Source organism: Artibeus jamaicensis, unplaced genomic scaffold, assembly GCF_021234435.1.
Source record: "Artibeus jamaicensis isolate MK-2021 breed Jamaican fruit bat unplaced genomic scaffold, CSHL_Jam_final contig_475, whole genome shotgun sequence".
NCBI lineage: Eukaryota > Metazoa > Chordata > Mammalia > Chiroptera > Phyllostomidae > Artibeus > Artibeus jamaicensis.
The window spans coordinates 844454-1109410 of NW_026521852.1; the positions used below are offsets into that span (position 1 = coordinate 844454).

Consider the following 264957-nt stretch of genomic DNA (forward strand, 5'->3'; position numbering starts at 1 on the left):
TTCCAGTTCCATCCATGCTGTTGAGAAGGGGATTTTTAATTCTAAGCAAGGCTCATTCTCAGTTAATTTCTAGTCCTCCTTTTAAAGATACTACTATTAAAACCTGAGAAATAATAGAGATCTGTTCAAGTTCCAACTACACAAACCATCTGATTTTCTTTTTACATTTTCATGGACTACTCTTTCTTTATTCCCTTCCTTTTCTTTCCTCTCTCTTTTTCCTTCTTTCTTTCTTTCCTCTCTTTTTCTTTCTTTCTTTCTTTCTTTCTTTCTTTCTTTCTTTCTTTCTTTCTTTCTTTCTTTCTTTCTTTCTTTCTTTCTTTCTCTCTTTCTTCTTTCTTTCTTTTCCTCCTTTCTTTTCTTTCTCTTCCTTTCTTTTCTTTTTTTCTTCATTCCTCCTCTTTTCCCCCTTTCTTTCCTATCTTTCTTTTCTTTCTTTCTGTCTTTTTTCTTTGACTTGTAGAAATATCTTTTGCCCACTTTGGGAGAAGAAGGGGAGGGTTGGTCTTTGAATTATTAACTCTCAGTTAATCCCATGACCATTCATCTGTGATATGTTGCATTTTTTTCTCTCACTTTGTCAGCTGACTTGTTGGTTATGCTTTTTTTTGTCTCTCTTACATGATTTTAATTTGACCTTCTTAGATTATGTCCAATTCACTGTTTATATTTATTAGTGTAAATGTGGCAGAATATGCTTTAAAAACAACTACTGAAGCCAGAATCACACAGAAGTTGGCAGTAGTCACACACAAATCTATTCTTAAAATCCAGAAAGACTAATATTTTCTAGATGTCATCAGCATGGCCCATAATATCATACCAAATGAATTTTTGATCTATAAGGATGTGGATTTTTTAAAGACTCTGGGGCTACTTATTAAGAATGCGTTGATACATGTCTACTAACCTGATAAATTCTTTAAAGTCATGTTTCTTAGTAAATTTAGTTTATTCTGAATTCATTAAAAATAAGATACTTCTATATATAAATTATGATTTTATTTAAGTTTTAGTATGTTTTTAAAACAGAACATAGTACAAAGTCTTTTGAAATAGACCTTAGAAAATACACAAAACTTATTTTTTCCAGATATTTCTCTTGAATATTCTTGACCCACCTTTCCTATAGTCATTTAATGCCTTTTTAATAAATGGAAATTACTTATTTTTCTTTGAGAAAGTGAAAACTGCTATAGCATACATTTACATGAATCTAAAAAAGAGTAGATTCTGCTCTATAAACAAAAAAAGGTATTTAAGAGACATAGATATGTGTGTATATAAAGAAACATATATAAAGAAAGAATGTGAATTAAAACATTAATTGTGGTTATCATTGGGTAGTATAGTTATAGGTGACATTTGTTTTTTTAATATCTTCCTCCTGCATTTTCTAAATTCTCCTTAATGAGTCCATTCCATATTATAGTTAACAGTTGAACAGCAGGAGTTTGAACTGCATGGGCCCACTTATATGTGGATATTTTTCACTAACCACATAGGTGGCCCTCCATATCCTGGGATTTTGCATCCAGGATTTAGCAAACCACAGATCGGAAACAGCATTTTTATTTAGGTGGCACTACTTACCCCCCACATTGTTCAAGAGTCATCTACATAAAAAATTAAACATAAGAAAGACAAATGACAAACTTATAAACAGAAATTCTAGGCTACACCTTCTTCTTTTGAGTAATTGACACTACTTATATATTCTAAGTGCAGTGTTTCCACCGACCAGACGCTGTGTGCTTTCAGCACAAAGAAGGAAGATGGAGGAGTGACAGTGTCCAAACTAAGAGGATGGAGCTTCCTGAGATATCGGGAGAGCTTCAGCATCTTCAAGTGCACATGTCTGCATCTCTGTGAAGTCACTTCAATGGTTTTATGAATGCCAGGTCTAATTCTGTTGAAATGAATTGGCTCTTTTCCAATGATGATTTTAATTTGAGGAGTTCTCCAGCTTTTTAGTACTTTGTCCAGGAATGACACTGAAATAACAGGAATTTTTATTTAGATGACAGCATGGTCAACAACTGAACTTCCCCAAATTTATATGCTCATAATCATGATGTTGGCATTACACAGATGTTACAAGTTTAAAAGAAGTGTGTATTGCTCACTGTTGTGGTTGCTGTAGAGGGCATAAAACAGTATGCCATAAATTGAGATACTGAGTAGGTATGAGAGAGATAAGTGAATAACTTGACCATTCTGCATTTCTTCTTCTGTCAAAGATAAAGTGTTCTCGAAGTTGAGCAGCTAAACAAAAAGAGTCTATTTTCAGAAGATGTATAGATCCTATCCCTCTTGAGGGATGTATAGATCCCTCAAAATCTTTCCTTGAGTCTCCTTTCTAAACCATGGTTGTGGCAGGGGAATGTATACCGGATCCGGTAGGCTTGGAAACAGGGGTTGCCTTCAGAAAGTATGTCTTCTTCCCCTTATCACAGTCAAGATAGAAAGGAGGTATTTATTGTATAGCCTCAGAGTCATTTGAATGCTTCCTTGGCCATGCTGAAGCCTCTCTTCTTTCTTAAGGCCAGGAATACAGTCTTGTCAGAAATGGACAGACCCCCGATAAAGCCCATCAACTCACCTGAAAACCCCAGTAATTTCTGTCACCTGACCCTGCATCATTGTTCTCTGTAGCTCACAGGTGTTCCCAACATCATAAGTCACCTGCATTAATATTGAGCATTTTCATATGTATCAACACGTGGCCATGTCTTTCAAGTCTGCCTCTGTACTTTTATCACCCTCTGTGACCTTGTACCAGGCCCATGAGCACAGATTTACAGCTTGGTACAGACTCTAATTCATTCCATCTCTGTGAGATGTTGACACAAATGATTAACTTTCCTCCTGTAGAACACCTGTGGTCAGAATGTTAATCTTTAAATGAAAATTTGAGATAAATTCATTAAGGCATTCCTATCCTTTTATTAAAAGGTGGCCAACAGTCAATGAACACAATTTGAGATGCACCTTGATGTAGAAGAATGCTTCCAAGAAAGAATGAGCTCCTGCCCTTTGCAACAGCATGGATGGAACTGAAAAGCATTATGCAGAGTGAAATCAGACAGGCTGTGAAAGACAAAAGCGAGGCCATATGATCTCACTTTTAACAGAAACCTAATCAACAAAATGAATAAGCAAGCAAAATATAGTCAAAGACACTGAAATTCAGAACAGGCTAACAGTGACTAGAGGGGATAGGGGAAGGGATTACAGGGGAAAAGGGTGAAGGTTTTGCAGGAACAATTATAAAGGACACATGGACAATAACAAGGGGGGTGTGGAAAAATGGGAGAGAGGTGGGGAGGGCTGGGATGGTGGGGAGGGGTGGGGGGAAAAGGCAGAAAACTGTACTTGAATAACAATAAACAAAACAAAACCCATAAAGTTGAGGACAAATAAAATTTAGGTAAATTCATTCTCAAATATTTATCAAACACTTTTCATTTGGTCATGTCTATACTCAGTAATTTTGGGAAATTTAAAAATATGGTTCTTACTTGTAAGTTAATTTAGCATGGGAGAGAAAATGTATAAGCACAATGTAGGGTACCCTATAAGTAAATAATCAATGTTTATAGAATTAAAAATGAGCATGTGAATGAAGGCAGTAGAGTTAAGAGGTACAAAACAATGATTGGAATATTGAATGCTGTAGGATATATTTATATACAGTTTTTAACAATGGGAAGAATGATTGTCACTTGAGGAAACCAAAGTCCTTCAACATCATATCAATATAATCTCAAAGTATAACCATGCAAATGTAAAATAACATGGAAAGTAGCTTAACAATACTAACCATTGGGTGGAGGGTATTACAAGTAATTTTTATATTTCTCAGTATTTCTATGTTTTCAAAAATAAGCACAAATTATCCTTGCAAGAAAATAATTTATTTTAAAAGTTGGAATAGGCAAGAAGTGCCGTGACTTCCAAAGAGAGACATTTCTTTAGACTGGAGTTATTTGGCAGAGTTTCTTGGGTGGGTGAATTCTGAGCTGGGCTAATGCAACTTAGATTGTAAAAATGGTGGAAATGTGCTTTAGGTAAGTAACCTGGCAGGAATGAGGCAAAATCATATGGAATTTTAAGCAATATTCCAAAATACTTTGGAATATTTTTTAATGAACTATAACAAAGATAACCATCACCCTCACAATCAGCTGCTATTTAGTCTTTTTATATTTGGTGGCAGCATGGCTGCTATAAGTCCATTTTGCATAACTTTTCTGTCAAAGTACCCCAATAATAGAGAAAAACAAATCACCCTAGAGCCTTAGAGGCTAACTTAAAGTACAATATTCTCTGTCTTATGCTCCCTTATAATGTATTTGTGTTAATATAAAAATACTACTACTTTCCCTTCGAACTATATGAATAATCTCAGAAAAAAATATTCTCTTGGAAGACAAGCCATTTTCACTCACAGCCTTTTTATCCCCGTGGTATAGGAGCCACACATTCCCCAGGCATATATAAATGCCCATTTGAAAAGGATTATTAAAGCTTCAAAAACTAAATGGCCCAATCTGAATTATTAAATAACAATGTGCATTTCATTTACTTCCATGACCAGTCATGAAAACAATCTATTTAACAGAAATGAAGTGAGCAGAAACCAGATAATAAACCAAGGACTTTGCATATTCATTTCTCTTTAGAAGGAAATTGACCATACCCTGTACATTTTGGTTTAGAAAAAGTTGAATTGCCTGTTTCTTGATTAACTATAAATGTCTCTCCCATCCCCTTACCTTTCCTGGTGGCCGCTTTCACTGTCCTCTGTAGAATTTAGGATTTCTGACATAGGTTTAGATACAAAACGCAAGGTTTACGCTAATGCACATTGCTATGGGAAAGAGGTGGGCCAAAAAATGTACTTAAATATGTGGTGTTTTGCTTCTGTTTTCCACAGAAGTGGCCAGATCCCTTTCTAGAGCTTTTGCTTGTTTCTGAAATTGCCCTGGGGAACTTATGGATAGGAAATGTTAGGACTTCTAGGCATGGCCAGAGTAAATAAGTCCTGGATGAATTGCTCTGTGTGCTGAAGAAAAGTGGAGTTTTGGATTTACAAGAAGCCAAGAGTCATAATGAGGTACTCAGAGTGCATTAAAAATCTGAACAAAACAGATGAATGCAAAAGAGGCTTGGAAACAGGGTAAAAAGCTAAGGTTTAAAGAGTACCTAGCCAGTGAGAAAATAATCAATGTGTGAAATAGTTCAGGCTTTGATAAACTTTTCCTCTTAGGTTCCAGATAGTAAATATGTTGGCCTTGTGGGCCACACAGTCTCTGGGAACCTGTGCCATGTACAGTAGTCTCGCCTTATACATAGTTTCACTTTCCATGATTTCAGCCACCCATGGTCAATCCTGATCTGAGCATATTAAATGGAAAGCCAGAAATAAACAATTCATAAGTTTTAGATTTCATGCCATTCTGAGTAGCATAATTAAATCTCGTGTGATCCCACCTGGAACCTGAATCCTTTCTTTGCCTAGTGCATCCACAGTATATGCTCCCGGCCTACTAGTCATAAAGCAGCATGTCAGTTATTAGATGGACTGTCATGGTATTATAGTCCACCCTTGCTAGTCACCATTATTCACTCGCTAATGGCTCACCCTTGAACATAGCCCACCCTGTGTTCAAGTCACCCTTATTTTACTTGCTAATGGCTCTAAAGTGCAAGGGTAGTGATGCTGGCAATTTGACATACCAAAGAGAAGCTCTGAAGTGCTTCTTTTAAGTAAAAAGTGAAAGTTTGCAACTTCAGAAAAGAAAAAAATATTCTGAAGGTGCTAAGATCTAAGTAAGGACACATATTCTACCAGTGAATTATGAAGAGGGAAAAGAAAATTTGTATTAGTTTTGCTGTCACACCTCAAACTGCAAAAGTCATGACCACAGTCTGTGACAACTGCATAGTTTAGATGGAAAAAACATAGTAGATATAGGGTTCAGTACTATCCACAGTATTAGGAATGCACTGCAGATCTCAGAATGTATCCCCCATAGGTAAAGGGGGGACTACTGTTTCCAAATCTGTTATAGTGTGGAAAAGCCACAGACAATAGGAAAATGACTGGATAGCTGTGTTGCAGTAAAACTTTATTTACAAAACAGTTACTTTTTTGTTCAGTAATTTCTGATGTTCACTTCTATGTTGTGTGCCACTTCAGGTTGTAGTGTCATTTCCCAACACACCTTTAGCAATCAGCTGGGCATTTACTACGCAACAGTGTGGAGCAGGGCTACTTGAGTAAGTGGAATGAAGGGATAAGACATGGTAAACAAGCTCAAGAGGAGGAGGACAGATAGGAGAGAGCCGTCCTAGGAGATCAGGTGAGGGACAGAAGTCAGTGAAAGTGGGAAAGCAAGGGAAGAGGTGAAGAGAAAGTCTCCACGAAGATCCCACACACTTATTGGAAGCTGGGGGAGTTTGAGGCACACCCAAGTGGCAAACACTTTGTGTTCCACAAGGAAAAGTAGAGATTTCTACATCTCAAAGGTTCATGGCATAAATGTGCAAAACTACAGGAACACTTTGAAAAGCAGTGCCTGTGCACAGCACTGACAGAGTCCTCACCCCTCAGAAAGATCACAGAGACAACAGTTATCCAAAGAAAGCAACAACAATGGCATTTCCAGCTCCTGGATACTTCCGAATGTCTTTGATATCAGTGACCTACCTGGTGCAACATTAGATTTAAATCCTGTTTTCATCTTCCATATTTGAGTTCTTGAAAACATTTGGATTTAATTTGAATGTTAGGTACCTGCTATGTTCCTGATTTGTTTGCACACTTTGTGCATGATCACAGCTGCCTTCTTGGGGTTGTAAATGGATATTCACTTCTTTAGGTTCTTCATCTTTATTACAGCTAATTGGCAGGAGAGAAAAAGATGGGAAAGTAATTTAATTACATACATTTTAGTTTTGAAAGAAGTTAGTCGGTGGCTCCTTTTTTATGAAATTTCTGCACAATTAGAACACAATTTGCCTCAGGTTTTGAATATCTTTATAAGGTATCTAAAAAGAAAAATGTAGCCAAGTCATACTTTTCAAGACTAAGTAAAACCTTAGATTAGGAATTAATACTAAAACCATCCTATATGTTGTGTCAGAACCCTAAACTGCTTCTAGACAAATGCTCATGCTGTAAAACAACACATTTCCCTATTCTCAAAGTTATATTAATTAGTAAATACTGTTCAACAAGACTGTAACATCAAGCTTCATAACGTAAATGGCTTTGCACTGCAATCTAACATAAGGCTTCCTTTTTCCCTGTAATGAATATACATATTCTGTATTTTATAGAAGACCTATTATATAGGAAGTAGCAGTTATTGTCATGAAAATATATGAGAACTGACAGTGAAAGAAATATGTAATCACTTAAATCTTAATTATAAGTCATGTATAAATAACAATAGCTAACATTTTCTGACATTCATCATAAGCAATGCATTCTGTTAAGTTGAAGTAGGAACTACTATTACCTCTACCTTTCAGGCAAGGATAATACAGATTAGAGAGATGAAGCATTTTTTCCAGGGTTTTAAAGCTAGTAAGTGAGTGTGAACACAGGTCTTACTGATGCAAAGCCCACGGTCTGACATGATATAGTATGCTCCCTCTTTCAGGGTTATTTAATGAGCAGTTCTTTTCAGATAAATGATAAGTAATACCAGTACCTATATTTCAAGCATGCATTACTATTAGGGATTTAAGACTGGAAGCACAAAGAGGAGATGTATGTTACTACTTTCTACTACTTCCTCATTATTTACTCTTTACCCTCTCCTGTAAAATAGATGAGGACCTCATTTGAGACAGAAAAGAAAACTGAGTCAGGAGCCAAAGTTTTCACAGGATGAGGAAAGGCAAACTTCAGATCCAGTATGAGGAAGGAGAGGGTTGTACATTCAGGTGATATGGGCTTCCAAGGAGCAGTGATTATGTGGTGAGGTAAGTAATGGCCTGAAAGTTGTCTTGGATGATGAGTTATATATGGGGTGTGAGAGAATACAACCTTAATGAGTATGTAACAGTGGGGAATTACAGCAGTGATTGAAAAACACCATACTAATTAAGTAGTAATTATAAAATAGGCTGTACTAACAGACTCATAGAAAAATCATGTATTAAAATTTTTCCTTACGAGTCTTTTGTAGACATCAGCAGTTGCAGTTCCTTCCTGACCTAGAAATGTCCCTGACCACAAGAACTGGACAAGCATCAGCAATTCATATCAGAACCAGCGGAAACTTTGCCTGAACATCCTGCTCCTGAACATCTGCAGTAAAACTGTAGATAAAGCAATACAACAACATGATGACACACATAGGAGATAACATTGAAAGCACGAGAGAGCAGAGCTGAGAAACTCCATGTTGCCAGAAATTCCTTATCTCCCTCTTCTGATGGTTCCCCTGAATGACCTAGCCAGGATGCCTGAGATGCTAAGATGGTTTTGGAGGCATGAGCCTGCCATCTTCTCAGATTGTAGACTACTGAATAAACCCCTTTCCTTCTCAACTAGAATCAGCTTCATGAGTTTGACTTTCTTGGTAGTGGATAGCCAGACCTGTGGGTTGCTTTCCAGGTTTCAAGTAATGTTGAATGAATGGCAATCTAGTTGGTTCATGGTGGTTATGAGAGATTGCATACTGTTCTACAGAAGGATATTGGCTCAATATACCCAAATAGATAAAACAAGCCCAATTACAGAGAGGTGGGAATGGGAGGTATGTAAGAAAGGAATAAAAAGAAATATTACAGCTTTATAGTATATATAGTTCTGAATTCTGAATTTTCTGTAATATAGATTAAGAAATGAATAACTAAAATTATCAGTGGAGCAGCTGAATGGGTTCAGGATTTTGAGTCAGATAACTGGAAATAAACACTTAACTCTTAACAACTTCCTACTGGTATGATATTAAGCAAGTCACTGAATTTCTCTGAATCTATCTTCTGTGCTTTGGAACAACATTATTGTACTTACCTACCTCTTCGAGATGCTTTGCATACAAAAGAAGACAATAAATGATAAAGCTATGTTAGCTGTTGCTATTCACATGACTAATGTTATCTACTGCACAAGTAGACGTTGGAAATTATTAAATAAAATTATCTGTTGATTTTTTAAAAAATGCAACTAGGATAATAGAGACCACCTGGTCCCTGCTCACAGGGAGAACATCATCAGGGAAGGGAGATGGTGAGGAGTGTGGTGGGGACCAAAAACATACGAAATAAATTAACAGAGGTGGGAAATTCAAAGAAGGGGGAGGAAGGAAGTGACTAGATTATTTGCAAAAAAAAGTTCAGCTGTGGCACTTTACTTTTAAAAATTTACATTGGTATGTTTTGTGAAATGTTAGACCTTCAGTTTTTATAATGCTTTTTAGGAGACTACATTTGTGCAGAAAACTGTTCCGCTAAATTTATAAGCTGTTTTTCATTGGTATAGAATTTGTTAAGCTTATAACATTGATTTCTCTGATTTTGATCTCACTGATTTTATTATTGTTAAATGAATTAATACAAAAACTGTGTATCTTCTCTTCCCAGTTAAGAATATTTCTTTATTCAGACCTTAATCCTTCAAGGTATTCATAAATTTAGAGGTAAATGGTTTTTAAAAAAGAGTTTATTTAGTTTTAGAGAGAAGGAAGGCAGAGAGAGAGGGAGAGAAACATTGATGCAAGAGAGAAACATCTATTGGTTGTGTTTCGTATGCCCCTAACCGGGAATTGAACTCAAAACCCAGGCATGTGGCCTGATTGGGAATTGAACTGGTGACCTTTCACTTTGGGGAATGATGCCCAACCAACTGAGCCACACCAGCCAGGGCTAAAAGGTAAACATTTGGTCTTAATAAAATATTATTTTTTAAATAACCGATGAAATACCTCAATCCTTCCAAACTGGCAGGCTGAGATATGTATACCAGTGGGGCACACTCTCTGACCATTAGCTCCCTGATAGGGTCTGTACGCAGAGGCAGGAGTCTCGCGAATGTCTCAGCAAAGTGGGAAAATTAACATCTTTGGGCAAATTCCTTCTACCATTTTCTCTTACATGAAACTCAAGTCCTTCTTACAATTCTAACTTGTAAAAGAAGTGTTCTTAATATGGTATATATTAGCGTGAATACTTCTCTTGCATAATGTGCTTTAAAGGCTTTCTTTATAAGAATTACTAATCTGTTTATGTACTGCTTTTATCTGAGGTTTTAATTTACTTCTCTTTGGCTTCCAAGAAGAGGCAAGTATAGTAATAAACATTTTCTAAGAGAATATGGCTGTACTGACCCTTTTTTGTGTCTTAGAATCATCCAGCAGGAAACAATGATGAGTACAATAAAGATCACACCAAAGGATGTGCCTAGGCAGTAAAACATGGCAATTAAATGCATGGAAAATATAATCCATAGAGTATACTCTATGGATTTAGAGTATACTCTATGGATTTTAAACTCTATCTTAATATATAGTCTCTCTAGAGGTTGCCAATGATTTTTTAAAAAATGCAACTAAATTCTGGTTTAACAAACACTGACACAGGCTTACCTTTAAGATTCCCCTTCTGCTCTTGTTTAATCAAGGACATTAGTGTTACAACCACAGGATTATAGGTAAGGAGTGAGCAGAGCAGTTTTGTAACCTTTAATCCAACAGCAGCCTTTCAACAAGTATACGAGAACAGTACTGGTGCTCCTGGTATCCAGCTCTCCAGGGCCCCTGCACATGTCAATTGTGTAAGGACTGAGGCAAGAGCTATTATAAACCAGATTCTACCAACTCCCTCTGAAGCAAGCTATCGTGGCTGTTCCTCTTACATACACAGATTACAGAAATGGGCTTAGAAAATTGGTCTTGTGGCTTCCAATTTGTGCAAGTGGGCACGACTATCATCCTAAAGAATATCCCCAGGTTGTATTCTCCATCTACAATAAAATGATATGGATGACTGGTCATTTGTAATGGTTCAAAGATAGTACAGAAGTTTTAGTGGAGATACTCACTCTATATGCATGTGAGGATGCCAGTTCTGTCACACATGACCCGAGTTTATCACTATTTCCTTTCTAAATGAAATTGCGATGTAAGATATTTTCATCTCTTCTTTTACATTTCATTCATTATAAGTGGGTACTTAATATACTTACTGTTAGAGAGGCTAGAGTTTCTCAGCAAACTCTTTATAAAACTTACCAATAATGAGAGTGTTACGTGAGCCTAAAAAGAAGACAAAGGTCACAAATGCATCAGTCTCACACTCTACAGGAGCTCTCAGCCAGTGACAGTTTATCTTAATTTTTGTCATTACACAGTCTCATTTTGTTCTAATATATTAAAAAAACCTCTGGATTTACTCAGTCTCATTTATCTTGTGTACTCAGGATCTGTGTTTTTTTTCTTTTCAACTTAATAATTCTAACATCAAATTAATAGAACTACAGCTAAAATGTATAAAATAGAGCAAAAGAAAGATGTTACATAATGCTACTACCACTAAATGTGTTGGTACCATCCCTCCTGAGACATGCTCCCAGGCATCTATACTTTTACATATTTGTAGAATCTCTTAATCTAACCTCCAAACAGTGGAATTAAGCAAGCACTCAATAGTTGTTAATTTTTACAACCATCAATACCACCACAACTACCACTACTGCTACTTGTATGATAACACTATTAACTCTTTGTTAAATTTTACATATTTCTCATCTCTCTTCTGCTTTCTCATTTACTGTCCAAAATACATATATAAGCTGTAAGTTAAATTTGTTGACCTTTTATCATTTTCCCTATCATATCAAAAAGTTCAAAAAGTTGGCTTTCTTCTAGTAGTTTGGTAAGTATTCTTTAATTTTTATGTTAGCTTTTCCATGTTGACTTGTAAAACTTTAACTCCTTATTACATCTGTTACTTTTTGTAAGATATAAGAAAGTTTCTCAGGTTCTTTCAGTGCTACCTATATTATTTGATCATGTTTACCTTCCCTGTGGATTGATGATATCTCAACTATTATATTTCATTCATAAGATACTTTTACTGTTATTTATAATAACCCTTATTTTATTAATGTCAATCTAGTTTCACTTATAAAATAAGTATAATTCACTTAATATCTATTTTTGTTTCACATATATCTATTTATACTGGTTTTAGGTGATTCGTATACTGTGGCTTTATATTTTCTTTTAATATCTGGTAGGGTGGTCCCACAATCATGTGAATTTTTTGTCTTTCACATCTACATCTTCAGAATCCTCTAAAGGTATTCATTCAGTCAGGTAGGCAGGGAGCTTTTTGCTAAACTGGATGCAATTTGATATTAAGAGAGTTATAAGTTTATAATTGGGAATATTATTTGTAAATTAGATTAGCTAGCATATTTGAAGGTTTAACTATTAAACACATCTTGAAGAATCTTGGTGCTCACTATTACAAATAAGAATCATAAGAATGGATGGAAGAAGCCTAGCAGTAACTTAGATTAAGATAAGTTATTCATTGTTAATTTTGTTCATCAGCATTTTGATGTGTACAAGTTCAAGGTTTAGGATTCTTTATCTTACATTACCCTCTAGTTGCCAGCAGAGGGCTATTCTTCTCCAGAGCTCAAAATACATGATTTCTAAATCTGCTGAGTGCAGCTATGCCAGTTTACAATCTTGTAGCCTACACACCAGTGAGGGAGCTGAAACAGCTAGTCTCAGCAACTTGGAAGGTGCTTCCTGACTTTTTTTTTAAAAGATTTCTGAAAATATTCTTGAAGACTGGCTCTATTACTGATGTGCTTCTGACTTTTCAGGTCCCTGGGCTATAAACAAATCATTGCCGTGAGATGCATGCAACAATAAAGCGATGTAAATAAAAGGCTCAGAGGTTTCCCCCAGGAGAGATGAATAGGTTGAGAAGTGTGAGGAGAGCAAGGCTTGCCTGACTATTCATTGCTAAGGGTTTTTCGAGAAGAATTGGGGGCTTCTCTAGTGCACTGAGTTCTACCACATGCCATAAACATCACACCACATTCAATGACAGTATGAATAAATGGATGAACAGTACCATGGCTGAGAAGGACTTACAGTCCTTGCAATTGCTTTTGTACTCACGAAATGTACATGTGGCCAGAGGAGGGTCCCAGGTGTTATTCGCCTGGCACTGGCTCCAGGGACTGCCTTCCAGAGTATACCCATCTTCACACTCCAAGGTTACATTTTCTCTGTATTTAAATTCTTTGCTCATTTCCAACCCCTTCTGGATTCCATTCATAAACTGTGGGAGGCTACATTTTACCTCTGAAACTAGAAAAATCAGAAGGAAATTGATATTTTATTGATAACTGTTAGTAGTAACTGCCATAATGAAAAGCTCTATAACCTCAAACCTGTTTTCCCTTCAGCAAAGATCACTTATGTTTTCCATCAAGAAAAACTACATTCTCTCCCCCAATATGCCATGGTTTAAAGTGCTCTGACTTTGTTTTCTTAGGTAAAATAATTGAATGTGGAATGTGTTGTAAGTCACTTTTCATTATGAGCAACTCTGCAACTGGGAAGTTGTGGAGAGATTAGGAGTTAGGCTAACCATATTCTAGCCTGGATCCACTTGGCTCAGACCATATGGAAACAGGAATATCATATTAGCTCTCCCTAGGAATACAACAACAACTACTACTGCTTTTTTGCCTCTTGACTAAATGCCCATTTCTGGATCATTTCTATACACAGAATAAAGAGGTTAGAATAACATGATTCTGAATGTAAAGTACCAATTTTCTACTTAATTTACTTTATCTCATTTAGTTCAACCTTTACTTTGCTTTCTTTCTCAGACTAGCTAACATTTTCTTCAATTTAAGCAAAATCTGCTTTTCAGTTGTAAGGTCTGATTTTTTTCTTTATAAAGCCCAGCCAGGTAAAGTACTCTTTCCCACAGTATTGTCTGTGGTTTTTATACATCAGAATATTATAGTGGGTTTACTAAAAATAGACCTCTGGACCCCAACTCAAAATGTCAGAATCAGAGTTCTTTGGGATGCAGGTCAAAAAACTGTCTTTTAAACAAGGTTCCTGGTTGGTTTTGCTAATGCTAAAAAATGGAGAATGAATAAGCCATGTTCTGAGAGAACAGCTATTAAAACAAAATTTACTTGAATGAAAAGAAAGCAGCTTCCAGAAATATATATATATATAACTTATTTATTTTCAGAATGATTATACCATAGTCTTAATCTAAATAATAAATCATTAAACTATTACCTGAATCTTCATATTTCTTATGTAACTAAGGCAAGGAAAGGTGAGATTTTGGTTTCAGTAAAGCTACAGGAGCTTTGCAAGTGCCACCCATTCTGGCAAATAACCAGAACAGAGTCACTCACTATCATTTTGGTGGGCTTCTCCTTCCCTGTCTCTCAAACTGAGGGGCAGGATGCCCAAAAGGGTTTCTGAGACTTTTAGGCTGGGGTCAGAGAGCATAAATTTCTTGTAACCACAGCAGCCTCAAGACTAACTAGTCCTTAGTATTAGAAATATCTCATCTCTGCCCTTACATAGTATTTTGAAAATGAAAAGAATAGAAAAGAAACAGGAAAAGCAAAAATCACTTAACATGCTGCAAAGTGAAAAGAGCCACATTTCAAAGGAGACAGTATAGAGTGCAGTGTTTGAAAGTGGGGGCTGAGTTGGGGTCCAATCCTAGCACCACCGCTCCTGAGCTGTGGATCAAGATTGGATCAAGACTTGATCAAGCCTGGATCTCACTTCACCTCAAGTCCCTCCTCAGTGAGATAGCAAGAATACTAATCCCACCCCATCAGATTCTTCTGGAGACTAACACAACTCACTTTTGTAAAGATCTCATTATCATATGATTTTTAATTTCACATTTTGCAGCTTTTTAGAATATTGCCAACAAAGATTTTAAAGTCATATGTTATTTTGCAAACACAGGCAGAAATAATGGAAATAATTCCTGGGACTTGTTTCAGAGACTTGTTGTAAAAGTAAATAAACACCTTACATTTCGTATTGAAGATTAGAGTTGTTGCAAGTGTATTTTGGCAATATAATCTTTCTTAAAAGTAAGACAGGCAACTACTCAGCTAGCTGTTGGCTGTGTAGCCTGGCAAAGTAAGACAAGAGTCACGCAAGGTAACTATGCTATTCACTTAGCTTTTATTGAATGCAGATTCACTCAAAGTAGAACATCAACATACATTAATATCTCACTCACACCCTAACAATCTAAGAGGAATGTAACACACACACACACACACACACACACACACACACACACACACACACAGCAATTGATTTGGAATAATGATCCAAAGTCCCAGAGTCTGTCTGCAGGTCTGGGAGATAGCACAGTGGGTAAGGGAGACTTCAGCATTTTGCAAAGAAGAATCTCTGCAGCCAGGTGGGCAGCAAGGCAGAAGAACTCCTCAGACCAGCAGGGCAGAGCCTCTGGTGGCTGATGCAAGGGAGATCAGTGTGGCATGGAGCAGCACTTTGGTGTGTGGAGTTCAGCTGTCTTAGCAGTGGTCTGGAGCCTGCCTCACTTATACCTGAGAGTGGTATATTCCACCCTTCTGGTTCTCTTGATAAGTGTCTTGGCATGCATGATGGCAAGTGGGGAATTTCTTCAGGAGCCTGTATATGGATGGCCCCATTCTGCAGATATGACTGTTCTTATCATGTGTGCAGATATCTTGGGTGGGTCTCCTTGGTAAATGTATTAAGTATGACTTAGGTAGATTCCCTTTTGAACCAAAGTATCTCAGCTGACTGGTGCCATCTTGGTTGACATGAGTGATTCCATTTTGTTTTATATGCTTTATGCTATCTTGACCAAACCATTGCCATCTTATTGGTCCTGCATTTTACAGTAGTGAGACTCCATAGGCAGTAACAGCAGAACGAATTGCTCTTGGCCTCACTTGTATTGTCCTCACAGCGAAGTGCTTCTAGTCTCTTATTGACCTTCTGAGGGCATTTGTGAGGACCACCTGTGATCCTCTGAGATTCTTTAGAGCTGAAATATTTTATTAGGTAAAAGCTTGTAAAGCATTTTAAATTAGTGTTTGATGTCATTATATTACTAAAAACTCCATTGGTTCTTCCTACTTATTTGGTAGAGTTGAGGATCCTTGGGAAACCATCCTTCCCACTGTTTGTTCTACTTTTCTTTTTTTTTTTTTACTGATACTCATTTCACCATCTTCTCAGCCTTACTTGTTTCATACGTCAATGTTACATAAAATCCCATTAAGAATAAGAGATACCTTTACAATAATGGTCAGATTGGCTCCAGGTTCCCTCATGTGTACAGAAAATGTAGGCTTTTCCCACCAACAGGTAGCCTGGGTCACAAACGTAGTTGACACTCATCCCAGGAAGATATGGAGATGCATCCCCTCCAGCATAATGCCCATTGTGCATCCTGGGTGGGGGTGGGCATACTAAGAGCAAGAAAAGATTCAGTTAAACATAAAAGTATGAGCATGTCAGCATGTTTAATAATATATGTGACTATTAGAGCCACATGAAGACCCAGGCAGGCAGGTCGAAAGGCTCTACATGTCTGTGAATCAGTGGGAAGACTAATTCTGCTAACCCAGACCTCTCAGCCTTTACACAGAATCATGTGCTTTCTCTATGTGCAGATTGTACCAGCTGCAAGTACCACTGGGAGCTACAAATTACCAATTCAGTGCTGTCTGTCCTCACTGGAGGATGGAGCTTGTGTGGACAATCACAGGCACAAAGGAGCTTCTGAGGGCCAGGTGCTGTGATTTAAAGTTAGAAAAAGAAATGTGCTACAGAGGCCAAGAACACAACCATCCACTACCTTGCTCCAGGTCACTGAGTTCCCTTTACTAAAGGTGAGATGAAGGGTCAACAAATGCAGTAATGGGTTGAGTGTAACATTTAGATGTAATGAAAGAAGCTAAAATGCCTACTTTGGACATTTCTAATTATTTCTGTAGCATTATCAGCTCTGAAGTAAATTACTCCATTGATACGTACATTTTGGTCAGCACACCATCTATCTAGCATAAAAGCAAGTAGTAATAGAGATGGCATGGCCCAATATTTTCATTGGTGTTAGTTTTCATTGCTTTTAAAATGTTCTCTTTAAACTCTGGGTCTCACTGGTTCTCTCCACTCTCTGATCCCTTTTCTCCTCACCATCCTACATTCCTTACCCCAGCAGACAAGGTCATCAGACTACCACCAATTGGCACAGGAAAGACCTCCAAAACCATCTGTGATTTTCCTGGTAGGTACTTCTGTGTGTGATATTCACAACAAAGTCATGTTGAGATGTATAAATGACTGTCATGATAGAAATATGGAGGTCTTGCCCAGATACATTGATCCACTGGGGAGCAGTGTGCACTGACCAGTAGAACCAGTAAGTTCACAGCGAGGGGCAGGGCCACTCCAAATCCCGTTCCCGTGACTATCACTTGTGCAGTGGATGGTGCTCTCCCCAATGAGATTGAAAGTCTTCCCTCTGTCAGCATGGGAGTCACATGTATAAGATATTTCTTTTCCATAAGGAATGTTTCTCAGAGAAGTTCCTGTGTGGCTCCCATTAAGGATTGCCGGAGGATTTGGACAAAAGATTTCTAGACAGAAGACAAGAGCATTATGTGCCATTAGAGTTTCAGTCAAACTGTTAATACAATAATGGTACTCTGGGACTGTTATAAACACATTTCTTTCTATAAAAATAATAACTGAGGTGAATCAAACTTAACTAAGTAAAACATTTTCTGAAAAGAAACTAATGAAACTGAGACTTAAATAGCAGTTTTGCAAAAGTCCAAAAGTCCCTCCAGATAGCTAAGAATTTAATCAATTTGAAAAATAATTAATTTTTTTTGGCAACCATTTGATTTCCTACTTTATGACCTTCATTTAAAGATCTCCCTACCTGGCCATGGGTATCCACAAAGCCTCAGGTGGTTAGCCCACACCTTTTCCTACTCTGCCACCAGCTTTTTCTACACCAGTTTTTTTTTCCCCCACTGCAGCCCAACAACCACTTCAGGTAAAGAGAAACAAAAAACTTGCACTATAGTGCCTCCTTTTGGAAAGCAAAAACAAAAAAGAAAGAAAAGATTTCTAATTGCAAGTTTGTTGAAGTCTAATAGTCAAAATCAAAACCGAGAAAGGAGTGTTCTATTCAAAATGCCACAGCAGAGAAACAATTTGTTAAACATTGAAAAACATTGTAATATTGTGTCAAAAATAAAATTATAATTCTCCAGCAACCAAAAACAAAAGCATGGAATCTTTTGACCTAACTGATAGAAAATTCAAAGTAGCTGTTATACAGAGACTCAATGAGCTACAAGACAATTCACAAAGGCAATTCAACAAACTGAGGAATGAAATTCATGAACAGAAAGCATTCCTTACCACAGAAATTGAAATTTAAAACAAGAACCAAATGTGGAGATAAAAATTTGATGAGTTAATTGACAATAGATTAGAGAACTTAGAAAATAAGGCAGATTAGAGCAAAGACAGAACTAGTGACCTGGAATAGAGAAATTTAGAAATGACTCAGAAGAGGAAACAAAGTAAGATTTAAAAAGATAAAGAAACCTCATGAGAGTTATCAGATATGATGTAAAAAATACAAGAAAAATGGGCTTACCAAAAGGAGAAGAGAGAGAAAAGGGAGCAGAGTATATTAAGAGAAATAATAGCTGGTAACTGTCTAAACCTGGGGAAGGTATTTAACACACGCGAGGATAACAGGCCACACTATTATCTCATGGCAAAAAGAACTCAAAGTTACATTATAATAAAATTGTCAAAAATCAATGATAAAGAAAGAATTTTAAATGTAGTCAGAGAAAATAAGGAGGTAACCTACAAAGGAAACCCTTAAGCTTACTAGCAGATTTCTTAGCAGAAACTCTCCAGGCCGAGAAAGCATGGAATAGCAGACTCCAAGACAGGAAGATAAAAATTGCCAGCCAAGAATACTTTATCAGAGCAAAGTTAGCCTTCAAGTATTAAGGAGAAAGGCTTTGTTTGACAAACAAAAACTGAGGGAGTTAATTACCACAAAACTTGTCTTGCAGGAAATGCTGAAAAGAGTCTTTTTAGATGAAAGTAAAAGATGTTCATTAATAACATAAAAACAAACAGAAGTACACAATACTTTAGCACAGATAAAAATGTGTGTTAAACAATTATAGCATAAAGGCTTAAGTAAAGAACATTAAAATAGCTATACCTACCATACTTTCTCAACAAATTCACAGCACCAAAGAGGAAAATTATGATATCAAAAATAAAAATGGGAGGAATTAAAGGGTGGAACTCTTACAGGTAAATGAAGATAAGGTGCTATAAAAGAACTATATCTATGTAAGTTTTATGTAAATGGCATAATAATCATAGTGCAAAAATTTATAGTAGAGTCACAAAACATAAAAAAAGGAGACTGAGCAAATCACACTGGAAAAATACCACCTTACAAAGATAGACAGAAACAAAGGGAAAAAGGAACAATGAGATGCAAAACAACCAAAAGGCATATGACAAAAAGGCTATAGAAAGTCCTCACACATCAATAACCACTCTTATTAGAAATGGATCAAATTCACCACAAAAGGCACACAGGGGCTGGATAAATAAAAACAGGGGATTTGATGATATTCTGCCTAAAGAAAAGTCATTTCAGCTCTAACAACATACATGGGCTCAAAGTGAAGAGTTGGAAAGTGGAAACCAAAAGATAGCCAGCATAGCCACACTCATATCAGATAAATTAGACTTCAAGCCAGAAGTGATAATGAGAGAAAAAAGGTCATTATGTAATAACAAAACAGTCAGTACATCAAGAACATATAACAATCGTAAGTATGTATGCACCCTACAAAAGAGTATCAACATATATTAAGCAACTACTAACAGATCAAAAGGGAGAAGTAGACAACAACACAAAAATAGGAGGGGACTTCAACATCCCCTCTGTCGGCAATAGATAGATCATCCGAACAGAAAATTAACAAGGAAGTGCAGAAATTGAACCATACTCTAAAATAAATGGACTTATGTATATTTAAACAGATACATATTCCATTTACCAACAGCAGAATACATACTCTTCTCAAGTATGGATGGAACATTTTCTAGGGTAGATCATTTGTTAGGAAACAAAAAATATCTTAGCAAATTTTAAATTAAAATTATATAACTTTTTTCTGACCATATGGTATAAAATTAGATATCAAGAATATATAATCCAGAAGATCTATGCATATGTGGAAACCAAATAAGACAGTTTTAAGCAACCAATGGGCTGAAGAAGAAATCAAAAGAGAACCAAAAATCTATGTCAAAATTAAGAAAAATAGAAATACAGCATATCAAATGTTATGAGATGCAGAAAAAGCATTTCTGAGAGCAAAGTTTATAGTAGTGAATTGAAGTTAAGAAATTAAAAAGATCTCAAATAAAAATCCTAAATGTATACCTCAAGGAACTAGAGAAAGAACAAATTATGGCCAAAGTTAGCAGAAGAAAGGAAATAATAAAACTAGATCTAATTAAATGAAAAAGAATACAGAAAAACAATAGAATGGATCAACAAAGCTAAAAGCTGATTCTTAAAAAAGATTAAAAAAATTTGTAAGGTTTAGTGAGACTAAGAAAAAAAATGACTCAAATAAAAAAAATTAGAAATGAAAAAGGAGACATCACTACTGAAGCTATAGAAATATATAGAATCATAATGGACTACAATGAATAATGATTTGCTAACAAAGTAGGTAACCTAGAAGATATTAATGCATTTCTAGAAACATACAGCCTTCTAACAATCAAGAAGAAATAAAAAAATCTTGACAGACAAGCAAAGAGATTGGTTCGGTAATCAAAAACACCCAACAAAAAAACCTTAGGACAAGATGAATTCACTGATACATTCTATCAAACATTCAAAGAAGAATTAAATAATCATCAATCTTTTACAAAAAGTTGAGGAGAAAGGTATGTCTTCAAATTCATTTTGTAAGGCCAGCATTACAGTAATCTGATACCAAAGCTAGCTAAGGGCAGCATAAGAAAACTATAGACCAATAACCCCAATGAATATAGATGTAAAAATTGTCAGCAAATATTTGCAGACAAAATTCAAGTACACATACAAATAACTATACACCATGATCAAGTGGAATTTATCCTGTGATCCAAGGATCATTCAACATAGGCAAATCATAAATATAATACCTCACATTAATAAAGAGATATAAAAATTACATGACCATCTTAATAAATACAGAAAATATTTGACAAAGTGCAACATCCTTTCATAATAAAAACCCTCAGCATACTGGCTATAGAAGGAACATACCTAAGTATAATATAGACCACATACGACAAACCCACAGCTGATATCATACATTTTGGTGAAAAATCGAAACTTTTGTCTCTAAGACAAGGAACAAGTTAAAATTTCAACTCTCGTACCACTTGTATCCAATATAGTACTTGCAGTCCTGGCTAGAGTGATTATGCAAGACAAAGAAATAAAAGGCATTCAAATAGGGAAGGAAGAAGTAAAACTGTTATTATTTGTAGAAGATGTGATGATTCTGTATATAGAAAATACAAAAGGCTCAACCAAATAACTGTTAGAACTAACTAATCATTTCAGTAAACTTGCAGAATACAAAGTCAACCTCCAGAAATCAGTTATATTTCTACACACAGGTGTATTTATACACTCAGGATGAAACATCTGAGAAAGATATAAAGAAAACTATTCCATTTATAGTAGCATCAAAAATAATGAAATACTCAGGAATAAATTTAGCCAAGTAAGTGAAAGATCTAAATAATGAAAATAACAAGACTTTCCCCCCCCAATCAAAGAAGACATAAAAAAATTGGGAAGATATACCATGTTCATGGATGGGAGAATTACTCTAATGTTATTAAAATATCTATACTACCCAAAGACACTGATAGATTCAAAGCAATTGCCATCAAGATAGCAATGGCATTCTTCACAGAAGTAGAAAAAATATCCTAAATATTTTATGGAACCACAAAAGACCCTAAATAGCCAAAGCAATTCTGAGGGGAAAGGATAAAGCTGAAGGTATCACACTTACAGATTTCAGATTATACTACACAACAGCAGCAATAAAAATGGTATGATTCTGGCACAAAAACAAATAGACACATAAATCAATGTCACAGAATAGAGAGCCCAGAGTTAAATTACTGTTTGTATGGTAAGCTAATATTTGACAAGGTAGCCAAGAGCAACAGATGGGGAAAGAACAGTCTCTTCAAGAAATGCTGCTGGGAGAACTGAAGCAATGTATGCACAACAGTAAAATTGAATTCCTATTGTATACCACTCATGAAAATTAACTCAAAATGGATCAAAACCTTAAATATAAGAATAAAACTATAACAGTCCTGGAAGAAAATGTAGGAAAAGAGCTTCTCAACATTGGTCCTGGAAATGACTTATTGGATATGACACCAAAAGTACAAACATCAAAGCAAACATCAATGTATGTTACCTCATTAAACTTAAAAGCTTTTGCATAGCAGAAGAAACAATCAACAAACTGAAAAGACAATCTACAGAAAAAAACAACCTAGAGAAATATTTTGCAAACCATAGAATGGATAAGGTAATATCCAACATATATAATAAAGTTATACAACCCAACAACAACAAAATGCTTTGATTAAAAAATGGGCAGAAGTCCTAAATAGATATTTCTCCAAAAAGAACATCCAGTGGCCAAAGGGCACATGAAAAGATGCTCCACAGCCTTAACCTCCTGGAAAATGCAGTTTAAAACCACAAAGCAATGTCTTCTACCTATTAGAATGGCTGTCATCAAGAAGACAAGTGATAACAAGTGCTGGTGAGAACACTTATGCTCTGTTGGTGGCAATGTAAATCAATGCAACCACTATAGAAAACAGTATAAAGGTTGTTAAAAATTAAAAATAGAGAACCACTATATAATTCAGCAATTTTACTACTCAATATTTTGCCACCTAAAATGAAAACACTAACTTGAAAAGATACATGCACCCTATCATTCTCACTAGGATATTGACTTTTTCCTTCGACAGAGTTTACTATTAAAGTAGGAGAGTAGGACAATTTTACCTGAGTTCAAATCACCTACAGTTTCAGATAAATTACCTCCTAAGATTAAAAATGAAAACAAGAAAACCATGCAACACTTGACTTCAATTTTCAAATATCTGAGAGACTACACTGTGCAAGAAGGATTAGGTTTTTTTTTTGTAACTACAGGGTCAAATCAGTATCAACTGGAGGGAATTATCAGGAAAAATATTTCAACTCACTCTGGCAAACAGGTGCCTCCTTATCCCAAGTGACATTACTGCCTGAGAGGACACAAGCAGCAGATGGAGAGCCAAGAAGTCGATGTCTAGAAACAAAGAATGAAAAAGTATTATACTCCCCATACATTTCCCACTTAAGTCACCATGAGAAAATAATACCAGGAGGATTTTACAAATGACCGGACATATTAAAACATGGGGTATCTCAAGGATGAAACCCAATCTCCATCTGCAAATTAGTTCTCTATTTTTAAAAACATTTTATTTATTTATTTTTTAGATAGGGGAAAGGAGGATGAAAGAGAGGGAGAGAAACATCAATGTGTGGTTGCCTCTCATGCATCACCTACTAGAGACCTGGCCTGCAACCCAGGCATGTGCCCTAACTGGAAATTGAACCAGTGACCTTTTGCTTCACAGTCCAGTGCTCAATCCACTGAGCCACGCCAGCCAGGGTTGCAAATTAGTTCTCTATCCCTAAGAACAAACTTCAATCCTTACCTCTCTAATCCATCTTCATCTCTAGCCCCTAACAACTCACTGCAATAATCGTGTTGTCCATAATGGTACATTTTCACACTTATCTTTAAGGAACAGCAGAAAGATATGTAAGCCATGTGTACCTTTGTCGAGGCAGTTACGAGCTCCTTGAAGGCAGAAAATATGTCTTATGAAAATGTGCAATCTCTAGCCCTAGCCAAAAGACATTTAAGTTTGGGGTGCTCAAAAAACATTTGTTCATTGAAGTAATGAATGATAACTTTACCCTGAAAATTTAGTGAATGAGAGCCAGAGGAAACAGTTAATGATCTTCATACTTTAAAGATGAAAGGCAGGGGTACTCAGCCAATGAGCCATAAAACCATTCAAAGTAGGGCACAAATTCTGGAATATTTCATCATTATTTATTTTTTATTTATGATATCCCTATACTGTTACTGCAAGAAATGTCACAAAAGATACCCACAAAGCTAGTCAAGTGCTCTAAAGCACAGCAGGGCTAAACTGGATTAAATGAAAGCTAAGGTGTCTAATGCAATATCATGTAACAGGAAAATAGTTACTAGAATAGCTACGAAGTTTGCCTCTGGATTACTAAAAACACATGATCAGGGCAGTAATCATTTGTAGTAGAGACTGTTGGTATCTCCAGTATCTACCTTCATCTTAGTAATGGAACCCTATATTTTTAACTGGCCAATGCCCACCTTCAGTAAAAGCTTCATGTCTCAGCTTCCCTAACAACCAATGTAGCCACTTTCTTCCTAGAAGCATGTAAGTTGAATGTCTGAAAAGTGTCTCTATTCTTCCTCTTTCCTGTCTCAAGTTAGGACCAGGAGGTGAGACAGAGTGTGAAATGGAAAAACTCCAGGTTTCTGTGTATTGTGGAGCTTCCATATGAAGCCTAGACTGCCCATGGTTCTTAACCTGAGAGAGAAATTACTATCTTGTTTAAGTTCCTGTTGTTTTGTGTTGTGGACTGCTCTGCCTGATTTCAGGAATTGTAACTACCTCCCAAGGCAAAGGATGAGGGAGCAACCTCTGGAATGTGAGCCGAGGAGACAAAACTTGTCTCTGGTAGCAAATGCTGCCTCAGTTTCCTCTCCTTACCCCCAAAGCATGGATATGTTGATGACGGGTAAGTCTCCTCATGAGGAGCAACCTAAGCCAGACATGATCACTTGGGAAACCATCATGGAAGGACTTAGGGGGCTGCAACAAAGAGCAAGCAATAGATTCTTCCACCCCCTGGCTATGTGACATAGCCTCAGTCTCCAAGTCCTCTGGGAGAAGTGCTTCCTGGCTCTAAGCCACTTAAGTCTGAATACGTGATGGAGATAGGTGAAGCTCCTTGCCTTGCCAGAGGGGATTCCTGGGGAAAATCTGGCATCACAAAGAATTCTTCAAAATCCTGTGAAACCTGCTCTGATAATAGTGCTTTCCTTGATATGTTAAGGGTCCAAGCAGGAAACCCTAAACTGTCTGCAAAACTCCCTTCCTTGCAGACTCTGACTCAGACTAAACCCTCAGATTTCTATGAAATATTATCTGCTGTTTGATCCTTGCTGCCCTGTATTCCTGTGTATTACAACCCAATAAAAGCCCTTGGAGGAAGGGGCTCAAGGCCCTTTCCCTTTTGAGGGATTGGCCACCTCTCCTCCTCAAGCAGATCATGTCTTGGTAGTGTTTACTTTCATCTGTGGTGGACAGGGGTGGGGGGACTTGGGGGAAAAGTCTCCCCCAAGTTTTGTTTCTTTTCCTCTGTCTTTTACAGCTTAATTGAATCCTAACTGATATATCATCTCATCCCATAACACTGACATAAAGATGATGAGGACCATGTTGGTATAGCAAACACTGAATATATATTTTTAAATTGTATTTATTTATTTTTAGAGAGAGGAGAAAGGAGGGAGAAACAGAGGAAGAGAAACATCAATGTATGGCTGCCTCTCATGCATCCTGTACTGGAGATGTGGCCTGCAACCCAGGCACGTGCCCTGACTGGGAATTGAACCAGTGACCATTTGCTTCACAGTCCAGTGCTCAATCCACTGAGCTACATCAGCCAGGGTGAAAAAAAACCCTGATTATTTCTGTAGGCACTTCAAATCACTTTTATATTTAGATGGCAATTTAATTTAACTTATTGACGTCTTTAAAAGACTTTGTTTATTCTTAGAGAGAGGGAAAGGGAGGGACAAAGAGAGGGGCAGAAACATTGATATGAGAGAGAAACATCCATCTGTTGCCTTTTGCACACATATATACACACTCACACATTTTTTTTCTAAATTTATATATACCTTAAATGTCAAATGCCTCAATTATCCTTAGAAGGGAGAACTGGTTAAATTGGACACAAGCACCAATTCCACATCTGCAAAGTATAGATTCCCACCTAACCTTGTAAGGTTCAACCACCAGCCACCAGATTCCTCAACCTCGGCAGTATTCATGACTGCCGCTCTGATCAACACAAAGATACCAGACAGAGAGTGGAAAAGCAACCCACAGAACAGGAGAAAATACTTGCACCCTACTTGTCTAAGAAGGACTCAACATACAGAATATATAAAGGATTCCTGAAACTCAATAATAAAAATCAAACTCAACGAAAATAAGGGCAAAACACTTGAATAAATGATCCTCCAAAGATGGTATACAAATGGCCAATAAACACATGAAATAATACTGCCCATTAGTAGTCATTAGAGAAAACCAAATCAAACCCATTTTACACCTTCTAGGATAGCAATATAGCAATTTATAAAAAACAAGGAATATAAGTGTTGGCGAGGACATAGAAAAAATGGAAACCTTGTATATTGCCAGTGGGTATGTCAAATTGTGTAGCTGTGGTAGAAAATAGTTTGGTGATTCCCAAAAAAGTTAAACATAGAATTATCACATAATCCTGCAATCCCAATTGTAGCCAGATGTACATCTGAAAGATTAAAAACAGAGACTCAAACATACAAGTATATGGGTTCATTGCCTGTTCTACCTATTTTTAAGTACTTCCTGAAAAATTGTATTTTTCCTACAAAATGACACATTTCATGAGTACTTTCAATTCCATTATGATCTAGAGCAGCAGTCCCCAACATTTTTGGCACCATGGACCAGTTTTGTGGAAGATAATTTTTCCACAGACTGGAGTGGATGGGATGGTTTCAGGATGACTCAAGCACATTGCATTCAAGTTCACCTCCTGCTGTGTGGTCAAGTTTCTAACAGGCCCTGACAGGTACCTCTGTCCAGAGGTTGGGGACCATGATTGAGAAGATATAATACTTTATAAAGTGTGAATCCCTTCAGTTTCTGATTTTTATTTGTAGATTTGTTATCTTGTGAAATTACATTTGGCAAAGTTCTGTTCATTTAAACTGGCCACTTAGAAAAGGCTTGTTTTCGGATGTGTTTATCATTTCTATTGTTTCTATTTTTCCAATTCATTAATTTATTTTCTTTATTAAGTCCTTGGTTCAGCTGCCTTTAATTGTTTATGTTTTTAGTCATTTAAAAATATTTTGTTCATTTATTTGAATTTTTCTTATCAAATAACACAAATATTAAATATTTCTCTAAGAACAGTTTTGGCAAAAGAAATTTTCATGAGTAATATTTGCACCAGCATTAATAATGAATCTAAATAATGTACAGTTTACCACTGTAGGCTATTAATGCAGACTAGCAATACTCAAATTCTAAGGAAAGTCCATACTGTTTTCCACAGTGGCTGGAGCAGTCTGTAATCCCACCAACTGTGTACTAGGGTTCCTTTTTCTCCACAACCTCATCAGCACTTGCTGTTTGTTGATTTGTTTATGATGGCCATTCTGACTGTGGTGAAGAGGGATCTCATTGCGGTTTTAATTTTTATCTTTTTCATGGCTACTGATGCCAAGCATCATTTCATATGTCTCTGGCCCTCTATGTCCTCCTTGGAGAGGTGTCTGTTCGGGCTCTTAGCCTATTCTTTCATTGGGTTGCTTGTCTTCCTGGAGTGGAGTCATGCGAGTTCTTTATATATTTTGGAGATGAAACCTCTGTTCGAGGTATCATCGGTAAGTATGTTTTCCCATATGGTTGATTTCCTTTTCATTTTGCTGATGTTTTCTTTAACCATGCAGAAACTTTTTATTTTGATGAAGCCACATTCGTTTATTCTTTCCTTTATGTCCCTTGCTCTAGGGGACATATCAGTGAAAATATTGCCACATGGAATATCTGAGATTTTCCTGCCTATGTTCTCCTCTAGGACTTTTATTATGTTGCAACTTACATTAAGTCTTTTATCTATCTTGAGTTTATTTTTGTGTATGATGTAAGTTGGTGGTGGAGTAAGAATTCTGAAACACCAATTCAAAAGAACCTATGGAGCCCAGTGTGCACAGCAGCACAATTTATAATAGCCAAATGTTTCGAGCAACCTAAGTGCCCATACATGGACCAAAAATATATGGTACACTGTGATGGGGGTAAAGGTAGAAAACTGTACTTGAACAATAATTAAAAACAAACAAACAAACAAACAAAATCTATGGTACATTTACACAATGGAATACTATGCAGCAGAAAGAAAGAAGGAACTCCTACCCGTCGCAACAGCATGGATGAATCTGGAGAGCATTATGCTAAGTGAAATAAGTCAGGAACTGAAAGTCAAATACCATATGATCTCACCTATAAGTGGAACCTAATCAACAAAAGAAACAAGCAAGCAAATTATAACTAGACACATTGAAATAAAGAACAAACTGACAATAAGCAGAGGAGAGGTGAGAGGGGGATAATGGGGGGAAAGTGAGGAATGGTCATCAGGGCATATGTATAAAGGACACATGGACAAAGCCAAAGGGGGTAAGATTAAAGGTGGGTGGTGGGGATGGGTGGGGTGTGGGGAATGATGTGAGAAAATGGAGGCAATTGTACTTGAACGACAATAAAAAATTCTAACTTCATCCTCTGATATGTGTATTTGGGAAAATTCATTAATTCTTCTATCTCAGTTTTCTCTTCTGTAAATGGGACCTATATATAGTATTCACTTCTAATGTAATTTTAAAGCTTGAGTCAATTTTTTAAAAGCTGTAGGTAGAGTGCTTGGGGTGGCTGTACTCAATAATCATTCATTACTATTTTTCTATATGTAATCTGCAATCACTGTTCTAATTTTCTCTCTGACCAAAACCCAAAACTCTGTTTTAATTTCTTTGCTTATGAATTTCTAATATTATTGTATTATAATGTATATCTTCTAGTTAACACTATGTATTGTACTCACATAAAAGATGTCAAAACACATATAATATGGGAATATTATTTCTTTTTCATAAATATATCTAATTAGGATATATTTCAGGTTCTTGGTCATGTAAGACTATACTTCTGTGCTTTAACTGAGTACAGATATTTCATGGCACAGTATTTTCCCTCAGAGCACTATTTTTGCTATCTAGTGTGTGGAAGAAGCATTGATGATAGTATGTTTATTTTTTCTGTTTATTTTACCTCTGGGTAGTTGCAAGATTTTTTAAATATCTAATTTTCATACATTTTCTGCATGGAGGATGAGGGTCTCTTATTAATCTTGCATTTGTTTAGTAAGCCTTAAGATTTGAACAATCTAGTCTTTTTCTTTCTGACCTGGGAAAGTACCTTCCATTATGTGCTAAATGATACCTCACCTCTTTTTGCTTTTTAATTTTTTTCCTCATGTCTCAATGTATGTGAGAGTGCATACATGTGTGTTTATAATTTTCAGTGTGGCTCTTGGTTTATTCAGGAGAAGTTAATCCAGTTTTCACATCATTTGTTTGATTTCTTTTTCTTTTTCTTTAGAATTGAATCTCTTGATCACTGTTGCTTTTTTAGACTTCTGTGTATTTATTCATGTGTAAACCTTACTGATATCATATCATTAAATCTCACAAATGCCTCTTATTGTTTCATAGGTTCTGTGTTGTAAACACATATGAGAGTTTTCTAATATCCTGTTTTGGAGTTTATTCCTTTATTTATTGGAGTACACTGATTTGCTGAGGAATATTTTCTCTGATATCTTAGATTGCTCTCTTTTGTTCAATTACTGTATCTTCCTTCCCTTGTATGTCCTGATGTTTTTTTTTACTCATGAAAGAAAGAAAGCTCTATGATTTTTCACAAAGGGAGGTGAGAGGGATTGGTGAAGATATTATATGGAAAAGTATTAAAATCTCCAGACTTAGACAAAGTGAGCAGGGGGTGAGTGTTAACTTATCCTCATTTAATATTGCTGGACGACAGGTACAATGACTCTAGTAAAATAGGGCCGACACCAGGGTTGTTTTTGCAGAAAGATGTAATATACATGGCTACCTTTTATCTCTCTAAGTTTATTGTGGCAACTAAAAGTTAGTGCATTCTCTTTAATTACTCCCTCTAATTTGGGGTGATCACTTCTGCTCAGTTGCTATACCAAGGAAAAGCCAAACTGGATATAGTTTTTTTGTACCAAACAAGTAACTCCATTAGTGTCCGTCCCCTCTCTGTGTGTGTTTTAATACCTACATTTCCCTAGACTGCTGCTGCACAAGAATTACTCTTTCAACCCCTTCTTTAGGGTCCTCCAACTCAGCTCAAATACCTGCTGATCTCACTTATGAACGTTTGCAGGATTCTACAAGTATTTTTCATTTTACTGATTTACCAGGCTGGTCCTTTCTATCCAGTGGATAACTTGCCAGATTTCACATGTACTAGCTTTGGCAGGAGCATGGTGCCTTCCTTAGTTTGTTACCCAGACATGGATTGTTCCTGCTCTTTTAGACTCCTTTCATCATATTTATCTCTCTGAAGAAGTCCCAATGATTACTTTTTAAACTATAGAGGGCAATGGTCTAGTTTGCCTATCTTAAGACTGGGAGAGAGATTGGCATTGCTGTTTTGGAATTCATACTCCAGAGACAGTGCTCCAAACTCACCCTTCATTACAAGAATAATTAACTGTTGATCCAAACTGGGTATCTGTGTTTATATGTACCATGCCATTGATGGGTTCAGGTGGAGTTCCACATGATTTTCCTGTAAGAAAGAAACAGAATTTTAAACTAGGCATAGAATTCAATTTACATTTACTCTTAAGATTTAGACTGGAGTGTAGCATATTAAACAGCCTGTATATCTGTGATTTTTCCACAGAACTGCCACTTTGAGGAGACTCACTATATAACCTTAGAATCAAGCAGTTACAGAGCACTGCTTTTAAAATGACTACCCTGTATCTCCTAATACAAGTTAAGTATGGCAAAAGAATGGTTTTTATCCTACCAGCCTAAATCAAAGGCTTGATAATTTAGGATTTCCCTCCATCTTACTTACCAAAGCACAGTTCACTGAAACTCACATAATTTTCTTTTGTGTTCCTTTTTCATTCATGTTTCTAGCCCTCAAATGTAACCTCCAGTGAATGGAAAATTTCCCTCCAATTCCTTTTGTGTGAGTCTTTCCCATGAAATGAGTATCTTGTCAAGGTGCAGAATCCCAGACAATAAAAAGGGATGACTTACAAGTCCACCCTTCATTTAAATATTTGGGGCAAACTTTAAGGTGAGGCAACCTTTAAGGCAAACTTTGAAGGTGATATGTCTCACCTTCAAAATCAAAACAAATCAAGTCAGATCCCACAAATGCTTTGATCAGGTTACTCACGTTTACAGATACTTTTGGCACTTGACCAGACCAACTTTTCTAAACAGGTGATAGAGAACATATTCTCAAAATACCCAGGGGAACATTTGTAGTTCAAAGATGTCCCAACTGGAAACTCAGACCCATCAGTTAGGGCTGTAGGCGTGGCAAATAGAAATTGTTCTGGAGCTTTACAGTAACCTGGAGACCAAAACCACAGGAATACCAAAGTGAGCAATGAGACTTCCATTTTACCTGCCTTTCTCTCCAAGTAAATGGATATATGGGATCACAGAAACAGAGTCATAATAATTGCAAAAGTTTTCTTCTTCTTGAAGTTACCTTAAAATGTTTTTTTCCAACAAAACCTAGTCATAAAAATATTTTTGCCATGTCAATACCATTCACCTTTCTGGACTTTCTTCTCTTATTTCATACATCAGTCCTCCTGTCAGAGTGTCTGTGCCAAGAGTTAACCACTCACATCCTCATACATTGGTGTTAATGTACCAGTGCATATTGAGGCACATTTTACCATCTTTTTCCACTTATTCCTCCCTGTTCCTTTTCCAGAATGTCATTATAAGCTGCCTCTTTGGCACTAAATAGCAGTCACCACTTGCTATTTAATGATGCATCCCCCCATAAGAGGTCCCCCCCATAAGATGCATCCAACCAGAATCTCAAAATCGGAACTTACTTAGAGTAGAGGTCTTTTTATATATAATTAAGGTGATGATCTTGAGATGAGATTATACTAGATTACTGGAGTGGGCCTAAAGTCAATGACTGGTGGTTTCTTTGTAAAAGAGAAAAAGGGATTTGAGAGGCAGAGACGCAGGGGAATAGGCCATGTAGAGACAGAGTCAGGGATTAGAGTGACGTATCCACAATCTAGGAGTACTAAGAAGCTGGAAAAGGCAAAGAAGGATTCTCTCCTAGAGCTGTAGAGGGGAATGGGGCCATGCCAACACTTTGATTTCAGATTTCTAGCCTCCAGATTTGAGAGAGAATACATTTCTATTATTTGAAGCTACTTAGTTTCTGGTCATTTGTTATAGTGGCCCCAGAAAATGAATAGACCATTCTCTTTCTGCTGCTGAACTAGACATTTAAGGACACGAACAAAATGTATTAAGCTACTAAGTGGCATCCTCTAAGAAGCTATGTCTTCTTTGTGAGAAGGTATATTGTGTGCTTCATATTTTGAAATAGAGTCTGAACTCTGCTATCTCTTCTTTGGAGGAGACTGCTTTTGTTTGTCAATTTAGTGAGCCTGACCAAAGTCTATGCATTTGCATTTAAAGAAATCTCACTAGATTCTGATCTATACAGCCCAGTTGGAGGATGAGTGAGCTCAAAGAGAAGTTAAATGCTTTTGATCATGTGTGGCCTTTTCTCATTAGATTGGATTGCTCTTTTCTCTCAGGACTCCCGTGTAGAGCATGTGGTATTGCAAGGCTGGTGCCACCCCTGAGTCTACTCCAGGTTCCATTCTTAAGAAGGCTTACTACCATTAAGAAGGCCATTCTTAGGTGAGGCCTCAAGGACCAGGCAATCTGCTCCAGTCCTTAGAGAGAAATAGTCTCTTCCTTTTCATAGGATTTTACTTGAGCTGATTTTCTTTGCTTCTTCTCACTCCCAGAGTTGAAGGACAAACATTAAAATGGGGTCCTGAGGTAAGCTGACAAACAAGTGTACTTTGAGTTGATGTCTTTAGATCCAAAAGTAAAGTGAGTCCTTTTGTTACTTAACCTATTCAGCATAAGACTAGCTAATAAATAATATCTATAATGCCAGTTTTATGTTTTGCATGCCCATGAACTTGTGCAGAGCGTTTCTTAGTTATCTTGATATTTGTTAGTGTTCACAGACATTTGTTTTCCTGTCCTCTCCAACAAATACATTTTTCTTCCTGATTCACACAGGAAGTGCATACTGCCTTCTCCCTGCCCAGCCCCTTGGCACCTCTTACCCTACTCTCCTTACCACTTAACCAGCAAGATAAGTTATTAATTAGCACCTCCCCTACTCTCAAACATAGCTTGGTACTGCTGGAACCATCTGTTTTAGCTATGGAATAAAATATTGACACTTCCAATTATGACAAAGATAAACTCACAAGTAAATACTACAATCTTATTGTGGAAATATGAAGGATCTGGTACAGATGTTCTGAACCCATTTAGGGTATGTGGAGGTGGGTACTGACCAAGAGGAACAGAAAGTTCACAGTGAGGGGGAGGGCCACTCCAAATCCCATTCCCGTGACTGTCACTTGTGCAGCGGATGGTGCTCTCCCCTATGAGATTGAAGGTCATCCCTCTGTCAGCATGGGAGTCACATGTGTAAGATATTTCTTTTCCATAGGGAATGTTTCTCAGAGAAGTTCCTGTGTGGTTCCCATTAAGGATTGCTGGAGGATTTGGACAGAAGATTTCTAGAATGAAGACAAGAGCCATAAATTACATTAAAATGTTTATATTTTAACCTGACTCAATTTTAGTTATGGGATGCTCTGATGATGTTGCCACTAAAAAAAAAAAAACAATTACACTCTTAGGGAGAGTATAGATTGCAAAACACATATGTTAGTTCTTTGCTGGGATGCAGCTAAATGAAATGACACCTAAATCAATGTTTATTGCAAAAGTCCAAAAATGACTTTAGCATCCTAAACTCTTCAGAGAGTTAAGATTTCTGGATAATTGAGAGCTTATTCATTTGAAGTAAACAGAAATTTCTTAACCACATTAACAAGAAAATCATTGATTTAATAAGAAAATCATCCATTAACTCAATATGCAGGTTTTTGAGCACCTGCTATAATATATCAAACACAAGATAGACAAACTCTTTTCACATCAAGGATCTTCATTTTAAAGAAATCCTTCAAAATATATTATACATTTACTCTTTCTTCATTAGTGATGAAATCTTGTCTTGGTGACTTGAGGCTAACATTCTCAAAAATAAAATGTTGACAGTAACATCAGAATAAAGTGAAACATCCTCTATACTTCTGTGAATGCTCCAAAATGCTCAGCAATGTTATGACTTTTGAGATACTTATTAGTTTTTACAGGTTTTATTCCTCACTGAAGAAACACGTTTCTTCTTTTTTTTTTTTTAAAGATTTTCTTTATTTATCTTTTAGAGGGAAAGGGAAGGAGAGAGGGAGAGAAACACCAATGTATGGTTGCTTTTCGTGCGTCCCCTGCTGGGAATTGGCCTGCAGGGAACTGGCCTGCAACCCAGGCATGTGCCCTGACTGGGAATCGAACCGCGATTGTCTGGTTCGTAGGCCCGTGCTCAATCCACTGAGCTACACCAGCCAGCTGTTTCTTCTTTTGAATGGAACTATTTGGAGAAGCTCCCTTCTGGTTTGATCTGTATTTGGGAAAAGGATACTGCAGCTTGATAGAATCAGGGATAAGCTAATCATAGGGTGGAGTAGCTTAATTAATGTTTATACACTAGCAAGCAATTTTAGGTATATCTTTGGGTTGATGTGAGTATTTTTTTACTTCATGATTTATAACTACACTTTAAGAAAGTTAATACTTTCCACTAGGTGACTTCCAAATACGAAAGATCTAATTATCAAGTTTCATTATATAAATCAGTACAAAAAGTACAAATACTTCTAAAGCAAAATATTCATGTGAAAAATTCTATTATAAAACATATAATGAAACAACATTCTGTCTGATTTAGTGAAGAAATAAATGACAAACTAGACATTTTGGTAGTGTTTCTGTATTTAACTCACTGCCATGTTAAAAACAAACAAAAAATAACTCTTAATTTGATTTCCCTCTGCTGCTATAGTTTAATTTCTCTACATATTTTACATTAGAATTTCTTTAAGATGTTGTCTATGAATTTTTACTCCCTTTATTTCCCCCTTGAACTCATTCCAATCAAGCTTGTGCACCCACAACTGTACTGAAATTGCTTTTGCCAAGGTTACTCATTATGTCCAAGTCACTGTACCCAATGATAATTTTCTGACCTCCTCTTATTTGATCTTTCTGTAGAATTTGATATGGTTGCTTGGTACCATTTTCCTAAAAGAATTTCTTCACTTGGCTTCCAAGATACGCTCATCTTCCTGCTTTTTCTCTTAATGTACCAGCTGCTTCTTCATCTCTTCTGCACATTCCTTCTCTTGTTTCTGAGTTCTTATTGTTGGATTGACAGAATTTAGCCCCTGCCTCTATTGTTCTCTGGCCACAGTCATTCCCTATGTGACCTTATTTAGTCTCCATTTTAATCTCTATGTGTAACCCATCAAAAAATTGTGTCATTTCTACCTTCCAAATGTATCCATAATTCGAGCACTTCTTATCACCTCAGCCACTGGTATCCTGGGACAACATTTGTGATTAGATTTTGTAGTAGCTTCCCAATTTGCACCCTCAGACCTTCTTGGCTATACCTGACTTTTGGCCACTTAGCTGCTTTCCTAATCTAGCACACTCACTGTTCCCTCACTTGCAAACAACATTGGCTGTGTCAGCCTCTGCAGGGGTGAAAGACGGGCACCTAAACAGCCTCTGCTATTCTGCTGCAGTGGAGATCAATGCAGCTCCCACATCCAAGCTAATACGACTGTATGCATGATCACTTCGGCTCCTTCTACTTCCAGGCTTAGATTGAGTACCATGCTGCGGGTCATGTGAGGTCCCTAGAGTCTGAACATAGGGATGAGTTAACACAACATGGAAACCAGGGGCTTAATATTCTTGGAATAAACATGAGACAGGAGACAGAAAAGATCCAAGAAATATGTTCCTTTTCCTCTTTCTGATAAAGAGTTTTGGTTCCATATAGATGTTTTATGTGACCAAAAAACCAGCTTTCTTTCTTGTGAGGCTTATGGCCACCTTGGTAACATAGTATCATTTATTTATTTGCTGTTTTTTCCTCCTTGCCTCTATTTTTCTCCTCCTTCAGTATTGCTGCTCTGGGATTATATTATACCCTCCGATGGAACATTGTAATATAAAAATTTCCTCTGGTACTATTTCTGGGGAATCTCCTTCTAAGATATACCCATTCAAGTTATTTCTCTCTAGAGTAATGAGTTATATCATTAAAAGTAAGTTAAACTGTGTTACTTTTCTGGTCACAATACTCCAATGGCTTTCCATCTTGCTCAGAGTGAGAACAAGTTCTTACAGATTACTTTTCTTTTATCACCTCCTACTACTGTTGTATTTGTTAACTCTACAAAAGCTGTATAAGCTTCTGAGAAAATGTTAGGACAGGGTTTTCAAAGAAAATGCCAAGAATATCTCTGCCTTGGGACTTTCTCTGCACTTTGTGCTCCATCTGAAGGGGAGATTCTTTCTCTAGGTATTCATATTGGTAGCCAACTAACTGCTCTCAATGCTTAAATGACTGCAATTACTTTCTCAGTGAGGCCTTCCTTAATCACCTTATTTAAAATGAAAACTTTCTTCTTTCCCTGCCATTCCTTACTCCTATTCACATAACTAGTCTATTACATTACCTTGGTTGTTTTCTTAATAACACTTAATATTATTTGAAATTATTTACTTATTGTTCCTTGTTTACTTGCTATTTTTAAGAATCTTTATTTCTGTCTAAGAATATAAATAACGTGGAAGCAGGGACCTAGTCTATCTTGTTTATAGGCATAATCCAGGAGTCTACAAGGCTGTTTGGGACATAGTAGGTGCTAAAAAATGTATATAAATGAATACAGGTGATTCAGAAAATGATAGGCTGGAATGTGTGCATCACTTTTGACAGGAAAATTTGACAAAGCTTCAGGGCACAAATTTCTCTCCACCTATAAAGCACTTCTCCCATTTATAGCACCATAGTACGCAACAAATATTTTGTGGATGGTACCAAAAACCATGATGCTCAGGGTCACTCTTCCAAAAAACATTCCTTTTAACTAATACAACAAAGAAATATTTCACACAAAAACAAAGATAAACAGAGCAGCAGACACTTAATAATTTCATGGAACAAAAACACAGTAAGAAAATTTTTAAAAAGGACAAAATTGCAGACCTGAACAGATATTCCTTCTACTCACGTTCACACACAGGGACACTGCTATTCCAAAGGCTTTCCATTCCAGCCAAGACACAATGACTAGCAGAACTGCCTTTTAGATGGAATCTAAAAAAGAGAGAGGTAATGAATAGGTGAGTTGGTTTAGCCAAAATGCCATTCAGTTTGCCAAAACTCTAAGCATCTTAAACCAACAGATGGCAGAGGTTTGCAGGCCACTCCAATCTGGACAGATCATGGCCTCCAGGAGGGGAGAACAGTAAAGCACTGTGAGCTGGTCACATAACATGCAGTCCCAGCCTTGAAGAAGGCAGGCATAGCAGAGCAGCCATCTCCTTGATCCTGGACTCAGACTTTGAGAAGTGAATCTTTAGCTGACTGTTCCAACACAAACCTGATAAATCTCTACTCAGTGCCCTGATGAGAAAATCAGTTTTCTAATGCAATGGCTGCCTAATTCTGTTAATGAGAGACTAACTAAAACTTCTCCCAGTTTGGACTGAAAAAAACAGAGAATAACTTCAAAGAGAACAAAGGCTGTTCTTTGGTCTCTACATCTGTGATGGCTATGAGGGAAGCTCCCAACAGTACACTGGGCCACTGGAGACTAGGTTTGAATATTCTAGGGAAAAAGGAAAGGAGATCAGAAATTATTTTGTATGAAACCATTAAGAATTCTCAATGTTATGTGGGACCCTGGTGGCTTCTAAATCTTATCAGGTACTCCCACTGGGTGCCTGCCAGGATGCTTTGGAACAGTCCGAGACAGGTCTTTCATTGCTCACACTTGATCCTTCCCATGCCCAGATGTGCTCACACTGAAAAGCACCAGATTCACATGAACTTGATGTTTTAGGCAAGTTAATGACCTTACCTAAAATATCACATCAGCTACCATGATCACAATTCAGAACACTTAACCTATCACCAAACAGAAGATATATGATTATATTAAAATGCTTATTATTATACTCTTGCTCCTATTATAAATTTCACTTTTGATGGTAAAAAAAGACTGATATTTCTTAAATAATCTTAATTATTTGAAATAAGCTTTTTGTAACATACCAAACTTTTCTTGGGACTCTACAAATTACTTTTATTCCCCTCTGCTTGGGAAATGTGTTTTTTTCCACACAACATACAACACATGTATTCATAGCCATTCATTGTATTATCTTTATGCATGCCATTTAATATATGTTCCAATTTTTTCTTCACGTTTCATTACTTCCACCTGTTTCTTATTCTCAATTTTCTTTTAGTTTGTTTTTTGCTTTTTGTTTTTTGAATTATTTTATTGTTGTTCAATTACAGTTGTCTGCATTTTCTCTCACCACTCCCCTCCACACCAGCCAAACCCTTCCTCCTCTCTTGGTTTTGTCCATGTGTCCTTTACAGTAGTTCCTGGAAACCCTTCCCTCCATTAATCCCTCCAACCTTCCCTCTGGTTACTGTCAGATTTTTCTTACTTTCAGTGTCTCTGGTTATATCTTGCTTGCTTTTTTCCATTTGTTGATTACATTTCAGTTAAAGGTAAAATCATATGGCATTTATCCCTCAGTGCCTGGCTTATTTCACTTAGCATAGTGCTCTCCAGTTCCATCCATGCTGTCTCAAACACCTGATATCAAACTGTATTACAATGCCACTATAAACAGACCACCCTCGTACTGGCACAAGAACACACCTAGACCAAGGGAACAAAACAGACAGCCCAGAAATAAACCCAAGTCTGTATGGTCAATTAATATTTGACAAAGAAGGAAGAAACATAAAATGGAGTAAAAAGATACTCTTCAACAACAGGTGTTGGGAGATCTGCCCAGCTACTGGCAAAAAAAATGAAACTCAATCACCAACATACACCAAACACAAAAATTAACTCAAGGTGAATAAAAGACATAATATAAGTCACAACACCTACAAGTCCTAGATAAAAACATTGGCAAGAAAATCTTACTTCTACTTTTCTTATACACTTTCAAAATTTAATGCTCCTGAGGTAGCTTTTTTTTTTTTTGCCATACCCAAACTTCCCATTTTGAATTAACTTCTAAGTCCAATTTCGGTCTCCAGAAGGCCTGGCAAGCTCACACTCACCCCTCATCACAAACGAAGGACACTTTTGCTCCAAGCTCGAGATTAAGTGGAAAGAGCACATGGCCATTAGGAAGTTTGTCCAGGAATTTCGCACATGATTTCACTGAAAAAAAAAAAAAAAAAAGGAAAACAGGTAACCTAGGCAGGTGGAAAGTAAAGCCCCAAGCTAAAAATTTCAAACGGGAGAGGAGCGTATATACCTGCACATCTGGGCGCTGCGGGGCTCCAGTCCCCCTGGGGTGTACAGCGCAGAGAGGCCGCCCCTCTGAGGTCATAGCCAGGCTCACAGCTGTAGAACACTTCCTGCCCAGGGGAGAAGTTGTCCTTGTCACTGAGGGTGTGCTTACCATGAACGATTTCTGGAGGCAGCTGACATACTGAGGAAAGAACAAGTAAAAGTTATTATAAATTATGGGGAAATATTTTTTCCTAAATCTTAACTCTACTAAGGAGTTAAGAGACTCCAGGATAATTAAATTAGAGTGGTTTAGGTCTAACCAAGAAAGACAACTGATACCCCAATCTCTCTGCATTTTACTCAGGTGGAAATTAAGAATAAGGGAGAGCTGTAGCCAAAGTCCACACATGAGTAACAGCTAGAGAATTAGAACCTACTCTTTCCCTGCACAAGGTTTGAAACACAAGCATCAGTTCACCAGGCACAGGACCACTTCTTCTGGTGCTGGCTATTTAGAAAAAAGTTGTTAGTATTGGTGGGATTCCCCATGCACATATTTGCTAAAGGTCATCTAATTTACAGCTTCATCTTTCAGATAATGAGAAGATTGTCTGAGTGTAAATCTATTTAACAGATTTCCCTTCATCTCTGTTATGGTGTCCTTGTGACCGAAGTGTAGTAAAATTCTTATCTACATCTGTCTGTCCTCCCAGCTGCTCTTTCAGTGATCACACAAGCTAATGCAGGATGGTGGAAGAACTGTAAGCTTCATCTCTATCCCTGTGTATCCATCACAATTATTTACCAGGCCACTCCTAAGCCAGCAATTATGGCATAAGGAGACAAAACAAGCCATCAAGAACAAAAGCCCCTCAATATTCTGGCCCTCGTAACCAGAGGGCACATTGCTTAGAGACTATGTGAGTCAAGGTTTAAATGCCTCCATAAGCAGCCCTTTGGATGTGTGCTTAGGACATGAGAACTGATTTGAATGTCAACCTAATGGCTATCTAATGAAAGATGAATGAAAAATCTCTTTGTCTTTTAGGAAGCTGCTTTCACTTTTAACTGCAGATTCCTCATGGTAAAATGTAGGATGTGGAACAGAACAGACACACCCTGAGGTCCTTGTGACTATTCTGAAGCTAGACTAATGGTCTTGATAAACAGTCTTTCTGTCTGTGATGGGTGCTGATAGGAATATGGAAAGAAGCACAGCATTCAGGCTCCAGGGTGTGACACACATGCATTCAATTCTTGGGTATGCCACTTACTGGCACCTGATTTGGACAATTTACTTAACCTCTGAAAGACCAAGCTAACTTCACTGTCATACAGATAAATGATTAAGACTAATTCAAAGGAAGGTTGTAAAGAGTTGATGAGATAGTGCATGTAAAGTACTTATCACAGTTGACTGGAAAGTTCACATCCTTTTCCCCATGTAACTGAGGGCCAGTAGTGCAGCCTCAGAATTATCCAACATGAAAGTCCCAAATATCTCCTTTCTTGATTAATTAAGCCCTTGCTTCTCCATGTAAAGGCACAAGCACAGCATGTGTGCACACACATATCCCTTCTTTATTTCATGCTTCATCCAGGGAAACTTGACTCACACTGCTCACCACCCATCTTCCTCCCAGAACATACACCAATACCATGCCTGGTCCTCCTACAGCTCGGGTCCTCTGCAGGCCCCTTCAAAGCCTCAGTCAGACTCACCCCGGGAGCAGCTGGGCAACTCTGGCTCCCATTTGTTTTGGGCCTGGCATCGCACACTGGAGGGTCCTTTCATGACAAAGCCAGGCTCACACCTAAACCTCACGATTTCATTTAAGGAGAAGAAGCTTCTGTTCTCAGACACCCTTATTCCATTTTCAATGTCTGGAGGGGTGCATTTATTAGGTATGAAGCACTGAGGTGGAGGGCCGCTCCAGGTGCCAAAACGATTGTCTTTGCTGGTGCAATATATTGACTCGTCACCCACGAGGACAAACTTTTCCCTTGTCTTTGTAGGATTGCAGCGATATTTCACCACCGTTCCGTAAGGAAAATACTCTCTGTTGGTGCTAAAGAAATCTCCGTTGGTGATGCCCGGGGGTGGCCTGCAATGAATACCTAAAGAGGGGACAGCAAGGAAAACAAAACCTCGATATCTTATAAGTTATATTTATACTTGGTGACAATTGGGTTTTTTAAAAATCCAACTCAATGAATATGAATTTAGTCTCAGCACTTCTGCTCTTGTCTAATCTTTTCTAAGGTACAGACATGTTTTTGCATAACTGTAGATTCCATGATCACAATATGATGGCTCCTGTCCTTCCTCCTCCATCAATGTCATTTCAATGAATGTGTCATGTCTTAAGTGTCTCATATTGTGTGAACTTTTATGTCATTTCACTATAATTACTTCAGTTCTCTTTCTATAGAAAGCATTTGGCTTTATTCTATTGGTTAGCAATATGATGTAGCATACAGTATGGCATCTTTATCAAATAAATACAAACGGAATCTCTGGCACAACTAATAAAATAGAGGTAAAGCACAAATACAAAGTTTCATACATGGCACAATAATCACAGATTCAGAAGTCATAAAAATAACCGAGTATGTGTTCTAGTGTACCCTATTAATTTGGAAAATGTGAGTATTAAGAATATAGTGTCAATATTGCCATATTTTGCCAATATCGAGTCAGAAAAATGGAGGATATAGCAGTGGGGAAAATGTATCAAAATGCCACTCATAAAACATTTCAAAAAACACATGTCACTTTATGGACAAATTAAATCTAATATCTAAATATCAGATCGCTCCTAGGTATTTTAAAGCATTCCAAAGCATACAATGTATTTTCTATCATTTTTTGGCAGGTATACATTAACGTAAAAATATTTTATTTATTTATTTATTTATTTATTTATTTATTTATTTATTTTACTTTAAAGTATTTAAGAAGACACATATTTCTGGTAGAACATTTATAAAATATAAATGAAAATAATCTTTCAGTCCATTATCTAGAAGCACCACTGAGAGCCCTTTAATGTGTAATCTTCAATACATGCAGACACACAAACCATATGTTTTCCAAAATATCTCTGTTGTCTTAATAATATTTCAGTGGAACATGTACTGTACAATTTCATTTCAAAGAGCTGTCTCTCTTGGCTAATGAATTCTGGCACATTTTAAACTTTTTATTTTTTTGCTTGCAAAACTCATGCCTTATCCTTTTGATTTTTCCCATTGTGGGTATTTCTCTTTAGTTGTAAATAATACACACATACAAAGTACTAATGTATTCAGTGCTTTGAAAACTGATAAACAGAAATTTTTTAAGCACAAAATGAAACTCATTATAATAAAAAATTGTATTTTCTTCCAAAGAATCATCTCACATCTGTTTGGAGATCCTTATTTCTGAAACACTGAAATACGATCAACATTTACATTGTTTTGACTTTTTCACTATCACAAACAACAATGCAGGTAAATATTTGCATAGCGACACCCTTGCAGAAATCATGGGAATTAGATTTTAAGAATAAATCATAAATGTCAACTTCTTAGTGTAAGGCATGAACACAATTGAGGGTTGATACCTATCATATACTAGCTTCTTAGAGATTTTGTTCCCATTTATCCTCCCAGTGTCTAGGTTTGAGTGTGTTGATTTCTTCACATTATCACCAAACCCAGGGTAGATAGCCTCTTTGTATTCTATGTTAATTTGCAAATGCTCATACTTCTTCCTACCCAAGGTGTAGGAAGCTCATATTCTAAACATCTCACAGGAAGACAGCATGCCATGCCATTGTTCAAAGAACCAGGAGGAAGGCAGTGCATGACCTGATGTTGAGAGTTGGCAGAGAGGAAGCTAGGCTACTTTCACTAACTTTGCATTTGTTTACAATACTGAAGTGAATGATCTTCAGACTGGGAAATGTTCAACCAATAAAAGAGGAAGCTGGGGGGCTCTTTTAAATAAATTATATGCCAAGATAAGGAAAAACCAGAAGGAACTAGGAGCTTAGAACACTGCAAGCACTTTTCAGCATATAACCATTTTCTTTTGAAATATTGGAAGAATATCATTGCCAAGAGGGGTCAGACTGATTCTAAGTAATTTCAGGGGGGCAATGCTAGGATTAACTGATGGGATAAATAGGAAGAGAGTTTAACTCACGTTCACAGAATGGTGGCTCCATATCCCAAATGACAGTATTACCCGAGAGGATACATTGGGCAGATGCGTGGCCAATGAGACTGTACCTAAAGGTAAAATGTGAAAATTATTCTATCCACCTCCCACCAGCTTCCGCACAACCTGAATACAAGGCAGATTTGACAAGATTTCATCTGGGGGAGTCTAAGGACTAGCATAAACTCCACTTGTTTGATCTGGGTTTTCTTGTTTCTCTTTTCCTATCCTCTAACTCTTGTGAGGGCTACTTCATCTTTAATTTCTCACAGTAATACTCTGCTTCTTAGTTTTTGGCTTCATTATGTATTGCACGAGGCACCAAAATAAACAATCCTTTTGTAAACCTGTTTAATACTTTACCTCTTCATTTCTGTATTTTTCTCATATTATTATTATCACCAGTTTTAAACCTTGGCATTTTCCTAGTATACATATATAGTTAGCACTGCTATGTCATTTTAATTTAGGCATGGTTCTTTAAGCATCATCATACACAGTGCCCTTGATCTTGTTAGAGCCTTTGCATTTTATGTATGAACCAGAAAGGTGAACTATTTTAGGTGTTCCAGTAAACTGGAAGTTAAATGTCCAATTTTTATTTCATTAGATATTTCATTTCATGTGTGCAGATTGCATATATACACAAACATTCATACTTAGGTCTATTTTCTCAATTTTAGTGTCATCAAAATATGTATGGTTTGCCTATCCCCTATGTAATGTAGGTATAGCATATCTTTTCTTGCTCTCTCCCATTTTTTCAAGTTTTATGAATACATTTTATAACTTTAGAGATTGTTATTTAATTATTACATTGCAAAGTTTCAATTTTGAACAATTAGTTCTATCATTCCAGTTAGTTTCTTAACTTTGTTGAAAATATTTGACCAAGCTTTTTGAAAATGATGTGAATTTTTTTTGTGGGGGTTGCAAATTTTACATCACTGATAGCATTTTTATGCTTCATCATTTTTTTAAAAATTATTTCTGGACAGCCTGGACTTTTTCCACTGTGTATACTTATGTTGCCATTTTTCTATGAATGTATATTTGGAGGCTATAGAAATGAATATAGCTGGGCTCATTAGAAACACTATCTTCAGCAATTTAGTAATGGAAAGGATCAGAGTTACATCAATGTTCATCGACATTTTTGCAGGGTTTATAGTTATGAATTTCCCTTCTGAAGTGCTGAAGTTATTAAAATCCTTTTATTTTTCTTCTATCATATTTAAAGTAAATTTCTTGGTATGGCATTGGTATGGCATATAATAATATTTATAGGCTGCTAGTGTACAATTCTATAATAGATCATCTGTATATTGCAATGAGTATTTGCCACCCAAATCTAATCTTAAAGTTAAAGTTAAAAAATACATACGCCAGACATTTTTGAAAAGTCTTCCCAATCTCTTGGAAGCAACTGTTTTGTGAGAAGACATACTGATTCCTCAACTTCGTCTGTTTACATTTTTTCTGTGATTTGTCATGAGATTGATGGTTTGTTGTTTCATACTATAGACAGGTTCACCTCACTTGGTAATGAAAGATGAAGAAGGTACAGCCAGAGTATTTAGAGACTGTACTTAAAAGTGCTCAGAGAAAGAGAAAGTATTTAGATTTGCTCTAATTTTACTTTGTCAGATTACATGTACTATGGTCTTCTAGGCCTTGGGTGGCAAATACATTTGCTGAGGACAGACCAAAATGACCTTCCAGTGCCAATTCTGGCACAAATGTAGCCCAGATTCTCTAATGGGCTCAGCTGCTCAAAATGAGAGTACAGTCAAGAGTCCACTGTGTGCTGAGCAAGGGTAAACACCAAGGGCAGGACAACCACCTAGTATACATTTTATGTCAGACATTTTCACAGGGGTCTATTGCAGGCTAAATAGTTTTCTTCAAAAAGATATGTTAAACTCCTAAATCCCAATCCCCATGAATGTGGCCTCATTTGGAAGTAAGGTCTTTGAAGATGTAATCAAGACTACATGAGGCCATTAGGGTGGCCCTAATCCAATAGGAATGGCATCTTCATAAAAATGGAACTCTGGACATTAAGCCATACAGAGAGGAGAAATTCTGTGTGTGGTGAGGGGGAAGAAGGTGACACACAGACACAGAGGGAAGATGGCCATGGGAGGACAGAAACAGAAGTGGGAGTGATGTAGCCACATGCCAAGAAGGACTGAGGCTACCAGGAGCTGGCAAAAGTAAGGAGAGAACCTCCCTCTGGGGCTTTGAAGGGATCATGTTGTGCCAGCACCTTAATTTTGAACTTCTGGACTTCAAAAACTGTCTGAGAATACATTTCTGTGGTTCTCAGACACCCAGTTCCTGGTACTTTGTTATGGCAGCCCTAGAAAACTAATAGTGCATTTACCTTGAAGATTTGTTTTCCCACTCAATGCTCCATGGGCTTCCCTTTATTCCAGCAATGTGCACTGTGTTAGGACTGTTTATACGGTTTCACTATATGGTTTGACTATACTCTCCCCACATTTTCTTCCTTTGTACCTGGTGAGGACCTTGATTTTGTTATATGCACTGTAGTGTTTTCCAGCAAGATTAACAGATTTCCCCCTTTATCTTGTCATACCTTTGTTCATTTCAATCAGACACCGAAACATGTAGGTTCAGGCTTTTAAGCAGCAGATGGTTATAGTCTAGTCTCCTTTCTACTGCCATGTGACTAAATGGTAGTATTGCCATTCTGCAAATCTTGAATCAAAGATGTTACTGCCAACTTACCCTCTATTACAAGTATAATTAATTCTGGATCCAAACTGGGTGTTTGTGTCTACATGTACCATGCCATTCAATGGATCTGGAGGAGTTTTACATACTTTACCTGTGGCAAGAAACAGAATTTTGGAGCCAGAGTAATATGAACTTTTATAGTACATAAGGTCCCAACCTCACTGTATAGCTGTCCAACAAGTACATACAATTCTGAAGGTTCCACAGATTTTTGACTTACCCAACTGAGTTGGGCTGCTTACTAGACACCATGTTAACACAGACTTCTCATCTAGACCTGTCTTATCTCTACCTGAAATTTGTCATCAAAATGTAAAGGTTAATTATGGCCTTATTGCATACTAGTATAAACTTTTTCTTCTTACCTGGTTATTCAAACAATTTATCTTCTCTATTTTTTCCTGTAAAACATGTTTCATTTCCTGCAAATACTTCTTGGAAAATTCTCATGAAACAAACACATCAACTAACAATTAGGGATGATCTACAACACTGACTTACATCCACCTGTGGGGGCACTTGTGAGAAGCAAAGTTTCCTTATCTCTAAACTTGGAAAAGATTAGATAAGATCCTATGGATAATTTGACAGACACCGTAAAGCTCCAATGCAGGGTTTACTCACGTTGACAGACATCCTTGGCACTTGACCACTCCAGGTTGTCTAGACAACTGATAGAGAATGACTTTCTATAGTACCCAGGGAGGCATTCATACTGTAGTGATGTCCCAACAGGAAACTCAAATTCATTGGTTTGGATTTTCAGCTTAGCAAATTGAAAATGACCTGGGGCATTACAGTAACCTAGGAAACAAGATATCAAGAACAGCACATTTAATGTAAAGATACCCAAGGACCTTATTTCTCTCTCCTGTTGGAGTTGATGCCAGAGTGAAAGAAACTTTTTAGTCCTGGAGAGATCATTTCCACCTAACCTTGGGAGGGGAAGTTCCATTATTAGCACATGTCCATTAGAAAATATACTTCCTGAAAGGGCATTCCACTCTTTGGTCATTTTGCTCATATAATTTACTGTACAAAACAGCTCCAATTCAATTTTCCACATTTTTTGGGGGGGAAAGAGCTCTCTTGCCCAGGTTCCACCATTCCTGTCTGGTTTCTCTGTTCTTTAGTGCATCGAAACCCCCATGGAGGGCTCACAAGTGTGATCAGAGAACACAAGGTATTTCTTGACACTAGGAAGAAGCCACTAGTTCTGTAGGTCTGATTCCTAAGCAAGCCACTTTGACACAAGGGGGAACCGATAGCATCTCCTCAAAATAAACAAACTAACATACTACATTTGCCATTATGAGAAAACATTGTTGGAAGTGTATATTGAATTAAATTCTACTTAAAGCTCCATGCCCCTATGGCCTATTAGCTCTAGGCTCACTTTGGGTTCAAAATGTGTGAATCCAATAAAGTACATATGCTTAGGAAAATAGAAATCACTTCCACTTTGGTTGACAATACCCTCTTTTTTAGTTTCTCTTTCAGCTGTTCTCCACCTCCCTTCCAATCACTTATTCAAACAGAAATGGTTATATCACAACCAATTCTGCACCCAGAACTTTTTTGGTTGGAAGATTATAAAGCAATTTCTCAACTCTTGAGATTATTCAATAATTTCTCTACATATAAATATTGGCTTATTTTCAAGATATTCCACAGGATATTAGTTTACTTATATCACCCTTTACTTTTATCTTGCAGCTGAAATATTAGCTTTACTAGCTTCCAATTCAAGGAGTCCCAATTATGATTGAAATTTACCCCTAAGAACAAATCACATATGAAGATGTCTCCAGTCTAATCTATCTAATAAAACAAGGGTTGCCATTTCAGATAGGGTTGTGATGAAAAACAAAATCATAGAACTTAAGGGAAGACTATGTCTCATTATAGATTGAGTAAGTATGGACTAGGTCTCTACATTGGTAAACAGGCTCATAAGTGCACCTGACATTGAAGCCATTGTGATAGAGAAGGGCAGTGAGGACAAAAATGACTTCTGAGAAATTTCCCTTGGTCTTTTTCCTTTTAGGATTTTTCTTTTCTCTCAGAGTTTCTTAGTAGTCAGTAAGTAATATCAAGACTAGGGTCCCTTCTACAATTCACTTTCTCCTTTCTGTGTTTATGTCCTGAAGATGGATGTCTTAGAGTGGTGGGTGTCTTAGGAAACCTTCTCCAGACCTTGGAAATACACACTCTTTATTTTGCATTCTCCTTTTGGTTCACATTCCTTTTCTTTTCATTTCTACTGAAGTGAGAAGAATTCAATGACTAAAATTACTGGGGGCAAAGAACCAAATAAGCATTATTTTAATTTACAACCTAGGCCAAACTGGCTGAAAGAATCTATATTGTGCCCTGGCTGGTGTAGCTCAGTGGATTGAGCTAAAGGACTGGGAACTAAAGGGTTGCCAGTTCTATTCCCAGTCAGGGCACATGCCTGGGTTGCAGGCCAGGTCCCCAATAGGGGGCACATTAGAGGCAACCACACATTGATGTTTCTCTCCCTTTCTTTCTCTCTCCCTTTCCCTCTCTTTAAAAAAAATAAATAAAATATTGTTAAAAAATAGAATCTATGTTGTTTGTCTACAATGCAATTTAAAGCGATTTTGCCAGGCTTTGTTCTCTCCTGGACTGTGCTTCCCTCCAAGTCTATGGATGTCATAACTTATGTGAGTTAAGGTCCTTAAAGATTTACTTTCAATTCCTATGCTTTGAAAACATTTTTCTTCCAATTCTAGTTAAAATTAGAATCACCACCCACTACCTTGCTCTCTCTTCTCCAACCCTGTAGAAGTTAGGTCCTCAAACTTTCATGTTGACATATCGTAAAATCATTTATTACTAATTTATTATTTAATTGTGCCCATGCACAAAAAATATTGCACTGTACTTACAAGACTTTGGGAGTTTTGTTTTGAGTATTCTGGAACCATTTAGGATGTGGGGTAGTGTGCACTAACCTGGATGTCCACAGCGAGGGGCAGGGCTGCTCCAAATCCCATTCCCTTGACTGTCACTTGTGCAGCGTATGGTGCTCTCCCCACTGAGAATGAAGGTCGTCCCTCTGTCTTTGTGGGGGTCACATGTGTAAGTTACTTCTTTTCCATAAGGAAAGATTTCCAGAGGTTTTCCTGTGTGCCTTCCATTATGGATATCTGGTGGATTTGGACATAAGATTTCTGGAAAGAAGGCAAAGGCTGTAAGCTTCACTGAGGAGTTTTCTCCAGAGGTATTCCACAGTCATAGGGTGTTAGAGTTGGGGCTATCTAAAAAAAATTTATGACAGTATGTCTTTGGTGTAGGCCTTTGATGAGATGAGCCAAATGAAATAAGATCACACTGTCATTTTTCATTGAAAAAATACAAAAGAAGTGGGTTATCTTGAATCTCCCTGATAATTGAATCTTCTGGATAATAAAACTTGACACACTTAAATTAAGTTCCAAAACTTTTAAAAAATCCCTTTGAAATTTAACCCATTGAAGTACTTAATACCTGTTAGTTGGGCAGTTATTCTGTGCCAGCACTTATCAGGGCCCTGGGATGCAGCACGATAAAGTCATTGTCCTCCAAGGAGCTTCATTCTCGAGAAATATTGCTAGAATGTCTCCACGTGTACTAATTATCCTAACGACATGTAACGACATGAAACTCCTCCTTGATAACTTTTTAAATATATTTGATTGATTATGCCATTACAGTTCTATTTCTCCCCTTCATTCCCCTCCACCCTGCACACCCCTCCCCCACCATCCCCCCCTTTAGTTGATGACCACGTGTCTCAAGATCTTTAGATTCTATATTTCCCACACTATTCTTGCCCTCCCCCTATCTATTTTCTACCTACCGTCTATGCTACTTATTTTCTGTACCTTCTCCCCCCTTCTCCTTCTCCTACTCCCCTGTTGCTAACCATCCATGTGATCATCATTTCTATGGTTCTGCTCCTGATCTAGCTGTCCTCTTAGTTTGCTTTTGTTTTAGGTGTGGTTCTTAATAACTGTGAGCTTGCTGTCCTTTCACTGTTCCATCTTTTTTATCTTCTTATTCTTAGGTAAGCCCCTTTAACATTTCATGTAATAAGGGCTTGGTGATGATGAACTCCTTGAATTTGATCTTATCTGAGAAGCACTTTATCTGTCCTTCCATTCTAAATGAAAACTTTGCTTAATAGAGCAATGTTGGATGTAGGTCTTTGGATTTCATGACTTGGAATACTTCATTCCAGCCCCTTCTTGCCTGTAAGGTCTCTTTTGAGAAATCAGCTGACAGTCTGATGAGAACTCCTTTGTAGGTGACTGTCCCCTTAGCTCTTGCTGCTTCTAGAATTCTCTCTTTCATTTTAATCTTGGCTAATGTAATGATGATGTGCCTTGGTGTGTTCCTTCTTGGGTCCAACTTTTTTGGGACTCTCTGAGCTTCCGGGATTTCCTGGAAGTCTATTTCCTTTGCCAGATTGGGGAAGTTCTCCTTTATTATTTGTTCAAATAAGTTTTCCACTCATGGCTGTTCCTCTTCCCCTTCTGGTACCCCTATAATTCAGATGTTGGAATGTTCAAAGATGTCCTGGATGTTCCTAGGCTTCTCCTCATTTTTTTTGAATTCTTATTTCTTTGTCCTTTTCTGTTTGGTCATTTTTTCCTCTTTCTGGTCCACTCCTTTGATTTGAGTCCCAGTTTCCTTTCCCTTACTATTGGTTTCCTGTGCATTTCCCTTCATTTCAATTAGTTTAGTTTTCATATGTTCCTCTAATTTGTGACTATAATCAACCAGTTCTGTGAGCATCCTGACCACCAGTGTTTTGAACTGTGCATCTGAAAGATTGGCTATTTCTTCATTGCTTAGATTTATTGGCTCTTTGGCTCTGAGTTGTTCTTGAGCCATGTTTTGATCTGTTTCTGCCTGTTATGTATGAGTAGGTGTTCACCAGGGTGGGGCCACCCAGGTCGCTGGTTTGTGATGCTGTGTGTGTGGGCAGGGTCAGAGAGGGACAATGGTGGTCCCTTTTGCCACTTTCCACCACTTGGGCCTGCACGGTCTGTCTCACCGCTTCGCTCCTTCACCGGTTTATCTGTGCTCGAATGTGTGACTGTGGTCAGCCCTCAGTGAGTCCACTGCCTTGTGCCCTCAGTGGGTCCACCCGGTACTCCACACCTGGGATCCGCCTACAGCTGCCTGTGCGTGTGGGTTGCGAGCTCGGGTGAGTCCAGTGGATCTTCCCTGCCCAACCCTGATCCACTGCTGGCTCTGCCCCTCTTACTGGTTTGGCTGAAGGGTTTGTTGTTGTCAGACTTCCATGTAGTTCAATTTTCTGTGGTTTGGCTATGTTTTTGTTGTTAAAACTTTGTTGTTTTTAAACTTGATTGTGTGAGAAGGTGCAGTGCTTTCACCTATGCTTCCATCTTGGCGGAAGTCTTCCTTGATAATTTATTTATACTGGCCATCAATGTTGATTATGACAGCATGCTGATACAATGAATTGAAGCATCTTTGGCCATTGTGATAATTCTAAACCATTCAGATTGCTTTCTTTTTTAAAATGTATGAATCTCTTTATTATTTAATTTTCTTCTTTACTTTTGGCAAGTCTTCGAATAGTTACTTCTCTCTATTATTTGCTTGTCTGTTTAAAACAGTTCCCTCCTCAGTTCTAATTGGCATTTCTAACTAGCCTTAAGGTTTGGAGGAAGCTAATTCAACTAATAAGAGTCATGAAAAATAAGAAAGATAGTTCAGTCAATAAGTGAGCTCTAATACATGTCACTAGGCCAGCCACTTATTATGTCTCATCAAGAAACATTGGGTTTCATGGATAGCAGACATCTACATATAAGCTATTCTCATATGTTTTACTATAGAAAGTACATTTGATGTCTGAGTATATTTCTAGCAAAATAAACATTGTAGTAATATTTTATATATACATAGATGTGGGTATATATATATTCTAATTTTTAATACCAAAAGACAAAGCAAAGTCTCATCTTCTGTTGGGCAACATATAAATGGGCAGAATGGAAGAACTTGGTATTTACATTACACAGTGGAGAATCATTTATCAGCTTATTACTTCTGAATCATGCAATACAATTTATTCAGGTACACATTTTGAGAGCACAAGGAGTATTAAAGTGCTTACCCCATGAAATGTTGCTCCTGACTTTCCCTTCATTCTTTCATTTCTCTGATCTGTCACATCCATATCACTTATTTGTCCTCTGTATTTCCTGATCATCTCCCCACTTGGGTATAAATAATATGGGGAGAGGGAATTAACTGGTTCACTGCTATAACACCAGTACTGAGAAGAACATCAAGTACATAGGATGGACTCAGTAAATAGTTGTGGGGATAAATGAATTTTTTAAAAGATACAGACTCATAGATAGAGAATGGGGTGACAGTTCTGGGCAGTGGGTGGGGGGTAAAAGGATTGTGCTAAACAGAAAAAAACATATAAAAGACAACAACAGTGTGATGATTGCCAGGGTCTGGGAGCTGGATGGAGGTGAAAAAGCATTAGAGGGGATAAATAGTAATAAAAATACAATAAAAAGAACAATTAAAATACAAAATAAAAGTGGTGATGTGCATCTAAAGTGAAAAAAAGGTCTTATATTCATATGTTAGAAGACAAATCGAAAAATTTTAGAGTGATTGCATCCTGATGGTAGAAAAATGAAAAATAAAAAATTAGGAAAGTAAGAAAGAAAAAATTCATCAAAGATTCACATTATTTAATCTTTCCTGACCTAAATGGGAACTAGGATATATCGCATAGAACACAGAATTCAAAATGACAGAGAGAGCAAATGCTTCCCCAAACTCATGGTGCACAGCAATCTGCATCACAACAAATTGATCACAGATAAATACTAGTAAAGTCAGCAACTATTTCACAATAATTCAGATTAAAAAACAAGACCATGAAGGGATGGCCATGGTATGGCCACCCATGTTTGCAAGTCAAAATATTAACCAGGTTAAAAAAAAGAAATTGTCCTAAAGTGTTTTCCTTCTACTCACGTTCACACACAGGGACACTGCTATTCCAAAGGCTTTCCATTCCAGCCAAGACACAATGACTAGCAGAATTGCCTTTTAGATGGAATCTAAAGAAGAGAGAGGTAATGAATAGGCAAGCTGGTTTAGCCAAAATGCCATTCAGTTTGCCAAAACTCTAAGCATCTTAAACCAACAGGTGGCAGAGATTTTCAGGCCACTCCAATCTGGACAGATCAAGGCCTCCAGGAGGGGAGAACAGTAAAGCACTGTTAGCTGGTCACATAACATGCAGTCCCAGCCTTGAAGAAGGCAGGCATAGCAGAGCAGCCATCTCCTTGATCCTGGACTCAGACTTTGAGAAGTGAATCTTTAGCTGACTGTTCCAACACAAACCTGATAAATCTCTACTCATTGCTCTGATGGGAAACTCAGTTTTCTAATGCAATGGCCACCTAATTCTGATAATTTGAGAGCAACTAAAACAGCTCCCAGTTTGGACTGAAAAAACAAAACAGAATAATTGCAAAGAGAACAAGGGCTGTTCTTTGGTCTCTACATCTGTGATGGCTATGAGGGAAGCTCCCAACAGTACACTGGGCCACTGGAGACTAGGTCTGATGCTGTAGGGGGAAAGGATAGGAGATCAGAAATTACTTCGTATGAAAGCATCCAGAATTCTCAATGTTATGTGGGACCCTGGTGGCTCCTAAATCTTATCGGGTTCTGGCATTGGGTGCCTGCTGGGATTCTTTGGAACAGTCTGAGACAGGTCTTTCATGGCTCATGTTTGATCCTTCCCATGCCCAGATGTGCTCACACTGAAAAGCACCAGATTCACATGAACTTGATGTTTTAGGTAAGTTTAATGACCTTACCTAAAACATCACATCAGCTACCATGATCACAATTCAGAACACTTAACCTATTACCAAACAGAAGATATATGATTATATTAAAATGTTTATTATTATACTCTTGCTCCTATTATAAATTTCACTTTTGATGGTAAAAAAAGACTGATATTTCTTAAATAATCTTAATTATTTGAAATAAGCTTTTTGTAACATACCAAACTTTTCTTGGGACTCTACAAATTACTTTTATTCCCCTCTGCTTGGGAAATGTGTTTTTTTCCACACAACATACAACACATGTATTCATAGCCATTCATTGTATTATCTTTATGCATGCCATTTAATATATGTTCCAATTTTTTCTTCATGTCTCATTACTTCCACCTGTTTCTAACTCTCAATTTTCTTTTAGTTTGTTTTTGCTTTTTGTTTTTTGAATTACTTTATTGTTGTTCAATTACAGTTGTCTGCATTTTCTCTCACCACTCCCCTCCACACCAGCCAAACCCTTCCTCCTCTCTTGGTTTTGTCCATGTGTCCTTTACAATAGTTCCTGGAAACCCTTCCCTCCATTAATCCCTCCAACCTTCCCTCTGGTTACTGTCAGATTTTTCTTACTTTCAGTGTCTCTGGTTATATCTTGCTTGCTTTTTTCCATTTGTTGATTACATTTCAGTTAAAGGTAAAATCATATGGCATTTGTCCCTCAGTGCCTGGCTTATTTCACTTAGCATAGTGCTCTCCAGTTCCATCCATGCTGTCTCAAACACCTGATATCAAACTGTATTACAATGCCACTATAAACAGACCACCCTCGTACTGGCACAAGAACACACCTAGACCAAGGGAACAAAACAGACAGCCCAGAAATAAACCCAAGTCTGTATGGTCAATTAATATTTGACAAAGAAGGAAGAAACATAAAATGGAGTAAAAAGATACTCTTCAACAACAGGTGTTGGGAGATCTGCCCAGCTACTGGCAAAAAAAATGAAACTCAATCACCAACATACACCAAACACAAAAATTAACTCAAGGTGAATAAAAGACATAATATAAGTCACAACACCATACAAGTCCTAGATAAAAACATTGGCAAGAAAATCTTACTTCTGCTTTTCTTATACACTTTCAAAATTTAATGCTCCTGAGGTAGCTTTTTTTTTTTTTTGCCATACCCAAACTTCCCATTCTGAATTAACTTCTAAGTCCAATTTCGGTCTCCAGAAGGCCTGGCAAGCTCACACTCACCCCTCATCACAAACGAAGGACACTTTTGCTCCAAGCTCGAGATTAAGTGGAAAGAGCACATGGCCATTAGGAAGTTTGTCCAGGAATTTCGCACATGATTTCACTGAAAAAAAAAAAAAAAAAAGGAAAACAGGTAACCTAGGCAGGTGGAAAGTAAAGCCCCAAGCTAAAAATTTCAAACGGGAGAGGAGCGTATATACCTGCACATCTGGGCGCTGCGGGGCTCCAGTCCCCCTGGGGTGTACAGCGCAGAGAGGCCGCCCCTCTGAGGTCATAGCCAGGCTCACAGCTGTAGAACACTTCCTGCCCAGGGGAGAAGTTGTCCTTGTCACTGAGGGTGTGCTTACCATGAACGATTTCTGGAGGCAGCTGACATACTGAGGAAAGAACAAGTAAAAGTTATTATAAATTATGGGGAAATATTTTTTCCTAAATCTTAACTCTACTAAGGAGTTAAGAGACTCCAGGATAATTAAATTAGAGTGGTTTAGGTCTAACCAAGAAAGACAACTGTTACCCCAATCTCTGCATTTTACTCAGGTGGAAATTAAGAATAAGGGAGAGCTGTAGCCAAAGTCCACACATGAGTAACAGCTAGAGAATTAGAACCTACTCTTTCCCTGCACAAGGTTTGAAACACAAGCATCAGTTCACCAGGCACAGGACCACTTCTTCTGGTGCTGGCTATTTAGAAAAAAGTTGTTAGTATTGGTGGGATTCCCCATGCACATATTTGCTAAAGGTCATCTAATTTACAGCTTCATCTTTCAGATAATGAGAAGATTGTCTGAGTGTAAATCTATTTAACAGATTTCCCTTCATCTCTGTTATGGTGTCCTTGTGACCGAAGTGTAGTAAAATTCTTATCTACATCTGTCTGTCCTCCCAGCTGCTCTTTCAGTGATCACACAAGCTAATGCAGGATGGTGGAAGAACTGTAAGCTTCATCTCTATCCCTGTGTATCCATCACAATTATTTACCAGGCCACTCCTAAGCCAGCAATTATGGCATAAGGAGACAAAACAAGCCATCAAGAACAAAAGCCCCTCAATATTCTGGCCCTCGTAACCAGAGGGCACATTGCTTAGAGACTATGTGAGTCAAGGTTTAAATGCCTCCATAAGCAGCCCTTTGGATGTGTGCTTAGGACATGAGAACTGATTTGAATGTCAACCTAATGGCTATCTAATGAAAGATGAATGAAAAATCTCTTTGTCTTTTAGGAAGCTGCTTTCACTTTTAACTGCAGATTCCTCATGGTAAAATGTAGGATGTGGAACAGAACAGACACACCCTGAGGTCCTTGTGACTATTCTGAAGCTAGACTAATGGTCTTGATAAACAGTCTTTCTGTCTGTGATGGGTGCTGATAGGAATATGGAAAGAAGCACAGCATTCAGGCTCCAGGGTGTGACACACATGCATTCAATTCTTGGGTATGCCACTTACTGGCACCTGATTTGGACAATTTACTTAACCTCTGAAAGACCAAGCTAACTTCACTGTCATACAGATAAATGATTAAGACTAATTCAAAGGAAGGTTGTAAAGAGTTGATGAGATAGTGCATGTAAAGTACTTATCACAGTTGACTGGAAAGTTCACATCCTTTTCCCCATGTAACTGAGGGCCAGTAGTGCAGCCTCAGAATTATCCAACATGAAAGTCCCAAATATCTCCTTTCTTGATTAATTAAGCCCTTGCTTCTCCATGTAAAGGCACAAGCACAGCATGTGTGCACACACATATCCCTTCTTTATTTCATGCTTCATCCAGGGAAACTTGACTCACACTGCTCACCACCCATCTTCCTCCCAGAACATACACCAATACCATGCCTGGTCCTCCTACAGCTCGGGTCCTCTGCAGGCCCCTTCAAAGCCTCAGTCAGACTCACCCCGGGAGCAGCTGGGCAACTCTGGCTCCCATTTGTTTTGGGCCTGGCATCGCACACTGGAGGGTCCTTTCATGACAAAGCCAGGCTCACACCTAAACCTCACGATTTCATTTAAGGAGAAGAAGCTTCTGTTCTCAGACACCCTTATTCCATTTTCAATGTCTGGAGGGGTGCATTTATTAGGTATGAAGCACTGAGGTGGAGGGCCGCTCCAGGTGCCAAAACGATTGTCTTTGCTGGTGCAATATATTGACTCGTCACCCACGAGGACAAACTTTTCCCTTGTCTTTGTAGGATTGCAGCGATATTTCACCACCGTTCCGTAAGGAAAATACTCTCTGTTGGTGCTAAAGAAATCTCCGTTGGTGATGCCCGGGGGTGGCCTGCAATGAATACCTAAAGAGGGGACAGCAAGGAAAACAAAACCTCGATATCTTATAAGTTATATTTATACTTGGTGACAATTGGGTTTTTTAAAAATCCAACTCATTGAATATGAATTTAGTCTCAGCACTTCTGCTCTTGTCTAATCTTTTCTAAGGTACAGACATGTTTTTGCATAACTGTAGATTCCATGATCACAATATGATGGCTCCTGTCCTTCCTCCTCCATCAATGTCATTTCAATGAATGTGTCATGTCTTAAGTGTCTCATATTGTGTGAACTTTTATGTCATTTCACTATAATTACTTCAGTTCTCTTTCTATAGAAAGCATTTGGCTTTATTCTATTGGTTAGCAATATGATGTAGCATACAGTATGGCATCTTTATCAAATAAATACAAACGGAATCTCTGGCACAACTAATAAAATAGAGGTAAAGCACAAATACAAAGTTTCATACATGGCACAATAATCACAGATTCAGAAGTCATAAAAATAACCGAGTATGTGTTCTAGTGTACCCTATTAATTTGGAAAATGTGAGTATTAAGAATATAGTGTCAATATTGCCATATTTTGCCAATATCGAGTCAGAAAAATGGAGGATATAGCAGTGGGGAAAATGTATCAAAATGCCACTCATAAAACATTTCAAAAAACACATGTCACTTTATGGACAAATTAAATCTAATATCTAAATATCAGATCGCCGCTAGGTATTTTAAAGCATTCCAAAGCATACAATGTATTTTCTATCATTTTTTGGCAGGTATACATTAACGTAAAAATATTTTATTTATTTATTTATTTATTTATTTATTTATTTATTTTACTTTAAAGTATTTAAGAAGACACATATTTCTGGTAGAACATTTATAAAATATAAATGAAAATAATCTTTCAGTCCATTATCTAGAAGCACCACTGAGAGCCCTTTAATGTGTAATCTTCAATACATGCAGACACACAAACCATATGTTTTCCAAAATATCTCTGTTGTCTTAATAATATTTCAGTGGAACATGTACTGTACAATTTCATTTCAAAGAGCTGTTTCTCTTGGCTAATGAATTCTGGCACATTTTAAACTTTTTATTTTTTGCTTGCAAAACTCATGCCTTATCCTTTTGATTTTTCCCATTGTGGGTATTTCTCTTTAGTTGTAAATAATACACACATACAAAGTACTAATGTATTCAGTGCTTTGAAAACTGATAAACAGAAATTTTTTAAGCACAAAATGAAACTCATTATAATAAAAAATTGTATTTTCTTCCAAAGAATCATCTCACATCTGTTTGGAGATCCTTATTTCTGAAACACTGAAATACGATCAACATTTACATTGTTTTGACTTTTTCACTATCACAAACAACAATGCAGGTAAATATTTGCATAGCGACACCCTTGCAGAAATCATGGGAATTAGATTTTAAGAATAAATCATAAATGTCAACTTCTTAGTGTAAGGCATGAACACAATTGAGGGTTGATACCTATCATATACTAGCTTCTTAGAGATTTTGTTCCCATTTATCCTCCCAGTGTTTAGGTTTGAGTGTGTTGATTTCTTCACATTATCACCAAACCCAGGGTAGATAGCCTCTTTGTATTCTATGTTAATTTGCAAATGCTCATTCTTCTTCCTACCCAAGGTGTAGGAAGCTCATATTCTAAACATCTCACAGGAAGACAGCATGCCATGCCATTGTTCAAAGAACCAGGAGGAAGGCAGTGCATGACCTGATGTTGAGAGTTGGCAGAGAGGAAGCTAGGCTACTTTCACTAACTTTGCATTTGTTTACAATACTGAAGTGAATGATCTTCAGACTGGGAAATGTTCAACCAATAAAAGAGGAAGCTGGGGGCTCTTTTAAATAAATTATATGCCAAGATAAGGAAAAACCAGAAGGAACTAGGAGCTTAGAACACTGCAAGCACTTTTCAGCATATAACCATTTTCTTTTGAAATATTGGAAGAATATCATTGCCAAGAGGGGTCAGACTGATTCTAAGTAATTTCAGGGGGGCAATGCTAGGATTAACTGATGGGATAAATAGGAAGAGAGTTTAACTCACGTTCACAGAATGGTGGCTCCATATCCCAAATGACAGTATTACCCGAGAGGATACATTGGGCAGATGCGTGGCCAATGAGACTGTACCTAAAGGTAAAATGTGAAAATTATTCTATCCACCTCCCACCAGCTTCCGCACAACCTGAATACAAGGCAGATTTGACAAGATTTCATCTGGGGGAGTCTAAGGACTAGCATAAACTCCACTTGTTTGATCTGGGTTTTCTTGTTTCTCTTTTCCTATCCTCTAACTCTTGTGAGGGCTACTTCATCTTTAATTTCTCACAGTAATACTCTGCTTCTTAGTTTTTGGCTTCATTATGTATTGCATGAGGCACCAAAATAAACAATCCTTTTGTAAACCTGTTTAATACTTTACCTCTTCATTTCTGTATTTTTCTCATATTATTATTATCACCAGTTTTAAACCTTGGCATTTTCCTAGTATACATATATAGTTAGCACTGCTATGTCATTTTAATTTAGGTATGGTTCTTTAAGCATCATCATACACAGTGCCCTTGATCTTGTTAGAGCCTTTGTATTTTATGTATGAACCAGAAAGGTGAACTATTTTAGGTGTTCCAGTAAACTGGAAGTTAAATGTCCAATTTTTATTTCATTAGATATTTCATTTCATGTGTGCAGATTGCATATATACACAAACATTCGTACTTAGGTCTATTTTCTCAATTTTAGTGCCATCAAAATATGTATGGTTTGCCTATCCCCTATGTAATATAGGTATAGCATATCTTTTCTTGCTCTCTCCCATTTTTTCAAGTTTTATGAATACATTTTATAACTTTAGAGATTGTTATTTAATTATTACATTGCAAAGTTTCAATTTTGAACAATTAGTTCTATCATTCCAGTTAGTTTCTTAACTTTGTTGAAAATATTTGACCAAGCTTTTTGAAAATGATGTGAATTTTTTTTGTGGGGGTTGCAAATTTTACATCACTGATAGCATTTTTATGCTTCATCATTTTTTTAAAAATTATTTCTGGACAGCCTGGACTTTTTCCACTGTGTATACTTATGTTGCCACTTTTCTATGAATGTATATTTGGAGGCTATAGAAATGAATATAGCTGGGCTCATTAGAAACACTATCTTCAGCAATTTAGTAATGGAAAGGATCAGGGTTACATCAATGTTCATCGACATTTTTGCAGGGTTTATAGTTATGAATTTCCCTTCTGAAGTGCTGAAGTTATTAAAATCCTTTTATTTTTCTTCTATCATATTTAAAGTAAATTTCTTGGTATGGCATTGGTATGGCATATAATAATATTTATAGGCTGCTAGTGTACAATTCTATAATAGATCATCTGTATATTGCAATGAGTATTTGCCACCCAAATCTAATCTTAAAGTTAAAGTTAAAAAATACATACGCCAGACATTTTTGAAAAGTCTTCCCAATCTCTTGGAAGCAACTGTTTTGTGAGAAGACATACTGATTCCTCAACTTCGTCTGTTTACATTTTTTCTGTGATTTGTCATGAGATTGATGGTTTGTTGTTTCATACTATAGACAGGTTCACCTCACTTGGTAATGAAAGATGAAGAAGGTACAGCCAGAGTATTTAGAGACTATACTTAAAAGTGCTCAGAGAAAGAGAAAGTATTTAGATTTGCTCTAATTTTACTTTGTCAGATTACATGTACTATGGTCTTCTAGGCCTTGGGTGGCAAATACATTTGCTGAGGACAGACCAAAATGACCTTCCAGTGCCAATTCTGGCACAAATGTAGCCCAGATTCTCTAATGGGCTCAGCTGCTCAAAATGAGAGTACAGTCAAGAGTCCACTGTGTGCTGAGCAAGGGTAAACACCAAGGGCAGGACAACCACCTAGTATACATTTTATGTCAGACATTTTCACAGGGGTCTATTGCAGGCTAAATAGTTTTCTTCAAAAAGATATGTTAAACTCCTAAATCCCAATCCCCATGAATGTGGCCTCATTTGGAAGTAAGGTCTTTGAAGATGTAATCAAGACTACATGAGGCCATTAGGGTGGCCCTAATCCAATAGGAATGGCATCTTCATAAAAATGGAACTCTGGACATTAAGCCATACAGAGAGGAGAAATTCTGTGTGTGGTGAGGGGGAAGAAGGTGACACACAGACACAGAGGGAAGATGGCCATGGGAGGACAGAAACAGAAGTGGGAGTGATGTAGCCACATGCCAAGAAGGACTGAGGCTACCAGGAGCTGGCAAAAGTAAGGAGAGAACCTCCCTCTGGGGCTTTGAAGGGATCATGTTGTGCCAGCACCTTAATTTTGAACTTCTGGACTTCAAAAACTGTCTGAGAATACATTTCTGTGGTTCTCAGACACCCAGTTCCTGGTACTTTGTTATGGCAGCCCTAGAAAACTAATAGTGCATTTACCTTGAAGATTTGTTTTCTCACTCAATGCTCCATGGGCTTCCCTTTATTCCAGCAATGTGCACTGTGTTAGGGCTGTTTATACGGTTTCACTATATGGTTTGACTATACTCTCCCCACATTTTCTTCCTTTGTACCTGGTGAGGACCTTGATTTTGTTATATGCACTGTAGTGTTTTCCAGCAAGATTAACAGATTTCCCCCTTTATCTTGTCATACCTTTGTTCATTTCAATCAGACACCGAAACATGTAGGTTCAGGCTTTTAAGCAGCAGATGGTTATAGTCTAGTCTCCTTTCTACTGCCATGTGACTAAACGGTAGTATTGCCATTCTGCAAATCTTGAATCAAAGATGTTACTGCCAACTTACCCTCTATTACAAGTATAATTAATTCTGGATCCAAACTGGGTGTTTGTGTCTACATGTACCATGCCATTCAATGGATCTGGAGGAGTTTTACATACTTTACCTGTGGCAAGAAACAGAATTTTGGAGCCAGAGTAATATGAACTTTTATAGTACATAAGGTCCCAACCTCACTGTATAGCTGTCCAACAAGTACATACAATTCTGAAGGTTCCACAAATTTTTGACTTACCCAACTGAGTTGGGCTGCTTACTAGACACCATGTTAACACAGACTTCTCATCTAGACCTGTCTTATCTCTACCTGAAATTTGTCATCAAAATGTAAAGGTTAATTATGGCCTTATTGCATACTAGTATAAACTTTTTCTTCTTACCTGGTTATTCAAACAATTTATCTTCTCTATTTTTTCCTGTAAAACATGTTTCATTTCCTGCAAATACTTCTTGGAAAATTCTCATGAAACAAACACATCAACTAATAATTAGGGATGATCTACAACACTGACTTACATCCACCTGTGGGGGCACTTGTGAGAAGCAAAGTTTCCTTATCTCTAAACTTGGAAAAGATTAGATAAGATCCTATGGATAATTTGACAGACACCGTAAAGCTCCAATGCAGGGTTTACTCACGTTGACAGACATCCTTGGCACTTGACCACTCCAGGTTGTCTAGACAACTGATAGAGAATGACTTTCTATAGTACCCAGGGGAGGCATTCATACTGTAGTGATGTCCCAACAGGAAACTCAAATTCATTGGTTTGGATTTTCAGCTTAGCAAATTGAAAATGACCTGGGGCATTACAGTAACCTAGGAAATAAGATATCAAGAACAGCACATTTAATGTAAAGATACCCAAGGACCTTATTTCTCTCTCCTGTTGGAGTTGATGCCAGAGCAAAAGAAACTTTTTAGTCCTGGAGAGATCATTTCCACCTAACCTTGGGAGGGGAAGTTCCATTATTAGCACATGTCCATTAGAAAATATACTTCCTGAAAGGGCATTCCACTCTTTGGTCATTTTGCTCATATAATTTACTGTACAAAACAGCTCCAATTCAATTTTCCACATTTTTTTGGGGGGGAAAGAGCTCTCCTGCCCAGATTCCACCATTCCTGTCTGGTTTCTCTGTTCTTTAGTGCATCGAAACCCCCCATGGAGGGCTCACAAGTGTGATCAGAGAACACAAGGTATTTCTTGACACTAGGAAGAAGCCACTAGTTCTGTAGGTCTGATTCCTAAGCAAGCCACTTTGACACAAGGGGGAACCGATAGCATCTCCTCAAAATAAACAAACTAACATACTACATTTGCCATTATGAGAAAACATTGTTGGAAGTGTATATTGAATTAAATTCTACTTAAAGCTCCATGCCCCTATGGCCTATTAGCTCTAGGCTCACTTTGGGTTCAAAATGTGTGAATCCAATAAAGTACATATGCTTAGGAAAATAGAAATCACTTCCACTTTGGTTGACAATACCCTCTTTTTTAGTTTCTCTTTCAGCTGTTCTCCACCTCCCTTCCAATCACTTATTCCAACAGAAATAGTTATAGCACAACCAATTCTGCACCCAGAACTTTTTTGGTTGGAAGATTATAAAGCAATTTCTCAACTCTTGAGATTATTCAATAATTTCTCTACATATAAATATTGGCTTATTTTCAAGATATTCCACAGCATATTAGTTTACTTATATCACCCTTTACTTTTATCTTGCAGCTGAAATATTAGCTTTACTAGCTTCCAATTCAAGGAGTCCCAATTATGATTGAAATTTACCCCTAAGAACAAATCACATATGAAGATGTCTCCAGTCTAATCTATCTAATAAAACAAGGGTTGCCATTTCAGATAGGGTTGTGATGAAAAACAAAATCATAGAACTTAAGGGAAGACTATGTCTCATTATAGATTGAGTAAGTATGGACTAGGTCTCTACATTGGTAAACAGGCTCATAAGTGCACCTGACATTGAAGCCATTGTGATAGAGAAGGGCAGTGAGGACAAAAATGACTTCTGAGAAATTTCCCTTGGTCTTTTTCCTTTTAGGATTTTTCTTTGCTCTCAGAGTTTCTTAGTAGTCAGTAAGTAATATCAAGACTAGGGTCCCTTCTACAATTCACTTTCTCCTTTCTGTGTTTATGTCCTGAAGATGGATGTCTTAGAGTGGTGGGTGTCTTAGGAAACCTTCTCCAGACCTTGGAAATACACACTCTTTATTTTGCATTCTCCTTTTGGTTCACATTCCTTTTCTTTTCATTTCTACTGAAGTGAGAAGAATTCAATGACTAAAATTACTGGGGGCAAAGAACCAAATAAGCATTATTTTAATTTACAACCTAGGCCAAACTGGCTGAAAGAATCTATATTGTGCCCTGGCTGGTGTAGCTCAGTGGATTGAGCTAAAGGACTGGGAACTAAAGGGTTGCCAGTTCTATTCCCAGTCAGGGCACATGCCTGGGTTGCAGGCCAGGTCCCCAATAGGGGGGCACATTAGAGGCAACCACACATTGATGTTTCTCTCCCTTTCTTTCTCTCTCCCTTTCCCTCTCTTTAAAAAAAATAAATAAAATATTGTTAAAAAATAGAATCTATGTTGTTTGTCTACAATGCAATTTAAAGCGATTTTGCCAGGCTTTGTTCTCTCCTGGACTGTGCTTCCCTCCAAGTCTATGGATGTCATAACTTATGTGAGTTAAGGTCCTTAAAGATTTACTTTCAATTCCTATGCTTTGAAAACATTTTTCTTCCAATTCTAGTTAAAATTAGAATCACCACCCACTACCTTGCTCTCTCTTCTCCAACCCTGTAGAAGTTAGGTCCTCAAACTTTCATGTTGACATATCGTAAAATCATTTATTACTAATTTATTATTTAATTGTGCCCATGCACAAAAAATATTGCACTGTACTTACAAGACTTTGGGAGTTTTGTTTTGAGTATTCTGGAACCATTTAGGATGTGGGGTAGTGTGCACTAACCTGGATGTCCACAGCGAGGGGCAGGGCTGCTCCAAATCCCATTCCCTTGACTGTCACTTGTGCAGCGTATGGTGCTCTCCCCACTGAGAATGAAGGTCGTCCCTCTGTCTTTGTGGGGGTCACATGTGTAAGTTACTTCTTTTCCATAAGGAAAGATTTCCAGAGGTTTTCCTGTGTGCCTTCCATTATGGATATCTGGTGGATTTGGACATAAGATTTCTGGAAAGAAGGCAAAGGCTGTAAGCTTCACTGAGGAGTTTTCTCCAGAGGTATTCCACAGTCATAGGGTGTTAGAGTTGGGGCTATCTAAAAAAAATTTATGACAGTATGTCTTTGGTGTAGGCCTTTGATGAGATGAGCCAAATGAAATAAGATCACACTGTCATTTTTCATTGAAAAAATACAAAAGAAGTGGGTTATCTTGAATCTCCCTGATAATTGAATCTTCTGGATAATAAAACTTGACACACTTAAATTAAGTTCCAAAACTTTAAAAAAAATCCCTTTGAAATTTAACCCATTGAAGTACTTAATACCTGTTAGTTGGGCAGTTATTCTGTGCCAGCACTTATCAGGGCCCTGGGATGCAGCACGATAAAGTCATTGTCCTCCAAGGAGCTTCATTCTCGAGAAATATTGCTAGAATGTCTCCACGTGTACTAATTATCCTAACGACATGTAACGACATGAAACTCCTCCTTGATAACTTTTTAAATATATTTGATTGATTATGCCATTACAGTTCTATTTCTCCCCTTCATTCCCCTCCACCCTGCACACCCCTCCCCCACCATCCCCCCTTTAGTTGATGACCACGTGTCTCAAGATCTTTAGATTCTACATTTCCCACACTATTCTTGCCCTCCCCCTATCTATTTTCTACCTACCGTCTATGCTACTTATTTTCTGTACCTTCTCCCCCCTTCTCCTTCTCCTACTCCCCTGTTGCTAACCATCCATGTGATCATCATTTCTATGGTTCTGCTCCTGATCTAGCTGTCCTCTTAGTTTGCTTTTGTTTTAGGTGTGGTTCTTAATAACTGTGAGCTTGCTGTCCTTTCACTGTTCCATCTTTTTTATCTTCTTATTCTTAGGTAAGCCCCTTTAACATTTCATGTAATAAGGGCTTGGTGATGATGAACTCCTTGAATTTGATCTTATCTGAGCAGCACTTTATCTGTCCTTCCATTCTAAATGAAAGCTTTGCTTAATAGAGCAATGTTGGATGTAGGTCTTTGGATTTCATGACTTGGAATACTTCATTCCAGCCCCTTCTTGCCTGTAAGGTCTCTTTTGAGAAATCAGCTGACAGTCTGATGAGAACTCCTTTGTAGGTGACTGTCCCCTTATCTCTTGCTGCTTCTAGAATTCTCTCTTTCATTTTAATCTTGGCTAATGTAATGATGATGTGCCTTGGTGTGTTCCTTCTTGGGTCCAACTTTTTTGGGACTCTCTGAGCTTCCGGGATTTCCTGGAAGTCTATTTCCTTTGCCAGATTGGGGAAGTTCTCCTTTATTATTTGTTCAAATAAGTTTTCCACTCATGGCTGTTCCTCTTCCCCTTCTGGTACCCCTATAATTCAGATGTTGGAATGTTCAAAGATGTCCTGGATGTTCCTAGGCTTCTCCTCATTTTTTTTGAATTCTTATTTCTTTGTCCTTTTCTGTTTGGTCATTTTTTCCTCTTTCTGGTCCACTCCTTTGATTTGAGTCCCAGTTTCCTTTCCCTTACTATTGGTTTCCTGTGCATTTCCCTTCATTTCAATTAGTTTAGTTTTCATATGTTCCTCTAATTTGTGACTATAATCAACCAGTTCTGTGAGCATCCTGACCACCAGTGTTTTGAACTGTGCATCTGAAAGATTGGCTATTTCTTCATTGCTTAGATTTATTGGCTCTTTGGCTCTGAGTTGTTCTTGAGCCATGTTTTGATCTGTTTCTGCCTGTTATGTATGAGGAGGTGTTCACCAGGGTGGGGCCACCCAGGTCGCTGGTTTGTGATGCTGTGTGTGTGGGCAGGGTCAGAGAGGGACAATGGTGGTCCCTTTTGCCACTTTCCACCACTTGGGCCTGCACGGTCTGTCTCACCGCTTCGCTCCTTCACCGGTTTATCTGTGCTCGAATGTGTGACTGTGGTCAGCCCTCAGTGAGTCCACTGCCTTGTGCCCTCAGTGGGTCCACCCGGTACTCCACACCTGGGATCCGCCTACAGCTGCCTGTGCGTGTGGGTTGCGAGCTCGGGTGAGTCCAGTGGATCTTCCCTGCCCAACCCTGATCCACTGCTGGCTCTGCCCCTCTTACTGGTTTGGCTGAAGGGTTTGTTGTTGTCAGACTTCCGTGTAGTTCAATTTTCTGTGGTTTGGCTATGTTTTTGTTGTTAAAACTTTGTTGTTTTTAAACTTGATTGTGTGAGAAGGTGCAGTGCTTTCACCTATGCTTCCATCTTGGCGGAAGTCTTCCTTGATAATTTATTTATACTGGCCATCAATGTTGATTATGACAGCATGCTGATACAATGAATTGAAGCATCTTTGGCCATTGTGATAATTCTAAACCATTCAGATTGCTTTCTTTTTTAAAATGTATGAATCTCTTTATTATTTAATTTTCTTCTTTACTTTTGGCAAGTCTTCGAATAGTTACTTCTCTCTATTATTTGCTTGTCTGTTTAAAACAGTTCCCTCCTCAGTTCTAATTGGCATTTCTAACTAGCCTTAAGGTTTGGAGGAAGCTACTTCAACTAGTAAGAGTCATGAAAAATAAGAAAGATAGTTCAGTCAATAAGTGAGCTCTAATACATGTCACTAGGCCAGCCACTTATTATGTCTCATCAAGAAACATTGGGTTTCATGGATAGCAGACATCTACATATAAGCTATTCTCATATGTTTTACTATAGAAAGTACATTTGATGTCTGAGTATATTTCTAGCAAAATAAACATTGTAGTAATATTTTATATATACATAGATGTGGGTATATATATATTCTAATTTTTAATACCAAAAGACAAAGCAAAGTCTCATCTTCTGTTGGGCAACATATAAATGGGCAGAATGGAAGAACTTGGTATTTACATTACACAGTGGAGAATCATTTATCAGCTTATTACTTCTGAATCATGCAATACAATTTATTCAGGTACACATTTTGAGAGCACAAGGAGTATTAAAGTGCTTACCCCATGAAATGTTGCTCCTGACTTTCCCTTCATTCTTTCATTTCTCTGATCTGTCACATCCATATCACTTATTTGTCCTCTGTATTTCCTGATCATCTCCCCACTTGGGTATAAATAATATGGGGAGAGGGAATTAACTGGTTCACTGCTATAACACCAGTACTGAGAAGAACATCAAGTACATAGGATGGACTCAGTAAATAGTTGTGGGGATAAATGAATTTTTTAAAAGATACAGACTCATAGATAGAGAATGGGGTGACAGTTCTGGGCAGTGGGTGGGGGGTAAAAGGATTGTGCTAAACAGAAAAAAACATATAAAAGACAACAACAGTGTGATGATTGCCAGGGTCTGGGAGCTGGATGGAGGTGAAAAAGCATTAGAGGGGATAAATAGTAATAAAAATACAATAAAAAGAACAATTAAAATACAAAATAAAAGTGGTGATGTGCATCTAAAGTGAAAAAAAGGTCTTATATTCATATGTTAGAAGACAAATCGAAAAATTTTAGAGTGATTGCATCCTGATGGTAGAAAAATGAAAAATAAAAAATTAGGAAAGTAAGAAAGAAAAAATTCATCAAAGATTCACATTATTTAATCTTTCCTGACCTAAATGGGAACTAGGATATATCGCATAGAACACAGAATTCAAAATGACAGAGAGAGCAAATGCTTCCCCAAACTCATGGTGCACAGCAATCTGCATCACAACAAATTGATCACAGATAAATACTAGTAAAGTCAGCAACTATTTCACAATAATTCAGATTAAAAAACAAGACCATGAAGGGATGGCCATGGTATGGCCACCCATGTTTGCAAGTCAAAATATTAACCAGGTTAAAAAAAAGAAATTGTCCTAAAGTGTTTTCCTTCTACTCACGTTCACACACAGGGACACTGCTATTCCAAAGGCTTTCCATTCCAGCCAAGACACAATGACTAGCAGAATTGCCTTTTAGATGGAATCTAAAGAAGAGAGAGGTAATGAATAGGTGAGTTGGTTTAGCCAAAATGCCATTCAGTTTGCCAAAACTCTAAGCATCTTAAACCAACAGGTGGCAGAGATTTTCAGGCCACTCCAATCTGGACAGATCAAGGCCTCCAGGAGGGGAGAACAGTAAAGCACTGTTAGCTGGTCACATAACATGCAGTCCCAGCCTTGAAGAAGGCAGGCATAGCAGAGCAGCCATCTCCTTGATCCTGGACTCAGACTTTGAGAAGTGAATCTTTAGCTGACTGTTCCAACACAAACCTGATAAATCTCTACTCATTGCTCTGATGGGAAACTCAGTTTTCTAATGCAATGGCCACCTAATTCTGATAATTTGAGAGCAACTAAAACAGCTCCCAGTTTGGACTGAAAAAACAAAACAGAATAATTGCAAAGAGAACAAGGGCTGTTCTTTGGTCTCTACATCTGTGATGGCTATGAGGGAAGCTCCCAACAGTACACTGGGCCACTGGAGACTAGGTCTGATGCTGTAGGGGGAAAGGATAGGAGATCAGAAATTACTTCGTATGAAAGCATCCAGAATTCTCAATGTTATGTGGGACCCTGGTGGCTCCTAAATCTTATCGGGTTCTGGCATTGGGTGCCTGCTGGGATTCTTTGGAACAGTCTGAGACAGGTCTTTCATGGCTCATGTTTGATCCTTCCCATGCCCAGATGTGCTCACACTGAAAAGCACCAGATTCACATGAACTTGATGTTTTAGGTAAGTTTAATGACCTTACCTAAAACATCACATCAGCTACCATGATCACAATTCAGAACACTTAACCTATTACCAAACAGAAGATATATGATTATATTAAAATGTTTATTATTATACTCTTGCTCCTATTATAAATTTCACTTTTGATGGTAAAAAAAGACTGATATTTCTTAAATAATCTTAATCATTTGAAATAAGCTTTTTGTAACATACCAAACTTTTCTTGGGACTCTACAAATTACTTTTATTCCCCTCTGCTTGGGAAATGTGTTTTTTTCCACACAACATACAACACATGTATTCATAGCCATTCATTGTATTATCTTTATGCATGCCATTTAATATATGTTCCAATTTTTTCTTCATGTCTCATTACTTCCACCTGTCTCTAACTCTCAATTTTCTTTTAGTTTGTTTTTGCTTTTTGTTTTTTGAATTATTTTATTGTTGTTCAATTACAGTTGTCTGCATTTTCTCTCACCACTCCCCTCCACACCAGCCAAACCCTTCCTCCTCTCTTGGTTTTGTCCATGTGTCCTTTACAGTAGTTCCTGGAAACCCTTCCCTCCATTAATCCCTCCAACCTTCCCTCTGGTTACTGTCAGATTTTTCTTACTTTCAGTGTCTCTGGTTATATCTTGCTTGCTTTTTTCCATTTGTTGATTACATTTCAGTTAAAGGTAAAATCATATGGCATTTGTCCCTCAGTGCCTGGCTTATTTCACTTAGCATAGTGCTCTCCAGTTCCATCCATGCTGTCTCAAACACCTGATATCAAACTGTATTACAATGCCACTATAAACAGACCACCCTCGTACTGGCACAAGAACACACCTAGACCAAGGGAACAAAACAGACAGCCCAGAAATAAACCCAAGTCTGTATGGTCAATTAATATTTGACAAAGAAGGAAGAAACATAAAATGGAGTAAAAAGATACTCTTCAACAACAGGTGTTGGGAGATCTGCCCAGCTACTGGCAAAAAAAATGAAACTCAATCACCAACATACACCAAACACAAAAATTAACTCAAGGTGAATAAAAGACATACTATAAGTCACAACACCATACAAGTCCTAGATAAAAACATTGGCAAGAAAATCTTACTTCTGCTTTTCTTATACACTTTCAAAATTTAATGCTCCTGAGGTAGCTTTTTTTTTTTGCCATACCCAAACCTCCCATTTTGAATTAACTTCTAAGTCCAATTTCAGTCTCCAGAAGGCCTGGCAAGCTCACACTCACCCCTCATCACAAACGAAGGACACTTTTGCTCCAAGCTCGAGATTAAGTGGAAAGAGCACATGGCCATTAGGAAGTTCGTCCAGGAATTTCGCACATGATTTCACTGAAAAAAAAAAAAAAAAAAGGAAAACAGGTAACCTAGGCAGGTGGAAAGTAAAGCCCCAAGCTAAAAATTTCAAACGGGAGAGGAGCGTATATACCTGTACATCTGGGCGCTGCGGGGCTCCAGTCCCCCTGGGGTGTACAGCGCAGAGAGGCCGCCCCTCTGAGGTCATAGCCAGGCTCACAGCTGTAGAACACTTCCTGCCCAGGGGAGAAGTTGTCCTTGTCACTGAGGGTGTGCTTACCATGAATGATTTCTGGAGGCAGCTGACATACTGAGGAAAGAACAAGTAAAAGTTATTATAAATTATGGGGAAATATTTTTTCCTAAATCTTAACTCTACTAAGGAGTTAAGAGACTCCAGGATAATTAAATTAGAGTGGTTTAGGTCTAACCAAGAAAGACAACTGATACCCCAATCTCTCTGCATTTTACTCAGGTGGAAATTAAGAATAAGGGAGAGCTGTAGCCAAAGTCCACACATGAGTAACAGCTAGAGAATTAGAACCTACTCTTTCCCTGCACAAGGTTTGAAACACAAGCATCAGTTCACCAGGCACAGGACCACTTCTTCTGGTGCTGGCTATTTAGAAAAAAGTTGTTAGTATTGGTGGGATTCCCCATGCACATATTTGCTAAAGGTCATCTAATTTACAGCTTCATCTTTCAGATAATGAGAAGATTGTCTGAGTGTAAATCTATTTAACAGATTTCCCTTCATCTCTGTTATGGTGTCCTTGTGACCGAAGTGTAGTAAAATTCTTATCTACATCTGTCTGTCCTCCCAGCTGCTCTTTCAGTGATCACACAAGCTAATGCAGGATGGTGGAAGAACTGTAAGCTTCATCTCTATCCCTGTGTATCCATCACAATTATTTACCAGGCCACTCCTAAGCCAGCAATTATGGCATAAGGAGACAAAACAAGCCATCAAGAACAAAAGCCCCTCAATATTCTGGCCCTCGTAACCAGAGGGCACATTGCTTAGAGACTATGTGAGTCAAGGTTTAAATGCCTCCATAAGCAGCCCTTTGGATGTGTGCTTAGGACATGAGAACTGATTTGAATGTCAACCTAATGGCTATCTAATGAAAGATGAATGAAAAATCTCTTTGTCTTTTAGGAAGCTGCTTTCACTTTTAACTGCAGATTCCTCATGGTAAAATGTAGGATGTGGAACAGAACAGACACACCCTGAGGTCCTTGTGACTATTCTGAAGCTAGACTAATGGTCTTGATAAACAGTCTTTCTGTCTGTGATGGGTGCTGATAGGAATATGGAAAGAAGCACAGCATTCAGGCTCCAGGGTGTGACACACATGCATTCAATTCTTGGGTATGCCACTTACTGGCACCTGATTTGGACAATTTACTTAACCTCTGAAAGACCAAGCTAACTTCACTGTCATACAGATAAATGATTAAGACTAATTCAAAGGAAGGTTGTAAAGAGTTGATGAGATAGTGCATGTAAAGTACTTATCACAGTTGACTGGAAAGTTCACATCCTTTTCCCCATGTAACTGAGGGCCAGTAGTGCAGCCTCAGAATTATCCAACATGAAAGTCCCAAATATCTCCTTTCTTGATTAATTAAGCCCTTGCTTCTCCATGTAAAGGCACAAGCACAGCATGTGTGCACACACATATCCCTTCTTTATTTCATGCTTCATCCAGGGAAACTTGACTCACACTGCTCACCACCCATCTTCCTCCCAGAACATACACCAATACCATGCCTGGTCCTCCTACAGCTCGGGTCCTCTGCAGGCCCCTTCAAAGCCTCAGTCAGACTCACCCCGGGAGCAGCTGGGCAACTCTGGCTCCCATTTGTTTTGGGCCTGGCATCGCACACTGGAGGGTCCTTTCATGACAAAGCCAGGCTCACACCTAAACCTCACGATTTCATTTAAGGAGAAGAAGCTTCTGTTCTCAGACACCCTTATTCCATTTTCAATGTCTGGAGGGGTGCATTTATTAGGTATGAAGCACTGAGGTGGAGGGCCGCTCCAGGTGCCAAAACGATTGTCTTTGCTGGTGCAATATATTGACTCGTCACCCAAGAGGACAAACTTTTCCCTTGTCTTTGTAGGATTGCAGCGATATTTCACCACCGTTCCGTAAGGAAAATACTCTCTGTTGGTGCTAAAGAAATCTCCGTTGGTGATGCCCGGGGGTGGCCTGCAATGAATACCTAAAGAGGGGACAGCAAGGAAAACAAAACCTCGATATCTTATAAGTTATATTTATACTTGGTGACAATTGGGTTTTTAAAAAATCCAATTCACTGAATATGAATTTAGTCTCAGCACTTCTGCTCTTGTCTAATCTTTTCTAAGGTACAGACATGTTTTTGCATAACTGTAGATTCCATGATCACAATATGATGGCTCCTGTCCTTCCTCCTCCATCAATGTCATTTCAATGAATGTGTCATGTCTTAAGTGTCTCATTTTATGTGTGAACTTTTATGTCATTTCACTATAATTAATTCAGTTCTCTTTCTATAGAAAGCATTTGGCTTTATTCTATTGGTTAGCAATATGATGTAGCATACAGTATGGCATCTTTATCAAATAAATAAAAACGGAATCTCTGGCACAACTAATAAAAGCACAAATACAAAGTTTCATACATGGCACAATAATCACAGATTCAGAAGTCATAAAAATAACCAAGTATGTGTTCTAGTGTATCCTATTAATTTGGAAAATGTGAGTATTAAGAATATAGTGTCAATATTGCCATATTTTGGCAATATTGAGTCAGAAATATTGGAAGACTATCATTGCCAAGAGAGGTCAGACTGATTCTTAGTAATTCCAGGGGGCAATGCTAGGATTAACTGATGGGATAAATAGGAAGAGAGGTTAACTCACGTTCACAGAATGGTGGCTCCATATCCCAAATGACAGTATTACCCGAGAGGATACATTGGGCAGATGCGTGGCCAATGAGACTGTACCTAAAGGTAAAACGTGAAAATTATTCTATCCACCTCCCACCGGCTTCCTCACAGCATGAATACAAGGCAGATTTGACAAGATTTCATCTGGGGGAGTCTAAGGACTAGCATAAACTCCACTTGTTTGATCTGGGTTTTCTTGTTTCTCTTTTCCTATCCTCTAACTCTTGTGAGGGCTACTTCATCTTTAATTTCTCACAGTAATACTCTGCTTCTTAGTTTTTGGCTTCATTATGTATTGCACGAGGCACCAAAATAAACAATCCTTTTGTAAACCTGTTTAATACTTTACCTCTTCATTTCTGTATTTTTCTCATATTATTATTATCACCAGTTTTAAACCTTGGCATTTTCCTAGTATACATATATAGTTAGCACTGCTATGTCATTTTAATTTAGGTATGGTTCTTTAAGCATCATCATACACAGTGCCCTTGATCTTGTTAGAGCCTTTGTATTTTATGTATGAACCAAAAAGGTGAACTATTTTAGGTGTTCCAATAAACTGGAAGTTAAATGTCCAATTTTTATTTCATTAGATATTTCATTTCATGTGTGCAGATTGCATATATACACAAACATTCGTACTTAGGTCTATTTTCTCAATTTTAGTGCCATCAAAATATGTATGGTTTGCCTATCCCCTATGTAATATAGGTATAGCATATCTTTTCTTGCTCTCTCCCATTTTTTTCAAGTTTTATGAATACATTTTATAACTTTAGAGATTGTTATTTAATTATTACATTGCAAAGTTTCAATTTTGAACAATTAGTTCTATCATTCCAGTTAGTTTCTTAACTTTGTTGAAAATATTTGACCAAGCTTTTTGAAAATGATGTGAATTTTTTTTGTGGGGGTTGCAAATTTTACATCACTGATAGCATTTTTACACTTAATCAATTTTTAAAAAATTATTTCCGGACAGCCTGGATTTTTTCCACTATGTATACTTATGTTGCCACTTTTCAATGAATGTATATTTGGAGGCTATAGAAATGAATATAGCTGGGCTCATTAGAAACACTATCTTCAGCAATTTAGTGATGGAAAGGATCAGGGTTACATCAATGTTCATCAACATTTTTGCAGGGTTTATAGTTATGAATTTCCCTTCTGAAGTGCTGAAGTTATTAAAATTCTTTTATTTTTCTTCTATCATATTTAAAGTAAATTTCTTGGTATGGCATATAATAATATTTATAGGCTGCTAGTGTACAATTCTATAATAGATCATCTGTATATTGCAATGAGTATTTGCCACCCAAATCTAATCTTTTTCCCTTAAATAAGAATGTTTCCCTAGTGATGGGTAGATATGGCTTATTATTTTCCCCAGTACATTTTTTTTGTTTTGTTTTGGTTTTGGTTTCCTTTCTTTTTCCAAATTGTAATTGTTATTCAACTACAGTTTTCTACTTTTTACCCCCATCCCAGCCCACCTCTCAGCCCTCCCCACCTCCCTCCTGTTTCCACCTGGCCTTGTAATTGCTCATTTATACTTGCTCATTTATACTTCTTCCTGAAAACCCTTCCCCTTTTCCCCTGAAATTTTCTCTCCTCTCTCCTCTGGTTACTCTCAGCCTATTCTCAATTTCAATGTCTTTGGTTATATTTTGCTTGTTTGTTTGTTTTTTCAATTAGGTTCCTATTAAAGGTGAGATCATAGGTACTTGTCTTTCACCACCTGGTTTGTTTCGTTTGTGAATTTTTGTTACTGGTATTTTTAATCCTCATACCATCTGTCTTACACATAGCTTCTCTTTGGTCTCTCACTATTCTTTTTCACTGAATTCTCAGAGAATTTGGTTATTCTTTTCTTACTTTCTATACTAATTTTATTCAATATTCAATGTTTATTATAGATTTTTAGTTTGACAATAATGCTTTTCATTCATACACAAACATTCTCAGTTTTCAACTAGGTTTACAGAAGCAGCATGCAACTGAATCTTATTAAAAATATAAACAGGAGTGGATTCCAAGATGGCTTCAGAGTAGGTGAAAGCTACACCAACCAGCTTCTGGCAGCCTCCAAATTTACAGCTACATTGCACATCCACCAACCTGAACAACCAACTGAACTCTAACTGATCTGAAATAGTAAACCAGGATTTATAGAAGAAGTCACATAGCACCTAGAAAGATGGGCAGAGATGGAGGAAATGATAGTCAATGCATTCAGGTGAAGCGGGGTCTAAAGCCAGAAAGATAACATTGCTGCAAAACTCCATCCTCTTAGGAGTGTGGGGCTTCATTTCCATGCAGGGAGCCCCAGCCTATAGCAAGAGACACAAGAAGAGGAGCCCACACAGCAACTGGTGGTAAAAGTCAATGGGGATGCAGTCTGCCTGAAAGATTCAGATGGCACCCTGCAAGGAAAGAGCCCTCCTGTTGTTACAGCATGACCCTGAGGAGTTCACAGTCTAGACTCTGACTGCTGGTAGGGCCACATTGCCATCCCTGGGTCCTGTGGAGGAATCTGCTGGCTATAACCAGAAATGAATTTAAGGGACTGTCTTTTTAGTGGTGATGTTTTTGGAGGTGACCAAGACAGTGACCACAATGTGAGGCTTGGGAAAGAGAGGACAGTGTACCCTACCTGGAGTGCATAGACAGTGGCACTCCCATCACTTCTTGAGTCACTCAGCAGGCCTGGTCCCTGTGCCTCCCTGTAGGGCGGTTTCTGTCTGGGAGCTAGATGAGCAAGTGCCAGGCTATGTGGCTGGCTACATTGTCAGGAGGCAAATCAATTCCATTGCTAGTTCAGCCTCTGTTACCCTGAGAAGGGGAATAAAACTCGGCCCCTCTTCAAAAGGATTGTAGACACTGCCCATAATGAGAGACCATTAGAATGAGCCTTGTGAAGTCCTGAATAACTTTGTGAGGTGAAGTTCTATTTGGCAGGGGAGGTGGAGCAGCTCAGTGTAGGATCAATCAAAGTATGCAGCCCTCAGGGGGTATTTTCAGGGACCAGGATGAAGTGCTTAGCCCTCTCCTAGGGGCTAGGCTGGCATCAGCCCCATGGGACAATCTTTTGATCTATCCTCCTGAGCCTCAGGTGGCTGAGTTTGCTCCTGAAAACTGTACAACTGGCTGCTCCCAAAGTGAAACTAAAAGGGCTCTCCCCTGGTAAATCACAGTTAGAAACTCTGGGAGGGGTTGAGGGGGGGTGACTTTGAAACATGGGTCATTTTCCCCTCATTGAGTGCCTGTCTGCATGACCCCCAGGTAGCAGACTCACTATCAGAGGTGTCCAACTCATGGTCTGTGGGCCACATGCAGCTCAGGACAGCTATGAAAGAAGCCCAACAATAAATCATAAATATACTTAAACCTATTTTTGTACTCAATAGATTTCACTAGTGTTTGTGTATTTAATGTGTGGCCCAAGACAACACATCTTATTCCAGTGTGGACTAGAGACACCAAAAGGTTGGACACTCCTGCTAGACTTATCATCTTTACCCCAGTTGCCCTGCCATATCCAGCTTTCAACCTCTAAAAATGACTGTGGAAATGCAGGCAGCCTGGGCTCACCTTACAGTCTGTCTTTGGAATCTCTGGAGGAAAACCAGGCAAGTTCAGAGAGGGTGTGGAGGAACTAACAGTTGGTGGCAGACCTCAGGAGCCTCAGTCCTTTTACAGATCTCATCCAAGCTCAAAAGGTGGAGGAAACCAACCTTTTTACAGAGATTGGCCCTTCCCAGGCACTCCCAGGTCCAGTGGATGCAGACACAAATAGTCAACACTTGGTAGCTAAAGATTGGCAGCCCCAGGACAGTTACATATACATCTGACAGCAACCTGTACCTGAACCCCACTCAAGCAAACCTGGAACCAACACAACCAGTAGTGGGCTTCAGCTCACACTAGAGCTTGACCAATCTAGTCCCAAAAGTGGCACAACCAAGGGAAGACTCTGGATGGCCACAGACCCTGCTGGGGACAACTCTGCCTTGGGTAGCATCCCCTGCACAGCATCTCATACATGTTGACCAAAATTTACCCTTATACTAACACAGCCTGAATGATTAACTCCAGCCATGAAAGGGCCAATAGCATTCAAGCAAGATGCACATAACACACAAGAAAGATGCCAAGGACACAGAGACCAGGAGTACTGGAAGACTGTGCCACTGAATCCAAGAAGACATCTTTATCATGAAGCCATCTTACTAAGTTTGGAGGTCATCACATATTTAAGTAATAAACACAGAACACAGACAAAATGGTGAGTCTAGGAAAAGTGTTCCAAATGAAAGAACAGGAGAAATCACCCAGAAAACGAATTCAATAAAATGAATAAAATGAAAGCAGCCAAAATACCAGACGCACACTTTGAAACAATTGTATAACATTGTTCAAAGACATTATGAAAAGAAAGGATGATGTCAGTGAGAATTTAAACAAAGAGATAGTAAGCATTAAATAGGAGGCAGAAACCATAAAAAAATAGTCAGAAATGAAGAATATACTAGAAGGAATCAATAACAGGTTAATGAAACAGAGGATCATATCGGTGAATTAGAGGAAATGAAAATATTAATCACCCAAAAAGAACAGCAAAAAGAAAATAGAATTAAATTGTGAAAAGTCTAAGAAACTTCCAGGACAACTTCCAGCAGAACATCTTCAATGTAGGGTTACCATAAAGAGAAGAGAGAATGAGAGGGATAAGGAACCTGTTTGAAGTAATAATGGTAGAGAGCTTCCCTGGCTGGGTGATAGAAAATGTTGCATAATTTCAGGAAACACAGAGAGTACCAGTCAAGACAAATGCAAAAAGACCCACACTAAGACACGTCATTATTAAAATGGCTAAGGTTATGAGAAAGAGAGAATCCCTATGACAAAGGCAGCAAGAGAGGCTTAGTTACCTACAAGAATGATCTGATAAGGCCATTCACTGATTTCTCAACTAAGACACTTACTCCAGAAAGGATTGGCATAAAGTATTGCATGTGATGACATCAATGACCTGCAACCAAGACTACTTTATCCAGCAAGGCTATCATTTAAAATTCAAGGTGAAATAAAGAACATCAAAAACAAATTTAAAAAAGGATAAAGAAGTTCATTACCACCAAATCAGGTTTGCAATAATGTTAATGGGACTGCATTAAGGAGAAATAAGAAGAAAAACATAAGTATTAAAGAAAATGGCAATAAATAAATACCTATCAGTAATAAACTTAAATGTAAATGGATTAAACGCCCCAATCAAAAGACATAGAGTAACTGAATGAAGAAGAAAACATGACCCATATATATGTTCTCTATAGAAGAGCTTCCTCAGAATAAAATGACTAACACAAGCTGGAAGCAAAGAGATGAAATAAACATTCCATGCAAATGAAAACATCCAAAAAATTCTGGGCTAGCAGTACTTATATATGACAAAACAGGCTTCCAAACAAAGGCCATAACAAGAGACTAAAAAGGTCAGCTGCATAGTGCTGTAGGAAATGACTGACCAAGGAAACATAACTCTTATAAACATACATGCACCCATTGTAGGCACACCTAAATAAAGAGAGAAAATTTTGCTGGACTTGAAGGGAGAGAGCAACAGGAATACAGTTGGAGTAGGAAACTTTAAAGTCCCATTGTCATCAATGGATAGATCTTTCAGATTGAACATCAACAAGGAACAATGACCCTAATGACACACTAGATTGGAAGGGTGAATTGATATCTACAGAACACTTCACCCCAAAGCAGCAGAACATACATCCTTCTCAAGTACTCATGGATAATTCTCAAGGATAGACCACACATTAGGACACAAAATGAGTCTTAAAATTCAGGAAGATTGAAATAATATCAAGCACCTTCTCAAATAACAATGGCATGAAACTAGAAATCAACTGTAATAAAAATACTGAAAAAGGTTCAAAGACATGGAAGCTAAGTAGCATTTATTAGGCAACGAGTGAATGAATAATGAGATCAAAGAAGAAATAAAAAGTTACCTGAAAACAAATGAAAGTGAACACACAACAACCCCAAATCTATGGGACACAGTGAAAGCAGTCCTGAGAGGGAAGTTTAAAGCACTACAGGCCTACCTAAATTAGCAAAAAAAAATCTCAAATAAACAATCTAACCCTACGCCTAAAAGCACTAGAAGAACAGCAACAACAGAACAAAGCCCAGAGTAAGTACAAGGAAGGACACAATGAAGACCAAAGCAGGAATAAATGGCATACACACTAATAAAACAATACAAGGAATCAATGAAGCTAAGAACTGGTTCATTGAAAAGATAAAAGATATTGGCAAGCCTTTAGCCACACTCATCAGGAAAACAAGAGAGGGGACCCAAATAAAATCAGAAATGAAAGAAGAGAAGTAACCACTGGTATCTGAAAATATAGAGGATTATAAGAAAATACTATGAACAACTAAATGCCAACAAGTTCAACAACCTTAGTGAAACACATACATTCCTAGAGAAATCCAGGCTTACAAATCGGGAAGAATCAGAAAACATGAACAGACTGAAAAAAGAATGAAATTGAAGTAGTAATTAAAAAACTCCCAGCACATGGAAGTGTGGGTCTGGTTGGCTTCGCAGGTACATTTAATGAAACATTCAAGGAACAAATAATACCTGTCCTCAAATTATTCCAAAAAAACTGAAGAATGGAGAAGAGCCCCAAGCTGATGTTAATAGGTTAATATTCTTCTGACTCCAAAAACTGATAAAGACACTAGAAAGAAGAAAATTATAGGTCAATGTCCCTGATGGGTATAGATGCCCAAATCCTCAACAAAATATTAGCAAACTGGATCTAGCATACACTGAAAAGATTATACATGGTGATCAAGTGGGATTTATTCAGAGGATGAGAGGTTGGTACAATATTCACACATCAGTAAGGGAGATACATCACCTAAAAAATTAAAGATAAAAAACACACGATTATATTAATAGATGGAGAAAAAGCATTTGATAAAATCTAGCACAGATATATATGATTAAAAACACTCAGCAGCCCTGGCTGGCGTAGCTCAGTGGATTGAGCGTGGGCCTGCGAACCAGAGTATCGAGGTTCAATTCCCAGTCAGGGCACATGCCTGGGTTGCTAGGCCGGTTCCCAACGGGGGACTCACGGGAGGCAACCACACATTAATGTTTCTCTCCCACTCTTTCTCCTTCCCTTCCCCTCTCTTGAAAAATAAATTTAAAAAAAAACACTCAGCAAAGTAGAAATGAAGAGACCACACCTCAACATAATAAAGTCCATATATAAACACCTACTGCCAACATCATACTTAAACACTAACTGAAAGTGTATCCCTTAAGATTGAGAACAAGTCAGAGATGTCCACTTTCAATACACTTCCTCAACATATTCCTGGAAGTCCTAGCTGCAGCAATCAAACAAGATAGAAAAATAAGAGGTATCCAAATTGGAAAAGAGGAAATAAAATGGTCATTATTCATAGACAACATGATGCTATAACATAGAAAATTCTGAACACTCCACCAAAAAGCTCATAGTTCTAATAAATGAATTTCACAAAATAGCAGAATATAAAAGTAATACTCAGAAACTGGAGTGACTTTTATACACAAATAATAAACTATCAGAAAGGGAAACTACAAAAACAATCCCATTTACTATTGCAACAGGAAAACAAGGTACCTAGGAATAAATGTAACCAAGAAACTAAGAGAACTGTACTTGGAAAACTGTAAGACATTGAAGAAAGAAAATGAGGAAGATATAAATAGGTGGATTAGGAAAATCAACATCATTGAAATGTCCATTCTACACAAAGTGATCTACAGATTCAAAGCAATTCCATTAAAATATCAATGGTATGTTTCACAGACCTAGAACAAATAATGCAAAAATTTATATAGAATCAGAAAAGACACTGAATAGATTCAGCAGTCTTGACAAAGAAGAACATTGGAGGTATCACAATATCTGATGTCAAACGATACTACAAGGGCATTGTAATAAAAAAAACCTGGTACTGGCATAAGGACAGGCATGTAATCAGTGGAACAGAACAGAGAGCCTAGGAATCAACCCATGACTATAAGGGCAATTAATATTCGAGAAAGGATACAAGAGAATACAATGAAGTAAAGGCAGTTTCTGTGAGGAATGGTGTTGGGAAACTCTACAGGTACATGTGAAAAATGAAACTAAAAAACTAAGTAACTCTACGCACAAAAAAAATTCAAAATGGAAAAAAAAAACCCTGTCAGTTGAAAAAGCATAAAAATTCTACAAGAGAACAGGCATCTCATATCAGCAATATCTTTGCTGATATGTCTCCTAAGATAAGGGGCACAAAAGAAAAATAAATATATAAATGGGAGTATGTCAAATTAAAAAGCTTTCTCACAGCAAAGAAACCATCAAAGAAAATGAAAAGGGAACACACTGTATGGGAGAACATATTTACCAATAATATATCCAATAAGGGGTTAATTCCCAAAATCTATAAAGAATTTATACAATTAACACCAGAAGGACAAACAATCCAATTTTCAAAATGGATGGAATAGCCGCGGCAATTTTGAGGAGGAAGAACACAGTAGGAGGCATCACAAACTATGATCCCTCCTGATATCAAACTATGTTACAAGGCCACTGTAACCACAACAGTTTGGTCCTGGCCTAAGAACAGTCACATAGACCAGTGCAACAGAATAGAGAGCCCAGAAATAAACTCAAGTCTCTATGGTCAACTCATAGTTGACAAAGGAGGAAGAAGCATGAAATGGAGTAAAAAGGGCCTCTTCAGTAGATGGGGTTGGGAGAGCAGGACAGCTACATGAAGAAAAGAAAAAGAAAAAAAAAGAAACTGAATCACAAACTTAAACGATATACAAAAATAAATTCAAGGTGGGTAAAAGACTGAAATATAAGTCATGACACCATCAAAGTCCTGGAGGAGAAAAGATAGGCAGGGAAATCTCAGGCATTTTATTCAGCAATATTTTGATCTATATGTCCCCTAGACCAAGGGACATAAGAAAAAGAATAAACAAATGGGATCTCATCAAAATAAAAAGGTTCTGCACAGCTAAAGAAAACAGCATCAAAATGAAAAGAGAACTAATTTTTTGGGAAAATATATTTGCAAATGACACCTCAGACAATGGTTTGATCTCCAAAATATATAAAGAACTCACATGACTCCACTCCAGGAGGAAAACCAATCCAATTATAAAACAGGGAAATGATCTGAACAGAAACATCTCCAAAGAGAATGTACAGAGGGTTCAGAGACATATGAAAGGATGCTCAGCATCACTAGCCATCAGAGAGATGCAAATTAAAACCACATGGGATACCACTTCACACTGGTCAGAATGGCCATCATAAACAAATCAACAAACAAGTGCTGGCAAACTTGTGGAGAAAAGGGAACCCTGGTGCACTGTTAGTGGGAATGCAGACTGGTGCAGCCACTATGAAAAACAGTGTGGAACTTCCTCAGAAAACTAAAAATGGAACTGCCTTTTGACCCAGCAATACCACTGTTATTGGGGTTGTACTCTAAGGATCCTGAAACACCAATCCAAAAGAACCTATGCACCCCAGTGTTCTTAGCAGCACAATTTACAATAGCTAAGTACTGGAAGCAACCTAAGTGCCCATCAGTACATGAGTGGATCGAAAACTGGTGCATTTATACACAGGAATACTATGCAGAAGAAAGAAAGGAGCTCCCACCCTTTGGGACAGCACTGATGGAACTGGAAAACATTATGCTAAGTGAAATAAGCCAGTCAGTGAAAGAGAAATACCATATGATCTCACCTATGAGTGCAGCTTAATCAACAAAACAAAGAAGCAAGCAAAATACAATCAGAGAGGATGAAATCAAGAACAAAGTGACAGTAACCAGAGAGGACAGGGGAGAGAGATCATAGGTGATAATAGGAGAAGGGCCTTTGAAAAACACACGTGGACACGTGTGTAAAAAGGACAAATGGACAAAGTCAAAGAGAGTAGGTTTGAGGATGTGAGGTGTGGATGGATTGGGCGTGGAGGCATGGTAGGCTGAAAATGTAGAAAACTATACTGGAACAACAATGAAAATGTAACAAATAGAAAACAATAATTCCAATTTACATAAGAAAAAATGGGTGAAGGACCTCCACAGACACTTATCCAAAGAAGATACACAGATGGCCATTGAAATTATCAAGGGCTAGAAGTTATCATACTAAGTAAAATAAGCCCATCCAAATAAGAAAAATTTCATGTTTTTTCATTTATATGTGGAGTCTAATGAACAAAACAAACTCACAAACAAAATAGAAGCAGGGGCATGGATACATGGAACAGATTGACGGCTGTCAGAGGAGAGGGGAGGGGAACTGGATAAGAGAACATGAAGATAAATGTGAAAGAACATAGTTGCATAACCCAGAGACACAGCCAAGAGTGTGGTGATGGTCAGAGGGAAGGTGGGCCATGGTCTCAGTGCAGGTGGGCAAAAGTGTGGAGCTGGAACATTCTAACAGTGTCAACAATAAAATTAAAGTTAAAAAATACATACACCAGACATTTTTTGATTAGTCTTCCCAATCTCTTGGAAGCAACTCTGTTTTGTGAGAAGAAGTACTGATTCTTCAAATTGGTCTGTTTACATTTTTTCTGTGATTTGTCATGAGCTTGATGGTTTGCTGTTTCATACAATAGACAGGTTCACCTCACTCAGTAATGAAAGATGAAGAAGGTACAGCCAGAGTATTTAGAGACTGTACTTAAAAGTGCTCAGAGAAAGAGAAAGTATTTAGATTTGCTCTAATTTTACTTTGTCAGATTACATGTACTATGGTCTTCTAGGCCTTGGGTGGCAAATACATTTGCTGAGGACAGACCAAAATGACCTTCCAGTGCTAATTGTGGCACAAATGTAGCCCAGATTCTCTAATGGGCTCAGCTGCTCAAAATGAGAGTACAGTCAAGAGTCCACTGTGTGCTGAGCAAGGGTAAACACCAAGGGCAGGACAACCACCTAGTACACATTTTATGTCAGACATTTTCACAGGGGTCTATTGCAGGCTAAATAGTTTTCTTCAAAAAGATATGTTAAACTCCTAAATCCCAATCCCCATGAATGTGGCCTCATTTGGAAGTATGGTCTTTGAAGATGTAATCAAGACTACATGAGGCCATTAGGGTGGCCCTAATCCAATAGGAATGGCATCTTTATAAAGATGGAACTCTGGACATTAAGCCATACAGAGAGGAGAAATTCTGTGTGTGGTGAGGGGGAAGAAGGGGACACACAGACACAGAGGGAAGATGGCCATGGGAAGACAGAGGCAGAAGTGGGAGTGATGTAGCCACATGCCAAGAAGGACTGAGGCTACCAGTAGCTGGCAAAAGTAAGGAGAGCACCTCCCTCTGAGGCTTTGAAGGGATCATGTTGTGCCAGCACCTTAATTTTGAACTTCTGGACTTCAAAAACTGTCTGAGAATACATTTCTGTGGTTCTCAGACACCCAGTTCCTGGTACTTTGTTATGGCAGCCCTAGAAAACTAATAGTGCATTTACCTTGAAGATTTGTTTTCTCACTCAATGCTCCATGGGCTTCCCTTTATTCCAGCAATGTGCACTGTGTTAGGGCTGTTTATACGGTTTCACTATATGGTTTGACTATACTCTCCCCACATTTTCTTCCTTTGTACCTGGTGAGGACCTTGATTTTGTTATATGCACTGTAGTGTTTTCCAGCAAGATTAACAGATTTCCCCCTTTATCTTGTCATACCTTTGTTCATTTCAATCAGACACCGAAACATGTAGGTTCAGGCTTTTAAGCAGCAGATGGTTATAGTCTAGTCTCCTTTCTACTGCCATGTGACTAAACGGTAGTATTGCCATTCTGCAAATCTTGAATCAAAGATGTTACTGCCAACTTACCCTCTATTACAAGTATAATTAATTCTGGATCCAAACTGGGTGTTTGTGTCTACATGTACCATGCCATTCAATGGATCTGGAGGAGTTTTACATACTTTACCTGTGGCAAGAAACAGAATTTTGGAGCCAGAGTAATATGAACTTTTATAGTACATAAGGTCCCAACCTCACTGTATAGCTGTCCAACAAGTACATACAATTCTGAAGGTTCCACAGATTTTTGACTTACCCAACTGAGTTGGGCTGCTTACTAGACACCATGTTAACACAGACTTCTCATCTAGACCTGTCTTATCTCTACCTGAAATTTGTCATCAAAATGTAAAGGTTAATTATGGCCTTATTGCATACTAGTATAAACTTTTTCTTCTTACCTGGTTATTCAAACAATTTATCTTCTCTATTTTTTCCTGTAAAACATGTTTCATTTCCTGCAAATACTTCTTGGAAAATTCTCATGAAACAAACACATCAACTAATAATTAGGGATGATCTACAACACTGACTTACATCCACCTGTGGGGGCACTTGTGAGAAGCAAAGTTTCCTTATCTCTAAACTTGGAAAAGATTAGATAAGATCCTATGGATAATTTGACAGACACCGTAAAGCTCCAATGCAGGGTTTACTCACGTTGACAGACATCCTTGGCACTTGACCACTCCAGGTTGTCTAGACAACTGATAGAGAATGACTTTCTATAGTACCCAGGGAGGCATTCATACTGTAGTGATGTCCCAACAGGAAACTCAAATTCATTGGTTTGGATTTTCAGCTTAGCAAATTGAAAATGACCTGGGGCATTACAGTAACCTAGGAAACAAGATATCAAGAACAGCACATTTAATGTAAAGATACCCAAGGACCTTATTTCTCTCACCCATTAGAGTTGATGCCAGAGCAAAAGAAACTTTTAGTCCTGGAGAGATCATTTCCACCTAACCTTGGGAGGGGAAGTTCCATTATTAGCACATGTCCATTAGAAAATATACTTCCTGAAAGGGCATTCCACTCTTTGGTCATTTTGCTCATATAATTTACTGTACAAAACAGCTCCAATTCAATTTTCCCCTTTTTTTTGGGGGGGAAAGAGCTCTCCTGCCCAGATTCCACCATTTCTGCCTGGTTTCCTTGTCCTTTAGTGCATCGAAACCCCCATGGAGGGCTCACAAGTGTGATCAGAGAACACAAGGTATTTCTTGACACTAGGAAGAAGCCACTAGTTCTGTAGGTCTGATTCCTAAGCAAGCCACTTTGACACAAGGGGGAACCGATAGCATCTCCTTAAAATAAACAAACTAACATACTACATTTGCCATTATGAGAAAACATTGTTGGAAGTGTATATTGAATTAAATTCTACTTAAAGCTCCATGCCCCTATGGCCTATTAGCTCTAGGCTCACTTTGGGTTCAAAATGTGTGACTCTAATAAAGTACATATGCTTAGAAAAATAGAAATCATTTCTACTTGGGTTGACAATACCTTCTCTTTTGGTTTCTCTTTCAGCTGTTCTCCACCTCCCTTCCAATCACTTATTCAAACAGAAATGGTTATATCACAACCAATTCTGCACCCAGAACTTTTTTGGTTGGAAGATTATAAAGCAATTTCTCAACTCTTGAGATTATTCAATGATTTCTCTACATAAAAATATTGGCTTATTTTCAAGATTTCCATGTGATATTAGTTTATTTATATCACCCTTTACTTTTATCTTGCAGCTGAAATATTAATTCTACTAGCTTCCAGTTCAAGGAGTCCCAATTATGATTGAAATGTAACCCTAAGGACAAATCACACATGAAGATATCTCCAGTCTAATCTATCTAATAAAACAAGGGTTGCCATTTCAGATAGGGTTGTGATGAAAAACAAAATCATAGAACTTAAGGGAAGATTATGTCTCATTATAGATTCAGTAAGTATGGACTAGGTCTCTACATTGGTAAACAGTCTCATAAGTGCACCTGACATTGAAGCCATTATGATAGAGGAGGGCAGTGAGGACAAAAATGACTTCTGAGAAATTTCCCTTGGTTCTTTTTCTCTTAGGATTGTTTTTTTTCTCTCAGAGTTTCTCAGTAGTCGGTAAGTAATGTCAAGACTAGGGTCCCTTGTACAATTCACTTTCTCCTTTCTGTGTTTATGTCCTGAAGATGGCTGTCTTAGAGTGGCGGGTGTCTTAGGAAACCTTCTCCAGACCTTAGATATACATACTCTCTTTGTTTTGTATTTTCCTTCAGGTTGATATTCCTGTTCAATTCCCTTGTACTAAAGTGAGAAGAATTAAATGACTAAAATTACTGGAAGCAAAGAACCAAATAAGCATTATTTTAATTTACAACCTAGGCCAAAATGTCTTAATTTCAATTGCTTTGTTGTGTACAAAGCAATTGTAAACGGTGCCCACTCCCAAAATTTTGGAAGTTCTATTTTAGGTATTCTGGAACCATTTAGGATGTGGGGTAGTGTGCACTAACCTGGATGTCCACAGCGAGGGGCAGGGCTGCTCCAAATCCCATTCCCTTGACTGTCACTTGTGCAGCGTATGGTGCTCTCCCCACTGAGAATGAAGGTCGTCCCTCTGTCTTTGTGGGGGTCACATGTGTAAGTTACTTCTTTTCCATAAGGAAAGATTTCCAGAGGTTCTCCTGTGTGTCTTCCATTATCGATATCTGGTGGGTTTGGACATAAGATTTCTGGAAAGAAGGCAAAGGCTGTAAGCTTCACTGAGGAGTTTTCTCCAGAGGTATTCCACAGTCATAGGGTGTTAGAGTTGGTGCTATCTTAAAAAAATTATGACAGTATGTCTTTGGTGTAGGCCTTTGATGAGATGAGCCAAATGAAATAAGATCTCACTGTCATTTCTCATTGAAAAAGTACAAAAGAAGTGGGTTATCTTGAATCTCCCTGATAGTTGAGTCTTCTGGATAATAAAACTTGACACACTTAAATTAAGTTCCAAAAGTTTGGAAGGAAAATATTTTAGAAATATTTTAACTTTATTAAAAATCTTTAGAAGAAAAATATCCCTTAGAAAGGTAACTCATTCAAATACTTAATAAATTTTACTTGAGCACTTATTCTGTGCCAGCCACTCTTCAGGGCCCTGGGACACACACGATAAAGTCATTGTCTTCCAAGGAGCTTACATACTTGATAAAAATTTTTACATAGTATCCGTGTGTACTAATCAGATTAAAGATATGAAACCCTTCCTTGATAATTTATTTATACTGGCCATCAATCTTGATTATGACAGTGTGCTGACACAATGAATTGGAGCATCTTTGGTCATTGTAATAATTCTTAGCAATTCAATTGTTTTCTTTTTTTAAAATATATGGATCTGCTTGTGACTTAATTTTCTTCTTTATTTTGACAAGGTTTCAAATTGTTACCTATTTCTAGTTGCTGTTTTTCTGTTTAAAGCAGTCCCATTCTCATTTTTATTGTTGTTTCTAACTAGGCTTAGGGTTTGGAAGAAGCTACTGCAATAAGGAAGAGTCATAAAAAATAAGAAATATAGTTCAATCAGTAACTGAGCTTTAATACATGTCCCTTAGCCAGCCACTTATTATGTCTCATCAAGAAATATTTGGTTTCATGGATAGCAGACATGTACATATAAGTCATATTCTTATAAGTTTTACTATAAAAAGTACATTTTCATGTCTGAGTATATTGTTGAAACCAGAAAAATAGAGAATAAAATAGGGACTGCCTTAAAGAGATTTGGCCTGGAGGCAGAAACCACAAGGAAATTAGGAAAGAACATAGGGAGTGGAGAAGGTGGAACTACAAAACCAATGGGGCTGAACAAGTAGAGGACCACCTGTTCAAGTATCTAGATTAAAATGTTTCCATTACTCAAAACCCAGAAAGCTTAGGTCATGCTTGCACCACCCAAGTAGCCAGTAGCTAACAGCCAAGTTTGCTTCTATACAATGCTTGCTTGCTCACATCTATAAAAAGACTTAGCTGTAAGCGCTTAGGGCGGCTCTCGTTTGCAGCTCTTATGAGCACTGTGTCTCCAGACACTCTGAGGGTCTGCCCCTGCGCAGGTTAAAACTTTGGCCAATAAAATAACATCTCTGAATCCTGAAAGTTTCTGACAATTTGTCTCTCACGTTGGTGGATGCAACATATATATTTAGCAACAAAAACATTGTAGTAAAATTTGATTGACATATATATTCCAATCTTTATGATCAAGAGATGAAGCAAGTTCTTGTTTTATATTGGGCAAAATATAAATGAGAAGAATAGGAGAACATGGTATTGATGCTACACATCAAAGACTCATTTTTCATCAGCTTATTACTTGTGAACATAGTTTATTTAGTTACATTTTTGAGAGTTTAAGGAATCTTAAACTGCTTATCTCATATAATGTTGCTCTTCACTTTGCCCTCATTCTTGCAATTGCTTCCATAACATTTATTTGTTTGCTCATTTTCCTGACTATCACTCACCTTGGAATAAATAAGAAGGGGATGGGGAATTAACTTATCTTGTTCACTGGTATAACATCAGTGTTTAAGAGACATTCAAACACATACTATGCACTCAGGAAATAGTTGTTTCAATGAATAAATTTTTAAAAATAGAGACAGATATAAATAGTGTGTTGAGAGATTTGGGGATCGGGTTTGCAAGGTGGAAGATTGAGATGAAAAGAAAGAACTATGGAAAAGGACAAAAGTGTAGTTATGGGGAGGGAGAGGCATGCAGATGGTAGTAGAAAAGTGTATTGGGGTAAGTGGTAATACAAAAAATATAATAGAAAGTGAACTATTAAAAGATGTAAAACAAAACTTGTGATGTGCATCAAATGTAAAAAAAGAATGTTTGTGTTTATATATTAGAAAATAAGCAGGAAAATTGTAGAACAATTGCAATCTGGTGGGTGAAAAAAGAAAGAATTAGGAAAGGAAGGAAAAAAATGAAGGAAGGAAGAGATTGTCAAAGATTCACATTATTTAATCTCGATTGACTTGAAAGGAAACTAGGATATATCACATAGAACACAGAATTCAAAATGACAGAGAGCAAATGCTTCCCCAAATTCATGGTGTACAGCAAAGTGCATCTCAACAAATTGATCACAGATAAATACTAGTAAAGTCAGCAACTATTTCACAATAATTCAGATAAAAAAACAAGACCATGAAGGGATGGCCATAGTATGGCCACCCATGTTTGCAGGTCAAAATATTAACCAGGTTAAAAAAAAGAAATTGTCCTAAAGTGTTTTCCTTCTACTCACGTTCACACACAGGGACACTGCTATTCCAAAGGCTTTCCATTCCAGCCAAGACACAATGACTAGCAGAATTGCCTTTTAGATGGAATCTAAAGAAGAGAAAGGTAATGAATAGGCAAGCTGGTTTAGCCAAAATGCCATTCAGTTTGCCAAAACTCTAAGCATCTTAAACCAACAGGTGACAGAGGTTTGCAGGCCACTCCAATCTGGACAGATCATGGCCTCTAGGAGGAGAGAACAGTAAAGCACTGTGAGCTGGTCACATAACATGCAGTCCCAGCCTTGAAGAAGGCAGGCATAGCAGAGCAGCCATCTCCTTGATCCTGGACTCAGACTTTGAGAAGTGAATCTTTAGCTGACTGTTCCAACACAAACCTGATAAATCTCTACTCATTGCTCTGATGGGAAACTCAGTTTTCTAATGCAATGGCCACCTAATTCTGATAATTTGAGAGCAACTAAAACAGTTCCCAGTTTGGACTGAAAAAACAAAACAGAGAATAATTGCAGAGAGAACAAGGGCTGTTCTTTGGTCTCTACATCTGTGATGGCTGTGAGGGAGGCTCACAAAAGCACACTGGGCCACTGGAGACTAGGTTTGAATACTCCAGGGGAAAAGGAAAGGAGATCAGAAATTACTTCGTATGAAAGCATCCAGAATTTTCAATGTTATGTGGGACCCTGGTGGCTCTTAAATCTTATTGGGTTCTGGCATTGGGTGCCTGCTGGGATTCTTTGGAACAGTCTGAGACAGGTCTTTCATGGCTCATGCTTGATCCTTCCCATGCCCAGATGTGCACACACTGAAGAGCACCAGATTCACACAAACAAGTTAATGGCCTTACCTAAAACGTCACATCAGCCACCATGATCACAATTCAGAACACTTAACCCAATGATAGATATATGATCTTAACCCAGTAGATATATTATTACATTAAAATACTTATTATTATACTTTTGCTCCTATTACAAATTCCACTTTTGATTGTTAAAGAAATGACCGATAATTCTTAAATAATCTTAGTATTTTAATAAGCTTTTTGTTACATATCAAACTTTTCTTGGGACTCTCCAGAACTTTTATTCTTCTCTGCTTAGAAAATATGCTTTTTTCAAACAATGTATAATATATGTATTCATAACCATTTATTATATTATCTTTATATATGCCATTTAATATATGTCCCAATTTTTCCTTCTTAGCTCATATTAGTAGTTCCATGTGTTTCTTACTTAGTTTTCTTACACACTTTCAAAATTTAATGTCCCTGAGGCTTTTCTTTTTCTACCCACACCAAAACTTCCCCCTTTGAATTAACTTCTAAGTCCAATTTCAGTCTCCAGAAGGCCTGGCAAGCTCACACTCACCCCTCATCACAAACGAAGGACACTTTTGCTCCAAGCTCGAGATTAAGTGGAAAGAGCACATGGCCATTAGGAAGTTCGTCCAGGAATTTCACACATGATTTCACTGAAAAAAAAAAAAAAAAAAAAAAAAGGAAAACAGGTAACCTAGGCAGATGGAGAATAAAGCCCCAAGCTAAAAACTTCAAATGGGAGAGGAGTGTATATACCTGCACATCTGGGCGCTGCGGGGCTCCAGTCCCCCTGGGGCGTACAGCGCAGAGAGGCAGCCCCTCTGAGGTCATAGCCAGGCTCACAGCTGTAGAACACTTCCTGCCCAGGGGAGAAGTTGTCCTTGTCACTGAGGGTGAGCTTACCATTCAGGATTTCTGGAGGTGGCTCACATACTGGAAAAAGAGACCCAAGTGCTGTTAATTGTATGAAAATCCCTTTTTTCTCAGTGGTAATCTGAACAACAGAATTATAATTTAAATCCATATATATATATATATATTTAATTTGGCTGACTAGTATCTTTATTTTATTAATGGCAATGAGAGAGAGAGAGAGAGAGATCAATTTGTTATTCCACCCACTGATGCACTCATTGGTCACTTCCCATGTGTGCCCTGATGGGGAATTGAACCTGTAACCCTGATGTATGGGAATGATGCTATACTGAACAGAGCCACCTCACCAGGGCTTGAAGGATTTTTTTAATCTTCACACTACTTTCTAGAAAAGCATCACCAACTTTTACTTTTTGGCAATAAAGAATGCTTGTGTCCAAGTCTTACCTAACAGATTTGCTAATTACTGACCACATCTAGTACAACAAAGAAGACTCACATCTTTTCTCATCCCCTTGTAACTCCTTTCTTGGTGGCCCCCTGAAATGACTTGGAGAACTCTGAGACTCTTTTCTATAATCCATATAGCCAGGTCTCACTTAACCATTCATTTCATGCCAACAAAAAGATAGGCAACCACTGAACAAAATCTTCTAGAAAAAGTACAGCTCTCCTAATGAGAGTGCATATTGTATGCAGCATATTGTAACTGAGTCTCTGACTGTCTCTTGAGGAGTTATTTTAACTTAGTCTGAATGTACTTGATCTCAAATAAATTATATGAAACTGTAGTGAAATGAAAAAAATCATTTCATTTTTGCTTAGAGAAGGTCAGTTCCCCTCTCTTGACTTCAGCTTTCTCAAATATAAAATAGGGGATTAGAGAAAATGGCTGCACCCAAACAATTTTGTAGCCCTTTTGAAAATGCTGGAAAGACGTGACTGTACTGCAAATCTTTGGGTCTGTACAATAACAAACAGGCTTGGAGCGGATAATTGGGAAATGTTGAGAGAGAGAGAGAGAGGAAGAAAGAAAAACATCAACATGAAAGAGAAACATCGATTGGCTGCCTTCTTGTATGCACCCCAACTAGGAATTGAACCTGCAATGTGGGTTCACAGAAAATTATGCCTCAGCATGGGTTGTACCTGGAGCCCTTGCAGATACTGATTTACATGATGAGATTTGACGCTTCTGAGCTGGTAAGATTTGGTTGAGATTCTGGTGAGTTGGTGCTGTGATGGATTAAGACATTTGAAGGAGACTTCCAGCCAAGATGGAGGCGTAGGTGGGAACACTGTACCTCCTCACACAACCAAGTTTAAAGACAACAAATTTTTAGTAAAAAAATGCAGCCAAAACACAGAAAATTGAACTGTACGGAAGTCTGACAACCATGAACCATTCGGCCAGACTGGTAAGAGGGGAGGAGGAGTCAGTGGTAGAGTGGGGTTGAGCAGGAAAGATCGGTTGACTGACCCAGGATCACAGGCAGTGGTTGGCAGATCCCAGGCATGGTTGGCAATGGGCAGACCCAGCGAGGGTGCAGGGCGGCTGGATGACCACAGTAATGCATTTGAGCACAGATAAACCAAGCAAAGGAGTGAGCGGTGAGACAGACCACTCAGGCCAGAGCCCCAGCAACAGGAATTAGAGCCTGAAAGCACCAATTGGAAAGACTTTGAGGGTCAAGGTGCTGGGAGAGTTTGTTGGAGAGATCCACAGGGTTCTGGAGGGTACACAAGCCCACACACCTGGAACCAGCACCAGAAGGGCCCAATTTGCTTGTGGGAAGTGGCAGAAGGGAGAAAAATCTGAGAGAGAGAGGAACAAATGCCATTGCCCATCTCTGACCCTGCCCCCACATACAGCCCAGCAACTGGGTTGCTCCGTCTTGATGAACACCTAAGGCTCCACCCCTCATACATAACAGGTGAGAACAGACCAAAACATTATGGCTCAAGAATAGCTTAAAGCCCCAGAGCCAATATTCTAAGTGACCAAGAGACAGCCAAACTTTCAGATGCACAGTTCAAAACACTGATGATCAGAATGCTCACAGAACTGGTTGATTTTAGTCACAAATTAGAGGAACAAATGAAGGCTAAACTAATTGAAATGAAGGGAAATGCACAGGAAATCAATAGTAATGGAAAGGAAACTGGGACTCAAATCAAGGGAGTAGACCAGAAGGAAGGAAAAAAAGGACCAAACAGAAAACAATGAAGAAATAAGAATTTTTAAAAAATGAGGAGAGGCTTAGGAACCTCCAGGACATCTTTGAACATTCCAACATCTGAATTATAGGGGTACCAGAAAGGGAACAGGAAGAGCCACAAGTGGAATACTTATTTGAACAAATAATAAAGGACAACTTCCCCAATCTGGCAAAGGCAATAGACTTCCAGGAAATCCAGGAAGCTCAGAGAGTTCCAAAGAAGTTGGACCCAAGAAGAAACACACCAAGGGACATCATCATTACATTAGCCAAGATTAAAATGAAGGAGAGAATCCTAGAAGCAGTGAGATATAAGGGGACAGTCACCTACAAAGGAGTACCCATCAGACTGTCAGCTGATTTCTCAAAAGAGACCTTACAGGCAAGAAGGGGCTGGAAAGAAGTATTCCAAGTCATGAAATCCAAAGACCTACATCCAACATTGCTTTATCCAGGAAAGCTTTCATTTAGAATGGAAGGGCAGATAAAGTGCTTCTCAGATAAGGTCAAATTCAAGGAGTTCATCATCACCAAGCCCTTATTATATGAAATGTTAAAGGGACTTATCTAAGAAAAAGAAGATAAAAATAAGGACAACAAACTCACAGTTATTAACAACCACACCTGAAACAAGGCAAACTAAGAGGACAGCTGGATCAGGAGTGGAACCGTAGAACTGGAGATCACTAGGAGGGTTAGCAACAGGGGAGTGGGAGGAGAAGTGGGGAGAAGGTACAGAAAATAAGTAGCATAGATGGTAGGTAGAAAATAGATGGGGGGAGCGCAAGAATAGTATGGGAAATATAGAATCTAAAGAACTTGTGACACATGGACATAAACAAAAGGGGGGGAATGGTGGAGGAGGGATGCGCAGGGTGAAGGGGAATGAAGGGGGGAATAGGACAACTGTAATGGCGTAATCAATAAAATATATTTAAAAAACAAAGAATAAAATAAAATCGGGGATTAGACTAGATAAATGATGTTGGAAACATTCTGAGGCCCTAAAAGCCATGTTCAGGGCTCATTAACCCCCTGCCTGTCTTGATTAACAAAAGCACAGCGATGTGATACTTAAATGCTGCGTTGATTACATTTCTGTGAACCACCTGCTTCACATCTCTGCATTCTCCTTTGACTAGACTGGAAGCCTGCAAACTACAATTGCTTATCTTTCTTTCCAGCTGGGTTGTGGTTAGACTTGGTCAATTGGTGGAATATATAGCAAATTAAAAGGCAGGAAGATGATAGGCCATTCTTCTTCTAGAGGAGGCTTGGGAAGTAGCAGTGTTGGTGGTCCTTGCTGGGCAGTGGCAACATCACTTCTAGCAATGCCATGGCTTTGGCTCCAGGGACCTCAGCTGCATCCTGGAATCTACATCAGCTTTGGAGGAGAAGCTTCTCAGTGACAGTTTTAGCAGTGAGTGTAGCTGTGTGTGGGCTACCCCAGAAGTAGGGCAGCTTCCTGCACTCTGCAAACAGCCTTCCTCCATTTGCTCTTCCTGCCTTTCCAACAGTCTTATATCCTATTATCTGTACTAAATCCCCCACTCCTTGAATTACCTAGATTGCCTTTTGATTTCCACGGTTCTGGAGTCAGGCAAACTTGGATTTCTGTCTTTAGTCTATGACTTAGTATCTGTTTAATCCTGGAAAGTTTTCTATCCTCTCTAAGACTCAATTTTCTCTGTAAATCATGAAAGAATGGTAACTAGGACATGCCATTGTTTTCAGCTTATATTTTCATGCCCAAACAGAGAAATCACTTACTACTGTACTCAAGAGTAACTGGTAAATGATGAAAAATGGAGATAGTGACAAGTTCAGAGAACTTCTGTTTATTAGAATCCTAAGGAAACCTCACATTCTGTGATGGTATTCAGCTTTGTTTTTCAACTTGAACGCACACACACTTACATGCACAAAAACACACACACTGACTTAATTTTATGCCTCATCCCAAGAAACTTTACTCACACCACTCACCACCCAGAACATAACCCCCAGAACATACACCAATACCCTGGTCCTCCTACAGCTCGGGTCCTCTGCAGGCCCCTTCAAAGCCTCAGTCAGACTCACCCCGGGAGCAGCTGGGCAACTCTGGCTCCCATTTGTTTTGGGCCTGGCATCGCACACTGGAGGGTCCTTTCATGACAAAGCCAGGCTCACACCTAAACCTCACGATTTCATTTAAGGAGAAGAAGCTTCTGTTCTCAGATACCCTTATTCCATTTTCAATGTCTGGAGGGGTGCATTTATTAGGTATGAGGCACTGAGGTGGAGGGCCGCTCCAGGTGCCAAAACGATTGTCTTTGCTGGTGCAATATATTGACTCGTCACCCACGAGGACAAACTTTTCCCTTGTCTTTGTAGGATTGCAGCGATATTTCACCACCGTTCCGTAAGGAAAATACTCTCTGTTGATGCTAAAGAAATCCCCGTGGGAGATGGCTGGGGGTGGCTCACATTTAATACCTGGAAAAGGAAACAATTTAAATAATAGTGAATGGACATAACTAGTGAGAACATTCCAATGAATTACTAACTAAACTATTGTCATTATAACATTCATTATTTGCTATTAACCTTTGCTAACATGTAGATTAGATTTTACAAAGTTGTAATTGTTGTGCAAAACAAAAGCATAATTCTGCATTTTCTATTTATATTATTTGCTATAAACATCTATTTATTAACACAATTCACATTGTTAATATTGCATATTTTTATTTACTTGTTTTTCCCACTTTTTATTGTTTTATTATAAAATGATGCCCCAATTACCCCCTTGCTCTCCCCTCCCCTGTAAACATGTCCATTTATTAATACAATTCACATTCTTTTCATTGCAAATAGCACTTATTTATATGATGACATAGTTTACACAGTGTTCCCCTCACTCTTTTCCAATTGTTTTCCTCTCATTTTTGTTAGAAATGAAATCAGAATAGCTTTTTAAAGAAATAAAATCAAAAGATCCTTGCCTTAAATAAAATATATAAGAAAAGAGAAGCAACACAGACATGTAGCAGTAGGAAATAGAATTTGAATATATTTGCATATACACAAGAACATTTATGAAACTGTAGACTACTGTATTTTAAACATTCAAAAAATCTAAATGATATAAGTGCAAACATAAATTACTAATATTCATTTACAAAGATAAAGAAAGTTGCAAACAGGGAGGGTGGTAAAGAGTGGAGAGAAAGGAAAATAAGTTATATTCTACTTGTATAGTGGTTTTATACAGTGTCACTCACGCTAAATTGAATTAGGTCACCCAGACTTACTTTGCCTATAAGGCTCTAGGTTAGGGTTGAAGCTTAAGAAACTGGCCTGAAATTTGAGGGCAGAAGTGAAGCAATAGCCAATCTCCTCTGAAGGTCATCCTAGGCTGGAGGTGACTGGGGGACAGATGCAGAGGACCTGGGGATTTGGTTTGTTGTTGCTCCCCATTTTTTTGCATATAGCTCCCCAAAAATGCTGGACCTGCTCACATACACTGAATCCTGCCCATTGTTAGATGTGTCACTATGAACTTAGAGCAGCAGAAGCAGCAGTTGTGAAGAGCCAGCCATCCTTACAGTTTTCTACACCAGCTCCTCACAGTTCTACCCCAGCAGCCAGGTGTCTTTCTCCTCGTAGAAGTTCCAGCTCTGAGGCACCTGGTTAATGATGCTTCTCATGTTTTTAGACTAGGTGCTCACACAGTAAGTTCTAATTCCATAATAAACCTCTTATTTCATAATTCTGGTAGTTTTGCTTCTGTATTTGGACAAATATTTATCCCAGGGTAACAGAGGAAACTATGATTGGTTCTCTAATATGATTATTATGATTATATTTAAGTAATGAATGTTAATGCTACTATGGAAAAGGGCACACAAATAGTTGATGGCATGCAGGGACAAATGATCACCTAGCTATCACATGTAGCCATCTATAAGCATGGAAGCAAAGCTTTGAGAGACAAAGTGGTTGCTGTCCAAGAATATTTCAGGGAGGCATATCCTAGGGTTGGTTGCTTGCTTTCAAGTACAGGAGAGAATTTGAGAGAATGAAAATGGTGAGTTCAAAGTTTAAATTCCTGGTCAGTGTCTGGATCTGAAAGTCTATATATTTGCACTGAAATACAATTGTATCCCATAGCCACAGGGCAAAGATTTCTGAAAAACAAATCCAACATCTAAGCCCGTGGCTGAATTCTAATGCAAATTGAATTCACAGCTTCACAGGGTCTCTATGATAGAGTTGGAGCAATGCTTGGAGAGGATTCTGAAAAGTGAGCTGGAGATACATGGACAGATTCCAGTGAAGCTTGGAATAACTTCAATAACTTGAACCTGGAAATTCTGCTGAGTTGTCCTTTACTAGGAGAAGCAGCCCTTCCTCCCCTGTCTGAGAAGGTAAGCCTCCACTTGCCTGAAGAAACTCTAGTAGCCCCTCTGTAGGTAGCTGCCCTGATATAGTTACCAGAGGAAATATAGGTGGTCTAGTTAGATTTGAAATTCAGAAAAATAATAACAAATTTCTAAGTGTAAGTATAGCCCAGGATTGCATGGTGCATATCTATACTCTAAAAATATTAGTTTATCTGAAATTCAAATTTAACTGGGTATAGTATGTTTTTATTTACTAATCATGGCAACTCAAATGATAACAACTCATGCTCTTCCTCACTACCTACACCTACCACCTCACATCCTTTGACCAGGATCAAGTCCTGGCAGGACTGGAGGTGGAGTTGGGTAGAGAGGGAATAAAAATTATGACTCATGAGAGGTGCAAACATACCAAAAGAAATGAGATTCTGATTTCAATGTGTTAGTCTGAGTGTGGATTATACTGAAAAAAGTTGAAAGGCCAGAATTCTACTAACATACCTCAGAGGAAGAAACCCTATTAATATGGAAAGGGGCATGAGAACTACACAAATTAACTAAAGAAAGACAAAGGTAGGTCAGGGGCCTGCTGAGTGCTGCCTAGCATGGCACTCAGCTGATCGGAGATGCAAGCAGACCATGAGAAACCTCTGGAAAAAGAAAATTCTTGCAAAGGTTGATTAGTACCTTATTATTTACCCATACCATAAAGCAGGAGTGTGAAACTAATTTTCACTGGGGGCCACATCAGCTTCATGGTTGCCTTCAAAGGGCTGAATATAATTTTAGAACTGTATACATATAACAACTCCTTAACTTGGGGCAAGGAGCTCAGTGTTGTTGCCTGGTAGAAACAAGGTGCTGGGCCAGATAAAACAAGGTGGAGGGCTGAATTCAGCCCACAGGACTTGTGTTTGTCACCTGTGCCATAAAGGGAGAACACAAGGCCATGAAACATATCTTGCAGAGGTTAAAGTTAATCCCAACTTTTTCCACTGTCTATTTTCACACACCCCCAATTTTTCATAGAAAGTATGAATAGATATAAGCTCACCCTTTAGAGGTGGTTGGGGTCTTTCTTTTCCTTCTCTCATCCTACTGTGCCTATGGAGTGGCTTTTCTTGTTTGTTCTTTCTACTCAGTAAAACCTGCTTTTCCACTTTCACCTTTTATCTGTCTAACTTGGGTCTTGAATTACTTCCCATGCAAAGCCAAGAACCCTCTTGGCTCTGGGCACAAGTCCCCAGTAGGAAATAGGGAACTGAGAATGCAAGAGTGGGTTAATTTTAAAAGACCTGATCAGTCCTGGTTGGTGTAGCTCAGTGGATTGAGTGTGGGCCTGTGAAGCAAAGGATCACAGTTTGATTCCAGTTAGGGCACATGCCTAGGTTGCAGGCCAGTTCCCAGTGGGGGACACATGAGAGGCAACCACACATTGATATTTCTCTCCCTATCTCCTTCCCTTCCCCTCTCTTAAAATAAATTTTAAAAATATTTTAAAAAAAAGACCTGATCACTCACTCCTTAACTAAGTCTATAGGGTTGGGTTGGGGATGGGTGGAGAAATGGGTTGAAAGAGAGACCTTTCTCCAAGACTTTGAGAAATACATTCACATAGGAGCTCCAGCATCTTTGAAGAACTCTGAAATGGCTCTTCAATGTAGGCCAGCATGACTGTGGGAACTGTAGCTACTGAACCAGTTTCCTTGAAATTAAGGGGGATGAAAACACCTCAGTGTGGCAGAGACCAAGTGGCAGCACTTAATTGCCAGAGACAACTGAAACAGAAATCATAATGATTTATCTGCAGAGACTTTGTTGTCAGTTAATTGATCCCGGAGTCTCAAAAAGTGAGATAGATGAATAGTGGACTAAAGTGTTAGGGTTGGTTTATACAACCAGAAAAAGTCTAGGGCTGGTGATATGAAGGCTTGTGGTTATTCATCAGCCAGTTCCCAGACTTGAAACCCATTTACAGGCACAGAGGTGTTTGAAGAAAGGGGAGATTGGACCTTCATGAGGAAGCACCCAATTACACATCCAAAAAGGTATATGTAACTTTTCCCCCTCGCCTTCACCAAAGAGGCTTAAAACCATTTACCGGGATTTGGATATAAAAAAGGCTTGCAAAATTAGAGATAGAGATGGAAATAGAGAAATAGATATAGATGTATTATTTTTAATAAAATGAGATCTTGCCATAAAACTGTTTTGTCATTTGTTTTTTTCATATAAAATATATGTAATAAACATCTTTATTTGTCATTAAGAGCTTCTCCATATTTTTCTTTTATGACTCAATAAACTCCCAGTATGTAAATGTCTTTCTCCTAATTATGTGTGGTATTCATGTTTCCTAGGATATCCTATAAAGTCCTTTTTACCATGTTTCTTTCCTTGTAGTATTTATTTCTAAAGTATATTTGAAATACATAGTGCATTTAGGTTACTGTAACAATTTTGCTATTATAAAGAAAGCAGCAATGAAAAGTTTACAGTGAACACCTTACAAAAATCTGTGTTTATCTCCTAAGTATGAATTCTAAGAATTGGGCCAAAATTCACATACATACCCACTTTTGAGGCTTATAGTACACAGTGCTTTTCAAAAGGATTCGTGAAACCCTTAGTACCTGAGAATGTTGGTTCCTCCACAGCTTCACTAACCTCAGAGAGCATCATTTTATAAATCTTTCTTTCTTTGCTAAGCAGAATGATTATTACACTGGGTATTGCATAACCAACAGAATTCCAAATTATTGAAGTAAAAATAAATTTTAGAGGCTTTTATACATTTAAGTCCCAGATTCAGAAAAGGCACATCCCAAGATAAGAGAGAACTCAGTGAAACAGTTGCCAGGAAACCCACAAGTACTTTGAGGATACTAGAGCCATCTTCCACTATCTGAAGAACAGAATGAACAAAAGGAATTCAACTCAGATTTTTATAAACCCAGATGAACACCTAGAATCTATTGGTAAAAATAATAGTAAAGAATATTACAACTTACTCTCACAAATAGGTGCTTTGTTATCCCAGGCGACAATATTGCCTACAATGATGCATGCAGCAGAGGATTCACCAATGAGTCGGTATCTAGAGGCAAAGAATAGTGAATGTTACATTCTAAGTTCACAGGTAATGTCCCTGCTTAGATTGCTACTTACAAAAAAATCACAATCTTGAAATATTCAGAAGAACAAGTTCCATTTATTGAAGAGCTATCAATTTCTTGATTTTATGTTTGTATTTGGACTTAAAAATTTTCTTTTGTGTACCTTGTAAACTGAACGGGATCTCTCTTCTTTATTACCTTAAGACACATTTTTATATAAATCCAAGGTCAATAAGATTCATTAAGATAGAACCAAAGGAAATCCAAGCAGAACAGAAACAGTTGAACACTAATTTTATATTTTAAATATTAAAGGTAGAGATTCTCCATTAGTATGCCCCAAAGTGTGCCAGACAACTTGAAAAAAAGACGCTTCTTTGCTTCAACAGACTCTGTATACTGATGGAACACTGGGCTGAACAATTTCATGAGAATTGGTATAGAGTAGGGCTAAACTTGATGCTACTACAAGTTGAGACAAATAATGCCAAATAACAGTCAAGTGTTATTAGGTATAGATTGAACATTGTCTTATAAATCTATATAAAAATAATGGCAGCACAAACTTTATTCAAACAGCAAAACAGGCCAACTGGAGCTCAAATGGGAAATGTGAAAGCAGTGGATGTCATTTAGATAGTGGGTAGATTCTGGCCTTCTTTGTGGGATTTAGTTCCAATGACAACTTAGTCTTCTGAGCCTTGCAATGCCATTCTGACCTGCTTTGTTCTTCTGGCTCCATGTAAGTCCTCAGTGGACCCCTGCTGAAGCTGCCTGTGAAAGTGAAAGTGCTTTGCTGGGCTGCCTGGTGTCACTAGATGAAGAATGGGGGGATGAAGAATGGTTGGGATGAAGAGTAAACTCTCTGGCCTGTCCTCTGGCTTCCTGGTGGCAGTGAGCTTTCCACTTCATCTGTGTTGGTGCCAACAGGGGAAGGAAACATCTATCTAGGCTGTCTTTAGTGGCTGGGTGGAGGACCCGGAGACATGGGTCTGGGAGGTTTTTCCCATTGGTTGAAAGAGAGACTTCAAGCTTGGTTCACCTTCTGATCCTAAATTGGTGGCTCACTGCCATGGGTGTAGGGCCAAGATACACTGGCCCTGGGATGTTCTCTGCTTTTGTGAGGAGGACACTAGGCCTTGTGGCATTCTTGCCATAAGAGAGGAGACCATCTTGTTGCTGTCTTGAAGTTTGGGTCTTGTTATTTGGGCTCTGCTAACACTGCTGCTGCCAGCAGAATAGGGCCAACTGCTGCTGGCTGGTGTGGGGCATGAGATGTATCAGCCCACCAAGAATCTACTATTGAGAGAGCTGTTGGTGGAATAGGGGTGGAGTGGAGCCTGCTGCTTCTCGTGGGCTTGGGACATGGAAGAGATAGCCTTCCTTCATTCTTGATTTCTGCTTATGTTTCTAATGTGTGCATACTGGAGTACCATTGCCACTAAGAATGGATCTCACCACTATGTCTCTGCTTGACTTCTTCTTTCCTAGTCCTATGACCAGAGAGCAGGTCCTCTCCCCACTCCCCTTCTCTTCCAGCCCCTTCCCTTCCTTCCTGCTCTTCCCTTCTTTCTCTGCCTGTTGCAGTTTCCAGCTTCCAGTCCTATCCAAAACAGCACCCAGTATTGGAGATAAAAGGAGACCCGGGGAACTCACAATGGTGTCAATTTTTAAGTTCTGTGGACCTCAGGAATTTACCTCTTTCCAAATTTTGTGTTCCTTTTAGTAGTTGTATTTGAACTGTTTCTAGGGTATTTAGTTATGTGTACAGAGAGAAGCAGAGAAAAGTGAATCTTCCCATCTTTTCCTGAAACTGGAAGTTTTTGCTATATTATAGAAATTAGCATAGTTAATGGTTTAGAGCAGTGCTATGTAAAAGTTTTAGTTGCATGGAAATCACCTGGGGATCAAGTGAAAACTGGTTCTGATTCAGTGGATATGAAGATTCTGCATTTCTAACAAGCTCCCAAAATATGCTGACCTTGCTGGTCTGTGAAACATTTTGGGGTGGCAAGGACTTAGAGTAAATTTTTTCAGTCTTTTCTATAAAGAGATATACACATAACATGGATATCAACTGTCACATATGTTTGGCTAAAATGGATCGGGTCCTATAATTCACAGCTGTGTGAGTTCTCCTCTGACTTCATAATTCCCGTACATCCCAGGCTTCCTTCCCCACGCTTCTCTCTGCTTCCACCTCTGGAGTCTGTCCCTGTTGTCTTAGGGCTGTGTACTCCAGTTCACCCAGCAGCAAAGCCCTGTTTTCCTATATGTGTCTCCTCCAAATGCACTTTCTCAGAGCATTTTTGTGTGTGTAATTTGGGGGCAGTTTTAGGAAGGTATTACACTGGGGAGTGGTTACCATTAGGCATTTTATTCTCTCTGTTGTTTTTCTATTCCTACTGCTCTGAGATGGGGCGGGATAAGCCGAAAAGCTATAAAACAAGTCCAAACCCTCCACTGCCCTCCTCTATATAACTCCCTCCATTTTGAACAGAATCTTTTCTGACCCCCGGGGCTGGGATAAGCCTGAAACACAGTAACAAGCAACTTCCCCTTGCCTTGCACAGAACAGCCCCTTCGGAGATTCGATTTTACAATTATACAATGTCTATCCTAAGAGGAATTCTGGTTTATAACTTTTTTCTATCTTCTTATATATGTATGTATGCATCTTAATTATATATATGTGACTAATAATGATTTCAGTTGGAAATTATGTTTGACAATTTTTTGTCACACTGAGGTTACATCCATTAAAATAATATGTTATTTATTGTTGTGTGTTAGGAAAAAAAATGCTTGTATTCCATTCATGATATTTACTCCTTCCATGCTTTCAGATCATATAAACATTCTTGGAGTCCTTCATCTTCCTCTTTTTATTTCAACTCAATATCTGATCCATTCAGAAGTTTTGTCATCTCTACTTTTGTAATATATCTTGAATACGATCAGTTCTCACCTCTCTAACTGTAGTTCAATGTTTCTCAACCTATACACTATCAATACCTTGGGCCATTAATTTTTTGATGTGAGGAGAACATCCTCACTTCAAAACATGTGCATTGTAACATGTTTTGCCATGCCCCTGGCCTTTACCCACTAGATGCCAGTAGCACCCTTTCAGCCGGGACACCAAAAACATTTGCAGAGATTGCCAAATTGGGAACCACTGTTCCAGTGCTGCCCAGAGGCATCTTTCACCTGAACAAAAGAATAGCCCTTAACTGACTTCACTGTTTCATTTGCCCTCCAACAACACATCCGTCATGTGACAGCTAAAATGAGACTTTAAAATCTCAAATCAGATCATGTTGATCCTTTGTTTAAAATCTTCTAATGACCTTCTGACAAACTTACACTGAGTACAAAGTCCTTGCTGTGGTCTGCATAACCATTCTATAGATATAGGATACATAGAATAACTATATTCTATATATAGATATATAGAAGAGCTAGATCGCTCTGGCTATCCTTCAGACCACTTTTCCTATCACTTTTTTTTTTCACTCACCCTGCTATAGTCATACTGGTTTTCTTACTAAACCTTCACAGCTGAAATAACATTTCTCTAGCAAAGCTTTGTCATTGTCAGGATGCAACTTCCCCATATAGCTCAGTCTCTCACTCTGTTAAAGTCTCCAAATTTTACTAACTCAGTGTTACCTCCTCTGACTTCTCTATGTCCCTGTGGCTGTCTATTCCTTCAGCCTATATATTTTCCTTCATAGAAGTTCTCACTCTCATATTACAATATTACTTATTTATTTAGTGTCTGTTCCCCCCACTATAATTTAGCTTCATTAAAGATGAACTTTCTTTGGTTAACTGATATATTCCCAATCCCCACAACAGTTCTGAGCACAGAGTAAGTACTCAATAGATGTTTATTACCCAGATGCATAAATAAATACAGTTTCATAGAGTACAGTTTCATGTACTATTGAATATATTTGCAAATTCAAAGTTGTTAAAGTTTTCTTAAGTCTATGTATTGATGGTGGGCCATAAATATATTGTGATTAACTTTAGAATTTTAAAGTATGCAAGTGAAGATTTCCAGGATAACTTTTAAATTAATATAAACATAGGCTATAATTTCTAAACTAGTGAAGGAAATAATGGAATAAGAATATGAAACCCAATCAATACAAAATATGTTCAGAAAGTATGGAAAACATTGAGCGAAAGTAGTCTAATGTAAAACACAAAATAAGATGGTAGGCATTAATGTTAAATATTAGTAATTACATTAAAAGTAAATAAATTCTTTAGTTTTAAGGTAAAAATGATCAGATTGGGTGAGAAAATCTAAATAAGTTGTTTACTATAGACTCACCTACAACAATGACACAGAAAGGTAAAAAAGTAAAAAAAAATTAAAAGCATGAAAATAAAATAAAATATTATGATTATATTAAAAGTACAAATACTTTAAGTCTACACACAAAATTGATACATGCAAAAAGCAATGCTTGAGAGAAATGGAAACCCTATATAATATCAAACTTTTAATACTCTTGGAAGAAAAGCAAGTGTTAAATGTGTATGCACCTAATTACATAGCCTCAAGAATACAGTAAAAACAAAAAAAGACAAAAAGGCAAGATAGACATTGAAAAAATTACTAAGTAAGGACTCTGTCCAAGATGGGGGCATTGGTAGATACACTGTGCCTCCTCTCACAACCAAAAGAAGCATAAAAACAAATTTTTAAAAAACCCAACCAGAATTGGCAGAAAATCGAACTGTATGGAAGTCCGACAACAAAGGAGTTAATGAAGAAACGTTCATCTAGACTGGTAGGAGGGGCAGAGATGGGCAGCTGGTGTGGAGAGGACTCACGACAAGGAGGTGGCTGGAGGACCAGGGCAGTTGGCAGCTGGTGGAGTGGGTGGTCCCACATGTGCATGCCGATAAACTGGGAGGAATAATTAGGGAGTAAGAGAGACCATGCAACCCCGAGTTCCAGTGATGAGACATAAAGCCTCAAAACCTCTCACTAAAAAAACCTGTGGGGGTTGCCACAGTGGGGGAAATTCCCAGCCTCATAGGTGAATTTATTGGAGAAATCCACAGGGTCCTAGAAGGTACACAGACCCATCCACCCAGGAATCAGCACCAGAATGATCCAATCTACTTTACAGAGGCAATTACTGAAAGCCAGCCCAGAGCTGAACAAGTGGCATTGTTCCCTCTTGGACTCCCCCCATACATATAGTACCACAATGCAGTGACATAGGCTGCTCTGCCCTGGCAATTATCTAAGGCTCCACCTGTTACTATGTAACAGGCATGCCAAAACAAAAAAAAATGGCCCAGATGAAAGAACAGGTCAAAGCTCCAGAAAAAATACAACTGAGTGATGAACAGATAGCAAACCTATCAACCCATCAGTTGAAAACACTGGTAATCAGTATGCTCACAGAAATGACTGAATATGGTTGCAAAATAGAGGAAAAAGTGAAGGCTACTAAAAGTGAAATAAAGAAAAATGAACAGGGAACCAGTAGTGATGGGAAGGAAACCAGGACTCAAATGAACAGTTTAGACCAGAAGGAAAAAATAAACATTCAACTAGAACAGAATGAAGAAACAAGAATTCAAAAATATGAGGAGAAGCTTAGGAACCTCTGGGACAACTTGGAATGTTCCAACATCCAAATAATAGGGGTTCCAGAAGAAGAAGAGGAAGAGCAAGAATTTGAAAATATAATGAAGGACAACTTCCCCAATCTAGCAAAGAAAATAGAGCTACAGGAAGTCCAGGAAGCTCAGAGAGTCCCAAAGAAGTTGGACCCAAGGAAACACACCAAGGCACTTCATAATTACATTATCTAAGATTAAAGAGAAAGGGAGAATCTTAAAAGCAGCAAGAGAAATGGAGACAGTTACCAAAAAAGAGTTCCCATAAGACCATCAGCTGATTTCTCAAAAGAAACCTTAAAAGCAAGAAAGGGTTGGAAAGAAGTATTCTAAGTCATGAAAGGCAAGTACCTACATCCAAAATTACTCTATCCAGCAAAGCTATCATTAAAAATGGAAGGGCAGATAAAGTGCTTCCCAGATAAGGTCAAGTTAAAGGAGTTCACCATCACCAAAAACTTATTACATCAAATGTTAGAGGGAATTATGTAAAAGAAAGAAGATGATCAAAAATATGAACAGTAAACTAACAACTAACTCACAACTATCAACAACGGAACTTTAAAAATAAAAACAAACTAAGCCAACAACCAGAACAGGAACAGAATCACAGAAATGAAGATCGCATAGAGGGTTATCAGCAGGGAGGGGGAGGGAGAAAAACAGGAAAAAGGGTACAGTGAATAAGGAACATAAATGGTAGGTACAAAATAGACAGGGGAAGGTTAAGAGTAGTATAGGAAGTGGAGAAGCCAAAGAACTTATATGTATGATGAATGGACATGAACTGAAGATGGAGGAATGCAGATGGGAGGGGGCATGTAGGGCAGAGGGGACTAAAGATGGGACAAATGGGTCAACTGTAACAGCATAATCAATAAAATATGTTTAAAAGGGAAAATTACTATACAAGATTTGATAGATCAAGCCTGTTTTAGAAAAAGAGCACACTTTTCTGATTCTATAAGGACAAATTTGATGTAAAGCTAGACAAGGACAGTATAAGAAGTGAACATTATTAGGTCTATCACTCATGAGCATGAAAGAAAAAGATTTTAAACAAAAATGTTGTAAAACAAATCTAGCAATATAGAAAAATATTTATTATACTTTTAGACCAAGTTGGTTTCCTCACAGATATAATGTTTAATCTGTTAATGTAATTTATCACAGTGACAGATTGAAGGAGAAAAGTCATATCATCTCTAATGATACAGAAAATATGGTTAATATAATTCAAAATGCATTCAAAATAAAAATTTTAGCAAATTAAGACTACAATTTTTATAGTCTTTTTTATTGATTATGCCATTACATTTGTTCTATTTCCCCCCCTCCGTTCCCCTCCACCCTGCACACCCCTCCTCCACCATTCCCCCCCTTTAAAGACTATAATTTTTAAAAAGGATACATAGGAAAATGCTATAACAAACTTTGTATTTAATGTTGAGTCATTGAAAGCTTTCTCCTAGGGATTGAGAATGAGACAAACTGCCTGCTATCAGCTTTGTGGAGGTCTCAGACAGCACAAGAAAGCAAGACAAAGAAATAAAAGGAGCAAGAACTGAAAAGAAATAGGCAGGTCAATTTTTATTTTTCTGAGAAAATTCCATACTGTTTTCCATAATGGTTGTACCAGTCTGCAATCCCACCAACAGTGAACTAAGGACCCCTTTTCCCCACAACCTCTCCAACATTTGTTGTTTGTTGCTTTGTCTATTATAGCCATCCTGACTGGTGTAAAGTGGTATCTCATTGTGGTTTTAATTTGCATCTCTCTGATAGCTAACGATATCGAGCATCTCTTCATGTGTCTCTGGATATTCTGTATGTCCTCTTTAGAGAAGTGTCTGTTCAAGTCCTCTTCCCATTTTTTAATTGGGTTCGATGTCTTCCTAGAGTGGAGTCGTGTAAGTTCTTTGTATATTTTGGAGATTAAACCTTTGTCTGAGGTATCATTGGCAAATATGTTTTCCCATACAGTTGGTTGTCTTTTTAATTTAATACTGTTTAGCCATGCAGAAGCTTTTTATTTTGATGAGATCCCATTTGTTTATTCTTTCCTTTATATTCCTTGCTGCCTTTTGACCCAGCAATTCCACTGCTAGGATTATACCCCAAGAATCCTAAAACATCAATTTCAAAGAACCTATGCACCACAATGTTGATAGCAGCACAATTTACAATAGTCAAGAGTTGGAAGCAACCTAGCTGCCCATCAGTAAACGAATGGATCAAAAAATTTTGGTACATATACACAATGGAATTCTATGCAGCAGAGAGAAAGAAGGAGCTACTACCTTTTTCAACAACATGGATGGAACTGGAAAGCATTATGCTGAGTGAAATAGGCCAGGCATTGAAGGACAAATACCATATGATCTCATCTTTGACAGGAAGCTAAAGAATAAAACAAACAAGCAAACAGAATAAAAACAAAGACACTGAAATAGAGAACAAATGGGCAGCGACCAGAGGGGAGAGGGAAGGGAACTTAAGGGAAAAAAGGGGGAGGGATTTTGAGGAACAAGTATGAAAGACACAGAGATGAGGACTGGGGGGGGGGGAATAGGAGGGAGGGGGGAGACCGGGCAGGGGGGTGGGGTGGGATGGGAGAAATAGATAAAAAGAAATGTACTTGAAAAGTAACTAAATAAAATTTAATATTAAAAAAAATAACTGAAAAGAAATAAATGAAATTGTTCTTATTTGAATTTATGGTTATACCTATAAAAATGCAAAAAATCTATAGTTAAAATATCATAAACTCAAAAGACAATTTAGTAAGTTTTTTTGCATAGTAAAACAATATTTAAAAGTCAGTTGATCAACAAAACAAACAAGCAAGCAAAATACAACCAGAGACATTGAAATAAAGAACAAACTGGCAGTAACCAGAGGGATGGGGGAGAGGTAGAGTGGGGGCTAAAGGGGAAGGATTGTCAAGGAACATGCATAAAGGACACATGGACACAGGCAAAGTGGGGTAAGATCCAGGGTGGGGCCAGGGGGAATGGTGGGGGGAAAATTGAGACAACTATACTTGAACAATAAAAAATAAATAAATAAAAATAAAAAGATTTTATTTTATTTTTAGAGACTGGGGAAGGGAAGGAGAAAGAGAGGGAGAGACACTTCAATGTGTGGTTACCTCTCATGTGCTCCCTACTGGGGTCCTGCCCCGCAACCCAGGCATGAGCCCTGACTGAAAATCAGACTGGCTACCTTTTGTTCTCAAGCAGGCACTCAGTCCACTGAGCCACATCAGCCAGGGCTATGCAGAACCATTTAAATTTGACGTACTACCATTTGTTTGTTTTTTCTTTTATTTCCTTTGCCCTATGAGATATATTGGCAAAGGGATGTCTGAAATTTTGCTGCCTGTTTTCCACTAGGTCTTTTATGATATCATGAGTCATATTTAAGTCCTTTATCCATTTTGAACTTATTCTGGTGTATGGTGCAAGTTGGAGGTCTAGTTTCATCTTTTTGCATGTACCAGCCCAGTTTTCCCAACACAACTTATTGAAGAGACTGTTTTTACTCCATTTATGGTCATGCCCCTTTTGTCAAATATTAACTAACCATAGAGACATGGATTTGTTTCTGGGCTCTCTATTCTGTTCTAGTGATCTATGTGTCTGTTCTTATGCCAGTACCAGACTGTCTTGATTACAGTGGCCTTCTAGTATAGTTTAATATGAGGTATTGTGATCCCTGAAACTTTGTTTTTCTTTCTCTGTATTGCTGAGGCTATTCAGGTTTTTTTGTGTTTCTATGTAAATTTTTCTAATACTTATTCTTGATCTGTGAAATATGCTATTGGTATTTTAATAAGAATTGCATTGAATCTATAGATTGCCTTGTTAGTCTGAACATTTCAATAATGTTAACTTTTCCAGTCCATGAACATGGTATATACTTCCATTTATTTGTATCTTCCTCAATACCTTTCTTCATGTTCCATCATTTTCTAAGTATAGGTCTTTTTTTACATCCTTGGTAAAATTTATTCCTAAGTATTTTGTGTTACTTGTTGCTATAGTAAATGTGATTTTTTTCTTAGTTTTTCTTTCTGATAATTCATTGTTGGTGTACAAGAATGCCCTCAATTTCTGAATATTGACTTTGTATCCTGTTACTTTGCTGAATTCACTTATTGGGTCAAGTAATTTTTTTGGTGGAGACTATAGGGCTGTCTATGTACACTATCATGTCATCTGCACATAATGACAGTTTTACTTTCTGCTTTCCAATTTGGATGCCTTTTATTTCTTTTTCTTGTCTAATCACTATGGGTAGAACTTCCAATACTACTTTGAGTAATAGTGGTGAAAGTGGGTACCCTTGTCTAGTTCCTGATCTTAAGGGAAGCACTTTTAGTTTTTACCCATTGAATATGATGTTGGCTGTAGGTTTTTTATATATGGCCTTTATTATTCTGAGGTATGCTCCCTCTATTCCCACTTTGCTGGGTGTTTTTATCATTAAATGGGTGCTGGATTTTATCAAATGCTTTTTCAGCATCTATTGATATGACCATGTGATTTTTACCTTTCATTTTGTTTATATGATATATTACACTTATTGATTTGTTAATGTTATACCATCCTTGCATGCCTTGATAAATCCCACTTAATCATGGTATATGAACTGTTTAATGTATTGCTGGATCTAGATTGCCAATATTTTGTTGAAGATTTTAGCATCTGTGTTTATCGGAGATAGTGGCCTATAATTTTCTTTCTTTCTTGTGTCTTTACCTGGGTTTAGGTTTAAAATCACACTAGACTCATAAAAAGAGTCTGGGAGGCTTCCTTCTTGATTTTTTTTGAATAACAAAGCATGCCATTTGTTAACAGAGATTATTTTAATTATTCCTTCCTATCTTGATATCATTTTTTTCCTTTTTCTTCCTCAACGTTCCTGGCTAGAGCCTGTTGTACAATGTACTGGAGAAAAAAATTTTGTAGCTGTGGATCATGGGAATAAGCTTGAAAACCATTGTTTTTCGAGAAACTTTTACATATGTGTGCTAGGAGACACAGGTAAGTATGTTTATATCTGGAATGCTTACAATAGCCAAAATAAAACAAAGTCAAAAGAATACAATCTCTAACAAGCAACCAAGGACAAGTAAAGAAGTTGTGGTATACCCATACAAGAGAATTCCATCCAAAGTGAAAAGGAATTGGCCACAACAACATGGGTGAGCATCAGAAGGAAACTGTTAAATAAAAAAGCAAGTTGCAGAGAAGTACATATAACATCATTCTATTTATATAAAACTAAAAGTACACTGATTGTAATTATGCCTGAAAGAAAATAAAAAAGAAACACCAGGGGATGACAAACACAAAATTCAGAATGGTGACTACTTCTGGAGAGGTGCTAGAGGTGGAGAAATGATCATTGGGAAGGGCACACAGGAGATTACAAAGGTGCTAGTAATGTTTCTTAAGGTGAATAGTTTATACACTGAAGTTTATTATATTGTTACTATTTTAATTTTTCCCTATGTTATTTTGTATGTATTGTTAGTAAGAAAAAAACAAAGCAGAAGGTAAGATATAAGGTAAAGCAGCCTCCCTACTGCTTTCCTAAATTGGCTATCTTTCCTAAGGATAAGCCAAGAATATGTCCCCAGTGAATCCTCACACTGTGAGCACTTTTGGAAAGGTGCTCTAAAATTAGATTTGCCCATTCCCCACATCTATTCCATCCTCCTAAACAAACTACTCTTTCCCACTTCCCCTTGAATCCACCATCTCCAGCTCCTGATTATTGGAAACTGCCCTGCCTGGTTTCAGGAGTTGTAAACCCCCAGTGGCTTGGCTGAATGAGCGACCTTCGGACCTTAAGCCATTAAGGAAACAAAGTTTATCTCCCAGGCAGGAGTGCTGCTTCTGCTCCTTTTTCCATAACTGGCCTCCAATGCTTGATCAGTTAGCCAATGACGGGTAAGATCGCTCAAGGGGGGATAACCTATGACAGGCATGATCATGCGGTGGGCCCAGGGAAGGACTTGGGGGGCTATGGAGAAAGGGGGTGATGGACCCTCGCCCCTCAGCTTTGATGAAGCCTGAGTCCTCAGATTGTCTGAGAGAAGTCTCTGAGTATTCCTTGGCTTTCTACCTCCTCTGCCTGACTTAAGCCTAACAACAATGATGGAGGGCAGTGCAGCCCTGTGCTAGAAAGGGCAGGCTCCCTGGGTGATAAGGCCTGAGAAAAAATATGTAATATCCTGTGAAACCTGCTTTACTAGTAGAATGCTCTTAGTTAAATGATAAAGGCCAGAGCAGAATATGAGTCTGTTTTCCTTTATAATTAATTTGGCACTTAATCATTGGAATTGTGCTAATTGGAATCTTTTTTCAGTCACCTTCTGACTCCTTGCAGGAGGAATCAGAGGAGTATAATTAGAAGCGGAAACCTTGCACTTACAAAATAAAAAAGGGAGAGATGTCAGGAGCCAACCAACAGCTGTCCTTTGACATGGTCAGGACCGATGAGATGCATCTGCACAGCAGAGGCAACTGTGGCTGGATTCTCTGTCTATCTTTCCTTGCATGTCTGTCTTTGCGATTAATAAGTGGTGGGAATTTTGGACACCTGTATTTCAGGTCCAATGATCTGCAGAATTCCAACGAAGTTGTACAAAATGATTTCTTGGCTGTAGAACAAAAGTTCCCTAGGATGGGGTAGCCCCTGAATGTCTAAAAGTTGATGGAGTAACAGCCCCTCCTCTACCTTGGACAGGAATTATATTAATGGAATTAGACAGGTAAAGAAGGAGGAGAATCTGGTTAACTATTACAAACCAAGCACATAGAAACAATTGCTAAGGAGTTAGAGTCCAAAGTACATAAAGTAAGATTCTAGACAAGAGGATAGATAGCTAAGTTAGATACCACAAAGGCCTCATAATAAATTTCCTATAACCACTGTTCAGTCTAGCCTATCCTTTTGACCCCTGCCAAATTCTAAGAACTTTAATAAATATCTATTCATCAGTAAGACATTTAAAACTCTGTACATACACCTATTTCTAATTGTCTGATTGATGGCTCTCCTGGTCTAAACAACCTTTGTTTAACATAACTGAATCTGTGGAATTTCCTGTACTTTTCCTAGTTACCTCTGTATTATTTTTTTCTGGTTAACTGATCATGCCATCCATATACCTGTTCCTTTAATGTTATGCAACAATCTCTATAAAAATAAAGCTTAAATCAAACTGTGTGAGTTCGGTTAGACCCACAGAAGCTGGCTGTTCTCCGGCATCCAATCTGACTCTTCATTCATTGCCTGGGCCATCCATCCTTCAGGGACCTGAGACTTGCTGAGGTTGGACCCCAGCACCTGATGCTTTGAGGTAATAATATATTCGTGGGTCAACTAGTGTTTGCTTCATTTACTTCTTTGGAGAGCTGGTCCTCCCCATATAATGAATGCTTCATTTGATTTTAGGTACATTCATTTGATATACAACATGCATCCCCCCAATTTTGTAGCATGGATACAGATTTTTCTTATTTTGAAAGATTTGTTTAATCATTTTAAGTGCAGTTAAATGCTTAGATTGAAGCCACCACCTCCACTTACAAATCTTACTGGTATGTTTTTAATAGCCAAGTTGTTTAATTCTCCTATCTAATATTATTCTTTAGAGATTGGTTTTATAATTTTTAAACTATCACTCCCCAAAATGCTACTGCCAACTCACCCTTCATTACAAGAGTAATTAATAATTGATCCAAACTGGGTGCCTCCAGTTACTTCCATTTTGCCATTTATGGGTTCTGGAGGAGATCCACATGATTTACCTATGGGAAAGAAGAAGAATTTGGGGACTGGGTGTAGAAGACTCTGAACTTCTCTTTGTACATAAAGACCCAATCTGGCTGTAGCTTACTCAAGAACATTTGTAGTTCTAGAGATTATACCACATTGGGGAATTTCCCAAGACTGCCACTTTCAAAAAGCACCTCCTTCCAGTTCTGTCTCCTCCCCACCAGTGCCTCTCAGAAAAATGTAAACTTTATTTGTTTACTCTGTGACTCAACCAATGTAAAGGTCTCAGCATCAGGGCTTTTGTCCCTGTCTGCACTTTTTTTGCCTTCCCATTAATTTCAGCTGTGAAATGGCAGATCCTATTAAATAGAGATTTTTTCTCAATTGTGCCTTATAATGATAGCTTCTCAAGCAATGAACTTGTAATAAAGGTACCAGGCACTCAAAGTAGTAGGAAGCTCTGACCTACAGGAATAACGCTCACATCTGCTACTGCTAGGAGAATTAATCAAGTCATAGGTGCCTTCGTTCCAAAAGTTGAACAACTGCATAGATCTTATGGATGTTTAACTGATACAGAGGAGTTCTCAGTCCAGAGTTGCTTACGTGAACAGGTTCGATGAGGTTTTGACCAGGCCGAGTTTTCTAGGCAGGTGATAAAGAAACTTCTCTTCTGGAAACCAGGGCGGCATTCATACTGCAAAGATGTTCCAATGGGAAACTCATCTGCATTAATTGGCCTTGTAGGTCTGGCTGTTTCAAAATAAGCTGGGGGTTTGCACTGACCTGAAGATCAAAATCACAGTGAAATCAAAGTCAATGCAGGAACTTCTACTCCACCTCATCTTTTCTCCAATATGCCTTAAAGATATGATCAAAGAAGGAAATGAACACTTTAATAATGGTAAAAGGATTGCTTCCCTTAGTAGTAACTTTAGAAATGAGCTTTTTAAATCAATTTCTACCCATTTAAAAAGTCCATGCTGGCCCTGTGTGGCTCAGTTGGTTGGAGTATCTCCCCATACACGAAAAGTCTGCAGGTTCCATCCCCAGACAGGGCACTTACCTAGGTTGTGGGTTTGATCCCTGGTCAGGGCACATATGGGAGGTAACCCATCAATTTTCTCTCTCACATTGCTGCCTCTCTCCCTTTCTCTCTCACACCAATAAACATATCCCTGGATGAGGATTTTTCAAAAAGTCTACTCTATTTTGAATGCAGTTAAGATATATATATTTCTGTATCTGTATTCCTATCTATTTATAATCTATTTCATCTGTATCTATATATCTAATCTATCTATTCTTTCATTGAAGGGAAAATTAATTTATAGCTTCACATTATAGTCAGTCAGGAAGTCCTAGGCTCTGGCTTCATCTATTCCATCCTCCTATGTAATAAGAAAAACTCATGCATTTCACTAACCATCTTCACTCTCAGTAGATCACCCAGAACTGATGGGACTGTAAGCTTCTTCTCTGGCCTTCAGTAGCAGTCATGACTGTTAAATGATGTTATCAAGCCAATTACTTCAGCAAAGGGAAATTTAGTACAGATTTTGTATACAAATCTCAAGAACTAAAGCTAAAGCTATACATTATGAGTGCATACATTTTATAATGAATATCTGGAATAAATATTAGACTAAATTACTTCCCCTTGAGACCTAAAAGGTTTAAGTTAAAATAATAAAACAACACTTAGAGTTAAACAACATGTAATCAGGAAGAAATATCTGTTGGAAAAGTGTTATTTTATTCTATAAATATGTTCTCTTCTGTTTTGATTAATCTTGTGTTTCTCCCTACACACTCTATTAATTAATTCAGATAATGGAGAGTAGATTCATTTAATTTTACTAGAATTTAAATAATCGACTTTTCATTTTATCAATTGCTCTTATCTTTATTTCATCTTTACTGATATTTTCTTGAGTTTATTTCCTGAGCTTTATAAAAAATTTATTTCTTGATGCTGGGAAGATGGCGACGGAGTAAGATGGAGCTGATACTAGCTCCTGTACTCATGAGTGAAAATCCTGGCAGATCTATAGAGAAACAGCACAATAAACCATCGGTTACCCAGCATTTATGAAATTAAAAGACCAGAGATTGTGACCGACACTGAAACACCAGACGGCGGCAGAGTCAGCTACTGGAGTTGGGTCTCACGTGGCCCCTGTGCTGCCACCAGAGCAACAGGCCTGGGAGCTGGGGAGTCAGGTACAGGAGCTGGACACTCCAAGCCCCTGTGACGGTCCTGGGACACAGAGGAGTCAGGAACCGGAGCGGGGACACCCTTGTACCCATGCCATAGCTACCAGCCTGGGCAACGGAAGGGTCAGTTGCAGGAGCTGGGACACCTAAGGCCCCTGTGACGCCGCCATAGAGACAGGCCTGGACGCTGAGGAGCCAGCTACGGGAGCCGGGAGGTTTGCAGATCCTGTGCCACTGCCATAGCGACAGGACTGGACACCAGGGAGTCAGGTACAGAAGCCAGGACTCTCCAAACCCCTGTGACGCAGCAGAGGAGCCAGCTACGGGAGCCAGGAAGCTCTCAAATCCTGTGCCGCTGCCATAGCCACAGGACTGGACACCAGGGAGTCAGGTACAGAAGCCGGGACTCTCCAAACCCCTGTGATGCAGCAGAGGAGCCAGGTACGGGAGCCGGGAAGTTCTCAGATCCTGTGCCTCTGCCATAACAATGAGACTGGACGCCGGGGAGTCAGGTACGGAAGCCGGGACACTCCGAACTCCTGAGACAGCCCTCGGTGGCAGAGGAGCCCTCTACGGGAACTGGGACAGTCTCACCCCCTGTGCTGCTGCCAAAGCGACGGGAGTGGACACTGGGGAATCAGGTACAGGAGTTGGGACTTTCTAAGCCTCTGTGCCACTGCCATAGAGACAGGACTAGACGCCGGGGAGTCAGGTACGGAAACCGGGACACTCCAAGCCCCTTGACGGCCCTGGGCGGCAGAGAGAGCCAGATACGGGAGCCGGGACATTCCCAGCCTCTGTGCCACTGCCGTAGTAACGGGCCTGGGTGCTTGAGGAGGCGGCTACTAGAGCCGGGACATTCAGCAGTGGTAGGCGCCCAATGCAGGGACCAGCACGAGGACCAGCATGAGTGTAGGTGGAGACGAAGAACATCAAGAAACTTCAAGGAGTCTGCACCACTGAACTTCACAAGGATCATACCACAGAAGTTTACACCATAAAACCAGTGTTTCAGAACAGATCAATTTTGGAAGCAGAGACTAACAAGAAGAGTCTCAAACAATGGGAAGACAAAGAAACAATCCCCAAATGAAAGAAAAAGCAGAAACTTCAGAAAGAATGTTAGATGAAATAGACGCTGATCAACTATCAGACAGTGAATTCAAAGCACTGGTTATTACGAAGTTCAAAGAGCTCACAGTGAACTACCAGAAACTACAGGGGAACTATAATGATCTCTCTGCAAACTACAGCAACATCAAAAAGGAAATGGAAGCTATCAGCAAGAGACAAGAGGAAATGAAGAATACAATTTCTGAATTGAAGTACACAGTAGAAAGTTTCCAAAGTAGGATAGATGAAGCGGAGGATAGGATTAGTGAGTTGGAGGACAAGGTAGAAAGCATCTCATAGAAAGAGCAAGAAAATGAAAAGAGGCTCAGAAAGAATGAAGAGGGATTAAGAGAAATGCAAGACAATATGAAACGTAATAATATCCGAATAATAGAAATACCAGAAGGAGAAGAAGAAGAACAAGGGATAGAAAACGTATTTGAACGAGTAATGAGAAAATTTCCCTAATTTGATAAGAGAAAAAGTCTCACAAATCCAGGAATCACAGAGAGTCCCAACCAAGAGGAACCCAAGGAGGCCCACTTCAAGACACATTATCATCAAAATGGCAAAATTCCAAGACAAAGAGAGAATCTTAAAGGCAGCAAGGGAGAAAAAAGAAATAACATACAAGGGAGCCCCAATAAGGTTAGCTACTGACTTCTCGATGGAAACACTTCAAGCAAGAAGAGAATGGCAAGAAATATTTCAAGTAATGAGAACCAAAGACCTACAACCAAGGCTACTTTATCCAGCAAGGCTCTCAATCAAGATAGATGGCCAAATAAAGAGCTTCCAAGACAAAAGAAGTCTAAAAGAATATGCCTCCACCAAACCAGCTCTACAAGAAATACTAAAAGAACTGCTTTAAGGGAAGGAAGGATAAGAGGGAGACAGAGAGGAACACAGGTACAAAAATGGCAATGAATAAGTACCTATCAATAATAACCTTAAACGTCAATGGATTAAATGCTCCAATCAAAAGACACAGAATAGCTCAATGGATAAGAAAGCATGACCCACACATATGCTGCCTACAAGAGACTCACCTCAGGACAAAAGACCATCACAGACTAAAAGTGAAAGGCTGGAAACAAGTTTTCCAAGCAAATGGACAAGAAAAAAAAGCTGGGGTAGCAATTCTCATATCAGACAAAATAGACTTCAAAAAAAAGGCTATAAAGAGACACCCAAAAGGTCACTTCATTATACTCAAGGGAAGAATCCACCGAGAAGACATTAACATTGTAAACATATATGCACCAAACATAGGGGCACCCAAATATATCAAGAAAATCTTAGAGGACTTCAAGAAAGATATTGACAGCAACACAATTATAGTAGGGGATTTGAACACCCCACTATCAAAAATGGACAGATCTTCCAAACAAATTATCAACAAAGATATTGTGGCATTAAACAACACCCTAGATGAAATGGACTTAACTGATATATACAGAGCCTTTCATCCCAAAGAAGCTAAATACACATTCTTTTCAAATGCACATGGAATATTTTCAAAGATAGACCACATGATAGGACACAAAACGAGCCTCAAAAAATTCAAGAAAATTGAAATCATACCAAGCATCTTCTCTGACCACAAGGGACTGAAATTAGAAACCGACCCCAAAGAAAAAAGCCCAAAGCACCCAAAAACATGGAGACTGAATGGTATGCTATTAAACAACGAATGGGTCAAGAATGAAATTAGGGAAGAAATCAAAACATTTCTGGAAACAAATGAAAATGATCTCACAACAACCCAAAACTTATGGGACACAGCGAAGGCAGTCCTGAGAGGGAAGTTTATAGCAATACAGGCCTACCTAAAGAAAATAGAAACATTTCAAACAAACAACCTAACCCTACGCCTGCAAGAACTCGAGGAACAACAACAAAGACAGCCCAGAGCAAGCAGAAGGAAGGAAATAACCAAGATTAGAGCAGAATTAAATGACATAGAAACTAAAAGCACAATTTTAAGGATCAATGAATCCAGGAGTTGGTTCTTTGAGAAGATAAACAAAATAGACAAGCCTTTAAGTAGGCTCATCAAGAAAAGAAGAGAGAGGACACAAATAAACACAATCAGAAATGAAAAAGGAGAGATTACAACTGATACCACAGAAATAGAAGAGATTGTAAGAAATTACTATGAAGAACTGTATGCCAAGAAATTTGAAAACCTAGGGGAAATGGACACATTTCTAGAAAAATACAATCTTCCAAAACTCAGTGAAAAAGAAGCAGAAAATCTAAATACACCAATAACAGCAAAAGAAATTGAAGCAGTAATCAAAAAACTCCCACCACACAAAAGCCCCGGACCAGATGGTTTCACAGGAGAATTCTACAAAGCATTTAAGGAAGAGCTAGCCCCTATTCTCCACAGACTGTTTCAAAAAATCCAGAAGGATGGAAAACTCCCAAATTCTTTTTATGAAGCCAGCATCATCTTAATTCCAAAACCAGATAGAGACACAACAAAGAAAGAAAACTTCAGGCCAATATCGCTGATGAACATAGATGCTAAAATCCTCAACAAAATATTGACAAATCGCATCCAACAATATATCAAAAAGATCATACACCATGATCAAGTAGGATTCATCCCAGGGATGCAAGGATGGTTCAATATTCGCAAATCAGTAAATGTAATACATCACATAAACAAAAGCAAAGACAAAAATCACATGATCATATCAATAGATGTGGAAAAAGCTTTCAATAAGGTACAACACCCATTTATGATAAAAACACTCAGCAAAGTGGGAATAGAGGGAGCATTTCTCAAAATAATAAAGGCCATATATGAGAGACCTACAGCCAATATCATACTCAATGGGAAAAAACTAAAAGCTTTTCCACTAAGATCAGGAACAAGACAAGGTTGTCCATTTTCACCACTTCTATTCAATATAGTATTGGAAATTTTAGCCACAGCTATCAGGCAAGAAAAGGACATAAAAGGCATCCAAATAGGAAAGGAGGAAGCAAAACTGTCACTGTTTGCAGATGACATGATAGTGTACATGGAAAATCCTATAGACTCTACTTCAAAAACTGCTCAAACTAATTAATGAGTTTGGCAAAACAGCTGGTTACAAAGTCAATATCCAGAAATCAAAGGCATTTTTGTATACCAACAGTGAATCAGCAGAAGCAGAAATAAAGAGGAAAATCCCATTTGATATAGCAAAAAGAAAAATAAAATATCTGGGAATAAACCTAACTAAGGAGGTAAAAAACCTGTATGCAGAAAACTACACAGCCCTGAAGAACGAAATCAAGGAAGACACAAACAAATGGAAACATATACCTTGTTCATGTATTGGAAGAATTAACATCATCAAAATGTCCATACTACCCAAAGCAATATACAGATTCAATGCAATACCTATTAAAGTACCAATGGCATATTTCACAGACATAAAACAAACACTTCAAAAATTTATATGGAACCATAAACAAGCCCGAATAGCAGCTGCTCTTTTGAGAAAGAAGAACAAAGTAGGGGGGATCACAATACCTGATATCAAACTGTATTACAAGGCCACTGTAATCAAAACAGCCTGGTACTGGCATAAAAACAGGCACATAGACCAATGGAACAGAACAGAGAGCCCAGAAATCAACCCAACTCTCTACAGTCAATTAATATTCGACAAAGGGGGCAGTAACATAAAATGGAGTAAAGATAGCCTCTTCAACAAATGGTGTTGGGAGAACTGGACAGCTACATGCAAAAAAATGAAACTTGAGCACAGACTTACACCATACACCAAAATAAATTCAAGGTGGATAAAAGACTTAAATGGAAGTCATAATACCATTAAAGTCCTAGAGGAGAACATTGGCAAGAAAATCTCAGATATTTCACGCAGCAACTTCTTTACTGATATGTCCCCTAGAGTAAGGAATGTAAAGGAAAGAATAAACAAATGGGATCTCATCAAAATAAAAAGCTTCTGCATGGCTAAAGAAAACAGTATTAAATTAAAAAGACAACCAACTGTATGGGAAAACATATTTGCCAATGATACCTCAGACAAAGGTTTAATCTCCAAAATATACAAAGAACTTACACGACTCCACTCTAAGAAGACACCCAACCCAATTAGAAAATGGGAAAAGGACTTGAACAAACACTTCTCCAAGGAGGACATACAGAACATTCAGAGACACATGAAGAGATGCTCAATATCGTTAGCTATCAGAGAGATGCAAATTAAAACCACAATGAGATACCACTTTACACCAGTCAGGATGGCTATCATAAGCAAAGCAACAAACAACAAATGTTGGAGAGGGTGTGGGGAAAAGGGGTCCTTAGTTCACTGTTGGTGGGATTGCAGACTGGTACAACCATTATGGAAAACAGTATGGAATTTTCTCAGAAAAATAAAAATCGACCTGCCTTTTGACCCAGCAATTCCACTGCTGGAATTATATCCTAAGAATCCTAAAACATCAATATCAAAGAACCTATGCACCACAATGTTCATAGCAGCACAATTTACAATAGCCAAGAGTTGGAAGCAACCTAGGTGCCCATCAGTAAATGAATGGATCCAAAAATTGTGGTACATATATACAATGGAATTCTATGCTGCAGAGAGAAAGAAGGAGCTACTACCATTTGCAACAACATGGATGGAACTGGAAAGCATTATGCTGAGTGAAATAGGCCAGGTGCTGAAAGACAAATACCATATGATCTCACCTTTAACAGGAAGCTAAACAACAAAACAAACAAGCAAGCAGAAAAAAAACACAAAAAACAAAGACACTGAAATAGAGAACAAGGGGATAGTGACCAGAGGGGAGAAGGAAGGGAAGTTAAGGGGAAAAGGGGAGAGGGATTTGGAGGAACAAATAGGAAGGACACAGGGACGAGAACTAAGGGGGGTGGAAATGGGAGGGAGGTGGGGAGTAAGGGGCGGGGAGGCTGGGATGGGAAAAATAGACAAAAAACTGTACTTGAAAAATAACTAAATAAAATTAAAAAAAATAAAATAAAAATGAATATAGCAGAAAATCAGAATTTTAAAATAATAAAAATATAATACAAAAAAATTTATTTCTTAAGATGGTAACTTAGATAGCTTTTATTTTCGGCTTTTCATAATTTCTAGAATAAGTGTTCAGGTTATTACTTTATTCCAAGGATAGGTTTCCAGTGTACAACTGCATATTTTCAGTTTTATCAGTTCAAGATATTTGGAAATGGCCACTGTCATTTCTTCTTGACTCGTGCCTTATTTAGCAATGTTTTGCATAATTTACAAACATTTGAGGACATTTTCAAGATTTTATGTATTTATTTATTTATTCATTTTTAGAGAGAATGGAAAAGATGGAGAAAGAAAGGGAGAAAAAGATTGATGTGAAAAAGAAACATCAATCAGTTGCCCTCCCATATACCCCAACCAAGGACTGGGTCTACAACCCAAGCATGTGCCCTGACTGGAAATCAGACTGGTAACCCTTTGCTTTGAGGGACACATGTTCAAACAACTGAGCCATGCCAGTCAAGGCTGAGGCAATTTTTAGTTGTAGATTTATTATAGAGCTTTGAAATTGGTTGACACTTGTATGTCTCACCTTCTGGTCAACTGATGTAACATATCATACGTGTTTGTAAAAAAGGTGTGTCTGTTGTAGTGGGTATAGTGTTTTGGGTATGTTGGTGAGGCCAAATCAATAGTTAATCTTATTTGCCCAAATCTTCTGGATACTTACTGATTTGGGGTGGGACTGTTCTGCATATTGTTGCAAATGCTAAAGTAGTTGTGTTAAAATATTCCACCTTATTGTAAATTTGTTTTATTTCTTTTTCTAATTTTGTCTATTTTTAATTTTATTTTTATTATATTGTGTGGCAGACCATGTCTAGTAATAAATTTTGCCTCCAATTCTACTTTGTCTACTTTATTTGTAAGACAGTTAGAAAAGAAATGATATTTTAGATTTAATCCTCAATATATCAATAACATTTTAAATATAAACACATATGATCATTTAAAGACAAAGACTGTCATAATTCCTCATTTGTCATAACAGCTTTCTTTGGGTGACAGGAATGGGTGGGACTGGGTGGAGTTGGGGAAAGGAAGAAAATGTGGGGACAATAAAAAACATTTTTAAAAAATCAGCTTTCTTTGGTTTGTTTTTGAAGAGTATGTTTTCCATCCTTATATATTCGTCCATTCTATCTCTGAATATGTATACTGTTTCTTTTGTCTATACCATATAGTTTTAATTTTTACTCATTATGATAGAGGTTCCCAAATTCACTCAGTTCACGACACTCTTAGGGTCTCAGTAGTTTTTTCATGTCATTTCTAGCCAAAAAAGAAATTGGGTCCAAACAACTTAATAAGTCTTGTTCCCACCACGATTTTATAATGGCATGTCGTATACTGCTCAAATTCACCAACCTTGGCATCATGTTGTAAACTGCCACTCTACTTCCCTTTCCATACAATCTTTATTTGGTACTTCTACTTTTTCACAACCACTGCTGAAAATACAGCTTTGCAAAGATCTGATGTCATCAAGAAGAACCTACTGCAATCTAATGTATCCCAGAAGAATATTGAGCTAGTAGTTTACCCAGTATCTGAGAGATACTGAGTATTGCTGTGGTTCCATTGAAAACTTAAAATATCCCATAGGTCCTCTGTGAGTTCACGGAAGCTCCCAAGGTACCTCAGTTTGGGAGATGCAGAGGTATGACAACTTAAGTGTTTAAAGTGAAGTTATCTGTTTATATTTAATATAATTAGGTGGGATCAGAGCTGCCATATTACTATTTGCTTTTTATCTGTCCTACATTTTTATTCTGTTCTATTTTGCCTTCTTTGTGACTATCAATTAGAGTTATTATTATATTGTTTTTATCATGTTATTAGTTACACATTATTTTATTATTCCTATAAAGAAAACATGAATTCTTACTATATTAACATGTAATTAACCATTATTTCCTCAATAATGCAAGAGCATTGAAAATGCTAACTCATTACTTCCTTTTTGTCGTTTGTTCTATCATGACCATATATTGAAATACTACATGTATTTTAACCCTCCTTTAGTCATATTCAATGTACACACTGCAGATTGTTGGGCTATAACCATTTGCTACCAAGCTGGACCCTAATGGTAATGGATTCCCTCAGCAAGCTCAACTAAGATTTTGAAAATCTATGTAGAAATGTGTGGCAGGCTAAATAATGAGCTCCCAAAGTCATGCACACCCTAATCCCTGAGCATGTGAATGTTACAGAACATTGCAATAGAGCTTTGCAAATGTGATTAAGAATCTTGAGATGGGAAGATCATCCTGGATTGTTTGTGTGAGCCTTAAATATAATCACAAAGGTGTTTACAAGAGAGATGCAGAGTCAAAGGAGACAAAAGAAAGAGATTTGAGGATGCTGCATTGTTAGTTGTGAAGGTAGAGAAAGGGACCACAAGCACAAAGGCGATAGGCAGACTCTGGACAATAGGAAGAGCAAGCAGACTTACTCTGTCCTGGAGCCTCCAGAAGGAACACAGCCCTATGGACTCATTTTAGATCTGACACCCTAAACTGTAAGAGAATATATTTCTGCTGCTTTAAGCCAGCGATTTTCAATCTTTTTCACCCAATGGCACACATAAACTAATTAGTAAAATTCTGTGGCACACCAAAAAAAAATTTTTGGCCAATCTGACAAAAAATGGGTATAATTTTGATTCATTCACACAGCACTTCTATTGTTGTGTTGGCTGTTATCTTTTTCTCTTTTTTTCTTTTTGAAATTTTACAATTTAAGAAAAAAAAGGTCAATGCCCTTGACTAAATAGTCAGATACTGAATCTTTTAAAAATTCTTGTGGCACACCAGTGTGTCTCTTGTGGCACCCTGGTTGAAAATTGCAGCTTCAAGGCATTAAGTTTGTGGTGATTTGTTATAGTAGCAATAAGAAATTAAAACAAAAGATGATGGCATATGGTGTTAAAAACTTTAAATTCAGAGACTTAGCCTTGAATTTACTAGCTCTGAAATCTTGACCTGCTACTTAATTTCACTGAGCTCAGTTTCATCTTCAGAAAGCTGATGATAATAATTACCTAGTAGGTTTGCTGGTAGATTCAAGATGCAAAGCATTTAGTAGTACCTTGCACATAAAAGGCACTTGAAAAATAGTAGTGTAGTTATTATTTATAGAAAAGGAAAATGTAAACAGACAGATTTGAATATTCTGAAAAGGTAGGCTCGCTTTGCTTCCAAGAGTTTATTTAATGTACATGTGCAGAACTAGTTTGTAATAAGCCAGTTTTGCTGGGAAAGCACTGGAGGATCCGTGACCAGTGATCTCAGAAGCTTTCCTGAATTTGTATATGAGTAAATACCTACAAGTAAAAGGCTTTAGTCATATGATAATGTGTTTTTGATATCTTCAGGAATGGCCAAACTGTTTTCCAAAGTGGTTATATCTTTTTACCGATGAGTAGAATGTGACAATCCAATTACTTCACCTTATTTCAAACACACGGTATGGTTGGTTTTAATAACTTTAGTCATTCTAACAGGCATATTTTGTCATTGTAGCTTTTTTTGTCTTGGATGACACAGTCCACTCTCAGATTCTTCTAATTCAAACCTTCCATTCAAGGAAGGTTGATTTATTTTTGTAACAAGCTCAACTTATTCATGATCACTTCCACATCTGTTCAAGCATGAGCTGCCAACCTACAGTAACTTCTGCTCCCCAGTCTACATATTGTCCTCTGTATTGAAGGGACCTGAAGATGTTTTGGTTAAGCAACCCTATCAGTTCAAGGGAAAAAAATCATGCACTGTTAAATATTTATATACTTCATGCCTAAGTATTATAAGTATAAATTATATAAAATAAACATATTGTATATTACATTTGGTCTATTACAAATATATGTAATATAATATGTATATTGATAACATTAATTTACAATATATAATATGGCATATAGTATGTTATATATTAAATAGATTAATATTGTGTGGTATAACACAGTGTTACAAGTTATACATATAAACAATATATACAAACTATAACTCATACTATATATTATATTATATAGCTTAATAAGGCTATTATATAATGACCTAGTTATAATCTATAATGTAATTATATGTTATATAAGTTATAGATTATAAATATAACATAATTCATGTATGCAAACATATATGACAGAAATATAATTTTATGTTATATAATGCACATTAGTTAATACTACAATTAAATATTTATATTTGATATTGTACATTTATAAATTATATGTGTATATTAATATTATATATTATATATAAATTGAGATAGAAACAGGATATAAGTGAAATAAACATTATACATGCTTTGCTAATAATAATTTAATATGAATATTCACTAACATCTAAAGGGACAAAATATAGTTACAGTGAGTTTCTCTTAAAAATTATAGATATAAAGCTATATTTTAAGTAGTTCCTTGACATTATCTACTTTTCTGTTTTTGTCAAGTTTTGCTTAAGTCGTGATGAGACTGACAGTATTATTTCCTCATAATGCCTCTGACAAAGAGCTTGTATGTGTGTCTGTGTGTGTTTGTGTTCTGTGTGTGTAGGAGTGGTTGTCAGGTTTGCCATTTTCTTGTTTGCTTGAGTATTGGAATTATTTCACTCAGTGATTTTATGAAAGAAAGTTAAGAAGTTACTCCATTTACAATAGCCAAGAGTTGGAAGCAACCTAGGTGACCATCAGTAAATGAATGGATCAAAAAATTGTGGTACGTATACACAATGGAATTCTATGCAGCAGAGAGAAAGAAGGAGCTACTACCCTTTGCAACAACATGAATGGAACTAGAAAGCATTATGCTGAGTGAAATAGGCCAGGTGTTGAAAGACAGATACCATATGATCTCACCTTTAACAGGAAGCTAAACAACAAAACAAACAAGCAAGCAGAATAAAAACAAAAGACACTGAAATAGAGAACAAGTGGGCAGTGACCAGAGGGGAGAGGGGAGGGAATTTAAGGGGAAAAAAGGGGAGGGGTTTGGAGGAACAAGTATGAAGGGGTGGAAATGGGAGGGAGGTAGGGAGCACGGGGCGGGTTGGGCTGGGATGGGAGAAAGAGACATTAAACTGTACTTGAAAAATAAGTAAATAAAATTTTTTAAAATTAATTAATTAATTAAAAAAAAAAAAGAAGTTACTTGTTCAATTGTGAAGGTTACAGTAAATATAACCAAGGACCAGAAGGAAAGAAACCTCTCATCTGGGCATAGGTAAACTGAAATACTTCAGAAAACACAGAGATGGCTCCCGAGGCCCTTTCTACCTTACATCTCTGTAGCAGGGGAGCAGTGAAAACTGACCTGAGGACCAGAAGAGGGCGACAGAGACTGCCTTATATTAAACACTATCCTAGTGCTGCTTCAATTAGTGTGATGAACTTTATCAAGTATCTCTGTGAATTATCCTGTGCAACTGTTCTTTGGATTACTTTTAAAGTGCTGCTTAACCCATGCTGCTTCCATTCACTTTTCTCTGGTAACTGAAGTTGAGATGTCTCCACTCCAGTCATCCTGTGGCCTTTAGATTCTCTTTTTGTGACTTCCCAGTCAGGACCTACTTGGGAATTTTCAAGTTACGAAACACTATCACATATACTTCCTGTTGGGATTTTTGCAATAGGCCCCTCAGATGACCCCATGTCAATTACATTCATTTTATATTCACGAACACTTAACATTAGGGATGTTAATGGACTTAATGGGTCCAAGACCCATGAACCCTGGTGTCCTAATCAGAGATTTCATAAAACCCCACCCTCCGGGGTCTATATGCATACACCTTGAAGGCATAGCTCTCCCATGCTTCTTTTCAATCCAAAGTGCTCAGATATTGTCAGCATCCCAGCAGCATTTATTTTATATAAATTACTTTGGCAAGTAAATCACTAGTTAGTTTAGTTTAGGTTATTTCATATTAGGAGGTTATTGCGATGGATGACCTTAGTAAAAAATTTGTTTGCACTTAATAGTGTCTGGGATTTTTCTATAACAGTAACTTAGTAAACACAGGCAAACTATAAGAACATTCTAGTAAGAAGGGAGCCAGATACTCAAAAGGTCCACAACAATTTCTATGCACTGGCAACAGATCACTTAACTTACCTGGGATGATTTTCATGTTGAAGGAGAAAAAATAGTAATACCAACTTTTACAAAAACTTATTTTCTCCCTTTCTTAGAAGAGAAATAATTAATGTAAAGTGTCTAGTGACAGAGAAGGGCAAACCCAGTTGTCAAGAAGAAGCAGGACAAAAAGAATCAAGACTGTCACTTAACCGAGATGTTGCCAGTGAGTCCAAGCAACTAAGAAGTCTCCTGAGGAAGCCAAACATAAGAGGAAAGGGTTCTCACTGAAGTTGTTTACCTGTCTGAAATTAAAAGGAAGAAAGGAAAGGTGTGGCCTCAAAATTTCCATCACAGTTATTACAGGCTTCACTTTGTACTAAACAGATGAGTAAAAACAGACATTAAGGAAACCACTCTCCAGTTCCTTCTTCCTGAGGCCACCTACACACTCTGAGGGTTCTGGAGCTTTCAGAGCTCTTGTTAACACCAAGTGCCCTACAAGAGACATGTCTTAAAGTAGGCACTCAGTAAGTTCACATTAATGATGGAGGTGGTGGTGCAGGGTGTGAGTGGCCTGAATATAGCCCAATGCAGGAGTTTCGCATGAAAACTGCACCTCCTGGGACTGCTCGTTCAAACACCCTCATGAACAAAGTGCAGAGCACCATTAGGCTGGGGAATAGAAATTAACTGACAAGTGCTGAATTAGACCCTTGGCATGCTTTATGCCATTTTGTTAGCAATACCACGAGGTAGGAATTATCAGTGTTCCCATTCTACAGATGAGCAAACAGAAGCAGGCAAGGGTAGTAACTTTCCTCACAGCTAAGAAGTTTTTAGGAGGAGCACCCAGGCTGGTGGGCCATCCAGACCCTTTTCTTTCACTAGGATAAGTGACAGGATCTAACACAGCCAACCTCTCTTGCCACAGGAAGACTAGGAATTTGGCTTGGCATCATTTTGGCATCTGCGCTCTCCTCTACTCTGGGGACCACGTAAGACCCTGCAGAAGGGAACTCAACCTTTACCCAGAGGCAAGGAGAGTCTGGGTACATGGAAGGCATCCCAGAGCTCCGAACTGCCTTACCCTCGCCCTCTCACAGGCTTAGCCCTCTGAAAACGAAACCTCAGGGTCCGCCGGTTCAGAGGCTGCCTTGCCCTCTGGATCTGCTCCCCTCGCCCTCCCGCATCTCACCCCAGGCTGCCGGCAGTTCAAGCAGTACCCGAACCACCAGGAGGGCTCCTCCGGAGCAGGAGAGAAGGGGCGCCAGCGGCCAGAGAGACTCCTGGCTCTTCGAAGGGGAGTCTCCCATCTTCCCCAAGCACCTCTAGGAACCCGATGCAGTCTGGAAGAAAATCCAAGTCATGGGAAAGCTCGGCTCAGAGGACAGAGACCGCAGTCAGGGCTGTGCCCTCGGAGTGTGGAGAGCGCTGTTAGGGTTCCGGGACAAAAAGCTTTTGACCACAGCTTCCCCTTAATGGGCAGGTCTTGTTTACTCACAATTTACACTGTTCCTGGCCAATTTGCCTCCCAGAGACCAACTTAGAGTAGGGACCCATATACAGAAACAAAATCTAGCAAAGCTTCCGTTCCTTGATATGTTCTGCCTGCCTGAATAGGCAGTTCCAAAGGAAGTGGATTCTCCCAGCTCAGCTGCATTACACTCCTACCTAATTTTTGCCCTTTGCAGGAATTTGCGTGGGTAGGTCAGCTCATGAAATGCTTGATGTCTGTGTTGAGGCGACAGTTGCAAACAACATGTACAGTGTGGAGGGAGAACGAAGGATCAATTTCTTTCTGTTGAACTGAGATATAACAAGACATTGAAAGCTTTTTTTTAAAGAGAGTGGCTTAATTAGATTTAAAATTTTTAAATATAATTCTGTTTTATGAAGATCGGTATGCAATAAGACAAGGGTGAATAGACACAGAGGCCAGCAAGGAGGCTTTGCCATCACCCAGCTTAGATGTGATATTGGTCTTGACTGGAGATAAAGTGAACAACTACAGAAGATACTGAAGATGGAATGAACAAAATTTGCTTGTGCATTGGATATTGGTTACTTCTTTTCCTAAAGTTAGTGGTGAGAAAAATAAAACAATAATTTGCTCCAGGACTCTAAATTATGGGTTTTACAGTTTATTAAAATTTTTTAAAATATGGGGGTGGGACATACTTGGAGCATGGGGTTAAGAGTTTAAAGATGGGAGAAGTTGGAGTGTGTGGGAACCTGAGTAATGGCTCCCTAAGGATGTCCTTCTCCTAATCCCTAGAGCCTGTGAACTCATTACCTTATGTAATGAGAGGTTCTGTAAATCTTGAGATGGGGAAATTGCCCTGGATTATCTGCATGGGTAATGTAATCACTGGGTCCTAGTTAGAGAAAGACAATAGATCAGAATGGGAGAAGGTAGTGGTTGATGCAAAGGTTAGAATGATGCTGCCATAAACCAAGGAATGACAGTCCCTTCTAGAAGCTGGAAAAAGCAAATCAGGAATTCTCCCATGGAGCTTTCAGAAGGCACCAGTCATGCTAACACTGTGATTTTAGCCCCATCAAACACTTTTTAGACTTCTGAACAGAACCATAAAAGAATAAATCTGTGTCATTTTTACCTATAAGGTAATGTGTTACTGCAGCAGCAGGAGATGAATACAAGAGAGAGAAAGAGTGTGTGTTACTGGATCAAGAAAAAGCATAAAAAGGTTTTCGGTTTTTTAACTGATGAAGCCTTGGGTATGAGACAGATGTAGTTTATTGAGGCCCAAGGGATGTGGGAATGTTCTAGGGAAAAGTTGGGAATATAGGTAGTTTGTTGATTATGAAGCAGGACTCCCAGAATGGCCCAACAAGAGGCTCTTTGGAAAGCAAATATTTAAGTTTTGTGTATTATGGATCTCTTTGCCTGTTGGTCAATACTATGGAGAGATCCCTTCTCAGAATTATTTTTAAATGAATGAAATAAAGTACATGGATTACAAAGGAAACCAGTTATATAGAATAAGCCCTAACTCTGATTCCAGGACACTGTCTTACTTCATTTGGCTCTTTTACTCAAGTCTCAGTCCTGACCCTTGATAGATGAGAAAGGACAGTGTCACAAATGCGAGGTGTGTTTTTTTATTTTCCTTAGTTTCCATTCATTTTTCTTTCAAGACTCTGCTGCAAAAAATATCTATCATATTTGATTGTATCACTCTTTGCACCTCTTTTTAATACATCTAACACCATATTTTCAAGGGTCTGTTATCATCCTTTCAAGTTATTCTCAGTAGAGTAATGGAAGAATCAGCAACATCCCAGGAGGCTGATGAAAAGGGAATAGAAGCTTCAACTCCCTAGCTTCACCTCACATGCTATCAGAATACACCACTCATTACCACTGCTTTTGCACTAATCTCCTGGCATCTGCTGTCTCCCCTCATTCCTTGAAGGTTTTAGCCCCTAGCTCACAGCAACCTTCACCACTCTTATGGCATTCATACTCCCCAGTGATTCAATATTCACAGTGATGCTATTTCCAAATACCTGGCCTTTCAGTGCCTTGATATTTTCTGCCAATGATCTGGTCCTTCACTCTACTCTGTCACTTATGTCCATGGAAGTACCTTAGAACTTGTCCTCATTAATAACTGGAGACCTTCCAGAGTTTCAGTCTTCCTGCTGTCCAACCACCAGCCCTGCCCTTATAGTTTGCCCTGACCACAGCAACCTCCGTATTCTCAGTACCTGCAAACCACTGATCTCACCACCATTGTTCAGCCTCAGACCCTCTTGGTGTCCTCACTTTCAGCCTTACCAGGTTGAGTTCCATGTTCCATCATTGTAATCACTATCTTTCATGCAACCTCAGCTCCATTGCCCTTCTGTCACTTATAATACATTTTAGACAAACAATAATCCTGGGTAGAGTCAATTCTCCATAATTTTGCCCTTATTACCAAGAAACAGAATATGGCTAGGGAAAAACATGTATCCATGATGACTAACTACTCTTATGTTACAGACAACTCATTTCAAATGGACCATTTTAATACTGGCCTATATTCCTACTGTATTTGCCTAGTACATTTACTTTGTCATTCTGTTAAGTGACAATTTTATATTTTTAATTGATGTTGAATGTAGATATCTCCTACTTCATTCTCAATCTGTTTATAGTTTTTTTTCCTTTTCTTCAGAGAAAATAGAAGCAATCAAAACAAATTTCCACAAACTTCTCTCCTCGCTTCAGCCAAAGACCTATGGTTCTGCTGTCCACAGCATTATCTAAAGCTACTTTCTCCAGCTCTACTAGTGCAGGACAGTTCATCTGCTTTTACTTATTCAAAAACATCACTCCAGGAATTCTCCTCTCTCTTCGGCATGCTGTTTCCTTTTCTAGTGGATTTTTCCAAATGTTGCCAGTGAAAGGTTTTCTTAGGCTCCACCGAGGAAGAAATGCCAGACAACCACAAAGTTAAGCAGCATAGAGCTTTATTGGGGTTTGCGCACCCAGGCGAGGTTCTCTGGTCCACAGAGTGGGGTGGGGGAAGTCACTCCCAAGCAGGGAATACGGCAGGGTTTTATTTTGGTTGGCTCTCTTCATGGGAGCTGGGGATTGGTCCCCTTTGAACGAAGTGGCAATATATCATTGGCAGTCCTCCTCGGGCTCAGGTTGCTATGCGGATATCCGTTTTGGCAAAACTTGCCCTTTGGCTCTCTGGTTTGACATCAGCCATCTTTTCCAGGTTGTAGTTCAGCTGCCATTTTTCCCTACCTCACCCATCCTGACAGCTGGCATAGTTCTTTGTTTTTCTTTTAATGTTCTTTTCCCATGGAACACTTTCTGGCCAGATAGCTATCTGCATTTAGGCTCCTTCATCTTGGGTTCTTTTGCTCACATATGACCCCATCTACAAAACCTTCCTTGGCCACTATTAACAACCGCACAACCATTGAACTTTCTTTCCTCTTTCATGGCTTTATATAATTAAAAATATTGTATTTCTATTTGTTATTCAATTGTAATTTGACAATCTGCTTAATTGTCTGTATCTCCTCACTAGAATGAAGCTACATGAGGATTTTCATTTTATTACTGCTGCATCCCATGACCTAAAACATTGCTTAGCACACTGAAGGATGTATACAATTATTTGTTGAGTGAGTAAGTGAAATAATTGAAGTGGCTAAGGTCAACCACTTTTTCAGATAATTTAGTGGTAAAGAGTAGGGGGATAGCTTGAGAGAAACATGGATGGTTTGAGGAGGATTTGCTTTCAGCTGGGCTGCTTAAATTGGGCCTTTTCATCTGGGATCAGTCACCTGATTATCCTTCAGGAAATTCCCTCTTCCACTTAGTTCCATGTGGTTCACAGACCATGGTTTCTCCACCCTGATTCTATTGACACGTTACAAGAGCTTATTCTTTGTTGTGGGAGGCTGCCCTGTGCACTGTGAGATGTTTGGTGGTATCTCTGGCCTCTACACACTAGATGTCAAAACACTCCCCTCCTCCAGCTTTAACAACCAAAAATGTTAACAGACATTGCCAATGTCCTCAGGGGAAACTGTCACCCCACTTGAGAATCACTGAGGTTGATCAATTCTACCATAGCTCTAAGCTTGGGCAGGCAGCTCAGGCCTTTTCATCTGGCATTTCATTGCCCTGGCTCTAGTAAGTGATTTAGTTGGTGGTATATGACCTTTGATTGGTGGTGGTACCTTTGATTGGTACAAAGGTAGTGAAGGGAACTGTGAAGAAGTTATTGGACAGAAAAAGTTTTTTGCTGGAATGCTAAGCTGTTGAGTTGTGTGCTTGTCATTCTCAGCAAATATTTTTCCAGTTTTTAGGGAGTGTCAACCACACATTGAGGCCAGCAGAAAAAAGCAGACACAGAGGATGGAACAGATTCCTGAGGACATAGTTTGAATATTTAATTTCTGTTTTGACTGCAGCCAGTGTACCCATGATCTTTTCTGTCATGTGACACAATAAAATCCCATTTGGTCCAAACCACTGTGAGGTAGATTTTTGTCACTGCAGATGAATGGGTATTAGCTTGAGCATGTTTTCAGGTGGAAAGGAGCCCGTGATGAGAGAGGATATAACTAATGGAGCAACGTCCTGGAAGAAAGAGAAAGGGATGGTAGAGAATAGTATATAATCTGTGAAAAGCAGTTGGTGAAAATGACATGTGGATATTGATCAACTTGGAGGTGGAGGAAGGGAAAGTTGAGAGTTACCTGTGATGTTTCCATCATTTAAGAGAAAGATGAACAATAGAGATGATGGTAGATTATAGTAACTAGCCTGAGGTACATGAACAGATAATATAAAGAAATGAAAATAGGAGTGAATAAAAGATGCTGAACTACATCCCACTTCTGGGTATATATCCAAAAGAATTGAAAGCAATGTCTTAAAGAGATATTTGCACATCTCTGTTTGCAGCAATATTATTCACAACAGCCACAAGGTAAAAGCAAGCCAAATATTCACCGACAAATGAATGCATAAACAAAATGTTGTATATATGTGCAATGAAATATCATTGAAATTGAAAAAGAAAGAAATCTGAAATATGTTACTATTGGGAACCGCTCTGCCCGGTTTCAGGAATTTTAACTGCCCCCATGGCTAAGACTGAGTGAGTGACCTCCGGAATGTGAGCCACAGGGAGACAAACCTTGTCTCTGGTAGAAAATACTGCTTCAGCTTATTCCCCTGCCCCCAAAGCATGGTCGGCTAGTCAGAGACGGGTAAGACCCCTCACAGAGAGGGGCAACCTAAGCCAGACACAATCACTTGGGAGGCCTTCATGGAAGGACTCAGTGCGGGGGGGGGGGTCTGCAACAAAAAGGGAACGATAGACCCTAACCCCCTGCTATTCTGACATAGCCTGAGTCCCCATTTCCATCTGGGAGAAGCACTTCCTGGCTCTAATCCACTTAAGCCTAAAAACCTATAATGGGGAAGGTGGTGCAGCCCTGTGCTGGATAGGGCGGGTTCCCCAGGTGATCAGGCCTAAGAAAGAATATGTAAAATCCTGTGAAGGCTGCTTTGTTTAGAATGCTTTCATTTAAATGATAAGGGTCCAAGCAAGAAGTTTCTCAAAGTTTTATGGCTCTTTAGCTATCTGACCCTGAGAATAAGCCCTCATAATTCTTTGAATGCTATCTATTGTTTGATCCTTACCTGTATTCTTGTGCTAACAAACCCAATAAAAGTCCCTTGAGCAGGAGGCTCTTGGCCCTTCCCCTTTGATGGATTGGCCACCTTTCCTCCCGGAGCAGATCACGTCTTGGTAGTTTCACTTTCATGGGGGGGATGGGGAACAATGACGTTGCAGGAAAAGTTGCCCCCACATGTTACAATAGGGATGGGCCTTACAGACACTATGCTAAGTGAAATAAACTTGTCACAAAATGCAAATACTGTATGATTCCACCAACATGAAGTAGCTAAAGTAGTTAAATTCATAGAAACAGGAATTAAAATCATGGTTTCCAGGGACTGGAGGGAAAGGGGAATGTGGAGTTATTTTATAATAGGAATAGCATTTAATTTCTTAAGTGGAAAAGGTCTAGAGATCTGTTTCACAATGATGTAAATATACTCAACACTTCTGAACTGTACACTTAAGGGTTTAGATAGAAAATTTTATGTTTTATACTTTTTATGACAATAGTTTAAAAAGACCACAAATGGCATACATAGTCTGGGAGGAGACGGGGAGAGTAAATTTTTGGTAGTCAGGAAGCAAGGTTTTATTCCCTCAGTAGTTTAAATGCTGGAACAGAGAAAATTGACAACTGGATTTAGAGTGTGGCCAGAGAGAAAAAGTGTGGTGATGGGTTGTGGAAAGGTGTTAGCTGGACAAATATAAGAGAAAGTCTTGAGAATGAAGGAACTGAGTTTGTAGATTAAGACTTTGGCCAAAAAGATGTTGAGGTGGGTTCTAGAATGCATAAATGTTAAGTCATGAACTCCAAACCCCCCGACTATGTCTGTATTCAATAGTTCATTGAATACAGAAAGAAAAATTATATAAGGCAAGTGTTTAAGATAAAATTTATTTGAATAACTAATGTACATATTATCAAGTGACATTTTACAAGCAACTAGAGCTTCTGACAAAACTGCCAAGGAAATATCTACAGATTGATTGTATACAAAAATGTTAGAATTGAAACTTTCATAACTTAAAAAATGTGCAAGTTATAATTACTGAGTGATTATAGAAAGGCGACAAGCCAATACACTTTGCCAAACGCAATATATTATGAGAAAAACTCAAACTAAGTGGAAATAGAAGTGAAATGTTTAACCATATCTGAAAAGATATGTTTAACCATATTAAAACAAAATCAGTCTTCCCAACAAAAATATGCCCATACTAGCCACAGGGAAGTAAAACCATACAATAACCAAAAGTATATGGTAACAGTAAACATGCTAATTACAAAAAGAAGAATCTACATAAAAAGACAGTGCCTTCCTTACAATGGTGACACTTTCAGAGCTACGTAACTGATTCCAGGAACAGCCTGGCTCCAGGCACATCACACATGAGGCTTCAAAAACACCATAAAGAGCAGGTGGCAGAGAAACTGGGCTCCCATCTTTGCCATCAAGCAAACTCCCTTTGTTTTGCTTCAAAGTAAGTGCAAATAGGAAGAAATAGCTTATGAAATCATTTCATTCATATTGAACTCATACTTGCTGATTCTTTCCAATCCACATTCAGTTGGATTCCAAGCAAGAAGGCACACTGAAATAAATAATTTGTGTTTAAGAAGCAGCACAAATAACATTGGTGCAAATCAAAGTTTAACTAGCAAGAGTGTTAACATTCTCTGCATATACTAATTATAAGTGCTACAACCAATGAAGTATAAAGCATATAAGAAGCCTATAAAAAGACATCATCCTATGAAGAGGTCTTTCTTCAGATAATATGAAAAAATAACAGTTAAATTTAATATTAATAAATATGAATAAAAGCGAGAAAGAAACCAAACCAATAGTCTTATTTTCACTTATTCAAATATTCACTTAACTAATATTTATGTCATAGCTTTACTTTGGATCCCCACGACTTTCAATTTAGAGATAACTCTGGCATGGCCTCATACTGTTGTTCTCAACCCTTTTGCTCTGACTCTCCCGCAGCAAGTTACCTTTTCTTCCTCCACTGCCAGAGCTATTTTTCTGTATCTTGTTTACTCAATGTATTCTTACACTATGATATGTATGTGTCCTATTTTTAATTTTACTATTAAAGTTGCAAGAGGTCAGAAATGATATTTGTATTTTATAGATTATGTAAAAGAAAGCAGTTTGAAGTCAGATTTGAACTTGGATTCTACCTTTGCCAAGTGCTGACCCCAAAACCATGATCAAGAGAAACATTTAGCCCTGATTTTCTCATCTCAGATATTATCTGCTCACCTCAGTATTATCTGGGGACAATACTGAACTTTCAGTGTTGTACCCTGGATAAACAAGGTAAGGCATGAGAGACTGTCAGCATAATGCCTGCACACAGTAAACCTTCAACTGTTCACTCCCATTTTCTCCTGGAAACCTCGGGGGACCCTTGCTGTTGCCTGCCAAGGCAGCAATGGCTACTTAGTGCCTTCTTCTTACTCCTTAAATCTCTATCATCTCCTTTCTCAATCTTCTTCTCAGCTGATGATTTTACATTCTAGTCAACGGGAAAACAGAATCATCAGAAGAGAACTTCCACACATGCATTCACCATCCCACCTCCCCACCTGCCTTCATCTGCACCCATATGTTCTGCTTTCCCTCTTGTTCCTAAGGCCATGCTGCTATCTGAGGTCTACAGCACCCTGCTTGCACCCTAGATGCTGTTCCTTCTAGCTTACCCAGACATTGCTCCAGCAATTCTGACCTTTTTTGCCCTCATTCTCCCAGTTTCTCCTAGATCATTCTTAGTCGCACATAGGAATAGCAGCATAGCTGCCATTTCTCTATCTTAAAAACATTTCGCTTGGTTTCTTTCTTACTCTTATCATCAATCTACTTATCTGCTCTTCCTCACAAAAAAACTCTTTTTTTTTTTTTTCTTTTTTTATTGATTATGCCATTACATTTGTTCTACTTCCCCCCTTCATTCCCCTCCACCCTGCACACCCCTCCCCCACCATTCCCCCCCTTTAGTTCATGAACATGTCTCGAGTTCTTTAGATTCTGTATTTCCCCTACTATTCTTACCCTCCCCCCTATCTATTTTCTATCTACTATCTATGCTACTTATTTTCTGGACCTTCTCCCCCCTTCTCCTTGTCCCACTTCCCTGTTGCTAAGCCTCCATGTGAGCTTCATTTCTATGGTTCACTCCTGCTCTAGCTGTCCTCTTAATTTGCTTTTGTTTTAGGTGTGGTTGTTGATAACTGTGAGTTTGCTGTTCTTTCACTGTTCATTTTTTTAATCTTCTTTTTCTTAGGTAAGTCCCTTTAACATTTCATATAGTAAGGGTTTGGTGATGATGAACTCCTTGAATTTGACCTTATCTGAGAAGCACTTTATCTGTTCTTCCATTCTAAATGAAAACTTTGCTGGATAGAGCAATCTTGGTTGTAGGCCTTTGGAATTCATGACTTGGAATACTTCTTTCCAGCCCCTTCTTGCCTGTAAGGTCTCTTTTGAGAAATCCGCTGACAGTCTAATGGAAACTCCTTTGTAGGAGACAGTCCCCTTATCTCTTGCTGCTTCTAGGATTCTCTCCTTTATTTTAATCTTGGCTAATGTAATGATGATGTGCCTTGGTGTGTTCCTTCTTGGGTCCAACTTCTTTGGGACTCTCTGAGCTTCCTGGATTTCCTGGAAGTCTATTTCCTTTGCCAGAATGGGAAAGTTCTCTTTTATTATTTGTTCAAATAAGGTTTCCATTCATGGCTGTTCCTCTTCCCCTTCTGGTACCCCTATAATTCAGATGTTGGAGCGTTTAGAGATGTCCTGGAGGTTCCTAAGCCTCTCCTCATTTTTTTGAATTCTTATTTCTTCATCCTTTTCTGCTTGGACATTTTTTTCCTCCTTCTGGTCTACTCCCTTGATTTGAGTCCCAGTTTCCTTTCCCTTACTATTGGTTTCCTGTGCATTACCATTCATTTCAATTAGTTAAGCCTTCATATGTTCCTCTAATTTGTGACTAAAATCAACCAGTTCTGTGAGCATCCTGATCACCAGTTTTTTGAGCTGTCCATCTGAAAGTTTGGCTATTTCTTCATCACTCAGATTTATCAGCTCCGGGGCTCTGAGTTGTTCTTGAGCCATGTTTTTATCTGTTTGTGCCTGTTATGTATGAGAGGCAGAGCCTTAGTTGTTTACCAGGGCGGGACCACCCAGGTCTGTGGTTTGTGATGCTGTATGTGGGGGCGGGATCAGAGAGGGAGCAATGATGGTCCTCTCCGCTAGCCCAGTCCATCCCACCACTCACCCCCGCTTGTTTATCTGAGCGGAAATGTGGGAGCCTGCTGCCCTGCGCCGTGCAGTCTCAATGCTCGCATCTTGACTGGTTTATCTGTGCGCAAATGCTCGACCTACTGCAGACAGACAGCTGCGCCTCTTCCCTGTGTCTGCCCATAGCTAGCCCACACCTGGGATCCTTGCCTTCGGCTGCTCGAGCACCACCCCAGTTGGGGATCTTTTTGCCCAACCCGTTCCGCTGCTGGCTTCGCCCCTCTTACTGGTTTAGCTGAGCATTTCATTATTTTCAGACTTTGTATTGTCGATTTTCTGTGTGGTTTGATTGCGTTTATTGTTATTAGAACTTTGTTGTTTTTAGATTTGGTTGTGCAAGGACACAAGGTGTTTCCACCTTTGCCTCCATCTTGGCGGAAGTCAGAAAAAATTCTTAAAAGAGTTGTCTTAATTGATGTCTCCATTTTTTCTCCTTTCATTTTCTCTTAAGCTCACTTCAGTCAGGGTCTTGCTTCCTTCCTCTCCACCAAAACAGTTCTTGTCAAGTGTACCAACAAGTGTTGTGCTGCTAAATGCAATGGGCAGTTTCACTACTCATTTTCTTGATCTATCAGCAGCATTTGACAGAGTTCCCTCCTTGCAATTCTTTCTTCCTATGACTTCTAGACAAGCACGCTCAGGTGGTTTCCTCTTGTATCAAGAATTCTTTGCTTCTTTGTTGGTTCCTTCTCAATCCATGACTCCTAAAGTTGGAGGATCCAAGGCTCAGTCTTTGGACCTTTTCTCTTCCCTAGCCTCTTTCTCATCCTTGGGGATCTTAGTTGATCATATTATTATGTAAGTCCATACACTGACAGGGCCCAAATTAGCATCTCAAGTCTAGATTTATTTTGTATATCCAGCTGCCTTCCTGGCATTTCTACTTGGATGTTTATTTAATATTTTATACTTAACATCTTCAAAGTGGAACTCCTGGTTTATCTTGCAAATCCTGCTTTCAAATTCTCAGGCATTTTAATTGATGGCAATTCTATCCTTCTACTTTCTCAGGCCAAAATACACTGGTATTATTATTGATTCCTCCTTTTCTTTCATATTCTGATACAAACTGGCAACAAAACCTACTGTCACTATCCTAAAAGTACATACAAAATCTGACTTCTTCTCACTAGCATGGTGGTAGCCACTCACTGCTGGAATTATTGTGGTAGAGTCCACACTGATTTCTCATCACCTGCCCTTGGCTTCCTACACTCTGTCCTTAACACACCAGTTACAATGATCATTTGCCTCTCTGCTTAACACCTCCAATGGTTCCTTTCTCAAAATAAACCCCAAACTCACTGAATGACCTAGCATATTCTACACGATTAATCATCCTCACCCTCCTTCCCTTACCTCTCTGATTTCATTTCTGCCACTTTGTTCCTTAGTCAGTCCATACTAGGTCATTCTGGCCTCAGCGTGCACAAAACATATTATGATATTTGCACTTACTGATCTTTCTTCCTGGAATGTTCTTCTCTCACATGGCTCACTCCTTACTTTACTCTAGTTTTTGCTCAAATGCAATTTCCTGAGTGAGAAGTTCCTCTCTAAACATCCTGCCCTATCTATTCCCATTCCCTGTTTTTGTTTTCATAATACCATCTTCTTGTTCATAATATTCTCAATAATTTTATTTATTCCAGTGTTTGTTGAATGGCTAAGTGAATAAAAATAACAGGAACATTAATTGGCAATATGGCCTAATGTACAATTTCTATGCAAGATTATTTGAAAACTGTGCAGTAGAACCATACATACTTAGCACTATGCTTATTGATAAATAGAATTTGAGAAACATTTTGACATGGAAATTAATAAAAATATTTTATTTTAATTAAATACCAGTTTGTCTTCTGATTAGCTTGCTGGGTTGTATGGATCAATAGAATAGACTTCTCGTGTTTCTAAATGAAGATCTTCTTTTGTAGGGCTTTTATTTGTATAATAATTGCTAAATGGAAGAAGAAAAAAGTAAAGTCTTTACTCATTCATTATGATTGCTATAAACATATAATAGTTGTTTTCTTTCCATGATTCCCAATACATGGTAAATACTTTTCATGGATGATTTCATTATATTGTCCTAAATAGCCTATAAAATAATCACTAAAATTCCAATTCTGGGGGGAAAGGCCCATAAAAATAACTTGCTAGGTTGCCAAGTGTCCAAGTCAAAAGTTGATACAAGCCAGCTTTCTATGAGAACCAGGATGTCCTGAGAACCAGGATGTCCTTGTTCTCATAGAAAGCTGCCTCATTATCAGCTTACTTTTACTTTTATTTGGAAAAAAATAAGGTCTTTTTTTTTAGGATATGATCGTTGGTTTGTTTACCTTTTGGGGACATAATCTTTCAATCTAATTTCAAAGAAAATTTCTATATTTGATGCTTAATTCAAAATCCTTACATGATCATACAGCACTAAAGCTTTATATGATTTTTAAGAGGACATTTTTACTTTTCCTCTTTGAAAACACATATGCTTTCTGGTGCTTCTAAAACCACTTTGCTGAAATTAGCAAAGGGCAAGAAAATGTGATCACAATACTATGGAAAACCCAGAAATAAAGTATTACATAATTACTGGGAAAGAAAAATTACTTCTAAGGTTACTTACAGCATGCCTCTCACTACCATATTTATGAGGTCAGCTTATAGGAAGATCCATTAAGAATATTATAAAATGATAATTTTATGTCAATGTGATATTTATATTTTATCAAAATATATTAGAGGCCTAGAAACTAGTAGCACAATTTCTCCTGCAAATGTTTAAATGGTTTTTATAAATATTTAGTTTTGTGACAGGGCATCCATTTTGTTGAATATTTTTGAATTTTTTATTTAAATATTTTAATTTTAATGCTATTATAGTTGTCCCAACTTTCTCCCTTTGTCACCTTCCACCAAACACATGCCCCAACTCTCTCAGTCAATCCCCACACCACTGTCCATGTTCATGGAAGACATCATTTTAATTTTTAAATTTTGAAAATTTTTGTTTTTATGTTTTTATTACCATTTAGTCCCCTTATGCTCCCCACCCCCCAGCATCATCACACTGTTGTCCATATCCATGAGTCTTTTTTCCTTTTTGCTCAATTCTCCACCCCCTAACTTCCGCCCACCCCAGCTGTGATCCTGCTCTCCACCCATTTAAAAATAATTATTTATCTCATTTACAAAAAGCATTCAAGGCAGTTCAAATATCTATATCAACTTTCAAAAAATAAATTGAATTTTTTGGTTCATATCAGTTGAAACACTTAAATAATAGCATGTGCTGTAATTATACCAATAAAATTAATAATAATCAGACTGGAACACTGAATTATTTGAGTTTGTAGGCATTTCCTAAGGTTGAAAATTTCCTTACACATGCCATGCCCTGATAACAGACTTAAGAAGGAGAATGAAGGAAAGAGATAAAGACCACATTTTCTATTTATTTAAATTTGTAATTACTCTTGGCTAAAATTATCTCTTAACTTCCTGTAAGGAAAGCCATGCAAATGACATCCTGATTTTTTTCTTGAGACCCTTTTCTCTCTTCAATTCTGTGAAACTACCCTCTCCTAAGTTTCTTTCCCACCCCTCACTGTTCCTTCCCCTCTTGCCTTTTAAGCATTACAGTCCTTCTGAAATTGGTTTCATACTTATTTTTATCTTTGATGTTATTTTTGGTCCCAAAGCTTCAATTGTGAGTTTAATGTCATCTGCCAGAGTCCAGGCCCCTCTCTTGAGTCCTACATCACAGGTGCCACAAAGTGGCATGGTCAGAACTGAACTCATCATCTTTCCCCACAAACCCATCCCTCTCCTTTTTTGGTCTAACACTAGGACCACCCAGTGACCTCCACTTGACTCATTCTCTGCTCCCTTCTCCCTACATTCAACAGGATACACAGTTCTGGGAATCTTGCAGTCTTATCAGTGAAAATTCCTCTTACATCTGTTCCATCCTCTTGATCCCTGCCACAGTTGCTTTCACTAATGGCTCAATCCTGCTACTTTGTGAAAATGCAAATCTGAATATATTTTTTCCTTTCTTAAGTTCCTATAAAATAAACCACAGCTTCTTGGTACAGTCTGCAGGCTTTTGATGATCTAGCTCCTGACCACCTTTCTAGATTCCCAAATTGTCTGTTAAATGCGGATCAGTTCCAAGCATTATTAAAAGTATTTTATGAGAAAAAAAGTTGTGCAGTAAAATTAGTTTGGGAAACTCCAGTTTAAAAAACATTAACTGGCTTCTTTATTAAATGACTTTATTCTCATAGTGATTGTGAATCTCCATGAGAAAAATATAGCATGTAGTATTTTTCCATCTTATTTGGTCAGAGAATGCCCTTTCTCCCGAAGTCATTCACAGCGCCATTCTCTGGCAAACAACCGTAGACCCTTACCAGACCTATCCTGTTCGGGACCTCCCGGGCTTAGAACAAACTACTCAGGTTCATCGATGCCATATTGCATAGTTTCAATGTCGTCCCTTCTTGTCTTATATCTAGACTAGACATACAACTGTGAACAATTTAATCAAATGATACTGGCTGTATGCTAAATAAAAGATCCAGGTCACTTGGTATATTAAAGAAACTTTTGCTAGAGTTCGTGAGTGATATGTTTGGGGTGACATGACCTGGCCATCCCCCACTGGAATTTGAGACTTAGTAAGACTTCATCTGATTATCTTCCCTAACATTGTCATGTACAGTAGATAAGAACTTATGCACAAAGAACATTCCAAGGCTGATACATGATGGTGTCATTTGCTAATAATGTATCCTTAGCACATGCCAGAATATCCTGTAATTTCCACCAGAATTGTATGTCAAATGGGGCTTTTATTCCATTGCTTCCACCTTGACATATGCCACCTTCACCTATTTCCCAGTCGCATCAAACTATGCATGTGGTTCTCACAGTAAATGGTAGAATGATAAGCCTCTGCGTCTTTACTCAAATGGCTCCTCATGCCTGTACGAACTTTCCATTTTTGTCTACACTTTCTTTAATCTCACCTAAAACAGCTCCTTTGCTTCATTTTGGCCAAAAGACAGAGAAGCAACAACAACAAAAAAACTCCTTCAATGTGGAACTTTTTCTGATCAAAAATCTCACATACTGATTATTGTTTTGTATCCTCACCAAATATTACATGACATATTTTGGCAACATTATGGATTCAAATGTATTAAAAATTAATAAATCAAAACCCAGTACTGGTATGTCTAAATACTGTATAGTAATACATAATATAACAAAACATAGAAACCTAGTAATATACTTAAGTAGTTATAAAAAACAACTGAGTGAAAGAATACTTGAACAGAAAAAAGGCCTAGTACATTTCTGAATAGGAAGACATTACAGAAAAGACAAATTTCTCACAAAGTAATCTATAGATATACATGCAGTCACAACATATTTGTTTTTAGAAAATGACAAATGATCAAAAAGTTACCTGAAAGAACAAACATAAGAGAATAAAGGAAAATATTCTAAAAAAACACCAAAAAAAACCAGTGAGGAGATTCCTGCCCAAATAGTAGAATAGTAGGAAGCCCTACTTATTATACACAAAGTAACTTTTTTTTCTTTAAAAATTTTATTGTAGAGAGACAGGAAGGGATGTGAGAGATGTGAGAGAGAAACATCAATTGATTGCCTTCTGCCTTCTGTAAGTGCCTGACAGGGCAGAGTACAGGACCCCATAACCCAAGCATGTGTCATGACTGGCAATAAAACTGGTGAGTTTTCAGTTTGTAGGACGATTTCCACCCATCTGGCTGGGGTAACACAAAGTACTTTTGATAAAATGGACATATCAATAAAGCAGAAAAAGGAGTCCAGAAACACAACATACAGAAATACAGAAATACATACACAAACACAATAAACACAAATATATTAATCATTTGATATTTGGTCAAGTTAGAACAAAATTTCTGGAAAATCACTTGTAATATTTATTAAATATCTTAAAACATCATACACTTATCCTTAGTAATTCCAGAAATATAAGCACTGAAAATAAGTACATGTACATGTGAAATTTATTAAAAGGCATTCCTCATATCTTAATCATTAAGATCAATGTGGAAGCCACCTACATTTCCACAATTCAGAGATACATATAATAGAACAATAGACTATTATTTGATAAGGAAGCATGATGTAAAGACACAAAATATGTACATGGGCAAGGTGAAAAATATTAGGCAGAGGGACTATACTACCAAAATTTTAGTTTAAAAAGAGCAAAGAAAAAAATAATATGAGAAAAAGATCATATAGGAATATACCAAAATATCTATAGTTGTTACCTCTAGAATTTTTTCTTTGTTTTCTAGAATTTTTATAATATGTCATTTGATTATAAACCATTTAAGTAAATGTTCAATATCTTCTAAGATCTTAGAGATAGGGTTTCCTATATATAGCATAAGACGCTATATTCCAGTTCTCACATTACTATATTTCTTTCTTGTAACTTGCACTTCTGTGTTTAGTTCCAGGCAAGAAGCTGAAACCTGTAGTGAATTTTGGTTAAGCATGCATTGAACTTACTGTACTCTGTATTTTAATATCATGTGTAAGACAACAGCAATCAAGCAGATGAGAATCAGAAAACCTGCAGAAAGACCTAGAAAACAAAACAGCAAGTAATCAAATGGCAGAAAAATGTTACCCATATAATTTTGAACTGATTATGGAGAGTATTCTTAGTGGAAGAGAATATGGCATGCTACTTTTATACTTACCATTTCTGAGCCATAGAAATACATAATTTTTAAATAATCATACTTGGGCTTAGGGTTTTTCTGATACAAAACATTCCACCATTAATCTAAAGCATCAAGCATTTGACCCCAGGGTTCCAGTGATGTTCTATTGGGCTTCTCTGTTTTCCGTTTTATTAGTAATTTTCTTGTCACTGGAGTAAAGTTAGGAGCTGGGAACACCAGTATCCTATGACTTTGCATGACAACAGTTAATTCTCAGTTGTGAAATATATTTTTCTATTATAGAATAAGCCAGCCTATTTTTATAGTGCCCGATCATGCAAAAGACCAAGAATAAATATAAATCAAACTTTCAACTTAAAAACTGGGAATAGTTGGCTGTTCAAATTATTTATTCAATTGTCTCCAAAGGTGACAGTTTGCAATGTACAGGGCACATTAAAATTTCCTTAAGACACCAAAAAAGATAATTCGTTTCTTATGAGTGAAAGAGAAAAAATGGTAACACTCAGGCAAAATGTAAGACCTCAAATTTTATATAAATTTTTTATAAACCATTAGAATGTTTCTTAATTATTTAAGAAAACTTACCACAAAGAAGAGGAACAAGTGAGCCTACGGAAAATCCAAAATTATGAACATATTAGTCTAGCTGCATGAATCAACGTAGCCCAAAGTCCCATGGCACTATCCTGAAGTTAGCGTTCTCTCTAACATTCTTCTCTTTAAATCTACTTAAAAGAATGAATTGGAACCTTAGGTTTACCAACTCTTTTCTCATTTCTTATATTGCAACTCATTGAGCTTTTTGAGTTTTTACTTTTTTAATTAAGTAATATGGGGTAGTTCACAAACTAAAAAAACAATATACTCAGGGATTTCTGAGATTGGAATGCAATTATTAACTGCTATGACTGATTTTTTAACATATTTTTGAGGTCCCTGTCAAACTGGTAAGCCCTTATAAATCAAGATTCAGCAACAAGGGAAGTCTCAGCACCAGCCCCTTACGAAATGTAAGGTTATGAGTTTTGTACCTTTTAAGTTAGTGTTCCTTTTTCTTTCTTTACTTCCCTCATCCTCAGAAAACTTTGTTTTTTTCTAGAATAGACAACTAACTTCAAATTTGTCTGTTCCTGTACCACTGGTTACAGGACTATGTCAATTGAAAGCCCAGGAGTCCCTAACATTGAGGGGTATCCCTCAGTCACTTTTCTCCAGTGAGACAAGTGCCAGCAAAGTCCCTTGTACTTACCTTGTGATCTGCAAACAGCCAGGGGAGGGTTCCATCCATGATCCTCCTGGCACTGGCTCTGGGGGCTGCCTTCAAGGGTATACCCTTCTTCACACTCCAAAGTGACAACTGCACCATACTGATACTTTTTCCCAGACTCCAGCCCCTTCTGCATTCCATTCATATACTCTGGGAAGCTACAGTTTACCTCTGAAATCAAAGGAATGTAACTTAGCAATGAAGTAGATTCTTCCCCTAATGAAAAGTTTTACAAACCTAGTTAGTTCATTCTCAGTAAAGCCTCATTGAAAGAGCAAAATGATAACATAGGTAGAGTCTCTCAGTGTCAGCCATCTATCTCGATACCCTCTAGGTAATTTAAATGAGGATTATTTTCCTTCCTTGTATTTTCGTTTCTAAACTAATAGCTGGTTAATTTTAATGACTTGTCAGGGAAATTTTGAGGGCTAAATGGGTAGGAATTCTGAATTACTGTTATCACTGTTGACTCTTACTGTCCAATTCATATGTGTACATGCTTCCTCCTTTTTTCTTTCATCTCTTCAGTGTAGGGGCCAATACTGCGAGGTTTTTGGATTTGAATCCTGATGCTCAGCCTTCCTAATGTGTGACTTTGGAACAGTTACGAATCTCTTCATTCTACTGACACCTCATCTCTAATGTAGGAATAAAAATAGTACCAACTTCATATGGTTCTCAAAAAGATTAAATGACAATGCACTCAAATGCTGTGCACTGTATCAGACACACAGGAAAAAGTGTTCACCAAATATTACATATGAGGAGGGACCCCAAAATTGTAATTATCTTCTGGAGAATGGGTCTCATGTAGTACAGGCTTCCCTTGCTATGTGAGTGTTCTAGGAACCCATCTCTATCAGTGTACTAGCTGACATTGTGAGAGGCTATGTTCAGCCTCTGAATTTTTTTAAGACTCTTTCAGCACATTTGCCTATTTCATGATGGGTCACTAACGGGTGTACCTGCCCACACAGCACTGAACAGTCAGCACTTTTTGTCCAAAAACAGCATGAGCCCCATACCTCACCCTCCCTATTCACCTGATCTCACCTCGAGTGACTATTTTTTGTTTCCCCGGCTGAAAAAAGTACTCAAAGGAAAACATTCTACCAATGTGGAATAAGTGAAACAAAAAAACAGCAGAAGACATAAAAGGCACCCAAATCGATGACTTCAAAAACTGTTTTGAGCAGTGAAAAAAAATGTCTCAATACTGCATCAAATGGAGAGTGCTTTGAAGGTGACTGACTGAAGTTTAAACAAGCAAAAATAAATATATAATTTTTTAATAAATAAGCTCTATGTTTTTGGGTTCCCCTCATTTTAACTCACTTCTCATATTCTATATGCCTAATGAAATGACATTCTGAAACTTTTATTAAAAAATATATACCCATATCCCACCATCACTCAAAGGAAATACACTGAAAAAAAGGCACTACTTTTTCATTAGTGTTTTGTCAGATGCATACTTAGCATAATTGTCATCACAGTGTAACAGACTTTGGTTGTTCAATTTATATAAACATTTCAACTTTCTATATTTAAAGGTTTACATAATTGGTCACACTCACCAGATAAACTACTCACTCAGTCGTTTTTTAAATTTTGTGGTATTTAGGTTAGTTAATATATTAATCTAATCAAAATACACTTAATTAAATGATCTAATTAAAGCATTTATTTGCTAATTTTAAGTTGAAAGTTTCTAACTGGATATATCTATTTGGAACAAATTTGATTTAAATATTAAATAGATAATGCACCTTTACAAGAAGGGGCAGGGTGACTCCAGGTTCCCTCACGTGTGCAATAAAGGAGCGCGTCTCCCACCAGCTGGTAGCCTTCATCACAGCTGTACAGGACTGACATTCCAGCAGAAAATCGAGCTATATCTCCACCAGTATGATTCCCATTGGGGATCTTAAATGGAGGTTGACATCCTATGAGGGCTTAGAAACCAAGAAAAAGGGTCTTTAGCACAGAGGAATGCATAGCCAACACTTTCTGTGGGTGATGGCCATACAGAAAAAAGTCAGGCAACAAGCCAACTAACTGGTATCTAGTCATATCCATTCCACCCAAACCAAGCAGCACTGGACAGAGATTTGCACTATGTATGTTGTAAATGATCTGAAGAAAAATGTCCAAAGTAAGATCATGAAACACCTATGGCTGCAACCCACAATTGTAATCTAGCAGCCAATAGTTGTATTCCCTTTTCCCTTTAAATACCACAAAGAAGAGAGAACCTGCCCTTCTAAAAATGACAGCCAAAGGCCAATTCAAGCAACTGCTGCCTGGCAGGAGAGCAGAGGGAACCCTCACTAAATCAAAGGTTCAACATTTATCTTTGGCTGTAGACACATGTTTCACTTAAAATGGGAATATTATGTTGGCCAAAGATAACTGTTCTGGTGACTTAAATTCAGTTGTTGGGTCACTAATTGCCACCCTCTATTGTACATAGTCACCTAGTCACTGACAGAAATAAAATAGACAAATTATAACTAAAATTATGAGAGAATTCAAAGGGTCCAAAGGTCAGCTTCACTCCTCAGAATGCACGAAGATCTCTTTCTGGCTGGTCTTACAGCCTTAAATATCCAATTATGAAGCCATATCATTGACCATCCCCATCAATAGTAGGTGTGTTCTTATCATTCTAATTTAGTAGCAATAATAAATTTTGTAGATACTCTCCATTTGCCAATTAACCATTGTCCTTTCATATATTTAGCTCAATCCACTTAAAAAGGAAAGAACAAGAAAGAATTGGGTGAGAAGGCAGGTATTTTAAGCAAGCTTTTACATACTTTTCTTTAAGTCAAGTGGCAAGCAAGTCAGATTCAAAAATCTTTGTCCTTATTTTGAGCACCATCCTATAGTTAATGTCTTAAAACAACTTACCTATTTTGATACAAGTTGGTACACCTGGCACCCATTTGTTATTGGTATGACACCTAATCAACTCACTGCCATTCATGATGAAGCCAGGGTTGCAGGCAACATATACAATGTCATTGTGGGAATATGATGAACGAGTTTTATTAAGCTTGTATCCATGTTTGACTTCTGGGTTAGAGCAATGGGTCACAGGAGGAGGTTTTAAGCACTGTGGGGGTGGTCTACTCCAAGATCCATGTCCTTTAGAATCACTTATGCATCGTACAGTTTTCTCTCCCAGAAGAGAGAATCCTTGGTCACATTCATAAGAGATTTCAGTTCCATACAGAAAGTGTTCTGCCATCACACCAGTGTGCCTCCCATTGTCAGTCACTGGTGGAGGCGGGCAGTGAATAGCTGCAGAAGAGATTCGGCAAGTTCTGCTTTAGCAAGTACACCAAGGTGAACAGGCATCATTCAGATACAAATGAAGCTTTGCAACTCTATGTACAGCACATAACTATAATATGATTTAGATTACAAAGTATTCTTAAGACACTTACTAATATTTTGATTATATAAATAATATGTATTCATTCTAAAATTTTTTTAAACATAGTAAAGTAATAAGAATGAAAGAAACACAGCTATATTAACCTAAATTAGAAATATATATTTATGTATAATTTATATCAATAGTATATAAATATAATTTAGGAGATGTATGACAAATTCTCAGTTCCTACTTGACAGCTTTGCTTCCCAGTGACACAGTGATGACCAGACAGTGAAAGGTATTTCTTATCTGAGGTACACTGAGATAAAGCACAAAGACTGTTGATATAGTTCCTCAATGGCCTGCCACTCCTAATGCCTTACACCCCACTGACAAATCTAAGTGCTGTCCTACCTTTACAGCGTGGAATTTTTTGGAACCAAACCCCATTCTCAGCATCCTGACACTTCCGGTAAGTGTGTCCAGTCAGCTGGTACCTAGAGAGAGATTATAATACATTGCTTCTTCTTGATATCACATCTCTGGAAACTAGCCTCCTTATACCACAAATCCAGAGGCATTCTTAAAACATTAATTTTGGTAAAGAAATTAAAACAATAGACCTTCCAGGTAAGAAAACTATTAGGTTTAGAGTTGCTCACAGCAAAGCCATTTCCAGGTCAAGAAAGAACTAAAAAGTCAGAGATGTTAGTTGGACCTTTGGAACTCCACATTACATGTGAATGTGGCAATGAGAAACCTCTAAAGAGAGTCATCAAGACAAGTCATTGACACAAGTACTGCACAAATCAAGTAGAGAGCCTCTCTGAATGGACCATCTCATACTCACCCATCACGACAGGATGTATTAACTGGAATCACATGGGGATCACCTGGAAGCTCTTGAACATCTTCTCCCACAGGCTGACATGGTGCCTCTAGAGGAAGAAACTTGGAATTACTTATACATGTCTGGTATCAAAGAGAAAGGCAACTCTGGAACTGAAAGTACCTTCACACCGAGGGGCAGAAGGACTCCAATTTCCTGAAGGCATACAGTGAATGGATTTGTTGCCCACAAGCAAGTAGCCAGGGTCACAGGTGTAGTCTACAGTCATCCCAGAGACAAAGAGGACCCTGTTTCCACCTGTGTGCTGACCATGGAGGAGCCCAGAAGGTGGCTGGCAGTCTGAAGAGAAAACTCCCCACATAAATACCAACAAAAAAGGAATTTACACTCTGGAACAGTAAGTATACAAAATTTGACAATAGACAATCTTAAACATTAAGCCAAGGATCACAAAGCTCTAATAAAATACTAAATGCTTTCTGTACGTTGGAAAGAACTAAGACATCTTTAATCAGGGCCTGTCATTATCTACCCTGAATATACTCTGGATACAAGAGGTATTTACATGAAAACATATAAAACACACATGGAACATTCTGTTACAGATGGAAGAAGCAAGAGAGTAATTTGTGCCCCATTGACTTTCCCATGACTCTAGTTTTAGGTGGGGGATAAGAAAACTAAGTAAATACCTCCTATTTTTCTCTATTTGGGATTACCTTTTTCACACATGGGTATTTCAGGATCCCAGGTGTTATTAGCTTTGCAACGAATCTGACTGCTGCCCTTCAAAGTAAATCCATCATCACACTCGAATATCACACTGTCATTGTAGAAATATGGAGCTTCCTTGTCAGATATCTTGTGTCCATTTGTTACATTGGCATATGAGCACCAAACAGCAGGGAGGGAAAGTTTACACAAAGGAGCAGGGCCACTCCAGATGCCTCTCTCTTCATTGTTGCTTGTACAGTGGATGGTGCTTTCCCCAATCAGGCTGAATTCCACTCCTTCCTCAGTCCCAGGGTTACACGTATAAGTGACTGTGGTTCCATACAGCATGTCTTCTGAGGAACTGCCTGTGTGTGTCCCATTGTAGATAACAGGGGGTGGTGGACAGGTGATTTCTGAAGAGATGAGAAGTGACTAAATAAATCCATTTCAGTATTAGAAACCAAGAAGAGACACAGATCTGGTTATGAAACCATCATTATCACATTTCCTGGAGGATACGGGTGAGTTTTGATGATATGAGTTATGTCAAAGCTCATTAGATGTGTAAAATTCAGTTTAAACAGGATTCATAGAAAAGACTTCTGTAATGGAAATCTTTCTTAAAAATGACCATGTACATTAGTATCACATTGTGAGGCAGTCAAGACCAGTAGAAATTTATTAATTAAAATGTTGGTTTTTAATTAGCAATAGGTGTATAAAAGGCACAGGAGCATATAGAGTTAAGTATTTTTGGAGTGCCATCTTTGTGTTGAGGTGCTATGATAGTTTGGTAAGAATATTTTTTTAATGTTCCAACATGTCATGTCATTATATTTATTTTTCTTATTTTTTTAAGATTTTATTCATTTATATTTAGAGGGGAAGGGAAGGAGAGAGGGAGAGAAATATCAATGTATGGTTGCCTCTCATGTGTTCCCCACTAGGAACTGGCCTGCAACCCAGGCATGTGCTCTGACTGGGGATCAAACCACAATCCCTTAGTTCGTAGGCTCATGCTCAATCAACTGAGCTACACCAGCCAGGGCATGGTCAAAAATATTTATTGTTGATTGAGCATCTACTTTTTGACAAGCAATATTCTCATTTACAAAGTAGGGATACTATCAGTTAAGTATAATAACTTTGAAGTCTGCATTCTTGAGCTGACTTTACAGATGAGGGGCTAAAGTTTCAGAGAAGTACATAAATCACTAAGATCATATGATGCAGCAGATACAGAATAAGAGATCAGATCCCATACCAATCTCCTTTTTCTGCACTTAAATACAGTGTGCCCCAAATTAAGCATGGTGGCTCATATACTCACTGCTTTCATTATCTTATACTCCTAAATCACAAAAGAGGAGCAGCAACTGAATACATTTAAATTAAGTGGTTGCTATGCTTTGAAGTAGAGAAAGGTTACAGTGGATAGATAGCAAAACTTGACAAAGTTAATGGAACAGAGCTTAATATTCTTATTCCCAAAACATAACCTAAAACAGAAATCTCCCAGGGCATGCATACATCTCACATTATTTCAATTTCTCTGTTCTATGTGCTACTCACCTTTACAAAGACGAATCTCCATAAACCAAGGAATCGTGCCTTGACACAGCTGATAAACACTCTCACCTAACCGGTACCTAGAGATACAGTCATGTCATTTTGCCATCTAGTGACCACTAAGCTAAGCAAGGGCTATTGGCTCTATAGCAGACTCACCATGTTCAGGACAAGAAGCAATAGGAACAAAAATGTAGCCGGCATCAGCTCCATTAGCCAATGCATAGGCATAGTTCCAACACATGGAAAAATAGCACAATAAACACTTCCATGAACACATGACAGAGACAGGTCTTTGCAGTAAACTCTTACATAAAGCTTGCAGTGTGCAGTGAAGAGCCAGCCCTAGTTCAGGTGAGCCAGCACTCACTCACCCTTCATCACAAGAAGAGTTAACATCTGGTCTAATAAATTGAGTCTGGGGTTTTCTATAGAGATGCTTTCCTATAGGTTCACACTCTGCCACTAAAAAAACAAAAGAGGAGAATGAGATGAGAATAGGATGAGAAATCAACTCAAGACAATCTCAGAATCTTAACACACATGCATGTAAAGCCTGGCACCTTTGCACTTGGGGGCAGTGGGTGTCCACACCCCCACAGAGGTACAATGTATGGATTCGTCTCCCACCAGCACATAGCCAGGGTCACATCTGTATTTTATAGATGTTCCAGGTTCAAAGCGGATTCTGTGTCCATCTTCCTTGTGCCCATTGAGGATTTGAGGAGGAGCTTGGCACTCTAGAGGGAAGGAAGAAAAAAATTTCCTACATAAACAACAGCAACAGGAGGAAACAACCAAAGAAATTTGCATTAATGCTATAATTTCCCTTTGGCAGCTGTTGTATGATACAGAGGGTATGTTGCAGCTCATTTTGGGGTAATTTTAGATCAGTGGCTCTGATCTTTTCCTCTTTTCTGCTCTTAGGCTGCTGCAGATTTTATTCAATTCCCACTCAGTGTTTTACCTTCTCGCTTGTTTCTTCCTTTCTTAAGGAATCACCTTGTGTGCTTTCATGAGAGATTCTAATGTTTCCATGGGGTGGGAACTTTGCTGACTTCCCTTCTAAGATATCAGTATTAGGACAAACAAGTATTTTTATTCCCTAAAGAAATGAGCAACCTAGTGTTCCCTAATGTTATTTTCCCCAAGGATACTGCCACAAAACGAACCAAAAGTGGAGGCACTGTTAAAAAAAGCCTTCTACATAATTCATAAACACTATATGTAGTATTCAGTAAAATTGAGGTGACTAGAAATTAGAAAAGGCCCTGCCTAAGTCCACAACTCATTCCTTTAATTGTTTGAAGGGATCAATCAGTAGCACCTTTTGCTGGTGGTATTGGAACACTCACCCTTTTCACAGACTGGTGGGGATGGCTCCCAGATGCCTTGGCTATTACATCGTATTTCCTTCCTACCTTTCAAGGTGAAGCCAAATAAGCAAGCAAATACCACAGTGTTGTTATATGAATATTGATCTTTCTGCCCAGACAGTATTTGGCCTCTAAGGATTTGGGGAGGTGGACACTGAATCCCAGAAACAGAAAGTTTGCAGTGTGGGGCAGGGCCACTCCAGGTCCCAGTCTTCTGACTATCACTGGTACAACGGATCGTGGTCTCCCCAGTCAGGATGAAGTCCACTCCTTTCTCTGGGCCTGGGTCACAGGTGTAAGTGACTGTGCTTCCATAGGGAACGTTCATTGAAGGGTTGCCTGTATGTCTTCCATTAAGAATAGAAGGAGGTGGTGGGCAACGGATTTCTAGAGAAATTACACAGAGAAATGACAAGATTTCAGCTGAGCTGCAAACAAAGCCACAAACTTGATGCTAGTCTCACCTCCTAGGTTCCCAGACCTAGGATACCTGAGTTTTAATAAATCAATCAAGGCAGCTATAGGCATATAGTTCAAAACATATGATCTATTCCAGAATTTCTTCTGGTCCTTTGATTTCTTTTACTGAGTATATTATCTCCTTTATGTGCATGGCCCAGCTTACAAGTTTATGTAGATTTCAGAGAAAGAAAAGCCTAGGAACCCTGCCTTACTTGAATAACAAGAATAAAGAGGTAACTGAAACATGCTTCAGCTATAACCCTTAGAGATGTCTAGGACAGATATCTGCTTTCTAAGGAGAAGCTTTTTGTCAAAAGAATTCAGTGTTTTCCTGAGCCTTGGACAAGGAACTAGCTGCAGACCACATTTTGTAGAACCTACCTTTACACACTGGCATCCTTGTCCATAAAGGTCTCTGTCCAGCAATTACACACCGACTAAAAGTTGGGCCTTCTAATCTATACCTGTAGAGAGAGGGTGGTCATTCAGAACTATTAGGCAGCTATTGATATGGGTCAATAACCTCTACTTAAAGTTCCAGTTAAGTTTATTTGACTTGTGTGCATCAACTCTTATTAGCATTGTCTGTCACAAACTCACCCCCAGCCCTCCATACATCCTCACAGAGGAGCCTTGACAGATCACCATGCACAGAGAAACCCAAAGGGTTAAATCTCATAGGGCCTCCAGACACTCACCCTTCATTACAGGAAAAGCTCACAGTTACATTAACCCGAAGACTTGGAGGATCCTTTACCTTCCCGTTAGGTAGTGATCCTGGAGGTTCACACTGTGCCTCTATGGAAACACATGAAAGATACACAAGGCATGGCATATAACAGAATAGCCTGATTTCTGAAAATTGGTTGTAAATTTAGGGTACCTTCACATTTTGGAATGACAGCACTCCAGTCTCCTGAAGACAAACAACGAATGGTTTTTTCTCCAACAAGCAAGTAACCAGGTTCACAGTGGTAATTCACAGATGATCCAGGGACAAAGGGGCCAACGCTGTTTCCTGTGTGATTTCCATTGGGGATCATGGGAAGAGGTGGACACTCCAGGGGGAAATCTTTACACAGACATTTTAAAAAAGGCCATTAGATGAAATATTCTTCATAATACAGATTTTGACATAGTACATGGATCCAAATAAATGGCACATGATCTGTGGTAACGAGTCGTGAATTTTCAACTCAACATTTTAAAGGTCAAACAAGTGTGATTTATCATATCCATCCTATACCAAAAATAGCTCATTATTTTTCATTTTTAGTTACTTTATGATTTTGTGAAAAATATCAATTATAAAAAAATAGTCCATTTTCACAGATACTCTCACCTCCTCTTAAATTTATTCTCTGCTCCAAAAGTAGTATATTATTAGGGGGTTACCCTGCTAGATATAAGTAACAGTTTTGTGGGATCCTATATATGATACATATATGTACGAATATCGGGTGACACTGTGTACTCACATCTTAATTTATGCCTTCCTTTCTTTGCTTAATAATATATGAGATCTTTCCATGTAAATAGATAAAGATCTACCTAAATTTCTATAAAGGCTGAATTCTTTTGTACAGTCACCTCATTTAGTGACTGTCTTCAGATTGTCCTTATGTCTGAGATTATATATTTATTTATAAATATATAAATAAAATCATATTTTTCCATTAAGTTTTTTAACTTGTTAATTTAAAATTAATTTTGTTGTTCACTAAGAAAATAAATAGCTAATTTTGATGGTAAAATGTTTGTCAAACATGCCAACTACTCTAATTTTATGACAGAAGTTCAGATTTAGATTTCAGCAACAGCATAAACCCAACTACATAAAAATTAATGGAGACCTCACTTGTAAAGTCATTTGATTTGAAATGTAATGATTGGGAGATGATTTGAACAAATACTAGATCACTTCAGAAAAGTATTTATAGAAGTCACATAGAACAGGGCACCATTTTTGCCAGGCTGCATTAGTAGCTATTTACAGATGGGTGTTGAGTTCATGGGCTGTAATTTTGCTAACAGAACTCACATTTCTTCTCATTTTAACATTAACTCAGATATATGCTTTAAAACCACACAATTCACAAAAACACCATTAACAAACTCTGGCGCTCAATCTTGTGAGACATATTCAATTCAGTTATTAGGTATGTTCAGTTACTTTTTCCCATCATAATTTAAAATATTTGTTCTATTGATGCTTATTGAATGAACATTAATATTCTTTACAACTAAAAAATACCCCAAGAAAATTATAGTTTTCACCCTGGCCATGCTTCCACCCTCATTCCCAGCATTCACACATTAACACTGTTCTTCCTTCAGAATGATACAAAACTTCACCTGAACAGAAATGGAAGGATCCACCCTCCCAACTCAGTTTAATTTCCTTTTTACTCACCCCTCTCACAGATTGGTAGTGGTGTTGGTCCCCATGTTCTATTTGCTCGGCACCAAACGGTCTTGTTTCCTTTCATGGTGAAGTTGGTGTTACAGGCAAATGTCACAGAATCACCATGTCTGTATGGTGGCCTAGATATTTTACTTTTGTGTCCCCCTGGTACTGTGGGCTCACGGCAAAAAGACCCCCTGTTGAAATTTTCACATATAGGAGCATCTCTATTCCAGATTCCTTTCACTTGGTCTTTAGTAATACAAAAAATGCTTTTTTCTCCAATGAGGCGGTAGTTAAGTGAACAAGTGTACCTCACGAAAGTATTAATAGGTACAGGGCCAGAAACATAACTACTCTGACCATTTTTGATTGCAGGAGGAGGGTCACAAAAAATCCCTGAAAATTAAAAAAAATAAATATGTGGTGATATTAATTATGACAACTAAAAATTTCAAATTTAGATTAAAGGTACAAATATAGAATATGTCACTATCAAAAACAGAGTTAGAAATGTGTATAGTTTATTTTTTACTCATAGTCTTGATGATACCAAAGATCCTAAATTTTTACCTTTCACTTGATCCTCAGCAAACAAATCAATATAGAATGTATAGGTATCATCTTGACCAAACAATGACAATAAAACAGTATTTATTAAATAGTTGTCAGTCTAATCAATTTTAATAAAATAAAGGCAAACAGCACATTAAACTACATGTTAATGACATGCTAATCACATATGTGAGCATCATGGACTAATGAAATGAGGGCTCAGGTGACCTAATTTTAAATCCCCACTGTCATTCAATAGCTGTGTAACTTTGGGCAAGTCTTACCATCTCTAAGTCTCAGTTTTCTAGTGTATCATATAAATCAAGCTACTTCATAAGATCATAACTGAGACCCAGAGAGAAAAAAGGCCTGAAATAAACAGCTACAACACCTGGAATGTAGAAATTATTTGATGCCTGTTTCAAACACACAACTGGGGCTACAAGTGGTGAAAGGGTCCCTCTACTAAAGATACTGCAGCCTCACTACAGTCATTTGTCATCCTTCAATGCTGCATCCTTTTGAAAAAGCCACAGGAAGTGGTCAGGGATTTGGAATAATGACCTCATATCCTTTATATTCTTGTGCAAATATTCATTCTTTATAGCTGGGTTGGTATACACACACCTTTCCTGAGTCAGTCTCAGAATGAAGGAAAAGTGCCAATATTAGAACTACTGGTTGGTTTCCATTTAGCTCTAAGAGTTGCTCGTCAGTAGAGGAACTGGAATAAGAACACATGGCCAAACCATTTCAACACAGATGTGCTACTCATACAGTGGGGTAACTTTCCAGAGCTTTTATCTTAATATAAATAGAATATTCAATAAATATGTAGTCAACTGAATACCTTTCATTTTGGTCTGCACTGTAGAACATACTGAATAATGGCATGTCAATGTTCAAAGTACACATACAGATAAGATGTTATAATTTATAAATGCATGATAACACCAAAAATCAAGAGGTGAGATTCATACTTATTTTTGCTTCTACTTGCATTCACAGACAGGAAAGTTATTATTCCAGCATACTCTCATCCCTTCTAAAAAACACTGACTAGAAGAATTGCCACTTAACCAGTACCTTAAACAATAAGGGGTAGCAAGCAAATCATCACCAGAAGAAACCAATTCTCAGTTGCATGGAATTAATCACATTTCTTAAACACATGGTATTAATGAACTCAGTTTTTTAAAGCATTTTAGGCTTAAGGAAAAAGTCCAAGATTGTTTATGAATCAATTTGGCTATGTGATGACTTCAGACCAAGTAAAAACAGAGAAAAAAATCCTAAAGACTATAAATTTTTAAAATATTCTCCTTTTTCTCTTTGGCTTCCAAATTTCAAGATTCTCTTGACAATTTTGAAGGAATAAAACTCAGTTCTGAGTGAAGAAAATATCAAAGATCTTGTTCCCTAAGCTTATCCCAAAGAGTCCCTCTTACTACACCCCCATCATCTATTCATTCTCCATAAGAGAGGACTTCTCTTTGGACCTCAGACTTTCTTTTTTCAATGATGAATGGATAATGCCCACTTTTCACAGATCATGTATAATATCTCCACTTGAAGAAAAACAATTTGGTTAATAACAGGATTCTCAGTCATAAATGGTAAAGAACAGGAGGGAAAAGACTAGGGGGAGGAAAACAAAGTAACGGTGTTTGAAGATCACATATAACAATGCTTAACTGTAAGTCATAGGTCTCAATTCAGGCCCTGTCACCTCACACTCACCCCTCATTACAAACAAAAGAAACTTCTGCCCCAAGATGGAGGTTAGGAAGGGCCGCCACCTGGCTGTTGAAAAGTTTTTCTGGAATGGCATCACATGATTCCACTAGGAAAAAAGAGACAGAGCTGGCACATGAAGAGTCAGGAAACAGCTGAGTTTCCTTAAAATGGAAGAGAGCTTTGGACACCTTCACATTTGGGGGCTATATGGTTCCAGGTTCCCAAGGATGTACACTGCAGAGGGTTAGCTCCAATGAGACTTTAGCCAGGCTCACGGCTATAGGACACTTTCTGTCCAATTGCAAAGAATTCCTTATTCCTTTTGTTTCAATTACCATGGTATATATGTGGAGGTGGGTAGACACCCAGAGAAAAGAACTGGACCAGAGGCCTTTTATTTATGAAATAAGCACTTTCTTCTCTACAACCTAAGCCAAACTTGGGGTGTGGAGTAAGACAAAATTGGTCATGTCAACTTTCCTAATATAAAGCAGAGAGTCCTTCAGTAATGTGGAGTGGGCTAACATCCATTACTTTTTTTATACATGGTGAACCATGCAACCATATGCTTTCTCTCTTGATGTACCATGAAACATTACATTTACTCATCATTTTCTACTTTGTTTAACTAAAATGATGGTGGTTTTCTTCTCACTGATACAATAGTCAGGGGAACCAAACTTTGGTAATACATTTTTATCACCAAATTCTACCTCATTTTTCCTGCTCCCCAACCCAGGTCAATAAGGGTTCTAGGCCTTATAGTGTGAGAGCAGGAGGATCTGAATGTAGCCACATTTTTGTAAGTCAGATATTCTCAATAAGAGTAGGGGGAAAGAGACTAAATTTTAATTCTAGCCTTGTTTTCAATATAAGAATGTGTAATGTATACAGATATTTGAATCAAATTCTGACATCAGCCAATTACCCCATTGGCATGACTAATAGAATTGAAAATTCACTTTAAATTCATTCAAAGAAAATTGATTTATGTATACATTTTAGAAAAATCTCTGATCATTGGCTCTGGCACTATCTGTTTTTTTTTTAAGTGTCTTCTAAATTTCCCTACATTAATGTATATCTCACATTGCTCCATGATGTAGTAAATTTCTTACCTTATCAACATGTAGATTTTACTTTCAAAGTTCACTTTGAAATTCTTTAACAAGGATACCCAACCACATCTACTTTCTTACTCCCCTTCCTCTCATAGCTGCCATGTGTCTATTCAACTAAATTTCATTTATATTACCAAATTTTCAGTCCAACTCACCCTTGAAGCACCTTGGCAGTTGATGATCCCATTTACTGTTTGGTTGGCAACATACTGTGTTGCTGCCTTTCATGGTAAATCCAGGCTTACACTTAAACATCAAAGTATCATTCAAGAAAAATGAATGTCTATATCCTGATTCTATAATTCCATTTTCAATTTCCAAAACTTGGCATTTGACTAGATTAATACACTGAGGAGGAGGGCCACTCCAGATGCCAACTTGATTGTTTTTGCTGGTACAATATATTGACTTCTCACCCACCAGGTTAAACAGCTTTTCCCCATTCTGTCCAACATGGCACTGATAAGTCACCACCATTCCATAGTAAAAGTTATCTCTACTGCTCCTAGAAAAGTCCCCATTGGAGAGGGTTGGGGGTGTCTCACAAGGAATAGCTTTTTGGGAATCAGGTGGGAGAATAAAGAAGATATTTAAATGTTATACCCTCTGGGGATTTTGTTTTCAGTCTTAAAAACCAAACTCTAATTCAACATACAAAGAACACATTTTGTTGAAATAGTATATCCTTGTCTCAAAGATGATTATACAGGAAGTTGCAAGGTAGGAAGATGCCTGGAACCTCCCTGATATAAAGTTAAAGAAAAAAAAACTGACAAGATTACTAGATCTCATCCTCAAAATACTGATAAAATTGTTATATGAGGCACCTGGGATGACCTACATGTTTCATGAAATAGGTTGGCAGTGTAATCTCATGGCATATTTTATTTAGATTTAAGCCCTTATTCAGTATGAAATAACTTATCATCAAAGGGGAGAGATGAAAGGAAAGTGTGATGGTATTGGGGGAATTGGAAGAACATATGCCACAGCTCTTGGTTTGGAAGAAATTTCCAAACCAACTGTAACTTTGTCTGGGCACACATTTTGATATGCAGATGCCTAATTTCCCTCTAGAAGAATACAAGAATTACATAGGGTACAGTAAAGGGATCATTGTACTCACATTCACATAAAGGCATGTCCTTATCCCAGGTTACAGTATTGCCTGAGATAATATATATAGCAGATGAGTCACCAATGAGTTGATATCTAAAGGCAAAGAGATGAGGGATCATCTCTCAGCTAGATGTACACTTCAGCAAAGCTTAGTTCTCTGTCCACTGAAAGAATGGCAAAGGATGGAATATCATGTGTGACAAGTATAAGTGATGGACTAAGGACCCATACAAAAGATAAAAGAATCCAAAGCCAAGTAAAATTTGCCTGTTGGTCAGTAATAGTGGAGATTTAAAATTGGAGGAAGGGTAGCCCAGCATACTTTCTCTTCTAGGTAATCTCTCCAGTGGGTAATCCTGAAAGGTAGTCTCTAGAGTAGATGAGGTAGGTGATTCTCTTTTTGCTTCTCTATTTTGAAGGGTAGGTATAAATTACTCAGATCTCTTTTTTAAGACAGATGGCTTCTGGCTGAAATGATGGCTATAACACCCACGTACCCTAGAAATGTCTCCTGCTAATTCACCCTTTGTCACAAGAATATGTAATTGTAGACTCAAATTTGATATTCATGTGTGTGAGGACAGAGCCATGGAGGAGTTCTCCAGGACTTACACATGATTTACCTACAAAGGAAAACAAAACAAAACAGGATTTGGGACTAAGATTTGGGGAGCCCTTCATGTTTTATATAAGTCTCAACCTGACTGGACTTTCTGACAAGCTTATTTATGTTTACTCAAAGAAATTTCTGACATTTACAAAACTTCTATCTTCCAAGGGAACAGTCAACTCCAGAACAGTATTTACTTAAAGCATATGGCTTATATTTCTGAGTGTGTATGTAAAACGTGCATGCACGTTTTGTGGTCAACAAAATTTATAATCTCTATTTCCCCTTTTTATACTCTGTCAGTTGATGGCATCATCTACCAAGTATTGTGACTTAAACAAAAAAGCCAAATTTAATAGTCATCATTTCCTTTTTGTAACTCATTCTTTATCTCTGGCCTTTCATTGAGCTGGTCATCAAATTTTAGTAACTGAATTCCAAAAATCTCCAAACCCACTATTTTATCAAAGCCGTAATCTCTCACTGGAGGACTGAGTAACAAATCTACCTTTCTAACCCTGGTTCCAACTTCTATGCACATCTACCAATGAGCACATTATCTTTCAGAAGCACAAATATGGTTGTACCACTACCTATATTTTAACTCAGAATAACTTAACATTGTTGGTTGGAAAAATTCATGGCCTGTCACAATTAAGCTCCAATTTACTTAAACAACTACTATTCCTCACCATTTACTGAATTTTTCTATTTTCTGAAGATGTCATGTTCTTTTACATTTTCATACCTTTGTGTATGATGTTTCCTCTGCCTGTGATGTATAGATTTCTCTAATTCTCCTAGATAGAATTTATTATTTACTTTTTTATGATCTCACAGAAGTTTTTCATCTATGAATAAGTGACATTACATGATAGTACAGTATTTGTTTAAAAGCCAGTCTTTAAAATTAATATAAGATTTCCTCACAGGAAGGGAATAGCAGACTTTTATGGTTCTCTCTAGCCCCATCATCTAGAATAAAGCTTCATACCTAGTGGTTATTTAAAAAATCTCTTGAATTAAATGAAAGTAAGAATGATGTAAAACTATTATTCTGTGCACACTAACTTCTAACCTCACTCTAACCGGTACAGAGAACATAAAGTCATGGAGATCACAGGTAAATAGAGTGGGCCAGCTGTGGTGACTTAACCTCAATACTCAATGCCATTAGGAGTAAAAGAAAAGAAGGAAACCCCAGGATCCCCCTTCATTGAGATAACTTACTAATTTGCTAGTCATTTATCATGACAAATAACAGGTTAGCCCATAGAGATACTAATAGATCCAAAGATGCCTCTATTACAAAGATTACTCACGCTTACAATACTGCTGAGCATCTGACCACTTGGAGGTCTCTAGGCAGGTGGTAGAGAATGACCTTTTGCCACATGCAGGAAGGCATTAATATTCCAAAGATGTCCCAAAAGCAAACTCAGACTGATTACTCTGAACTTTTGACTTAGCAAAAGGATACCTTGGCAGGAACTTACACTGACCTGGAGACAAAAACCACATGACTATCAAGAGTAAGAGGCTACAACTTCTACTCTGCTTCTGTTTTGTCACCAATTACCCTGACAACTTTAACTTTTAGAAAGTAAACCCAAAATGGGGCAATAGTTTCTTAGACAAAGTACATATATCTTGCACTATGGGTGCATATACAGAAAAAATAAGCTAATAAGTTCAAAGACATTTTATGATAGATTTTAGATGGAGAAAGTTTTCACAAAATTCCATAAAAACCCTGGAGTTATTTCACCTATTCACAGCCTCACATATAAAAACTAAAACCTTATAAAGTTTTCTAGTATTGCATAGGAAACTAAAGTACATCAGAGGCCTAATAAACTTGGACATGCAAGATTCCCTGAAATTATGTTAATGACTTAACATTACTTTTTTAATCATTAAAGCTTTAGTTCCTACTAATAAAAATGTGTGTTTATTATCCTTCATTATTGCATTCCACTAACCTAGTGGAATAATATGCCCTCTAAGAGATCTTAGTAATTTCTTTCTGACAGGTGCCAGATAAAAGGAACTACTCATTTCAAGACAATTCCCAGTGAGTTAAAAACTAATAACAACACTAATAAACAAATTTTATCCTAGGATATGGGTAAGAAACTGTAATACCCACATACTTGAGGACATGGTTGGGAAACTCATTTTTCTATGTATGAAATCTCCAGTTTTAATTTTAGAATGGCAGTATATTTGAATAATAAATTTAGAAAACTTTTTTTCAAGCAAATCTGAGATGGGTACAAGTGAAAGTTAAATACAAATTATGGACTAATGGCATAAAGGCAAAGAGAGCTCCCACAGTTTTAGCCAAACCCAGCCTGTCTATAGCCCCACACTTCTGATGAAGTCATATAGATTTACTAAGAATATCCATCATTGTTGGGACCCAGATCACACTGTAGGTCTCCTTCTATTTTTTTCCTGGACTCCCTTGGTGTCCTCCATTAACAACTACAAATGTCTCCAAGTGCCTGCCTGTGTAAAACACCAGGTAGGGAAAGACGGGGTTTGACCTCAATAAAGACCAACTTCACAGCCATGACATTACTTGTGTGAATTTACTCTAAGCAAGTGATTTAACCTGCAATTATCAAATGTGGGTAAGGACAATACCAAATAGTTCTCCACAAGCTAGGAAACTAATTTTAGTCCACAAGATTGTAGCAAAGACATGGAGTATGATGGAACCAAGATTTTGAAGCAGCAAAAGCAGAAAGGTACTTTATAACATGACCTTCCAAAGTGAAAGAAGAGAAGAATCATACTTCCAAATGAAAAATGGGAAATTTGTATCCTCAGTGAGAATACTTGGGACTTTTTTCCTTTTGGCAGACACTGGCTCTCATTAGTCATGAAATTATCAAAATCCCAGGTCAAAGACAGAATTTTTAGCAATCATGTTCTGTTCCATTTCAGAAAAGGGAAGGTTAGCCCATGAATTTTAAGTAATATGAACTTTCTTAAAAAGGGTCACTGAACCTTCTTCATATCTTCCAAATATCTAGAATAAAAATCTGAGTAGATCATGACTAGATCTAAAATAGAAGATAGTGACAAGACACTGACATATACATTCCTTAAAACATGTTAAAAACTAACTAGACAAAGATATTTCTAGAGAACAGAAATACATTTAATTTTTTATTTAGATCCAAGGAGCTTTTTCTAGAATGGCTTAGAAATTCATTTGAAATTAATGAAGAACAACTATACACGACTCTACACCAGAAAGACAAACAATCAAATTTAAAAAATGGGCAAAGGACCTGAACAGACAGTTCTCCGAGGAGGACATACAGAGCGCCCAGAGACATATTGAAAGGAGCTCAGCACCACTAGCCATCAGAGAAATGCAAATTAAAACCACAATGAGATACCACTTCACACTGGTCAGAATGGCCATCATAAACAAATCAATTAACAGTAAGTGCTGGTGAGGTTGTGGAGAAAAGGGAACCCTAGTACACTGTTGGTGGGAATGCAAACTGGTACAGATTCTGTGGAAAACAGTATGAAATTTCCTCAGAAAACTAAAAATAAATTTGCCTTTCAACCTGGAAATTCCACTACTAGGATTATATCCTAGGAACCTATGCTCTTAAATGTCCATAGCAGCACAATTTACAATAGCCAAGTGCTGGAAGCAGCCTAGGTGCTATCAGTAAATGAGTGGATCAATAAGCTACAGTACATGTACACAATGGAATACTACACAGCAGAAAGAAAGAAGGAGCTCCTACCCTTCACGGCAACATGGATAGAACTAGAAAGTATTATGCTAAGTGAAGTAAGCCAGGTGGTGAAAGATAAATACCATATGATCTCACCTATACGTGGAACCTAATTAACAAAACAAACTGGCAAGCAAAATATAACCAGCGACACTGAAATTGACAACAAACTGACAATAACCAGAGGGGAGGGGAGAGAGAAATAATGTGGGAAAGAAGGGAAAATAATGTAAATTAACATGAATGTGGGATCCATGGATGGAGAAAAGGTGGGGTGGGATTGAGGGTGGGAGGTGGGCGTCGGTAGGGCACGGGAAAGTGATGGTGGGAAAATGGAGACAACTGTATTCAAACATCAATTTTTAAAAAGTGAAAAAAAAGAACAACTATATAGAATAATATAAGTAAAACTAAAATTAAGCCAGAAAGCAGGTAGAAGGAAAGTCATTATTGAAAATTATTATAATCAAACACCTTAACACTGGGCTTTCTTGTTATTTGATCATTTTTGAATGATGGTTATATGTATCAACCAACATACTGTCCTATGTATAGGAGATGCATCAGTGAACATTACAGACAAGGTTCCCACCTTCATAAAATTTATATCCCATAGAGCAGGAAAGATAATAAATACCAATAAACAAATAGATGATTTGTAAAGGAAATAAACAAAGTGATGTGTCAAAATGTAATGCACCAGAAGGATGAGGGGATACCATGGTATATTATCCATGCTTAAAGTTATGATGCTTAAAGAAAGCCTATAAAGAATTAGCACTGAGTTGTTACTGAAGGATAAGAAGCAGCCAGCCAGGCAAAGCTCTAGATAAAAGCTTTGTACACAGAAGCCTAATAGTAGGGATGGGTTTGCTACTCTTTAGGGAGAGACAAAAGGCAAGTGAGTCTAGAATACAGTGATTAAAACAGTGGCATGACATCAAATTAGAAGTTTCAATAAGAACAGGTTGCATAGGGCTCCTCAAGCCACAGTAAGATGTCTGAAGATTATCCTGAGTGGAAGTCACTGGAGAGTTCAAGCAGGAGAGTCAAACTGCCTGACTTTTTAAAAGGAATACTCTGGCAGTTTGGTGGAGAATAGACTGAACTTTTACTTTCAGAAGCCAAGGAGTGCAGTCTGGAGGCTATAATTGTATTTCAGACAGGAAAAAAAAGAGGCTTGGACTACAAGGAGATAGTGAGAAGTAAATTGTTGGGAACCACTCTGCCTGATTTCAGGAATTGTAACTGTCCCCCTTGGCTAAGACTGAGTGAGTGACCTCTGGAATTTGAGTCACTAAGGAAGACAAAGCTTATTCCCTGCCCCTAATGTTTGGTCAGTTAGTCTATGACAGGTACTACCCCTCAGAGGGGGGGCAACCTAAGCCAGACACAATCCCTTGGAAGGCCATCATGGAAGGACTTCGGCTGCAACAAAGAGGGAGTGATGGAGCCTTGCCCCCCAGCTATTCTGACATAGCCCAAGTCTCCATTTCCATCTGGGAGAAGTGCCTCCTGGCTCTAATCTGCTTAAGCCTAAACACCTATGACTGGGAAGGCGGCTCAGCCCTTTGCTAGCTAGAAAGGGATCCTGGGTGATCAGGCCTAAGAAAGATAATGTAAAATCCTGTGAAACCTGCTTTGTTTGGAATACTCCTATTTAAATGATAAGGGTCCAAGCAAGAAGTTTGTTCCTCAAAGTTTTATGACTCCTTAGCTATCTGACTCTGACTGAGAATAAGCCCTCATAATTCTTTAAATGCTGTCTATTGTTTGATCCTTACCTGTATTCTTGCAAATAAACCCAATAAAAGCCCCTTGAGGAAGGAGCTCTTGGCCCTTCTTCTTTGAGGGATTGGCCACCTTTCCTTCCCAAGCAGATCATGTCTTGGTAGTTTCGCTTTCATCCGTGGAAGAGGGGGGACTTTGTGGGCAAAGTTACCTCCACAGTGGATCAATTTGGAATATACTTAAAAATAAATTGCGATGACTTTTTGTACATGAGATGTGGGGCTAAGGAAATGAGAGGATTTAGTAATAACTTTTAGGCTTTTCACTTGAGTTACTTAGTCGATGGTAATACATGTACTAAGAGGGGAAAGCTTAGGAAAGAACCAGTTTGATTTTTTTTTTGTTTGTTTTTGGGACTAAGAGCAACCAGAGAGGTACAGAAAAAGTAGGTAAGAGTGTCCTGTCTTGGAAAATGAGGAGAGAATTGTTTCAAGAGGTTGGAGGTATTCAGCTTTTGCTGAAAGACTGAGGGAGATAAGGATAGAAAAATGGTTACTGGATTTGTCAGCATGAAGGTCAGTAGTAAGCTTGTTGAGAGAAGCCTTAGGAAAATGGTGGGGAAGGGGGCTTGTCTAGAGTGGGTTAAGGACATAAAGGTATGTGAGTCAATGGAAATTTTTGCTGAGAATGATGAGGAAGAGGGGCAGAAAAATGCAGTTCCATTGGTTATGAGAAGTCCTCTTTACCAAATAAAGGGTGTCTTAGGGCATGTTTAACTCCTGATGGGAATAAGTCAATAAGTATAAATGCAATGATGCAAGTCAGAATACACTGCAGAAGTAAAGTCCTTCCAAAGGCAAGAGGGGATGCAATGTAATCATGAATACAGGAAGAGGAGCTGGTTTTTCAGTAGAAAGCATACTTTTTCCACTGTTAAAGAAGGAAAAGAACATCTTTATTGAATTCCTAGTTATATGCTAGTTCTAGAATTCATTGGGCAATGTTCCCCTGGAACATGCATTCCAGTGAGGAAACAAACCCAAGTAAGTAAATAAACAAGAATATTTCATGTGATATAGGTGCTCTTTGGGAAATAGAACATGGTTATGTGATAGAGAGTAACCTGGGGGAACAACTGCTTCAGATAAGAGTCAGAAAAGAATGAAGGTGGAGCTAAGACCCGAATGCCCAGGAGATAGTGAAGATGATCTGTAGGAAAACCATTTCAACAGAGGGAACACTTAGTGCAAAGGGTAACAAATATGTGTTCAAGGAATGGAAAGAAAGTCAGTGTGGCTGGAACAGAGGAAGTTGTGGGGCAGGATAGAGAATTTTAGAGAGAGGCAGAGGCCTGCAGTCAAGGATAAGGTGCATTAATTTTATTCTAATGTGATGGGAAGCCCTTGACAGATTTTAAAGAAGTGAGTAAAAAGATCTGGTTTCAGATGGAGATAGATGATTAGAAAACAAGGGAATTCCTGTTTGAGGATCTTGGCAAGAATGAAATTAACTAGTGCAGTAAATTTGAATCAGTTCATGTAAATAGACAAACTAAAGAAGTGGAGAAATACTCTAAGGAGATTTGCTTCCCATATACCTGCTTACAGCAGTGTGCCCCATAGATACTTCAGAATTTTCCAGAGTGCTGGTTAAACCTCAGCTCTATTGGCCACATCCCAAACCTATGACTCTTTAGAGTGTGATGTGGAACCAAGGAACCTGTATTTTATTTTAAAAAGGCTCCTCAAGAACTTCTTAAGCATGTTCAAGGGTAGGAACTAGCCAAGAGCCAATTAACAGTCTGGGGAGGGTACATAGTAGGTGACAAAGTCAGGATGGGGGTGTGGGCAAAGCATAAACAAAGAACCATGGGAGGACAGTCAGAGAAGACAGTGAATGGTATGCGCGTGATAGGAAAAATGAGGAATCTGGAAGGGCATGCTTTGTTGAGATCCAATGACAAAGGCCTTGAAAGGCTGAAGACATTTGATTTTTTTTTAATCACACAGGCAGTAGAAAATCCTTCTAGATGTTTAAAAAAATTAATTCTCATGTTCTATTTGAGTATAATTCTTACATCATATTTAAAATTCTTAACGTTTATGCTGCCTTGTAGCTAAAATTTTGTCATTTCTTGTTCCTCCATTTTTTTCTCCTTTTGAATACATTCAGTTGCATACATTTTCCATGCAGGTTGCGAGGACTTGAGCTGTGTAGAAAGAAACCAGCAAGGCCCCTATACCCACAGAGGCCAGGTCTGCTGCCACCAAACCAGCAGCTAACAGTCAGTTTAAGAACACATAGAAGGAACAAAGCTGCTCACTCTGCACACTAAAAGCATTACTGGGTCCTAGGCAGAAGGAGCCAACCACTGCCCTCAGGGTCCCCAGAGACTCCCACTGTTGCCCATTGACAGAGTCCTTGATGAGGGAGGGGGTAGGGTCAATGAGGTTGAAAATGATGACTTTATTTTTCCCTAACAAATCAGTTTTTTTCCCTTCTAAACAGAAAACCCTTTTAGATTTTTGGAAAAGTGGAATAATAAAAACTATATGTAGCTTCAAAAATTTTGATTTTCCACTATTGGGAAGGTTAAAGACTGATATCATAGTGACCTGTAAGAAAGGAGGTTGTTACACAGATAATGTAATACCCATGTTAGAATGATTGATACAAACAACAAGGGTGCATTAGCTAACAGAGTTGGCAGGTAGGTAGACCTGGTCTTTCAGGTGTTTGGATTTAAGTGACCCAGAGGATGGTACTGAGAGGGGGTACTCTGGCACACTTGGAAGGGACAACGAATGGGCTGAGCTGGTGAAGAATTTGATTTTCAATTTATAATAGTCTCTTTAAAATTTAGAAATAGCAATGCAAGGCTGGTGGGAAGCCTGGCCTGCCACACAGAGGTGTTAGAGAAAGTTGTGAATGTGCATTTAAAGGGAGTTAATATGTAGGAGAGAGAGAGAGAAGACAATCATTTGGGGAAATAGTCAATTAAGGGTAAGGAGAAAGTTAAATGTCAGGAAGCAGAACAAATAAATTTTAATAGAACCAAAGTATGTAGTTTTCCTTAACAGGCTGGAGGTGGCTAAGCTTCAATGCTGGCTGCATAAAAATAGGTCCATCAAGTAGTGTTATTACTGGTAGTCAGTAGTAACTGACTAATATCTAATAAGTAACTAATATCTAACTCTCATTTGTCAATTTCATCAGCTATTCAGGGTAGCTCAGTAAGGTGGCAGCACAGTTTATCTCTAGCTTCATTTCACAGAAGAAGAAACTGAGAATCAGGGAGGTGACTGACTTGCCCAAAGTCACCCAGTAATTGAGGTCTGCATAGAGTTACCTTCTTAATAAACTAGGAATTCACTGTACCCTGGAGGTAATTAGGAGAAAGTTAGATCTACCTGGTCTCCAGGAGGTTCTAATCTTGAAAAATTAAGACACTTCTTCAAAATTAGTGCAATCTCAGGGCGGGGGGGGGGATGGTTACAAAAAATGTTAAATGAGACCTTCTGCACCTATTACCATCACAGAAGGTATCCAACACAAAGACAGCTAGTTTTAATTCATGCCTCGCGTTTGCTAAGTAACTCTAGGAGTTTATCGTTTAGGAGCTCTTTGCAAAAATTACAAGTTAAAAAAAAAAGTGAGAAAAAAAATGTGAGCACCATGCCTGGGAGGCCGACATTCATTCTTAAGGAAGGAAGCAGAAGGACACGCTACACGCGGCAGGAGCCAGTTCAGCAGATGTAAAAACTCCCGAGACTAGTTGAGCATGCAGCAGACTTTGCACATATCAAGACAGCTTTTGGCTCTGCAGCCGTGGTTAGAGCTAGCAGAGCTCCCCGCCGAGAGTGTAGAGCACCTGCTTCACAGAGCAGGGGCGGAGAGCCAGAGGGAACTGAGAGTGCATGCCACAGCCCCACCAGGTAGATCACACTGCGCCCCTCTGTAGCGCAGCCTCCAGTTTGGGTGCTCCCAGCCCCCAAACTGGAGCCGCCAGTGAGTACCTTCAGGACCAAGAGATTCAGGGGGTCCCCCAAAGCGAGCGGGAGGAAGGCAAGCGTCTGGTATTGCCCCCACCTTCTCGCTTTGTGCTTTGCCTCATGGCACGAAACATCATCCCTGACCCAGACAGACGCTTCCCTACCTCCGTGCTCCCCCTCCCAGCTCACCGAGGACCCTAGGCGTGAGGAGAGCCAAGAAAACCCAGAGCAGGCCCGTGGCGCCCATGCCACAGCGGCAGCCTCAGCGGTGGGATGCGTTCCGGGACCCACGAGCCTCTGGCAGCTCCTGGAACGTAGGGCTGAAACAGGAGGCAGCTGCAAGCAAGGGAAGGTGCCCTCTTAAATAGTGTCTGGCATCACGTGTCAGCTTTGCGCGCACACCTGCAGGCTGCCTGGGGACGGGACGCCCACGCGGGTGATGGTGGCCCTGGCAGCAAGGGGCGGGCCGGAGGGGGCGGGTGAATGGTGGAATTCTGACACCCCGTCATTGGCTAACACTCTAGCCATCAGGGCACTGGCTTTCCAACTTTTTCACTGTGCTATTCAGTGCATCCACTTTTGCCTCTGGAGAAGTGGAACAAAAGTTTCACAAATTAGTAATCACTCTTACTAAACAAGAATGAAGTTTCCTTTCTTTTCCTCGTTTTGTTTTTTTTTTAAATTTTGGCTTGGACCCACTAAATTTAGTTAAAAAGCTATTCATTCTAACCCTCGGGCTGAAACAAGAGTTTATTGAGAAGAAATTTTTGAACAGCGGCAACCTCTGCTATCATGTCCTTTTTAAAAATCATTTTTTATTGGTATTCTATTACAGTTATTCCTATTTTTCCCCCATCGTCCTCCTCTGCCCATCCCACCCCTCCCACAGCCAATTCCCACACTGTTGTCTACGTCCGAGGGTCATTCATACATGTTCTTTGTCTAGTCCCTTCCCCTTCTTTCCACTATCAACCCCCCTCCCCACTCCCCTCTGGTCACTTTCAGTCTGTTCCATGTTTCCCTGTCTGTGGTTCTAATTTGTTCATTAGTTTATTTTGTTCATTAGATTCCTCTTATAGGTGAGATCATATGGTATTTGTTTTTACTTTGAAATAATTTCTACAGAAAAGTGGCAAGAGTAGTACAAAGAATTGAATATATGTGCATCGATGGATATATATATATATATAGAGAGAGAGAGAGAGAGAGTCTCCAAATGTTAACATTTCACTTTTTCTTTACCATTTTCTGTCTCTCTTTCACTTTGAATGGAAGGGTAGTCGATGATAGTTAGATAGAATAAATATAGATAGATATAGTTTCATACATATGAATATAATATATAGAGATGCATGCACATATAATTATGTATTTGTGACTTTGGAACTGTTTCTGATCACTTACAGGCATGACATCCCTCCTTCGCCCCTCCTTCATCCATATTTCAGTGTGTGTTTTCTAAAAGCATGAACATTGTCTTGCACAACTATAATGCAATGAGTAAAACCAGAAAATTAATATTGACACAATACTATTATCTAAGTAACAGACTATACACAAATTTCTCTAATCATTTCGGTGATGGTTATTATAAGCAAACACACAAAAACACTTTTTTTCTAGTCTAGGATCATTCTAAGGTCATACATTGCATTAGAATGTTATGTGTTTTTTTTCATTTAGTCTGAACAAAGTCTTCAGTTTTTGGGTTTGTTTGTTTTTTTTTTTTTTTGCTTATCATGACTTTGACATTTCTGAAGAATACACATCAATTATTATTGGTAGAATGACTTTAAGATTGGTTATCTATTGCATAGTATCAAAATAACATAAACTTAGGACTTAAATCAAGAATAAATATTTATTGCCATGGCCTGGTGGCTCAGTTGGTTGAAGTGTGGTCCCATGCACCAGAATGTGAGTTCAACTCCTGATCAGGGCATATACCTAGGTTGCAGGCTGATCCTTAGTTGGGGTGCATATTATGGGAGGCAACTGACTGATGTTTCCCTCTCTTCCTTTCTCTCTCTCTAAAATCAAGAAACATATCTTCAAATGAGATTTAAAAAAATAATTATTATTTATTATCTCGAACAGTTTCTGTGTGTCAGGAGTTCGAGAGCAGCTTAGGAAGGTGGTTCTGCCTTGGAATTTCTCATGAGGTTGCAATCAAGACATCAGCCAGAAAGGCAGTCATTGGAAGACTTGACTGGGACTGAAAGATCCTCATGTGAGATGGCTCACTCACATGGCTTTTGGCTGGAGGCCTCATATCCTCACCATGTGGTCCTCCTCCTAGTATTGTACTATAGGATCTGGCAGAAGTAAGGCTTGCTAGAGTGTGGTGGCTAGGGTAATAATATGGATATAATAATTTATCATTTTAATTTGAACATTTCACCTAAAATGTCATATGGTGTGCTTGAAAGTGATATTATGTTACAGAATTACATGTTCATAATTTTTTAATAAAAGGATTTGTAATAAAAAGGGGGGGCATTATTTGTGCTGAACCCTGTACTTGAGTATCCTTGTGACATGGTGGCTCATTCTTGTTCTACTCCCATAACAAGAGAGTATGGCAGAAGCCACAATATTTTTTATAATCTACCCTTAGAAGGTACAGTATGTTATTTCCATGATATTCTATTGGATACTATGATGACTAATTTCACGTGCCAGATACATGGTCAAACATTCTGAGTCTTTCTGTTCGGGTACTTATGGATAAGATGAACATTTTAATAGTGGTAAGTGACTTTTATTTCCATTATCTCCATTTTACTGAGATATAATTGACATATAATATTGTATTAGTTTAAGGTATACAACATAAAATTTTGATAAATGTATATATTGTAAAATGATTATCATGATAAGTTTAGTTAACTACCATCACCTACATAGGTACATCTTTTTTCTTATAATAAGAACTTTTAAGACTTCCGCCAAGATGGAGGCATAGGTGGATATGCCGTGCCTTCTCACACAACCAAGTTTAGAGACAACTAAATATTAGCAACAGAAAACATAGCCAGATCACAGAAAATTGAACTTTTCGGAAGTCTGTTAACGACAAATTCTTCAGCCTGACTGGTAAGGGGCGAAACCAGCAGCTGGTGGAGCAGGGTTGCACAGAAAAACTTGGTCAGACGGACTCAGGCACGCAGAATCCAAGCGCAGAGCTGGACCTAGTGAGTGACCAAGCGAGCAACCGCGGGGAAACAGCGAAGGAGCAGGGCTACGGGTTGACTGTGGTCGCGCATTTGTGCGCCAATAGATAAGCCAGGGAGTGGGCCATTGGACTGGTAACCAGTGGGTCCCTATGGCAGACGGCAGGGAGGGCGCCACCATTTCCCTGCTCTGACCCCACCTCCACATGCAGAGTCATAACCCAGCGACTCTGAGTGGTCCGGCCCTGGTGAACCACCTAAGGCTCTGCTCCTCACCACGAAACAGTAGAGGGTGCCGCCATTTCCCCGCTCTGACCACGCCCCCACATACAGCATCACAACCCAGCGACCTGGGTCCAAGGCTCTGCTCCTCACTCCTCACACTTAAAGGGCACAAACAGACCAAAAATGGCTCAAGAAGATCTCAAAACCCCAGAGCCTATAAATCTAAGTGATGAAGAAATAGCAAAACTCTCAGACACACAGTTTAAAACACTGGTGATCAGGATCCTCACAGAACTGGTTGATTATAGCCACAAATTAGACAAATATATGAAGGCAAAACTAATTGAAATGAATGGAATTGCACAGGAAACCAATAGCGATGAAAAGGAAACTGGGACTCAAATCAATGGAGTGGGCCAGAAGAAAGCAAATAATGGCCAAACAGAAAAGAGTGAAGAAGCAAGAATTCAAAGAAATGAGGAGAGGCTTAGGAACCTCCAGGACATCTTTAAATGCTCCAACATCCGAATTATAGGGGTACCAGAAGGGGGAAAGGAACAGCCACCAGTGGAAAACTTATTTGAACAAATAATAAAGGAGAATTTCCCCAATCTGGCAAAGGAAATAGACTTCCAGGAAATCCAGGAAGCTCAAGAGAGTCCCAAAGAAGTTGGACCCAAGAAGAAACACACCAAGGCACATCATAATTACATTAGCCAAGATTAAAATGAAGGAGAGAATTCTAGAAGCAGCAAGAGCTAAGGGGACAGTCACCTACAAAGGAGTTCCCATCAGACTGTCAGCGGATTTCTCAAAAGAGACCTTACAGACAAGAAGGGGCTGGAAAGAGGTATTCCAAGTCATGAAATCCAAAGACCTACAAACCAAGATTGCTCTATCCAGCAAAACTTTCATTTAGAATGGAAGGACAGATAAAGTGCTTCTCAGATAAGATCAAATTCAAGGAGTTCATCATCACCAAGCCCTTATTATATGAAATGTTAAAGGGACTTATCTAAGAAAAAGAAGTTAAAAAAACATGAACAGTGAAAGGACAGCAAACTCACAGTTACTAACAACCACACCTAAAACAAAAGCAAACTAAAAGGACAGCTAGATCAGGAGTGGAAACATAGAAATGAAGATCTCAAGGAGGGTTAGCAACAGGGGAGTGGGAGGAGGAGAAGGGGGGAGAAGATACAGAAAATAAGTAGCATAGACAGTAGATAGAAAATAGATGGGGGGCAAGAATAGTATGGGAAATATAGAATCTAAAAAACTTGAGACACATGGTCATAAACTAAAGGGGGGTAATGGGGATGGGGAGATAAGGTGGAGGGGAATGAAGGGGGAATACAACTGTAATGGCATAATCAATAAAAAATAAATTTAAAAAAATAAAAAACAAAACAAAAAATAAATAAATATGAGATACTGTAATTAAGCAACAATAAAATTTTTTTAACTATGATTAAAAAAGAGAAATGAAAGTACATACTAGATTTTTTTAATGGCATATACTTATCAGAATAGAATGGTTTCTTCCCTATGGCAATTCTATAATTAAAATAATATAATTTTTAAGAAAAAAAGAACTTTTAAGATCTATCCTCTTAATAATTTTCAAATATACAGTATGGTATTTTTAACTATAGTCACCATGCTGTACATCACATCACCAGAACTTATCTTCTAATGGGAAGTTTGTGACTTTTGAATAGCTTTACCCATTTTCACCACTTCATGACCTCCACCTCCAGAAACCACCAACCTGCTCTCTGTTTCTATGAGTTTGCTTTTGTTAGATTCCACATATAAAAGAGATCACATAGTATTTGTCTGCCCCTGTGTGACTTATCTCACTTAGCATAATGCCATTAAGATTCACCTATGTTGTCACAAATGGCAAATTTTCATTTTTTATAATTATTGAATAATAGTCCTGTGTGTGTGTGTCACGATTTCTTTTTTTCTTTAATATATTTTATTGATTATGTTATTAGAGTTGTCTCAATTTTCTCCCTTTATTCCCCTCCACCCTGCACACCCTCTCCACCTGCATCCCCCACTACTTAGGTCATGTTCATGGGTCACACATACAATTTCTTTGGCTTCCACATTTTCTATGCTATTCTTAACCTCACCTTGTCCATTTTATACCTACCATTTATGCTGCTTATTTCCTGTACCTTTTCTCCATTGCCCCCTCCTCCCTGCTGATAGCTCTCCATATGATCTCCATTTCTGTGATTCTGTTTCTGTTCTAGTAGTTTGTTTCTGTTTTTTGTTTTATTTTTAGGTTTGGTTGTTGATAGTTGTGAGTGTGTTATCATTTTACTGTTAATATTTTTAATTTTCTTGTTCTTAGATAAGTCCCTTTAACATTCCATATAACAAGAAGTTGGTGATGATGAGCTCCTTTAATTTGACCTTCTCTGGGAAGCACATCATCTGCCCTCCCACTATAAAGTATAGCTTTGCTGGATAGAGTAATGTTGGATGTAGGTCCTTGACTTTCATGTCTTTGAATACTTCTTTCCATCCCTTCTTGCCTGCAAGGTTTCTTTTGAGAAGTCAGCTGATAGTCTTATGGAAACTCCTTTGTAGGTGACTCTCTCCTTTCCTCTTGCTGCTTTTAAACATTCTTTCTTTATCTTTAATCTTGGAGAATGTAATTATGATGTGTTTTGGTGTGTGCTTTCTTGGGTCCACCTCCTTTGGGACTCTCTGAGCTTCCTGAACTTCCTGGAAGTCTATTTTCTTCACCAGAGTAGGAATGTTCTCCTTCATTATTTTTTTTAAATAAGTTTTCAATTCCTTACTCTTCTTCTTCTCCTCTGGCACCTTCCTGATTCGGTTGTTGGAACATTTAAAGCTATTCCCAGGGTTCCTAAGTCTCTCCTCAATTTTTTAAATTCTTGTTTCTTTATTCTGCTCTGGTTGAATGTTTATTTCTTCCTTCTACTCTAAACCATTGATTTGAGTCCTGGTTTCCTTCCCATCACTATTACTTCCCTGTACATTTTCCTTTATTTTACTTTTCACAGCCTTTACTTCTTCCTCCATTTTGTGACCATACTCAACCATTTCTGTGAGCATCTTGATTACCAGTGTTTTGAACTGTGCATCTGATAGGTTGGCTATCTATTTGTTGCTTAGTTGTAGTTTTTCTGGAGCTTTGATCTGTTCTTTCATTTGGGCCATAGTTTTTTTGTCTTGGCATGCCTGTTCTGTAGTAAGGGGTGGAGCTTTAGGTATTCACCAGGGCAGGGAAACCCAAGTCACTGTGTTGTGGTGCTGTATATGGGAGGGGTCTGAGAGGGAACAATTCATCTTGTTCAGCTCTGGGCAAGCTTTCACTAACTGCCTCCACTACCCACAAGCAAATTGGGCCCTTCTGGTGCCAATTCACAGAAGGGTGAGTTTGTGTACCTTCTAGGATCCTGAGTATTTCTCCAATAAACTCGCCTGTGAGGCTAAAAATTTCCCCTGCTGTCACAACCCCCACTGTTTTTTTCAGTCCGAGGTTTTGAGGCTTTATATCTCATCACTAGAACACTGGGTTGCATGGTTTGTCTTGCTCCCCAGTTGTTTCTCCCAATTTATCAGCACATGAATATGGGATTGCCCATTCCACCAGTCACCACCTAGCCCAGTTCTCCAGCTGAGGTCTTGCCAGGAGTCCTCTCCACCTGGCTTCCTTTCTCTGCCCCTCCTATCAGTATGGATAAATGTTTATTCTTCTCCTTGGTTGTCGGACTTCCATGCAGTTCAATTTTCTGGCAGTTCTAGTGGTTTTTAAATTTGTTATTGTTCTTCTTTTCATTGTACAAGGAGGTACAGTGTATCTACCAATGCCTTCATCTTGGCCAGAAGTCCCATGTCATATTTTCTATATTTATTTATTCATCTGTTTCAGATAGTGATTTCTTTTCTGTTGGATATATACCCAGAAGTGGAGTTCCTGGGTCATATAGTAGTTCTATTTTTAATTTTTTGAGGAATCATCATACTGTTTTCCTAGTGACTGTACCAATTTACCTTCCTACCAAAGGACCTTTTATCCACACCCTCTCCAACACTTATCTCTTGTCCTTTTGGTGATAGCTGTTCTAACAAGTGTGAGATGATATCTCACTGTAGTTTTGATTTACATTTCCCTGATGTTTAGTAGTGTTGAGCACCTTTTTGTGTTTGCTGTGCAGAAGATTTAATTTGATGTAGTTACACTTATTTATTTTTTCATATGTTGCATTACCAAGACCAGTGTCAAGGAGCTTACCCTTCACCTTTTCTGTTAAGAGTTTTAAGGTTTCAGATCTTAGATTCAAGTCTTTAAACCACTTTGAGTTGATTTTTGTGTATGGTGTAAGACAGAGAGCCAGTTTTATTTTTTTGCATGTGGCTGTCAAGTTTGACCAACACCATTTATTGAAGAATATATCTGTCCTCCATGGTGTATTTTCTTGGCTTCTTTGTCACAAATTAACTGACCACATATATGAGGTTTCTCCAGAAGATATCCAGACATGTAATATGATGAACAGAGGCATTTATTGAAGAAGATAAACATTGTACATAAGACAATGATGGCTCTGTCCACTTCAAAGTAGGCACCTTGGAACCTCTCATAGTTCTCCCAATCCTATCAGCTGCCCTGTTGTATTTTTCTGAACCTCAATGATGGTTCAAAATCTCTTTCTTTTCAAAGGTGATTTTAGATTTGGGAAAGGCAAAAGTCACTGGACACCAAATCTGGGCTGCAGGGGAGTGAATCATCTGGGTGATTTGATGCTATGCCAAAAAACTCTTCATGATATGTGATGCATGATAAAGCTGCCAATCACTGGTGGCCTTCTGAATCATCCAAATAGCTTCTGTAAAACAGTGTTCAAGCTTAACAAAAAACTAATGCAGATTCATTGCTCTGCTCTCTCAGTCATTTTGAATGTGATGTCCACACAGTACATGTGCTCACTCAATGCATTTACTGCCCCCACTGACTAGTACAGTGAGATCATCACTGTCAACACATGCAAATTCCAGTCCACTCTCCTGGCTGCCAGGTTACATAGGTTTTTCACAAACCATTCTCATTATTTTAACAATGGCTGGACTTTTTCCTGACAGACCTTGATTTCTGTATGCTCTATTCTTTCCTATTGATCTATGTTCCTGTGTTTATGCAAATACCATACTGTTTTGATATTTTTAAAGCTTTGTAATATAGTTTGAAACAGGAAGTGTGAGGCCTTCAGCTCTATCTTCTTTCTCAAGTTTGGCTACTTGGAGTCTTTTGTGTTTTCGTACAAATTTTAGGATTGTTTTTTCTGTACATGTGAAAAAAATGTTATTGAAATGTTGATAGAGATTACATGGACCTGTAGATATTTTGGGTTCTATGGACATTACAACAACATTAATTCTGCCAATCTGTGAGCCCAGAATATCTTTCTTTTGTGTGTGTGTGTGTGTGTCTTCTTCAATTTCTTTCATCAATGTCTTATAGTTTCAGTGTACAGATCTTTTACCTCTTTGTTTAAATTTATTTATAGGTCTTCTATTCTTCAATGCAATTGTACATGGTATAGTTTTTTAATTTCTCTGAAAGTTTTTTGTTAGTATATAAAAATGCAGCTGAATGTTTCATGTGCACTTGAGGAAAACATGTATTTCCTGCTGTTAGATGAAACATTCTTTAAATGTGATTATCCACCACAATTACATTAAAGTGATCTGAATTTAACTATATATTTATCTTTACCAGTGAGATTATACTTTCATATGTGTTCCTATCACTAATTGCAACCTTTTATTTCAGCTTGAAGAAGTTCTTTAACATTGCTTATAAAACTGGTCTTGTGGTGATAAATCACTTCAGCTTTTGCCTATGTGGGAAACTCTATCTCTCCTTTAATTCTCAAAGACAACTTTGCTGTATAGAGTAGACTTGGTTGATTGTTGTATTTTTCTTTCAGCACTTGAATATATCATGCCACTCCCTCTGGCCAGAAGTTTCTGCTGAAAAATCTGCAAATTTTCTTATGGGGTTGCCCTTATATGTAACACATTGCTGTTATCTTAATGCTTTTAAGAGTCTCTCCTTGTCTTTAATTTTGGCATTTTAATTATAATGTAATCTTGTGTGGGTCTCTTTTGATTAATCTTATTGGAACACTCTGGAGTTCTTGAATCTGATGTCTGTTACCCCAGGTTATGGAACCTTTCAACTATTATTTTTCTAAATAAACATTTCTGTCCCTTTGTCTCTCTTCTTTCCTTCTGGAGTAATCTCCTCTAATATGAATATTGATACAGCTGATGGTATCCTACAAGTCCCTTACATTATCTTTACAACTTTTTATTACTTTTCTCTTTTTTGCTACTCTTATTGAATTAATTCTTTTGTCTTGTTTTCCACTTTGTTAATCTTTCCTTCTGCTTGATTTAGTTTGATGTTGAAGCCCTTTATTAATTTTTTTTTAGTTTAGTCATTTAATTCTTCAACTTTATAATTTTTTAAATTCTTTTTTATATTTTCTTTTCACTAAAATTCTCACTTTCTTCATACATTATTCTCCTAATCTCAGTGAGCATCTTTATGACCATTATTTTGAACTCTTTATTAGGTAAATCACTTATCTTTATTTCATTAAGGTCCATTCCTATTTCTGGAGTTTTATCTTATTCTTTAATATGTAAAATATCCTGTTTCTTCATTTGTCTTGAATTCTATATTGGTGCATCAGAAAAAAAGGTTTACCTCTTCCAGTCTTGAAAGAGTGGTCTTGTGTAGGAGATGAAACTTATTATTCAGCCCAGCTCTATCTAGCTCTTGGTTTTCTCTCAAATCTTTGTGATTGCTCAAGCCACCTTTTTTCATTCTTAATGGCTCACAGTGGTTGAAGGTATGCCAAGTTCTTTCAGTGCCCTAAAGGAAAAGATCTCAGTCAGCACCTACATGCAGGCTGGTTGGAAGCTTAACTCTCAGGAAGAAGCCTTTAAAGTATGCATGTAGACCTCTTTCAAGAAAAAATAGAACTGGGCATTTCCATCTGCTCCCTTTGGGTTTTAGAGCCATGTGGTTTGAGGGCCCATTCCTTATGTGGAAGTCTTAAAAGCTGGGATGCTAGATAATGGGTCCAAACCTTTCACTTTTCAAGGAGAAGCTAAGAATTGAGTTTCCTCCCAGTTACATATCATTGTACTGACAGGGGCAGGGGGAAAGGCAAGATTATATCTTAACCATTTTTATTTATTTTAAAGAGAGTTTTTTTTTCCTTTTTTTTTTAGTGTGTAGGAGTCATTCAGCTGGTTTCTGGATTTCTTTCTGAGAGAATCGTTCCATGTGCAGCTTAGATTTGGCTTATTGTGAAAGGAGGTAAGTTCATAAGCCTCCTATGTTACTATCTTGGATCAACCCCCCCCCCCCGAAATTAACATTTAAATTAGTAGACTGAGTAAAGCAGGTTGCCCTGCTTAATATGAGAAAGACTTATCCAATCATTTGAAGACCTGAATAGAAGAAAGGCTGACCATTCCATGAATAATCTAAAATTCCTTCTATCTGACTACCCTTAAATTGGAATATTAGCTTTTTTTTTTTTCATTTTCAGACTCGAACTGAAATATCAGCACTTCCTGGATCTTAGCCTGTTAGCCTTCAGAAAAGAGGTACACATTGGCTCTCCTGAGTGTCCCACTTGCCAACTCATTTTACAGATCTTGGGATTCATCAGCCCTCATAAATAGCGTGTGCTAACTCCTTACAATTTCTCTCTCCCTCATTCTTTGATTGGTTTTGTTTCTCTGGAGAACCTTCAGTAAGACAGATGCACATATCAGCCCATGTCAGTATGAGAGGGCACGGCACTATACATGAATGGGAATATCAGGAGATGAGGACCATCACTTGGGGTCATTTGGGGGTTGGCTACCCCATGCTTCAATTTGGTTTTATCAGATTTTTCTTGTTGATTAGATCCAGATCATGCTTTTTTTTTTTTTTCAGTAACACCACAAAAGTGATATTGTGTCCTTTTCATTGCATTATATCAGGAGGCATATATTGTCTATTTATCCTGTTGCTCATGATGTTAATTTGCCTCACTATTTTCCTTTGTAATTAATAAGATTTTGTGAAGAGATACTTCAAAACGATGTAAATGTCTTATTTTTTTAATGAAATTTTCTTCCACTAATTTTAGTATTTAGTGTTTTAGGTAAAATTCTTGCCTGAATCAATGATTACTATGATGGCTGTTAAATGGTATTTTTTTCATTCGATCACTATTTCTATATTTAGTTGTTGACATTCTACTGGAAATTAAAGATATTCATTTTCTTTAATTTATTTGTTCATTTATTTATCTATATCAACATGGACCCAATATCTATATCAATATAGACTTTATTTTTGAAATGGCATAATTTATTACTGCCATGGTTTATTTTGGTGCTCAGTTTGCCCCTGATTTGGACAATAGGAGCCCTCAAGTTAGCTCCAGTAGTCAAATTGACCAGTACCCATCATTCTTTGAGCTCTTCCTCTCTGACAAAACAAGATATCCCAAGCTTACCTTGTATTTTTCCAGACCCAGCCCTGGAACTTTTCATTTCTCTGATGAATACTAGTTCCTTTTAGCAGATATTGGTATTTGAAGACCAAGAACTTGATGCTAGGTATGTTCACTGCTATTGGAGTATCATTGCTTCTATACCCTCTGAGAAGGCAGTGCTGGAAAGTATATGTATATACACTTATTCCTACATTTATTTACACTTTTTCTATCTATTTTATATATAAATTATGAATTTCATATTAATTTACCTTAGAGTAAGAATTTATTCTAATAGACATTAGAAAAACAAAAAAAAAGATTGATGAACTCAACTACATTCAGTTAAGAACTTTGTTCATTGAAAGGCACTGTTGAGGGTAAAACCATATTAACTACAATAAGATATTTACAGATCCAAGATGGCAGCAGAGTAGGTAGAAGTTATACTCACCTCTTTCCAGGACCAAACTGGAATTATAACTAAATTATATTTAGAATAATCATTCTAAATAACCAACTGAAGACTGGCTGAAAAGAAGTCTTATAACCAAGGATTTACAGGAGAAGCTATATCAAGACTGGTAGGAAAGGCAGGGATGTGGAAAGGGCTGGCCCTGTTCTCATGAGCTGCCGTTGAGGTTCTGGAGGTACATCTCAGCTGCAGGGGGTTCCTGCTGAGAAGCATGGGGTCTAAACACCATGCTTGGCTAGCCAGGTCAGAGCACTAGAGCTAGGAATAGGTGCCCTCATAACATCCGGATGTGAAAAGGAGACGTCTACCAGGGAGAGATGAGAGTCCACTGGACACAGGCACTTTCTTAAAGGGACAATGCATGCAGCCACTCACCCTGATCTCCAGTGGAGGAAGGGCAGAATGAACTAGATTCACATGAGGAGAGTCTGGAGTTTGTGGCTCTGGGGAAGATGCTGAAAAGAAAACCACCAAAATCCCTGTACTGAGTCATTCTCCCATACCAAAACACAATTTTTCTTGGGTGAAGCACTCCCTTCCATTCAGCATTAGCCTGGAGGAAAGCAATAGCCCCACCCTGTAGATTCTTCCTTGGTCCACCCTGTGGGGCTTATGCCCTGCTGAAAAATATAGCCAGAGGCTCTTTCAGTGACTGAGCCTAACTTACAGCTAGCAGGTGGAGGCAGAGGGAGGCAAATCTAGGGGTGTACTGGAATTTTGCTGACCTTTCCCCAGGCCCAGTGCTGGTAAAAGCCAGCTTGGTGTTGAGCTTGGCCCTCCCTGTGTGCCAAGACACAGCAAAAGCAGGCACAAACTGTGGGTCCCTTGTAACTCCAAACAAGTTATCCGGGGTCAGTAACAGGTAGCATCTCACATTGGTCTGACCAGAGTCCCTCCCAAGAAGCCCTCAGAAATAATATACCCAGTGGTCAGCTTCAGGCAATGAGCAGGATCCAATTAGATTCACAAGTGGCACATCCAAAGGGAGACCTCAGTGGGCAACAAACACTGATGAGGTGAATTTCATTTTGTGTGGTCAGAACCTGCACAGCAGCTTGCACAATGTGGTCTGGGTTGAGCCTCACAGTCAGCCATCCTTGGGATAAATCCCATATACAAATGGGCCATTAGCAATCAAGACGTAATAACAAAAGAGTGCTGAGATAACCCACACAAAGAACATTATGAAGAACCTAGCTCAGGTGATCATGGAGAGTGCATCATGGGACTCCACAGCACACTAACTAAATTAGGCCACCTTGCAAAGACTGGAAGTCATTGTAGATCTATCTAATACTTTGAAACAAATAGAAAGAGGCAGCCAAAATGTGGAGACAAAGAAACAGACCCAAATAAAAGGATAGAAAAAATTCCAGAAAAAGACCTAAATGAAATGAAGGCAAGCAATTTATCAGATATAGAGTTCAAAGTGATGGTTATGAGGATGTTCAAAAGCAAGAAAAAAGACATAGAAATCATTTTAAAAAAAGATCAGCCCAAAATGAAGAACATAATATCTGAAATAAAGAATATACCAGAAGAAATAAATACTAGGTTGGATAAAGCAGAAGATCCAATCAGCAACTTAGAAAACAAGGTAGAAAACAAACACCTAATCAGAGCAGCAAAAAAAAAAAAAATTACATGAGGATAGTTTAGGAACGTCTAGGACAACATGAAGTATAACAACACTTGTATCATAGGGGTACCAGACATGGAAGAGAGAAAGAACAATAGGTCAAGAACCTTTTAAGGAAATAACCAAAAAACTTCCCTAACCTGGTGAAGAAAAAAAGATACAAAAGTCCAGGAGGTACAGAGAGTCCCAAACAATATGGATCCAAAGAGGCCTACAATAAGACACATCATAATTAAAATGAAAAAGTTTAAAGACAAAGAGAGAATCTTAAAAGATACAAGAGAAAAAAGTTAGTTACCAACAAGGGAGCTTCCATAGGACTGACAGCTAATTTCTCTACAGAAACATTTTAGGCCAGGAGGATTTGGCGTGAAATATTCAAAATGATGAAAAGCAAGGACTTACAGCCAAGACTACTTTACACAGAAAGGCTATTTTTTTTAAATGAAGGAGAAATCAAGAATTTCCCAGACAACCAAAACCTAAAGGAGTTTGTTAGCACCAAACCAGTATTACAAGACATATTGAAGGACCTTCTTTAAGAAGAAAAGAAGAAGCAAGAAGAGGAGTAGGAGGAAGAGGAACATAGTTAAAAGAATAAAGTGGCAATAAATCCATAACTGTCAGTAATAACTTTAAAGGTAAATGACTTAAATGTTCCAATCAAAAGACATAAGGTTTCTGAATGGATAACATAATAAGACCCATATAATGCTTTCCACAAGAGACCCACCTCAGAATAAAAGAAACACATGGACTTAAAGTAAAGGAGTAGAAAAAGATATTTAATGCAAATGGAAAGAAAAAAAGCTGAGGTAGCAATACTTATATCTGACAAAAAATAGACATTAAAACTAAGTCTAAGAGTCAAAGAAGAACATGATATAATGATAAAGGGAGCAGCCCAACAAGATGATATAACCCTTATAAACATTTATGCCCCTAACATAGGGGCACCCAAATATGTAAAGTAAATCTTGACGAACATAAAAGGAGAGATTGACATAATACAGTCATCATATGGGATTTGAACACCCCATTCATATCAATGGATAAATCTTCCAGACAGAAAAATGATAAGGCAATGTTAGCCTTCAATGACATACTAGATAAGATATATTTAATTGATAGCTTCAGAGTATTTCACCCCAAACAGCAGAATATACATTCTTTTCAAATGCACATGGGACAGTTTCTAGGCTAGACTACATGTTAAGACACAAAACAAATCTCGATAAATTTAAGAAGACTGAAATCATACCAACTGTTTTTTCTGACCATAATGGGATGATACTAGAAATAAATCACAAGAAAAAAACTGAAAACACAGAAAGACATGGAGGCTGTATAACATGTTACTAAACAGTGAATTGGGTTAACAATGATATCAAGGAGGGAAGGAAAAGATACTTTGAAACAAATGAAAATTAGAACACAAAAACAAAATTTATGGATATGGCAAAAGCAGTCTTTAAAGGGAAAACCATAGCACTATAGAGCTACCTTAAGAAACCAGAAATATCTCAAAAAAACAATCTAAATTTATACTTGAACTGGAAAATAACAACAAAGATCAAAGTGAGTAGAGGAAAGAAATTAAGTTCAGAGTAAAAATAAAGAAAGTAGAATCTAAAAAAAACAATACATGTTTTGTGTTGAAACAATTGATGAAAGCAAGAGTGGGTTATTTGAAAATATAAACAAAATTGACAAAGCTTTAACAAGACTCATAAAAAAAAGACAGAGAACCCAAATAAAATTAGAAATGAAAGATGAGAAGTAACAGCTGACACCAAAGAAATATAAAAGATTGTAAGAAAATATTACAAACAATTATATACTAACAAATTGTACGATCTAGAAGAAATGGGTAAATTCCTAGAAACATTCAAGCTTACAAAACTAAATCAGAGAGAATCAGAAATCTGAATACACAGATTACAACTAGTGAAATTGAAGAAGTAATCAAAAAATGTCCAACAAATATAAGTACTGCACTAGAAAGCCTCACAGGTGAATTTTACCAAATATTCAGAGCTAACACCTATACTTTTCAAACTATTCCAAAAAATTCAAGAGGAGGGAAGACTCCCAAACTTTTTTATTCTTTTTTATTGTTTTTCAGTTACAGTTGTCCTCATTCCCCCCCATTACTCTTCCCTCCCCCACCCACTCCCACCTCCCACATTCAGTTCTTCCCCACCACTCATTGTCTTTGTCCATGGATCCTTTATACATGTTCCTTGATGACCCTTCCCCTTCTTCCCCCCATTATCTCCCTCCACCATCCCCTCTGGTTATTGTCAGTTTGTTCCTTATTTCAATTTCTGTGGTTATATTTTGCTAGCTTGCTTGTTTTATTGATTAGTTCCCACTTATAGGTGAGATCATACGGCATTTGACTTTCACCACCTGGCTCACTTCACTTAGCATAATACTCTCAAGTTCCATCCATGCTGTTGTGAAGGGTAGGAGCTCCTTCTTTCTTTCTACTGCATAGTATCGCATCATGTAAATGTACCACAGGTTTTTTTTTATCCACTTATTTACTGATGGCCACTTAGGCTGTTTCCAGCACCTGGCTATTGTAAATAGCACTGCTATGAACATTGGGGTGCATAGGTTCTTTTGAATTGTTGTTTCAGGATTCCCAAGCTATAATCCCAGCAGTGGAATTTCCAGGTCGAAAGACAATTCCATTTTTAGTTTTCTGAGGGAATTCCATTCTGTTTTCCACAGTGGCTGTACCAGTCTGCATTCCCACAATGTACTAGGATTCCCTTTTCTCCACAACCTCACTAGCACTTGTTGTTTGTGGATTTGTTTATGATAGTCATTTTTTACTGGTGTGAAGTGGTATCTCATTGTGGTTTTAATTTGCATCTCTCTGACGGCTAGTGCCTCTACATTTTTTCAAAGTATTTTTTATGGGGCCAGCATTATCCTAATCCCCAAACCAGATAAAGACAGTACAATGAAAGAAAATTGTAGACCAATATCCCAAGTGAACATAAAGGCTAAAATATTCAACCATACATTGGCAAACCATACCTACCAATACATTAAAAAGATCATACCCTATGATCAAATGGGATTTATTCCAGATATACAAGTTATAATATCTGCAAATCAGTGTGATAAAACACACAAACAAAATGAAGAATAGAAACCACATGCTCATATTAATAAATGCAGAGAAAGCATTTGATAAAATCCAGGACCTAATTATTATAAAAACCCTCAGCAAAGTGAGAATAGAGGTAACATACCTCAGTATAATTAAGGCCACATATGACAAACCCACAGCCAACATTACACTTCATGGGAAAAAAGTAAAAATGTTTCCCTTAAGATCAAGAACAAGACAGGCGTGTCCACTTTTACCACTCTTATTTAACAAAGTCCTGGAAGTCTTAGCCACAGCAATAAGAAAATAAGAAGAAAAAAAACAAACATTAAAATTGGAAAAGGAAAAATAAAAAACATCATTATTTGCAGATGACATGATATTATAAATAAAAACCCTAAAGATTCCTTCAAACAACTACTAGAACAGATAAATGAATTCATTAAAGCAGCAGGATATGAAATAAATATCCAGAAATCAGCTGCATTTTATACACTAATAATAACTTTCAGAAAGGAAAACTAAGAAAACAATCTCATTTATAATTGCATCAAAAAAACAAAAAACTATACCTAGGAATAAATTTAACTAATCATGTAAAAGACCTGTACTTGGAAAATTATAAGACACTAAAGAAAGAAATCGAAAAAGGTACAAAAAAGTGGAAGCACATACTGTGTTCATAGACAGGAAGAATTAACATCACTAAAATGTTCATACTATCCAAAGCAATCTGTAGATTCAGTGCAATTCCTATCAAGATACATATAGCACAGAACTAGAACAAATATTCCAAAAAATGTATATGGAGCCACACACAAAAAATAAGTAGCCACAGCAATCTTGAAAAAGAAGAATAAAATTGGTGGAATCACACTAGCTAGTATCAAACTATACTTTAAGACCGTAGTAATCAATACAGCATGGTACTAGCTTAAAAACAAACATATAGATTAATGGAACAAAATAAAGATCCCAGAAATTAACCCAAACCTTCATAGTGAATTAATATTTGACAAAGGAGGCAAAAACATGCAATAGGTTAAAGATAATCTGTACAAAAATTGTGTGGGGAAAATTGGAAGATAGATACAAAAATATGAAACTAGACCCCTTCTTCACACCATACACAAGAACAAACTCAAAATAGATTTAAAGTCTTAAATGTTAGACTTGAAACCATAAAAATCCTAGAAGAAAACATAGTAAAATCTAGGGCATTTCTCAGAGCAATGTTTTTTTCTAATATATTTCTTTGAGCAAGGGAAACAAGAAAAAAAATTAACAAATGGGACTATATTAAACTAAAAAAAATTGTAAAGCAAAGTAAGCCATGAACAGAATAAAAAGATAACCCCCTGACTGGGAGAACATATTTGCCAATATGTTGTTAGGGCTTCATATCGCAAATGTGTAAGGAACTTATAAAACTTAACATACAAAAAGCAAACAGTCTAATTAAGAAATGGGCAAAGGACATGAGTAGACATTTCTCCGAAGAGGTTGTACAGATGGCCAGTAAACATATGAAAAGATGCTCAATGACACTAATCCTCAAAGAAGTGCAAAATAAAACCACAATGAGATATCACCTCACTCTTGTCAGAATCATCACATCTTGGCTATCATCAATAAATCAACAAACAAGTGTTGGTGAGGATGTAGAGGAAAGGGAACCCTCATGCACTGTTGGTGAGAATGCAGATTAGGGCAGCCAACTGTGAAAAGCACTATGGAGATATCTCAAAACATTAAAAATATAACTGCCATTGCCATATGACCCAGTGTTTCCAGTTCTCTGAATTTATATGAAGAAACCTGAATCAGTAATTAAAAAGAACATATGTACCTCTGTGTTCATTGCAGTATTATTTACAATAGCCACAATTTAAAAGCACCCCAAATGTCCAACAGTGAATAAGTGGATACAAAAGCCGTGATACATTTACACAATTCGATGCTTCTCAGTTGTAAAAAAGAAAGAAATCTTATCCTTTAAAACAGCATGGATGGGCCTGGAGAGCATTATAAGAGCATTAAGTGAAATAAGCCAGTCAGAGAAAGACAAACACCATAAATTCTCGCTCATATGTGACATCTAATGAACAAAATGAACTAACAAGCAACATACAAAAAGACTCATAGAGAACAGGGTTACAGCTGTTGAGGTGGAAGGATTGAGCAAAAAAGAAAAAGTGGAGAAAAAAATCATGGACATGGACAACAGTGTGGTGATTGCTGGGGGGAGGTGGAGGATAATTAAGGGGGATAAATAATCATGGATAGACTTTCATTGGGGTGGTGAACACACAATAGAGTGTACAGATAATGTGTTATGGAATTGTTCATCTGAAATTTGTATAATTTTGTTACTGAGTGTTACCACAATAAAGTCAACAAAAAGAAAAATACCTGCAACTTATTTAATTCAAATTAAGAGTATTATGCAGAACATATAAATACCCCTACATATCAACCAGAATAAAAAAACATTAAAAAAGAAACAAAAGAACATAATTCTACTTTTAATTACATTATGTCCTAAGTTAAATAGATGAATCATTTCAATGAGAACAATTCTGAGTGCTAGAATATATGTGCATGAACATGTGAGTTCTTGTATATGTATGGATATGTATCTATCTAGATATTCATATAAATATGTAAATGTAAATATAAATATAAATATATAGTCAAACTATATCAGTGTAAGTATCAGGACAAAATAAAAAAGAAAGAAGGAAGCCAATTGGTCAGTTTTCAGGGTGCGTGAGAATTTGAGTTTTGATTTTAAAAGATTTGGGGCCACTGGAAAGAGAAATCAAGGCTTGCTTGAATGACAAAATTAGATAATAAAAAGCATTTCAAGAATGTGGAAAAATTAAAACCCTCAGGCACTGCTGGTGGGATTCTAAAATTCTCAGTTACTTTGGAAAATAATTTGGTAGTTTTTCAAATGATTAAACACAGCAGTTCCACTCCTACATATATACACAAGAGAAATGAAACATAGTCCACACTAAAATTTGTACATGTCTATTTATAGCAGTGTTACAGAATGAACCCACTGGGGGGCTAAGATACTATTACCAAAACAAGCACCCTCCCCCAAGGCTTTTCTGTACTTTTTGTCTTGACCACCACCAGGTATTAAGAATTGTGGCTCTCAATGCCAGAGTTTGGTAAAGGGGAAAGGAACTATTTATTCAAAAGTTATAGAGGTTCAGAGTAATGGAAGAATGTCACCTTTAAAAATCTCAAAGCTCACAAATACACAGAGTCATGCCTTCCCCACTTTGCCCAGTCAGGCCACTCAGGGGTACCATATCTCAGGAGAAAGAAATAGAAGTCTGTAGCTTGGCTAGACTGCTCTTCTGGGCAGGCCTCCCGTGGTTCAGAGCACCTTCAGCTGTGTCACCTTGATCTCCAGTCCTTAATCCAAAACCACATAGCACCTTCTCATGGTCCACCAGTGAGAGTCCTTTCACCCCTTTCCTTCCCACAATGTCTCACATTGTCCTTCCACACTCTTCCAAACTGCTAAGAGAGCAAGAACTTTCCACGGCTGCTATATCTTGTTTTTCTGCTTCCTAAACCATGTGGTCAAGGGAGACCCCTCTCCACTCCCTAAACCACATGGTTAAGACTCCAGCATGGCTGCCAGGCCTAGGTTCAAATCCTGACGCAAATCTTCCCCTGTAACCCCATTTCTGACTCCTCCCACAATTGGCTTCACCTAGTAGCATTCCTGCAGTTTTTATGCTTTTCTTGGCTGCCAGTAAGTCCAATCAAGTGTGGCTTGGTGGCATGGAGCAAACCATCTCCAAGCTCTCAAGCAGGCACCATAACCAGGGGGAGCTGCCTCCCAGTTAACATCATTGATCAAAGTCACTGCCATCTCCCTAGCTAGACTTGTTGATATGCAAAATACACATTTTTGCATACCAGGTGTGAAACTATCCTGCTGTTATTGATTTGCAAAATAAGTCTCAATGGCCCTGCTCCACATCTTCCATTTCCTCATGGTTGCCTGCCATGTGGACTTGGGGATAGCCCATATTCCTCAACACCCCAAGTTCTGGACCCTGTTACAAATCCTCTCTTTGCGGGGCAGTGGGGGTGCTGGCTGCACCCTGTTACAGCAGCAAAATTGTTTTTTGTAAGACATTATTTATTTGTTTTTAGATAGAGGGGAAGGGAAGGAGAAAGATAGGGAGAGAAACTTCAATGTGTGGCAGCCTCTTGCATGCCTCATATTGGGGACCTGGCCTGCAACCTAGGCATGTGCCCTGATTGGGAATTGAACCAGTAATTCTTTGGTTCACAGGCCAGGGTTCAATGCACCAAGCCATACTAGCCAGGGCAGCAACACAATTCTTAATAGCCGATGGGTGGAAAAAATTCGTAATCAGTTGCTGAATGGGTAAACAATTCATTCAATGGAGTATTATTCTGCCATTAAAAGGAATGAAGCACTGATAAATGCTAAAATTCGGATAAACCTTGAAAACGCTCTCAGTGAAAGAAACCAGTCACAAAATTCCACACATTATATGATTCCATTGGTATGAAAGTCTATAGTAGAGAAACCTATAAAGACAGAAAGGACGTTAGCCATTACTCATTGATGAAGAGGAGGATAATGGAAGTATAGTAGAGTGATAGTTAAAGGGTACAAGGTTTCCTCTTCAGGTGATAAAAATATTCTAAAATCAACTGTGATGATTGTTGCACTATTTGAAACATACTAAAAACCATTTAATTGTACACTTTAAATGTATATGAACTATTAAATGACTCAATAAAGCTGTTTACAAAAAAATTTAAAGATATAGAAAACTTAAAAATCAATAATGGTAAAAGATATAACATGCAAATTCCAGTAAAATAAATATAATATAGTTATATCAATTGTTGACAAAATAGAAAGTAAGGCAGAAAACACTAGAAATAAAGAGGGTCACTTAATAATGCTAAAAGAATAATCCTTCAGATGATGTAATGGTTGTAAATTTGTCTGCATACCATTACATAGCATCAAAGAATGTAAGGCGAGTTTGATAGTAAGAAGAAATTTTAAAAATTCACAATTCGAAATCACAGATACATTTTAATGAATCTAGCAATAAATTGATAGAATAAGTAAACAAAAAATTAGCAAATATGTTGAAAATTTGTACAGTGTGATTAATAAGTATGATATAATTAATGGGCTTACAAAATACTGAGCCCAAGGGTGTACTTAACACACTTTTGTTAAGTACATAGGGGTCATTTGCAAAAGTTGACCACAGACTAGGTAATAAAGCAATCCTCAGATAAACCCTCTAGGACTGCAATCATACAGTATGTTTTCTGACTTCAACTTGAAAATTAAGATACACATTTCCAAATAATGCATATACCAGAGAGAAAAATTATAACAGAAATTAAAGTCCTGGCTGGTGTAGCTCAGTGGATTGAGCGCGGGCCTGCGAACCAGACAACCTCAGTTCGATTCCCAGTCAGGGCACATGCCTGGGTTGCAGGCCAGTTTCCAGCAGGGGACGCATGAGAGGCAACCATACATTGATGTTTCTCTCCCTCTCTCCTTCCCTTCCCCCTAAAAATAAATAAATAAAATCTTTAAAAAAAGGAATTAACATATATTAGTATGTATTTCAAATGTATCAAATAAGAAATATCACATTAAAATTTGTAGGATTCAGCTGATGCAAGTTCTAGAAGAAAATGCAAAGTGTTACATGGATACATTGAAAAAAATCAGAAAAGCACCTCTTTCAAGTAGCTAGAACAAGAAATCCAAAGAAAATATCAGGAAGGTTTTCTAAAAATAAGAGTAAAAAATCAGTCAAATTAAAAAATAAAAACAAAGTTTGTTTTTTTTAGTCTAATTAATTGGACAAATGAATAAGGAGAGTGTTCAACAATACAGAAAAGGGTAAAAGTAATGCTGAACATTAGAAATGTACAAGAGGTCATTAGAATAGATGCATCAAGAAAGCTTGCCAAGTTTGTTCAATGAACCAATCTGTAAATCCCTAACAAGATGCTTTCCAGTATGATTTACCCAAAATACTGTCTATGACCACTGATCAGTTGTGGAACTTCCAGCTTTTGATGAATTATAAAGGATATTGATATCAAGTCATCTGAAGCTATCTCTTTCTAGTACCCCTTTCTTACAACAAAATTTTATTTATACTCAGGTTACCTTAGACCATAGGAATGAATGGGATTCTTGGTCCAGCACATTTTATAAGTGCCATACATATAGGGCTAACACATCTCTAGTTGTGGTCTTCAGTGGTGACAAGGTGTGGGGCTTGAACTTCCTGGCACAGTGACAAGAACACACATGCATGGGGAGTGTCTGGGCATGGTACAGAGCCCCCAGGTAGCTACCAGAAAAGAAGATCATTTTCCACAAGACTTAATTGTTCCCAAATCAAACAGTGTTTTAAAAATCTGTTATAATGGGAAGCTTTGGAAAACCTTTGCTCACCCAAAACCCCAGGTGCCCTGGGAGAGCGATAAGGCCGTCTGGGAAAAGCAAACAGCAGGATAGTCACAAGGGCTGGGGCTAGCACCCCTGCAGATAGAACTAATTTTCACATTTGGCCTTTGTACTCTGCTTCTGCCCCATAGATAGAACTAATTACCGCATTCCACTCCTGTATCCCGCTTTGCTACGCAGACAGGAAGACCCCCTAGGTTATATAAACCCCAAGAATCCTTTGTTTGGGGCTCAGAATTTGGAGACTGACTCCTCTGGGCCCGTGCACATTAATAAACCTTGTACTCCAGAATCCCTTGGTGTCTGGTTGCTTCATTTTACTGTAACATTTGGTTCCCTGATTGGGAAGTGACCTTACACAAATTCGGGTCTACTTGCCACTGATTGGATAAGCAGGGAGGGGGCTGGAGGTCCAAATGGGGAAGTGGGGGTGCACGTGCCCTGAGATTTCTCAGACCCCATCTGGTTGGGGCGACGGCCACCAGCCTGCACTCCAGGCGGGAAGGGAAGGTTTCGGACTATGACTTGACAGAAGACGCCAAATTGGTAAGTGCCCCGGGGACCAGACCCAAGACCTGAGAGAGACTGATCACCTCTCAAACCAGGAATCAGGTTGGTTCGGAACCGACCAGGAATTAGGTCAGCTCGAGTCCGGCCACCAGGCCCTCACCCGGGGAGGGATTGTTTAAACCCGGAGTGCTTGAGAGTGAAAGTGTGAGTGACTGTGTTTGTGGCTCCAAGGGCTGGTCCTATGGAGCAAGAGTGGGCCCCAACCTGCGGTTCCTGTGTCAAGTCATACGGCATAAAGGTTGGCAGCTAACCCCGAATTCTGCTGAGGCAACCTTAGCCAAGACCGACTTCGTCCCGCGAGGGAGCGGGCCAGGCAGACTAGCGAGTGAACCCCACCCTTCGTTTGTCTGCGTTGTTCGGGGAGGATCACCATGGGTGGGGGACCTTCCACTGTGTTAGATTGCATACTGCAAAACTCTGACTGATTCCAGGGCCAAGAACCAAGCATAGATGCCAGTCAGTTAGAGGTCTTTTGCACCTCTGAGTAGCCAACATTTGGAGTAGGCTGGCCCTGGTGGAACACTGAACTTAGGTATAATTAGGGCAGTCCACCTCATAGTAACAGGCAAGCCAGGACACCCCAATCAGTATGTTTATATAGACCGTTGGCAGGAATTAGTGCAGGACATGCTGTTGGGGTGCAGGCCAGAAGCCTAAGACAGTGGGAAAGGCTGGCGGTAGGCATAAAGTGGCTCAATCCAGTGTTTTAGTCGCCCGGTCAAGAGGAACTTGTTGCCCCCCCATTTTCAAAGAAGAGCCAGAGGAAGAGCCGCCTATCAGTCTGCCTCCCCTATATGCTCTGGAAACTCTCAGCCAGACCCAGGGAAGCAAAGACCCTCATCTGCGACGAAGATTCCGGTTCCTGCTGGTCTCTGGTGGCAGAGTAGAGACCCTGCTCAAAGGGGTTGGCCTCTCTAAAATACGCCCCAGTATAACAGAGCGGTGAGGCAGCAGGCAGTGACCCCCCCCCCTGCTGGAGGGAACAGGAGGTGGCTGAGGCCAATATGGCCCCCTGCACCTGGTCCTGCTAAAGGGGTTGCCAGGGAGACAAGCAGGGCTGCCCCAGCCAAGCCCCATGATTGAGCCAGGAGTGAGCTGTGGAGACCTCCTGGGCCTGTGCTGGCGACCCTGGCAGTGGGTCCTTTAGGAAACCAGATACCTCTCGGGAGCAGGGAGCCACCAGATTGCCTAAGAAAAGAAAATAGAGACTGCAGGCCAGAAGGAGAAGTCCAAAGTGGGCTGTGGGAAAGGAGCCTCCCGACCCCAGACCGTGTCCTAGTGGCCCGAGGACCACTAGCAGTGAAATGTCTTCCCAAAAGACAGTCTCACAGGTGCAGAGACTGGTTTGGAGATTGTTGTATAAATTAACCTGTGTGTTCTTCTGTTTTCATAGGGCATATGCCTATGACCTGCCTATGACTATGAGTGATTAGTTGCAATATAGGCCTCACTTAAGGAGCCCATCTTTGTCATTGCGCCCCTGAGACTCAACGGTTTGGTTGAACTAAGTAGTTAAGTTGATAAAGGGTTGGGGCAATCTGTGGGCTTCACTTTAGAACTGATTTTCCCTTTTCTGTCTTGCTAGCTTGGACAGAAAGGGATCAGAAATCTAAAAGGAGGGAAATCCTAATGTATTCCCCTCAGCCCAAGTGAAGTATAGTGGGTCACAAGAGTCTGGGATAGGTGTAGCATGCCTTGTACACCTTCCTTCAGATAAGCCATTCTTTACTGAAGTGTTTGCCTTTGTCAATTAATAGTTATGATTTAACTATGCTTCCAATTTCTTGCCTAATCTGTCACCTCCAGAATATGACCTGACCAGGATGCCAATGGTCCAGTAATGCCAGCCTTTGGATGCCAAGCCTGTGACTTCCTGGTGACAGCCAACTGACCAGGACCCTGTAAGGTCCTTCCCCTTGCAAGAAGGATTCTCTCCGTGCTGCAACTCCTCCCCCTCTTTCATGGAACCCCTGACCCAAGGGTAGGTAGGACAGCATCCATTTCCAGCTGGAAGCAGTTACAAGAAGATGAGACCTTTGTCCATTGTCCTGTATATAATTCCAGAAGGGAAAGAAACCTCATTAATACTCTGAATCCAGGGAAAGGGGGGACCTGTACATTCCTAGGAAAGGAATATCGCTACTATGTAAATCAGTCAAGGATCATAGCTAAGAAAGTTAAAGAAATCAGAGAGAATACAAACCACTGCACCAAAGAAACAGAAAGTTAGAATTAGAGAAATTAAGGACTAAATCCTCAAGCCTGGCTCCAGTAGCTATTTCCCTTTCTAGGACCCCCTAATTATTATCTTCTTAGGTTTAAGCTTCGGCCCCTGTACCCTGCGGATCATAGTCCAGAACTTAGAAGCAACAGTTACCCGAAGAGCAACTGCCAGGATCCTGTCCCTCCAGTGACACCATTATCAGATATTACAACAGCCCCCTGATGTACAAGAATAACCATAAAGTGATGCTAGAGCAGTCAACAGCACTGTCAAGCATCAAAAGGGGGGACGAATATTGTTATGCTAAAACTAGCAGTAGTGTTGCTTAGCATAAAAGGGGGGAATGATATGGAAAGCTTTGGAAAACCTTTGCTCACCCAAAACCCCAGGTGCCCTGGGAGAGCGATAAGGCTGTCTGGGAAAAGCAAACAGCAGGATAGTCACAAGGGCTGGGGCTAGCACCCCCGCAGATAGAACAATTTTCACATTTGGCCTTTGTACTCTGCTTCTGCCCCATAGATAGAACTAATTACCGCATTCCACTTCTGTATCCCGCTTTGCTACGTAGACAGGAAGACCCCGTAGGCTATATAAACCCCCAGAATCCTTTGTTTGGGGCTCAGAATTTGGAGACTGACTCCTCTGGGCCTGTACATGTTAATAAACCTCATACTCCAGCATCCCTCGGTGTCTGGTTGCTTCATTTTCCTGTAACAGCAACACTAATCCTGCCATGACATTATTATGGAGTTTAAAAACAGTTTCCATGCTTGTACCATCTAAATTAACACCCTGGAATGTGGGTCTCTTGAATACAACAAAATGTCATTTTTGTAAAGAAAGAAAAATCAATTCCTAGGGATTTCCTGAAGAAAAAAAATGGCCAGTTTATTTAAAAAGCAGAAGAGGAACTGCTCCCTTTGGGGGGTTTCCATACTGGATTTGGAGTGTGGAATGTTGCATCCTCAATAGTGAAAGAAGTTTATTCAGGAGTCACATAAAGAGCAATATTCTTTCCCCTTTAAAGCAGAATTAATGTAGCATCAGCTTCAGTAGAATCAGTGTCTAGATTCTGGCTAGGACAATTCTTTACCCTTATAAATCACTTGATTGTTTCAGTGAGCAGCCAGTTTAGAACCAACAGCCTGTATTGTAAATTATTTCAGTATAATTCTATCATGTGATGTTAATGAATGAACCCTCCATGAAGACGGTCAAACATCAGGTTATGATGCTAAACCTTGAGACCAGGTTGTGGTGCTAGTGGTGACAATGGTATGGGATGGTCGGGAGACTAGGGACATTTACAGGGGCTTTCCAGGCTACCTCTTTACAGACATTTGATGACCATTTATATTTTCATTCCTTTGAAGTCAAGGCAGAAGAGATTTTGCTGCCATTTGGATCTACCTTCCTGCAAAATTCACGGATTTGCATATATTTTACTGTTTTTGACCTACTTCAGATTCTGTGTTTGTGGGGTACTGAAGCAAAGACTTGACCACCTACAGTTTTCAGGGGTGCAGAATACTTGAAATACCAGCCCCCCATCACCAATGGGAACGGAGACTGCTGTCATCTGTGGCATCCCATCTTTGCCTCCTGCAATGGCCCGATTAAGAAGAGCAGTGAGGGGTCAGTAAGTAGTGGAAGAGGGTGTACTTTCATTCTTCTTTCAGACTTCTCTACCCTTTCTTAGTGGCTCCTTTGTTTCTTTCTTGGGGTTTATCCAAATTTTACACAAAGATCATTGGTTTCAAGAAGATAAGACTGAGTCATGGCTCATTGTCTTTATTTCTATTTTCCTGGACATGTGAAGAAATCCTTCAGCTCATCTTCATCACCTAGAGTTCACTTTTAAAGTAACTTCAACAAACTAATTTACTAGACATAAATTAAACTCCAAACATCTAGTACATAATTTCATTAAAAAGAAAGCCCTTTCCCTAATTTACTTAACAATCAAGTACTTTTTGAATGAATCATTATTGTATTTTTTCCATTACTATTTAGCCCTCTTATACACCCCTCCCCCTAGCAATCACCACAGTGTTGTCCATGTCCTTCAGTCCTTTTTCCTTTTTTCTCAATCCCTCCACCCCTTACACTCCTGCACTGCCCCCAGCTGTCATCCTGCTGTCCATCTATGAGTCTGTCCCCATTTTCCTTTTTAGTTCAGTTTGTTCATTAGATTCCAATAGGAGTGAAATCATATGGTGTTTGTCTTTCTCTGACTGGCTTATTTCACTTAGCATAATGTTCTTCAGGTCCATCTATACTGTTGCAAAAGGTAATTTTCTTCCTTTTTATGGCTGAGAAGCATGTCATTGTGTAACTGTCCCATAGTTGTTTTATTCATTCATCTACACGGGCTGCTTCTATATCTTGGTGATTGCAAACGATGCTGCAGTGAGCACAGGTGTGCTTATGGTCTTTCAAGTTAGTGTTCTGAATTCCTGCAGACATATTCCCAGAAGTGGGATAGGTGGGTCAAAAGGCAGATCCAATTTTAATTTTTTGAGTTATCTGCATAATGCTTTCCACAGTGGTTGCACCAGTCTGCATTCCCACCAACAGTGCAAGAGGGTCCCCCTTTCTCCTCATTTTTGCCAGCACTTGTTGTTTGTTGATTTATTGATGATAGCCATTATGGAGGGTGTGAGATAGTATTTCATTGTGGTTTTAATTTGTGTTTCTCTAATGATTAGTGATGCTGAGGATCTTTTCATATGTGTTTGGCCATCTATATGTTCTTTTTGGGTAACTGTATCTTCAGTCCTTTACTCAGTTTTGATACTGAGTTGTTGGTTATTTTGGGTGTTGAGTTTTATAAGTTCTTTATAAATTTTGGATATTAACTCCTTATCAGATATATGAACAAGTATATTCTTCCATTCTGTGGGTTGTCTTTTTATTTTGTTGATGATTTCCTTTCCTGTGCAAAAACTTTTATTCTGACATAGTCCCATTTGTTTACTTTTTCTTTTATTTCCCTTGCCTGGGGAGACATGCAGATAAAATATTGCTACAAGCAATGTCTAATATTTTGCTGTCTATGTTTTCTTCTATGATTTTTATTATTTCATATCTAGCATTTAAGTCTTTGATCCATTTTGAATTTTTTCTTGTGTGTGGTGTAATAGGATAATCTAGTTTCATTTTACTGCATGTATCTGTCCAAAATCCCAATACCACTTATTGTAAACTAGACTATTGCATGTGCTTGCTTTCTCTGTTAAATATTAATTAACTATAAAGATGTGGGTTTATTTCTGGGCTCTCTGTTTTGTTCCATTGATCTATGTGTCTATTTTTATGCCAGTACCATGCTGCTTTGATTACTGTGGCCTTATAATATAGTTTGATATGACCTAGGTAGTGTGATTCCTCCAACTTTGTTCTTTCTCAGGATCACTGCTATTATGTGGGACATTTTGTGGTTCCATATAAATTTTTGAAATATTTGTTCTAGTTCTGTGATATATGCCATTGGAATCTTGATAGATATCGCTTTGTATCTATAGATTGCTTTGGGTAGTATTGACTTTTTAATGATGTTACTTTTTTCTATCCATGAACACAGAATGTGTTTTCATTTATTTGTATCATCTCAATTTCTTTCTCCAGTGCCTTATCATTTTCTGAGTACAGGTCTTTTAAATCCCTTGTTAAGTTTATTTCTAGGGTTTTTTTTGTATCAGTTGTGAATGGGACTGTTTTCTTAATCTCCCTTTCTGTCAGTTCATTATTGACATATAAAAATGCAACTAGTTTTGGGATGTTAATTTTCTATCCTACTATTTTGCTGAGTTCATTTGTGAGTTCTGGTAGTTTTTGTTGGAATCTTTGGGGTTCTCTATGTATAGCATCATGTCACCTGCAAATACTGATAGTGTTACTTCTTCCTTTCCAATCTGGATGCCTTTTATTTCTTCTTCTTATCTGATTGCTGTGGCCAGGACTTCCAGTATTAATTTAAATAAGAGAGAAGAAAGCAGACATGCCTGTCTTGTTCCCAGTGTTAAAGAGAATGCTTATAGTTTTTGCCCATTGAGTATGATGTTGACAGTGAGTTTGTCATATATAGTCTCTATGGTGTTGTGTTATGTTCCCTCTCTTCCCGTTTTCTGAGAGTTTTTATCATAAATGGGTGATGCATTTTATAAAATGATTTTTCTGCATCTATTGCTAATACCATGTGTTTTTTTTTCCTTCATTTTGTTTATGTGGTGAATCACGTTGATTGATTTGTGGATGATGTACCAATCTTGTATTCCTGGAATAAATCCCAGTTGATCATGGTGTATGATCTTTTTGATGCATTGCTGTATAGCATTTGCTAATATTTTGTTGAGGGTTTTAGCATCTGTGTTCATCAGGGATATTGGGCTATAATTTTCTTTCTTTGTAAAGTATTTATCTGGTTTTGGAATTAAAGAAATGCTGACCTCATGAAATGAGTTTGGTAGCCTTCCCTCCTTGAAATTTATGAAACAGTTTAAGAAAGAGAGGTGTTAGTTTTTCTTAGAAAAAAAGTTGGTAAAATTCCCCTGTGAAGCCATCCAGACCAGGGTTTTTGTTTGTTGGGAGTTTTTTGATTATGGCTTCAACTTCACTAGGCGAATCTGTCTATTCAGATTCTCTGATTCTTCCTGAGTTAGTTTTGGAGGATTGTATGCGTTGTGGGCTGCTCTGCCTGGTTCTAGGAATTGTATCTCGACTCCCTGTGGCAAAGGGCGAGGGACAACCTCTGGTAGCAAACGCTGCTTCAGTTTCCTCTCCCTGCCCCCTTCTGACTCCCAGGTCAGAAGTCAATGATGAGTAAGACCCCTCACAGCAGGGGGCAACCTAAGCCAGACTCCACCACTTGGGAGGCCATCATGGAAGGACTGGGGGGAGGTGTAACAAAGAGGGAGCAGTGGACCCTCACCCCCCCCCCCAGCTTTGAAATAGCACAAGTCCCCATGTCCTCTGGGAGAAGTGCTTCCTGGCTCTAATCCCCTTAAGCCTGAATACCTGATGGGGAGGGGTGCAACTCCTTGCCTTGCTAGAGCACGTCCTGGGGAAAAATCTGGCATCACAAAGACTTGCTGATAAACCTGTGAAATCTGCTGTTAAGAGTGGTTTCATTCATATGTTAAGGGTTCGAGCAAGAAACCCTGAAACACTGTTCCTAACAGACACTGATTCACTCTGAAGCCCTCAGATTTCTTTGAAATGCTATCTACTGTTTGATCCTTGCCGCCCTGTATTCCTGTGTGTTACATCCCAATAAAAGCCTCTAGAGGAGGGGGCTCAATGCCTTTTTTCCCTGAGAAACTGGCCACTGCTCACGGCCTTTTTCCTTTGGGAAGATAGCCACCTCTCGTCCCCAAGCAGATCACATTATGTCTCAGTCATGTTTACTCTCATCCATGGCACACGGGGGGACTTTCGAGGAAAGTTGCCCCCACATGTATGTTTCTAGAAATTACCCATTTTGTCCAGTTTGTTGGCATGTAATTTTTCATAATATTTTCTTACAATCCTTTGTATTCTTTTGGAGTCAGTTATTTCTCCTCTTTTATTTCCAATTTTACTTATTTGGATCCTCTCTTTTTTTTCTTGGTGAATTTGGTTAAAGGTTTGTTGATCTAGTTTTATCTTTTCAAAGAACCAGCCCTTGGATTCATTGATATTTTGTATGAATTTTTAGACTCTAGTTAATTTATTCCTGCTCTGATTTTTATTATTTCCTTCCTTCTATTAACTTTGGGCTTTGTTCATTCTTCTTTTTCTATTTCCTTTAAGTGTAAGGTTAGATTGTTTATTGGAGGTTTGCTTGTTTTTTTTTTTGAGATAGGCTTATAATATTATGATTATCCCCCTTAGGATTGCTTTTCCCATGTGTCACAGATTTTAGATTGTTGAGTCCTCATTTTCATTTGTTTGAGGTATCTTTTAATTTCTCCCTTGATATTATTGTTGACCCCTTTTTTGTTTAACAACATACTATTTAGTTTCTATGTCTTTGCATGTTTTTCAGTGTTCTTGCGACTGATTTCTAGTTTCATAGCATTGTGGTCAGAGAAGAGGCTTGAAATGATTTACTGAGACTTGTTTTGTGTCCTGCTGTGTGGTGTACCTTGAAAATGATTCATGTGCATTTGAAAAGAATGTATATTTTTCTTCTTTGGGGTGAAATACTCTGTAAATATCAATTAAGTCCACTTGATCTAGCATGTTGCTCAATGCCACAATATCCTTGTTAATGTTTTGTTTGGATAATCTATCCATTGTTGATAGTGGGGTGTTAAAATCCTCTATGATGACTGTATTGCTGTAATCCCCTTCTTAAAGCTCTCCAAGATTTTTTATGTAATTAGGTGCTCTTATCTTTAGTGAATATATGTTTAAAAGGGTTATATTCTCTTGTTGGACAACTTTAAGTATTATGTTTTGGCCTTTGTCTCTTGGTATAGCCTCTGTTTTGAAAGTCTTTTTTGTATGATATCAGTATTACTACCTCAGCTTTTTTTTTTTTTATGTCCATTCGCTTTTCCATTCCTTTACTTTCAGCCTCTTTTCATCTTTTTTTCTGAGGTGAGTTTCTTATAGATAGCATGTATGTGGGTTGTGTTTTATTATGCACTCAGCTATCCTATGTCTTTTGATTGAAGCATTTAACCATTTGTGGGTTATTATTGATAGGTATTTATTCATTGCTCTTATTCCCTTTGTGTCTGTGTTGTTCTCGCTCTCTCTCTCTTTTTCTTCATATTCTCAAAGCAGTCCTTTAGCATCTCTTGCAATGCTGATTTAGTGGAGATGTATTCTTTACCTTTTTTTTTTGTCTGGGAAGCTCCTTACTTTTATGAATGAGAGTCTTGCTGGATAGAGTAATCTTGTTTGCAGGTCTTTGTTTTTCACTACTTGGAGTATTTCATGCCATTCCTTTCTGGCTTGTAGTGTTTCTGTTGAAAAATCAGCTGCTAGCCTTATTGGGGCTCTCTAGTATGTTACTGGCTGTTTCCCCCTTGCTGTCTTTGAGATTCTCTCTTTGACTTTAGCTTTTTCCATTTTAATTATGATGTGTTCTGGAGTGGACCTCTTTGGTTTCATTTTGATTGGAGATCACTTTGTTTCCTGAACTTATATGACTTTTTCCCTCACCAAGTTAAGGAAATTTTCTGTCATAATTTTTTCAGACAGAATTTCTATCTCTTGCTCCTTTCCTTCTCTTTCTGAAACCCCTCTGATGTGAGCATTGTTATGTTTTCTGTTGTCTTGCAACTCCCTTAAAATATTTTCATTCTTTTTGAGTCTTTTTTCATTTTGTTGCTCTGGCCGGGTGTTTTTTTCTACCTTAACTTCCAACTTGTTGATTCAATCCCCTGCTTCATCTAGCCTGTTTTTAATTCCTTCTAGTGTATCCTTCACTTTGGGTATTGTATTCTTCTTTTCCTCATGGTCCTTATTCATAGTTTCTATGTTCTTTTTCATGTTGATGTAGTTACCTCTAAGTTCCTTGTCATTTTCACTGAGTTCCTTTAGCATCCTTATAGCCATTACTTTGATACTTTCATCTTTATATTTGATAAATTGCTTGCTTCAATTTCATTTAGAACTCTTTCTGGGATTCTTCCTTTACTTTTGTTTGGGGGTTATTTCTTTGTCTCTTCATTTTTAGGGTGGCTATTTTTGTTTGTTCCTGTGTATTAGATTGATCTGTTTTGACTCCCTCTCCTTATTGGGTGGCCTTCTGTGGTAGCAGTCCTGTGGAACTCAGTGGTGTAGTCTCCTTGAGCTCCAGAGCTAGATCCTCTAGGGATGCTCTTTATGCAGTTTACATAGGCTATATTATATTTTGTTGTGGTTGTTTTTGGCTCATTCATTAATGGGTTATTCTAACTGGATGACTATGATTCACAACCCCCATCATGTCTTATATGCTCTTATACAGGAGCTGCCAGAACAAAACAACCCAGCATATAACACCTGCACCATCAAAAATGCCCACAACCACTATTGCTATAGCAACAACAAATGAGCTAAGATTAACACAAGTGGAAAGAGAATAAAAATATTATACAAAAGGAAAAATATGAGGTGACTAATAGAAAATGATTTTGAAGGGGTAGGGAGTAGAGGAATAATAAGAGTAGGGAATACAAACAGGACAAAGAAAAGGAGAAAATAAAATTTACAGTGTAAATAAAATAGGGGGGAATAGGGCACCCTGGAGTAAGAAAAAGGAAGAGTACAATATAAGGTTTGGAGAAAAAAATAGGAACCAAATTGAAGAAAAGCCACCACTGTAGTAATATCCATGACAAAGGAATAAAGATTAATAAAGCTGGAAAGAGAAAAATAATGTTATAAGAAAGAAAAGAATAAAGACTCAGATATCTAGAGAAGAGAAAACTGATTTTGAGAGGAGAGAGGGAGGAAAAATAATAAGTGTAAAGGTCAGAAACCAGGCTATGAAAGGGCAAAAATAAAATTTAAAACAAAAATAAGACAGGGCAGGAGGAAGGCAAAATAAAGTATGAGAGGGGAACAGTCAAATATGAGATTTAAAATTAAAAAATAGTTAACAGCTAGGAGTAAAATTGAAGAAAGGCACCAACAATACCAACATCAATGACAACCAAGCAAATATTAATACAGGTGGAATGGCAACAGGATATTATATGAAAGGGAAAAAGAATGTGAAATGACTAATGGGAAGAAAGATGTTTTGAGAGGATGGTGGGAGGAGAAATAGTAAAAATAAGGAATAGAAATAAGGTTTAAAAGGGTAAAAGTAATATTTAAAACAAAAATAAGAGAAGGATGAAGGCAAAATGGATAGAGAAGGAAAGAGTAAAATACATGATTGGAGTTAAAACTAAAATAAAAGTAATTAAAAAAATAAAAGTAAAAGACATATATAAAAAATAGCCCTGGCTGGTGTGGCTCAGTAGATTGAGCACTGGCCTGCAAACCAAAGGGCTGCCAGTTTGATTCCCAGTTGAGGCACATGCTGGAATTGCAGGCCAGGTCCCAAGTAGGGGACATGTGAGAGGCAACTTCACACTGATGCTTCTCTTCCTCCCTTCCCCTCTGTCTAAAAACAAACAAACAAGCAAACAAACAATTAAAATATATGAAATAATGGGAACAAATTTGAAGACAAATTTGTCTTTCAACAGTGTTAAAACACTATGCAGGAGAAAAACTGTCACAATTTAATGAAAAAGAATAAGGTAGGCTTTAGCTCAGCAGAGTCTGATGTTTGCTGGCCTTACTGTCTTCCCCTTTAAGATTCATCCCTGATGTCAGCTGGTGTTCCAGTCAAGCTTTAGGCAGCCTGTTTGAGGCTACAAGTGATCCACAGTCTATGGTTGTCTCCTTCAGACTTGGCTGGTCCTCGCTGTTTTGCCCTGCTGGCTTTTTATCAGCACAAGGCCCAGGGTTAGTTCCTCTAATGTCTGGCAGCACCACATTTACCACCTCCACCTGCCTCCAGAGAGGGCCTCTGGTGCAATCAGGTGGATGGGATCCTTGGGTCACCCCCCAGGAGGTACTCCTCAGCTTTCAGGGAAGATGGTGTGTGTGTTTTCCCCTGGTCCTGTGCCACACATTTTCGTCTGTCCCAGATTATTTCCAGTAATGTATAGTTTCTGATTAATTAACTCTCTGTGAGGGACCGATCTGTGTAAAAGGCAGCTCTTTCCTGGCAGCTCTGTGCTCACACAGCCAAGGCAGGGTAGGGCCATGAATACTTCTTGCTCTACCAGTTTCTAATCTCTCTGCTTTGCTGTTTTCAGTAAAGTAGGGCCTGAGGAGGACCAGCATAGTATCTGATAAAAGTTCATAAAGGGCTTCTTTGAAGATTTTCTTCCTTTCCTCTGTAAATATGCACCCAGCAGGGGCTTCTTAAGTCTGGGCTTACTGTTCTGCAGAGTTTGCAATCCTGGGAATGGGGATGAACACATTACTCCTTCCCAGAGGTTTGTACTCTGTGATTTTCCTGGCTGTAAGGAACCTCAGGTGCTTAGCTCTAGCCTATCCAGTTCCTAGCTCACTGTTCTTGGAAGAGGCTCAGACCCAAACCCTCCATCTTGAATGCAGCCCCTTGCTTGCCAGCCATGCTTGATGGGGCCCCTCCATCCATGGTTCACTGGACATGAACCATGCTTTGAATCTGGCCTCTTTACTGGCAGGGCAGCTGTGCACGTGTGTGAGTTTCCTCTCAGCCATGTCTCTGCTCTCCTCTTTAAAAAAAGTCCCTATGTAGCACCCCCACTGCAGCTCCAAGCCACTGCCCAAATCTCCACACACTCCACTTCCCCAAAGGGCAAAAAGTCTTTCTTGGTAAGAACTAGCTACAGCCTGTCAGTGCCTCTGACAGTTTTAGGAGCTAGAATTTCTCTCCTGGCCTCTCCCTTTGGTGCTGCAATTATGGATGTGCTGCTAGCTGCGTGTGCAACCTGAGTCTCCCTGACTCCGTATATCCTCCCGAGTCTCTCCTGATTAGGGTTGAGGGTTCCCCGTGTGGGACTGGGGCTCCCCTGCTCCAGGAGGGGTGGGAGCTACTAAGCTGCAATTTCTCTCTTCTGTTCTTTACTTCAAGAACCTCACACTGGGTATTTCCCCTTTACCTTATAAAATCTCTTACCAGATGGTGCAAAGCTTCTTCTGTACTTTTTGGCTTCAAAAATTTCTTTAAGCTAAGATTCTGTTGATTGTTCAGGTTACTTATCAGAAGATCAGCTGAAAATCTGTGCTGAGGGCATAAGCAAATGGGTTCAGCTTACACCTATTTGACTGCCATCTTTTCCCCAATCCAAAGTGGTACTTTAAAAAAACATTTCTAAAGCCCAACAGCTTTGACATGCTTTTTTTTACTATTTTATTTCATTTTTATTTTATAAAATATTTTCTCTTTTTAATTTTTTATTGAATTTATTGGAGTGACATTGTTAACAAAATTATACAAGTTTCAAGTGTATAACTCCATAATACATTATCCATATATTGCATCATATGTTCACCACCCAAAGTCAACTTTTCTTCTATCATCATTTATCCCTGGAAATAAATTTTCATAGGTTGAAGTTGAGTTTGTGTATTAAGAGGAATTTGAAAGATTGATCCTCAATATCAAAAAACAAGACACAGAATAATCAAGTGAACTAGTTTTGAATTCATTAAAATCCGTAAGCTGTAAAGTTAATAATTTACATGACAAATAGTATAACTAATCCAGTGAAAATTTTAATTTATTCACAATGAGAATAATGACATACACAAACATTTGATAAATTTATTAAAGCAATTTAACACATCTATTAAAGTTCTAAGTCAATTTGCTCACTTGAGATTGCAGGGTTTAAACCTCAAAACAAAAGTAATTTCTCTAAATTTAAAAGCAATTAAAAACAATAGCACAGCAATTAATATAATAAAAACTTTATTTTATAAACATTTTAAAGATCCCCTTTAAACTTCCCAGATCATAGGCAACATATAACAATTTGATATTGGGCTATTTTTATATATGTCTGGTGGAAGTAGATCAATGGTAGGTAATATTTGCAAATATAGCAAGTAGCTGAAAAGGATAGAGCTCAGCAAGGGTCTACAACTTGCAAATCACAAAACAGCAGTCAGTATATTAAAGCACATATGCATATACATTCTCACTTTTGATTTCAATTCAAAGAAATACAAAATCAGCAGTGATAGCATGCAGGAAACACAGACAATCTATTATCTCCCAACCTATCAACCTAAAAAATCTGTAAATTCTTGCTAGCTAACATACAGTCTTAAGGGATAATTAGTAACTATTTCAAGTTCTATTGTAATGTGCAGCAAATAAAAGAAAATCAAATTTTCCTTCCTTCAGAAATTTTAGAAAATAGGTCATGCAACAAAGTTAAGTAATGCATGAAAATATCAATAAACAATTGCATCTAAACATTTTCTCTATTCCTATTAATTTATCTTTTAACATTATAGATGTGCTTCCAAGATAAAGTCAAATTAAGGGAGTTCATCATCACCAAGCTATTATTATATGAAATGTTAAAGGGACTTATCTAAGAAAAAGAAGATAAAAAAATATGAGTAGTAAAATGACAACAAACTCACAACTATCAACAAATGAACCTAAAAGAAAAGGAAAAAAACAAAAGCAAAAACTAAGCAAACAATAAGAACAGGAACAGAATCAGAGAAATAGACATCACATGGAGGGATTTCAGTGGGTAGGGGGAAAGCAGGAATGGGGGGGAAGGTATAGCAAAGAAGAAGCATAATTAGTAGGCATAAAATAAGGAAAGATAAAAATGTTATAGGAAACAGAAAACTTGAAGAACTTGTATGTACAACCCATGGACATGAACTAAGAGGCAGGGAATGCTAGAAGGTTGGGGGATCAGTGCAGAGGAGGGATAAAGGGGGAAAAATTGGAAAAACTGTAATATCATAAACAATAAAAATATTTTTAAAAATTACAGATGAGAACTCCCTGGTATATTGTAAGTCATATATCTAAAATTTTATTTCACTGAAATATGTTGTGTAAGAAGTAGAGTAAGGGCCCTGGCTGGTGTGGCTCAGTGGATTGAGCGCAGGCCTGCAAACCAAAGCATTGCCGGTTTGATTCCCAGTCAGGGCACATGCCTGGGTTGCAGGCCATATTCCCAGTATGGGGTGTGCTAGAGATAATCACAGGTTGATGTTTCACTCCCTCACTTTCTCCCTCCCTTCCCATCTCTCTAAAATACATAAATAAAATCTTTTTAAAAAGAAGTACAGTAAGTAGTAACGTGTGAACTTGCTCAAAGTGATTAAACATGCAGTTTTTCCTCTAGGGATTTTTTTGTATTACAAGCTATTGCTGCTTCTTTGGCTAGCAATTTTGCAAGCTTAACAGCAATCATGAAGATTTCTTGATAGACTTTGTACCACTAGCAATAGCCTCTAAAAGAGGGCCCCCTCCAGGCAGAAAGAGCCTGGTGCTGGGGAGTGTGACCTGAATTGGACTTCATTCTCTGCTTTAGTTCTGGGCACCACAAACTGCGAAATCACACACAGAAGCTCTTGTTTAGACCTCAGTAAAAGGTTTTGTTGTAGTTGTTTGTCCCTTCCATTGCTTTAATTCGGAATTACTCCCTTTTTGTACTTTTCACACTGATTTCTTTAACTGTTAAAAATTCCTTCAATTATCAGTAAATTTTGTCATGATTCTTTCATTTTTCTTTGCTTAAGTCTGTTTGAAAAATAAAGATGTTTCTACCAAGTCAGAAGCCAGTTTCCCAATTTCAACATGTAATAATAATCACACAGTTTCTTCCTTGCATAGCTCCTTTCTCATGGCTAACTTGTTTTCAGTTCTATTCTTCATTTCAATATTCTGTATCTGTTTTTACTACTTTATAAACTATTTCTGCCAGTGTTAATATATCACAGAAGAAAAAGTCTTGAAGAATTTTGAGTAATTTTTAAGGAGCTTAATGTTTTTGTTGTGATATTGATAAAATGAGTAGATAACAATGGTGTCTGTAGTATTTACCTCTCCAGGGAGTGCAGTCAATGGTGGAGAATACATCTGCCAGCGTCTAGGCTGACCTTTCTTTGAAAACATACTGGGCATTGCTTCTCTATCACAAGTCTTCCCAGAGGGAGTTCTCTTTTGAGAAAATCTACCTAGAAACCTCACATTCATATTAAGTGAAGTTTAGCATATGATAACATGCTTATCTTTGTTATTCTGGTAGTTGAAAGGCCTGTAAGTCATCACAGGTTTTAAAAGCTGTGTCTTCAAAAGAACTGGTTCACCCTGTTATCATATGCTATTCGCTTCTGTTGCCTTTTAAGAGCTATGTTTCCACAGGTTCTCACATGGGAATAGGGTGTATTTTTGGAAAAGTCACAGGCAAGGGTAATGATATCTTTATGTAACAGTATCAAGGCATTCATTTATTTTGTCATTTACTTATTCAACGATACTTATTGAACAAATAATATGGACCAAACATTATTCTAATTGCTAGGAAAAATAGGCAAGAAGATCATTCTAGTGTAATTAAGCGGTCCCACAGGGTAGCTTCAAATATCTCTAAATAATTAAACTACATTTAATTTCATACATTTTCTAGCTCCCAAAAGATTTCAATATCATTGGAACCTCTCCTTTCTAAGAGCCACTATATGTTGTGGAAAGTAATAGTGCATGCCCCCTTCATTTATGAAACAGGTTTATCTGTAGATAAATTGTGGGGTTTATAAAAACAGTAAAGCCTATCTCTTTTGCTGATGAGATAGAAGAATACTTTTCTTGGACTGTTTTTCATTGTTTCATCCCAATCCTCTTCTTTCCTAAAGCATTTCATTGTGTACATTTTTCTACTTTATGCTTTTGTGACAATGTACTTTTCACATATTTCTCCTATAAGTCTACATAATTTGTAATAATTCACGATCAAATGGGTATTTAGTTCTACATTTCCAATGATAAACATAGCTTTGAAATACTTTCCTCCGAAGAATATTATAAATCTTTCTATGCTGGCTAAGAAATTTCTTGACCCATGTTTTCTAGCAAAGGAAAACTGCATAGCTGATAAGTGTATAAAAAGGTGCTAAATCTCACTAGTAATCAAGGAATTACAAATTAAAACTAATATTATTGCACAGCCATCAGATTGGCCAAAATTTTAAAGTTGTTATTGTCAATGATACCAAGCACTGATGAGCATGTGACACAAAAGGCATTTTCACAGCATGCTGGTGGTAAAGTAAATTAGAATTTCTGTGCAGAATTACTTGGCCACATTTAGTAAATCTTTCTATGTGTACATGTATACATATATGAGGTCTGTCCAGAAAAAGTCCAACTATTGTTAATATAATGACAACAGTTTGTGTGACATTGATATAACCTAGCAGCCAAGGAGAGTGGATCGGGATGTGCTTGGGTGGGCAATGACACCTTCACTACACTAGTCAGTGGGTGTGGTAGACACCTTTGAGAGAACATGTGCACTGTGTGGCCATCGTATTCAAAATGACCAAGTGAGTAGAGCAATGAATCTGCATCAAATTCTGTGTTAAGCTTGAGCATTCCTCTGCGAAAGCTATTCAAATGACTCGGAAGCTTTCAGGAACAATGCAATGAGCACAGCACAAATAAAAGTGTGGCACAAATGCTTCAAAGATGGTCGAGAAGGTTGAAAGTGAGCTACATTCTGGAAGGCCTACAACAAGCAGAACACCTGAGAATGTTGAACATGTACGGGATGCAATCAACAAAGATTGGTGATTGACAGTGCAAGAACTAGAAGCTGATCTGGGGATTCCAAAAACTACTGTGTCTGAGATTTTTGACACAGGGTTTTGGCATAAAATGTTTCCTGACAAAATTTGTTCCATGGCTTCTGATACCAGAGTAGGAGAAATATCATGCTGTAGTTGCTAATAACTTCAGTCAAACTGCTACCAGTAAACCAGATTTCCTAAAGAAGGTCATAACTTTGATGGAAAATGAGGCATCACTGTCCTATGTACAATATTTCTTATATCTTTTATCTTCTTTAATTAATGTCTCTTTTTCATATTGCATGGCTGGATACTTTCTGGACAGGTGTGTGTGTGTGTGTGTGTGTGTGTGTGTGTGTGTGTGTGTGCGCACGCATGCACGCGTGCATGCACCAATTCTGCTTTGAGGTGAATACCCAAGAGAAACTCTAGCATGGAAATTACATTTATACAAAGGTACATAATTTATATATCAGTAAAATTGGTTGAAATAAAGTTACACGTATCAGCATGGATAATTCTCAAAACATTCTCTTGAGAAAGATAGAAAATTAGTAGTTACATGGAAAATGATCGAATTATAAAATATTACAAGTAAACAAGGCAGTATTACATACATTGTTTTAAAATGCATGTATTAAAAATGAACCCATTTTTGGTAAAAAGATAAAACATTCATAGAAATAATGAGTACCACTTTAGAGATAGTGGATATCTCTAAGCAGAAAAGGGGAAAAATTGGCTTGGACTAGGATATATAGGAGACGAATTAATATATGTAGTTTTACAAATAATCTGAAGTGAATATATAAAGTGGTTAAGATTTGACTAAGTTTGGTTTGGGGTTCACAGTTATCTATTACTCTATTTTTCTGTATGTTTGAAATATTGTAAAATGAAAAAGAAACTATGTGTTAATGAAACACAGGTGGTTTGTAAGAGAAGCTAGAAAACCCGGGGTCCGCGACAAGAAAGTGGGCAATGTATACCTCATTTGTGCAGTGAAGCAAACAGAATTTTGAGGGATGTAAACATTTACTCGGCAGAGAAACTGTCTCATTAGGTTATACTATACCACAGCCTGCTCAGGTTTACAAAAATAAATTGAGACTCATTCCCATTAACTCTGACAATCTGTATAAGAGGTACATCAATAATTTTAAAAAGCTCTCTGAATAATTCTAATGTACAGTCAGGATTAAGAATCATAGGCTTGGGTGAAATTGGGTGAAATATTCCTCAATCTAATATATTTTCCTTGTCTGTGTTCTGTAATTCCAACTCCAGAAGTGACCTTCTGAGGTCTAGACTTGTATACGTAAAAGGGAGGAGAGGTTCCCTGTAGGAGACATGAATATACTGGTCACTGGAAAATTTATACAATTTATAGAAACATTTCCATGCAAGTTCTGTTAGTGTGTCTGTCCACCAGAGGATGATTCTTATGCTGATGAAAACCAATTTTTGAATCTGTGTATTCCAGGATTAGTCATTCGAATGTGAGGACACACTTATAAACCTTGAGAAAACTTGTCTGGGTGGCCAGCTGGCCTGATTTTATCAATTTATCACCTTCTTACCTTTTCTTTCTACCTCGTCATATGGCTCCATTTAAAATCCTTTGGTTTCTCATGATCGTCATGTACAGCCCAAATATCTTAAGGTGACCTATAAATCTTACAGTCAAGATGTTCTAGCTTCGTGCTCTTGTTTTTCCCCTCACACAACTTATTTACTTGTCTTACATCTTTGAACACACTGTTTCCTTGCCTAGGATATTTTCCAACTCCTTTTCCATGACTGCTACAACTACCCCTCTTACTAATGGCTCAGGTTTCAAACTTAGATCTTATAATCTTCAGGGATCCTTTTTCTTTTCTTTAATTTTTTTTTTTACAAATTAGCTGTTTTAAATGTTATTGGAGCTAGAAGGAAGTGCATAGTAGATAGAAAGAAAATGAACTTTTAAGTTTGAAGTCCCATTTCTATTGGAATAAATAATTCTCTTTTACTATCAATATTATTTTTCATATGGAAGTTCATCCTTTGCTTATCTATATAATGTTATAGCCATTTGCCTTAATATGCAATGATTTCTTTCAAAACATTGACTCTCCTATATATATATTTTATCTTTTCTCAATTGCTTGTCCTCATTCATGTATTAGGAAAACATTAATTGGGAATTTACTTTGCTTTAGTCTTTTGCGCTGGGTCTTGGGAAAACAGCCTTGACAAAGATTAACTTCTGCTCAACATTTGGGTCTCAATTTAGGGCTTACTTTTTCTAAGGAGCATTTCTGAATCCTCGTGTTCAGGTTTTGCCCCTCCATCTTCTCCCATAAGACTCTGGACTTTTCCATACCCAAGGGCTTTTCACATTCTAAAAACACCTTTTTGGTGGGGGGCTGTATTTCTGTATCTGTAACAGAGTGAAATGCTCATGCTTTCTTACTCCATTTTAATTCTAGCCTGCATTTTTCCCAAGGTGCATAAACTGGGATCCTCTGTCCACAGGCTTTTTTCTCACTATGGAAGAATGCTGGGCCCAGAGAGGTCAAGTTAGAACTGTTGGAGAACCATGTTCCCATAAGCAGTTCTCAACCAATGGCAAATGGGGAATTCGTGGAAAATTATCTCACCTTCTCTGCCCCTCTGTCGGGATAAATTTTATGTGAATTACTTGCTGTCTCTCAGAGCTCCTCAATGGGTCTGAATGTGATGAGGCACACTTTATTAGTTTCCTTCTCTTCCCTGTTTCATTTTCCCATGCCCCGCCCTTGCCCCAGTATTTTCCGGAAATGCCTTCCTTAGAGATTACTAGCACTCAGATTTGCTTCTGGGTCAATTCAAATCAAAATTGGGGCCAGTGAAAAAAGCAGATAAAGGATAATTTAAGAACCTGAAACATCAAAACTAGAGAAGCATTTTTTAAAAGACTGTTGTCTTTTAAAAAGATGCATCAGTCATTTCCAAGTTGCATAGGGTTTTCATGATAGAATCAAAACAACCCCAAAAGCTTCTCCTTAAGTGCTAACTGTGGTAGGATTCTGGGAAGACATACAGAGAAGATTTCTTTTGGCAAAACTAAAAATGCACACAAACTGCTTTCCTTATTATTTTAACACCCTTTGTTTTGGCAAGTTGCCATTTATCCAGCAAAAAAGCCATATTCTAGATTCTTTTTAGCTTTCCCAAAGTAATTTGGAGTTTGGGAATCAACTTTTTTTGTCCCAGTCAAATGTCATCTGGTTCATTTCTGATTCTATACTGTAAAAATTTTTCACTAAAAATTCTGCAGTTTCTTTACTTTTGATAGAATCATAATTATAGTACATGTTTTCCTTATGTGTTTCCTGTTCATGAATCTCCATTCTTCCTAGAGATTGTATGGAGTAGAAAAACTATATTTATTCCTTCTCTAGGCAGCTGAAATTTACATTTTATAGGTTCTAAATTTTGTCCAAGGATTCAACTTAACTATTTAATGCAAATGTTTTTTTTTATTTGAAAAAGTTTATTTTAAAAAATTAGGCTCTTAAGATGTTCTTTTTCTAAATCCTCACCTAAGGATATATTTATTAATTTTTATATAGAGAGAAATATCAATTGGTTGCTTTCCATATGTGCCCTGCTCACAGATGGAACCTGAAACCTAGGTATGTGCCCAGATTGGGGATCCATCCTGCAACTTTTTGGTATACAGGCCATTGGGGAGCTTGGGCTCTAAGCAACACGGCTTCTCATTCTCCTTGTTTAGTGGCTCTGCAAGTAAAGTGACACTGATTTCTCCACTGCACAACATTTGGCTTGGCAGGTTCTTGGGGGGATGAATTTTTTGGTCAATAAGAGCTATTTTCCAATTTGGTAGGTGGCCCAACATCCTAATTTTCTTACAGAATATTTCCAAATATTCCCTCTTAGACACTGATTTATTTGAGAACTTGTTTAATATGTGCCTCATGTTTCATTTTAAAATTGCTGTAGAACTTTATTTTGGTGCCAATATTGTGATACCATTGTGGTGGTACAGGGAAAGCCAATTACTGCTATCTGGGTGTCATCTCCTCACCTCCAGCCCCGCCCCCCAGAGAATCCACAATGTGTTGACTGCATCAAAATCTCTTTCTTTGCAAGATTATCCCCTCTCCTTACTAAGTTTCTGGTTGTTTTTCTCTTTCTTACATTCTACTTATTATATAAACAGTATCTCTTAAGTCCTAATTCAAAGACCCTAGGTTAAATTGCTACCCAATAACCTGAATTAAGCCTCCAGTAATTTTCTTTTGCTCTTGAATCACCACTGCCATTGCTTCCCCCACCACAGTCCTCCTACTTGTATACCTTCTATTTGTAGATCAAATCTCCACTTGGTTGTCATTGTCACCACATACAAACTAAATGTTAACCACTGCCTATCTCCATTTATATGGGACTGCTTTTCCAAAGAGTGGTGTCTGAGGTAGATACTCTTGGATTTTCTTCTCCTACATGCCTGAGACTGAAGGTTCAGTTTCCAGTCCCAGTTCCATCATTGTCTAAGGGAAAGACTTGGTCAAGTCACATTCCCTCACCTAACCTTTGAACTTTGTGCTCTTTAAGGGCTCTGTCAACTCTCGTGTTTTATGATTTTTAAGTCTCTGCATTAGCACTTTGAAAATTGATCTACTGAAAACAGGCCTATGGCCTCATCTGTAGAAACTCTGCCTTAATCACAGCCTTATCAGTTCAGCTATCCTTGCTCTACATAAACAATTATTGTCTGCGGTCCCAGTGCCACGTGTTTGAGTACAACACAGTGGAACCCGAATCCAGAAGTGGATCACAGATACCGCAGAAACAATTCCCAAGAATTACTGACTTAGTTCATGCTGATTAAAGGACAATTGTGCTTTGTGAGAATTTAATAATAGCAATTTTCTCCTAATATGCTTTTTAAATGAGCTGCAGTCAGTATAGTTGTCTATTTGGACAAAAGATCCTTTGCTCTCTGTGGAAAGTCCCTATATTAGACTAAGAAAGACTGGTGCTTTCTGCAGGATAGCAAAGGCATACTATATTTGACCCCAGGAAAACCATAAAATATAGCTAATATCAATGTTCTTTTTTTAATGATTTTTAAAAAAATTTTTTTATTTATTTTTAGAGAGAGCAGAAGGGAAGGAGAAAGAGTGGGAGAGAAACATCAGTGTGTGGTTGCCTCTCGTGTGTCCCCCACTGGGGACCTGGCCTGTCACCCAGGCATGTGCCCTGACTGGGAATTGAACCAGTGACCCTTTGCTTCACAGTCCAGTGCTCAGTCCACTGAGCTATACCAGCCAGGGTTCAATGTTCTTAATTTGTCTACTAGGATAAACAAACAGACAGTAAAAAAACTAGTGTTTGTATTTTGTTTCTTCTCCTAAATTCTCTTCAGGACATATTTTTAGGATATTTTTATGTTAACTAATGACAAATTAAATATGTTACATATTTTATATAAATAAAAATATAAATTAAGTCCTAACCTCACTGAATATTCCTTTAGGCTATTTGGACAATAGCATCATCTTTTGTAAGTATTTGGGATTATACCATTTAGAGATGGAACAGACTTTTGGAAATAATGTGATTCAGTGGTTTCCCAACATGGCTGATCATCACAATCACCCAGGAGCATGTTACAAATACAGATTTCTGTGCTGCAACCCAAATAAGTCCAAATAACTTAGAATCCCCAGGTGAAGCATCTAGAACTTTTGTTTTGAATGATCCCAGGTTATTATTTTGATGTTGTGAGTGTGGAATCCACGATGGGAATACATTTTAAAGTCACTGAGCATTTTATTCTTCTGTCTAAAGCATGACCCTATGTTAGTATTATCCCCTGAGAACTTTCTAGTTCCCCTTGGGCTAAAATTTGTAAAGACATTTTTTTCTTGACTTGTTTCAGCATGGAGACAAAATCTGTCCATCATCCATCAGTCTTACTGAGTCCTCATTTGGAACTGTCAGAATGAGCTAATGCTGCTTCGTGTATTTGAGACCAGCTGTATCTTTCCCTTTTATAGGCCAAGTGTTTTACCTCTTTAACAAATTATGTTACAGATTCAAATTCTTGTACCATTGTCCTCACTGTTCTATACAAGCCAGTTTGCTTATGCTCCATCTAAAATATAGTGGGCAAAGCTGACCTCAACAAGATAATAATGAGGTTATACTTTCTTCCTGAACATTATACCTAAGCGAATGTTTTCCAAAATAACAACACTGATTTAGACTGTTCTATCACATTATTGGCTAATATTGGTTATTTATATACTGAAATTGTTTCACACATGCAGCTCTTAAGCCATGTTAGTTTCCATGCTGAACTTATACATTTGAACATTTGAAGATTTTTAAAATTAAGTACCAGTGTTTATAGTCATATTTTTAATATTAGCTTCTGTTAGATTTGACCTAAAGTTTTCCTATGTTAATATTATTTTGCATCTTTCTTCTTTACAGCCAGACCTGGCTATTCATTCCTACTTCATATCGATCATAAATTTTGTACATCTGCCATCAATAATTGTTCCAAATCATTAAGAGGCCAAAGCCAGGCTTCTATTCAAGGTGAATTATCAATTGCAAGGAGTAATTATTTTATAAGGGCATAAGTAAGAATAAAGTGAGTTTAACTTAAGCACAAACTCATAGATCATAAATGTGCTTCCCAGTAGTATATTATAGTCATTGAATTATATTTCTAAACATGTGGAGTTTTATTATAAGAGTTTAATTGTCTCTACCTGTAGCTGGAGAGTCTTATTATTATTTTTTCCCAGCTATTCTGTGGTTGATTTGACTTACATAATTAAATTCACTTCCTCTCCTCCCCCATAGGTTTTAAGAGTTCCCATGGGAAATAGGAACCAAGGTACACTGCACTTGCTTTTCGATTCTTCTTTTTCAGTCCTTCTTAGGTTAAAGAGTGTTTGTTACAAAAGCAGCTTTGAAAGTTGGTTTTAAGTCTCCGGGGTTTTTTTTGGTTAAAGAATAAGATAATGTTTGGAATAATCATATAATTTGAAATAATCAGATGATGTGAAGCCAGTCTTTAAACCAAAATTTAAAGAAAACAACAACTTCTTTATGTTACTTATAAAAAGTTAGTTTTAGAACTCCTATAGAAATCTGAAGGTACATTCCTAATCCTAAATTGTCTCTATCCTATAACTCACTTTGATTCTGTTTTCTTCTTTGTATGCCTTTTACTATTTTTGTAGTTTTCATCATCATCTTTAATGAGTCTTCTACAATAACTATCTAAGTTATCTCTTTTTTTAGTCTTAAAAATCAGATATGGAGGAGAATTTAAAAAAGAACATTTTGAAATTAATATTAAATATTATACTGTTTTATGTAAAGTCTATGATATAGTTATTATATAACACAGGTGGCAAACACAAGGCCCGCAGGCCAAATCTGGCCCTCCACCTTGTTTTATCCGGACTGATACCTTGTTTCTACCCAGAGGCAGCACTGAGCACTCACTTAACTCTTATGGAGTAAGTTACATTTATACAGTTCTAAAATTACATTCAGCCTTTTGAAGGCAACCACAAGGCTGATGTGACCCCCAGTAAAAATGAGTTTGACACCCCTGATTGAATAATTTTAAAATATGAAGATACTCTATCATTTTAATTTCTGATTATGTATAATATATAATATATATTATACATAATATTATATAGTATATAATATTATGATAAAATTTTCATTGGAGTGTTGCTGTTGTAATAAACTATGAAATAGCCCTTGCTTTTTAAAAGGCAATTAGAAATAAAAATAATGGAATATCTTTATATTTTAAAATTATTCAAGTCCATAAATTAGCTTCACAAAATGTGAATTTTGACTCCATTTGTTTACAGTTTGTGGCCCTTCTTCCAGCATTTCTGCTGCTCCTTTTCAGATGTCTAGCTCCAAAAGATTACATCGAGGAGTTGAGAAGTGAGAGGCAGAATACTTCCCCCAGTGGTTGTCATGCCAGGGGAATTGTCAGAATTACTTAGGAAGCTTTTTTAAAAAATATGCTGATTCCCATTTTCCCCCATGAAAACCACTGAATCTACTGAGAACTACTGTTTGGCTGTGGCCAGGCTGGGAATTTATGAATTTAAAAATTTCCCCAGGTGATTCTGATGATCAACCAAGGTTATAGAACTAGTGAGTAAAAGAAATTTAAATGCCATTGAAAGGAAGTGTGCACTCTAAATATAAAGTTTTACAGTTGCTACCAATTTAAAATATGCAAATACAGTCTGTGAGAACGGATTCAGAGACCGGATACACATGAACATTTATTCCCAGTGCATTTATTTTTTAAATATTATAGACTGATAAATATGATAATTGTCAATGTATTGACTTTAAGAGCAAGGTTAAAATTTAGCATGTTTCCAAGTAGATATTTTTGACAAACTACTTCCTTGGTAACACTCTGGGCCTTGTTATGTCATAATGTTGCATCACTTCCAAAATCACAGTCAACATCCTGCTCTCTGTCTATAATCTCCTCTATACTCACTCTTGATCTTTGACTAAACTAGAAACTTCTCATTCTTGACTTTTGTTTGATCATATTAGGACCTTCTGTAGCTCCGCCCCTTCACTCTTTCTTCAGTTCCTTAATTACTCTAGGGGATATAAACCTCAAATTGAATAACACTTCTGCCAATAACACGAGACTCCTTTGCCTTTCCGTTTTCTTATTACAAGTGTGTAGGAATCTCCAAGCCTGTATCAGCCCTATTTTCTTCTTTCTCTGCACCTTCTGCATCTTCGTTTGCAGGCTGCAGTGGTGAAGACATTCAGTAACCAATTTCAAATGGATATTCCCTCTTGCAAGGCAACCTTACAATTTTTTGTGGTAATTCACTTTCTCAGTAATTACTCTGAACCTTCTTTATACTCCATATACTTCCAAGCATATTGCCTCTTTTCTGATTTCTCACCTCATTCTTAATTGATGAGCTTGTCCTTTTCTTCACTGAGAAGCCATCAGAGATACATTCTTTGAATTTCTTGCTACCAATTCTATGAGCCTCCATCTGAACCTATTTTTTTCTTCTACCTTCCTGTCTCTACTCCTACTTAAGTTAATCTTTTCACCTGAGTCTTGAATTCTACTTTTTCCAGATTTTTAAAAAATATTACACTGCCAAATGATTCCTCTCTTTGCTGCATCTTCAATTGCTTCCTAACATTGGATCATTTCTTGTGCTATTGAAACATGTTACAAAATGTTTGAAAGGCAAGATATAGAAGCAATCTAGGTATCCACTAGTAGGTTGCTAGATAAAAAAAGATGTTACATATATGCAGTAAAATATTATTCTGCTAAAATATAAAAAAGAACGAAACCTTGCCTTTTACAACAACATGATGGACCTAAGAGGATATTATACTAAGTAAAATAAATCAAACAGAGACAGAAAAGTACTATGTGATTTTACTTATATGTGAAATCTAAAAATAACAAAATAAATAAACAGAACAGAAACAATCTCATAGATGCATAGAAAAAACTAATTGTCTCCAGATGGGAGAGGGTTGTAAGGGTGGGCAAAAAAGGTGAAAAGGATTAAGAAGCACGAATTGTCAATTATAAAAGTAGTCACAGGGATAGAAAGTACAACATGGGGAACATAGTCAACAATATTGTAATAACTAAGGGTGGTGCTAGATGGTACTACAATTATAAAGGTGATCACTTTGTAGAGTATATAAAAGCTTAATCACTATGTTGTATAGCTAAAACTAATGTAATATTATATGTCAGCTACAACTAAAAATAAATATTTAAGTAACCTAAACAAAGATTTAAAATTACTTTTAAAAATTTAAATGGTAAAGGTAAATAAATTTTAAGGCTTTTCTCTACTCTTCTATTAAGACCCCCTTCTAGCTAACAACTTATTTCTACCTTTCTCCTTACTTTCAGAGCCAAATATTTTTACTTTTTTAAAAGAGCTATAGATTTCTTATTCTTTTCAACAACTTTTACTAATGTCCAATCTGCTTTAATTAGTCCTCTGCCTCTCTCATTCAGGTTAACAATCACCTCCATATTGCCATATCCAGTGGACATTTTTCAGTAGAATTTGACATTATTAACCTCATGTTTCCTCTAGAAACAGTTTGTTTTTCTAGCTTCCTGAAATATTATTATTTACTGATTTTCTACCTAGCATTCTGACTACTTTTGCTTTCTATAATTTTAAAAATTGTTTTGCTATTTTTGTTTTTGCAGATTTATCCTCCTCTACTTATTAATTAAGTGACGGAGATTCTCAAAATGCAAGCCTGGTCTGTCCTCTTCTCATTCTGTTATATCTCCACTTATTACCAGTGTATGTACATGACTTAAAAAAGTTCTAAATGTACCTCACACTCCTCTTCAGTCTCAACATGTCAGGCACCAAACTTGCCCCAAAGTTTGCTTGTTCTCTCCAGTATTTCTAATCTCACTGAATGGAAACAACCATGTATTCATGCAGTTGCATAACTTAAAAATCTCAGATACCACACTTCTTTCACACTCCAGTATTTTATCCATCCTTGAAATCCATTTATTCTTTATTCTAAATATCTCTTCTGTACATGCATATATTTCATATCTTCTGCCAGCATATTCTAAGCTATTACCATCTTTCACCTCCAATAATGTACTAGTCTTTTAATTAATTTCTTTTTAATTCTAGTGCCTTACCCATTATAATCCATTTTGACAGAATGCTAATTAATCTTGAAAATATAATTTTCATTTTGCTCTTCTTGATCAGAACACGTTCCTTACAGTTACTGAAATAATTTAACAATTAAAATTTTTCTATTTCCCTTACTTTTACCAATCTCTCAAAGTTAAAACCTTCAAAAACTTTCCATTGTCTTTAAGCTAAAGACCAAAATCCTAACATCTTTCAAAGCTTTGGTCTATTAAGAAGCTGAATTATCTCATCCTTGCTGATTTTTCTAACCTCATCTGATAGTACAGACTTCCTAGCTTTCTCTCTCTTCTTAAGCCATGGCACAGAGTTATAATATTATTTGAATTGGAGAGATGGTGAAGATTCCTACAGACTAGATTAGGGCAGAAGGATGCAGAGTTGATGTAAAAAATTAGTAGAGCAGAAAATGTGTATTGATGACCCTGCCGGGTGGAAGTAAATCACTGCTGGTGGTTTTTACTAGCAGGTAAAGATAAATATTTTCTGGATCAACACCTGCATGGAAGATAAGGAGTTGTGATGAGTGGCACCATTAGCTAGAGTTATCATCTCACTAAGTTAATGATAAGCTAATGTCATTTGCACGACCATTTCTTTTCTGCATAAGCCAAACAAGTGAGTTAAATTAAGATATTGTAGAAATCATGAATTCTGGATTCTTCCGATTATTAATGGGTTCACTAATCTCTACAATTTCTCCAGAAAAGCAAGATTGTTTTTGGCTTTTTTTTTTTAGTAAGTAGTGACAGTTCTAGGGGCTTTCACTAGCCAGTTTCTCTGGTTTTTCTACCAGAATATCATTCAATACGTAAATTAGGGAAAATATTTGGATTCTGCCAGTTGTTGAGTGTGTGTATTTCATCTATTCCCTTAAGAATTAGAAAATATCAGACTTCTGGCCAAGATGAAGGCATTGGTAAACACACTGTGCCTCCTCGCACAACCAAAAGTTGGACAACAAATTTAAAAACTAAAAACAACCAGAACTGACAGATAATCAAACTGTATGGAAGTCTGACACCAAAGTTGTTAAAGAACAAACATCCATCCAGAACCATAGGAGGGGTGTAGATGGGCAGCTAGGCAGAGAGGACTCAGCAAGGCAGTGGCTGGAGGACCAGGGCAGACAAGGCAGTGGCTGGCAGAGTGGATGGTCCCACATTCACATGCAGATAAACCAAGAGGAACAACTGAGAAGTGAGGCAGACTGCTCAACCCAGGGTTCCAGCCTGGGGAAATAAAGCCTCAAATCTCTGACCAAAAAGACCTCTGAGGGTTGAAGCAGCAATAGGAGAAACTCCCAGCCTCGTAGGAGAATTTGTTGGAGAGGCCCACAGAGTCCTAGAATGTACATAAAACTATCCACCTGGGAATCAGCCCAGAAGGGTCCAATTTGCTTGTGGGTAGTGGCAGAAGTGACTGAAAGCCAGCAAACAGCTGAACAAGCAGCGTTGTTCCCTCTCTTACAGAGCAATGTGATGTGGGTTGCACCACCCTGGTGAATATCTAAGGCTCTGCCCCTTATTATGCAACAGGTGCACTGAGACAAAAAAAATGGCAAAAATGAAAGAACAGATCAAAGCTCCAGAAAAAAATACAACTAAGCAACAAAGAGATAGCCAACCTATCATATGCACAGTTCAAAACAGTGGTAATCAGGATGCTCACAGAACTGGTTAAGTATGGTCCCCAAGTAGAGAAAAAAAGTGAAGGCTATAAAAAGTGAAATAAAGGAAAATATACAGAGAATTAACTGTGATGAGAAGGAAACCAGGATCCAAATCAATGGTACAGAGTAGAAGAAAGAAATAAACATTCAACCAGAACAGAATTAAGAAACAAGAATTCAAAAATATGAGGAGAGGCTTAGGAACTTCTGGGACAACTTTAAACATTCCAACATCTGGATCATAGGGGTACTAGAAGGGAAAGAGAAAGAGCAAGATATCAAAAACTTGCTTGAAAAAATAATGAAGGAGAACTTCCCTGATCTGGCAAATGAAAGAGGCTTCCAGGAAGCCCAGGAAACTCAGAGTCCCAAAGAAGTTGGACCCAAGAAAGTACACATCAAGGCACATCATAATTACATTACCCAAGATTAAAAATAAAGAGAGTATCTTAAAAGCAGCGAGAGAAATTAGACAGTTACCTAAAAAGGAGTGCACATAAAACCATCAGCTGATTTCTCAAAAGAAACCTTGCAGGTAGGAAGGGGCTGGAAAGAAGTATTCCAGGTCATGAAAGGAAAGAACCTACATCCAAGATTACTCTATCCTGCAAAGCTATCATTTAGAATGGAAGGGTAAATTAAGTCCTTCCCAGATAAGGTCAAGTTAAGGGAGTTCATCATCACCAAACCCTTATTATACCAAATGTTAAAGGGACTTATGTAAGAGAAAGAAGGTGATCAAAACTATGAACAGTAAAGTGACCACAAACTATCAACAACCAAACCTAAAAAAAAAACAAAAACAAAAACAAACTAAACAAACAAGCAGAACAGAAACAGAATCACATAAATGAAGATCACATGAAGGGTTGTCAGTGGAAGAGGGTGAAAAAGGGGGCAATGGTACAGGGAATAAGTAGCATAAATGGTAGGTACAAAATAGACAGGGAAAGATTTAGAATAGTATAGGAAATGTAGAAGCCAGAAAACTTATGTGTAGGACCCATGGACATGAACTAAAGGGGGAGAATGAGGGTGCAAAGGGATATGCAGGGCAGAGGAGAATAAAGAGGGGAAGTGGGACAACTGTAATAGTATAATCAATAAAATATATTTAAAAAACAACAAACAAAAAGAACAAATACATGAGTCAAATGAAAAATCTTATTCAATACCCAATGTCAAAGACATCTGTGGGTCAGCCATTACTAGTGGTTTTGGCATTGATATTAATTACCATACCATTTATTTTCTACTTAATAAGCACTATCATTTGGCCCTCAGTACTTCAGATGTCAATTATCCTCACTGACTTAAAAAAGGCCTTTTCAATGGCATAGTTTTTCACTACCATTCCTAGTCTGCAAAGAAAATTTAGTACAGATGACTTAAAGAATGTTGGGTGAAATAGGCCAGGTGTTGAAAGACAAATACCATATGATCTCACCTTTAACAGGAAGCTAAACAACAAAACAAACGAGCAAGCAGAAAAAAAAGACACTGAAATAGAGAACAAGGGGACAGTGACCAGAGGGGAGAAGGAAGGGAAGTTAAGGGGAAAAAGGGGGAGGGATTTGGAGGAACAAATAGGAAGGACACAGGGACGAGAACTAAGGGGGGTGGAAATGGAAGGGAGGTGGGGAGCAAGGGCCGGGGGAAACTGGCATGGGAGAAATAGACAAAAAACTGTACTTGAAAAATAACTAAATAAAATTAATTAAATAAAAAAAGAATGTTGGAATTTTTCTCATCAATGTATTTCTCAAGTTCTTGGACAGATAGTATCTTCTGGATTCTTTCATGGGACATAATTATGTGCAGATGAATAACTTGTCTATAAGCTGTTTCCAAGTTTGATCATGATATGTCTTCGAATAGTTTTTTTCCTATTTCTTTTGCTTGGGATTCAATGAACTTCTTTGACTTGTGCATTTTGTTTTTCACCACATCGATAAAATTTGGGATCACTATCTCTTTAAATATTATTCTTCTGTCCTTTTATTTCCTCTCTAAGAATCAAATTATTATATATATTTTAGGTCATTTAAAGTTATCTCACAGTTTATAAATGTTCTGCCCTTTTTTCTTCTCTCTGTGTTTCAGTTGGATAGTTTTTATTACTACCTTTTCATGTTTATTAATAATTTCTTCTTCAATGTCTAATATACTGCTAATCATATCCACAGTACTTTACATTTTCAAATTGTAGTTTTTAGTTCAAAAAGTTTAGCTTATGTCATTTTATACCTTCCATGCTTTTCATTATTTTTAGATGTGTGAAATATGATCATAATAACTGTTTTTACTATATTCTATCATCTTGTCTGTTCATTCTATCAACTGTGTCAGTTCTGGGAAAATTTAAATTGATTGATTTCTTCATTATGGACTGTATTTTCTTGCATTTTTCATAGCTGACAGTTTTCTATTGGAGATTAGACATTATAAATTTGATCTGATTGGGTGCTGGATATTTTTGTTCTTTTATAAATATCCTAGGGCTTGTCATTTTCTATCTCCAAGTTCTCTACTGCATTTAGAATAAATGAGTGAACCATACAGCCTTTCAACCCTTTTCATTTCCTTGTAGCTAATGCAAAAAAATAGAAAATACATTTATTTTATTAATTGTTGCCCAAGGTAATGTTATGCTTGTTCAGTGATCTTCTCAACCTAGAATTGTTCAGCTTTTTCCAGTGCATGCTAAGTAGCCAGAGTTTGCAGCAAAAATACCCAGGTATTCATTTTCTTATGAACAGTTATAATTGTTCTGCAATGATAAAACCATTTAATAGTATAAATTTGAAATCGTCACAGTGACTCTTGTTTGGGGATGAAAAGCCAAATTCCCCAAGATTTGGGATCTATAAAGTTAATGCCTTGAGTTGCAGTAATTTAGTCTGGTTGAGTTTAGGCAAGGTTAGTTTAGCTTTTGGTATTATTTGAGTAATTAAAAAGTTCTTTAATCACAGTAAGGTTTTGTCTCTGAGTTTTCTGAAAACAAAATCATACATTTCATCTATAACCGATGACAAGGGCATTCTGGAAACCTTGTAATGCAAACCTTAATAAGAAAAGTGCATTAATTGGTTTACTTTACACTGCAATTATGCTGTGTAACTATCCTAAAATTTACTGCCATATTAACCAATATTTTTCCCCATGCTCATGCTTCTGCAGGGTGACACTTTGGCTGATTTAGAAGGGGCTAAACTGGGTGACTCTGCTTTAGAAGAAGTAAACTGGGCTTGTCTCCAGATTATAGATTGAATTCAAGTCTACTCCCCATGTTGTTTTTACTTTTTCCTAGGGCCCAGTCTGTAAGTAGTGGTTACATAGAGTGTGCCATCTCCATGGAAGATTATCAAAGGGTAGTAAGGCAAGCCTAAATGCAGAAGCATATTTAAGTTTTCTGCTTGTGTCAAATGTGCTAAATTTCACTGGCCAAAGAAGTCACTTGGCTCCTTCTTTCTCCCTGCTGCATAGAATTCCATTGTGTATATGTACCACAATTTTTTGATCCATTCATTTACTGATGGGCACCTAAGTTGCTTCCAACTCTTGGCTATTGTAAATTGTGCTGCTATGAACATTGTGGTGCATAGGTTCTTTGAAATTGATGTTTTAGGATTCTTAGGATATAATCCTAGCAGTGGAATTTCTGGGTCAAAAGGAGCTACTACCCTTTGCAACAACATGGATGGAACTGGAAAGCATTATGCTGAGTGAAATAGGCCAGGTGTTGAAAGACAAATACCATATGATCTCACCTTTAACAGGAAGCTAAACAACAAAACAAACAAGCAAGCAGAATAAAAACAAAGACACTGAAATAGAGAACAAGGGGACAGTGACCAGAGGGGAGAGGGAAGGGAATTTAAGGGGAAAAAAGGGGAGGGATTTGGAGGAACAAATAGGAAGGACACAGGGATGAGAACTAAGAGGGGAGGAAATGGGAGGGGGTGGTGAGCATGGGGCGGGGGGGTGGGATGGGAGAAATAGACAAAAAACTGTACTTGAAAAATAACTAAATAAAAATTTTAAAATATATATATTAAAAAAAAGAAGTCACTTGGCCGAGCTCCACATCAGTGTTGAGAGGGGAGGAGTATCAGAATGTAAACATATCTCCTATGGGAAGGTAGTAAATATTTACAAATTTATTATGGATCAAATATTGGTCCAAATTATCCTAGAGATATAACCAGAAGTGCATGTAAAGTTACTAATCTCTGCATTTGTAGTAAGATTGAAACAAACCAACCTAACATGTAAATGTCCAATAGCAAGGATACTTAGGTAAAGTAGGATACATGAAGGAAACATTATACCAAAATGTACAAAACACAATATGAAAAATATTGAGAAAGTTATAAAAAAGCAGGAAGAAGGAAGAAAGAAGAAAAGAAGGAAGAAAATTAAGGAAGAAATTAAAGAAGGAAGAAAAAGATTGTCAGTTACAAAACCAAATTTCCCAGTGACTGCTTCAGCACTTTAGAAGAATGACAAAATTCTTCTCCAGAAAAAAATTGCTCATTTTCTTATGAAAGGTCAGTGATGGGGGCTTTCTGGCTCTGAAAATAAAGGTCATAGGCCAGTGTAGTTAGGGAGAGATTTAGAAAATTAGGAGCCAAATTTCTCATCATAATAATATAACAAATTTTTAGTTTTTGCATTGGTAGCCTAAAACATAGAACGTTGGAGACCTTGATCAAGAAAGAGAAAAGAAGCAAAAAGAAGGTCAACAATATAGCAGAAGGTCAACAACTGATGAAAGATTACTTTTGTAATGAAAATAAACATCTAATTGCATAAGAATACTTGATCTCAATTTATAACTTTTCATCACATATGTATTACCTGATGTTTTTAACTACAAGAGCATGATAAATGCTCACAATCAGTTAATACTTGAATAAAAAAGTAATTATTGCTCCACCCACCAGTTGCAGAAGCGAGGCCTAATTGGTTTACTGGTTGGATGGATTTACACATTACATCTGCAGACTAGTGAATTGGAGCAACAGTGACACCTGCTATTTTTTGAAGTTATTTTCCTGTTTTTGCAATAATATCCCTCTGTTATTGTTAAGCCTTTAGAAAATACCTTTTAAAAAAAAAACATCCAGCAGCAATTGGATTTTGGTGTTTTGGAGAATATAGGCATAGGAGCTAAATGGTAAGAGGAAATGTTTGCAGGGGCAGGGGAGGAGTCAGATGAGTTTAAGTGAGCCAAAGCAGTGCCACTCAATAGAGCATTCTGCAATGATGAGATGTTCTACACCTGCACTGTCTAATATGACAGCCACCAGCCACCTGTGCCTATTGAATATTCTCAGTGTGACTACTGTGACTGAGGAACTGAATTTTCAATTTTCTTTAAATATAACTAATTTAAATTCAAATAACCATACATGACTAGTGGCTATGATATTGAACAGCACAGTGCATTTAGATAAAACCAGAAACAGTGGGTGAAAAATAAGCAGAAGAATGTAGAAGGTTTTCTGTCATTTAGAAATCTCCGAACTAGGGCATCTCCGAAAAAAGGGCACTAGATTTCTGGAAATCACATGAAATAGAAGTTTAAAATATTTTATTTAGTTATTTGATAAAGGGAAACTCTAAAATGGTGAAAGGTAACATGTATCAACTTAAGTGGTAAGTACATTTCTGTATTCAGGGGAAAGGCTGGAAGGATATATTCAAAATGTTAACTTTAGGTGGTGTGATTATAAATTATAATTTTTCTTTATATTGACTGCATTTCTCAAATATTTTCCATGAGCACATATAGGTTTTATTTTTGAATTTTGTTTTAAATCTAATTGTTCACTTGTCTGGGTAATATTTTAAAGTATTAATTATGCCTCCCCCCAGTGTCTCTATTTCCTTCCCCTTTTGTACTGATCAGGTGTGACTTATTGTGACTCTGGCCTTCATTGTTTCTGAGAAAGTATGTTCCTGGCAAAAAAGCAGAAGTTATCTGCAAGACTTCCGGTCTTTTGTTTGAGGATGTAAAGATTTGCAAAATTGTTTAGAGAAATTGGGGGGGGGGGGGTTGAAGAGACAGAACGGAGAATGAAACTTGCCCCCAGAAAGCACATTGATTTCAGGGATAGAGACAGGGGTCTGTGCATTTCAGAGTACAAGGAACCAGGACAGGCTTTCTGGTAGTGCTGGGATCTTACATGACCTCAGAAGGAAATGGCTGCAAGCAACAGGTATGTGGTAGAACTTATAGACCTGAGGTTCCCTGCCTTAAAAGAATGTGCCTTGTCTCAACAGTAGTGTAAAAGCAACAAAAATCAGCCAACCTTGATGATATTATACAGCAGTAAAGAACATTTCAATGATAATCTGCGTGGGCCAAAAGGCTTAACACCTTTCCTTGCATTTTTTAAACTCTTTTTTAAAAATTTTATTTTTACTTATATTTAGAGAGAGAGGAAGGGAAGGAGAAAAACATCAGTGTGTGGTTGCCTCTTGTGTGCCCCCAAGTGGGGACTTGGCCTGCACCCTGGGCATGTGCCCTGCCTGGGAATTAAACCAGTGACACTGGTTCGCAGCCCGTGCTCAATTCACTGAGCTATGCCAGCCAGGGTTTTCCTTACATTTTTGATTCAGCCCTGGGGTGGGTGTGAAGGGCACAGGAAGGAATGAAGAGAAATTTTAAAAATATATATTTTATTGTTGTTCAATAACAGTTTTCTGCATTCCCCCCCACTCCCCCACCACTCTTCCTGACCCTAGCCAAATCCACCTCCCTTCCTTGCTTCCACCTTCCCCCTTGGTTTTGTCCATGTGTCCTTTATAGTAGTTCCTGAAAACCCTTCCCCCCATTATCCCTTCCCACCTCCCCAATGGTTACTGTCAGATTGTTCTTAATTTCAATGTTTCTGGTTATATTTTGCTTGCTTTTTTATTTTGTTTATTATGTTACAGTTAAAGGTGAGATCATATGATATTTGTCCCTCACCACCTGGCTTATTTCACTTAGAATAATGCTCTCCAGTTCCATCCATGCTGTTACAAAGGGTAGTAGCTCCTTCTTTCTCTCTGCTTTATAGTATTCCATTGTGTAAATGTACCACAGTATTTTTATCCACTCATTTAATGATGGGCACTTAGGTTGCTTCCAGCACTTGGCTATTGTAAATTGTGCTGCTGGGATTATATCCTAAGGACCCTGAAACACCAATCCAAAAGAACATATGTGCCAGAATGAAGAGAAATTTTCTACCAGCTGGGCAGGAAGAATTTGAAAATTTAAATTAAATGGGCTTACTTGTTTTAAAAAAGAAACTGAAGAAAATGGAACACCTATGCATTGCTAATCGGAATGTAAAATGCTATAGCCATTTAGTGGAAAAGTTTGGCAGCTCCTCAAAAAATTAAACAGAGAATTATATTGATCTGGCAATTCCATTTCTAGGTATAGATTCAAAAGACTTGAAAACAGGAACTCCAATAGATATTTGTGCACCGGTGTTCATTGCATCATTATTAACAATAGCCAAAATGTGAAACAACCCAAATGTCTATCAAAATATTAGAGGAGGAATGGCACCAGGTGTTACTGGCAATAGGACTTCATTCGGTTTAGCAATCTCAGTGCTTGAGTTTGGCAAAGAAAGAATTCAGAACCAATGAACTCAAATTGAAGGAGAAAGTTTATTTAGAAAGTCATGGAGGTAGAAAGAAGTGAGTAAGCTGGGTTGTGTGGGCTCAGGAAACAAGTTACAGAAGCAAAAAAAGGGCCCTTGGAGCTTAGGAGAAAGACAAAAGTAATACATACAGGGGAAGAAGAAGGGGATAGGTGCAGGTATGCTCCAGAGACCCAGAGAGTGTGCTTTGAGGTAAGAAGAGAATGGGAGAAGGCACAGGCAGTGAGAGAGGAGAGAAAGAGAGAGAAAAGCAATCTGGGTCCTTAATCTTCTGGATTTTTATCTGGAGGTCTCAGAGGAGGTTCTCAGTAGAACGTTGATCAGCTTTCCAAGTGTGTCTTTTCAGGGTCATGGTCTCCACTCATTGGCCGGTGCCAGGGCAGGTGGTCATTGGTAATCACAGGTGGTCTGATGTTAGCCATGGTGTTGCCACACCTGGCCTTGCTCCTTTTCTGGGCCTGGAGCTTAAACGCAACTGAGGCCTAGATGTTACTTAAGGGAGTAGTTCTGCAAAAGATTGTATGGGAGTCCTCAGAGGATATTCTTCAGCCATCTTTTCCCTTCTCTAAGGGAGGAAAGGTCAGGGGAAGATTCAAACCCCATGGCCAGCAATATGAAAGATCGGTGGATCTAAACCAAACAACCAGCAATATGCTAGGGGAGAAAAAGTTCTCCCTGGTGGTGAGGCCTCACCCTACAATTTTCTATTGCTAAACACTTGGGGCTTTCTTCCCTGGGTAACCTTCTGTACCTGGCCTATTATTTCTACTCTGTTCATACCTGTCTAACTGTTTCAGGTGGGCACAGCGACCAGGTTCTTAGTGATCATGAACAAGGAATTGAAGGAAATACACAGAGAGTTTATAGCAGAGAGAGCAAGATGTATTAAGTAATAGTACACCTCACAGAACATGGGAGTAGGCCAATGCCAAGCAGAGATTGTCCCTCAGTGGCTAGAGGAATTCTGTTCTCATAGGGTAGATATTTCCTGGCCAGTTTTGGTGGGGTTTTATTGTATATATGCAAGTAGTTATATTACTTTAAATCTACTACACATTCAGTCTCCCATGATTTTCCTTAATTGGCCACCAGCACAGGAGGTCCCACAATACTAACATATTATAATGCTCTTATAATGGAGTAGGGGTCATATAGCATCTTCTGAGCAGGGACAGTCGATTCACCATGATTCAGCATTTCTCCAGAAAGTGGGGGCAACAGGTCTTAGAACAGGGTCTCTGTCCTATATCAATGTCTTTTGTTTTAGCTCTGGGGCCCCTCTGGAGTTTCCTCCTTCCTATCTCCTGACTTGTAACTGCCTACTATTTCAAACAGAAAATGAATTTTTAAAAAATTATGTATACATATAATAGTATACTATTCACCTTAAAAAGCAATAGGATTCTGATATATGCTGCAACATGGATGAACCTTGAAGACATTATGCCAAAGGAAATAATGCTAAAAGGACAAGTATTGTATGATTCCACATACATTAGGTACCTAGAATGGGTAACTTCATAGAGACAGAAAAGTAGAATAGAGGTCACCAAGGGATAAAAGGAGGGGAGAATGGGGAGTTACTGTTTAATGGGTACAGAGTTTCAGTTTGAGAAGATGAAAAAGTTCAAGAAATAAGTAGTGGTGATGGTCACACAGTGTGGTAAAGGTACTTAACTGCCTAAATAGTGTTAATTTTATGTATATATATTCCAGTAAAAAAAATCCTTAAAATAGCATTAAATTTGTTTATTTTCTCTTAAGTTCATTAAGTGGATTCAGAACAGTCTTTACTTTAGAGTTCATTTAACCTCAGTAGTAAGGGAATGCCTTTTTACACATGCTGAGATCTTTGTACTCTTACCAGTAAGAGCACAAATTATTCTTTGTCTTCTTGAGCTTTAAGAATTTTCTTCCTATGTCTTCCTGGTGCTTGTTTCTCTGGTCTCAGGTAGTTTCTTTTCCTATGTGTAACTAGTACTCAGCCACACACTTGAGAGCACCATTCTGTGAATCTGTGCAGCTCCTCTTCTCTCTGATACTTGGCCCTGCAAATTGTAGCCACCTGGCCCACACCAAACTTCAGGCTGCCTGTCAATTCTGCCAGACTTCTGGCTCCCTGTACTGCAGCCTGGTATCTGTCTCCAGGTAGCAAGCTCTTCCTTAGATTAAGCTCACCCTCCAGGATCACAGTCCATGCTGCTATTTGAACTGTCTGATGTAAGGTGACCCTTAGGTGGATTTCTGGAGCTCGATTTGTGTGTAGTTCTTTCCACTCTTGTATTCTCCCCAGACAGTTTCTGTTGCTTCAGACTCCCTGAACTCTGATCTCTATCTCTCAAAGTGTTTGAGGCCACTGTGCTCTGCTGGGGTGCTCCCTCTCTGTTGTGATCTAAAACATGTTTCTATAAGAAGTCAGAGCAAGTGTAGGAGTCACATAATTGGTTTTCCTTCTCTCAGGAAACATAGTCCTGCTCTGTCTGTTATTTAATGTCTGGAAACTACTGCTGTTTTATATTTAATCCAATTTACTTTTTTTAAAAAAATTATTGTATTTTTACATTATCATTTAGTGCCCTTATGTCCCCTTCCCCCCTGAAATCACCACACTATTGTCCATGTCCAGGAGTCCTTTTTCCTTTGTGTTTTATGGCAGTAGGGCAAGCCTGGTACTAGTTATGCTATCTGGCCAGATATGAAAGTGTAAATTATTATGTTTTTTATTTTTAGAATTTGCTTCGTTCTTTCTTTACAACATATGCAGTCCTTTTCATTATGTGTTCTTGCATTACAATTTCTACTCCTTATTTTTCTTTAAATATTATAAATATCCTTAACTGATGGCATGCTCATATTTTTCTCCTATCTGTATTTCATTAAACGTGGTTTCTCTAGTTCATTGTACCTTCTCTCTCTGTCTTTGCTAGTTCACTGTCTCCTCTTGAGGGTTACACATGTCTCACTAGAACGCTTCTCCAGTGGGAGTCATTTTCACAGGGGTTAAGTGGACTGGTTTGCAGAGGATCCCCTGTGGGACAGGAGCACGTTTGACTCTACCAAGGCCCTGAAAGTTTCAGTTTTGTCAGTTCTGGTTTTACATATTGGTTAATGCAAATTCATATGACACACTGAGTAATGTTTAAGGTGAGCTTCCTGCATCTTTTTTTCCTTTCTCTTGTTTTTTTGTTGCCTCCCTGGTGTAAAGGGCAGGGTATTTCAGTTGCCACTTTATGGGCTGGCTCTCAGAGTTATGAAAGGGCCCCTTTCTAGGGGCCAATGGTGCTTGGGACTCTGAGCTCAAGTCCCAAATCCTGGTATTAACCATGTCCCCCAAGGGGCTCCTCTATAGGCCACTGGGTTTAACTCTTGGTCACTACATTGATTTTGAATATTCTATTCACTTCTCCTACTTGGGGATTTCCATTCTTAACTTCAAGCCCAGTTATACATTTACAAAAATTAATTTGGGTGGCTTGTATTATTTTGTGTGGGGTTGGAAGGTTTAAGAGTCAACATAGTCCATCATATTGCCTTGATGTATGTGTAGTAATACAAGGTACATCATGCTGCCTCTCAAGTCACACGTTTTCCTGAACCACAGTCTTTTACTTTCAATGAATGTATTATTTATCCCATGCTTTGTTCCTGAGAAGAATTTTAGATGCTAGTGTATGAATTTTTATCTCTTTATTTGATGATCAGGCACTTAAATGCTGTGGAGCATGTTATTTTCATTTGTACACTCTAGACTCCTAATGCAACACCAGCTTAATAGAGTATTAAATAAGTATCTGCTGAAAAGAACACAAGGGAGGTTTCTAAAATTTTTCTAAGAACTTGCATTATTAAATTCAAATTTTTAGCCCTGGCTGGTAAAGCTCATTGGATTGAGCAGTGGCCTTCAAACCAAAGGGTCGAGGGTTTGATTTGCAGTCAGGGCACATGCGTGGGTCGTGGGCCAGGTCCCCAATAGGATATGTGTGAGAGGCAACCACACATTGATGTTTCTCTCCCTCTATTTCCCCTTCTCTTCTCGTCTCTCTAAAAATAAATAAAATCTTTAAAATTTTTAAATTTTAAAATAAAACTTAAGACAAAATTTCACCATTTCATTTGATTCAAGATAGCTTAAATATTTACGTATACAAATAATCTCTGAATAAGTGGCTATTATTTTGATTTTCTCTACTAAGCTGATAAGAAAACATGGCATTACAAAAGCTCAATAGGAAATAATACTCCTCAAAGAAGCAATGCTTGAATGAGCTAAAGTGAAAAGTGACAGAATAAATCAAATCCTTTGAAAATTTTATCATTAATTGAGATAAACGAAGATGTATAGAGAAAGATATAATAAGCTTCTAACAAACAGCATAAGAAACAAAACCTTAAATATGGGAGTAGGATATCTGGAAGGAGTGAGTGGTGGTATTCTTCGGAGTCTGTACTGGACCTCCCAGGGGTAGACTCAGGATCTGGAGCCAGAGCAGAGGTGAAGCAGAGGCAGGGAACCCTTCTGTAAAGAGGAGGAACAGTTTTAAGGTGTTCTGAAACCTCTTCACACTTGTTGATTGTAGCCCCACAAAGGGCAGTGTCTCCCAGAGGGTTTGTGTGGTCAGGGACTAAAATAGCCTCTGGTTGACCTCCCAGCTGGTGACTTCAGGAAGAGTGGGAAGCACTCCATCTGTCCTTGCTTTAAGAAACTCCCTGGAGGCCCTTAGCTAGAAATTTATGCAACTGGATTTCCTTCTTTAAAGGGGAAGAAACATCTTGCTTTCAGCAACATAATAAATCATTTCGAAAACTTGAGACTCTGGGTAGTCTTTCAGAGGACTCTTCTAAGAAGGGACACAAAGAGAGTGAGGGAGGTATGACATTAATTTAAGCAACGTGAGGAACACAGCAGGGGAATAATTTATTTCAGGGCCTGATTTCTACATCAGGATCTTAGAGAAGCTCTCTCCACAAAGATCCAAGATCACTGAAGGGACAAGTAGTCAGGGGGAGGGGAGGTTTTAAGAGTGAGGTGGTCTCAGAACTGAGTGGAACAGACTTGCTGAACCTTACTGCTGATTGAGGACAGAAGCAATGTTCCATTCCTCCTTCATAAAAGGAGTCTAAAAAAACCCATAAAGATAAAACTCAAGCAGTTATATTTTAAAAAGCTAAAAGCATCCAAATATCTGTGATTTCCATGAAATTTTAAAATCTTGATTAGAGTTTAAGAGGAAAAGCAGCAATAACGATGGTTCTCCAGAGACATAAAGTTGAGTCTATCCTTTTGATACTTGTAAAACTGATTAACTATGCTGACAAAGAAAATGTTAAACCAATAAGAAAGGAAAGCAGCCTCTCTTGGAAAAACATATACCAAGTTTGTTGCAGTTATTTTCACAGCAGATTTTCTGCAAGGATTGTTCATAGAATCAACTCATTCTACTACCAGGGACTTTTGAAGTGGAGGTCAGAAATTCATTTCTAGCACATGATTAAACTGTAGAATCAGTACTAATGCTGGGAGAAACCTTTGAGATTCTTCACTTTAATTCATTCAGTTCACAGGAGAGGGCATTAAGGTCCTAGAAGGTAAGTGATCATAAAAGTTAGTGACAGCTGGGGCTGGAATCTGATGTCCTAACACCCAGCCAGATGACTGTTCAAGATACAATTCAAAAGTTCTGGTTGGGAGAACATGTTCAGAGCTGACCTGTGAAAGACAATTAGGATAAATTTGACCTAGGTTGGGAAGTCACTTGTCCTGACATAATGGAACCTTTCCAGGGGCAGAAAAAGGTGTCAACTGGCCTCTGCTTATTTATTACCTGTTACAGGAAGAACGAAAGTCAAGGTGTCCAAATTCTTTAGAACTTATATTTGTGCTAAAATAAAAATGTGATTAGTTTTAAGTGTACCTCATTAGAGCCACAAGTAATTTCAGTCCCCTCTGTTTTTAGTAATAGCTGACAAGACTGGGTTTGAGATGAGAGCATTGGGTTTTACGCCTCATTTTTTTAAATGGAATGCATGTGGTAATGATGATGGAGGGCAGGAGGCAGAAATTAAGAGAAAGTGAGGTTGCAATTTAGGAACTTGTCCACATAGAGTACGTGCTCAGGATCTGTTTGTCCACCTACAGGAGATTCCTAAGGTACCACCGAGAACAGTGGACCTTCAAGTGGACTTGGAGTCTACTTGTTCAGATATTGCAGGAGCTTGAACAGAAAACAATGTGACACCTTTTATCTGTCCTCCATTCCTGTTGTCTCATGGTTTTATACAAATCACAACCCCTTTGATGGAAATAGAATGAATGGAATAGTGAAGTGTGAGAAGACAAAATAAAACTATTTTTTAAAGAAGAGAAACTCATCTTACTCTTTTATAGTTGGCCTCTAGCTCACATGCACACTTCTCATCCATAGTGCCTTATGTATACAATCAACAAATGCAGGTACTTAGCTTGTATTTTTCCTTTTTTTTTCCACTATTATAAACAAAGGTCTGTTGAACTACATAACATTTTCTCCTGGTCATTCTTCTAATTTTTGGCAGAAATCTTAACTTAGCAATCATTCACCCATCAGTGTTTTAAGAAAACAGCTGTAGAAAGAGTGGGGAGGTATGTATGCATATGTGTGTGCGTGTGTGTGTATATATCTATATCTATATCTATATCTATATATATATATATATATATTTGAATAAATTATATGTATTTGAAGACTCGAGTTTCTGGATTTTTTTTATTTTGATGGTCAGTTTAATTCAGTGTGAAACATATACTTTTATCAAGTAGCTTTTAATCATACTTTCCCATAATTTCTCACATTCAGGGACCTCATTGTTATCTTTATAAGTTTACAATATTTTATATTCCTATTGGATGTGAGCCTTTATATAAATACTGTTTACTTACTCATCATAATTGCAAATAAGATGGTTCTTATAAAAAGCACTGAATTTGGAATCAGAAAAACTAGGATAAACTTTCATCTCTGACATCTACCTATTTATTGAGATTGTGTAAATTGTAAGATCTTCTAGCACCACGTTTCTTCATCATAAGACAGAGACATAAAACATTTTCTCACAAAGTTGTGGGAAGGGTTAGGTGAGACCATGTGTATAAATGCAGAAGGTTTAGGTCTAGGCATAGCTGATATAATGGTCATATAACTAACTGACTCTATCACATAAATAAGAACCAGCCTCACACTTAAGGTATGTTTTTAAATTAGAATTTTAGGTTTTATATTAAAAGATCTTGTTAATATTTCAAAAACTTGATGCTACTAATTTGAATGGACAAGTAAATTTAAGTAAAGTTATGTAGTAGAAAATATTATTGCCACCTTGTGTAACAACAAGATAACTTGTGGGGATCCTGATGACATCTACACAATAACAACCGAAGTACTTCCTGTTTATACAGCATTTCAGATCTTTTGTTTGATGGTAGCTTTACTTACTGTACAAGTACTCCAAATATATTCTTACCACTAGATGGAGACATAACCATAACTGATTAAAGTCCACCTGCCTGTTTAAAAAAAAGGGGAAACAAGCACCTGATCGTCCAATAATTGCATACAGAAAAGCATAATATATCAGCAATATGATAAATTTCTTTGATGTTTTATCATCATATATTTGTTTAAATTTTTAACGTTTTATTTTATTAAAGAGGAAACATTCATCCAGACTGGTAGGAGGGGTACAGACAGGCAGCTGAGCGGAGAGGGTGCATGGCAAAGCAAGCAGTCAGACCAGGTGGGTGAGGCAGCAGATGGTGGGCAGGGATATCCCACATCTGTGTGCAGATAAGCCAGGAGAAACAACTGGGGAGCAAGTCAGACTGCACAACCCACAGTTCCAGTGCAGGAAAATAAAGCCTCAAAATCTCTGGCAATAGAAACCTATGGTGGTTGTGGTAATGGGAGAAACTCTCAACCTCAAATGAGAGTTTGTTGGAGAGATCCATGGGGTCCTAGAATGTACACAAACCCATCTGCCCAAGAATTCGCACCAGAAATGCCCAATTTGCTTGTGGGTAGCAGCAGAAATGACCGAAAGCAGGGTGAGAGTTGAGAAAGATGCATTATTCCCTCTCTAACCCCTCCCCCACATACGGTGCCATACCCAGTGAAGTCGGTTGCCCTGCCCTGGTGAAATACTGAAGGCTCTGCCTCTTATAACATAACAGGGGCCCCAAGAAAAAGAAATATGGCCCAAATGAAAGAACAGATCAAAACTCCAGAAAAAGAACTAAACAACAAGGAGATAGCCAGTCTATCAGATGTAGAGTTCAAAACACTGATAATCAGGATGCTCACAGAAATGGTTGAGTACAGCTGCAAAACAGAGAGAAAAGTGAAGGCTATGAAAAGTGAAATAAAGGAAAATATACAGGGAACCAATAGTGACAGGAAGGATACTGAGATTCAAATAAATAATTTAGAACAAAGGAAGAATAAACATTTAACCAGAAACAATGAAGAAATAAGAATTCAAAAAAAAATGAGGAGAGGCTTAGGAACATCTCGGACAACTTTAAATATTCCAACATTCAAATCATAGGAGTGACAGAAGAAGAGGAGAAGCAAGAAATGGAAAGTTTATTTATAAAGATAATGAAGGAGAACTTTCCTAATCTGGCAAAGGAAATAGACTTCCAGGAAGTCCAGGAAACTCAGAGAGTCCCAAAGAACTTGGACCCAAAGAAGCACACACTGAGGTATATAATAATTACATTACCAAGATTAAAGATAAGGAGAGAATCTGAAAAGCAGCAAGAGGAAAGGAGACAGTTACCTACAAAGGAGTGCCCATAAACCTACCAGCTGATTTCTGCAAGGAAAACTTACAGGAAAGAAGGGGCTTGAAAGAAGTATTTAAACTCATGAAAGGCAAGGACCTATATCCAAGATTACTCTATCCTGCAAAGCAATAATTTAGAATAGAAGGGCAGATAAAGTCCTTCCCAGACAAGGTCAAATTAAAGTAGTTCATTATCATGAAGCCCTTATTATGTGAAATGTTAAAGGGACTTATCTAAGAAAAAGAAGACCAAAACTACAAACAGTAAAACAGCAACAAACTCACAACTATCAACAACTGAACCTAAAAAAAAACAAAAACAAACCAAGCAAACACCTAGAATAGGAACAGAATCACAGAAATGGAGATCACATGGAGGATTATCATTGGAGAGAACAAGGGTAGAGAATGGCGGAAAAGGTACAGAGAATAAGAAGCACAATTGATAAGTACAAAATAGGGGGAAATTAAGAATAGTATAGGAAATGTAGAAGCCAAAGAACTTGTGCATATGACTAATGGACATGAACTAAGGCAGAGGAATGCTGATGGGAGGAGGGGTACAGAGCAGAGGGGGATTAAGGGGAGAAAAAGGTGGGACAACTGTAATAGCATAATTAATAAAATATACTTTAAAACATATGAAAGACTGAGCCGTGTGAAATCTCCATGTAGTTTATAGATTCCGTGTTAATACTCAAATCTCTGAAACTGGGCAACAGAAGATAGTTATAAAGACAAAATAAACTAAAACTGCATATGGAAAGTTGTTAGAACAGTGTCTGCAATCTAGTTTTCTCTCTATTTAAGAATGGCAAAAGATATAACAAATGTTCACATAGTTTTAATTCCAAAAGTTTTGTCCAGGTTGCTGGACAAAGACGGAAAAAGAATGTTATTATATACTGCCAGATTCCTTTCCAGTGTTTGAAACTGACACTTTTATCAGCAATGTACAAGTTTGCTTTACCAAAATATTTTCAACCCTGAATTCTTAAAATTTTGCCTGATTAATCAAAATTAACTTATAATTTTTATTTACATATCTTTGAATACCTGTGCATTTGAACTTCTTTTAGTATTTTTATTGGCTATATGCATTTTTCCTCTATAATTGCTTATTTGTATGGTTTGTCCATTCTTTTATTTGAATATATTTTTCTTTTCAATGTATGAAATTCATTTTATATTAGATATTGACTTGCTGTCTATTGTATTGGTTGCAAATATTTTTCTCTCTGTTTTACACTTACAGTGAATTTTGCCAGCTTTAATTTTTAATGTGATCAAATACTTTATAGTTTTTGGGCTTCTGGTATTGTTTATTTAAATATTATTCTCAATTTTTATCATATATCTCTATACTCATACATAATACATAATAAAATAATGCTTTATATTTAAATTTTAGATATTTAATCTATCTGTATTTTTCCTATGTAAATGATGTGATAGAGTAATCATTTTTTCTTCCAGAACAATATACGGTTACGCTGACCTCATTTTTAAATTATACCTTTCTACTGAATTGAGTTGTCAATTTCATTCAAACTTAAGTTTGCATATAAATTTTGGTCTGTATCTGTATTTACCCATTTCACTCTATTGGTTTATCTATTATGGATTATATATTAGTACCCTTTATGAAAATTAGATTTACAATTTAACAAATCTTATTTTAAATAATTATATAATGATATAAAACAATGGCTACTGTGAAAATTACAATAATTCTCAAATTCAGTGTAACTCATACAATCCTAATGGTGGAGGTAAACAATTTTATCTGCTCTTTTTTTGAAGCATCATACATTATAAATCTTGGTAATTTCTAGTTTTCCTGAAATCTAAGAATAACACAGTGCGTTTTGTTTTAACAATTTTCCACAGCGAATAGCTCTATTGTCTCGATTTGGAAATACTTTTCCCCACAGTAAGTAATTATGTTTTCTTAGGAGCAGTGTGGCATATTTTCCTATTATAAATTAGCTAACTTAGTGAAAGGCCATTCATTATCTCTGAGTGGGACTTTCAGTAGGGGAAAGCCTGTGTTGGCTGATTAACTGAATGCTAGCCTGGTTAACCTGTATTTCCCGCCATCTCTCCTCCAAAGCCTCTCACAGCTGTATCATGTAAAAGTCATCCAATGGGTTGTACTATAGCACCTGAAAGTGTGAGCTTCGGATTGGTTGTTGTAATAATGTGAGCCTGTTATCATATTTAAATCATGAATATGTTTTATCAAAGACATGAATACCTGTGCATCTTATTTTAAGAAAATTTTAAAATTTTCTTTTTTTCCAGTCATTCAAAATGTAAAGTAAAGCCCATAGGTTTGTTGGATTCTTTATTCAAGCAGAATTGAGAGTCTTTGATTCTTTTAAATGAACAACTGTTTGGATATTGAATGATTAGACTGAGGTTGGGTGTTCCACTAACAAAGGACCCTTACCCTCCACCTGTGGCTCACAGGGAGGACTGCTGTCTCTGCTGTTACTGACACTCGACCCGTAAGATTTATTTTTTAGAGAGAGGGGAAAGGAGGAAGAAAGAGGGGGAGAGAAACACTGATATGAGAGATCAATGGGTTGTCTCTGGTACACCTGCCTCCCCTGCATTCCAAAATTGGGATTTCAGGACCAACCAGGTCCCAACCACAACCCAGGCAGGTACCCTGACCAGAATTTCTGACCACAGCCATGAGACCCTTCATTTTGCTGAACTAGGCCCAACCAACTGATCGGCACTAGTCAGGGCCAGATTTTTATATTTTAAATGACATGAGGAAGTCTGCAAGCCCTAAAAATTTAAGGAAAAGTGACTAAATTTCTACACTACATGTTTCTGTTTTGATAGTTCACCCAGTTAGAACCATAGTCTGATTGAAGGTAGACAACAGGTTTTTTTTTTTCCTTTGGGCAAAATGAGGATGTAGGAGAGGGAGGTTTTGTTTTTGTCATGTGAGTGGACCAGCAGGAGGGCTCTGTACACAAACCCCTGACCTGCCAGATTCTTCCCTCAGTGACTGAGTGCCACCACCCCTGCTGGGTAAATGCACATTGTGGTGTCCTGGTTTGGGGAAGCCCACTCAGGGAGGGGATAGGCACTTCCTGGCAGAACAGCCTCTGCAACACCTGCCTCCAGCCTATCTCTTTCCTTACTATTCTTTGAGCCAAAAGGATGGCCAAAACTTCCCCTTTGCTTAAGCATTTGAGGGAATTCTACCAGTAAAAATTATCAGCATTTTCTCCCTCAATGAAAACTTAAGAATTAAAAGACAGGGAATGTGAAGACAAAGTGAAATCCAAGACACCCAAATAGGAGCTCTAACCTTCTAGGAGCATTTTAGTTTCATGATCTACATACTTCTGGAGAAGTGGAATGGGCATTGAAGATAACCCTGATATACTCTGAATATAACCCAGTTTCCACAGAGGAAAATTTGATCTAGATAACTTTATGTGCCTAATTTTTTAATAGAAAGGCAATAATGTCTCTAGTGTGCAATGGAATTTCCACAGTATTAGTGTAAAAGACTACTCCATGCATACAAGGTCTTTCCAGACAAAGTCCAGCAAGTGAAAATATAAGAAGAATGGGAGCCCTGGCTGGTGTAGCTCAGTGGATTGAGCGTGGGCCTGCGAACCAGACAATCGCGGTTCGATTCCCAGTCAGGGCACATGCCTGGGTTGCAGACCAGTTCCCTGCAGGCCATTTCCCAGCAGGGGACGCACAAAAGGCAACCATACATTGATGTTTCTCTCCCTCTCTTCTTTCCTTCCCCTCTAAAGATAAATAAATAAAATATTTAAAATATATATAAGAAGAATGGTTTGCGCCAAGGAGAGTGGACTGGAATGCACATGCATGAACAATGACAACTTCATCATACTAGTCAGTGGGGGCAGGAGACACCCTTGGGTGAGCATGTGTACCTGATACAGGGTGCAGCCGTGGGGGCCCCCCCCAAAAAAGATTTGAAATGGTGTCCAGAATTCAAAGTGTATAGGAATAATGGAGAGACATGTAAGATGTCCTCACCCCTTCCCCCCCCCACAGGTGTGAGTTGGGGGGAAGGGACAGTTTTGTACAGCCACAGCCTTGCAGCTAATCCATGGCATTGTCTTTTAACATATCTATAGCCTTTGGTGGTCACTTGGATATGTTAAATGGCTGTGGCCAGGCTTGGAGCTAGGGGGATGAAGTCACTTCCCCCAAGATGTTACTGGGGGCAGGTCCCCCAAGTTACAGCGCCTGCATAGGGGCTTGGAGAAGATTGGCTCGAGGACATGGGATGATTACTGCCCAGACTAACGATGGCAGCCCAGTACACTTGTATTAATACAGAAATACTGGCAGGTGTAACTGATATTGGGAGGAGTCGGAAATAGGGGTACAGAGGAAGATGGGTGCTAGGATTTAAAAGCCAGACACAGCAGCCATTGAAAGGGAGAGCCACACGGTTTCAGCAGAGTGAGGACCCCCTCTTGGTGAGGTAAAAGGGAGAGCCACGTGGTTTTGGCAGGGTGCGGACCCCCTCTTTCCCAGGTGAAAGGGAAAAACCACGCAGTTTTGCCAGAATGAAGATCCCTGCAGCCAGGTGAAGAAGAAAGCCACATGCTTTTGGTGGAGTGCGGACTCCTGCAGCTTTGGTAGAAGAGGCCCACGCGGCTTTGGGGTGCCCCCTTTGGCCACGTGGCCTGAAAAAGCAAGAGAGACTTTGACTGGAACTGGGTACAAAGGACTCTTGCCAGTGGACCATGAGAGGGTACCACAGTACTTTGAATTAACTCGAGATCCTGCACAGTGACACAGCTGACGGTGCCAGCAGCCTGCAATACAGACGTGTGCTCTTTTCCTGATTTACGGTACCCGGAGTTGGGACAGTGGGAGAAGGGAGCACTGTGTGGGTGTAGGTGTATACCCTAAAGGACTTTGATATTTTAGTAGTGGCATTAGGCCTGAATAGCATTAAATAAACATTTTGTTTCCTTTTCACAAATCTCTGGCATTAAGAGATGTCTTTCCAATTGGCGGCGGACAGAAGGGCCCAGTAGATTTTAGTATTTTGTTTTGGGGAGGGGCGCCTGTTATATAGCAGTTTTGGGCATCCCTAGGTGGGCCAAATATTGTATTGCCCCTCCCTCGGACCTCTTGTTCGGTAACATACCATGTCTGTCATATTCAAAATTACTGAGCAAGTAGAACAATGAATCTGCATAAAATTTTTCATTAAGCTTGAAGAGTTTTTTCCACAGAAATTATTCGGATGGTTCAGAGGCTTTGAGGCATAGGAGACCATTCTGTGTGGCGTGGGCCCAGCTCCCACTCAGAGATGCACAGTATCCATGCCCCTGGGTAGGTTCTCCTATCAGGCCTGCAATATGCCTAGGCCGCTTTGAGTCTTGCTTTTGCTAAAAACCCCCTCACCTGGATGTGGCAAACATTTACTGCAAAGTAACTTCCTAAAATCCATGCTAAACCATCCAAGTATGAGTGTAACTGGTTCAACCACTTTTGCCCTTTTCATTTGCAAATATCCCTCTTCTGTGATGCAATTAGCGGCATTGGCTTGTTTTCTGTAAAAAGTAACCCCCTGAAGCAACCTGTGCATAGTAAATGAGGACCATCATATAATATGTGGAGAAACCCAATAAAGGCTGGTCATGGCAAGGGCCAAGGCTTTTGCTCCCCTTAAAAGAAAAGCCATGCTGTCACTTTTCCTCTGCTGGACTCAGTAGTCCATGTGAATGTCTCGTTTCATCCATAATGACTAGGACACTGCGGGCCAGTGTCCTTATTATTTAGGGATGATGCACTGAGTGCAGTGCAAATAAGAGTGTGGCACAAACGCTTCAAAGATGGTTGAGGATCTGTTGATAGTAACTGACATTCTGAAAGACCTACGACAAGCAGAACACCTGAGAGTGTTGAACATGCAGGGGCTGCAATCAACAAAGATTGGTGACTGACAGTATGAGAACTAGAAGCTGATCTGGGGATTCCAAAAACCATTGTGTCTGAGATTTTGACCCAGGATCTTGGCATGAAATGTGTTGTGGCAAAATTCATTTTGCAGCTTCTGCTACCAGAGCAGAAGGAACATTGTGCTGCAGTTGCTAATGACTTGATTCATTATCAGATTCATAGACCACTACCAATATGCCAGATTTTCTCAAGAAGGTCATAGCTAGAAATGAAACATGGGTCTATGGCTATGATCCAGAAATGAAGGCCCAGTTGTTCCAGTGGAAGTCACCTGGTTCTCTACACCTGAAGGAGGTGCAACAAGATCAAGACAATGTAACTGTGTTTTTTTATTGAGAAGATATTGTCCATTATGAGTATACCCCTCTAGGTCAAACAATGAATAAGTAATACTACCTTAATATTCTTTGTTGGTTCAAAGATATAATATGATGAAAATGACTGCAGCTGTAGGCAACTGGTGTTTGCAGCTTCATCATGACAATGTGCCTGTTCATGCATCACACCTCATGCAGAGATTTTTTGTGAAACATCAGGTAACACAGGTGACTCAGTTCCCCCTACAGCCCGGATTTGGTGCCCTGTGAGGTCTGGCTTTCCCCAAAACTAAAATAATCTTTGAAAGGAAAGAGATTCCAGATCACTGATGAGCTTCAGGAAAATATAATGGGCAGGTGATGGTGATTGGGAAAATTGTGTGAGGGCCTAAGGTGTCTATTTTGTAGGAGACTGAGGCTTTATTGTCCTATGTACGATGTTTCTGTATCTTGTATCTTCTTCAATAAATGTCTCAATTTTCATATTATGTGGCTGGATACTTTCTGGCAGACCTCATACATACATCTGGAAGAAGTCTCTAAGATGCAAAAAAAGTTAAAAAAATCAAGATATCATCCCTAATGTTTTAAATGTGCTATCTATAAAATAAAAAAACAATAAAGCAACAATAATAAAGACCTCTCTAGATTCAAAGAAAATGGAAGTACATGTTTTGCAGTTATTATGTTTGCAAGAACAAACATTATTTATATAGGATAAAGATATTAATATTTAGAGGACCAAGTCTGAACATATTTCTCCATTTGAAAGTGTTGCTTTCCAAATAAAAATACTGATTTATTAAATTGTGTTATGACATCATTGACTAAAGATAATAATGTACTCGATGAGAGGAGAAATAAAATATATATGCATAATCATGTAAAAAATCTAAATTATTAATGAAAATGTTTTTCTGTCCTAGTTTAAGTATTTCCTATCCTTTATAAAGTTTTAGATGAGAGAAACAGAAATCTATGGTTAAAAGGCCTCAGTATTCCTGTTGAGTTACAACATTGAGAAATATAATATATTATATTAGCCACAGCCCAATAATTAATAGTCATGAAGAAGACCAAGGAAAAAAAGCAAACACAATCAAGCACTGGGCTTGAACTGTTTTTTTTTTGGTAGTAAAAAAGATAACATTAAAACATATAAATGCAGATAAGTAACTTTAGAAAGGTACTTTATTTTTTTACTTATATTTAAGTTAATAACACATAGATTACTATGTGCTAGGTAGCATTCTTAGAACTCTACAGATATTGACAGATTTAATGATCATAAAAATTATGTGGCATTCTACTGTAATATTTGTAGATAAGGAAGCAGAGAGGTTAAATACCTTGCATTAAATCACATTGGCAAATATCTCCATATACTTTTCAGTTTAAAAATTAATATACAAATATTCTTTTAAAATATAATGTGAATTTATCAATTATTCTATAAATTAAAGATATGAATAATAAATATTATATTTGGCCATTGTATTAGCCCAAACTGCATAACAAAATACCATAGACTGGGTGGCTTAAACAACAGAAATCAGAAGCCCATAATCAGAGTGCCAGTGAGGTCAGCTTCTGGTGAGAGCTCTCTTCCTGGCTTATGGATGGCTGCCTTCTCATGCATCCTCACAGGGTAGAGAGGGAGAGAGAAAGGAGAGAAGAAAGGGAGACAGAAGGGAAAAGAGAGAAGGAGAGAGAATACACTCTAGTGTCTTTTTTTATAAGGGCACTAATCCCATCGTGAGGGCCCCGCCCTTGTCACCCCATCTAACCTTAATTCCTACTGGTCTTATTTCTAAATACCTTCATATTGGGGGTTGGGGCTTCAACATGTAAACTGGGGCAGAGTATAGGGGACTGATCTGCCTGGGGTGGAAAATGTAGCCCAGCCCCCACTCAGAAAGGCCAGTGGGGAGCAAAGTCCAGCACACAGGACCCATGCCCACAGATAGGTTTTCCCATGGGGAATCAGGCCTGCATTGTACCTGGGCTGCTATGAGACTTGCTTTTGCTAAAACTCCCTTACCCCTGATTGAGGCAGAAAATATTTTCTGCATATCTTTAACATCCTAAAATCTGTGCTAAACCTCCCAAGTATTGTAGTACAACCAGTTCAACCACTTTTCCCCTTGATCTGTAACATCCTTCTCTTTGAAGTAATTAGCAACATTCTTTCCTTTATTATCTGTAAAAGGTAATCACCTACAGCACCTACAGCGAACCTGTGCAGAGTAAATGAGGGACATCATGATTTAATGTACCCAGAAAAGCAACAAAAGCCTGTCCAGAAAGAGGTTGGGGCCCTCTCTCTCAGAGAGCTGCCATGCTGTCCCTTTTTCTCCAAAGGACTTCTGTAGACCATGTGAATTTGTCTGTAGCAGCCAGAACACATGGACTTCATGGGCTGGAGTTCGTATCAGCAGAGGGGCACAATTCAGTCAGTAGCAATCTTACAGGTGATAATTTGACATTTTACAATGAAATGGCCTTTGAGATTCTACGATTCTCTGCAATTCCAACTAAATCAATAAAGATCCAATTATTTTTGGTATAGTTTCTTTTTCTTTCAATTCAATTATTTATTTATTTATATTTAGGAACAAAACCAATGATCATATTCCTGGGTATTACTATTTTTAATTTTTTTTAATTGTTTTTCAATTACAGTTGTCCCCACTTTTCCCCCATTACTATCTCCTAACCTTCCCATTCCCCCCTCTCACATTCAATCCTGCTTCCCCTCGTTGTCCTTGTCTATGGCCGTACTACTCTGAATGTACCCAATTTCATCTGGTATAGTTTCTACGTAACTGTACTTCTACTGCACTGCATTGAACAAAATGAACTTGTTTTATTTTTGGATTAGATTTACTAGAGATTATTTATCTTTTAAGTTTGGGCTCTGAGTTATTAACCACCACCAGCCCTGGGGCTTGTGAATGTGTATGGGCCCTTGGGACAACTCTTGCTCATTTCTTTCTAAAGGTGACACCACAGGCACCTTTGGACTATGACATCCAAGGATGGTGAGAGTGGTAGCAGATGTCCTCGGTGTCCCTCTCAGTGACAATTAGAACAGTTCCCCACTCTGGCTTGTGTGTAAGGCAGTTCTCCAAGAGTGGCCAATTCTATTGCCCCTCCCCCAGAACTTCCAGACCCTTACTCCACAAGGCTAAGGGATTCATCCTCTCAATGCTCTCTCTTGCCTCCAACCCACACAGAGTTGCCATACTGTTCTTGCTCAGTCATAGGCCATGTTAGCTGGGCATTCTTTATAGGAATGCCTGCTTCTTCACTCCATCCCAGGGATTTTTGCCTCTTTTCCCAACTGGTGGCAATATAAGGCAACATGAATGCAGCTTATGTTGAAAGAATTCCTGAAGAATGCAGTGACTATGTCCTAAAGAATCCCAAGCTATTACATACCATAAGTTCCAAAGGGTTAGCATAACAATACTAGAAGATGAATTATTATTAACATTTTTTCTTGCCTGGATAACACTTGCATGTGTGGTCGTCATCAATGAAGCACAGTAACAACCTTTGAGAGTCACTGAAAGCCAGCTTTCACAGGTGGCAGAGGGTCAATGGAGTAATGATATAATTAAAAATAAACAAATGGTATTAGGGGAACACAGGGGCAAGAAGACCTATATCTATATGAACAGATTCTTAAAAGCCATAATATTGTGAGTAGTAACAAAATTTCCATCTTTTTCTGCCACATAGAGATATAAAATTACTGAGGAATAGCACATTGAGCACATTTTGTACAATTTTGATAAAAATGTGAAGGAGCTAGGATTCAAACAGACAGAGATGGTAACTGGACACTATAAAAACCTTTCATATGCTACAAGGAACAATGTTATGAGGTAGACATAATCATCCCCATTTTACAGGTGAGGGAATTCAGGGCTGTTTACCTTGACAAAGTGGGAGGAATAGTATTCCAACATAATAATTGTACTTCTAGAAGTACTCAGATGAAAAAGCTGAGTACAACTGTATGACTGTATCACATAACAATCTTGAAGTGACAGAATTATAGACTGATAAACAGATTATGGTTGCTAGGGGTCCAGCATGAGGGGACACTGAGTGGCATCAGGAGAGCGGTGGATGTGGTTATAAAAGGGCAACAGGAAAGGTGGTTGTGGTGATGAAACTACACATGTAATAAAGTTGCACAGAACTAAATGGACATGCACATAAATGAGCACAAGGAAAACTGAGGGATCTGAGTAATATGTGTGGATTGTATGTCAGTATCCTGGTTGTGATATTTTTACAATAGTGTAAGTATTATTTTCAAATGCAATTTGAAATCTTTTGTAATGTATTTTACAATGTACAATTGTATAATGTATAACTATTGTACAGTAGTTCTGTAAGACATGAATGACCCCTGGAGGAAAATGGGTAAAGGGAACAAGTAATCTGTTTGGGTTATTTCTTAAAATAACTTTTAAATCTCCAATTATCTCAAAATTAAAACTTTAATTTTAAAAATACAGTATTTGTAAAAGATGTGCATGGTGAAACCTATCATATCTAGTATTTATCTAAAAGAACATTGGCTATGCTGTGTGATGTAATATACAGAATTTGTTGTTTAAATTTATCTAGCAACTTTTATAAATGTATTTGAAGATTTTATACATGCTATGAACTTCAACTAAAAAGTAAAAAGATAGTAATAGTAACTATTTTAGTTTTCAAAAAAAAGTACTCAGAAATTTAGAGAGAGAGTTCCCTTCTTTGTGCTAGTAGAAAAGACAGGCCATCTTTTAAAAAATGCAAATAACAAGTGCAAACTGTAAAAAATATATATAATGTTACAAGATATAGCCTGCAAAAGTCAACATTTAGACAGGAATTCACTATGCATTAAATTCTTTTTAATAGAAAACTATGATAAAGATGTCAAAATAAGTATGTTTAGGAAATTAATGAGTGATAAACATTCACTAATAACTAAACAAAAACAGGTATGTACGAGTCACAAGCTGCCTTATATAAAATTACTAGAAATTTTGGAAATGAACACTGTAATCATTTCAAATTGCAATCTCAACTGATAGAATGACCTCTATAGTGGGCACAGAAGGCAATAAATACTTCATGGTGAAGAGAAAGAAGCAGTTTAAAATAAAAAAATGTTAAAATTTGTGAAACATTGGATTAGTTACTTTTCAGTGCAGAAAATAAAAATCCCTGTGTTTAAAGAAAGTGCTGGGAAGGCCAGAAGCCAGAGAATCATTTCTTAAACTACTGACTGCAAGCCCATTTCATGGAGGCCGCGATCTGGAGGTCAGGAGCTGCTGCTCTCACCACTACTATATATCCCGTGACAGACTTGTATTCCCATGGAGTTGAAGACCAGATAAGGGAAGTTGAAAAAGGGCCACGGGAAACATTTACCTATGTTTGCTTTTTGTTTTCTAGAAGTCAGAGCATGAGCAGCAGCAGAAACTGGCCTATGCCTTAATTCTGACTTCCAAATATTATACGACTACTATTAACAAAGTAGATACAATTTTCCCCTACACTACTATCTATCTTCAGTGGTGTCTGAGAAATGTAGTTTTAGTTTTCAGACATATTTTTTAAAATAGTAACTGAAAAAGCGATTAAAAGAGGAACTGTACATTTCTATATAATTTTTAGAGTCAGTTTCTTAAAATCCCTACTGGGATTAGAAATTAATGTGTAAATTCTTTATTTCATGAAATGACATATTATTTATTTAGGTCTCTAATTTCTCTCAGTAAACATATAATTTTATTTGTAGAGTTATTTTTCACATGTTTTATGAAATATCTCTAAATATTTTATGTTTGAATGTTATTAAAAAAGTTTTTAAAATTTTATTTTCTAGTTGTTCATTGATGGTACATAAAATTGCATACAATTATAATTGTTATCTGTATATTAACATTGTATTCTGTGACCTTACCAAATTCTCTTAGTTTTAGTAAATTCTTTTTTATGTATACAGTCATGTCGTCTACCTATAAAAACAACTTTACTTCTGCCTTTGCAATTTGCAAATGGCAATTCACTGATTTTTATTTCTTTTTATACTACATAGGCTAAATATCAGTAAAATGTTGACTAAAAGTTTAATCATGTCTCCCTCCCCGCTTAGTCAGAAAGCATTGAAATTTTTACTGTCGAGTGCAATAGAAGTTATAGGTTTATTAAACATGTCCTTAATTAGATTATGAAATTTCCCTTCTATTCTTAGTTTGCTAAGAGATTTTATCATGAATTGGTGTTGGACTTTACCACTTTTTCTGATTATATGGTTTTCTTCATTCTAGGAATATGGATAATTACATTGATTTTCTAGGAATATAGAGAATTACATTGACTTTAGAATGTTAAAGCAATCATTTGCTCCTGGGATAAGCCTCATTTGACTATGATGTACCATATTCTTTTATATATATTTTGGGTTTGCTTTGCTAAAATTTTGTTAAGGATATTTGTCTTTATGTTCATGTGGAATATTAGCTTGCAGTTCTCTTTTCTTGTGATGTCTTTGGCCTCAAAAATGAATTTGGAAATATTCTATGTCTATTTTAATTTTTATTTCATTTTTTCTTAAAGACTTTATTTATTTATTTTTAGAGTAGAAGGGAAGGGAGGAAGAGAGGGTGAGAAACATCAACATTCAATGTGTGGTTGCCTTTCACACAGTCCCCTACTGGAGACCTGGCCTGCAACCCAGACATATGTCCTGCTGTGAATTTAACCAGTGACCTTTGGTTTCAAGGCTGGCACTTAATTTACTGAGCCACAGCATCCAGGGCTCTATCTCTATTTTTAAAAAGTTCATGTAAGATTGGTATTATTTCTTTTTAAAATGTTTTCATTTACCAGTGAAGCCATCTGTGCATGAAGTTTTCTACTTGGAGATATTTTTAATTAAAAATTCAATTTCTTGAACTAATGTAGGGATATTAAATTAATTTGTCCATTTTATTCAATTTGCTGAATCTATTGATATGAAGTTGGTATTCTCTTATTTTTGTTTTAATGGCCAGGCTCTATATTGAGTGATGTATTCTATTGCATTATTCATATTTGTGATTTTTGTCTTCTCTTCATTTGTTATCAGTCTAAATGGAAGGTTATAAATTTTACTGATTTTATAGACCTAACTCTTACATTCATTGGTTTTCTCTATTATTTTCCTGTTTTCTATTCAATGATTTTTTAGCTTTATTTTTTTTCTTTGTTTCATTTGACTTTTGTGATCTTATGACTTTAGAAGAGTATAAGCCAGGTATTTTGTAGAATGTCCCTTAGATTTTATTTCTATGATACTTCCTCACGATTTGATTCATATTAGGCATTTTGGGCAGGAATACCACAGAAATGATGCTACTTCTCAGCATGCTCTATCAGGAGGCATTTCATGTTATTTTTCCCGTTACTGATGTTACTTTTGGAGAGTTGGTTAAAGCAGTGTCTGTCAGGTTTCTCTACTGTAAAGTTACTATTTGTAATTAATAAGTATCACAAGGGGGAATTAGAGACTATAAAATTATTCTATTTCTCATAATGTCACTCATTAATTTATTAATTTTAGAATCCATTGATGATTTTTGTCTAAAATAATTATTACTGTGATGGTTGTCAAATGTTGATTTTTTAATTACATCATCCCTTCAACTTGAATTAATTGAAATTCTACTATAAAGGAACTTTCTGTCTTATTTATTCATTTATGGCAATATTATTTTATGTGTTACACTTTATTTTTTCCTGTGTCATATTGTCATTATTTATTTTTTCTCTGTCAGTGGGAATTGTTCATACTGTCTTTTGAATCCATTGATATATCACCTTCATTTCTGAGTAATTACTTAGTTTTTGAAACACTTAATTTCTGATACCACAAGATTTTCCAGGCTCACTCTACATATCACCAGGCCTGGACGTGAAATTGGTGCCCTATTTTTATACTATTACTGCTTGCAGGGAAATCTCCTTTCCTCACCAAAAAACCCTCTCCTTTGAACCACATATCATGAAAATATACTACCCATTATCTTCTTTTCTGCGGTCCCCTTAGATATCCAGGCCACTACAAGCTTCATGGTTGCAATCTAGATTCATGAGTACATACATCAACTTGGCCCTTAGTGCTATCCACGAATATTACTAAATTTCTCTAGCCCTTTCTTTCTCCTCTCTTCAAACATCTAACACCTGCTCATGCATATCATTCTCATGATGACCTTGCTTTAAACTTCACTGAGAAAATAAAAAACATTTGAAGAAAATTTTCAAAAGCTGCCATCATGGCATCCCCCATCCACTTGCAATTGTGCTTTTATATGCTTTCTATTACCTATGGGTGATCTGTCTTACATGCTTCTATCTAAGACCAATCTTTCTACTACAAAGAACTAAAACCTACTGAAGACTTACTATGTGGTTGACACTGTTCTAGGCACTTTATGTTTATTCATTCTCATAAAAATCCTATGTAACCTGACTTTACAAATGGAACATCACTTTCTAGAGAGACAACTAAGGTGCATAGACAAGAAAATTTCCTAGAGTCATACAGCTGTTAAGCAGCAGGATTCCAATTTGAGCCCACGTAGTCTGTCTTCAGAATCTACAGTCTTAACCAGCAGCTATACTGCTTCTCAGGATGGAGCCGATTACCTTTAACCTCCTCAAAGACTTTAGAAATTCTCCTCTTTCTCTCCTGCAGCACATCCATCAGCAAACAACATGTTATAATTTCCCCCATATTTTAAAATAAAATCTCTCTTGAGCCCACATTGCCTGTCAGCAAGCATCCTATTTTTCTGCCATGACTTTTCTGTAAAACATTTCATAAGTTGTTCATATTCACGAATACCGTCTATCTCCAATTTCTGCCCTCTCAGTTTTTGTTTTAGTCTCTCAGTAATAGCTTTTTCCCATAATTACATTCCTGAAAGAGCTTTGCTCAAGGCCACCAATGACCTCCACATTGCAAATCCTAATGCTGAAACAGTCTTCAGCTTCCTTTCTTTCTTTGAGTTCCTTGACATGGTCTCCTCTTGATTACTACCAAGGATTATCTCAAGATTTGTTGTTTGACTACTTATACATCTTCACTTTGATGTCTAAAAGGCATCTCAAAACTTACCATGTCCAAAAACAAACTTCTGATCTTTCCATTAGAAAAGTCTCCCCAGCTCAGTAAATGGCAACCTCTTTCTGTTTCTTCGGCTAAAAGTCTTGATGTCATCCTTAACTCTTCTTTCTTTTTAACTGCACACCTAATTGTTTAACAAATCCCAACTTCAAAATATGACTGTTGCTCTGCACTTCCCACCACTCACTTCTGGGTCCTTATCTGCTACCCCAGAAACTATCAGGGTACCTGGCTTGGAGTCTTTGAGGTTATCAGCAATCCTGGTCTTCTTTGTTGTTCATAGAAAATCTTTCTTTCTAGTTCTGCTTTTACATCCCTCCCCAAAGCTTAGTCCATGATGAAAGAATATGGGTTCAGAGAAGAAGAGCAAGGGACAGAATTGTTTTAAGCAGTTCTACTTTCAACCTGTCATATTTCTCTGTGGTGAGGAAGACCAAAATTTGGTAACTGTTTCAAATTAGGAGAGGAAAAACTAACTATACAAAAAAACATTTGCCATTTTGGTAAATTACCCTACCAGAGAGAAAGAACAGTTCTCTTTCTAAAGTATTTATGAGAGATTTGAGATGGAAGTTGTGGCAAAAGGAAACGAGGACAATGCCACCACCACATCTCGACATTGAGGCACGTGGAGTATGAAGATGAACCAGCCACCACTGAAGTAGGCTACAAAGGAAGCACTGACATCAGGGAAGATCCTGTTTTTAATTCAGGGAAAGCAGGTGGAGGAAACACTCAAAGTGGGTGGGAGTAAAATGAGGCATTTCCACTTTAGTCACTAACCAAAAATACAGAGCTAGGGTATAATAAGACAAAAACTATTAATGTCTAAGTGTCCCAAGAATTTTGATAGTGAGACTTAGTGGGTTAAAGAATATAAAACACAACTTTTCTAGTATGTAAATATAAATTTTTACAAAAAAGAAGAAGCAGTCTCAAGAGTAAAGGCAATATAATCTTTGCAACTGAAGTTCAATCAATCTTATAGGAGAACTTACCTTGGGAAAAATAAAATTATTCAACTCCATGATAACAGGATACAAACTAATCATAAATCCTACAAGAAAACCCATTATCCTCAACATGTCACACTGTTTATATTATTATTTTAAGAAAGCTGGTTGTTAAAATTTTTTACCTTTTACCCTTATCTAAGTAATAATAAAACATAAAGGATAATTCAATGTATTGCATTGTCAAAGTTCACTGTTTCCCACTATCTAAAATTCTAGCTATTATAAACTTAAGTCTGTTGATCCCAACTTTTATTTTAATCAAGGCTCAATAAAATATTTAGCATTTATAATTTTTACCTCTGCACTAAACAAATGACATACTGTTCCTTTTCTACTTCAAGCATGGGACTCTTTGCAGTCCCCAAGCACACCATGTGAATGTCATCTATTTGTCCTTTGTTGGTTCATATCCTGTCTTGAATACTTGCCTGCCCACCACTCATTCACTTTGCACAGACAGCTCAAGTATCCTCTGTCTTATGTACAGGTAACTACTATAACACTTAAAACTCTACATTCTTTCAATAAGTATTTAATTTTTGTCTTTCTGTGGTAGACTATGGAACTTAAGAGCAAACACTGTGTAGTCATCTTTGTAACCTCGGCACCTAGTACACGGTAACCTGCATGTAGTAAGATCTCAGGTATTTTTCTGAATAACTGAATCAGTGTTATCCTTGCTGCTTATCATCCAGGAAACACTAGGCAATTACACAGTAGGCAGAGCAGAATCTTCAGGAGAGATAAAAGGATTTCCTATTAGAAACTATTAGGAAATTACTTTTAATCTTATTAGTTGTGATGATTATGGTTCAATAGGAAAAAATATTTTTATTATTAGATACACATATTAAAGTACTTAGTGAAATGCCATAATACATATGAAATTTATTTTAAATTCTGCAACAACAAAGTAGATGATGTAATATGACAAATG

At 37.9% G+C, this 264957-nt stretch overlaps 2 protein-coding genes across 3 annotated transcripts; both read right to left on the reverse strand.

Moving 5' to 3' along the window:
- Nucleotides 1-354: 354 nt before the first annotated feature.
- On the reverse strand, nt 355-133489 carry CR1 (complement C3b/C4b receptor 1 (Knops blood group)). Its single transcript, XM_053667902.1, is given in 44 exon segments — nt 355-1994; nt 6803-6907; nt 10350-10422; nt 11253-11276; nt 13161-13352; nt 16337-16513; nt 17459-17686; nt 23427-23512; nt 30896-30995; nt 31623-31802; nt 33814-34041; nt 37678-37763; nt 39759-39861; nt 39959-40135; nt 41659-42054; nt 44129-44214; nt 46898-46997; nt 47531-47710; nt 49885-50103; nt 53951-54036; nt 56035-56137; nt 56235-56411; nt 57933-58328; nt 60397-60482; nt 63166-63265; nt 63799-63880; nt 63882-63979; nt 66157-66375; nt 70223-70308; nt 72304-72406; nt 72504-72680; nt 74204-74599; nt 75285-75370; nt 87283-87382; nt 87916-88095; nt 89766-89984; nt 92555-92640; nt 93923-94025; nt 94129-94305; nt 98550-98945; nt 103867-103952; nt 117350-117449; nt 118024-118203; nt 133100-133489. Coding segments are annotated over 44 exon segments (6729 nt in total). The 5' UTR covers nt 133218-133489; the 3' UTR covers nt 355-1945.
- A 6898-nt stretch (nt 133490-140387) lies between these two features.
- CR2 (complement C3d receptor 2) lies at nt 140388-177155 on the reverse strand. Of its 2 annotated transcripts, XM_053667904.1 has the most exons (20): nt 176993-177155; nt 162181-162570; nt 160651-160839; nt 160466-160565; nt 160149-160231; nt 159285-159692; nt 158493-158669; nt 158304-158394; nt 157933-158009; nt 156366-156773; nt 155809-155985; nt 155647-155734; nt 155211-155293; nt 154325-154717; nt 153181-153366; nt 151394-151582; nt 150730-150753; nt 149963-150038; nt 145232-145340; nt 140388-140663 (listed from the first exon to the last, which is right to left on the reverse strand). In XM_053667904.1, the coding sequence occupies exons 1-19, from the start codon at nt 177048-177050 to the stop codon at nt 145247-145249; spliced, it is 3291 nt and encodes a 1096-aa protein (XP_053523879.1). In that variant the 5' UTR covers nt 177051-177155; the 3' UTR covers nt 140388-140663; nt 145232-145246. The 2 variants fall into 2 exon arrangements, with proteins under 2 accessions (XP_053523879.1, XP_053523880.1); XM_053667905.1 differs by lacking the exon at nt 155809-155985.
- Nucleotides 177156-264957: the final 87802 nt, after the last annotated feature.

Bases quoted from the DNA above. Each gene is read 5' to 3' on its own strand.
- CR2 (XM_053667904.1), bottom strand. From the start codon at position 177,050: ATGGGCGCCACGGGCCTGCTCTGGGTTTTCTTGGCTCTCCTCACGCCT. The intron at 150,754-151,393 runs GTAAGTACAAGG...GATTTTCCGTAG, and splicing joins GGCTGTTTGCAGATCACAAG to GCTCACTTGTTCCTCTTCTT. The intron at 145,341-149,962 runs GTAAGTTCAATG...TCTTCCATTTAG, and splicing joins ATATTAAAATACAGAGTACA to CAATTATTATACAAATAAAA.